The following is a 288,358-nucleotide window of genomic DNA, read 5'->3' as shown; positions in this document are numbered from 1 at the left end:
TGTAGCACCAAATACATTCAAATGTAACAAAATCACACATGAACACATGAAAAATGGTTTCTCTAGTAGAGCAAAAAGGACATCCAGAGTCAACCTCAGGGTTTAAAACTGAAACAAAAGCGTTAACCGCAACAGCGCCATGAATGATCTTCCATTGTAAATCACCTGTTCTCTTGGTCAAGGGTGGTTTATACAAAGACCTCCAGTCAGGTTTAACGCCATCATCCAGTTTAAAAACAGCACGCCAGGGAGTATCAACTCTTGCACATAAGACATTTTTGCTAAACACCAAAACACAAGACCTGTACAAAGATTTACCAGCACTTAAAAAAAGTCTTTACACAGAGATGCAGAATTTAAAAAAAAAGGGGAAATAATCCCTTCAACATTTATAGACAAAGATAAACAAGGAAAAGAGTCTATGGGATTTGCAACACAAGAGCCTTCACAATATTCCATTAACAATTCCATTTCAGTTGTTTCAAGAGCAGCTTTCCATTTCATGAGCAACTGGGTAACCAGACGAATAGACCTGATTCCCAAGTGTTGAGCTAGAGCTACTTCATCCTTGAAATCCAGCCCTACAATGTTCAGTAGCTGACTCAGAGTGATAACGTCATGTCCCACCAGCACCCTATTGAGTCCAGGAAAAAAGGAACCGTCCGTTAAATCCAACCGAGCGCCATAGATTAAAGGCTCCTCCAGTAACCAGAAAAGAGAAGGTGAGTTTTCTGGACGTTGAACAACAAAGAGACTCCAAACTTTAAAAGTATTCCTATAAAAAATTGGCAACTTAGAGGTGTCCAGTTTTAGGGGATCCATTAGGAAAAGTGCTTTGTCCAGTCCCAAACCTGCAAAACTCCGTAGAATCAGGCATGAAACAGCGCGCCAGTTACAGTCTGAAGGTCCATCCAGCAGTCTTTGCACAAACTGCAACCGAAAGGCTGCAATTCTGCTTTGAAGATGCATTAGTCCTTGGCCACCGTCCTCCTTAGGCAAAAACAAAACATTTTGTGAAACCCAATGTAACCTATCCCAAAAAAAATTCACCATAAGAGTCTGAATTTTTAAAAGTAATTGCAAAGGAGTATCTACACAGGCAAACCTATGCCATAAGGAAGACGCCACCAAGTTGTTAACAATTAAAATGCGTCCTCTATATCAGGGGTTCCCACAACCCTAGGGGGGCGCCAACACCTATTAAGGGGGGCGCGAGAAACTGTGAATGCAGAGGCTTAATGCCGAGTTCAGACTGCACGATTTTCAAAGTAGTCGGGTCACTGTTCTTTTCACACTGCATGACTATCCAGGGTAACATTCAGTTGCTGGTGTGTTCACACTGCACGATGCATCGGTGACAGGAGGTTTCACACTGCATGACTTTCAGGAGGAAGAATCGCCGACAACTTCTGTCTGGTCCGCAAACTACGTTTCGTGCTTTGTTTCTGTTTGATATAATTGTAAATATATCTATTAAAATACTGATATTATGGCCTATAACTCCTCCCCGAACTCCCCGCTGCTCTGTATCTTGCTCTCTCATTGGCTGTCGGTCATCGCCAATGTAGTTTTCAGTCAGAACACTTTTCACACAGCAGGATTTTGAATCGCCGACAGGTCCAGATATTTAGCATGCCAAATATCTCATGGTCGTCGGCGACTCGTCTGCGATTCTCTCAGATCGCGTCTTTGCTCATTCACACTGCGTAATTGTCACTCGCGTGAACAAGCACCGTTGTCGGCGATTTCTCAAAACCTGTCGGCGAGCCAAAATTGGGGCTAAAATCATGCAGTCTGAACTCGGCATAAGTGAAACGTAAATGTAAGATAGCAAATCTTTAGTCATCCACAAGAGGGGGCTAGTCCCGCAGCTAATCAGGCGAGGCGACCTCAGTCTCTGTGGCGTTGCCATGGTGATATATTAGTTGGCTACAGAGCAGAGGAGCAGAGTTGACGCGATCGAGTTCAAGCTAAACATTAAAACAAAACAAAAATGGACCGGTGGCTTAAACGTAATAATACCAGTGATAAAACGTCAGGCAAAAAAGAAGAAGAGTGTCCGACTGAACCCGTACAACGTCCGCAAATTGATGTCGAACCCTCCACGTCAACGGGGCTTTCCACACAGAGAGGATTAATAGCAAAAACCAAAGGCCTGGGTGCATCAAAACGATGAAAGTATGACGAACAGTACATAAAATACGGATTCACATGCATCACACTTAATCACGAACCACGTCCACAGTGTGTTGTATGTTCTGAGGTGCTTGCAAATGACAGTTTGAAACCTGTGAAACTAATACGTCACTTACAAACCAAATACCTGACGTTAAAAGATAAACCGGTTGACTTTTTTCGCCGTAAAGAATCAGGATTAAAAAATCAAAAACAAACTATGACCAGCCAAACCACTGTGGCAGTCAAAGCACTTACAGCATCATATGCGGTGGCGTATTTAGTTGCCAAGGACAAAAAGCCTCATACAATTGCAGAGAGCCTCATTCGTCCAGCAGCAATGGCCATCTGTAGAAATATGTTTGGAGCAGTGGCGATTTGTTTAAGACTGCAAGGGAAGCTCGACTACCCCTATAATGTCAAAAAATGAATGGTCAAATATGTACTATTGTATTAACATTTTATTGACTAAAATGCGTTAGAAAACGTTTGTCTCAAAGACGAGCTCGATCAGAATCAGTTACATACAGCAGGTCGGCTGACTCGATTTCCATCTCATACATTCCCGTAGCGTCAGTGCATTTCCCTGTTGAAGCCCAGCTTCCATTGACTTCAATGGGGCTGCTTCGAACAGTTTTTTTTCAGCGCTTCGAAACTAGACGGTCATTGGATAAATGCTGCGATTATGTCCCGCCCATGGAAGCTCAGCTTCTCTGGGGGTGAACGGGGAGTGGGCTGGCCTGGACTCCGGGCTTCCGCGTGATGATTGGAGGGTCTGTCGAAAGGCTGTGTCTCCTTTTGATTGACAGCGATTTCATACAATAAAAAGTCGCTGATGTTGAAGCTGTTCGAGCTCAGTCCCATCGCGGATTTTTCAAAGACAAACTGCTGCAACCTATTTCTTGGTATTTGCTTGTCGAAATTGCTAGCCAATTTTTATAATACATTTCACACAATTATACATTTATACCTTTATTATATTATTACTTATTATATTTTTATATTATTATTAGTAATAATTCAAAAATAATTATTAAAATAATTTTAAAAATATCTTATTATTATTAGCATTATTATTATACTTTATTATATTATTATTTATACCTTTATTATATTATTACATTCATTTTTCACAGAGCATTTTCTTGAAAAGGAACGTAGAATTTACATATAAATAAATGAATAATTTTTATGATGTAGGCCAAAAATGAGCTTCCCCTCTTTGAAAGACCAGCAGCCGCCACTGGTTTGGAGATAAGTTTGCCAGTGACGTTGAACAAATTCCACTATCAGACAACACTATGAGCCGCCGTATTACTGAAATGGCAACCGACATCAAATATCAACTAATTGAGAGAATTTTTTTCATTGCAATTAGACGAGTCGACAGACATCTCAAACTCCTCGCAACTACTTGTATTTGTTCGCTACCGTCATGAGAGAAAATTGCTTGAAGATCTGTTATTTTGCTCAGCAATGGAAAAAAAAACATGCACCGGAAGAGATATTTTTGAAAAACTCATAAATTGGTAAATTGGATGAACTTGGTCTTTGTTGGGACAACTGTGTCGGTGTGTGCACAGACTGAGCGGGAGCCATGTTAGGGAAAAATAAAGGGCTCGCTGCTTTGGTTCGTGAAGTAGCTCCGCATGTGCGTTTCACCCACTGTATGATCCACAGGGAGGTCCTTGCAGCAAAAACTCTTCCTGACGAATTGAACGCAGTGCTTACGTAAAACAGCAACACAAATTGTTAATTTCATCAAGACTCGCCCCATAAAAACAAGACTGTTTGGCCTATTATGCAAAGAAATGGGGTCAGAATATGAATCGTTACTTTTGCACACGGAGGTACGGTGGCTCTCCAGAGGTAAAGTATTGCAGAGGATATTTGCATTGCGTGACGAACTAAGACTTTTTCTGCTTGATTGTGCATCTTCCTTTGCAAATTTTTTTACTGACCCAAAGTGGCTCACAGACCTTGCATACCTGTCTGACATTTTTGATAGACTCAATACCCTTAATTTGTCTCTTCGGGGCCCGAATTCAAACTAACAATGTCCAATAAAATTGTGGGGTTTGTGAGGAAATTGGAGCGATGGCAGGGCTCTACAGTGCGCCCATTTCACTCGCACATGCGAGTAAATATTTCGGCGTGCGAACGTGAAAAAATATTTGGGCGCACTCGTGCGAGTGACACAGCATTTTTCTATAGAAACAGCTGCAAATACATCATCATGAGGAGGGGCAGAGTAGGACACTATATTACCGGGAGATCAGTTATGTAGGCCTAAATCTTCAGTAGCTAGTCTATAGCCTCATAAAAAAAACTACAGTGCCCACACACAAACTATTTTAGGGCCCTATAATTTTGAATTGGCAAATTAACGCGCTATCTAGTGTCAACGCGGAATTTTACATATTTGGAATAAAATTCTGTTTTTGTGTGGGAGAAAAACGTATGTCTGAGGAAAATCGCATATTACTGAAAGAACGAGCAGAGAGAGAGGCCCGGTAGCGCGCGGGTCTTCAAACTGTCTTGCTCTCTCTCACTCCCTCGCGCTTATTAATCTAAATCAATTGAGAATTGACACAATGGTAAAATATCGGAAGAACGAGGTTTCACGTGGAGCATTCGGATATTTTTTTCCTGAATTAGGCAACGCTGTGTGTGAATTGTGCAAAAAAAAAAAAAAAAAAAAAAAACTTTTTACCTTTCCTTCTTCTCTGAAAAGTGTTCCGCCCATTCAGCTGACATAAAAAACACTTTCAATAAACCAAACAAAACCTATCCAATGATGAAATGTTTTCTGTGTTGACAAATCTTGTGCGATGTCCTAAAACTGCCGGGATAATCACACAACGCGTACAAGTCTGCTAATGATACGTCCGATTCGCGAACTAATGACTCCTTTGAACCGATTCACTTTAATGAATGATTAAAACAACTGATCTGTCCAACACTGAATCGGTTCGGTGTAAGTTATAACAAAATCGGTAACACTTTACAATAAGGTTCCATTCATTAAACTAGTTAACTAGATCAGTTAACATTAACTATTAATAAACTGCACTTCTACAGCATTTATTAATCTTTATTAATGTTAATTTCACCATTTAGTAGCCTACATTATTTAAATGAAAAGTTGTATTTGTTAACATTAGTTAGCTTAATGCACTGTGTGAAGTAACATTAAAAATCCAGGGTTAGGGTTAACTAAGATTAACAAAGATTAATAAATACAGTAACAAATGTATTGCTCGTGGTTCATGTTAGTTAGCCTAATACATTCACTAATGTAAACAAACCAAACCACATTTAACATTTCTTAAAATGAGAATTTTGTTTGTTACCTCAATAAATTTAGGGTCATTCCTATGTTATTTGTGTACATTTTAATCATTAACATTAAAAACACTCTTTTTACGACTAAAATTACAGTAAAGGGTAAAAAAAAAACTGAATTCCCAAAAATTAAAACGGAAAAAACGGAATTTGGGAAAAAATAAAACGGAATTTGGGAAAAAATAAAACGGATTTTATAGGGCCCTACTAGTTCGGATCAGCACAGAGGGGCCCTCCCTGGAACTGTTTGATCCTACAAAATGTGCTGAAAATTGGCTGTCTCTTGGAAAGAGGTCAAGGCGACCAGGCTACAAAGCTCAGACATGATCTTCATTTCAGATAAAATGTGAAACATACATAGGGCCTGCATACAATGATAAATGAAATCTACATGACGATAAAATAGAATTAAATGAAAATCTTTTGTTTGAAAGTTTTGGTCTGATGTTCTTAACCTTACAATGAGCATTGTAAATTTAGTTGTTGAATAATTCTAATAATAAAACTATAATGATAAACTTATACAACAAAAATGACTGTGCCCCCAAATATTTGTCTGTGCTCCTAAATTTTTTTATTTAGGCGCACCAGTGCTCCTTGTTCAAAAAGTAAGTGTAGAGCCCTGGATGGAGAGGGCAGGTTGATGGGGGTAATGTAGACATGTTCCCAACCTTGGATGAATTTCTCAAGGAAAATTAGCTTAATTGGGATAATACCAAAAAAGAAATAACTCTCCACCTACAAGCCTTGTCTGCACATTTCAATAAGTATTTTCCAGAGCAGCATAGTTGGAACCAGTACGACTGGGTTTGTAACCCTTTCATCGAAAGCGCAGTGAGTCTGTCATCAAATCAACAGGATGCCCTTCTGGACCTTTCAAGTGATCAAACTTTGAAGACACTGTTTGACTCGAACACACTGCCGGAATTCTGGCTGTCAGTGGCTGAACTTGCGAGACTTGCAATTGATGTACTGTTGCCTTTTGCCTCAACTTGGCTCTGTGAAGCAACATTTTCTATATTAAAGGGATAGTTCACTTTGAAATTAAATTTTGGTATGTTTTAGCTTACCTCAAGGGCATCCAAGATGTAGGTGTCTTTTTTTCCGCAGTAGTTTCAATTTTGATATTTTTAGGTCAAACTGTTCTTGTCTCTCAGTCATTTGATGCAGGTCTATGGATACTGTCTCAAAGAGCATGCACAGAGTCCAAATTAAAACAATTCCCCATTGTAAGTACACATTGATGGCCTAAGACACGAAACGAGCGGTTTGTGTGAGAAAACGAACAGTATTTATATCGTTTTGACCTCTTATACACAGCACACGTCCAGGTGATCTGATCTGAGGGCGCAGTATAGATATATATACACTAGATGTCGCTTTAAAGACATTCGTTCCAATGAACTGCCGTAGACAAGGCGACATCTAGTGTATATACCTATGCACCAGTCTGCGTATACGTCACACACCAGGATGCGCTCGCGCCCTCAGATCACTTGGACGTGTGCTGTGTATAAGAGGTCAAAACGATATAAATACTGTTCATTTTCTCACACAAACCGCTCGTTTCGTGTCTTAGGCCATCAATGTGTACTTACGATAGGGAATTGTTTAATTTGGACGATGAGGAATTGTTTTAATTTGGACTCTGTGCATGCTCTTTGAGACAGTATCCATAGACCGGCATCAAATGACTGAGAGACAAGAATGGTTTGACCTAAAAATATCAAAATTGAAACTACTGCGGAAAAAAAGACACCTAAATCTTGGATGCCCTTGAGGTAAGCTAAAACATACCAAAATTTAATTTCAAAGTGAACTGTCCCTTTAACTTATGTAGCAACATTGGCTATGAATCATGGCTCATTGAATCAGAACACAAACGCACATTCCTTCTTGCTGTCCCACTCTGAACCCCCGAAGGTAAATCAGTTGTGCTGGCTCCAGCTAGTCGGCAACAAATGGTCTTTCGCAACATTTTATTGCACCTTGGAGGATAAAGTCAACACATTCCCTTAACTTTGCAAAGTTCTGCATTCCAAACCCCCTTCCCCTCTCTGGACCACAGAGAGATAACAAAACTTTCTATGTGACACACACACACACACACACACACACACACACACAAACATCCGCTGTGTGTTATTCAGGATAGAAATATAGTTTAATGTATGTAACTCAGATTTGGGTTTGACCTTCCTGTATGCATGTTTTATTAATTTGTTTGATCATAAAATTATGATTTTCTAGTGTTGAGCTCTGAAATGTATTTGTGAAGAATGTTTCTCCAGGGGAATTGCCTTCCCCCCACCCACTTTGTTTTATTGCCTAATGGAATGTCAAGCAACGGAGCTTTTAGGAGTGGAGCAGAATTAAAGTGTTAATCTTTCCTCCTACTTAAATCCTACATTTTCTATATGTATAACCACTAAAGAAATGTAAACATGGATGTAATTTCCCATCTCATAATTTTTCTTTTACGTGGTGTAGTTTGTGTATCCTTTGGTAATAAGGTTAGACAAATCAGGTGTGTACCATGTTTAGTTCCTTAAGTTTCATCTCCATTTGTAGCTAGTGTACAACACATTTTGGGTAAACCTTATTTCTAGCCATGGTAACTTTAAAATGTTTGTAATTACGCATATCTTATGTAACTTGGTGTTCCTAAAATCTTCCTATGACAAGTTTCATATCTCTGAAATTCTCTCAATCTAACGGAGTCGAATTCCGATAGCAGAATGAAGTAATATGCATTATTTTACACTTTTTCATATTTTGAGAGCCGAACAGCTCAAAGCCCATCTCCTCATGACTCATTCGAGTGGGTGTTGCCCCAGAGACAAAGAATCTTCTTCCCGCTCTGCAATCTCTGAAGGTGATTGGTTGTTCGTGCGAACAGAGGCGTCAACCCATATTTTCCATAAAAGACCGACTCAGGAAATCTCCGTGAGCACTTTTACGAACCCTCCTCATCAGCGAGACCATCCATGGCTCCCTAGGGAGCATTTCTCCGTTTATAATTTCCTTTCCTTGCAGGCTTTTAGTTTTGTTTCGTCTTCGGACTTCAGTCGACATCTTCAACGTTAAAGAGACTTGAATCTTCCGCGGCGCGCGCTCCTCTTCTTTAAAGACGTGCACGAGCACTGCGTCTAAGAGAATTCCATGGCTCTACGGCTCTTTAGGGAGTCCTCATCGCCGTTTTATTTTCTGTACTAAAGTTTTATTTTCATATTCGTTTCTCCCTCCACAAAGGGAGACGAACACTGAATCATGCTTCTGGCAACTTCGCGTTCGGTGAACCTTTAAACTTCGCGCGAGTCTGGCTCGCCCCAAAGACACGAGGAAACACGCACAGCTCTTAAGGAGCTTCTTCTTCTTCAGCAAATACAAAGAGAACCATACGCAAGTATTTTGATTTGTGATTTGATGATTCTGATTTCTTGTTGTCTCTCAAGGTTACTGCCTGTGATTTTGCCTAACTGTGATCTTTCTTTGATCGCATGTTTAGTTTCACTTTCTCTCATCTCTCTCATTGTCAGAACTCTCTTTCATTCTCTCCCTCATTTTCGTTATTCGTTTAGTCTTGTATTTTGTTTACGTGTCCTGTACATACATATTTACTCGTGTAAACTGTAGTATTTCTGTATTCATTAGTTCCATGTATAGTCCAATTATTAAAATTCATACTTGATTGATTCTGTCTGCCTGCTCATAACTAAAGTCAATGAGATGTTTTCGATCTTAAGCTACAAAGCTGATTTGTTACTTTTAAGTAACCTAATCTTATAAGAACAGGAGAGTTGTTTTTATGGCCAGAAAATAGCTTTCTTGGAATTATAAGAAAGAGATAATTTTTGTTGAGAAATTGTTAAGTTAATCTTACGGCCGTTTTGCTGGACAAACAACCGTTTGATGATTACATTCATTTCCATTAAGGGTTATCTCATAATCGATCTGAAATAGGATTACCGTAATTTCCGGACTATAAGCCGCAACTTTTTTCCCACGCTTTGAACCTCGCGGCTTAAACAACGACGCGGCTAATTTATGGATTTTTCCCCCTTTCACAAGCTTCATGCAGCAAAAACTGAGTAAAAAAAAAAAAAAAAAACATTCTGTGACGTGCTCAGTTTTTTGGCGGCATGAAGCTTTCATTAGACCAATGAAATTGCTGAACGGGTTAAACAACTTTTTTGTTTACTGTTTAGATTAAATCGAGCGCGCTCAAACTTCCCATCATTCTGATTACGGTAGTCATTTTGTCACCCTCATCATGGCAAAGACACGAAGAAATGCATATGATGCAGCTTTCAAGTTGAAGGCGATTGATCTGGCTGTTGGAAAAGGAAATAGAGCTGCTGCACGGGAGCTTGGTCTTAATGAGTCGATGATAAGACGTTGGAAACAGCAGCGTGAGGAATTGACTCAGTGCAAAAAGACAACTAAAGCTTTCAGAGGGAAGAAAAGCAGATGGCCCGAACTAGAAAATGAGCTCGAAGACTGGGTCAACACACAGAGAGCAGACGGCCGAGGTGTTTCAACTGTGCAGATCCGACTGAAAGCCAAAACAATCGCCACCGCAATGAAGTTTGAGGATTTTAGAGGTGGACCATCGTGGTGTCTCAGATTTATGAGACGTAAAGGCCTGTCCATCAGGGTACGGACGAGTCTGTGTCAGCAGCTCCCTCCCGACTATGAGGAAAAAGTTTCAAACTTCCACAAATTCACTGATGCCAAGATAGCGGAGCATTCCATTGGCCCGCACGACATCATAAATATGGATGAGGTTCCTCTGACATTTGATCTGCCTCTCACTCGGACTGTCAACAGGAAAGGCGAATCATCCGTCACGCTGAAAACAACTGGGCATGAAAAAACTCCCTTCACCTGTGTTCTGAGCTGCACAGCATCGGGAGAAAAGCTTCCACCTATGGTGATTTTTAAACGCACAACGATGCCAAAAGAAAAATTCCCGAGAGGAATTGTTGTGAAAGTCAACAAGAAAGGATGGATGACGGAAAGCCTAATGCATGAATGGCATACGGAGTGTTACGGCAAGCGACCGGGAGGATTCTTTCACAGGAACAAGGCATTGCTCGTTTTGGACAGCATGAGGGCCCACATAACAGATTCGGTGAAAGAAGCCATCAAGAGGACTAACTCAATTCCAGCTGTGATTCCTGGGGGCACAACAAAGTATTTGCAGCCACTCGACATCAGTGTAAATCGTGCATTTAAGGTGGCGCTCCGTGTTCAGTGGGAGGCTTGGATGACAAGTGGGGAGAAATCCTTCACTAAAACGGGCCGCATGCGAAGAGCAACTTATGGTCAAGTCTGCCAGTGGGTCCTGACAGCGTGGAGCATTGTCAAAAAATCCACAATCATCAACGGGTTTCGAAAGGCTGGACTGCTGCATGTTGAAGAGGGTAGCATGAGCTCAGCGGGGAATTTGCCTCCGGATGAAAGTGACGAGAGCGACAATGATCCAATATCGGATGAAGCAATTCTGAGGCTATTCAACTCCGACACCGAAGGAGAAGACTTCAGTGGTTTCAGTGCACAGGAGGAGGAAGATAGTGACCAATGACTTTCTTGGTAGGCCACTGTTTACCGCCAATTCTTTATTTTTTGTTTAGCCGTGTTTCGTTAAAGCCTATTTATTTTCGTTAAGCCATATTTCGTAAAATTTTCGTTAAAGCCTATTTATTTTCGTTACAAGCTGTATTTCGTTAAATTTTCGTTAAAGCCTATTTATTTTCGTTACAAGCCGTGTTTCATTAAAGCCTATTTATTTTTGTTACAAGCTATTTCGTAAAATTTTCGTTAAAGCCTATTTATTTTCATTACAAGCCGTGTTTCGTTAAAGCCTATTTATTTTCGTTACAAACTGTATTACGCTAAAGCCTATTTATTTTCGTTACAAGCCATGTTTCATTAAAGCCTATTTATTTTTGTTACAAGCCGTGTTTCGTTAAAGCCTATTTATGTTCGTTACAAGCCATGTTTCGTTAAAGCCTGTGTAAAGTTCATTTGTTTCAATGTAACGACAGGCACCTGCGGCTTATAGACATGTGCGGCTTATTTATGTTCAAAATAATATTTTTCTTAAAATTCAGTGGGTGCGGCTTATATTCAGGTGCGCTCAATAGTCCGGAAATTACGGTATTAGTATATTAATGATTAATTATAATTAGTTGTGATTGATTATTCAGATATACAAATCGATCTATTTTCAACTTCGAATAAATTAATGTAACTGTATTATGCAAAATATTAATCATATTCATGATTAATTATTAAAATTCCCTATAAATCATTTGAGCTAATGTTAAATGTACTACTAAATGCCAGTGCGGTTACAGTTTTATGGTGGAGAATGCGGGCATCTCAAACTTTGTTTATGAGCGATTCAGTTTCAATCTATTATGAATATTAATAATTTTTGTGCACATATTTTATGAAATTATGAAATCGTGAGATAAGTCGCAACGCGAACTCACTCCTAACTGTCCAAGGCAAAAAGCCGAAGTCAGTAGGCCTAACGTACATTTTAACAAGTTGCTAAAATATGCCTAAACGATTTTAGCACTGTTAAATGCTACACTGCAGTAGCCTATTTAATATTACAAATGTCCTGTTAAGAGATGAAGAAATATCTCTGCAGTTGATACATTTCTAATATTTGTTTTAAATCGCTGTGAACGAAGAATTCTCACGTGCGTACTACCGGTATTAATAAATATGTTTCTAAAGCGAGATTCCTTTTTAAACATTTAGGCCTTGCATGTATGCTATCGTTATTGAATTCGTGGTTAGTCCAGTGATATTCAACAAAACGGTAAACTCCTGGTTAACATTGACCTAGCTAATCAATCGAAAACCTAAATACACAAATCATAAGTGCTATTTTGATAAGTGTGTAATATGGGAGTCTAGCAACAGACGGAAAATTCCTGTTGTCCACATTTGAGTATTTGCGGCGAAGAAACCCCGCCATACTCTCCTGTGCAGTATTAATAGCACCCAAAGGTCCGCCGAGACCTCTGCCTAATTTGTGATTGTTGCGGAAATCAGCGCGTGACGCGAGCTGAAAGCTCTTAGCGTTGAATCACATTGAAGTGGTGTAATTCCATTGAAGTGGTGTAATTCCATTGAAGTGGTGTAATTCCATTTACTAAACGCCAGAGGGCGTTCTTTAAGTGTTAGCAGCCTCAAATTACCCTTTTGCCCCTCTGATTTCCGCCTGCATGAGCGCAACAACGCCATCTAGTGGCCGTTTTCAGATAAGGCTCTTTTATTGCGATTATTGAATTAAATGTATAGACTCTAAATAATTATTCGCATTCACAGCTTGGCTTGTGCGAATATTATTTTGTGTTAGACAATTTTTTCCTACCTTTGACTGTTCACACTTACTTTGATTCTGGTTCAAACATGATTTGAATTTAGATTTTATTGTTTAATAGTGTAAACTAAGTGTCTCGAGTCAACCACTGAGTGGCCCACTTAGAAGGAAGTGAGCCATCTAGTGGCTGTTTCCTGCTAAGTCGGTCCAAAGCTTTCAGTCTCTCTCTGGTCTCTCTTTTCAATCCTGTTTGAAATTATGTATTTCTAATTTTACCCTTTTCGATTATTTTATAATTTTTAATGAAACTTCACTGTTATCGTTAATTGTTAGAGGATATCATCCAGATTTTTCAATCCCCTTTACGTGCTTATTTAAATTTGATTTTAAACCCGTTTTGAACTTGAATTTAAATTGTGTTTGTCTGTCAGCCACTGATATTCACTTAGAGGAAACAACGGCACCTAGTGGCCGCCTCCCGCTAGGTCGGTTCACTCAGCTCTCTTTTCTTTCTCTTCAAATCCTGTCGGGAATTGTTTATTTCCACTTTTCTCTTTTGATATACTTTATAGTTATGGATGACACTTCATTGTTACCATTAATTATTATGGGATACTAGTCTGAGTTCTTTTTTTTTTTTTTTTTACATGCTCATTTAAATTTGATTTGAACTGGTTTGAATTTTAAATTTAAATTGAGTTGTCTATTCAGCCCCTGGTATCCACTTGGAGGAAACAGCACCATCGTGTGGCCTTGTGGATACTAAGTCGGCATCACTATTTTCCTCCTTTCACTCTATTATATCGTCTTTCTCTCCTGATTATTTTTATAAATAGGAATGATACTTTAGTGTATCTGGATTATTATAAGAGATCATTCTGATTTTTACATTTCCTTACATGCTTAATTTTAAATTTTAATTTAAACAAGTTTTGAATTTTTGATTTGAATTAAGTTCTCTGTTTGCCAGGTTAAGCACAGAGAGGGAGTTTTCACCTTGTGGTGAAAACCCACTACTGCGGCCTGCCTCTTCTCCTGGGTTCATCCTGTCGTTTCATTTCATTTTGATTTTATTTTTAATTTGAATTTTTATTCTATTATTTTATTTCTACTGTTATTCTTTTCCTTCTCTCTTTTGGGTTAGGTCATTTTGATAAGTAACATTATCATAATCTCCTTTTGTTTATTATTATTTAGTAAAACATTTGACTCTTATTGCCACATAAATAACTAATCCATTTGGTTTAAACAAACTAGCCTTAATTCACTTTAAGTTTCATTTGTTTATCCTTTGTGTATTTATAGGTGGCATTTACTAGAGCACTGTGGGGAGTTGCAGTCATCTCGGGTTGGTTTCCGCGAGCGAGGTTGTCCAACCGGCGTTACTGACACTTGCCGTTCTGTGAGTTTCGGACACTTCCGAATCTTGTACCATCGTTGCGGCACGCAACTTCGACATTAGAAATTTGGCACTCCAAAGGTCAACCGCGCCAGCCGACACACACAAAGCAATTTTGGGACAATAAACCCGAACTGAGGCCTAAAAGTGGGCCACTCTTCGGAGAGTTCCGGGCTAAAACCCAATTTTGCCGTATTGTCTGGCCGGGGAAACCTTGGTGTTGCCAGGTTGTGCTTTAAAGTCGCAAGTTGTCTGAGAGGGCGCAGCGAGGTACAGGGAGAAAACGAAGTTGCCCGGGAACACTGCAGTCAAGTGTTGGGAACCGTCGGAAGGGTTGACTGAGCCACGGGTCCCACCAGAGCGGCTTCAATTCACCACAGGTTAATCTTAATTTAGTAAAACCCATTCCACTTACTATAAGCCACAGAATATTAGATATTCCCCCGGATATTTTAAGTGTGTGGCCCATCTCTTCTCTAAGCCATACCATCTTCCTAGGTTTCCTACCCCCCCGATAGCCCCCACTCACCTGTTGGCATATCCTAAACCCTAGCAGTGGTAATTGCTTAGGTCTCTTTATCCTCTTGAACACGTACTGTGTTACTATTCTGTTTATTTAATTTCAGACCTAGTCATCACTAGTGTTTTGTTTTACCTCAGTCTTTTCTATCCTTTGTTCTGTTGTGATTTGTTTCTTTCATTTCACCTAGAGACAAGTAACCTGTGAGAGCCACCAAGGAAGCTAAATAATAGGGCGACAGACCAAGCAGCCGGTGTCATCACGTGACCCGCGAGGCTACTGCCTGTCAAATCTCTAGTTCGGGGCCTTCGACCCAAGTCAATTGGCTCCGCTAACTGTCTAACTGTGCATCAGTTAGCCCAAAATTCTCATAAACGGCATAGCCCGTATGAGTATAGCTCATCAACCTTAGAACGAACTTGCATTGGTCTCTTTGTGTGTGCTGTGTTTCTCTCGCCTACAGTGAAGCCAATATGTCCCGTGCATCCAGTCCCGCAGTCCGTCGGGAGCACTTAGCGACATGGCTGGAAGCGACAACGAGCACCTTCCTGCCCAAGGAAGCCAGTGACAACCCTAACCCTTTCAGCCAAGAACCCAAAACTGAAAAGGGAGATGTAAGCCCACGGCTCAAGACATCGCCAGCCAGCTTCCAAGACCATCTGTCAGCAGCAAAAGGGGGAGGACCCCTTCAGACAACCCATGCCACTAACCACGGCACGACCCCCCGAGAACTTGACAAGCTAGCTCGAAACATTCCTATGTTCGATCCAGATTCTGCAGAAGGTTGTGACATTCATGCTTATTTAAAAGACATTGACTTTCACTTGCAAACTGTCGCCAACGTGACAGCTTGGGACAATTTGTATCTGTTAAGAGTAACGGCTAGCAGTGATGTTCGTAGCTTCCTAGACCGTCAAACTGAGGCTGTCAAAACGGACTTCCAACAATTACGGCAAGCTTTGATCCGTGAATTCTCTGATCCAGACTCCGATCAAGGTTTCATCGTTGCTGTAGACCTCAAGCAAGGTCGGCGTGAACACCCCCAGATCTACTACAACCGACTCCGACAAGCCTTCTTCGGAGCACGGAATGAGCCAGGGATGGAACAGGATGTTACCTTTAAAACTCTTTTCCTGCGGAATCTCCATCCAACCTTATCCCATCATATTGGGGTTTTGGCCGATGCACGGACCATGTCTACCCAACAGCTGCGTGACTTAGCCCATAAAGCTTACACCAAGCAAAAGACTATTTCTGAAAAGACTGTGAAAAACCCCACAATCTATTCTGTCTCTGAGCACTGTTCAGAACTTACTTTAGAGGGTGCCCCACAACACCACAGTCACAGACATTTTTACAGAGAGTCACGACCGTTCCAAACCAGCACAGGGCAACACAATCGCAGTGGTGCTCGTCCAAAGCACCAGAGCGAGCGCTCTGAAAGATTCTGGGAAGCCGGCCGGCGACCCAAGAAGAGCCAATCTCCACCGTCCAGGACAACAAGCCCCGACAGAGAGTGGAACCACTCTCGACACGACACTGGTAAGCTCAATCCTGAGCCCACCACATCAGAAAACCACAGTGCAGCCACGTCTGAGACAGCAGAGATCCTAAGGGTGCTGAAAGAGCTTCTTCACCAGAAACGTCGCAAGAAAGACAAGAAGTACGAGCCAGACATCTTATGTCTAAGCATAAGAACTGAAACCAAACCGTCTAAACGCCATCTGATTGAGCCAAGCACCCCGAACACTGCTCGTCATCCACAGACCACAGAGCTAACTGTCACATTACAAGGTGTTGTAAGGTGAAATGCTGTTTTGGCTAACTGCCTCCACAGCAAGCTACACGAGACCGGTCCTAACCACCCAACGACCGTGACACCTGTCCCGATGCCAATGTTTTTGGGCAACCTGATCAAAAAGGGGGTGGCCCAAAAACTCTACCTGAACATCACAAGCTCGCCCACACACCGCACTGTCTTCAATCGGACGCGCGCTTCAATCCGTTGCGGATACTCTCTATTCGTTCTGGTGAAATGACAAAACACCCCAGCTTGATATACAACCACTGACGAACATAATCGGTTTTGATGAGAGAAAAAAACTATACGAGAAAGAGAAAAAAAAAAAAAAAAAACTACACGAGTGTGGATTAGAACCCAGAACCTCTAACACGCTAAGCGAAAGTTCTACGTTGGTTAAGTAGGTGGATCTATGTATTTATTCACACGAAAATTCTCGAGCTGACTTGAGTTGATGTAAAGCCACTCGTTGTTGCACAGTTGATTTTTTTCCCTCTGAAATAAATAGCAAAAAGTCATAGCTGAGACTATGTGCATGATTATGCTGTATTATACGCTTGATAAAAACGTATTGCAGCGAGATTATGCGTGCAATAGAACTAGAACAGCTATGTCCGTGTGACTGTAATTCATGCGCAATTGAGCATCCACATCAAAGAGCAGGGCCTCGCATTTCAAGTTCGCACAGGGCCTCGCACCCCACCTGTGACGGCACTGTCCACCTCACTTCACATCCAGCAGCATATTAATATATAAATGTTACGGTACATTCCTTAGACTCTTAAAGTTCGTAACACACATAATACAGGTGACGTGTGGAAAGAGTTACTGACGAGTGGAAAGAGTTTTATTGTGAGATTGTTTTGTATGCTGTAGTAAGGCTACGGTGAATGCGCTGTTGGCGCGACTTTTGTTTGTTGATTTGAGTTTTCTTAAAAAACGTGCGAGTCCCAGTCACGCCGACCCTGTCTTCCTTCCAAACACTGAACCTCTTCACAACTTGTATAGCAATGATGTTCGTTTGCACGCACTTTGGGAGGGTGGGGGGTGCGAATGAAATTAGACAAACTTGTTTAGGCGTCCTTTGACTTTTTCAATTAAACCTTCCCAGTTTTTCTGTACTACTGTCTCCTCACCCAGAAAAAAAACCCAAATATCGAAATCCTTCTTTTCCCCACTGGAGTTATGGTTTTCCACTTTCCCAGCATCCTATCAGAAGGGTTTCACTCTTATTCCAATTTACATTAGCAGAAGACACGGTTTTAAAATCTCCAAGCAATTCGAATAAAACCTGCACATCACTTTGCTTACTAATCATAACTACTAAATCATCAGCATGTACGCTGATAATGAAAAGTTGCAATTACATGTTGGCAAAGAAATACCTTCAAGTTTCAACCTAATTTGCTGTAATAAAGGCTCTACGGCCAAAGAATAGAGCATACCAGAAAGGGAACACCCCTGCCTAATACCTCTGCAGGCTTTAAAGGGAGCACACAAACCACCGTTAACCTTGAGAATGCTCTGAACATCATTTTAGAGAACTTTCACCTGATCTATAAATGTTTTGCAAAAAACAAAGGCTTCTAGAACTCTCCATAAATAAGTGTGCTCAATGCGATCAAAGGCTTTCTCTTGATCTAATGATATTAAACCATAATCTAAATTTAGCCTCTTAGAGACATCAAGAAGATCACGAATCAGAAAAACATTATCAAAAATTGACCTCCCGGGGACGCAGTATGTCTGGTCAGGATGAATTACCTGGTCCATAACCTTTGCCAATCGATTAGCTAAGACCTTAGAAAGCAGCTTGTACTCGCCGCACAGGAGGGAGACCAGCCGCCAGCACCTGATGTCCGTCAGATCACCCTTCTTGGGTAGGAGAGTCAGGACCGCTCTGCGGCAACTCAACGGCAGAAGCCCTCCGGCTAAACTGTCATTCAGTACCTCTAGCAAGTCCTCTCCAATCTCTGACCAAAGGGACTTATAAAAGTCAACAGGCAGACCATCAATCCCTGGTGCTTTTCCCAACGCCATGCCTTGGAGGGCTTTAACCAGTTCCCCCATGGTCACAGCACCTGAGATCTTTGTGTTGACTTCCTCTGCCACTTGAGGAAGATTTTCAAAAAAAGCACTGTCACACCTATAATCTAGATTTTTATATAAAAATTGACTGCTCTCTTGCGGATGTCCTTAGGGTCAGTCAGCAATGCTCCAGATTCAGACCGTAAGGCATGAATAACTCTGTTCTGCCCATTTTTCCTTTCCAAGCTAAAGAAAAACCTTGATGGTGCATCCATTTCATTTATGCTTAGAAAACGTGAACTGACCAGAGCACCCTGCGTTTTAACCCCTAAAAGGTCAGATAACTGAGTCTTCTTATTTTTTATAAGACTCCACCTCAGGCAAGTAAGCCAATTCTTGCAATTTTAAAATATCAGTCTCTAAGGAGCTCAAATTCAGGGTTACCTCTCTAATGACGTTCTGAGAGTATTGCTGACATAGTTGCTTTATCTGGACTTTCCCAAAGTCCCACCATTGCTGCAGTGTTCTAAAAGAATTCTTTGTAGTTTTAAACATACTCCAAAAATATTTAAAACTTTCCCTAAAACACTTGTCGTCCAATAAAGTGCCAATTTAAGTGCCAATAGGCACTCTTTGGCTTGATAGAATTAAAACAGATACCACACTGCACCATACTATGATCCGAAAGACCTGATGGAATAATAGAACAGCTCTCAACAATACTGCCATGATGTTTAAAAACATAAAACTTATCCAGTCTTGCTAAAGAAATCCCAGTTCTACCAGGCTTCCTCCTCTTTAACGGGACTTTAAACCTGCCTGCACCGTTTCCATTGAAATGACGTCACCTATGTTCTCCACAATAGGCTGCAGCTCAACATCGAGAGCATCGTTTAAATGCTTCTCCGTCTCAATAACGGCTCCCCCCGCCTGAACATTAGACACAACTAATGTAACACTAGAAACTGTACTTTCAAGCGCAGATTCTTCAGTTACAGCGATCACAAGAACAACATCACTTCTAGCCTCTGAGACGTGTAACCCTGTCCCTGACCCACCCGGAGCCTCGTCAACCGGCCCTGCTTCAGCACTAACAACAACATCACTTCTGACGTCACCACCACCTGACACATTGTTTGATTTTTTCCCGGGACAAGCACGAATTAAATGACCAGTTTGGCCACAACTAAAACATCTCATGTTTCCCCATGTCACGTAAATGATGTAATCATAATCATCTGCCCGAAAGTGCAAAGACAGATCCATATCAGCATCATCATTCACTAACATGTAGACGAACCGCCTAAATGAAACGACATGCTTCAATAAAGGCGATCCACCACCGATAGGGATCTTCTTAATGGGAGAGACAAGTTTTCCATACCGAGACAAAGCCTTAGCTCATCACTCATCACTTAAAAACGGCGGCACATTAGATAGCGTGACTTTCTTTGAAGGTGTAGAAAGCGGAAGTACAGGGTTAAACAGATCGTCAACAACAATTCCTGCCTCAACTAATAGACCTTTCTCACAACTTCCATATTATTGACCGGAAATACGCAATCGTCGTGGTAATCTACTTCCTCCGCAGTCAAGGCAACATAAACAAATGGCGCAAGCAACTAGTGATGTTACGTCTGACACTGACGCTCCGAAGCTTGCTTCGAACTCGAACGGTCCTTGCAATGAACCACTGCTTCGGAGCTTGTATCATTACGTCACTAGTCACGTGAAAATGACTTCTGAAGCAAACACACTGGTTCACTCCTGTAGTGAACCACCTGACTGCTTTGACAGCCCAATCCAGTGTTGACAGGTTTGAAACCTGGCGGCTGTATTTTTTATAAAAGTGAAGGTAAAAAAAAAAACATAGAAACCATTACAGAAATTCTATTGGATTTAATGGTTTTCATGGGAATTTTATTGGTTGTAATGGGAATTATAGTGGTCTCTGTGGGTCTATGATATGTGTTGGGTTGTATTGGTGGGGGCATTAAATCCTAATGGAATATGTCCCAAACACACAGTTACAAAAAAGAATTATGTAGTGGTTTAAATGGTAAAAGCCAATGGTTCCTATTTTAATATAAACCCATTAGAATTTCTGTGATGGTTTCCAACTTCTTTTTAAGCTGGTCTGATCTTCTGTCCTTGTCTAAAGAAATAATTACACACACACACACATCATGCTTAATGTTTTATTATCAAGGTGAACACATGAAATTCATCAGTATCTGTAAAATTCACCTACATAAATGAGTAGCACTAACACTGTTTCAGCTTTGATCGCCTCGGAACGGGGCGTTACTTGCATTTTATGGTTGTCAGCTTTGTTGCATTACATTTACTTCACCAGGAGATGGTGCTGCAATTTCTATCTGAATGAAGCTTCGAGTAATGAACCATTTTCGACACAATTGTATCAGAAAGCAATAATGCTTCGAAACGCTTCATTTGGCCATCACTACAAGCAACTAGCAAGAGCTATTGACATGCTAATGATGTGTCATTTTAGTTAACAGTTCAGTAACAGTTAGCCTCGCTCTCTACTTACCTTGATGTTTATGGACAAATTCCTTGTGGGAATTTTTTTACCCTTTATTTCTTTTTTTCTTTTTTTAGTGACGGAGTTTTCCTCCACGAGTCGTCACATCAGCAAATGTAATATTTGCCAAATCCGTTAATGAAGTTGTGTAGACTCTTTGATCCATTTTAAACTTGCCCGAGTTTATGTTTTTCTGGTGTGTTGACGCTTGACAGGAACTCCGCTTCCACAATGATTACGTATTTCCGGTTATTGTGAGAAAGGTCTATTCATTAGCCTTTTCGACAGTACTGAGAAATACCACAGTGGCATTATTCATCCTGGAGGCAGACATTATGTTTTCATGCCCAACTACCTCTCCCACTGCAAGACAGCACTTCTCCACACTAACCGCGGACGCCACTTTTACACCAGGACGCCGGGTCAATGAACCCAAACAACACCGTGAGTGTGGGGCCGTCATGCTCCCGGTAAGGTGGCACGCGGCCCAAAACAACTACAACAAACCCCCCAAACCGCACAAAAACAACAAACAAAAAGAAAGACCAGAAAAAAGACAGAAAGAAAGAAAATTAGATTCACTCACACTCACAGAGTCCAAACGCACTCGGCCGGTACTCAGCACACACACCAGCAGTACTCTCACAACAAACTCCGCCCACTCACTCACAGCATTCCCATTTGTAGTGGAGATGAGTGGTACCCGGTGGGGTCTTCTGCTGTTGTAGCCCATCCGCCTCAAGTTTTTACATGTTGTGGCTTCACAAATGCTTTGCTGCATTCCTCGGTTGTAACGAGTGGTTATTTCAGTCAAAGTTGCTCTTCTATCAGCTTGAATCAGTCGGCCCATTCTCCTCTGACCTCTAGCATCAACAAGGCATTTTCGCCCACAGGACTGCCGCATACTGGATGTTTTTCCCTTTTCACACCATTCTTTGTAAACCCTAGAAATGGTTGTGCGTGGAAATCCCATTAACTGAGCAGATTGTGAAATACTCAGACCGGCCCGTCTGGCACCAACAACCATGCCACGCTCAAAATGGCTTAAATCACCTTTCTTTCCCATTCTGACATTCAGTTTGGAGTTCAGGAGATTGTCTTGACCAGGACCACACCCCTAAATGCATTGATGCCATGTGATTGGTTGATTAGATAATTGCATTAATGAGAAATTGAACAGGTGTTCCTAATAATCCTTTAGGTGAGTGTATATATATATATATATATAAAATATAATTGAACACGTTTGTAGGTCTATATTGTATCATTTATCATTGTAGCTTTATTTAAGTTGATGTTCTGTATACTGTATATTTTTTTATATACTGTACTCATGTTGTGGTGTTCGTCGTGTTGCAAGGTTGTTTTGTAATGGACTAGTATTTTTTGCAGAAGCTTTAGAATAATATACAGATAAGTTTAATATTTGATGTCTACATATTTTATTTTATTTTTTTTTTATCTGGTGAGTAGCCGTGCAATCAGTGGGATAATGTACAGTCAGTCATTTATTATATAAAAAAATAGTGCTTAAGAGCTGGGACACTTGACAACAAATTCATACAGATATCATTGTAAAATGTAAAAAAAAAATACTTGGTTAATATATGTGACATTACAAAGTGCATTTGACATTGTGGGGAAAATAATTATGAATAGTGCTCCCTTCTATTCATAACCTTTTACATATTAACCACAGGTTCAGAGATTGGTTGGTTAATATTCTGATGAAACTGCTGACAATCCTTTTGTCTGTCGCAGTCAATATACATTAAAATCATTGTGTATATTTTAAAATAATAAATGCAATCATAAATTTTAACTTTACAGAAGGACCACTTGGTGGTGCAATTGATCATTGAATTCTTAAAGGGACACTTCACCCATTTGCATTAAGCTTTGCATTGTTAGAAACCCAGTCATACTATTGAATGGTCATGCAACATTTTTTCATTTTCCCCCGAGACGAGAGAAATCTGTATTTACCTCTTTACACTTCCTCCTACAATGACGCAAAAATCGTCATTTTGCGTCATTGTAGGAGGAAGTGTAAGAGGGGGGGATTTCTGTTAAGACTACAAGCACTAGATCCACCCTTTCAAACCCGCCCATAGGGGGTTGGACCTAATGCGCTAACAGACCTATCACAGATCAGTGCGAGTGCGTTTGATTTCAACGGCAGAAACCTGCAGAAAACAGGGACGAAGAAAGCTGAGTAGTAGGGGTTACCATACTCTATTTCCCGGACATGTTCGGCCGTCGAGATCGACAAAAATGTCCGGGATTCAGCTTTTGCTTTCTGCGGTCGCCATCCATTGATTACATGCTCACCTTTTGTTTCAATCTAACTGAATTCACCCCGATTGGTGAATCTGAATGTAATGTTTACATGAATGCTCGGTTGATTTGCGTTTTAACATTGCTAAGAAAATACCCGCACCTCCGTGAGAGATAGCACATGAGACCGGTGCATCTCACAGGCGCGCTCATCAGTAATCACAGTAATACAGGGAGCAGGACGAGGCTAGCGCCGCGGGAGAAAGACGCGAGGCCGGTGGCGTGATCGGTTGATGTGTGTTTTACCATTGCTAAGAAAATACCTGCTCCTCCGTGCGAGATACGAGAACAGTGCCTCACAGGTATCGGTCGTCAGTAATCACGCCACCGGCCTCGTGCCGTTCTCCCGCGCCCCTCAGCCTCGTCCTGCTCGCCACAGTAAACATGATGAATGGCGACTGTAGAACGCAAAAGCCGAATTCCCGGACATTTTGGGCAAACTCGTCACGGAGACTCACTCGTAGCCTAGCCTTGCCTTGATGTTTTTGTTTTCAACTGCGCTGTCTTACCGGTAGTCGTGGCTTGGGAGTGGCCTTGTAGGGTAGCGAAGCAAGTGCATTCTGGGAGTTGTTGTCTTTCATCCACATAAGCCAAAAATACATTTTCTGGCTTTTCTCAGTCTAGAAAGCTCCAAATTCAAAAATAATTTCACATTTCTTCTACATAAATGACCCACTTTCAATACACATTCATGTCTCCACGGGTGAAATGACCCTTTAAAGCAGATATTTAGCAGCCATCCATTATTTTGAGCAGAGAAAAAAGGGTAAACATTGTGACATTATCTGGAACAGGAAAATTAACAGAAACAAGTTGATGCTCAAAAGTGTGTGAATTAGAGTGAATGGAAATAACCTTTTTATATTTGTCTTTGACTTATATTGTATAATAAAAAGACTGCTGCTCAGCACAGAAACAAACGTTACAGCACTAGCATTATAGCAAAGTTATTGAACGTCAATGAACAAAGCAACATGCTTCAGATTATCAATACATGCATGCACAATCTTCTGACCAAAACTTCAACATAATAGACAAAAAAACTATTTTAATCAACTGAACATTAAACATTAGCAGATGTTTCCCTTTGCTCAAAAACACATAAAATAACACTTCATTTCAACATGTACTCTCCATTTCCAGCCATGTGCAAAGCATCATGGGAACTAACAATGGTGTCTCTAAAACCGCATAATTGATCAAATTCTCTTAAAATAAATAGGTAGCTTTTTTTTCTTAATTTTATCAGCTTAATCGGTTCCTCAATTTAACCCTCAAAACTGTGTATGTTTCCTTCAAAAATTGGAAAATGTGTTTTATTCTTATTGCTATAAAATAATCTATTCACTTCAGGGTTTTTAGTATTTACACATCTCAAATTCTGATAACAGGGTTGCAAAATCACAAACCTCAGAAATTAACTTAGAAACTTATTATAATATTTAGTTTGACCTTTATTTTCACAGTCAGCATTTCACAGTCACAAGGACTCTTTTTTCAATATTTATTGGGGGAAAAAATGCATTTGTATAAATTGTTCATGTCCTATTTTAAACATAATAAATTGTTTGCCAGGAATCACATGACAACCATTTGCAAACAAAGTTAAAGACCTTTGAGTTTAACAATTCAGTGTTTACATAAAAAGTAAGATCCAGTAAATGACATCCAGCCTTCACATTTCAAACTTTTTATTTTTATTTTCTTTTTTATGTGAGATAATGAGGATCATCTCGGTCATAAGAGACAACAACAGTTTAAGCACAGTCAGTCGAATACTTTAAGGCTCAAACTCTTCTTCAGAATTGTTGTGAATCTTCTTCGATCTCACATATTATGCTTTATGGGACAGATTCATTCACCACATAATGTACTTCATGATTTGATTCACAAAGAACATGAAAAACATTAACCGAATTAAAGAGTTCAGAGGTGAACATGGCATGTTGGAACCTTTGCTTCATGTTCATGTGTTGAACAACTATGACTCAAGAATTTTGACTTCTCTAAAGTAACGTTTCTTTTGGTGTTTAAATGGAAAATAAGAGTTGCTGCATCAGATAAGATTTTTATTTTTATTTTTCACTTATATGAAATATTGCTTGTGCACAGAGTGGTCTGGTGTAAGAAAAACCTCTCTTTGACTTTGGTGAATGATTAACTTGTTGATCCCCAAGCAGACAAGAGTATCAGAGACAGACCAACAAAGATACTTGTGAATTGAGATCAAAATGAGAGTTCCTGTAAAACTCCTTGGCTTCGTCTTTTGGTTGTTTTCCTTAAATTGTGCTCGATGTCAAGGCAAGTGATTTTTTGTTGTTGTTATTTATTTAAATGTCTTTTGAATTTAGATTTTATTGACTTGAATATAAATGTTATATTATATGCACTTCCCAAACTGTAGATTTAGAAAGTGTTGCCTAGTTTTGCATGTGCTTCAGCATTTAATGTACAAAGTTACATATTTGTGTAACATTTGTTTGTGTTTCTCAGAATGTCGTAGAGAGGATATTAACTATGAAAACACAGAACCAGTTGCGAAAGAGTCATACGATGATGGTGAAACAGTGAGGCTGAGCTGCACGACAGGTTATACTGGAATGTATAGATTCAAATGTGAAAAAGGACAATGGAAGACATCCATTGAGAGACCATGTGCAAGTGAGAAAATGCTCAATTCCACATCACCAATGACCACATCATTTCTGGTTATTAAATCAATGTTACAATGCAGAGTAAAACTTGTTTGATTTCTGCAGAGATAAAATGCAGTCACCCAGGGGACACACCAAATGGTGATTTTAGTCTTATATCAGGATCTGAGTTTGTTTTTGGAGCAAAAGTGATGTATACTTGCAAGAAAGGGTAAATGTGCTTTATGCTTTTTATTATCTTGTATGACATGCATACTGTCCTTTTCAGTTTAACACTCCTTGTACTTGTAAAAAGTGTGCACTTGTACTTGTGTTCACAGGTTTGAAATGACAAGCAGAATCAATCAGCGTACCTGCAGAGCTCAAGGATGGGACAATACTCTCCCTATCTGTGAAGGTACGCTTTCTGCAGAACTTCGGAACTATAGTATATATAACTATATATGACTCATGACAAGAGAATAATAACTAAAATAATTGATTGATTTGTTGTTACTTTATTTTTTATTTATTGTTATATTTTATTGCCTAGCTGTGACATGTCCAGCCATTCGCACAGATGGGGATGTGATTGCATCGGGCAACACAGAGGAGGGAGGCTATGGTGATGTTATTCACTTTGAGTGTGTATCTAATGACAAAAAGATAGACGGAAGTAGTGACATTCACTGCACAGAGACGGGCGAATGGAGTCACCCCGTTCCAAAGTGCAAAGGTTCATAACACTGGTTATTTGTATGTTTGTATCTTCACCCAATGATCACAGATTTCTGAGCTTTATTCAAAACACATATTTAACTATTCCTCTTTCCCTTGCTTTTCACACAGAGATAACATGCACAGCACCAGATATACCAAATGGTTATGTTGTTGAGAAAATGCAAGAATACCAGAAAGATGCCATATTAAAATACAGATGTTCACCAGGGTTCAAACCTAAAGAGGGAATCCCCAGATGTGCTAAATTTGGCTGGACTCTGAACCCAGAATGTGATGGTAATGCACCAATATTACATAATAAACAATTAATATGTAAAACAACACTAAAATTATTCTATCCATATAGCTTTCATTATGCAAAAAAACTCTGTAGTGTCACACTGAAACATTCGTAAATTAGATAGCCATTAACCATAAATTCAAAACTGAATATTAAAATAAAGCAAGTATGTAGTTAATAAACTAAAATTTTATATTTCCAAAGCATTCAAGAAAATATTTGCTTGATCTTAGTTTGATTTCTTTCTAAATGATGAAAGGAGTCAACGCACCAATATTTGTAAAAGTTGAGAAAATGGAATGAGATTATTTACTTTCTTCCTGTGATGCTGTAGAAAGAGTCCAACTGATGGTTTTTTCAGGGTTTTAATCAACTTTTTTATTTTTTTATTGGGGAAAATCATGAGGCAACAGCATTTGCTGATCATTATTATTTTGTAACTACAAAATCAGCTAAAAAAATGCTTACTAATAACTACTTTCTAATTGCTTGCTTAATTTTAATTTAGCAAATATATCTAATAGTTCTCAAAATAAAAAATAAAAATGTGCTTATACTTATTTAGGGACTTATTCAAATTGTACTCTATTTATGGGAAGCTATATATTTTTTTCCATTTTAGGATTTAAAAAATATATATATATAAATAAATAATTGTCAGAATCGTTTGTTTCCCCCAAAAGACAAAGCATGAAAATCCAGTTTCACACATTTTTTATGCTTCATCTCTTCTTACCCTTATTTCTACATAATTATGTCTTACAGAAGTAACTTGTGAGCTTAAGTCAACCACATTTGGAGTAAAAAAGATCAACCCAGAGGGAAAAACTATTTTCAGAGCTGGAGAAAGAGTGGAGATCACCTGCACTGAAAAATACATGATCTTTCAAACAAAAGAAACCTTCAAATCATTTACATGTCGAGAGAATGGGCAGTGGGATTATCAGCCTGTTTGTGCGGGTAAGATTATAGAGAAACACTTCTGCATTTAGTGATGAACTTACTGCATGTTCTTAAAATAATGTGAATCTTGTTTCAGAAATTAGATGTGAAGTTCCACGTGGCCAGCATGTGTATGACCTCTCTAGCTTCTGGGGAGATCTGAAATTGGGAGCAAAAAGATATTTCTATTGCATGTCTGGATATGATCAAATGTCAGCAGTTGCCACATGCACACGAGACGGATGGACACCAAAACCACTGTGTGCTGGTATGGGCTCATATTAATGTTACAGTTTGTGCAAATTATTTAACTTAATAATTGATATTGAACATATAATTCATACTATGAATTAAGAATTTTAAATGAGTAGAAAAAATAGAGCTTAATAAAACATTTAGTATAAATATTAATGGAATAAGGAAATGGATCATTTAGTTTATGTGATTCGTATTCATACATTTAAAAAAAAGAAAATATGTTTTAATTTAATTTTAAGATTTATACAAAATGTTTTATTAAGCTCAGGTTTTTTTATCATTTAAAATTCTTAATTCATAATATGAATAATATGTAAGGATTATTTAATTGAATTTGATGGAATTTTACTATTAATTGAAATGCCTAAATCTTGAAAAATGGCTTAGAATTGTTTTGAGTGTAAGATTATAGAGAAACACTTCAGAATTTGGTACTGAACTTATTGCATGTTATTACTGTAAAATAATGTAAATCTTGTTTCAGAAATTAGATGTGAAGTCCCACATGGCCAGCATGTGTATAGCCCAGAATATTACTTCTGGGGAGATCTGAAACTGGGAGCAAAAAGATATTACTATTGCATGTATGGATATTATCAAATGTCAGCCACATGCACACGAGACGGATGGACACCACATCCACTGTGTGCTGGTATGTGCTCATATTAATGTAACAGTTTGTGCAAATTATTTAACATATACAATTTGCAAGTGAATTCTCAATTAATTCTATCAATGAATTCTAAAATGTTTTGAAACTGTTTCCTCGCAGCAAAGCAAAAATCGTGTCATGATCTGTCTCTGAAATTTCAGGCACAATTTACATACAGCCAATAATGTATTGTATATTACAGTATTTCTGTGTTTGTGTATTTTCATTGTTAATTAGTTGAGGTCATCAGGTCTGCAGCTGATCTAGAATCATCTTTATCATTCTGATAATAATAATAATCTAATAAATAGAAAATAAACTAAATAGAAAGTTCAAAAGTTCAGAGTTTATTTAAAATAGAAAATGTTTTGTACCATTAGAAATCTCTTTACTGTCACTTTTGATAAATTGAATGCATCCTTACAAAAAACTGAACCATATTTTATTGATATTCTTGAAAATCAAATGTTGTTTTTTTTGCTTCTTCTTTTCTTCAGGTTAGTAAGACATAAATTGGAAGAAAGTTGGAGTAAAACACTGAGGTAAAAACTATTAAACATTTTGATAATGTACTAACCACATTTGATTTACAATAATTTAATCTCTGTTTTCAGAGTTTATTTTGCAGTGCAAAATTAGAATGGGATAAAGATCCTGTAATGAAGTGTAAACTGATTAAAAACAGCAGTAATGTTCACAAGTAACTGCATTTATTATAGTTTTCTTTATTAAGATCTGATTATCCCACAGATCTGAATGAAGATGGACAGACACGCTGTGGCAGAGCAACACACACACACACACTTTCTTGATGCTTCAATTTACTTGCTCATGTTACAGTAATATGACAGATGTTACAGATGTTTTTTTAATTCCTTACACACTAAAAGTGGTACTTAAAACCCACTCAGTGAAACCATTCACTCATACCGAATCTTCAAGTCTGCAAAACTGTAAGCACACTATATGCTTTACACTCAGTTTGCATTTGTAAAACAAACTTTTTGCAAAACTCTAAACAGTTCTCTACATTACACACATCATTTAAAACAACTCTTGTGTTTCATTTAGAAAACACTGCCATTTAATGCCACAATCATTTCCCGATTACCTACACACAATGATCATGTGTGAAAACACTTATACATAAATTGATCACATATGCATGCAGGCCAGTCAGAAAGTCAACTTTATTTGGACAGCGCTTTATACAATATAGATTGTTTCACAGCAGCATCACAATAGTAACAAATTCTAACAAGCAAATAGAGTCATTATACAACTCAAGTCAGTTCAGTGACATACTCCTATGCTCTCCACTGCACACTGAACAAGCAAAAGAGACAAGAGAGTATTGCTTTACATTTTTCACATATTTGTGTAGTTTGGTGTGTTTGTGGCCAATCATTTTATGTTTGTATGTAGAGTTACACAAAAAAGGCATAGAAGAGTTCAAATAGTTTTGAATGAAGTATTTGCTTTTGCAAAAGATGTGTAACGGTTTGCATCTTGTGTGTTTTGTGGTTTTCTATCTATTATTATTAAGGACAATCTATTATAGTGACACATACAGTAAAGTAAAAAAAAAAAACCTATGATGAAATAATATTTTTACAAACCAAGAGATGAGATTCAACTTTGTTTTGTGAAAATATATTTGTTTCTTCCCTATAAAGAACAAATAGGCAAAAACTTAAGCACAACATTTTACATTCTTAACTTTAATTTTATATCCTTGTGATTATTGGTCACTTTTATTGTAACTAAATGAAAGGCAACTTAAAATAGTTAATGATTATAAACGTCAGCAAGAAAATGCTTCTATAAAATACATTCACGGGTATATTACATTTACATTAACCAGGTAGTGATATAATGATACCATAGATGTAGTTATGGTGGGCATTTACTATAGTGACCACTGTAATACAAGGTTTAATGAAGATAAATGTAAGCCATTAAGTCCATCTAAATGTAAAGGTAAACAACTCTGAATAAAAAACTTTCAGCACCAAAAATAATTACAAAAATATTGATTGTTTTCAAAAGGTTTTCCTGAACACTCTCACTATCTTCAATTGTTCGGACAAACACCTGCTATATACACTTGCAGAAATATACATTTGTCTATTGCATCATGAAGTCACTGCTAGACTAGAACTAATGGATGGCAATGAATATGTCCTTTAGCAAAACACATGATGAGCACTGACACTTTTTTGATAAAGGCATTAGGCAGAAATCAAGTACAGTTTATGAAGCTGAAAAGAGAAAAAAAAATGCTTAAACAATATGGACAAAGATAAATCACTATTTTCAATATTGGTACTGCATATATCAAAGAGATCACAAGGAGGAGTGGGACTTCACATGAAGACTTTCAGAAACTGAGACAGAGCCAAAGGGTGCACGTCGCTGGACACATCATACGCATACTCAAACAACACCACCCAAAGACAGTGATGAAGTGGACACCACCAGGAGGATGCAGGAGACAGGGAAGACCAAGGAAGACATGGAGACAGATGTTTCACGAAGATCTGAAGAATGTCAGTGTCCCTTGGGAAGATGTGGAGAACTTGGCCACGGATCAAATACGTTGGAGGACACTTGTTGCCCAATGTGCCCAGCACACGACTTGATGATGATGTTGTGAGTTTATCCATAACTGTGGGATATTTTTCTGTAAAGGGAGTTGCATAATTAAATGTAAAATGCATTTATGTAATGAGTTCACTGATATGTGGGCATGATTAAAAGTATGTCTTTAATAGCAAGCAATAATAATATGAACTTTTGATTTACATGCAAACGGGACAGTTATCAGCAGTGTAACTGATCTGATTACGACAAAATAATCGAGTATCTGATGTCATGTGACAAGTAAGATTAGCTTTTCCACTCGTGCAAACCAACACTATCTCACGACCAATTCGTATGAATGATAAAAAGTTGGCGAATTCGTACGACCTCACTCGAATTTGTACGATTTTTCTAAACCCATGTGATGGGTAGGTTTAGGGGCGGGGTCAGGGGTAGGTCATTCGTATGAATTCATACGAATTGGGCAATTCGTAAAATATGTACGATTTTGCAAAAAAGTGAGGTCGTATGAATTCGTACGAATTAGCCACCTCGTAGAATTTGTACGTTTTCCCGTGAGATCAGGTTGTGCAATTAGTTCCAAAGTGGTAGTAGAAGCACAGTAAAAACAACACTTACCATGCTTTTACCACACTATTAGTAGTTTTAATGTGATACTTATTATAAATGCACAGTATCCACAACACTTACAATGCTTTTACCACAGTAACCCTAGTTTTACTGTGATAGGTGTGGTAAAAGGACAACCACAAAACTTACCATGCTTTTACCTCAGTATTGGTAGTTTTAATGTGATACTTATTATAAATGCACAGTAACCACAACACTTACAATGCTTTTACCACATTAACCCTAGTTTTACTGTGATAGGTGTGGTAAAAGGACAGTAACCACAAAACTCAGAATTGGTAGTTTTAAAGTGATATTTGTTGTGAATGCATATTAAAATCCATATGTGTGAACAACAAAAAAAATGATATTTCTTATGTTTTATACAGCAAAATGAGCATGGGGTCAAATTGACCCCAAAGAACACCGATGCTACAAAATGTGTACAGAACATTGAAAACCTATCATCATGTTAATGTTATGTTTACCCTGTTGTCCCCGTTAAAATAGGAAAAGTCTTTAAATATGGAACAAATTTTATTTTATTATGTATTTAGAGACGTTAAACACTGAATGGGGTCAAATCGACCCCAAAGGTAATAGGAGGGATAAATACTGTTTTTTTGTTTGTTTGTTTTTTTTACAATCGATTGGTCTTATAGGCCAACCAGTTGGAGTGGAAAATGGAAATGACGTACTGTACAAAACGTTGAACAAAACAAAATCCATATTTACAGTGCAGGAGGAAACAAAAACAAATAAAAACTGCAAAAAAGTAAACAAAACAGCAACAATATGCTAATTTTGGCTAAACCAAATGGCCCAAGTTTGCAACACTGCTTAGTATTAGGTTTCTCTGAGTCCACAATCAGATGGAATTCGCCTGTTCTGCCCGGTGTCTCCATAAAGAGTTTGGCCGGGAGGCACTGTAGAAGTGCCTGCCTTTGTCCATCTTCCAGGTGCTCGAGGCTCAGCTGACTGTTGCCCTGACAACCAGGCAGGTATTGTTCCTCCATTTCCTCCTCTCTCTCCACGGATCTCACGAACAAAGCCATTGAAGTTTCCGCTACTTCCTCAGATGTAGGTTCACGTTGTGTGGAACGAGCATACCCCTTCTTCAACATGTTAACATGGAAGGTTTGCAAGAGCTGGGTCCTGGATGGGATCTCATATGTCACAGGACACACTTTCTGCTTTATTTGGTAGGAGCCCTGCCACTTTGCCAGCAGTTAAGGCCCTTTCACACTGGATGCGTAACGAAAAAGCGAAACGAAAAAGCGAATAGTTCGTGCGCAAATAGTTTGCATCAAAACCATTCACATCAGCCGCGACGCGAATTTGCGACGTCTGTGACGTTCAGAGAGCTTCAACATTCCAAAACTTTCGCGCGAATCGCGCCGACAGCTGAGAAAACATGGACACTTCATCATCATCATCATCATCCATTCCAGTCATAGTCATAGCATCCAGTGAAGACGAGCTTTTCATTTTATTTTAAAGACAGAAAAGAAGGTTTTGGGTGCACCCAATCTTACAGAACAGAGTCTGAAGGGGAGTATGCTAATGTGCACAGGGTTTTTTTGCGTCTTCAACTAAACACAGTGCGTTTTGTAATGTCACTACACATTACATGTAACCCACGAAGTAAGCAAGTTAAAAATCATTCGACTAGAAACTGTAGATATCACACAAAGAATGTATACTAAAAGCAGCCCTAAATAGTCTCACTACATTTTGTTACGTGTTCAAAGTAAACACGGTCTCTGTCTCTATCTTTGACGATAATAGTGTTAGCTTTCTATCCCAAATTTTATTTTTTATTTATTTATTTGGATCCCCATTAGCTTCCACAATGTGGTTGCTAGTCTTCCTGGGGCCCATAAAAGTGCTGAAACGTGTGTACAGTTAAAATACACAAATATAACATACATATAACATAATCACACATATACATTTATCCACATATACACATTCATGCACATACAGCATTTAAAAATGTCAATACCTATAACAGTCACAAATTAACTGGTGTAATACTATTAATTGTCATCTGTTTTAGAGTCTTCTTAAAATTACATATGTTGGATATATGCCTTGTTCTTAAGTCCAATTTATTCCAAGCAGATGACGATCTAACTAAAACTGTTCTTGTCATACAATTGGACCTTGCAAATGGAACCACTAACACACCTGAGCTCACCTGACGCGTAACATGTCCGTGACAATACCCACTAAAAACCAATTTGTCTACAAAAGATTTTGGATTGTTTTTAAATAGAGCATTGTGCATATAACAGAGAAGACTTATATTAAGTTTATCCTCCACCTTTAGCCAGCCCAAACAGGTATGCATTTTATCCACACTGGATCGAAAAGAGCAACCAAGGGCTACTCTTGCGGCTCTGTTCTGAACGATTTGTAGTTTTTTCAGATGTCCCTTTGCAGCACTGGACCAAATTACTGGGCAGTACCCCAGATGTGACAGAACTAAAGACTGGACAACTGTTTTCATAACTAAGGGTGGACAATATACTGAACATCTCCGGGAAAAAGCAATGCCTTTGGCCATTTTAGACACAATGTGGTCAATCTGATCAGCCCAAGAGAGCTGACTATCCAGCTTCACACCCAAGAGTTTAGTCTGACTCACCTGCTCTACCACAGATGTATCAATAATTAGATTTAAGTTGCAAGGCTTGCCAAGCATACGTTTAGTACCAAAGACTATACATTTAGTTTTAGATATATTGAGAGCTAATTTATTAAGTTTCACCCAATTTGTAATGGCATTAAGTTCATTCTGCAAGGTGCAACTTATGTCAGTTATTGTAGGTGATGCATAAAACATTGTAGCATCATCTGCATAAAGTACAACATCTGCTCTTGAAACAGCATGTGACAGATCATTAACAAACACAGAAAACAGCAATGGACCCAAACAGCTGCCCTGAGGAATACCACATGACAACTGTTTACAATCAGAAAAGCTCCCATTAAAAAATACCTGCTGACTTCTACCAGAGAGATAGCTGCATATCAAGGACACAGACTGATGTGAAAACCCATAGCACTTAAGCTTAGACAGTAAAATGTCATGGTCTATAATATCAAAAGCTGCTGTGAAATCCAGCAGCACAGCACCCACAAGCTTTTTGTCATCCATAAAAGTTAGCCACTGGTCCACCATTTGTACCAATGCAGTGTTAGTGGAGTGTCCTGGCTTATAAGCATGCTGTGAATTGGAGAGCAAATTATTTGATACAAAATACTGCATCATTTGATTAAAAAGTAACTTTTCAAATATTTTGCTCAATATAGGGAGAATGTTAATTGGTCTACAATTTGATTCGGTGAGACCTAATCTATCATCTTTCACTAAAGGTATAATTTTAGACTGCTTCCAAATTTGGGGAAACACCCCACTTAGCACAGATCTATTAAAAATGTGACTGATAGGCTTACACAAGATATTAGCAACAGTTTTAAAAATTTTGCCATCCAAATGATCTATACCTGCAGTTTTTTCCTCTGGGAGAGAGAGCAACATCTTTTCAACAATTTCCTCTTTAACTGTACCAAATGTCAATGAACAAGATTTATTCCTCATAATGTTCTTCACATTACTACAAGGTGAATCCTTAGGGTATGATAACATACTAGATCTTAAATTTGCAGTTTTCTTTATAAAAAAGTCATTCAAATGATTTGCTATATCCAAAGGTTTAGTAATTATTTCTGCTGCTGTTTCCAAGTACATATTAGAACACTTTGTTTTTTTACACATTATTTCATTTATAACTTTCCACAATTGCTTACTATTATTTGATGAGTTACTAATCTTCTGGCTAAAATATATTTTCTTTTTTAATCTATTTAACTTTGTCACTTTATTTCTCAACTTACAATAATACCTTTCATCCATATCACTTTTAGATTTTAGAGTTTCAGCTTTGGCATTATCCCTTTGCCTCATTATAGATTTTAACTCGCCATCTAACCAAGGAGCATTATTGCCTTTTATCGACCTTTTTCTAATCGGTGCATGTTTGTCAACTATTTTCACAAACCTATCCATAAAAATACGTAAAGAAGCATTAACATCCTCCTCGTCACAAACCGCCGACCAAGTGGACCTTTCAACATCTTCCACAAACGCATTAGGATCGAACGTTTTATAAGATCTTCGATAGACAATCCTTGCACCAGATTTAGGCAATTTAGTTTTCTTTGTTGTGATGATTAAATTATGATCACTGCATCCTACTCCAACTGAGATGACATGTGAACACAACTCATACACATTTGTAAAAATGTGGTCAATGCATGTTGATTTAAATTTACCATTCAAAGAAATTCTTGTGGGTTGTGTAACAATCTGCTTAAGGTTAGAAGCATTAGTTATAGTAATCATCTTTCTACGTAAATAACACTTCTTTGAAAACCAATCAATGTTAAAATCCCCAAAAAGAAAGATATCTTTGGTTTGAGCAGATGCCTTCTCAATGTTATCGCATATCTTTTCCAAGTAATCTACATTTGAACTGGGAGGTCGGTAACAGCAGCCCACTAAAATGGGTTTGTTAAACTGAATATTTAACTGTAGCCATATCATTTCAATATCGCTGCCCATCAAATCTTCCCTTGGAGTGACTGCAATATTTTCGCTAATATAAAATGCAACACCCCCACCATTTTGATTTCTATCTTTTCTAAATAGTCCATACCCCTCAACAGCTAGCTGTGAATTATCAAAACTGCGGTCTAAGTGTGTTTCTGATAAGGCCAATACATGAATCCCATTGGAACAGATGTTTATAATTTCATGAACCTTATTTCTGAGACTACAAATGTTCAAATGAGCTAAATTTAAACCTTTCTTAGGCAAGTTTGAAAGTAAATTTGTCATATTAAAAAGATTTAAACATCAAAACAAAAACATCAGGATAAAAATCTAAATAAAGTTCAAGAGCAGTTATTCAGATGCTTGCTTTTGTCCATTTGCCGGCCAAATTATAAGCTTATCATACCTTAAGCTGGCTCTTTCACCTTTCTCTCTTGCCTCTTTCAATTTTGGCAACAGTTCACGTCTTCTCTGCTGCACCAAATCAGAAAAGTCTTCATTGATATAAATGTTTGTACCCTTTAATTTCTTTGTGGAGGAAAGGATGCGCTGTCGGTCTTTAAGTCTAAGAAGCTTCACAACAATTTTTCTTGGCTTTCTTCCCTCATGGAATTGGCCAATCCGGTGGACCTTTTCCATCTCAATTGTAGAACTATCCAGACCCAAATTATTAGACAGCATTTGTTGAATCTTCATTTCTAATCCACTGATTGTTTCGCCTTTTTCCTCTGCGATCCCATCAATCAGTAGATTAGATCTCCTTAACTGATTTTCAATATGATCCAGCTTCTCAAACAGATCCTCCAATTCCTGTTTTGATTTTGAAATGCTGCTCTCAAATGATCTAATTTTTATATCAATGTCATTCTTCTTAGCTTTCATCTCATCCATGATACCTTGTGTGAACTGCAGACTAGTTTTCAGTTCTTGTACCTCTCTAATCACACCATCCAGCCTTTTCACATTTCCATCCATAATGATTTGAATGAAACTCTTGAAGTTTTCCTGTTGTTGTTGTAACATTTCCTTGTAAAATTCTCTCTGCTGATCCATCATGTGGGTCAACATACCCATAGTTACAACTGTATCATCCTCTGATGGTTGTTTACTACCTTTGGGAGGCATGATTCCACAATCTTACCAAGATGTACTGAGATAGAAGTGGCAGGCCCGCCAAGCCCAGAAGCCTCTCAAACAGTTGAAGCGATGAAAATAGTCCAATTCACTCGCCGCACAAGTCCAATATTCAGAATGTGAAGACTAAATGCATATATTGACCAAATGTTGACCTTAAAGTAATGGTCCAATATGTGATTACAATGATTTGTATTAGATTGTAGAGAGCTTGAGATCTCAGAGACAGAGCATGGCAGCCATCTTTGAATGTAGTTTGGCCTGCTAGCCTACACAGTACAGGACTATACAACGACTAAAACTATCACACAATACTCACAGTCAAGATAACAGAGTTGGTTGGCAATGCTACGCCACACCAGAGAAAGTCTAATGAGGGGAGAAGTGCCACTCAATAAACTTCCGGTTGCAGTTCCACTCTTGTTCCATATGAGGGCGCTCACATGACGAGTGCAGAATGAATGGAGGTCTATGGAGCTATACCGCTCAAAATCCACTTTTCGTAGGATATAATTTTTTGTCTAGTAATTTGAATGTTGTTTTCGAAAGGGGATGCAAATAAATTACACATTGCTTGGTGTTAGATTTTTTAGAGTCACTTATTTGCTTTAAAAAGTCTTTCAAAATGTCAATGACGTCAGAATGCTGACGTCATTAGCAGAATGCTAGCGTGTTATGGGCAACAACAACTCAACCTGTAAGAAATCGAAAAGAAATAAGTACTCGTTCATTCAACGTTCGATCTATAACCCATGTTGAACTTGCAAAACCTACAATCAAATCTGAGATTTCTCAACGGCAATCGGGTGAGGGAGACAAATTTAGCCATCTAGCCCCATTGACTCCCATTCATTTTGCACTCATGGCGAGCACCCCCAGTGGAACTCTGATTGGAACTACAACCAATAGGACTTAATAGGGCGTTGAAGTGAACAGGCTTTCCGTAGACGGGCTTTGGCCACACATTGTCTTTCAAATCGTTGTCCTTGTAGTATGTGATTGGCTGAAGCCTATTCTGTCGCCGCAAAAAGTAAAAAAAAATCGACATCGAAGCATAAAAAATAAAATTTGTTTTTTCGCCGCGGCACATTCGCGTTCGGTGTGGAAGCACTCATTACACAAACAGCTGATCAAAAAATAAACCCATCGCGCGAAATATTCGTGCGTCAAAATTGCGTCCAGTGTGAAAGGGCCTTTAAGGCTCACTCTTATTAGTGCTGTGTAGTAACAGTGTCGCATGATCACGATCGGCTCGCGCTGCACTGGTCCAAACTGATAAACAACGGTCCGTCAACCACACAATAACGAGTAGCTCAGTTTCGTTCCGCTTACATTACGTTTGCCATTTGATGTTGGGCAATGTTGTAGTCGCGCCGGTGGCTCTACGTTGCCACGCGCAACGCGCCTACATTTGAAATAACGAAATTTTGGTCGGCAGAAAAAATGATCCAACAAACCGTTCGGTTTGAAAATGCGTACCGAACACCGAACCGAAAGCCTCGTACCGAACGGTTCAATACGAATACGTGTATCGTTACACCCCTACTTACCACTATCTTGTTTTTTCTTATCCTCCTCTTCCTTTCTCTTCATTCTTTTCTGGCTTCCTGAAGCATAATTCCGCTTCATGATGACTGCCGAGGAGTTTTTGTATTTTGCCAGCAGCAGAGATCGCGTGGTTGGCTGGCTGCTCAGCGACTACTGAGAGGGGCCCCCTTGAGGGGGATCCCGATAACAGTGTCATTGCACTTTACCGCATTGACTATCAAAGGGGCGCTCACACAGTTTGTCGTTGCATTTTATTCTTAACCAGTCGTTGTCTTGGGGCCCCAGGACAGCTCGGGGCCCCAAGCAATTGCTTGGTTTGCCTGCCTTGTCGCGACGGGCCTGACTATTTGGGTTTCTGAAACATTCGGAATAACCCGTTTACATGCGTGAGCAGAGAGAGTTACTCCTGTATACATGGAATTTGTAATCAATTGGCAATATCCCGATGTAAACGGCGACCCACGGTTAGCGTCTGGACGTACGGCCTTAAGACGCAATATGCGTCATTTCCGATTCTTCTTCCTGTATCCAAAGACAACAACAACAGCAGCAGCGCGCGGATAATGAATAGTTCGGGGCAGATAGTGATCGCCTTTGTTTGCGCTTTCCTCCTCGCTCCAAAAGTGTGGTGCTGTGCTGCGTCTCGCCATGTTTACCTCTACTTCTTGTTTACTTCCGGTATACTGCACGCGGGTTTTTGTATGCGCCGTCTCTACTCAAAAGACCAAGATTCCTTGCAAATAGAACATGCGCTGAACCCAAATCAATGTTCCTTTTGATGGGGATATGCCGATACGTGTTTACATGACCAAATATTCGGGTTAGAAAAGGGGTACCCCAGGGATCATATCCGTGTTTTTAAAAACCGGGATATGAGCATTTGTTTTTTTGCCGGTATTTACATGGCCGTGCGCAACCGGGTTATTGCTAATATTCCGGTTTTGAACGGGTTATTGGCTGCATGTAAATGTAGTCAATGTTTTCTGCAAAACTCAAAATGCTTTTCATTTTGTCAGCATCCTGCCTCCTGTTGTTTGTCTCCGGACCTCTAGAGGTCCGCTGTGTTCACCACTGCCTTAGTTCTTCCTTGTGTGTCCTTGTCAGCGTTATCCAGGTCACATGTGCCTTGTTACCCATAGAGTATTTTAGCTGTGTTTTTACCCCTTGTTCCTCAATTGGTTTCTGAGTCTTGGCTACGCATCGCCTGCTGTGTCCCTCCGAGCCCTTCCAAGTTATCCCAAGTAAGGTGTTCTTAGTTATTTGATTTCGTTTTTTCTCCCCTCATGGAGTTTTTTTATTTCTCTCATGTGATTCTTTGCAGTATACTGTACTATAATACTTCTTTCTGAGAAGAACTTTTGTTGGATTTTTTTTTTTTTTTTTTACTTTATAACAGCGATAAACTTACCTGTACAATAAACTGTTCAATCGTTTTTACTTCATTTGTGATGGTTTGTGCTGTACAATTTATTTATTTATTTTGTTCGGCTAGATCAGGGGTATTCAATTAAAATTCTAAGAGGTCCAGTTAGAAAAAATTTCAGCAACCAAAGGTCCGCAACATCACAATGACTAACTTGTGTTAACATTCAGTGCCACAGCCTAGTTGTATGAAAATATGTAAGTAGCCTAGTCAAGAGACGACGAATAAAATGAAAGTACAAATTTAATAATATTTCAACAATATTTATTGTCAGTTTATATATTGAGCTGTAGGGAAATATACTCTAATAATAAATGATCAATTTAAATAAAATAAAGGTTGCATTTAAAAAAAAATTGTAAATAAATAAAACACAACAGAGAGCTTTTGAAAAATGTGCATCTCAAAATAAAGTGCTTAATTTTAGAAAAACTAAATAAAAAGTATAGCTTGAGTTTCCTTTTTACTTTTTAGTTAACTCCCTTTCAAATCTTAAGTTTAAACACATTTTAAAATAAACAATCTCAACACATTAACAATTGAACAGCTTTAACACCTCCTTTTCTCTTTCTTTCCCTTTTATATCCCACTTCCACACTTTCTCTTGCTTAGTGAGAAAAGTGAGCCCTTGCTTGTCCAGCCAGGATTTTAAATCTGGGCTGGAATGGTGTCAGGGCCATTCTCAAACACGTGTAGGTGCTCATTGGTGAGCCTGGATCGATATTTGCTTTTAATAATGTTCATTGTGGAGAAAGCTGCCTCACAGTTGTATGTGGAGCCAAACATGGTAAAGATATACATGGCTACTTTCCTCAGACCTGGGAAAGCAGTCTCTGAGACCATTTGAAGCCAGAAAGTGGCAGGATCAGTTTTTCCAAAATGCTCTTTCAAGGCCACATCTGCTTGGAGATCGAGCAGTTGCATCTGGAGAGGCCCAACATTTTCCCACTTGAAGAGCAGTGTGACTTCCTTTGAGAACTCCCTGACATCTGTGATGAGGAATGGGTTCTGAATGAACAGGGTGAGCTGCTCTCCAAAGCTGAAGCTGTCAAAACGCTTGCTGAAGTTTACAATCAGCTTGTCAACAAAGTCAACAAAAGAAGACACATCTCTCTCACCCTGAACCTGTTCCTTCACAGTTGGAAAGTGTGCACAGTCTGCCAGCAGGTCTTCTCTAAACAACACAAGTTTCCTCTGAAAGGAGCGGACAGCTGTCATCAGATCACAAACTGAATTGTCCTTGCCCTGTAGCTTTAAATTCAGTTCATTCAGGTGTGAAGTGATATCAACCAAAAAAGCCACAATATCCATCTTCTTGTCATCCTCCAAAAAGAGAGAAAATGTTGTTGCCTTCTGGCTCTTCAGCTGTGCCAAGAAAGCTGTGATTTCCCCTCGGATGGACCAAAAGCGCTCCAACACCCTACCTTTGCTGAGCCATCTTACATTGTTGTGTAGCAGAAGGTCATCAGCATTTGCATTAACTTCTCTGAGGAATTCCCTGAGCATGCGATGCTGATGGGAAGAGGAAGCTCTGAGAAAGTTTATCATTCTCATCATTGTGTTCATCACCTCAGCATACTCGTCTGACAGGGTGGAGCACAGGACTGACTGATGAATTATGCAATGGTAAGAGATGAGATGAGGATTGTCATCTTTCATTCTTGCCACAGCTCCTCTCTCTCTCCCTACCATGGCAGGGGCTCCATCTGTGGTTATTGAAACCACTTGCTTCAGCTCTATTGCCCTCTTCTTTAACATCTCCTTTATGGCCAGGTAGATGTCCTCTCCTCTTGTACTGGTCTGAAGGGGTGTGACACCTAACAGGTCTTCACAGAACTCTTCCTTATCCTTGTTGAAGAACCTCACAAAAACTAACAGCTGAGCATTGTCAGACACATCAGTGGACTCATCTACAGCTAAGCCTATGCATGGTGCCTTGTGAATTGCTTCATCCAGCTGAGCTAACACATCATGGGTTAATATTTCTGTTTTCTTTGTGGCTGATGATGCTGACATAGGTATTTGCTTGATTTTTACACACGTCTTCTTTTTGTTTTCCCTCAAATAAGGTTTCAGCTACCGCACTCATGCACTCCTTGACAACCCCTCCATCAGTAAATGTTTTTTTATGTTTGCCCAAAATCCAAGCAACTTTAAGGGAACATTCGTTAGCACGTTGTTGGGCAGTGAATGAATGTGTTAGGATTCTGCTGGATCGATCATATTGGGCTTTTAGATCCTTTATTTTCTGTGCCCTCAGTGCGGATTTAAGTGGGTAAGTTTGGTCAAAAGATTTGTGTTTTGTCTCATAGTGGCGCTTCACATTGCCGCTTTTAATAATCGCGACAGTCTCCGAACATATGAGACATACCGGTTTTGAACTGCCCGTGGGAAGAATGAACATGTAAGAATCTGTCCATTCTTGATTAAAAGCTCTGTTTTCGCTGTCCACTTTTCTTTTTTTAGAGCACGCCATGTGAAACGTTGTCTCTCTTTCGTCTCGTCTCTCCCTGTGTGTGTGTGTATCTCTCGCTGTCTGACTCGAGTAGCATCACATGACATGATTTACAACGCATGCTATTGGTCTGTGAGTTTCCTGGGCCGCGCTAAACCAGTACCATAGATGCTAGAAAAGCTGCGCGGGTTAAAATAGAAACGCTCCGTCAAAAGTCAATAATTCTCAATAATTTATGGATTATTGGTCCGGGTCCGGACAGAACGGCGGCTGGGTCCGGATCCGGACCGCGGTCCGCCTATTAGTGACCTCTGCTCTACGGGAAACCGGGGTTCGCATCCTGAACTATCTCGACAACTGGCTGATCCTAGCTCACTCTCGAGACCAGGTTTGCGAACACAGGGATCTAGTGATCACACCTAGCTCGTCTGGGCCTTCGGGTCAACTGGGAGAAGAGCAAACTTTGCCCCGTGCAGAGGATCTCTTTTCTCGGTATAAAAATCGACTCGGTCGCCATGTGCGCGCAGCTTACGAGTAAGCGCGCGCAGTCACTGCTGACTTGCCTCTGCCAATTCGAGACCAAGTGTGCGGTTCCACTTAAACTATTTCAGAGGCTCCTGGGGCATATGGCATCCGCAGCTGCAGCCGCCACATGGATTGCTTCATATGAGACCGCTTCAGAACTGGTTCGCGATCGAGTCCCAAGGTGGGCATGGCAACACGGCACGCTCCGAGTCCCAGTGACTCCAGCCTGCCGTCAGACCTTCACCCCGTGGTCGAACCTCAGTTTTTTTACGGCCCAGAGTGTCCTTAGAACGAGTTTCCAGGCATGTTGTTGTCTCAACACATGCCTCCACCACGAGCTGGGGCGCTATGTGCAATGGACATGCTGCTGTGGGCTCCAGGACAGGACCCCAGTGCCTCAAGTTGCTGGCAGTACGTCTGGCTCTGCACCGCTTCCGTGCGTTGCTCAAGACCCAGCACGTACTAGTCCCTGTAGCGGCCCCTTGGATTTATTTATCAAGACGCAGAGAGTTTCAAACGGGTGTCGATTTATTTCTTCCTCTCAATGAGCACCATGCATCACAAGACCATGAACATCGTGAAAACTACAGAAGAAATACAAAATGCTTCTATGTAGCTTCACAAATAATTTGCACATAAATTATGTTCACATATGAATCATGTTTACACACAATACAAATCATTTCAACAGATGACCAATATGAAATATGTTTTTAAGCCTTTATGACAAATGAAATATCACATGCTTCTTTTAAATGAAATACAATATATTATAATTGTTCACAAAAAGAATATGGTTTTATATTGATGACATGTGCAATAAACCCATGAACAAATTAAGTATTGACATTCTCTTTTCCTTAAACAAAATCTATTTTTGATAATACAAACTCCACCCATTTTTCTTCATACCTCATTCCGCTTCTCCAAGGGCGCTAATTCAAAGAGTTTCTGCCATCAGCTACCATGCTCTTTAGCTCGACACACCATCACAGTTCGGAGCTCTTAAAAAATAACATGTACGAGCAATACAAAAATAAATTAAATCACAATGTAAACTCTTTCTTTACAAGATTCAAATGGATGAACACGATAAATAATTAAAGTGGTTACATGTTTTTACCGTTCTTCCGACGACACGCGAGCACCACATTGTGAATAGAGAGTAACAGGAAGTTTTGCGTCATAAAAAACATCTGAAGAAGAACGGCGCTTTTTTTCAAAATAAAAGCAGAACAGACAAGGTGACACTGTCGAACTATAATGTCTTTTTAACATATAAAAATAAAATATTATATATTTTATAAACTGTGTAGGAAAATATTAATGCGATTTATAAGACATTTACAGTCCCTTCAGACAATACCGCGACAGTACAATACTCCCGCCGTATGTCGCAACTCGCCCGCCACCTCCTAATATGGAGTCTGAAGCATCTGAGGTCGCTTCGAGCCATTTACTTTCCAGGAGACCTGAACTGTGCAGCCGACGAGCTCTCACAAGTCCAGCCTCTCCCTGGAGAATGGAGACTCCATCTCCAGACAGTTCAGCTGATTTGGGATCAGTTCCGGGACACACAGGTAGACCTCTTTGCCTCCCACGACTAGTCCCATTGCGACCTGTTTTATTCCCTGTCCGAGGGCACGCTCAGCACGGATGCACTGGTGCACAGCTGGCCGCGGGGCCTCCGCAAGTATGCGTTTCCCCCAGTGAGCCTTCTTGCACAGACCCTGTGCAAGATCAGGGAGGACGAGGAGCAGGTCATTTTGGTTGCCCCTTATTGGCACAACTGGACCTGGTTCTCCGAACTGGTTCTCTGAACTAGTACTCCTCGCAACAGCACCTCCCTGGCCTCTGAGGAATTCCTCTGAGGAAGGACCTCCTTTCTCAGAGACGGGGCACCCTTGTGGCTCCTGGACGGGACGAGGCAGGTTTGAGTACCCTACCACCAGTGATGGTGGCTACCATCACTTCCGCTAGAGCATCGTCCACGAGACATGCCTTTGCGTTGAAGTGGAACCTCTTCGTCAACTGTTGTTCTTCCCGTCGTGAAGACCCCACGAAATACCCGATCAATGTCGTGCTTTCCTTCCTGCAAGGAGGGTTGAAGCGAAGGCTGTCTCCCTCCACCCTGAAAGTGTATGTTGCCGCTATTCCTGCACATCATGATGTAGTTGAAGGTAAGTCTCTGGGAAAGTACAACCCGATCATCAGGTTCCTGAGAGGAGCGAGGAGACTGAATCCTCCTCGCCCTCCTCTCGTTCCCTCTTGGGACCTCTCAGTGGTGCTAACTGCCCTGCAGAGTGCTCCCTTTGAGCCTCTACAATCAGTGGAGCTTAAGTTTCTGTCAATGAAGACAACGCTCCTGGTTGCATTGTCCTCCATTAAAAGGGTAGGGGACCTGCAGGCATTTTCGGTTGACAAAGCGTGCCTGGAATTCGGGCCGGCCTACTCTCACGTGATCCTGAGACCCCGGCCTAGATACGTGCCCAAGGTTCCCACCACACCCTTTCGAGACCAGGTGGTGAACCTGCAAGCGCTGCCCTCGGAGGAGGCAGACCCAGCCTTGTCACTGCTCTGTCCAGTACTCCATATTATATTATGTAGTATTGTACAGTCCTCCATGCTTACGTAGACAGAACGCAGTGTTCAGGACCTCAGACCAGCTCTTTGTCTGTTATGGTGGGAAGCTGAAGGGAAAGGCTCTCTCCATGTAAAGGTTGTCTCACTGGTTAGTGGACACCATTGCTTTGGCTACCAGCAGCAAGGTCGACCGTGCCCCCTTGGTGTGACGTCCCACTCCACCCGGAGTGTGGCCTCCTCTTGGGCTCTAGCGCATGATGCCTCGCTAACAGACATCTGTAGAGCTGCAGGCTGGGCGACACCTAACACATTCGCGAGATTTCACAATCTCCGAGTGGGGCCAGTTTCTTCTCATGTACTCGCTTCAACCAGTCGGTACTAGATTTTGCTCAGGTGTCTTTGCTTGCTCGCCATTCCTCTCCATGGACAGGATACGTGTGATTATTCTCCTCAGGTGAGCCTCCCCGCGGGCCCAGAGTTCCTCCAGCGCTGTTGACGCCAACGGCAGAGTTATGTCACCGGCAGCTTTCGTGCTTGGCTAGGTGCCTCCATGTGCATGGTTCCCCCTCTGGGCGACCCCCACATGTGTATTTCCACTGTAAGCCTCTCTGAGCATGTGTCTTCCCTCGGCAAGCCTCCTTGCCACCCCTGGGGTTGAAATATTCCACCTGCGGCTGGACACCCCAGTGATTCCCCATATGCATCCCCCTCTGGGTCATATGTGTATTCCAAAATCCATATAATTACAGGCAATAATTGCATATTTCCACTGAGATATGCTTCCCAGTGTACCTTGATATTTCTGTGTTAAGTAGGAGTCCTTCGTCCGTGCTAGCCTCACGACAGGGAGCTCAGACTTACGCAGGGCACTGGAAGACAGCCGAGGTGGCGTTATTAGACTGGGAACCCCATTCGTCGTCACTGACATAACTCGTAGTGACCACGAAAGGGAACGTCTCGGTTACGTATGTAATCCTCGTTCCCTGAAAAAGGAACGGAGACGTTACATCTCCCTGCCACTTCCGCTGAACCGCTAGAACGTCTCGGCTCCTCAGCGAAGACATATCTGCATGTTGCCAGAGTAATTCCTTATATACCCACAAGGTGGGGCGGACTTACGCTATGCAACTTATTCTTTATTATTCTATGGACTTATTTCTTGCCATTGGCTCGTTTTGTATACTCAAAGGTGAGAGGCTTTCTAAGCGAAACCCCATTCGTCGTCACTGACGTAATGTCTCCGTTCCCACCTCAAGGAACGAGGGTTACATACCAGTGATGCGCGGGTCAATGTATAAACAAACTGCACCCGACCGACGTTTTCAACTAATCCGCCCGCAACTCGGACCGCAAAAAACGAAAAAGAAAATATTGTACCCGACCCGCTTCCTGACCCGCATTTTTTTAAAAGTAGCTATAATGCTCATCGTAGCGTCTTAATATAACTTAATATTCTAATTTTGTCAAGAATTATAAAAAATCGTCAATATAAGCTCATAATTTGTACTAAAATAGTCTAAATGTTTAGTTTTAAAAACACTTTAAAAAAACTGGCTATGTCTATTTTGATGTTTCTGCTCAAGTTCAGCAGTGAGGTTCGGGTTTGTTCCGATCAGAGCTCGTGAGCGGAGAGCGCATTTCTGAATATTCCGCTCCGCTCACGGTCGCTCGCCCAACCCAGATGGCCTGCTGGTATGAATATGTGGAATAAGGGCTGCCTCCGACTAATTTTTTTTCTAGTCGACTAGTTGTTCATTTAAGCCATTCGTGGACATATCGCCCCTTTATATTAAATTAATTACTTAAATAGGCTAGCCTATAAGCGTAATGACCGCACGCATAAAGCTTGCCACAAAGAACCGGTTAAAGTAATGATTATGAATGTGTCTAAATTAGCAAGGAGACATTTAATTGTTTAGTAATAAACTGGTGTTTTCTGTGTCGCTGCAAAGATGAAGTTGACAATGCGGAGATTGCGGACTCGCCATGAACGCCAGAGAGAAATGCACATTTCATATGGATTTTAGCCTACATAATCAGAGAGTATAGCCTATTTATTTTGGTTTGAATATTTTCGTTTAAAAGTAGACATTTCAAGCTTTCTGTAATATATAGCCTATATTTATCAAATCTGTGAGGCACAAGCTGAGTTTCGGCGCCCTCCAGTTCACATGCAGTGATCGTACCGGCGCCTTATTTTGTCTGCTATATATTTGCTTATTTAATAAATACGGGCAATTGATTGATAAAACATTGTTCAAAATTAAGATACAATTTATACAAAACGAAAATCTTTTAAAAAGAGTTTTCTATAAAACAAAACTTAATGAAGTCGTCAAAATCATGTTTTACCAAAAACAGCGCCGTTGCTAGGAGGGCGCCAGCGCCTCTGCCTCTCAGCGCCTCTGCCTCGCGAGTGGATGATAGCCCTGCAAAGATGCCTAGCAATGATATAGGCTACCTTTAGTGGTAGTACACCTTTAGTTAAGGTATCGCAGCGCGCTAAGAGACGATGTTATTGGAAAATGCAGCCCAGGTATATGCATAATTGAGATTCCAAAGCGCTCTTCTTTGGTCATCCATGGAGAGCGATCGCGGATTTACTTTAACAATGCAACACAATATTTAAAGAGCATCAAGCTATTAAAATCTATATTATGTATACGCACAGCTAATATAACAGTAGGCTATATTAGTCAATATTTTTTTATTAGGTTAAGCAGTGATTGGATAACGTATTTTAATTTTTTTTTAATTTAACGTTTTTAATTTAAGGCCCACCCACAATTGGTCTGGCTTATCCAAAACTGGAATCCTGTCGCCGTGCCTGGTTGGTCGTGCCAGTTTTGTGGTTATCAAATGTGTAAATAGCATCGCAAGAAGTAGCCTACACATGACAAAGCCAGCACTTTGGTCATCATCTTTCATTATTTCGGCAAATGTCTCCCACACTTTGCTCTTTCTATTTGTGTATTTGCGGAGCTCCCACTCCCCAGTCTTCACCTTTTCTCTTGCCGCCTCCATCTCTACCTGCAGACTGAGCTCGTGCGTCATCTTCGCGCCAGTTATTCAGCCAATAAAGTGTAAATTAAATTTAAAACGTATTCATAGAAAATTGTGTCTAGAACTATATAAATTACAAAGGTTTAATTGGCATCTTTATTTCAAACGACCCGACCGACCGCGACCCGAATATCATTAAAAATATTTTTGGATGACTCGTAACCGCGGGTGACCGCGGGTGACCGCAGGCACCCGCTCATTTCGGATCAGCCCGCGCATCACTGTTACATACGTAACCGAGACGTTATGTGGCATTTCTGTATATCATTAAATGCCAAAAGCAACCCTTCTCTTACTTTTTAAAATCACTTTCTTTTTGTATTTTGTCTGATGATTAAATTATCCCCTACGCCGTCCTCTTTACTGTTGCTTAGTGATTTTTGCACTCTTTAGCCACGGCAGTTAACCGTTTACTTCCGGCTGCCGTTGCCATTCCATCAGCAGCTGTTGCTTAAAGTCCCTATTGATAGGGCAGGAGGGGGCGGGCATGTGATCGGCTAGGAATGCATTCTCAATTTGCACACTGAATTTTGCTACATTCACTGCGGGACATTTAATGAAAATGCAATCGCAAGTGTCTTAAATATGAGAGTAAATGCAATTAAGAAACATAACATTTAAATGATAATTTTGCTACAGTCTTTGCTTGAACATGTTAGGCATGTCTAATAATTTCTTTAATTCATTTTCATTTTGCAACTTATAAAGCATTAAAATATGTATTCAATTTACATTTTAAAACTAGTGTATGACATGGCAAATGTAAATTATATAATTGATTTTTTATTTTGCACCAACGTTGCACAAATGTAATGGAAAATTTAAATACAGAAATGCATTGCCATTTTGCATTTTACATTTCAACTTGAATATTGCTACCCATATGCTTCCATACTGAAGGCCTTCTGCAAGTGTCATTGGTGTCAAAAACACATGATCAGTGACTAGTGTCAAGCTTAAAACGTCACAGCAAAGCATTAAAGTTGAAAGGTCTAGTCTGTGCAACCCCTATACTATACAGTACTCATGCTGTGGTGTTCGTCGTGTTGCAAGGTTGTTTTGTAATGGACTAGTATTTTTTGCAGAAGCTTTAGAATAATATACAGATAAGTTTCATATTTGATGTCTACGTATTTTATTTTATTTGTATCTGGTGAGTAGCCGTGCAATCAGTGGGATAATGTACAGTCAGCCATTTATTATATTTAAAAATAGTGCTTAAGAGCTGGGACACTTGACTACAAATTCATACAGATATCATTGTAAAATGTACAAAAATACTTGGTTTATATATGTGACATTACAAAGTGCTTTTGACAGTGTTAGAAAAATAATTATGACTAGTGCTCCCTTCTATTAATAACTTTGTACATTTTAACCACGGGTTCAGAGATTGGTTGGTTAATATTCTGATGAAACTGCTGACAATCTTTTTGTCTGTCGCAGTCAATATACATTAAAATCATGGTGTATATTTTCGGTTTAAATGTTTTTATTTGGTCTTTCAGCAGAAAATCATTTGTAACTACACTTTTTTTATGCAAACAAATAAAACTAACATCCTGACAAATAAGAAAAAAAAAAAAAAAAAAAAAAAAATAAATAAATAAATAACAACCCACCCAAAAATTCAACCCAAAGGTGCTATCCAGTGGTAAAAGCAGGTTATGAAGGCATAGTAAACATTAATCACTAGCTTGCAGAAAAGAAATAAAAGGGGACCAAATTTTTTCAAATAACAAAATCTTGTTTCTTAGAGCACTCCTAATTCTTTCTAAATGTAGTGTACCAGTCATCTCTGTTAGCCATAGTTTAATCGTTGGAACTTCCTTTTTCTTCCAAAACAAAAGAATACGTTTTTTTGCAGAAATTAAACCATACGAAAAAAAATGTTGTTGTACCAGTGTAAGTCTAAAAAACTCTTCCGAAACTCCAAATATAATTAACATAGGATCTGGTTCAAAACATATGTTCAATGTATCTGAAAAAACCTGGAAAATCTTTTCCCAGAAACTTTGTAATTTTGGACACATTACAAAGCAATGAGACAGGCTGGCATCTAAAATTTGACATTTGTCACATAATGGAGACACCTCTGGAAATATTTTGTTCAGTTTAGACTTGGAATAATGAAGCCTATGAAGCACTTCAAACTGAATAAGACAATGTCTTGCATTAATGGAACACCTGTGGATACGTTCAAGACTGCGTTCCCACATTTCACTAGAAATTTCTACTGCAAGTTCCTCTTCCCAGGCAGATTTAATTTTCTCCATCGAAGGACCTTTCACCTGTTTTAAAGCCTTGTACAGAGAGGAGATGGTATTACCATCCCTATGACGTCTTTCCAAAAATGCATCCAGATACATAGGCGTGGCAGTGACATAATTAGAAATGTTAGACTTCGCAAAGTCTCTAATTTGAAGGTACCTAAAGAAATTATTTGAAGGAATATTATATTTCTTACACAGCTGTTGAAAGGAAGCAAATTTTCCATTAATATATAGATCCCCTATACTTTGTAGCCCTAAATTTTTCCACATCTCAAATGCATTGTCTAACGTTAAAGGGCAAAAGGAGGGGTTAGCTGAGATAGAGAGCAGGAAAGACATCTGGATGAATTTAAAATGCGTCTTTAACTGTTTCCAAATACGAATAGAATTATGAATAACAGGATTATAAAGTGATTATAAAGTGAACTAGCTATACCTGTGGGTGATAGAAGTATTGCGTTAATGGAAAAAGGGAGGCATTCCTCCTGTTCCAGCATCAGCCAGCTCTCCTCTATCATGGTAGAATCTATCCATGTAGTCAAAACCCTCAGGTTTGCCGCCCAATAATAGTAAAGAAAATTAGGTAAGGCGAGCCCACCCTGTATCTTGGATAGGTGCTGCTTAGAAATCCTATGGACTTTATAGTCCCAGACAAAAGGAACCAGGATAGAGTCCAATTTTTTGAAAAAAGATTTGGGCAGAAATACAGAAATGTTCTGTACCATGTACAAAAATTGTGAGAGAAATATCATCTTAATTGCATTTACCCTGCCCAGAAGAGAAATGGGAAGAGTTCTCCAGAACTTGATCATGGATTTAAGTTTAACCAACAGGGGATGAAAATTAGCCTCAACTAAATTGGAAAACTTTTTTGTCACCTCTATTCCTAAATATGTGAATTGTTCTGAAGCAACCTTAAAGGGCAAGTGATGAAGCCAATAAGAATCTTTGATGGTAACTGGCATCAACACACTTTTTTCCCAATTAATTTTATATCCTGTAAATGTACCATATAAATGAATCAAATTAAGGATATTTGGAATGCTGCTATTGGGCTCAGAAATAAATAAAATTATATCATCTGCATATAACGCTAATTTATTATCAGTATTTCTGGTTTTATAACCTTTGATACCAGAATGGACTCTAATGGCCTCAGCCAAGGGCTCAATCGCTAAAGCAAACAAAAGTGGTGACAGCGAGCAACCCTGGCTTGTACCTCTATATAGATTAAAACGAGAGGAAATTGTTTGATTTGTGAGAATTCTTGCACATGGACTAGAATACAACAATTTAATCATTGCAATGAAATTTTCACCAAGATTAAACTTCTTTAATACCTCAAATAGGTAAGGCCATTCAATTTGATCGAATGCCTTCTCCGCATCCAGTGACAGAATGGCTAAATCTTGTGCCCGGCCTCTGGAAGAGTACATTATGTTGAAGAGACACCTAAGATTAGAAAAAGAGTTACGTTTTGGTATGAAGCCGGTTTGATCTGGGTGCACCAAATTTCCAATTACTTTGTTTAATCTATGTGCCAAGGCTTTTGCCAGAATTTTTTGATCTGTATTTAGTAGTGAGATCGGCCTATAAGAACCCAGTTCCTCTGGGTTCCTTCCTTTTTTGGGGATTACAATAATAATTGCCTCATCTAGAGAGGGTGGCAGGGATTGATCTATAAAAGCCTGTTTGTAAACCCTAGATAAATAAGGTGTAAGTAGATCATTATAGGCTTTATAGAATTCATTACAAAATCCATCTGGACCAGGAGTTTTACAGCCTTTTAGAGATTTTATAGTATCTGATATTTCTTTAATAGTAATGTCTGCACCTAACTCGTCAACTTGTTCTTGATTTAATGAGGGAAGATTCTGTTGGTCTAGAAACTGAGCCATAACTGAGGGGTCTATACATCCTTTGGATGAGTATAATGCCTCATAAAAAGTCTGGAACCTAGTATTTATATCCCTAGAAGAAGTGAGAGTTTCTCCTGTGTCTGATCTAATTTTGTATATTGTGCGTTCAGATATAATTTTACGGAGTTATAGAGCTAAAAGTTTCTGAGGTTTATCACCGAATTCAAAGTATTTTTGCTTTACATATAGAAAGGATTTTGAAAATTTAGAAGAGAGAATTTGATTCAATTTGTATTTAAGTGCACAAATTTCTTTATATTTTTCAATACATGGATGTTTAGCATTTTCAATATCTAATTCTCGAATTTTGATTTCCAATACCTCTAATTCAGCTCTACTTCTTTTTCTTTGAGATGCCTGATAGGAAATAATACAGCCCCTAATGTATGCTTTAAATGTGTCCCATATCACCCCTATAGACATGTCAGGCTTGTCATTGAATTCAAAAAATGATTTTATCTCCTGTTTTAAGTAATTGATAAAGTCTTTATGTGTAAGTAAATGAGAATTAAGCCTCCAGTTTCTTTGTGGTTTCTCCATATTATCTAAATGAATAGAAAAAGTAACTGGGCTGTGATCGGAGATAACAATATTATGATATTTAGCCGTACATACCTGGGGCAAAAGTTTAGCATCCAGAATAAAATAATCTGTTCGGGTGTAGACATTATGGACTTGGGAATGAAAAGAGTATTCCCTATCCGTCGGATAGAGAAGTCTCCACACATCAAACATATTAGAATTGGTTATATATGCATTCAAAAATTTACTTGAATTGGAACTAACTATTTTTGTTGAGGAGGATTTGTCCAAATACGGGTCTAGGACACAGTTAAAATCGCCCCCAATTATGAGATTTGTATCTGAAATATCAGGAATTAAGTCAAACAATTTTTTAAAAAACTCAGGTTTGTCACAGTTTGGTCCGTAAACATTGACTAATGTCAATGGCACAGAAAATACTTCTCCAACAACTATCACATATCTCCCTTCTTTATCTGAAATAGTCTGATTATTTTTAAACGGAACTCCTTTACAAATAAGGATAGCTGTGCCTCTAGATTTGGCAGAGAAATTGGAATGATATATTTGTCCAATCCACTTGCACCTCAGTCTAACGTGGGCAGTGCGTTTCAAATGAGTCTCTTGCAGGAACATAATATCCGAAGACAGTGATTTTAAATGAGATAGTATTTTCCCCCTCTTAACTGGTTCATTCAGTCCTTTAACATTCCAGGTTGAAAAATTCAGTGAAGCCCCTTTTGCATTTAGATTATTAAACATAAACAGTGATTATAACAGACATCCTAATCTGCTCCAACCAATTACACTGGTAGTTGTTTCTGTGGAAACCTTTAGCACCGACCCACCCTCCCAACAAAACATTAGATAATAACAGAACATGTTTAGCTGCTACAGAAACAAATGTACAGCACAACTTTCCACGAAGTTGTAGGCAAGAAAAGCGAAATCTAAAAAATAAAACGTAGAAAAGAAAAGCCCACCTCCGCATATTACCTTTCAAAGACTTCACAACGGTCCAGCATCTAACGTTAGTCCGCTAATTAAAAGAAACTTCCAACAAAACAACAGGAATTCTTCTCGAGTTCTTGTTAAAATTCTACTTTCCTGCCCCAAACTGCTCGGTTGCAAATTTCCATGCTTCGTTCGCATCAGTGAAAAGCTTCTCTCCCTCGCTGTACGTCACCCGCAGCTTCGCGGGATACAGAATGCCAAACTTCACACCAGGTTTATCCCGAAGGAGCTGTCGTACTCTGGCAAAGGCCGCTCGACGTTTGACCACAGCCGAAGGGTAATCTCTGAAAATCTGGATGGAGCGACCATTAAAGGTTAGCTTTCTTTGTGATGACACTTTGCGCATGATGCTTTCCATGATATGGCCATGATGCACTCGAGCGATGAAGTGGCGCGGCGGTTCACTGTCCTCAGGTCGGGATCGAAGAGCTCGGTGCGCTCGGTCCAGAACAGGAAGTTCATCTAGTCCAAGCACCTCCATAAGCAGTTTAGCTACAAATTCTCTGGCACCTTGACCGCTCTCCAAACCTTCTCGGACTCCCGCGATTCTTATATTTTGTCTTTTAGAACGGCCTTCCAGATCGATGCACTTCTCCGTTAGTGCTGACACCTCCTCGGACAGATTTTTAACTTTGGCTTGTAGTTTCGTAACAGCATCTGACGAGGCCGTAGCGGTTTGTTCAAGGTGTTCGAGAGTTGTACGGTGGTCATTTATGGTTAACTGCATTACATCAAACTTCGCATCAATTTTCCTCTCCAGCATCGCCATCTCTCCTTTCAAGCTCTCTGTAATATCAGTTTTAACCTTGCCCAAATCCACTCGGAGTGATTCAATTGCAAGTAGCACAGGGTCATTAGGCCCAACGTTACTCGTGGTTGAGCAGGCCTCTTCCAGCTCGCCCGCACACGCGGTCGAACTTTCTCCCTCAGCAGCATCTTTCTTTCCTTGTTTCTTCGACGGCATTTAGAAAAGCAAGTTGCAAATTATACTGGACATATGCAACACTATAAAGGCTTTGAGATCCCTTTCGGACTTTTTGTTGTCTTGTTTTGATGAAATTTGAGTGAAAGTCAGCGGAGCAAAAACACACACGTCTTACTGCATCCTTAACCCGGAAGTCCCCTTATGGTGTATATTTTAAAATAATAAATGCAATCATAAATTTTAACTTTACAGAAGGACCACTTGGTGGTGCAATTGATCATTGAATTCTTAAAGCAGATATTTATCAGTCATCCATTATTTTGAGCGGAGAAAAAAGGGTAAAAATTGTGACATTATTTGAAATAGGAAAATTAACAGGAACAAGACTAATAATCACATTCTATTTTCTCCATTTTATTTTACAAACATCACAGTGCAGTTGATGCTCAAAAGTGTGTGAATTAGAGTGAATGGAAATAACCTGTTTATATTTGTCTTTGACTTATATTGTATAATTAAAAGACTGCTGCTCAGCACAGAAACAAACTTGTTACTGCACTAGCATTATAGCAAAGTTATTGCTCAATGAACAAAGCAACATGCTTCAGATTATCAATACATGCAGTTATTCACAACCCAACCATAAGCCCTACTCTTCTGCACAATCTTCTGACCAAAACTTCAACATAATAGACAAAAAACCTCTTTTAATCAACTGAACATTAAACATTAACAGATGTTTCCCTTTGCTCAAAAACACATAAAATAACACTTCATTTCAACATGTACTCTCCATTTCCAGCCATGTGCAAAGCATCCTGGGAACTAACAATGGTGTCTCTAAAACCGCATAATTGATCAAATTCTCTTAAAATAATTAGGTAGCATTTTTTCTTAATTTTATCAGCTTAATCAGTTCCTCAATTTAACCCTCAAAACTGTGTATGTTTCCTTCAAAAATTGGAAAATGTATTTTATTCTTATTGCTATAAAATAATCTATTCACTTCAGGGTTTTTAGTATTTGCACATCTCAATTTCTGATAACAGGGTTGCAAAATCACAAACCTCAGAACTTCACTTATAAACTTCTTATAATATTTAGTTTGACATTTATTTTCACATTCAGCATTTCACAGTCACAAGAAATCTTTTTTTCAATCTATATTGGGGAAAAAATAAATTTTTATAAATTTTTCATGTCCTATTTTAAACAGAATTAATTGTTTGCCAAGAATCACATGACAACCATTTGCAAACAAAGTTAAAGACCTTTGAGTTTAACAATTCAGTGTTTACATAAAAAGTAAGATCCAGTAAATGACATCCAGCCTTTACATTTCCAGCTCTTTTTTTAATTTTTTTTTTTTTTTTTTTTTTTATGTGATATAAGGAGGATCATCTCGGTCATAAGAGACAACAACAGTTTAAGCACAGTCAGTCGAATACTTTACGGCTCAAACTCTTCAAAATTGTTGTGAATCTTCTTCGATCTCACTCATTATGCTTTATGGGACAGATTCATTCACCACAAAATGTACTTTATGATTTGATGAAAAACATTAACAGAATTAAAGAGTTCAGAGGTGAACATGGCATGTTGGAACCTTTGCTTCATGTTCATCTGTTGAACAACTATGACTCAAGAATTTTGACTTCTCTAAAGTAACATTTCTTTTGGTGTGTTTAAATGTCAAATACGCGTTGAATGCGTCCTGAACGCGTTGTTGTCTTTGGAGCTCCATCGATTTGATTTATAATTCTTGATTTTTCTCTTTAAACTCACTTACAACGAACATTTTCTACTTTTCCTCACCTCATAGTTACAACGCGGACTGTTGAGCAGACGCGTCTCAAGCCTATTAGTGATCCAACATCGGATACTCTTATAGGTTACTCCTGTGGATCACGGCTGAACGCGTCTTCTCCACACTCACTTACAAATAGGGCTTGCATAGACTAGCCGAGTAGTCGATAGATCGACTACTTCAACCACTAGTCGATTGTCGGAAACAATCGACTACTCGAGCGTCCATTAAATGAATTAAAATGGCGAACGTCACCAACAGACACCACACGTCAGATGTGTGGAAGTATTTCATCAAGGATGACAAAAATATTGTAATTGGCCAACTCTGCAAGAGGCCGTTCACATATGCGTCTAAAAACGTGTGGAAAGCGCGGCCGTGCCGCTGTTTCCTACAAGCGCTTGCGCGCCCATGACGTCTGTCGTTGCTATGCAACTATGAACTGCGCTCTCAATGATGACGACGAAGAAGTATCAGCAAATGATTAATTGATTTCTAGCCCTTGCATTAGCTTTACTACTAGATATAGCCTATTTCTGGAGATGAGAAGGAAAAACCCACCTGGAAAAACTAGCGCACCACGTTGCTTCCATTATGAGCGCGTTCGCGCGCCTACATTTGAAATAATGACCTAGAGCGCAAAAAAGACGCGATATGTGAACGGCCCCTAGAAGCAGACGTCTGAAATGAAAGGCAAGAACGGCTATTTATTTGGCTTTAGACTGTTACATGAAAATTTTAAAATGAAATGTCATAATTATAATGTTTTGAGAGTTTACTTGTGTAATGGTTGCATTAGACTATGAATTAATAATGTTTATTGATAAGATCTAGCTATTTCATGTCTTTTCATTTACAGTAGCATGAACCACGAGTAGTCGAGTAACTCGAGTATTGTTTTGATAAGAAATCGACTAGCAGAAATCAGTAGTCGTGCAACCCCTACTTACAAACAAACATTTTTTCACCTATCGTGCGTCTACTCTACACCCGTACCACTAAAAAGACGGATTATATCCAAGACTTCAGTCATAAATTAGTATTAAAATTGATAGCATCACTGGTAGCGTCGTTGCTAACTTACTGTCCATCTGTTAAAATGGCGAATATATCAGATGTAAGTAGTCTACCTTTTGGTGCAGGTGAGGACACATTTGAGCTGCACGCACTGCAGTCTGAGCTGGAAGCTGTTGAGAAACAGATCCACGACCTTTTAGTGAGACAAACTGAGCTGAGAGACCGGCGTTTAGCTCTTGAAACATCACGTGCCGATGCACACAGCGCCGAGCTGAGAGACTGGCGTTTAGCTCTTGAAACATCACGCGCCGATGCACACAAATCAGTGATTAACGTTACTAACCCGCTGACTCCGACCTCGTCTACTCTGTGCGTTTCTCAGCATCGGTCCCGCGCGCCGAGGTCGCGATCAGCCATGGTCTCGTTCACTCCGGCTCCAACACGCCACCACGAAGCCCGGATGGTTCCGCAGCGGAAGACGCGAGTCAGGTCTAGACCAAGACCCTCTCCGACCCTCCCGGTTTTCGAGATATCCACCCAAAAGCGCTTCTCCCCTCTTCGCGAAACAGAACGCGATGCTGTGATCATCAGCGATTCCATCGTTCGGCACGTACACGCTATGTTAGGTAAAAGTAAGGTGCACAGTCACTGCTTTCCTGGTGCTCGTGTTTCTGAAATCGCTGCTCACGTTCCCGAGATTCTGATCGATACGGTACGCAGCACATCGCCTGAAAAAACAATCATTGTGTCAGGACCGCTTCCCACGTACCGACTAGGACATGAAAAGTTTAGTAGATTATTCGCGCTAAATGAATGGTTAATGTCATGGTGTAATGAGCAGAAACTGCTCTTTGTAAATAATTGGAATCTGTTTTGGGAGCGTCCTAGGCTTTTCCGTGCTGATAGTTTACACCCAAGCAGATTCGGAGCGGATCTTCTGTCGGATAACATCTCCAAAATGTTAAATACCTTTTGACTATTAACCAAAAGTCCAAATCATAGTCTCTGCTGCACCGATTTAACTGATATAAATACTAGTGTAGAACATTGCATAGAAACTGTCTATTCCTCGTTTAGTGAGATCAAATAATAAATCTACTGCAGGATCTAGGAAAAATCTAATTGTTATTAAAACAGAAAATGTTGCTATTAGTAATCAAAAACTATTTCTAAAGCTAGGTCTTCTAAACATTATATCACTCACATCTAAGGCAGTTATTGTAAATGAAATAGTCACAGATAATAGCTTCGATGTACTTTGCCTTACTGAAACCTGGCTTAAACCAAATGATTATTTCGGTCTAAATGAGTCTACTCCATCAGGATACTCCTATAAGCACGAGCCCCGTCTGATTGTTCGTGGCGGCGGTGTTGCAACAATCTATAGAGATATTCTCAATGTTACTCAGAAAACGGGTTATAAGTTTATTTCGTTTGAAGTACTTGTACTAAATGTTACGTTCTCAGATGTAAGAAAAGCATCCCTATTATCTCTAGCCTTGGCTACCGTATATAGACCACCAGGGCCTTACGCTGATTTCCTAAAAGAGTTTGCAGATTTTCTCTCAGACATATTAGTCAATGTCGATAAAGCATTAATTGTTGGAGATTTTAACATACACGTAGACAATCAAAATGATGCGTTAGGGGCATCACAACCAGGTACAACCAGGGCTGAGCATCTCCGCAAACTAATAGAAAACAACCAAAACAATCCTAGGTTTTTATTTAACACCGTGGCTAGACTAACAAATAAACAGATGTCACCTGAACAAAATATTCCGTTACAGAAAAATGATTCTGACCCCTTGTAAATGTTACATGTTTTTATCTGGTTAATTTCACTGATTATAATGTGTTATTTAATCCTACTTATTTTTTATTATTAATTTTCAAATTCACTGCTCTTGTTTAAAACAAGTTAATTTCATTCAATTAAAAGTAATTAGAGAAAAATGTTTAATTTAATTTCCATATACACTGTAAAATGAATACGCTATATACTCAAGAAAATTGTGCAGATTACAAGCAATATTATTAATTAAATTTAACACATTAGAATTGAGTAATAATTAATAAAATTAATTCCTTAAAAGTTAACCATTTAACAATTTTTAAACAAAAATATCTGAATAACAGACAGACGTCAAAGATGAATTAAGAACTCTTTATTTTGTATTGCCAACACTGAAGACACCTGATGTTAACAAGCAGAATCACTGAAGGAAAAAACTGTAATGTTACAACCGTAATTTTAAGTTACCATCATGGGGATCAGTGTGTGTTTTAGTTGGGCTCTTTATCCTGGAACCATTAATTTTAGATTTTGTTTGGCTGCTGTACCCGAGTTAAAACAGCCAGCTGAACAAATAGAAAAGGTGATCTGATGGTGTTGGTTGTGTTTTAACATAATCATTATTTCACAATCATTTGACCTGAAACACTGAAACCGATCACCTCTGAACATAAGCTCATTATTGATTCATGCAGCAATGCATGATGGGAGCCATGAATGAGTTTTGATTGGTGGCACCCAGAATGCACTGCAACATGCTTTATAATTGTCACCATTGTTGAGATTCACAGGCTGATTCTTGAAAAAAAAATTTGTAAATTCAACTTAAAATAGTTTAGCTAAAATTATGAATATTATTAATCTGAAATTACTTATAAAATATAAGTACAACCAATTTACAAAATATAAGTACACTCAACTTAAAAAATATATCTGGATTTAGATAAATTTATTTCATGCAACCCCTTGACGTAATAAAATTAAGTAAATTCAACATAACATTTTTTTCAGTGTAAGCATATATTGACAATCATAAATTCAAACTCCACAAATATGATGTTTGTCAAATAAAAATGCAGACAATCAAATGCGATCATTTGTCTTGTTCCTGATAGCTGTGGGTCCAAATAATGCCACAATTTTAAATAAATTTCCCCTCAAAATATTGGGTAACTGCTAAATATCTTATTTAAGAACTCTGTTACTCAAGCAATTTTACTAAATAAATAATTAAACAAAATAATACGATTAAAAATGAAAATAAGATTATCAGTTACTACAAATCAAGCTTTGATCCAAAACTTTTTTTTTTAATCATATGAATTTTGTCTGATTCATTTTGATGTTATGTAATGCTTATTGTTATAACAAATTCTAATCAAATTAGGGGTTTTAATATTTAGACATGTCTCAAGTTTGGTATATGATGCAATTTTTTTGCAAACCTCAAAAAAAAAAAAAAACTCCAGTATTTAGTTTGACATTTATCTTCACAGTCGGCATTTTCTGAAGGTTCAGCGCTCTTTATTTCAATTACTATTTAAAAATGATGCATTTCTTATAGAGTTCCAGGCCCTGTTTTGAACATATTCATTGAATGTGCCAAGAATCTGTGATCACATCACAACCATTTGCAAATAAAGTTAAAGACCTTTGAGTTTAACAAATCAGCGTTTACAAAAAGTCAACACTGTAAGATCCAGTAAATGACATCCAGCTTTTCCAACTTTTTTTTTTTTGTGTGTGTTTTCTAAGAGACAACAACAGTTTAAGTACAGGCAAATACTTTAAGGGTCAAACTCTTCTTCTGCCTCTCTTTTTTGTCAGTTCAATTGATTGCTCAATTCTAATGGACACATTTTGCAATCGGAGTTACATATTAATTTTGCATTACAATGTCCAAAAGTTAAAAAAGTGTTGGGAATCTTCTTCAATCTCAATCTTTTCTAATGCTCTGTCTTTCATCATATAATGTACTTTATAATTTGATTCAAGAAGAACATGATCCAGTGAAAAACATTAACAGATTAAGCTACAGAGTTCAGATTCAAACATGGCAATTATTCTGGAACCTGCCCTTTGCTTCCTGTTCATATGTTGCATAAATATGACTCAAGAAGTCTGAATTCTCTAAAGTAAATTGTATTTTGGTGTGTCTAAATGACAAATGCGAATTGCTGCATCAGATAAGATTTTCATTTTTTTGATTTACAGCGGTCTGGTGTAAGCAAAACCTCTCTTTGACTTTGGTAAATGATTAACTTGTTGATCCCCAAGCAGACAAGAGTATCAGAGACAGACCAACAAAGATACTTGTGAATTGAGATCAAAATGAGAGTTCCTGTAAAACTCCTCGGCTTCGTCTTTTGGTTGTTTTTCTTTAATTGTGGCCAATGTCAAGGTAAGTGATTTTTGTTGTTTTTTTAACGGTTTTTTTTTTACTTTTTCATGTAGATTTTAGTGAATTGAACATGAATGTTATATTATAAGCACTTCCCAGAACATTTAACTGTATCATAGAGAGTGTTGACTAGTTGTGCAAGTACTTCAGCATTTAATATACACAGGTGTGTCATTGTGTGACGTTTGTGCTTCTCAGAATATCTTTGAAAAAACATTACATATGAAAACATAAAACCAGATTAAAAATCTTAATATGCTGATGGTGAAACAGTGATAGTGAACTACATGACAGGTCATATCAGATTAAATAGTACTTAAAAAATAAGTAAAAAAATACTTTTAAAAAATATTTTAAAAAAGTGTAAAAACGTGTTCATAGTTTTTAAATGAAAAGCAAATGAAATCAATCAGAGCTCATGGGTGGGATAATAATGTCCCTTTGAGTTCACGCTTCCTTGGAAGTTTACGGTTTTGTCTTTGTCTCTCAGTCATACTGAGAGAAATTGAGAATTTGCCTTTATCTTGAACCTTTTCAATATCCAATCAAATCATAATACATCTTTTAAACTGTTTCTCAATACATCTTTTAAACTGTTTCCTCGCAGCAAAGCAGAGATTGTGCCCTGATCTATCCGTGGAAAACGGGTTCACATACAGCCACCCCTCCAATAAAGAAGAACTCTTTTACACCTGCAACACGGGTTATAAACCCTTCACTGGTGGGAACTGGTGGGATTCAGTGACATGCAGCAAAGGCTCTTGGTCTGAAGAACCTCGGTGCATCCGTGAGTTTTATTATTGTCAGTCTCAGGTGTTAGACTAATAATAGTGGACTGAAATGTGCTTCCTGTTTTCTGTCTTTACAGGGGAGGAAGAATGTGGTGCTTTTCCCAGTGTTCACCATGGAAAACTAAAGCAAAGCCTTCATGATCGAGGAACTGCTGAAGTGGAATGTGATCCAGGGTTCAAATCAACTCAACGCTACATATCATGTATCAGAGGTACATGGGAGAAACCAGTTTGTGAGGGTGAGCTTCTCAAACTCTTATTGCATGTTTGTGAGGAGCAGCGACAGCATATAGTGGACAATATAATCTATTGACAATGTTAATCACAGTCTGATTGAGTTCATGAATTTATATTCATATCTTTTTTTAGTGGGTGTGCATTGTGGCATTCCTCCAAAGGTGGAAAATGCATTCATAACATCTAAACCTGAAGAATTTTATGCACATGGATCTAGTGTAACATACAAATGTCGAAGATCATTCTTAATAAAGGGGGAAAATACAGTTTTATGCCACAATGAAATTTGGGGAAAAACACCAACATGTGAAGGTAAGATTTTGATTGGTGATGATAACTGTCTTTTAAAACGTCTTACAAATGAGTAAAAAAATATATATATATGTATGTGAAAATGAAGAGAGACTGTTAGATATTTGACAATCAAGAGGAATAACATCAATTCCACAGATAATTTGTGGTGGGGACAACAGTAATTACAAAATCAATTTGCTTTGAAGAATCAGTAAAATCATAATTTGAGTTTAGTCCATCTGCACTAGATTAATATGTTATTGTAATGTTAAACATTATCAGTTTTTGCTGATATATGCTGGATGACTCATCCTGAGCTACACAGTTTTACGTCCAATCAAATGCTCTTTAGTGCCATTGTGCTATAATCCTTTCTTTTAAAAAAGTTTTCTAATCTGAGAAAAAGAATTGAGAGATTTAAAAATCACAAAACCAAATGATGATAGCAACTCTTTAAATAAAGTAGTAGGGACACTAAGTATAATGTACACACCTGAATGCATCTAAAGCTATTAATGAGGAAAATTTAAAATAATGTATCTGACTCCACAGTCTCTCGCCACATATATTTTTTCTTGTTTTTTTTTTTGTTTTTTTTGGCACATGAGAAAGATACAAGTACAAAAATAAAGAAATTCTTAGATAAAAGTGCATTGAGCTATTCAATGAAATTCCAGAAGGACGATGAATCTGTGAAAATGGAAAATGGAGTGAAAAGTTCTGCACAAGAGAGTTACTTAAAATTTAATGAATCAAAAATCACATTTACTTACATAATGGTAAAAATTTACTAGATCCATGACAACCATCAGCTGGGACTGATGGTGAATTAAGTGGAAAAATGTAATTTGTTTTATTAATTTATTTGTATAACAAATCTCTCACAAGCTAACAGACCTTAGTCAGGATATGCATTATATTGTGTATTGTATTATATTATCTTTACGCTGCTTATTGAATATATGACAAAAATGTAATTGTTATGCTAAACCACTAATTTTGCAAAAGTAATTAGCATAGTTACTCTTGAACACTGGGCCACAAAGTATAAAAGCTTCTGTGTGGATAAATATGTGATCAAGTGTCTGCTTTCTCTAGAGCCAACATGTCCTCTAAACACAACAGTGGAAGACTTAAAAATAGAGCGATCCCCTGATATTGAGGGTTCAGTCAAACCTGGACACAAGTTAAGGTTTTCATGCAATGGACAAGGGCTGAAATTAAAAGGACAGGAAGAAATCACCTGTCAGCCAAATGGAGAATGGAGCAGCCCTTTCCCTAAATGTGAAGGTAAGGACACAGAATGTAAAAGCCTTGGATTGGACAAAGATAGATCAATGACAGATCTGTTGTTCACATGGAGGATGCTTGATTTATCAGATCTTTATGTTCTTTAGAGGTAATGTGTGTCGCAAACCTGTCTGTAAACATGAGATCAGACGGACGCCTGGGGCCTGAGGTTTCAATCAGACCTGGAGACACAATAACTCTTTCATGTGTTAGGAAGGAATCGGAATTACAAGGACAGAGTGAAATCACCTGCTTGCCAACTGGAGAATGGGACGTCCCATTTCCTAAATGTGTAGGAGGTAACCCTTACGAACATAAATATAGGGGAATATTCTGCAAAATATAATGTGATATATTACATAATACATTTCCATAAATGGGAAAGTAGTGCTTATATTTTTCAATATATGCATTGACCATGTATGGCTATATATTGATACATAGAAAATATTTAGAAATTAAGGCAAAAATAGCATTACATGAAATATTCATAAAGTTGTATCCTTTATATTTCACATACATGTTCCCATATAAATGTGAATGTATGTACACGCATATATACACACATTTACAGAATGAGTTGCAGAAGATTTCTAGTTCCCAGCATGCTTTGCTTCTGACTGTTAAGAGTACATTTTACAATGAAGTGTTGTTTCATGTGTTTTGGTCAATATTAATGTAGTGGGAGAGCTGCTAGTGTTTAATGTTCTGTTATTTTAGAATTGAAAAGGTTTTCTGTTATGTGTTTTGGGGGTTATTGTGCTGAAGAGTAGAGCCTGTGGTTAGTTTGACAATAATTAGCAAAACACCATTAAGACTATGGGCCCTATCATACACCCAGCGCAATGTAGTGCTAGGCAAAGGTTTCGACGGCCTAAGCCGCGTTGTTTAAATAGCATATGCATGTGCGCCCATGGGCGTGCTGGTCTGAAGGGAATGGGAGATGAGACTCTGATTGGTTTAACGCACGTAAAGCCTAAAACACACCCATTACTCATAGTTGAGTTTTATTAGCAGTGTTTGCAAGCATCACTATTGCTCATGTTAAAGTAAATGCTCAACTTTGATACGTAATTCATTGGCACATCGTCTCTCTTGATTTGGGCATAGAAGATGTCCTAGCAACCACCCAGAAAAACCTAGCAACAGCATAGCTACGCACTAAAACCATGGCGATGAGCTTACCATGCATAACCGCAACTTCAGACACACATTTAGATTTGGTTACAATATATTATATAGAAATATCCACAGATCTCTTCAATGCAGAAAGGCATTTTTAAAACATTTTAGAAGACCCCAAATTCTCAATTTAATCATTTTCATGACATAAAATCATGTTCAATGGTTAAAGGCCATAAAAAGGCATGTGGCTGATATTGAGGTTTATTAATGTCATTTGCCAATTTTTGTGGTGATCTAAAAATAAAAAAATAACTTTGCTTTGCCTTCAGAGAAATGTGAGCGACCACCACAAGTAGAATTTGCAGATACAACAGAAATGGCGAAATCTGAATACAATTCAGGGGAGAGAGTTGAATACGTCTGCTTTAATAAATACACACTGGTTCAGAGTCGCACCTACTCCAAATACATGACCTGTGAACAAGGCGAATGGAGAGGGAATATTAAGTGTTTGAGTAAGTATGAACTCTATACCATATACATCAAAGACATGTAAGGCTTTTCTAGCTGTATTTTATTTTGTAAGTTTGATGTAATCTTGTAGTTGTTCTGGTTTTGATGAATCAATGAATGTATATTGTAACAGTGACAGTGAGATGTTGTTTGTTTCAGAGCCTTGTTCAGTGACGGTGGAGGAAATGGATAAAAGAGGTATAGAGCTGAAATGGGGTGGACGGGAAAAGATATTCTCACCAGATGGGGACAGAATCACCTTTGCATGTCAGAGGGGCAAATATTTAATAGGCAGTATCCCCCTAATACAATACTGTAATGATGGAGTGATGAATTTGCCTGAGTGTGTGTGACAAGGAGAATAAAACATCACTGATGCATCAGCTGTACTACTAATAATAAAAAAATAATAAAAAATATCTAAATAAATCCTTTTTCCCAATTCAGTTTCTCTGTTAAAACTAAATGATAAAAGCAACATGTTTAAATGTGCATGGAAATGACATTAAAGTAACACTAAGTAACTTTTCAACCTTCATAATATATTTCCAAAACCCTTGTGATGGTACATCGACTTAAAATAGGTTGAATGACACGTCTGCCATAGCCTGACGGGGTTTGTATAGTTTTTAATCGTACTTTTAAACTTCGGGGTTCGGGTAGTAACACCCGCGCACAAAAAGAACTACAAAATCCGACTGCTTACGGCATAGGCTACCTCACTTCCCCCAACACGTCCTCACATGCTGTTGGACTTGTAAATAACGTTATATTGCTTATATTGTATATCACTTGGACAAGCTTTCACTCGTTGGTGTGAGCTAAAAAGCACCTGGCGTTCTTGTTGATGGATTAGTAGACATCTTCGGAGGCTAGCTGTGCTTGTTCCATGTCCGACAATTTGTAACGCGTTGTGTTTATTCCCCAATCGAACTCGTGTAACTGTCTGTCACATGTTCTACCGTCCACAGCATTACTTGATAGACAAAAATAGGACAAGAATGAGCATCAAACAGAAACAACCCGCTTACGGGGTGTTCGAGGCGCACAGACTGCCGACAGTTAAACAGGGCGCGCAGCTCTTAAAGGGGCCACACCTTATTTCCACTCGTTACAGCTTCTATCTGACTGAACGGGGACCGGGGGGGGGGTCAGGCCGTGAGTAAAGAGACTGCTCTGCGTGAGTGGTATTTACGACAGTAACGTTAAATACAAGTAGTCCACAGCGACTCTAGGGGTCGTTGTTTGACCAAAACGGAAATCCTATATAATGGGGCTTTAACTGATTTACGTTTTTTTATTTTTTTATTTTTTTTTTTATTATTGCTAACATCCTTATGTCCAATCTTTAGTCACATAACATTTTCAAAACTCTAAACACAATTAGCAGAACATTTGTCTGTTGTGACCATACTATCAACACAATTCATGTTGTTTTCACACAATATACAGTCAATTAACACATTTGTAAAATGCTTAAACTTTCTTTTCACAAAAGCTTACCCAATATCAAAATCATGGATCTTTCTGGTCTTATTTACAAATGATTAAACACCGTATGACAGAAATGAAGGCATGATGTACTAAACCTTAAATATAGTATAAAGCTTACTTCTGCAACAACAGAAGCTCAAATGTACTGAAAAAAATATATATATATTGAAACAACTGATAAGCATTTTTATTTTATTTTATCTCAGTTGGAGGCATAGTCAGGTGTTGAAGTTCTTTTCATTATTTGGACATACACAGTAAAAAGGTGACTCTTTGAATTTTTACAGTTTTTTATGATCACTATGACAACTTTTCCAATCCTTTTAACAATTTTCCTAAACTCTTAACAGAGTTAACACAACATCCGTCTGTGTAAGCTATACAATTAACACATTTCTTGTTGCTTTAACACAAAATGCACACAGTTAACACAAATTTAAAATTCTTGAACTTCTTTTACACACAAGCTCAAAGACCAAAACAATGGATTTTTACTGCCGAATGTACAAATGCTTTCACACTGTATCTCAGTACTGATATTATCATGTTCTAAACCTAACTTATAGGCTAAAGTCAAACTGAACAGCTGTTCATATTGTGAACTGAAACAAATATATCCCCTGAATGTTACGCCATTACTACTTAGAAACAGCTGATTGAAGTTATGCAAATATGGATGATGTCCCCTTTTCTTGCCCATTACTTCCCTTTCCTCAACCCCATTGAGGAGTTTTTCTCAGCCTGGAGATTTTTGGAGGTTTTGGACCATCGTCCACAGGACCAAATGTCCCTCCTGTATGCAATGGATGCTGCATGCCAAGACATCACAGCTGAACACTGCCAGGGGTGGATAAGGCATGCCAAAAGATTCTTCCCAAGATGCCTTGCCAGAAAATATATCAGGTGTGATGCTGTTGAGAACATGTGCCCAAATGCAGAAGACCGGGCGGATTAGAAGATGGCTTTTTCTGTTTGTATATTTTGTATTTTCCCATACAGTAATACTGTAAATGGCAGCTAGATTGCATAATTTTGTTATCTTGCAGAAATGTCCTGTGCAAATAAAGCCGTTACTGCAGCAATTCTGTCTCTGTCTTCTTTTTTTCATAAACCATACATTCTATAAAGCTACTCTAAGAAGGGTCATTTATTTTTTTTGTATTCAATTTCGGCTGCAAAAAAACACAAAACAAAATGCACGCATTTACTAAACCCAAACAAACATGTAGAGAGACTTCAGAAGAAACTGCAGTACAAAACACATTCTCACTACAATATACTGCTTCATTTTGACCTGAAAAAAGGAAGTATGGGGAATTGGGTGAGAAGTTATGGATTTGTGTTTAGAGTTTCAAGGAAAAGGAGGTATAATTTCAAGAAATGTGTTGCTGCTAATTGTGTTTCAAGTTTTGAAAATGTGACTACAGATTGGACAAAAGGAAGTTAGCAATTGTAAAAAAAAAAACTGTAATCATTATCTGGCCCTGTAATCATAATTTTGTGTGAAAACGATAACAGTTTTTTTTTTCAATTGCTTAAGCACAATTTTGAAAACAGGGCGTGGGTTTTCAAACCCCTACACACAATTAGCACAACACTACACCAAAGTAACACAACACCTCAGATCATTTGCAAAATGGAACACTTTTGTCAAAACCATTTGTTGTCATAACATAAACACAACCATCATATGGTCTGATTCAGTTTGAATCAGTTACACACTCCTGTGCTCAACCTAAAACACTTTTATTATTTACACAGAGAAAGTGTCAAAATAAATTCACCAACACCACATGACACCAATTGTGCAGACTAATGAAAATTTATTTATTTTCATGTACTCAAGTCAGTCAATACTGAACAGTTCAACAAAACATTCATAACAAACCATTTTCCAGGTTTCATACAGTTTTACAGTATTGTTGAAGACAGGTGAACTTACCTGTTGCCTTTTTATAGTGCTTACTGTAAACCTGATTGGTGTGTCTACAACAACAGTTTTTTACAATCGCTATATGACAATTTTTTCAATACTTTTAACAAATTTCCTAAACTCTTAACGCACAAACACAGCTACAACACACACAATTGGCAAAACAGTTAACTGCATGCTCAAAATCACACATTGTAAACTAGACTCCAACACTAATTTTCAAAATACAATAATACACTAGCAACAATACACTAGTGTTGCTTTCGTCAACGAAAATTATGACGAAATATTGTCGTCAACTAACCGTTATCACCTGACGAAAACGAGACGAGACTAGACGTAAATGCATGGTCATGTGACGATGACTAAAATACATGTATAATGCAATATCGTTGACGAATAAAAACGAGACTAAATGTGGTTTAAAAAAATAAAAACTATGCTAAAATGTCTCTTCATTTTCGTTGACCAAAACGAGACGAGACGAAATGTTATAACGTCACGACGAATGAGAGAGTTGTGCGTGAACCCATGGCTTTGTCGGCTTTAAATTCTGGATTGCGATCTGGTCACCCGATTATCAGCGAATTTAACAATATATTACTCCATTAGTTATTCTATTAAAATGTCCCATTGATGTATTTGACACATTCATGATCATTACTTTTGCCGGTTCTTTGTGACAGCTGCATGTTATTGACAGCGTCTCTGGTTACATGAACACGTCACCGCATCAGCGCCAGAACATGGAGATTTTATTTTAGAGAATAATCGCACAACCTATTCGATATCCTATAATTAAATAAACTAATCGAATATCCAAAAATCGTGACTCATCCCTGCATGGAATCTCTTGTTTCTTTTCCCAAATCTTCACTCACGTCACGTCTCACCCATTTTCTAAAGGTATTATAAACGTTTCTTGGTTCGCTTTTAATTAGGCCTATTATATTCGTATTCTTTACTGTGGTAAAGTAGAAAAACGCTGTAGGACAGATGGCCTACATTTGTACTTGCATGTCAAATTCTTTTTAACACAGTTTGTGCTTGTTATATAGACATAGGGCGCGTCAAGTTTAGTTGTAAAGCGCGTTTCACACGCGCGGGTGATTTTTAGTTTCACTTTCTCTGGCAGCGCAATCTCAAACATAGCCTAAATATTTCGCCCTTGTGGAGGATAAAATTCGCTCTTCAAACCAATTTACATCAAGTAGAAAACACAAAGATATCATAAAGAGATCGATGGAGATCGATATCTTCGTGTTTTCCTGCGTCCCACACCCCTCTCAAAGCGCAGAGTGTATATCACGCGTCTTTGTGTGGAAATATAAAACGAGTTTTTTTTTTAAATAACCCCCCAACCACCGCCGGTAGTTGGTCCATTACCGCGGTGGTAAAAAAAAACCTGCCACCCCCATACACAAAAGAAATATATTTTCAGGATATATTTTGGAATATATGCAAATATTTGAAATTGGCCCAATAAATATATTTCATACTTATATTTCATATATTTTTGTTATATTTCAGAATATATTTCAATGTATTTTTTTTCTGTATGGGTCCCCAAAAATGTCAAAAATATATGTGGCATATAATACATTGAAATATATTCTGAAATATAACAAAGATATATGAAATATAAGTATGAAATATATTTATTGGGCCAATTTCAAATATTTGCATATATTCCAAAATATTTCCTGAAAATATAATTCAAATATATTTATTTTGTGTATGGGCCGTCACAGCCCTAAATATAGGCCTACTAAATAGCCTATAATAAGATAGCCTTGTTTGAAATTCTATATTGACTGGGTTAAATAGAATCACATTACTAAAAAGAGACTAAAATACAATTTTCATTGACTAAAACTAGACTAAAATGTCATCAGTTTTCGTCGACTAAAACTAGACTAAAATGTCATCAGTTTTCGTCGACTAAAACTAGACTAGACTAAAAAGAGTATGAATGTGACTAAAACTAATAAAAACTAAAATGACAGCCTGACACAAAGACTAGACTAAAACTAAAATTAAAACAGGCTGCCAAAAACAACACTACAATACACTATACCAAAACACTGCAAACATGTCTCAAAATCAAATAATTTTTCAAAACACTCTCGTCCAACAGGAAGATTAAGTCAGTCATAGCACAATGTCATAAAAACACTAACATCAGATGGAATTACAGAAACTGCATTATTTTATATGTGTCAGGTCTGCCCTTATACAACAAACAGTATATTGTATTGGTCATTGATTGTGTTTTGCACTGCAGTTTCTTTTGAAGCCTCTCTACATTTTTGTTTTGTTGGGTTTAGGTCTTTTCCTGCAGAAATTCAATAAAAAAAAGACCCATCTCAGAGTGCTTTATAGAATGTACGGTTACAGTATACCATATGGTCATGCGATTGAAAGAACCTCAACACCTGAGTGTGTTTCCTAGATGGGAATCAGCTGTGATTTATATATTTGCATAATTCATATTTGTGTTTCAATTCACAATATAAACAGTGGTTTACTTTGACTTTAGCCTGTAAGGTTAGGTTTAGAACATGGTGTTCATTTCTGAACTGCAGTGATATATACATATTGGTACATATTTTGCTTTTTACGTTTTTCCAATGAGCCTGTTTTGGGGTGGTTATATTTCTTACAGTTTTCTGCTCGTCATAAATCAGAAACAAATAAAGTAGCACAGTAAGATTACATTTATAGAATGCATTAGTGAGAGAGCGTTTGTGTGTGTGTCTCATGTAAATTGTCTGTGCAGCGTCTCTAAGGGGGGTAACTTTTTACATATTAACCAAGGGTTCAGAGTTTGGTTGGTTAATAACTGTGTGTTCTGATGAAATTGCTGACAATCTTTTTGTCTGTCGCAGTCGATACACTTGAAAAACGTGGTGTATAATTTAAAATAATAAATACAACCATAAATTTTAACTTTACACAGGGACCACTTGGTGGTGCAGTTGATTAAGGGATTCTGGAAGTAGATATTTAGCAGTTGCCCAGTATTTTGAGGGGAGAAAAAAGGTTAAAATTGTGACATTATTTGGATGCTTTCTACAACAGGAACAATACCAATAATCGCATTCCATTTAATTTTTTTTTTTTTTTTTTTTTTTACAAACATAGTGTTGACTGCATTCATTAAGCTAAACCTTCAACTCTGTTAATCAAGTTATTTAATCCCTACAAAAATAAAAACAGGTTTATCAGTCACTACAAACCAAGCTTTTAATTTTGACGTTTATGTAATACTTATTGATGTAAAATATTCTACTCAATTCAGAGTTTTTAGTATATAAACATGTCTCAAATTCTGGTAACAGGGTTTCAAAAATCACAAACCTCAGGAAATAAAACAACTCCTTATAATAGGCTATTTAGTTTGACATTTATGTTCATAGTCAACAATTTCTGAAGGTTAAGAACTCTTTTTTTCAATATTTCTTGAACATATTCATTATTTGCCAAGAATCTGTTATCACATGATAGCCATTTGCAAATAAAGACCTTTGAGTTTAACAATTCTGTGTTTACCAAAAGTCTAGTAAGATCCAGTAAATGACATCCAGCTTTTACCTTTCCAAAATTATTATTATTATTATTTATTTTTTTGTAATGTGACAGGAGGAGGATCATCTAGCCATAAGAGAAAACAAAAAAATGTTGAATACTTTAAGTGTCATACTCTTTTTTTTTTTTTTCTTTTTCTTATTTTTTACCAGTTCAATAGATTGCTCAATTGTACTGGACACATTTGACAATGGCAGTTACATATTCATTTTGCAATGACTGTACTATTGCAATATTTAAAAGTTTGAAAGTGTTGTGAATCTTAAAAACATTAACAGATTAAGCTACAGAGTTCAGATTCGAACATGGCAATTATTTTGGAACCTGCCCTTTGCTTCCTGTTCATATGTTGTATAAATATGACTCAAGAAGTCTGAATTCTCTAAAATAACTTTGCTTTTGGTGTGTCTAAATGGCAAATATGAATTGGTGGATCAGATAAGATTTGTTTGTTATTGCTTGTGCACAGAGTGGTCTGGTGTAAGAAAAACCTCTCTTTGACTTTGATAAATGATTAACTTGTTGATCCCCAAGCAGACAAGAGTATCAGAGACAGACCAACAAAGATACTTGTGAATTGAGATCAAAATGAGAGTTCCTGTAAAACTCCTCGGCTTCGTCTTTTGGTTGTTTTCCTTAAATTTTGCCCAAAGTCAAGGCAAGTGATTTTTTGTTGTTGTTATTTATTTGAATGTCTTTTTAATTTAGATTTTATTGACTTGAATACAAATGTTATATTATATGCACTTCCCAAACTGTAGATTTAGAAAGTGTTGCCTAGTTTTGCATGTATTTCAGCATTTAATACATGACAGTTACATCTTTGTACATTTGTTTGTGTTTCTCGTAGAGAACCCAAAATGTCGTATAGCAGATATTAACTATGAAAACACAGAACCAGTTGCGAAAGAGTTATACAGTGATGGTGAAACAGTGAGGCTGAGCTGCACGACAGGTTATACTGGAATGTATAGATTAAAATGTGAAAAAGGAGAGTGGAAGACACCCATTAAGCGACCATGTGCAAGTGAGAGAAAATGGTCAATTCCTCATCACCAATGACCACATCATTTTTAAAAAAAAACAATGTTACAATGCAGAGTAAAACTTGTTTGATTTCTGCAGAGAAAAAATGCAGTCACCCAGGGGACACACCAAATGGTGATTTTAGTCTTATATCAGGATCTGAGTTTGTTTTTGGAGCAACAGTGTTGTATACTTGCAAGAAAGGGTAAATGTGCTTTATGCTTTTTATTATCTTGTATGACATGCATACTGTCCTTTTCAGTTTAACACTCCTTGTACTTGTAAAAAGTGTGCACTTGTACTTGTGTTCTGCAGGTTTGAAATGACAAGCAGAATCAATCAGCGTACCTGCAGAGCTCAAGGATGGGACAATACTCTCCCTATCTGTGAAGGTACGCTTTCTTCAGTAACTATTTTTCTTTTTTGTCTTTTGATATTTTTGATTTCTTTTGATTTTCTCTCAGTCATAAACTTCGGAATTAGTGAATTATAACTAAAATAATTTGAGTGATTGGTTTGTTGGTTACTTTATTTTGTATTTATTGTAATATTTTATTGCCTAGCTGTAACATGTGAAGCCATTCGCACAGATGGGGATGTGATTGCATCGGGCAACACAGAGGAGGGAGGCTATGGTGATGTTATTCACTTTGAGTGTGTATCTAATGACAGAAAGATAGACGGAAGTAGTGACATTCACTGCACAGAGACGGGCGAATGGAGTCACCCCGTTCCAAAGTGCAAAGGTCCATTCCATTGTTTGTTTGTATCTTCGCCCAATGATCACAGATTTCTGAGCTTTATTCAAAACACCAATTTAACTATTTCTCTTTCCCTTGCTTTTCACACAGAGATAACATGCACAGCACCAGATATACCAAATGGTTATGTTGTTGAGAAAAGGCAAGAATACCAGAAAGATGCCATATTAAAATACAGATGTTCACCAGGGTTCAAACCTAGAGAGGGAATACCCAGATGTGCTAAATTTGGCTGGACTCTGAACCCAGAATGTGATGGTAATACACCGTTATTTTTACATAATAAAGAATTCAAAGGGGAAATAAAATCCTTCTACCCATATAGCTTTCATTGCGCAAACAAATATGTATTGTCACACTGAAACATTCTAAAATTAGATAGCTATTAACCTTTAAAAAATCTAAAACAAAATTGCAAGTATTTAGTTAATGAAAAATGTTCCATACACACAAAAAAAGTGTGGGCTTGATGAATGCAGTCAACACACCAATATTTGTAAAACGTGAGAAAACAGAATGAGAATATTTATTTATCTACAAAATGAGCTAATAACTACTTAATACTAGGATTATCAATTTATCTGATTATTTCGAAATAGTGTGAATGTTTTATAATTTTGATTGTCGAGAAGGTAAAGAACTTAGGGGGTAATACAGATATTTGAAACTATACTTTTCATGCTAGCTTGATTTTCAGAATAGTTTAGCAAATATTTATAAAGGTTCTTAAAATAGAAAATGTGCTTCCAATACAACACTCTATTCATGGAAAGCTAGAATTTTATTTTTCCATTATAGGATTTTTTATTATTTTTTTAATTGTCAGGATTGTCTCTTGCAAAAGACACAGCATGCAAATCCACAGATCCACAGATCTGTTTCCCATTTTTTTGTTGCTTTATCTCTTAATTATGTCTTGTACAGAAATAACATGTGAGCTTAAGTCAACCACATTCGGAGTAAAAAAGATCAACCCAGAGGGAAAAACTATTTTCAGAGCTGGAGAAAGTGTGGAGATCACCTGCACTGAAAAATACTGGATCTTTCAAACAAAAGAAACCATCAACTCATTTACATGTCGAGAGAATGGGCAGTGGGATTATGAGCCTGTTTGTGCGGGTAAGATTATAGAGAAACACTTCTGCATTTATTGCTGAACTTACCGCATGATATTAAAATAATGTAAATCTGGTTTCAGAAATTAGATGTGAAGTTCCATATGGCCATACTGGTGTGTCTAGCCCAGGATATTACTTCTCGGGAGATAAGACATTGGGAGTTAAAATATTTTACCATTGCACGGATAGATATGATAAAACAGCAGAAAAGGCCACATGCACACAAGACGGATGGACACCAAAACCACTGTGTGCTGGTATGGGCTGATATTAAATCTTACAATTTGTGCATATATTATGAATTCAAATAAGAATGATGGATATTTTTGTTTTACAGTAAAAATGTGTGCAACACCAGACATCCCAAATGCAGAGATTGTGGGAGATCAGAGAACACACTACAACATCAATTCAAGAATACAATATAAATGTCGTCCTGGGTTTGAACCAGAGCAGTCTATACAAATCACCTGTAATTCCCAGACTAAATGGACAGGCATACGACAATGCACTGGTATGATGCAGTTACATATACAGATACTGGAACTTTTTCAATATTCAATCAAATCATTATATATCAGCACAATGATAATTCATAAAAACACATGTAATCAGAATTTTGTGAGAAATTTGAAACAGCTTTCTCGCAGCAAAGCAGAGATTGTGCCGTGATCTATCCTTGGAAAAGGGGTTCACATACAGCCTCCCCTCCAATGAAGAAGAAATCTTTTACTCCTGCAACACGGGTTATAAACCCTTCACTGGGAACTGGTGGGATTCAGTGACATGCAGCAAAGGCTCTTGGTCTGAAGAACCTCGGTGCATCCGTGAGTTTTATTATTGTCAGTCTCAGGTGTTAGACGAATGATAGTGTACTGAAATGTGCTTCCTGTTTTCTGTCTTTACAGGGGAGGAAGAATGTGGTGCTTTTCCCAGTGTTCAGCATGGAAAACTACAGCAAAGCCTTCGTGATCGAGGAACTGTTGAAGTGGAATGTGATCCAGGGTTCATATCAAGTCAAAGCTTCATAACATGTATCAATGGTACATGGGAGAAACCAGTTTGTGAGGGTGAGCTTCTCAAACTCTTATTGCATGTTTGTGGGGAGCAGCGACAGCATATAGTGGACAATAGACACTATTTATTGACGATGTTAATCTCAGTCTTACTGAATTTCATGAATTTCCATACATTTCTTTTTTTAGTGGGTGTGCATTGTGGCATTCCTCCAAAGGTGGAAAATGCACTCATAACATCTAAACCTGAAGAAGTTTATGTAGATGGATCAAATGTAACATATGAATGTCGAAAACCATTATTAATGAAGGGGGAAAATATAGTTTTCTGCCGCAATGGAACTTGGGAAGAAACATCAACATGTGAAGGTAAGATTTTGATTTGTGGTGATAACTGACTTTTAAACCTTCTTACAGATTGGTTATAAAAAAAAACACATTTTTGTAGGTGAAGACCAAGAGAGATTCTTCTTAGATATTCGACAATCGAGGAATAACATGAAGTGCACATAAAAATTTGTGGTAGTGATGACAATTATTATTAAATCAATTTGATTTGAAGACCCAGCGAAATCAGAATTTGTGTTTTGCCACTTTTGCTTTAGATTATTATAACAATCTAATGTTAAACTGTGCTTTCCATGAAGCAGTCTTCTCATCTGCTTGAAGCCAAGAGAAAGAGTGATTAGTGGTTTAAAATGGTAATCCTCAGTGAATTCACAAAATAAAAGAGATGCTAGAAACTTGTTAAATAAAGTATCAGAGACACTAAGTATAATGTAAAACCTGAATTTATCCAAAGTTATTAATGAGTAAAATTTAAAAGAATAAATCTGACTCCACTCAGCCTCTCTCCACGTTTTCTTTAAAAAATATTGGGCACGTTTTTCAAGCAGTAAATGTGTTATAATGTATATGGCACTATTTTACATTATGCATTTACTTGTTCCGTTAGCAAAGTGTCAGAAACCACGCAAGAATTTTATGACACTGTTAAAAAAGAAAGAGGAGTACGACAATAAAGAAGTTCTGAGATACAAGTGCATCGAGCCATACAATGAAATCCCAGAAGGACAATGGATCTGTGAAAATGGAGAATGGAATGGAACCTTTGTCTGCAGGGGTGAGCTAGAATTTATGAACCTAAAATCACATTTACTACCTAGTGGGTAAAACATTGACTAGATCCATGATGAACAACAGCTGGGAATGATTGTGAATTTAGTGGAACATTTATCTGTATTTTTTTTTAATTATATATATTACAAACAACTCATCTTCACTGACAGTTACAATGATTAAGGGGACACTATAAAACACTGCATAAAATGGACTGAAATATGTCTGAAACTGTTACTTGTTTAGGTAAGATCTGCCCACCACCTCCTTATGTTGAAAATGGAGACTATACTCCCGTGTATAAGGATGGTAATGAGATCACATGGGTATCGTACACTTGCCAGTCTCACTATGTGCTGAATGAGCAACAGCGATATCATAAGTGTGAGAAAGGGAAATGGGAGACCCCTCCGAAATGTCTGAGTGAGTCATTCTTTTCCAAATAATTCTCTTGAATCACTCCCATCATTAAGTGTTTTGAACTTTGTGTGTAATCAGTTGTATTTTGCATCTTTCACAGAGCCATGCGAAATTACACCTGAGATTTTTGAAGGACACAATGTGGAACCCATCCCAGAAAAGTTCTATTTACCCCATGGTGAAAAGAGATATCCTTACTGTAAATATTATATTGGGTGGAGCAGACCATATGTGACCTTGACATGTTCTGATGGGAAGCTGACCATTCCACCATGTGAGTACATGTGTTTGTGCACTTTCATATGTGAATTAGTTGAGGTCACCAGGTTTTGCCTGCTGCTGTATCTTTACCATCTTGCTAACTAATCTGATATTATAGACCTCTTTTGTTGAGGTTTAATTCATGAAGGGTCAGTTACGGACAGCTTTACTGAATAGAAAGTTCAAAAGAACAGCATTTATTTGAAATAGAAAATCTTTTTTATCATTAGAAATGTCTTTACTGTCACTTTTGATCAATTTAATGCATCATTACTGAATAATAATTTAAAAAAAGACCACAAACTTTTAAATGGTACTGTACATTTCTGTTGAATTAATTTTTTGTTTTGTTTTTTTCCTCTGTTTTCTTCAGGTCAATAAGACATATAAATTGAAAGAAAGGTGGATTAAAACACTGAGGTAAAAACTATGAAACATTTTGATGATGTTACTATCCACGTTTGATTTATAGCAACACAATAGATTTTATGGTGCAAAATTTGAATGTGATAAAGACCCTGTAATGATTTTTAGTGGATAAGTCTCTGTGGGCATGTACACTGATTAAAACAACAATAATGCCCACAAGTAACTCTGCATTTATCATAGTTTTCTGTATTAAGATCTGATGATCCCACAGATGTGAATGAAGATAGACAGACATGCTGCTGCAGGAGCAACACACACACACACACACGCGCGCGCGCGCGCTTGCTTGATTCTTCAGTCTACTTGCTTATGTTACAGTAATATGACACTGTGTTAACACTGCTTTGGAATAAAGCTTAACTTTCAAATTATTACTCTGGGTTGGGTATTTATTATTATACATTTTTTTTTTTTTTTTTACATTCAACTATTTTCTCCCAATTTATTTACATAATGAGTTTAACTTAAAGGGCAATGTAGCAACTCATAATGTAATAACTGCAGATAATGTAAAAAACGCACATAATGTAATAAGTATTCCATTTTTATTGTAATAAAATGTTCATAATGTAATAACTTTCTCAAAACATTATAAAATCTTGAGCTCATAACAATTTTTTACATTATGAGAAATGTATTACATTATAAACTCACCAAAAACATATATATTTTCATAATTGTTATAGCTTTTAAAACGCTTTTAGTCTTCCCTTACAGTACATTTTTAAAAATCTAAAACCAGTCTTAAACCACCTGCGAAATGCAACAGATTTAAATATTCAAGTAATTTTTTGTATTATTATATTTTTATTAAACAAAAAGCATTGGTATTCCTTTACAGTACATTTCATTGTTATTATTGTTATTATTATTACTACTACTACTCCTTGTATACATACGGTATACATTCTGTCAATGGCAAACAGTGTTAAATACCAATACTGTGTAAAAATGTTCTGAAGAAAACCCCACAGTATCAATATAGTAATGAGGTGTGTGTGCGTGCGTGCCTGCGTGTGTGTGTGTGTGTGTGTGTGTGTGTGTGTGTGTGTGTGTGTGTGTGTGTGTGTGTGTGTGTGTGTGTGTGTGTGTGTGTGTGTGTGTGTGTGTGTGTGTGTGTGTGTGTGTGTGTGTGTGTGTGAGAGAGAGAGAGAGAGAGAGAGAGAGAGAGAGAGAGAGAGAGAGAGAGAGAGAGAGAGAGAGAGAGAGAGAGAGAGAGAGAGTGAGAGTGAGAGAGAGAGTGAGAGAGTGAGAGAGAGAGAGAGAGAGAGAGAGAGAGAGAGAGAGAGATAAAACATGTTATCTGCTTCAGCCAACAGCAGCAAAGAGCGCAAGTTAACCCCTTAAACCCTGAGGCCATTTTTGGAGTTGTTTTGTCTGAGTGACACACAAAAAAGTAAAGACTCATAACTTCAAAACTATAACAAGGAGAGTCAAAAGGTAGGTATTGTTTGATAGAACTCTTTTCAAATTTTTTGAAAATATAAATTACATTACATTTGGATATTCTCCTGCCGTGAAACTGCTGATAAATACAAAAAAAAAATTATTATGATTTTGCATATCTCTCTTGTTTGACATGCAATAACTTGGGAAGGAAATATGGTAGTAGAAAAATTCTTTTTTGGGGAAGTACCCCTAAATGTGAGCTGCATCTGAATCAAATTTTGTGGTGATCGCATAAAGTACTCAAACGTTACAGCATTTGGAACAAAGGTAGCCTTTTTGTTTAGTCCTCGCACATTTGGAAAGCAATAAAAAAAATGAGTTTTCTGAGTGACATACACAAAACTACAGACTCATAACTTCAAAACTATAGCAAGGAGAGTCAAAAGGTAGGTATCGTTTGAAAGAACACTTTTCAAATTTTTTGAAAATATAAATTACATTACATTTGGACATTCTGCTGCCGAGAAACTGCTGATAAAAGACAAAAATTATATATTTTTTTTTATAATGATAATGCATATCTTTCTTATTTGACATGGTATAACTCAGGAAGGAAATAAGGTAGGAGGAAAATTCTTTTTTGGGGAAGTCCCTCTACATATGAGCTGCATCTGAATAAAATTTTGTGGTGATTGGATAAAGTAATCAAAAGTTACAGCAAGAAAAAAAAAGATAGCCTTTTTGTTGAGACCTTGACGCCCCCTCATGGGCATTTTTAAAATTGTTTCACTATGAAGAATATCTTATCATAAAAGCAATAGATAAAGTTAATTTTGGGCTCATTTTAATTGTAAAAATGAAAAAAATGAAAAAACTGTAAAAAAAAGAAGTGCCATTTTCAACGATTTTTTTAATGTTTCATGAGATGTATGATGTTTTTGACACATTGCAGTACATAGTACAAAAAAGTATTTTATAGATTATATTTTTTTAAAATATTTATCAGCAAATAACTCAGCAATGCTTAGGAGTTTTTCAAATTGGCTACATTCACTGTAAAGTTCAGACTCTAAGGTTTCAAATGACACCAATTTTGTTTGAATCAAGGCAATATTTTTGAAAAATATGATAATGAATATTTTCGCAGCTAGGTGGCGAGAGACTTGTTTTTTAGCCAAGTATGCATCACTTCGTGAGGAATATCTCGTGATCAAAGCAATGGATTATGTTTATGCTCTTTGTAATCGTGAGAATCTGCTGTCAATAAAGATGTTCGATTTTTCACAATCCATGCATGTTTTATTGAGTTATGAGCTGAAACGTCACATCAAAACAACATAGCATCACTGCTATTGCTACTTCATAGGTGCGCCTCTGGTATTTTTTTGTGTCAGAACGCCATAAGGAATATCTTTAGATCTGAGGGATGGATTATGGTGTGTTTGGGCTCTTTTTAATCTTAACAATCTGCTGTAAATAATGATGTGCCATTTTCCACAATTGATGCATGCTTCATTGAGTTATGAGTTAGAACGCGACATAAGTGCTACATCTATAATAAAGATCTATGTGCGCATTTGTGGCTTCATGTGTTACAACTCCACGAGGAATAACTTTAGATATGAGTGATGGATTATGCTGAGTTTGGGCTCTTTTTAATCGTGAGAGTCTGCTGAAAATAATGATGTGCATTTTTCTACGATATGTGCATGCTTCATGAAGTTATAAGTGAAAACCAAACGCGAGTGCTTCATGAGTATATATTTGGCTAGGTGCGTCTTTGGTATTTTCTGTGTTAGAACACCATGAAGAATATCTTTAGATGTGATTGATGAGTTTGGGCTCTTCTTAATCGTGAGCTCCTGCTGTAAATAACGATGTGTCATTTTTCATGATCGATGTATGTTTCATGAAGATACGAGTAAAAAGGCCAAGTCTAAGCTACCTCGCTTGGCTACGTGCGTTTGTGTATTTTTTGTGTATTAGAACTCCATGAGGAGTATCTTTAGTTCTGAGTGATGGATTACGTTGAGTTTGGACTCATTTTAATTGTAAGCATCTTCTGTAAATAATGGTGTGTCATTTTCCACAATCGGAGCATGTTTCATGAAGTTACAAGCAGAAATGTGTCTAAAATTCAGCATCCATATATGGTTTACCCATGGGTCTCTTGAGGGGCTTATTTTACAAAAACCTTGCTCAAGTTTAGTAAAAGCCTAAAACAATTATGCTTGTTGTATTCTACTCATTGAGACCTTTCAAATGACATATGACACATGACTATCTGAGCAGTATGATGTTTTTGACATTGCAGTACATAATAATTTCCCCTTCCTCATAAATTATATATATAAAAAAAAATCATTTTATCAGCAAATAACTCAGCACTACTTTGGAGATAATCATAATGGCTACATTCATTGAAAAGCTAAGCTTTAAAATGATACCTATTTTGTATCATATCATTCAGTGGTTGCTTAGTAATTTGATTATGAATTTTTTTCATGGGGTGGCGTCCCGCCGGCGGGACGGTTAGGGCAAACATTTCTTCACTTTAATATAAGTTACAGCAAAACAGAACCTGAATGTAGCCTACATCAAAGGGCATGTTGAAAAATACTAACAATCATGTACAGTGGTTATAAAATAAAGTTCACAAACCCCTTGCTCTCAGAACGTCTGCATCTTGAATTTACTATTCATAGTAGTAGTAGAATCAGTAATCTGGTGGATTTTGTAGGCAGGTTAAGACTGGATTTAGATTTTTAAAATGTATTGTAAAGGAATACCAATGCTTTGTTTTTTTAAATAATAATAATAATAACAACAACAACAATAATGATAATGATAATAATTGCATGAATATTTAAATCTGTTGCATTTCGCAGGTGGTTTAAGACTGGATTTAGATTTAGATGTACTGTATAATGAGTTTATAATGTAATAAATTTCCCATAATGTAAAAATTGTTATTACATTATGAACTCAAGATTTTATTACGTTTTGAGAAAATGATTTCATTATAAACATTTTATTTTTTTTATTTAAACACTTGCCTTTTTGCAAGAATAAAGTACTTCAAAGACAAGTGGGTCTGGTTTTCATTGCAGTCTCACCACTAAATAGATAATTTCCTCAACAAGCGTGAATATAAGAGTCTTCATTTTCTTCCATCATCTAAGCCACTGAGGGTGCAGTTTAATTTTCGAAGGTAATGCACCCCCATTTAACTAAATTTGTTTATGTCTGCGCAAATCATTTTACACCAGACTGCTTTATGAACGAGGGTCAATCCAAAGGGATAATAAAAATCACAGGTTCATGACCCATATCAGACTGTAAACTTTGTTTTGTTTTTCTGCTGTAAAATTCAGTAGCACCTTGGAGTGCCTTGGAGTTGGATCCAGATCTAAGGGGTGGAGATTGGTAGGTTTAGGTATATGTAAGGTGGGAGGAATTGGATCTGGATCCAACTCCTCCCCCTGGATTTCGTGTTCTGCAGTGAGGACCATCTCGTAAAATTGGCCATTTTAACATGGGGGGTCTATGGGATTGACTCTCTTTTGGAGCCTGTCTCTAGCGGCCAGTTGATGATTTGCAGTTTAAGTCACTTTCATGTTGGATTCAAGGGAGAGATCGGAAGGTTGCTGCTTGATCTGTACAAACTGTTCGTGATCCAGCTTACAGTCTCCAGAGCGATACTGGTCACGGCAGTAATGAAAGGGAGACCACGTACTCAATTACGGTTTATCTGAGTTGTTTTTCAAATATAAAGTTTACCAGTTTATTAAGCACCCCTAAAAAAGGCATAAAGTCTATATATTTGTTTACTGTTAGTTGTAAAGAGTGTTTTGTGTAATTCGCTGTGTATGTTGATGATAATGCAAGGGAGAGATAGAGAGTTTATGGATAAGACTTTAATGCACACTTCATCTTTTGTGTGATGTACAATAAACTTCATAAAACTCATCAGTAATGCTATGGCCATCATTCGGATGGTGTCCGATACAACAGGCTAATAGTGGATACAAGCAAGATGAAAGCATGAGTTATAACAGTAATTAAATTAAACTAAACTATACCTCTTCTGTCTCCATGCAGTCTCTGTAGGCATTATTGTCCGACTCTGGTTCGAACTGAACACCGCTATTGAGAGTTTCTGACATTTTCAGTGCGTCCTGACACCGGAGCATGTGTTCTTGAAGCTCTGCCCTCTTCTTGAAAGGGGGCCAGGAGCACCAGCTCATTTGCTTTTAAAGGGACACACAAAAAATGGCACGTTTTTGCTCACCCCCAAAAAGTGTCCATTTTAACATGCTATAAAATTGATCTGTGGGGTATTTTGAGCTAAAACTTCACATACACACTCTGGGGACATCAGAGACTTATTTTACATCTTGTAAAAAGGGGTATTATAGGTCCCCTTTAAAAAAACGAGGGCTAAATACGTTTGAATACGTAAATATGTCTGTCTGCTTTCAAAAGAAATCATGAGATGAATTGTGATTATATTATTCTTTTGACAGCCATAGTAAGTAACATTTTTCAACATTTTTCTGCATAGAAAACAAATGCTCAGTAGTATAGCAGTCTTTATAGTTTAGAAAGGAAGACCCTTGCAAGGGCATCTTTGTATTTGATGGTCTTTGGCATCAACAAGCTTGAAAACCCCTCATCTAAATAAACTGATATCCAATGCACATGCATTCTCTAACTTTCTACCTGCTCTACATACATAATAACCCACTATCTGCAAGTGATGGAGAATCAAACTGAGATATTGAAAACTATAAGAATCACGATGCAAAAAGAATTTAAGACAAGAATACTGGATATTAACTGGCCAGATGAATTGCATTAGATTATGATGAAATTTATTTTGCAAAATTTCAGTACAAACTTTATTAGCCAGTGCAGAGTTATAGAAATCAGGACACTTTAATAATATTCAAATATGTAATATCAATATATGAAACTTATTTTATTCAAAATGTAAACAATTATTTTTAATGTTTTTTTTTTCATTGTAATTTATGCCATACAGTATGCAACATAAAAAGGGCAGCTCTGGTGACAGACAAACAGGAGAGAAAATGTGTAATTTAACCGTACTCATTTTAAATAATCAGCCTCACACGATTTGCTCAGAAGTGGTCAGATATCAATGCATTGTGAAATCGCAGAAGACTTGCTTCATCTACCTTCAAAAACATCAATTCCGGGATATTTGTATTTGATCTTCCCATACAAAGAGCACTTCATGTTTGCGCAGAGTATTTGCTTTGCAGCTTGGTTCAATTTGCTAAGTATGTAAAATGTGTTTTTGTACCACAACAGTTCCAAGGGTCCTAAGCTCACATTTGTCAATAGTTTGATGCTAGAGTACATCACACACAGGAGAGAGAATTTACACAACTCCCTCAAGTGGTTGTTATTGCGAATAAATTATTATTTTATTTTATTTTTATTTATTTTTTTGTGATCTCAGACTTTGATTTCTTTCTTTTTTTTACATTGTATAAATAAATTCAAACTGTAATTTCTAAAAAAATATATAATAATAACCTATATATATTGAGAAAAAATAAAAAAATAATGACAAAAGCTGAAATGTTTAAGATTCATAGGTTTGCGATGCTGAATAAATTGTATATTTTCTTCTGTTCTCTTCAATTTTCTTTTTTTTTTTATTCACTTTTCACTCAAATTGTTGCTAATTGCTGATGATTTGCTTTAATTTATTACTATGAATTTAAAAATAAACAGAAAAATGTAAAATGGGACCATTATCGCAAGCACTCAGACTTTTAAATCTCATTATATATCTGTTTCATTATTATTATTGTTGTTGTTGTTGTTGTTGTTATTTGGACAAAATAGACACGACATCTTTTTCACATATAAATAACCCTATATGAACAGTCCTGCCCAGAACTGGCAAATATTAACTAAGTTAAAGACCTTGTTTGGTGAGTTTCTTCATCTCCTAGAGTGAACAAACTAACAGATTGGGGAAAATGAGATCAAGTTTTGCTATTTTATGTGTTTGGATATGCTTTAGTGTTGATGCATCGACACATAATGGTAAGGCATTTCTATTTTAAATGAATAACAAACAGAAATGACAGCAATGATGTAATTTTCTAAATTGTCTAACAGGTTGCTCTGAGATCCCAGAGGAGGAGAATGCAGAAGTTTCTCAAAGCTCAAGGAAAGACAACTACTCTGATGGTGATCAACTTGACTACAATTGCAAACATGGCTATGCATCTCCACTAAAAATCACCTACATGTGTAGGGATAATAACTGGACTAAATCACATGATGGAAAATGTTCCCGTAGGTATACAAGACACACACACAAACAAAGTTTAGAAATCAGTGGTCTGCTCTAAAAATACTTTTAAATCTAGCTGTATGAATTAAACGTAATTAGAGTAACTTATTATCATGTTATTTCATTGGATTAGACTGCACGTGGCGGTACTGAAAAAGTCACCTATACACTTGAAAATGAAGGGTCCAAAAGTTGGTTTTCACAGAAGAATCATTTTTGGTTCCCCATTATTACAATATAAAGAACCTTTTATTTTTAACTTTTGAAATGGTTTGGCGGCCTGATATAAATGCTTTGGTTCTTATTTTATATCTCATTATCATTTATTTGTTAATCTATTTATGACATTTATTTGACATATCATCATTTCTTTATAAGATAATGCATTTTGCTATAAAATAATATATTGTATAGTTAATATTAATGGGTTGATATTGTATATTCTCTTTTATGATATTATTTCATATTTTGGGGCATTTCTTTCATTATTATATATTTTATTTTATAAAATTATTTTGTATATTGCTAGGTAAAATACAGTGTAGGAAAAAAAAAAATTGGTTCACAGATTCATATAAATGAATTAGATTCCCCAATGGTAGAGATGCTGTCAGACTTCATGTTACATCATGCTGACATTTTTCAAAATACTTTCGTGACAGCAAGGAGTTCCCTTTCAATTGACGCAGTGGGAACGCTCTGCGTGTTTGCGTCGTGAAGCACGTGTGAAATCAGTCCAATGGTGTGACAAGATGTCAGAGGCGGGTGACGTCACAAACCAGGAAACTATAAAGCATGCCCAAATAGTGCAAAGCTTCTGTGCCTTCAGTAAGCGCTATATTTGTTGTCTACCTCTATATATATATATATATATATATATATATATATATATATATATATATATATATATATATATATATATATATATATATATATATATATATATATGAAGAGTTCAGATGCAAAAGCCTCTAAGTGCCATCTAAACGTTTCTTCTAGAATGATCATTTGTATAAAGCTTGTATATTTAAGTAATTTCACTTAAATGACAATTAATAGGTAATTTGCATTGCCATTTAAGTGAAATTATTGAACTTAAAGGAGAAGTTCACTTATAAAATGAAAATTATGTCATCATATACTCACCCTCATGTTGTTTCAAAGCTGTATGAATTTCTTTCTTCTGCTGAACAGAAAGGAAGATATTTAGAAGAATATCAGTAACCAGACAGTTTTGGGTCCCATTGACTTCCATAGTAAGAAGAAAATATACTGTGGAAGTCAATAGGACCCAAAACTGTCTGGTTACTGATATTCTTCTAAATATCTTCCTTTCTGTTCAGCAGAAGAAAGAAATTCATACAGCTTTGAAACAACATGAGGGTGAGTATATGATGACAGAATTTTCATTTTAAAAGTGAACTTCTCCTTTAAATATACAAGCTTGATAAAAATGATCATTCTAGAAGAACATTTCAGATGGCACTTAGAGGCTTTTGCATCTGAACTCTTCATATATATATATATGTGAGCTACGGTTTCAGCCATTCATTGAAGCTCGCCGTTCTCACCGGGTTTTTTTCAAAATGTCTGAGGGTCACAAGAGAAAAAGTGTCTACGAATTGTATGACAAGAAGAGAAAGGCCTCTGAAGAAAGAAACAAGACCAGTCTGACATAGTGGAAAAAGTGCAAATCTTCTTTTGGAAAAAAGGCTTGTATGAGCCATGCCAACAGCAACTTGTAAACGGAGCGTGCACGAGGAGAACTAGGCTCGTGCATGCTCTCTCGTGCACACGTTTAATAGGCGTTCCCTCTCGGGAGCAGGTAGAGTGTTGCGCATGTGCATTTTTTTTCAAAAAGTGGAGAGGGTGGTTCTTTTCTAAAATTCGGGAAAATCCTCCATTATACCTTTAAAATCATATTAATAGGCCTATATATACAAAACATGTAGACAGACTGGTGATGTGGTGCACAATGATAGTTGGTTGATTTTCGCTCTCCATTTCCAGCGAAGTGATGTATCAACGTTCCCTTATTTCCTACACAGCTTGCAGTACCCTTCAAACTGAACATGTTTGTTCCCTTCTGATTGGAATCTTACTTAAGATGGCGAAAAACCCTGTGAAGTCCACTTCGCAGTCCACTTACGGTCGAATGGAACGCACCTTTAGTGTTCGGAAGCACGCTTTGCTGTTACTTTCGCACTGGGTGAGGCAACAGTGCTTCAAGTATCTAGCTCTAAGGAGTTGGATGTTGAAAGCATCGAGGCAGGAAAGGTTGAGGACTCGCCACCTCACTCTCCAGCCTGTGAGGAGCTGGTGGAGGTTGCGAGGAGCGCTGTTGCCAAATTAAACATCGACACTCTCAACACAGAGGTTCCAGGAGGCCAGCAAGCAGGCGGCGATGTTCCAGAAGCATCTCCCCCACTGCTCTCAAGTCTCTGGGGCTGCTAAATGAGAGCAGTCAGCTCCTCACACTGTGCTGCACAAAAACAGAGCGTCGCTACCCGAGCTCCCCCCAGAAAGAAGGGTGATCGTGAAGGCACTCTCAACCGCAGCCTTCGAGGGGTAAGATGGATCATTATCGCCAAGTAGGCTGTGGTAACAGCTCGTATAATACTCCTCATTATATGGTGCCCATACTGTATATCAGTGACTGCCTGGATACGTAGCAGCTCTGGGATGCTCGCCCCCTCTGAGGAGGGTTTTAGAGCTACCATTTGGGTTGTCTCCTGCCAGTGCGCTGCTTTAGGGCACTGCTTTAGTGGTTGCTCAAAAAACACCATGGGCCATTCTCGAGAGGCTGGTTCTCTTAGTAGATTTCCTGGCAGCGTGGAAACTACTACCAAATATATCTTGATGGGTCCTGCGCACAGTCGAAAAAAAGTGTTTAGTCTACAATTTGAGTCTCGCCCACCCAACCCAGATCTATGGGGGGTCCTACCCACATTAGAGGGCCCCGAGAAGGCTCTGGTTATGGAACAGGAGGTAAAAGCTTTGTTTGGGAAAGGGGCCAGAGAACATGTACCAGTGAACATCAACCTATATTTTATCGTTTCAAAGAAGGATGGGGGGTTGCGTCCCATTTTGGATCTGCATTATCTGAACCGCTCAAGTTCAAAATGTTTACCTTGAGAAGGATCATACCACAGATCAGATCAGAGGACTGGTTTGTTACAATAGATCTCAAGGACGCATACTTCTATGTATCCATCCTTCCACAACACTTCATTCCTGAGGTTAGCTTTCGGGGGCGAGGCTTACCAATATCAGGTTCTTCCATTAGGTCTAGCTTTATCACTCCACATGTTCATCAAATGCCTGGATGCAGCACTGGCACCACTGTGTCTTCATGGCATCCGCATTCTGAACTACATCAACGATTGGTTGATTTTAGTTCAGTCGCATCAGCAAGCGGTTCGGCATTGAGATGTCATTCTTGCGCACATGAAAATGTTGGGGTCAAATGAATCAAAAATGCCCCTCTCAAACAAATATCAATGATAATAAAACAGAATGCATTTGATTGTAATTATGACAATGTGTACGAAAATCAATTAGCCTAAATTTCACTTTTATTTTTCACATATTTGTCAGTCTGAGGCGTCATTGGCGTTGCTATTGGTTGTGTCACTTGCGTGTGTCTGAGCTTTGGACTTGACTGAAGGGGGTTTAGTCTCCGTTTTTGAGGGTCTAAAACTCCGGAGTAGTGTGCTGTGGACGGTAGGTGTAACCGTAGCAAAAGTTATGTGTTTTAAAACGAAAATGCACTAGTCAAGTCAAGTCAAGTCAAGTTTATTTATATAGCGCTTTTCACAACACAGGCTGTATCAAAGCAGCTTCACAGCAATAAATTAGAACAATACATCAATGTTTGTTTCTAGTGGAACGTCTACGTTTGGTAATGCTGATCAATAGTATCGTTGATTGATTAATTAAATTAAATATCCCCAACTGAGCAAGCCAAAGGCAACAGTGGCAAGGAACCGAAAAACTCCATCAGGTGACCTAATGGAGAAAAAAAAAACCTTGGGAGAACCCGGGCTCAGTCGGGGGCCAGTTCTCCTCTGGCGTTTATAAGCTAGAGGTCGGATTTAACTGTAAGATTAAAAGTATTATATGAATGCCTGGCTGAAGAGATGCGTCTTTAATCTAGTTTTAAACTGGGAGAGCGAGTCTGAGCAACGAACAGTATCAGGAAGGCTATTCCAGAGTTTTGGTGCTAAATGTGAAAATGCTCTCCCTCTTTTGGTGGATCTGGATATCCTAGGTATTACCAAAAGCCTCGAATTTAGTGACCTTAAAGAGCGCGATGGATTATAGGGCGATAGAAGATCCGTTAAATAGACTGGAGCTAAGCCGTTTAGGGCTTTATAAGTCAGTAGCAATACATTGTAATTAATACGGGACTTTATAGGTAACCAATGTAGTGATGATAAAATCGGTGTTATATGATCATATTTTCTTGATCTAGTTAGAACTCTAGCGGCGGCATTTTGGACTAACTGTAGCTTGTTTATTGAGGATGCAGGACAACCGGCTAATAACGCATTACAGTAATCTAGTCTCGAAGTCATGAATGCATGAACTAACTTTTCTGCATCAGAAACAGATAGCATATTACGTAGCTTAGCAATGTTTCTAAGGTGGAAAAAGGCTGTTCTTGTAACATATGAAATATGATTTTCAAAAGACAGGTTGCAGTCTAATATAACACCCAGGTCTTTTACTGTAGAGGATGAAGTAACAGGACATCCTACTATGTTAAAGTTGTATTGTGAGAGGTTTTGTGGGTGTTTTTTTGAACCGATAAGTAGTACCTCTGTCTTGTCTGGATTTAATAAAAGAAATTACGCGTCATCCAATCTTTTATATCTTTAACACACTCTGTCAATTTGGATAATTTAGCGTTTTCATCCGGCCGTGATGAAATATAGATTTGAGTGTCATCAGCATAACAATGGAAACTAATTCCATGTTTCCTTATAATATTTCCAAGTGGCAGCATATATATATTGAGAATAATAGAGGGCCTAACACAGATCCCTGCTGCACTCCATAGTTTACTGGAGTTATGATAGATTTTTCTCCATTTAAATAAACAAAATGGTAGCGGTCAGATAAATACGATCTAAACCAGCTTAATGCTTGTCCTTGAACACCAGTATAATTTTGTAGTCGATCTAAGAGTATTGTATGATCTATAGTATCGAACGCAGCACTAAGATCAAGTAAAACTAATATTGAGATACAGCCTTGGTCAGAAGCTAAAAGTAAATCATTTGTGATTTTAACGAGCGCAGTTTCAGTGCTATGATGCGGCCTGAACCCGGACTGAAACTTTTCATAGACGTCATTTTCTTGTAAGAAAGATCCCAGTTGAGCGGACACAACTTTTTCTAGTATTTTAGACATAAAAGGTAGATTTGAAATGGGTCTATAATTTACTAGATTATTAGGATCTAATTGTGGTTTCTTAATGAGAGGTTTTATAACTGCCAGTTTAAATGTTTTTGGAACATAACCTAAAGATAAAGACGAGTTAATAATATTGAGGAGAGGCTCTTCCACTACAGGTAACACTTCTTTCAATAGTTTAGTTGGTATAGGATCTAGTAAACATGTTGTTGTTTTAGATGAAGTAAAAAGTTTATTTAACTCTTTTTGTTCTATAGTTGTAAAGCACTGTAATTGTTCTTGCGGGGTGATAATTGAGGCTGAATTATAAGGCGCGATTGAGGATTGAAAGTTTACAATTGTGGTTCTGATGTTTTCTATTTTTTCAGTGAAGAACTTCATGAAATCATTACTACTAAACTGTAATGGAATATTTTGTTCAGGAGTCATCTGTTTATTTGTTAGTCTCGCCACGGTGTTAAATAAGAACTTTGGATTGTTATGGTTGTTTTCTATTAGTTTGCGGAGATGCTCAGCCCTGGCCGCTTTTAGGGCCTTTTTATAACGTGACATACTGTCTTTCCATGCGATTCTAAAGACCTCTAAGTTAGTTTGTTTCCATTTACGCTCTAAATTACGGGTTTCTCTCTTTAGAACACGCGTAGTATTGTTGTACCATGGTGCTTTACTTTTCTCTCTGACCTTTTTTAATCTAATGGGCGCAACAATATCCAATGATCCAGAGAGAATGGTGCTCATAGTGCTAGTTAATTCCTCAAGTTCATCTGTTTGTTTGGGTTCACTGAGCAGCTGAGACAGATCCAATAAGCTATTTGAAAAATGATCTATGATGGATGGAAGGATTGTTCTGCCTAATCGATAACGCGGCGCAGCATGATATATTACAGGAGTACGTAATATGCAAGTTACCATGTAATGGTCAGTGACATCGTCACTTTGTGGAATGATATCTATATCGGTTGGATCGGTTCCATGTGATATAATTAAATCGAGTGTATGATTAAAACGATGAGTTGGTCCGGTGACGTTTTGCTTGACCCCAAAGGAGTTTAATAAATCTGTAAACGCAGCCCCTAACGCATCATTTTGATTATCTACATGGATATTAAAGTCTCCAACAATTAATGCTTTATCGAAGTTAACTAATAGGTCTGAGAGAAGATCTGCAAACTCTTTTAGGAAATCAGCGTAAGGCCCAGGCGGTCTATATACGGTAGCCAAGGCTAGAGATAATAGGGATGTTTTTCGAACATCTAAGAGCGTAACATTTAGTACAAGTACTAGTGTAGCACTAGTGTAAACGTAGGAATTCCACAGTCTGTTCAGGAACCTGCTATCAAGCCAAATATGGTTATTTTATTTGAGTTGCCTACCTATGGCTCGACAGCAGGAAGAAATAAACCAAACAATTTTTAAACTTTTTTTTCAATAATCAAAGGTAGTGTGTCGATTTAATAAAAAAAATCCACATATCACATATTTTAAAATATTACATAATTCATTGATGCCTGTTTGTCATGTGCACCGACCAATCGTCATCTGGGCACAACAAGTTAAAATTTCATTGGACAATGTGAAGTGAAGCCGTATCTTTCATTCATAAGTCGTTTAAAAATTACATGATAGACGAATTTACATTTATGAAGCGATCTGAATGGATGTTAATTGACTACAAAGCACAGCACAAAACCAGCACTAAAAGTCGCAAGAAAAAGTATTCAAGTCGCTGGTATTTAACCTATGTACATGATCCACCGTTTACCATTTGATCTAACTATTGTTGGTTATAGTTGGTAAAAAACAGAAAGACTAACATTAGCGTAGATGCCATTTTTTTCTTATGATGTAACGAGTAGGCTACAGCAGGTGTTTTAGGAAGTGTCCCCGGTTCCGACTGACCTAATCTATGCAGCCTAATAATCATTTAACTGATTTGAATAATAGTGAATAAAATAAAAGTGTATAATGTTCTATGTGAATGCCAGGTTAAAGAGATGCGTTTTTAGACTTAAATTGACAGAGTGTGTCTGCTTCTCAAACAATGCTTGGAAGACTATTCCAAAGTATAGGTGTTAAATAGGAAAAGGATATACCGCCAGCAGTCAATTTTGATATTCTAGGTATTATCAAATGATCAGAATTTTAAGATTGCAATAGACGTGAAGGACTATAATGTGTTAGGAGCTCGCTCAAGTAGCCTACTAGGGAACCAGTAAACCATTACTAACTACTAAACCATTTAGTGCTTTGTTAGTAAGTAAGTTGCCATACTTCCTGCGCGTCAGTCAGGGACTTACTTCAGCCTATTAGAAGCTAGCTTTGAACTGTTTGGGCATGCTTTATAGTTTCCTGGTTCGTGACATCACCCGCCTCTGTCGTCTTGTCACACCATTGGACTGATTTCACACGTGCTTGCCATACTTCATGAGTGTTCCAACAGCATCAATCAACGCAGCTTCTCGTTCCCTCTTCGGGGAACCAAGATTACAGTCGTAACCAAGGTGTTTTCAGAGCCATAGAGAATCTTTTCCTATTAACGGTAATTTAAAAGTATTCATATATTCATATGCTTTTGCAAGCAACGTTTAAAATGCAAATATGGCATATCAAATGAAATAACAGACCTTAGTCAGAAAGAAACCATATTGAATTTTTCATTAGGTTGTTAGGGATAGACGTATACTCCATCTTTAACTCTATACCATATAACAAAAATGTAGTTGTTATGCTAAACCACTACTCAATAGTACACAGTGAAAATAAGTAGTATAGTGAATCCAAAACACTGGGCCACATAACTTATAAATTATTCTCTGTGGATAAATATGTGATCAAATGTCTGCTTTCTCTAGAGGCAACATGTCCTCTAAACACAACAGTGGAAGACTTAAAAATAGAGCGATCCCCTGATATTGAGGGTCCCGTCGAACATGGACACAAGTTAAGGTTTTCATGCAATGGACAAGGGCTGAAATTAAAAGGACAGAGAGAAATCACCTGTCAGCCAAATGGAGAATGGAGCAGCCCTTTCCCTAAATGTGAAGGTAAGGACACAGAATGTAAAAGCCTTGGATTGGACAATGATAGATCAATGATAGATCTGTTGTTCACATGGAGGATGCTTGATTTATCAAATCTTTATGTTCTTTAGAGGTAATGTGTGTCGCAAACCTGTCTGTAAACATGAGATCAGACGTCACTGAGGACGGACACCCGGGGCCTGAGGTTTCAATCAGACCTGGACACACAATAACTCTTTCATGTGTTGGGAGGAGAACAAAATTACAAGGACAGAAAAAAATCTCCTGCTTGTCAACTGGAGAATGGAACGTCCCATTTCCTAAATGCGTAAGAGGTAAGGTTCACATGTTTACTAGTTGAGTTTTGTTAGCAGTGTTTGTAAGCATCACTATTGCTCATATTAAAGTGTAGGTTCGATGATTTTCAGCTGATGTTACAATGTCTGTAGTATATGCAAATGTACAAGGCTCAAACTTGAGACCATTTTGGTCGCATATGCCCCCGAAATTAAATCTGTGCGACCTCAAAATTGATTTGGGAGCATTTGTACAAGTGCAAGTAATTGTTGTGGTGCGACCTTTTTTCTAGATATGTTTCATTATTATTGTTGTTGTTATTTAGGCAAAACAGAAATTACATCTTTTTCACAAATGTGATCCCAAATAAACATCATTCAGCACACAAAAGTCCTGCCCAGAACTGTCAAATATTAACTAAGTTAAAGACCGTGTAGTTTCATCTCCTAGAGTGAACAAACTAACAGATTGGGGAAAATTAGATCAATTTTTTGCTATTTTATGTTTGGATATGCTTTAGTGTTGGTGACACTGAATGGTAAGGCATTTCTATTTTAATTGAATAACATACAGAAATGACAACAATTATGTCATTTTCTAAATTGTCTAACAGGTTGCTCTGAGATCCCAGAGGAGGAGAATGCAGAAGTTTCTCAAAGCTCAAGGGAAGGCAACTACTCTGATGGTGATAAACTTGACTACAATTGCAAACGTGGCTATGCATCTCCACAAAAAATCACCTACATGTGTACTAATAACAAATGGACTAAATGGCGTGGTGAAAAATGTTCACGTAGGTATACAAGACACACACACAATATTTAGAAATTATTGGACTGGAGGTTTTGAATAATAGAAGTGTATAATGTTCTATGTGAATGCCAGGTTAAAGAGATGCATTTTTAGTCTAGATTTAAACAGAGTGTGTCTGCTTCTCAAACAATGCTAGGAAGACTATTCCAAAGTTTAGGTGCTAAATAGGAAAAGGATATACCGCCATTTTGATATTTGATATTCTAGGTATTATCAACTGACCAGAATTTTAAGATTGCAATAGACGTGAAGGACTATAATGCGTTAGGAGCACGCGCAAGTACTGCGGAACCAGTAAACCATTACTAACTACTAAACCATATAGTGCTTTGTAAGTAGGCTAAGTAAGTTGCTATGATTTCACACGGCTTTATGAACCAATCATGCAGAGTGTTCCAACAGCATCAATCAATGCAGCTTCTCGTTCCCTCTTCAGGGAACCAAGATTACAGTCGTAACCAAGGTGTTTTCAGAGCCATTGAGAATCTTTTCCTATTAATGGTAATTTAAAAGTATCCATATATTCATATTCTTTTGCAAGCAACATTTAAAATGCAGATATGGCATATCAAATTAAATAACAGACCTTAGTCAGGAAAGAAACCATATTGAATTTTTCATAAGGTTGTTAGGGATAGACGTATTTCATCTGTAACTCAATACCATATAATAAAAATGTAGTTGTTATGCTAAACCACTACTTAGTAGTACACAGTGAAAATCAGTAGGGGAGAGTGGGGTGATTTGTGCCAGGGGGGGAAGTAGTTCCACCCCTTGTTCTGGAAAACCATAGAATAATTTGGTCATGTGACCACATAATTTTGAAAAGCAATCAATTTTACTCATCCTCCAAAAAAGAGAGATACATGGCATGAGAGTTAAGCTCATTTTAGTGCAAAAAACAGTTTTTTCCCTTTCAAAGTAAATTTTCTATGATTAAGGTTTTTTGATTGTAGTGTCTGAACAATTATAGACAAGTTTGAAAACATTTCACACATGTTTTAGTGCTTTAGTAGGCTACACAATGAGTCTATACAGTTAGCATGATGTTAGCTCTTAACTGCTGGATCATGCTAGTTTTTCAAACTTGTGGGTCTGGGGTGATTTGTGCCAAAGGGCATGGGGTAAGTTGTGCCAGATCCAGACCACCTAGACCTACATACTCACAGTGGATAATCTTGAGAAGTGAGGAGATGGGCATGCCTCATCATTGTTTGACTTAGGCCTGCCTGCTATTTGTTTAATTTAGCTAACACTGATTTCAGTTTTGAGTTTGCACTATGTTAATAAATAGAAGTTTTATTCAGTTTTTAAGTGGCCTAAGTCACAATAGGATGTTTAGAAATTAGCCTAGTAACTTTATTCTTATGTTAAATAATTGACAGACAGCGTTCTGTCAACAGGGATCTATTGCCAAAGCCTTTTTTCCCTGAAATGATTTACAAATATCATATATTGTGTTGCTATGGTGCTCTAAATGGTTGCTAGGGCGTAGCTTGATAGCTTCACAATGATCCTGAGAGACTGATTGGTCGTCTGAGTAAAATGAGCCCGCCCCCTTGTCTCTATGACACTGTGATCCAGAGTTATGTTCAATACAAAATCCCTATGCAATTGACCATAGTAGGAAAAACGCATGCTATGGTATTCCAGGGTGACAATATCTAAATAAACCTTAAATTAGTAATTTTGTATTGAATTTGTCTTGCTTTCATATAGCATACGGTTCATAACAGTAAAATGTTCTGTTTTACTTCAGAAAGCACTGGCACAATTTACCCCAACATATTTCCCCAAAAGGCACAACTTACCCCGCACCAGGGGCAAGTTGTGCCATGAGACCACTTTTTTCCCAAAAGCTATATTTCTGAAACTATTTATTTCAGATCCAAAGTTATTATTCTCAGGGATGCACAACATCCTAAAATACATGTACATCCTTAAGTTGAAGGCATTACTGTCATGGCCTCACTTTAAAGTCACTTTGAGTAAAAACTGGCACAACTCACCCCACTCTCCCCTAGTATTGTGAATCCAAAACACTGGGCCACATAACTTATAAATTATTCACTATGGATAAATATGTGATCTAATGTCTGCTTTCTCTAGAGGCAACGTGTCCTCTAAACACAACAGTGGAAGACTTAAAAATAGAGCGATCCCCTGATATTGAGGGTCCCATCAAACATGGACACAAGTTAAGGTTTTCATGCAATGGACAAGGGCTGAAATTAAAAGGACAGAGAGAAATCACCTGTCAGACAAATGGAGAATGGAGCAGCCCTTTCCCTAAATGTGAAGGTAAGGACACAGAATGTAAAAGCCTTGGATTGGACAAAGATAGATCAATGATAGATCTGTTGTTCACATGGAGGATGCTTGATTTATCAGATCTTTATGTTCTTTAGAGGTAATGTGTGTCGCAAACCTGCCAGTAAACATGAGATCAGACGGACGCCTGGGGCCTGAGGTTTCAATCAGACCTGGACACACAATAACTCTTTCATGTGTTGAGAAGGGATCAGAATTACAAGGACAGAAAAAAATCTCCTGCTTGTCAACTGGAGAATGGAACGTCCCATTTCCTAAATGCGTAAGAGGTAAGGTTCACATGTTTACTAGTCGAGTTTTGTTAGCAGTGTTTGTAAGCATCACTATTGCTCATATTAAAGTGTAGGTTCGTTACAATAAGCTGATGTTACAATGTCTGTAGTATATGTAAATGTACAAGGATCAAACTTGAGACCATTTTGGTCGCATATGCCCCCGAAATTAAATCTGTGCGACCTCAATATTTATTTGGGAGCATTTGTACAAGTGCAAGTAATTGTTGTGGTGCGACCTTTTTTCTAGATATGTTTCATTATTATTGTTGTTGTTATTTAGGCAAAACAGAAATTACGTCTTTTTCACAAATGTGATCCCAAATAAACATCATTCAGCACACAAAAGTCCTGCCCAGAACTGTCAAATATTAACTAAGTTAAAGACCGTGTAGTTTCATCTCCTAGAGTGAACAAACTAACAGATTGGGGAAAATTAGATCAATGTTTTGCTAGTTTGGATATGCTTTAGTGTTATCCAAGGCATTTCTATTTAAATGAATAACATACAGAAATGGCAGCAATGATGTAATTTTCTAAATTGTCTAACAGGTTGCTCTGAGATCCCAGAGGAGGAGAATGCAGAAGTTTCTCAAAGCTCAAGGAAAGGCAACTACTCTGATGGTGATAAACTTGACTACAATTGCAAACATGGCTATGCATCTCCACTAAAAATCACCTACATGTGTAGTAATAACAAATGGACTAAATTGCGTGATGCAAAATGTTCACGTAGGTATACAAGACACACACACAATGTTTAGAAATGATTGGACTGCTCTAAAAATACTTTAACTCTAGTTGTATGCATTCAAAATAATCAGAGTAACTTATTATCATGTAATTTCATTGGACTTCAAAAGCTGATTTCTCAGAACTCTGAACTGTATCTTTTGTTTCTGATTCACAATCAGTCAAACGCTGTGAGCTGCCTGAAGATATTCCAAATGGTCGATACACTATTGTGAGTGGTAGCAAATTTGTTTTTGGAACAACCATCAAGTATATCTGCAGAGATGGGTGAGTATGTAAGTTTATATTCAGACAGATCTATTTGGAAAAAAAAAATTATAATAATCTTATGGATATGTTTGTCAAGCTACCAGATGATGAGTCGATTTGACACCAGAACATGTCGGGATGGTGGATGGGACAATCAAATGCCTGCCTGTGAAGGTACTGAAAAAGTCACATACACTTAAAAATTAAGGATCAAAAGTGGGTTTTCATGGAAGAACCATTTTTGGTTCCCCAAAAGACCTTTCAGTGAAAAGTTCTTAAAAGAACCCCTTTTTTCTTTGTGTGAAGATCATTTAAAAAATCTGAAGAACCATTTTCCACTATAAAGAACCTTTTGTGGGAATGAAAAGTTCTATGGATGTTAAAGGTTCTTCGTGGAACCAGATGTCACTAAATAACCTTTATTTTTAAGACTGTAAACAGTGCATTAGGCCTATATTTTCCTTTTTTGACTTCACACAAAAATGCAGGTGACATCAGATTGTTGTCGTTATATTTTGAATATCCTAAATTATTTTTACCTGTTTAAGCGGCTGGGCAGCCTGATATAAATGCATTGGTTACTGCATGGATTTTGCCATCTGAGGCCCTGAAACTAGACTTTTTTTCTTTTCTTTTTAGAGATATCGTGTGTCCCAGACAAGACAGAGGGAAACATGAAAGTGGAGGGACTCCCTGATTATGATGAATTAATCAAATATGGACACAGGTTGACATTTTCATGTGTTGGTTATGCTCGGATTTTACAAGGACCGAAAGAAATAACCTGCCTGTCGAATGGGCAATGGAGCAGCCCATTTCCCAAATGTGTAGGTAAGGCCACAGAGGGTATATTCAAATTTAATATAACAAAAGACATAGTACATATCTATAAATGAATAAGACTTTGTATATAATTTTTGGTTGATACTATTTTGAATATTGCTACAAAATATTTTGTATAATTAATGTTTATTATTATTTAATAATATTACTCATTCTATTTTATAAGATTTCAGGTGTGATTATTTTAATTATACATGATTTTATTTCACAATACTATTTTGAAAAATTATTTTGTTGCATAATTAATATTAATGTGTTCATATTATATATTCACTTTTATAATATTTCATATTTTGGTGCAATTCTTTCATTATTATATATTTTATTAAATTCTTTTGTATATTGCTAGGTAAAATACAGCGTAGGAATATAAAAAAAAAATCGGTTCAGAGATTCACATAAATGAATTAGATTTCCCAGGGGTAGAGATGCAGTCTGACTTCATGTGACGTCATGCTGACGTTTTTTAATGCAAGTCCACTAGAGGCGAGTGTAGTAATGAACCCGTGTGCAGTTTATTTAATCCAAAGTAAGCAAATGCAAAACATAGAATTGACTGGAACATGAGCGGACTTGACCGAAACAATCACCACCAGCAGGTTACACTGAACAAAGCTAGACAAAGGAACAATGAAACATGAGGGCTATTTATACAGAGACTAATGACCAAACAAGGAACACGTGTGAACAATTAGGACAGAGAACCAATAAGAAAACAGAACTGAGAAACACATGACAAAAAAAACAATGAGAATATGACACGTACACATGGCACATATATGAGGATCAAGGGAAGCAAATGACATGGGACCACGAAACAAGAGTATGAGTATTTCAAAATAAAAGACATAAAACTACAAACATGAAACAAAACCCAAAACCACATGATTTGGTGGCGTGGGTAAAGATGTTCCCACAGCATCAATCGATGCAGCGCAAGTTCCCTAGAAAGGGAACGCCTCGGATATATATATTATATCCTCACATCTCCAAAACCATTATTTTTCAGGAAAGTAAAAAAAAAACGCATATTTTTTGAGTCATTAGACATTGTATCGTTAAAGTTGGTATCATACCTTATATTGCTATCATATACTGTTGTGTACCAACATTAACACAACATTTCCCCAAAATCATATTTTATTGGAGATACAAGATTTGTGACTTTGGAGAAGGGACATATGAGGTTACGCTGTCATTGATTAGAATGGAACAGACACAGACGTCGCTGCTATCCGTTAGGCCTGTCACGATTATGAAATTTGGCTGACGATTAATTGTCTAAAAAATAATTGCGGTTATGTCGATTAATTGTCAGTTTTAGGGCTTTGACGATTAATTGTCTGTGTTGGGGCTTTGGCGATTATGCCGATTAATTGTCTGTTTTAGGGCTTTGTGCTTCATTCATTAAATAATTGTGATAAATTTAATCCTTTGTAAGTTATCATTTTGCAGTGTAAGATTACAGTTAACACCTTTAAATATTAAATAAATATATTCAATAGTAAGTTTATTAAACTTAGTGAGTGTATAAATCAGCAGCAAAAAGTAATTTGTGAAAACAGCTGCACAGTAATTGAATAAAATCTAAACATGTTAATAAAAACAAATGTGCACAAACCATGATAATATGATACGCTTCAAAACAGAGCGGAACAAAGCGCGTATGCGCATCGCGGGTGCAAAATGATGTGCTTAATGCAACATGGAGTCACAGTGCGCAGCGCGCCGCTTCACAAGTGCGCATTTAAAAGTTCACGGCACAAAGCGAAGAAATGTCGAGGCGAGGGCACAAATCCTAGTGTATATCAGTCAAACAGTTTATTGATCATTTGTTTCTTCACAGTTTTAAACTCCAGTTTATATTGCGCGTCTGATGCCAATTCATAGTCCTTGTGCTGTGTAGGCACACGGTAGCAAGCGAGTCGTTTAGAAACAGCAAAAAACTCCAAAATAAAGTCATTTTATGCAAATCCACAGCCCTTTATCTACAGATCAAGCATTATAACGTGAATGTCACATTGGAGAAAGTTTTACCGTGTATCCTGTCCTAACCGGACGACGCGCGCTGTTTGAATGCTAAACGGAATGATTGACAGCTGCAGACGAGTTTGTGAACTTTAATTTAACAATGTAAATATACTACTGTCCCTCACATTAAGCTATGGAATGGCTTCAGATGACTTTGAATATGTTGCTGGAAAACGTAATTAGTGCTTGTCTATTTATTTTGGTCCATGACTCCCCCTTGTGCCGTAGGCCTATAAAAGAGCGCAATAATCGCGGTTGTCTGAAACAATAGCGGTTAGATCAAATAATCGCGATCAGACGGTTATTTAATTATCGCGACAGGCCTACTATCCGTAGTGTTCATCAGAGTCTGCGGTTGTGTTGAGCCTTTTGACAAGAGAGCTAATCAAAGCTAATGATTGTGGTAACATACATCTTCCTAACCTCTATTTTAAATTGTTAAGAGCTATGAGTGATTCACTACCAAAATAAAACGATAAACTGACTAGGCGGTCTAGTTGGCAGAAATGAATCTGCATGCAAACAAAGTCGGCGATCGCGTTGAGCCTTTTGACAAGAGGAAAGGCTTCAATAGTTAACCAGAGCTAACGACTGTGGTTACATACATCTTCCTAAACTCTATTTTAAAGGTTTAAGAGCTATAAGTGATGCAAAACAAAAATCGATGAGGCGGAAATTAGCCTAATCTGCACGCAAATTTACCTTCGTGGCTCACGGGCTTCCTTCTGCACTGAAGCATTACAGCTATCAATTTTTAACAAAACAGGCCTACTCAAATGTCTCTAACCTAAATATTTTCACTCGTTATTGTCTAAAAAACAGAGTTATCCAAAGATAGGCTTACTTGGCGCCAGTAGACAGCCCTTTTTCTCTCGTAAATAAAAACCTTGCTACTTTGGGTATCTAACATGCACAGTGCCAACTTCGAGTCAGTATAATAATATAAAAAAAACAATAATTTAATGGTGGTATCCAAAACATTTAATTCAATTCAAGTATTATATTAGATAATACGTCAATGCACATGTATAATAAGCCTATAGTACGCCTAATAATAAGCCTAGTAATAAGTAGATATTTAAAATACATCAATAACTGATATCCTAGTTTAACACAGATAAAATCCTAGTTAACGTGTTGCTCGACGAGGATTTCTTAATCGTTGCGATTTTCAATCTTGAGGAAACAAAATGCTGTGAGGCTCCCGCCACGGAGTGAAGAAGAGGTGGAGTTACCAGGATTCTCAGACAGTTGAAGTGTCCAATGGAGTTTAGAGATTTGCTCTCAAGCCATTTTCAACACTTTAGATAAATAACAGACCCACATGGGACTGAACAATAGCATCGATTTGTGAAAAAATATGAAATTGACAAAATCTGGACATAGGAGGTTTCCGCCCGACAGCGACGATATATTGGCTTCACAGGATGCTTGAGACTCATCAAACATCCTTTTCTTTGTTCTCTTTCTTTTGAAAAACTGATTTGTAGCAGTCTGTCGCAACCAGCCCCTTTGCTTCCATCTCATAAGTATCAAATTCTTCTCTGACTTCACCGATGAAAGCGATCAATGAATTGCACAAAACTGAGACAGTGCACAGGTCTCGGTCAACCTGCTGAGGTGCTTTGCTTACTCCACTTACCCGGTTAAACACTTCGTCCCAAACAACAGATAAAATGGTGGTTTCCAGGTTATCCATAAATGTGCATTTTTGGGGTTTTCGTGATCGTTATGGGTACTCTCCAAAGCTTCCTTGATTGCTCCAAATTCAACTTTGAGAGGTCTCGCATCAGCTTTCGCTGACCATCTAGTGGCAGATAAGATTTTCAGAGTAAGGGTCCGTCCTTCACACTTCACATGGTATGACATGAGTTTTTTCCAACGTTTTTCTTTTTTTTTTTTACAGCATTTCAGCGAATACAAAAAACGATGTTGCTTCAATGCAGTACTCGGCAGCATATGTCCCCACTAAATTCAGAGAATGGGCTGAGCATGGGACATATTCTACAAGTGGATTTGCATCTTTAATTCTGTCCTGAAGTCCAGAAAATCTGCCAGACATGTTATTAGCATTGTTATAACTTTGGTCTCGACAATCCATCAACTCAATGATATGTTCTTTTATGGCCTAAATGAGCTCGTTTGCCATGTTTTCTGCAGTATGGCTCTAGAGGTTCACCACTGTCCTGTTGGACATAGCGAATGATCAGAGCAAGTTGGTCAGTGTGAGTGATGTCTGGAGTAGAATCTACAATCAAGTAGAAATACTTTGCGCTTGTGATTTCACCCAAAATCATGTGTAAAAATGTGTCAGCCATGACACAAATAAACTCAGCACACGTTGTAGAAGAAAGATAGTTTTCCAGAACCTCTGTGTCCATGCTTAGAAAGATGTTCGGACAACAGGGGGTAAAATTCGCTGATCAACTGAAGACATCCCAAAAAATGTCCATTTCTCGTGAGGCGAGCTGTTTGTTCTCGCCACAAAAAGGCAATCCGCGGAAATTTTACCATGGCAATTATGCGCCTTATAATATTACGCCAATATACAGTATTTGTTATGCAAGAACATCATTTGCAAAACTGGAGTCTATTCGTGCATCAGCAGTCACGCGCGTTGAATGAACTAGCACTGCATTGATATGTTCCGCAGCCGCTGACCCTTCATGTTCTGATAAACGACTCAGTATATTCTTCCAGTCATGGTATCCTGAAGTAAAGGCTGTTTCAGTAGTAGCAGTACACAGACCCATTTTATGGGGAATACACTAACCATTCCCTCAGAAGAACCTCTCCATTTGTCATCCGTCTGTAGAAGTGCTCCCTTGTTAAACTGATGAATTGTTCCGAACTGATGCAGAGAAGTCTCAGATATTTTGCTCAGGTTTGTTGAAGCAAAAGTAGTCTTGAGCACTTTCATTCACTGGCCATTCTGCTGGGTCAGAGCTTACCAAGATTTCACTGTGGTTAAACTTTCGGTGTGGCTGGTGGTGATATATGTTCGTGTGTGATAAGGGGATGAGAACCCATGGCTTCTCTTTGCTTCAAGTCATTTTCTTTTTTTTTGTAATGTGATGATCAGGATGAAGAATGAGGCGTAGTAAATATTTTCTTGTACCGTGCATACCAAATTATATATTTTATATTTTGTCATCATATACATCGAAATATCATATACATGATCATTTCGATCTTCAAAGTACCAATTTATAGATTACATTGACCGTTGGTTTGATCATAAAATACACAGTATCAAAAAAATATATATAATTAAAAGACACTACACAAGACAGTAAATCATTCACACAATGTTCTGGGATGCATGTTCATTTATATATATAAATTAATGCAGGAAAGTATTGCCTTAGTTGGGGGGTTGGGACCATAGATACCAGAGTGAGTTTTAAAGATTATTTGTTAAATATAACAAATGATTGTGTCTGATTTGTCTTACAACTTATACTCCATCTTTAACTCTATACCGTAACAAAAATGTAATTGTAATGCTAAACCACTACTCAGTAGTACACAGTGAAAATCAGTAGTATAGTGAATCCAAAACACTGGGCCACATAAGGTATAAAAGCTTCTGTGTGGATAAATATGTGATCAAGTGTCTGCTTTCTCTAGAGGCAACGTGTCCTCTAAACACAACAGTGGAAGACTTAGACTTAGAAATAGAGGGATCCCCTGATATTGAGGGTCCCGTCAAACATGGACACAAGTTAAGGTTTTCATGCAATGGACAAGGGCTGAAATTAAAAGGACAGAGAGAAATCACCTGTCAGACAAATGGAGAATGGAGCAGCCCTTTCCCTAAATGTGAAGGTAAGGACACAGAATGTAAAATCTTTGGATTGGACAAAGATAGATCAATGATAGATCTGTTGTTCACATGGAGGATGCTTGATTTATCAAATCTTTATGTTCTTTAGAGGTAATGTGTGTCGCAAACCTGCCAGTAAACATGAGATCAGACGGACGCCCGGGGCCTGAGGTTTCAATCAGACCTAGACACACAATAACTCTTTCATGTGTTGGGAAGGGAACAAAATTACAAGGACGGAGTAAAATCACCTGCTTGTCAACTGGAGAATGGAACGTCCCATTTCCTAAATGTGTAAGAGGTAAGGTTCACAGGTTTACTAGTCAAGTGTTTTTAGGAGTGTTTGTAAGCATCACTATTGCTCATAATAAAGTTTAGGTTCGCCGATTTTCAGCCCACTTTGTGTTGTTACATTGTCTGTATATGAAAATGAACAAGATTTACTCTTTCTCTGTTTTACCTGGACAGAGAAATTTCATTTTATTCATCACTTTTATTCAAAAGTCTGCTGGATGACAATAAAAACTCCAAGGCTTTTGTCAAAAGATCAGATTGTATTTCCACATTTTTGTATTCCCGCCCACAAACAGTTGGACCGACAGAGGGTTATTAACAGAACGGTTATTATAAGAGTAGGTTTATCACAGAAATTTGTATGGTTGTCTACATTTTAAACAGCATTATGGTAAAAATGGATCACTGTGGAAACAGCTTTCTCTACACAACAGTGTATTCCTTCAGGGAGTTGGACAGAACTGATGGAACAGCAGTTTCTTTTAGTTTTTCCCCTCCGTTTGTCCTTAAACACTGTGTTCATAGTCATCCTGTTTCAAAGGGAAGCTACAGACATGGAGGTTTTTCAGTCGCTGTCGCTGTGTTCTAAGAAGTTGCTTTGGATCAGCAACCATCCAAAATAACCTTTGCACTTGCTCCAAGACGACGACTTTTGCATGGATAAATGCAATTTAAACTTTCTTCAGAATGTCCCATTTAGATCTAGTTTATATTATATTATATTATATTATATTATATTATATTATATTATATTATATTATATTATATTATATTATATTACATGATATTATATTGAAAAATCCAACCCTGATCTCTTCAAAGCAGAAAGCCATTTTCTTCAAGCATTTTATTAAAATGACCTTATATTCTCACATTAATTTAATGTGCATTACATTAAAAACATGTTCTGTTGTTTAAGGCCATAAAAAAGGCATCTGGCTGATATTGAGATGTGTTAATGCCACATTTACTTGGTGATCTAAAAACAAACAAAACATTTTTTCTTTGCCCTCAGGGAAATGTGAGCGACCACCACAAGTAGACTTTGCAGATACAACAGAAATGCCAAAACCTGAATACAATTCAGGGGAGAGAGTTGAATACGTCTGCTTTAATAAATACACACTGGTTCAGAGTCGCCCCTACTCCAAATACATGACCTGTGAACAAGGCGAATGGAGAGGGAATATTAAGTGTCTAAGTAAGTATGGACACTAAACCATACATCAAAGACACGTTAGGCTTTTCTTAATGTCTTTGTTTATTATTATTTGTAAGTTTGATGTAATCTTGTAGTCTTGTGCTGATGAATCAATGAATGTATATTGTAACAGTGACAGTGAGATGTTGTGTTTGTTTCAGAGCCTTGTTCAGTGACGGTGGAGGAAATGGATAAAAGAGGAATAGAGCTGCGATGGGCTGGACGGGAAAAGATATTCTCACCACATAAGGATAGAATCGAGTTTGCATGTCAGAGGGGCAAACATTTAATAGGCAGTACCCGCCTAATACAATTCTGTAATGATGGAGAGATGGATTTGCCTGAGTGTGTGTGACAAGGAGAATAAAACATCACTGATGCATCAGCTGTACCACTGATAAAAAACATCAAAATAAACACTTTTTCCCAAGTCAGTTTCGTTGTTTGGGAATTCTTGCAATTAAAACTAAATAAATGATAAAAAAAGCAACATTATGTATGAAAACAACATTAACTCATTCAATGCCAGCTAAGTGAGCATTTGTGTACAATGCAAAAAGCCTGTAAGACCAAAGAGAAAGCTGCAAATAATCAAGAGTGTGTGTGTGTGTGTGTGTGTGTGTGTGTGTGTGTGTGTGTGTGTGTGTGTGTGTGTGTGTGTGTGTGTGTGTGTGTGTGTGTGTGTGTGTGTGTGTGTGTGTGTGTGTGTGTGTATATATATGTATGTATGCATGTATATATATGTATGTGTGTGTATATATATATATATATATATATATATATATATATATATATTGTCAGCCATACCCTCAGCACCAGATTCCTACACACGCTCCCAATCACCTGATTACTGATGAGCACTGCATCCAATCATCACTGCAACATAAAAGCACACTCACTTTAATTCACTCTAGCCTGGTCTCATCGTTCTAACCTCAACATCTACCCGACAACCTACCTGGATACTTACCTGAACGTTCCAGTCCTGAACTACCCAGTCTTCTGTCTGCTTCACATCTCCAGTCTCCTGGTTCACCTGCCAGCCATCCTCTTCAACCACACCAAGATAAAAACTGTTTTATGTCAGTAAGAGCATATATCTTCCAACCAGATACTCAACTGCCATCTTGCATCTTATTTCTGAAGTTTCTGAGTTTAAGTCTGTGTGTATGTGCAAATATGGGGGGTAAGGAAATTCATGAGTTATTAAACTTTCTTTACTTTGTGCCATTTAATGAAATTGTGCTCTGGGACTCCTGTCGATTACAAATGTGACCACTGACATATTTATATGTATTCTGACCATGAGTTAGGAGCAATAATACATAAATAACAGAACATTTAATATTTATATTCATTAAACATCTGTATTGACATGTTTTCTATGCTTACAGAGCTGCCAAGTCTATTTTAAATACATTAAAAAAAACGAATTATTCATAAAGAGAAAATTTTGGTCACAAATAGAATTAAATAGATTAAATTGCAAAACTCCAGCTAATATTAACGCACAAACATAGACCAAGTTACAGTTCTGTGCTGTTTAAGCTCAAAACATTTTTGTGAGTCTTTTTGCATTCAAACTCAATAGTTTAATAGGAACGTGAATTTGTGCAGTACATCTATTTAGTCATATTATTGTCTCAAATACTGCAAAATTACAGATTTCGCCCTTAAATAAAAGAACACTGTTAAGTTTTCATATAGCCTAATCATTGGGGGTGGAGCTGAGTCCTGTTTGAATGGGCAGAAGGAAGGGGGAGATTGCCTTTATCTACATTACACAGACTTCAAAGATTCATATCGCAACTGGTCTTAAGACTGTTCGTGAACAAATCTTTAGGAAAACAGGTAATATCAGAATTTTTCATCCATACTATTTTAGGTTTAATGCTAAAGAAATATATAGGAAATAAGGAAAGTGTAATTCTTTAAATACTCCATATTCAGTCGATACTGTTTATTAGTCTTATCTGTACTAAGCAATTTTTCATGTTTTACAGCTTAAAATGAAATATTTTAAGAGAGTTCTCTTTCTCCTATTAACGATCGTGGATGTCTCAACAAATGCTCAAGGTAACACAATACAAAAAATAGCATGTTTTTTAATATATTTTCCCCCCTTTTCATGCCATTAGTTTATGTGAGATACAATTAAACTGCTCTTTATTCCAGTAAAACTATAACATCTATGTTTTTATATTGATTGAATTGTATTTCTTCTTCTACAGAAGTAACATGTGAGGGCGAACAACTCATCAATGTTGACATTTTAATTGGACATCCAGGTACCGTTTCACCTTATAAACCTGGACATATCTTAGTTTTTCGATGCACAGATGTGAACTTGAAGATGTACGGCCAACGCACAATTGAATGCCTGTCAAGTGGAAAATGGGATAATCCATATCCAAAATGTGGAGGTATGAAGAGATACTACAGTAATATATATATGCTTTAAATATTTAAGGTTTGTTTTAACTAATGAAATGTTTTTTTTTCTAATGTTGAAAAAATATCATTGTAATTTATATAAAACAATTAATGCATTAGTTTATGCTTTATTCATTAAAACATCTACCATTCAATACACGCACACATGAACTCTGTCCCAAACTGGCAAATACTGCTGTCATATTTTATCTCTTAGGGTGAGTTAATTAACAACTAACTATAGCCTCAGTCTACACTACACAGCGAAAGTAAAAAAATAAATAAAAATAATTCAAAAAAATTCATTTTGTGAACTAGTCTAACATGACTTTCACCTTTGAAAAAAAAACTGTAGGTCTAATAGTTGACATTGTATATTAGGAAATATGACATATATTCTCATAAATAGATAAGTCCGGATAAGGACACTGAGCATGTCCTCTAAAAACAACAGTGGAAGACTTAATAATGGAGCGATTCCCCGAACTCAAGGGTCCAGTTAAACCTGGACACGGTTTTGTAGTTTAGTGTTGCCAGTATAAACCTGTTTTATAACTGTTTTCAACATTGATAATAATCATAAATGTTTCTTGATCATCAAATCATCATATTAGAGTGATTTCTGAAGGATCATGTGACACTGAAGAGTGGAGTAGTGATGCTGAAAATTCAGCTTTGATCACAGGAATAAATTACACTTCACTATAAAGTTCTGTCAACTTTATATTCACATAGAAAACAGATTTACATTGGAATAATATTTCACAATATTACTGTTTTTGTTTTGTTTTTTTTAATCAAATAAATGCAGCCTTGGTGAGCAGAACATACTTCTTTTAAAAACATAAAAAATATTACTGACCCCAAACTTTTGAACGGTAGTGTGTATATATATGTTGGACTAAACTAAATCTGACCAAGAAAGCAGATTTCTGTTAATCTGGTTTAAAGGGCAATTTTAGTCTAGGATTAGGCTTAATCTCTGTTCGGGAAACCGCCCCAAAGAGTCAAAAGTGGGTTTTCACAGAAGAACCATTTTTGGTTCCCCAAAAGACCTTTCAGTGAACAGTTCTTAAAAGTACCCATTTTTCTTAGTGTAAAGATCATTTTAAAAATCTGAAGAACCATTTTCCATTATAAAGAATCTTTTGTGGGAAAGGTTCTGTGGATGTTAAAGGTTCTTCATGGAACCAGATGTCACTAAAGAAGCTTTATTTTTAAGAGTGTAAAGGGTGCATTAGGCCTATATTTACTTATACTAAAACACAAACACAAAAATGCAGGTAACATCAGACTGAAAAATGTAGTTATGCTAAACCACTACTCAGTAGTACACAGTGAAAATCAGTAGTAGGCTATAGTGAATCCAAAACACTGGCCACATAACTTATAAATTATTCTCTGTGGATAAATATGTGATCAGGGGCCGTATTCACAAAGAATTTTAAGGTTAAAAGTTGCTCCTAATGGCGAATTTAGGAGTAACTCCTAAAGATAATGGGCGTGTCACTCGTAACTTTAGGACTCCTAATTTTTTTGACTAAGAGTGATTCACAAAGCATTTTAGCCTTAAAAGTAGCACCTAAGCCTGGGACAGCTTGAAAGAAGTCGAGAGGACTCCTAACTCACTAAGACCTATTCACAAACCGCTTTTTGTGGCATTTCACGTTGCGATGTTTTGAAATGCGTATGCGGCGGCTACAGGAGCTTCCAATCGCGAGGGAACAATTTTGCATTGTAGGCATAACTAGGGATGCAATAACGCCACCACCAACAACCAAAACTAGGCTACTCATTGCATGTAAACTAATTGTAACGTTTCATTGTGAATCAAATTAAAATGTTCTTCTCTTTGCAAAAGTAGGCAGAGGTTAATTCAATAATGTTGCAAAGATATTGCATCAATCCATATGTTTCATTAGGCTACTAGGCTATTTGTTTTGCCTTACTCTTTATTCATTTAGGCTATTTATTCAGTTATTCATCATCTTCCGTCCTTCGCACTACTTGTGTAGCGCACGCATTCTCAGACCTGTCACCTGTCACTCATCATCGTAGGGGAGGTGTTTGGAATCATTCCCACGTTACAATCATCAGCCAATCAAGGTGGTCACTTCAGTCAAGCTCGGGCATGAGTAATGACGTCATCCATAGCAACGAAGACTCGCTCTTAGTTTAGGAGTTGTCATTTTTCTTTACTAAGAGTAGGTCTGAAAGGCGTTGTGAATAACTTTTAAGAGAAAACTCCCAGCTAAAATCTTTTAGTGCGATTTAGGAGTACTCCTAGTGGTAAGATAAAATGCTTTGTGAATACGGCCCCAGATGTCTACTTTCTCTAGAGCAGTGGTTCTCAAACCTGTCATGGAGGACCACTGACACTGCAGATTTTCGTTGTCTCTCTAATCAAACACACCTGATTCAACTCATCAGCTCATTATCACATGTGATAATGAGCTGACAAATTGAATCAGGTGTGTTTGATTAGGGAGACAAAGAAAACATGCAGTGTTGGGGGTCCTTCAGGAGCAGGGTTGAAGAACACTACTCTAGAGGCAACGTGTCCTCTAAACACAACAGTGGAAGACTTAAAAATGGAGCGATCCCCTGATATTGAGGGTCCTGTCAAACATGGACACAAGTTAATGTTTTCATGCAGTGGACAAGGGCTGATATTAAAAGGACAGAGAGAAATCACCTGTCAGACAAATGGAGAATGGAGCAGCCCTTTCCCTAAATGTGAAGGTAAGGACACAGAATGTAAAAGCCTTGGATTGGACAAAGATAGATCTGTTGTTCACATGGACGACGCTTGATTTATCAAATCTTTATGTTCTTTAGAGGCAATGTGTGTCGCAAACCTGCCAGTAAACATGAGATCAGACGGACGCCTGGGGCCTGAGGTTTCAATCAGACCTGGACACACAATAACTCTTTCATGTGTTGGGAAGGGATCGAAATTACAAGGACAGAGTGAAATCACCTGCTTGCCAACTGGAGAATGGGACGTCCCATTTCCTAAATGTGTAAGAGGTAAGGTTCACAGGTTTACTAGTTTTTGCAAGCATTACTATTGCTCATGTTAAAGGGTCATGAAACCCTAAACCAATTTTTCTGAGATTTTAACAGAGGTAGGTGTGTTGAACACCATAGAAGACAATGTTATAATCTGTAAAATTTAATAATAGGATATAAATGGTTAAATTTGAGTTTTTATCGGCTATTTTCGTCTTCCGGGTTTGAAATCTTCATCGAGTCCACGTCACAGGATGTGACGTTTTTCTGTACGGATCGTCCAGTGATGACTCATCGTTCTCTCATAATTATTAATGAGGCTGAGCCTTCATATCCAACGAGAAGACACTTCACTGAATTAATCATGATACCACGTGGATCTTTCCAAAGACAGACATGTCAAACTGTGATATCGCGTAGTAGATGAGAGAGGCAATGATGGGACGCGCGTTTGTTTTCATGGTGCAAAAGTTCCAGTGCATCTTTCCCCGCGATGCTGCCAGGGCTGGACTCTGACTGCGGGCGGTTGGTTGGCCATCAACCACGGGCACATCTAAACTATGTGTGTGTAGCAACCATTCAACTGGAGAATGGTGGACTTCAGCCTTGTACACCAATGCAGGTTTCGTCTTGCTAGTGATGCGGTCCCGAGGACTTTTCTATCGCTTCAGAGGTGTGTGTGTGTGTGTGTTTGTCTAAATGTAACCCTGACCGTTTTTACTTGCCTTTTGTTAAATAATCACTCGTTATTAAAATGTAGATATTTCGATAATACATCAACGCATGCTTAGTTTGTGCAAATTTATGTCACATTCATTGTCCATCTTTAGTGGGTTTAGGGGGCGTGTAGTCTAGGCTATTTACGGAACGTTTTTTTTTTTTAAGCGGAAAATTTATTATTTTAAAATATATGCATTTATAGTGTTAGTGTATATAAACAAATATATATTTTATAATGGCCGACATGCATGTACATGTATATGTTTTAAATAGAATGATTACTGTAGTAGGCTAATATGTGTAGCAGGGCATTCAGTTACTTTTTAAGGACAAAAATAAGGTGTCAGTGTATTTCATTAGACTTTAACTTTGCCAGCTATAAAAAATCTAGCATTTCCTCACGTTTTACCACTGACAGTGACGGTCGATATGCATTGGCCACTGGCTTTGACCACACCAACTCCCCCTCCCTTCTTCTCACAGCCACCACGCCCATTTAAGTTGCATTTTTCAAAAAGATTATGAGCTAGACTTGAGCTGAAAGAGGGGGGTTTCATGACCCTTTAAAGTGCAAGTTCACCGATTATCGGCCCGCTTTGTATTGTTACAATGTAGCTAAATGAACATTGTTTGCAATCTAAAAAAAAACACAGGGTTAAAAACAATTAAATTTGGATTGTTTTCAACCCAAGTGCTGCATAAATATAGGACAGAACACATGTTGGGTTAATTTTACCCAGCATATTGGGTTAATTTTAACATTGCATAATGGGCTTTTCCTTTTTACTATATACTACTTTATTTTTATTTATTTTTTACTTCATACATGAATTAATGTATACGGATTAACTAAAATCCTCTAAACATTTTTGAAAAATACTCACAACAACTGGTTGATGTGATAATTGCTTTATTTTCACAATTTAAAGTATAGCATGTTTTATATCGTTTTTAATCCATAGCTCGTTTAACAATTTTTAGAAGTAAAAAAATGTAACATTTAGACCAGAACATTTTGTAATTGACCAGTCTCTGTTGTGCCGTTTCCACCGTAACGGCGCTGGATCTCGTGGCGGAGCTTGTATCATGTTCAATGTGGGAACTCAGACCGCCGCGCTGCATTTCACTCATAGCCGAAATATGGTGATGACTCCATAACCTGTCCAAAAACAATCAGTGCACAGTTCTGAGAACATATTTTAGCATCCTAAGTATTTATTCTGTATCTTTTTGAATAAAATCATGCAAGGCATCAAGCGTTTCCTTCACGTGAAAAGGCCAACGTGACACTTGTTTGTCACATCGCGCCCCTGAATGTTGCTTTGCATAAAAGTAAACGCTATACAGCACATTGTAAGAGTAGGTTTATCACTGAAATTTGTATTGTATGTTGTCTACTTTTTAACAGCAATTATGGCACAAATGAAACACTATGGCAACAGCTTTCTGTACGGGACAGTGCTGGACAGAACTGATGAAACAGCAGTTTCTTTTAGTTTTTCCCCTCCGTTTCGTAGTCATCCCGTGTGAAGGGGAGATTACAGACAGTCAGGTTTTTCAGATTTTCAGTTGCTGTGTTCTCTCCATTTTTAAGCCACTGCCTATGTTGAGTTTAAGCTCAGAAACTGGTGTCAAAGAACGTCTCGGTTACGTATGGTAACCCTCGTTCCCTGAGTCCAGGGAACGGAGACGCCTCGTCGGGGGAGTTCCCCTGACGAATTGGGATCACGCTAGGGAGACCAATTGCCTTCGAGTGAATTAAAACGAGCCAATGAACATTGGCATGCAACATTTGCATTCCGCAGCCCGCCTACCAGCGCGGGTATAAAGCCCGGAAGCAAACATAGCATCATCGCTTTTCGCTGAGGAGCCGAACAGTGTCCAGCCCTCCGCGAAGGTACAGCAACATGGCGACGGGACGAGGCGTCTCCGTTCCCTGGACTCAGGGAACGAGGGTTACCATACGTAACCGAGACGTTCCCTTTCGTCAGCAGGGAACTCCGACGCCTCGTCGGGGGAGTTCCCCTGACGAATTGGGATCCCTACCAAAACGCCATGGTGCTGGCCCCTTCCAGCGCCCAGCTAAGCTACAGCCCTGCAGCAGTTTCCAGAAATTTTGCGGGAGCTAGCTAGGGAATCACACTGCTGTTCCACAAGACCCAATCAGTGGATATTGGATAACACTGGGAAAGCGTGCCCGACCCCAAGGAAAATAATAATGGGGGGGAACGCTGCGGAAGCTGAGGCAGCCTAGAGGAAGGCCCTCAAATACACACATGTACTAACCACGTAGGGTAGTGAAACATATGGCAGTCCTTGAAGGTAGTCCCAGTCCGGAGGAGTGTGGAGCGTACTCAACAGGGACGACAGAATGAGTCTGTCAAGGGGAAGACACGGCTGAACTGCACGTGGCAATCATGGGTCACCGCAGGGACCACTGGAAAAGCACCCAGTCTACTAGCAACTCCTTACTGAAGGTAGCAGACCTGGTGCCGGGCGGTCCGCAACGCCTGGCACCGGAGGGGTGATGGAGGAACTCACGAGGTTAGCCGTTTGTTGGGTAACCAACGGAGCAAAAAGACGCACGTATCCGCTCACGGAATGGCGTCGCAAGCCGACACACCTATTCCCTCTAATTACTGGCCGTAGCGAGTACTCGGGAGGAAACCGGTTCCACACGTAGGCTATAAAACCTAGCGAACGTGTTCGGTGTCGCCCAGCCCGCAGCTCTACAAATGTCTGTTAGCGAGGCGCCTTGTGCCAGAGCCCAAGAAGCGGCAACACTCCTAGTGGAATGAGCCCGCAACCTGGGAGGGCAGGGCTCACCCTGGGACTCATAAGCCCTGGTGATAGCATCCACTATCCAGTGGGCTAACCTCTGCTTGGAGACAGCCTTCCCCTTCTGCTGGCCTCCGTAACAACAAAGAGCTGATCTGAGGTCCTAAAGCTTTGCGTTCTGTCTATATAAACCCAGAGGGCCCGGACGGGACAGAGAAAAGCTAGGGCTGGGTCTGCCTCCTCCTGGGGCAGCGCTTGCAGGTTCACTACCTGGTCCGCGAAGGGAGTGGTAGGAACCTTGGGCACATATCCGAGCCTGGGTCTCAATATAACCTGAGAAAGGCCAGGCCCGAACTCTAGGCATGATTCGTCGACCGAAAATGCCTGCAGATCCCCCACCCTCTTGAAGGAAGCCAATGCTAACAGGAGCGCTGTCTTAATGGACAGGATTTTAAGCTCGACTGTCAGCAAAGGCTCAAAAGGAGGACTTTGGAGCGCTTTAAGCACTAAAGTTAAGTCCCAAGAGGGTACAGGGTGCAAGTCGCGAGGTGGATTTAGCCTCCTAGCACCCTTGAGGAATCTGATGACCAGGTCGTGCTTCCCCACGGACTTACCTTCAACTACATCGTGATGTGCGGCTATTGCGGCAACATACACTCTGAGGGTAGAGGGAGACAGCCTTCAACCCCTGTTGTAGGAAGGAGAGCACGACTCTGATCGGGCAAGTTCGTGGGTTCTCCCCATGGGAAGAACACCAGCCGACGAACAGGTTCCACTTCAGAGCGTAGAGGCGCCTCGTAGAGGGGGCTCTAGCTGAAGAGATGGTATCTACCACTGCCTGTGGCAGGCCATCTAGAACCTCCGCATCCCTTCCAGGGACCAGACATGGAGTTTCCAGAGGTCTGGACACGGGTGCCATAGAGTGCCCCGTCTCTGAGAAAGTAGATCGTTCCTCAGAGGAATGGGCCAAGGAGGGGCTGTCGCGAGGAGCATGAGTTCTGGGAACCAAGTCCGGGTTGGCCAATACGGGGCCACCAAAAGGACCTGCTCCTCGTCCTCCCTGACCTTGCACAGAGTCTGTGCAAGAAGGCTCACTGGGGGAAACGCATATTTGCGTAAGTCCCGGGGCCAGCTGTGTGCCAGAGCATCCGTACCGAGAGTTCCCTCGGTCAGGGAGTAATACCACTGGCAATGGGTCGTGTCCGGAGAGGCAAACAGGTCTACCTGTGCGGCTCCGAAGACTCGCCAAATCAGCTGGACCACCTGGGGATGGAGTCGCCATTCTCCCGGAAGGGGAGGCTGACGTGAAAGCTCGTCGGCCACATGATTGAACTCCCCAGGGACATGAACGGCACGAAGCGACCTCAGATGCTTCTGACTCCATAGGAGGAGGTGGGAGGCGAGTCGCGACATACGACGGGAGCGCAGACCACCTTGTCGGTTGATGTACGCAATGGTCGCAGTGCTGTCCGTACGGACCAGTACGTGCTTGTGTTTGAGAAGGCCCTTGAGGCGACACAAGGCTAAGCGTACTGCTTGCAACTCTAGGCAGTTGATGTGCCAATGCAGCTGGGGCCCCGTCCACAGACCCGAGACTGCATGCCCTTTGTACGTGGCCCCCCAGCCCTTGGCAGAAGCATCTGTGAAAACCACAGCATGCCTGGAAACCTGGACTAGGGGCACTCCGGCCCGTAGAAACCCAGGATCCGACCAAGGGTTGAAGGTTTGGCGACAGTTCGGGGTGACTTTGACCCGGAACGTGCCGCTCTGCCACGCCCACCTCGGGACTCGATCGTGAAGCCAGTGCTGGAGCGGTCTCATATGCAACAGGCCGAGCGGCGTTACTGCGGCTGCGGCTGCCATATGCCCCAGGAGCCTCTGAAACTGTTTCAGTGGGACCGCTGTCCTGCCTCGAAAGGACTTGAGACAGGTGAGCACTGACTGGACGCGCTCCTCTGTGAGGCGCGCAGTCTGAGCGACCGAGTCCAGCTCCATACCGAGATAAGAGATCCTCTGCACGGGGCAGAGTTTGCTCTTCTCCCAGTTGACCTGAAGCCCCAACTGACTGAGGTGACGGAGCACCATGTCCCTGTGATCGCACAACACATCTCGCGAGTGAGCTAGAATGAGCCAGTCGTCGAGATAGTTGAGAATGCGAACGCCTTGCTCTCTCATGGGAACAATGGCCGCCTCCGCGACTTTCGTGAAGACACGGGGCGACAGGGCCAGCCCGAAGGGTAGGACCTTGTACTGATATGCTCGACCCTCGAAAGCAAACCGAAGAAATGGTCTGTGTCGGGGAAGAATCGAGACATGAAAGTACGCGTCCTTCAGGTCGATCGCTGCAAACCAATCCTGGGGACGGATGCATTCGAAAATGCGTTTCTGCGTGAGCATCTTGAACGGGAGCTTGTGCAGGGCCCGATTCAATACTCGCAGATCCAGGATTGGCCGTAACCCACCGCCTTTCTTGGTACAATGAAGTAAGGGCTGTAAAACCCTGACCTCATATCGGCTGGAGGGACCGGCTCGATCGCGTCCTTCGCCAGCAGGACATCGATCTCTTTCCGCAAGACCGGAGCATCCACTGGACGCACATGGGTGAAGTGGATGCCCCTGAACTTGGGGGGCCGGCGTGCAAATTGAATTGCATAGCCGAGCCGGATGGTGCGGATGAGCCAGCGCGACGGACTCGGGAGCTCTAACCAGGCTCCGAGAAACCGGCGCAACGAGCCCACCCGCACGACCGGCGTACCCGCGGAGGGGCAGCGAGGTGGAGGGCAGGGACTCGACTCCGGAGGCCCTGAGGCGGCCGGAAGTGGAGTCTGGGCGTGGCATACGACACCAACCTGCTTCCACGAGGGGGCAATCGACAGGGAAGGCCCGGAGGCGTTCAGCTGTTCGTTGCCCGGAGGCGAAGGAGGGAGGGGAGACGAGGAACGACGCCCGTGGGGATCGAGTCCAAGTATCCGCACCTCCCTGGCCAGTGGGAGATGAGAGCGATGAGGCCGAGGCGGCATCACTGTCATCTGAGCACTGTGCCGGTCCAGCGACAGACAGGAGCGGCGTGACCGAGGTGGCGCCACTGCTATCTGAGAGCTGGGGAGAGGGGAACGAGAGCGGCGCAGCTCGGGGGCGGCGCACACTGCCATTCTGACCCTCTCAGACGGAGGAGACTGGTCTTATTTTACTGCCAGTCTCGACCGTGAGGGGAAACGAGGAGCGAGGCCCGGGGGCATCGAGTCCTGGTTTCCGCCTCACCCAGCGAGAGACGAGAGTGACGAGGCCGAAGCCCTCACTGCCATCTGAGCGCTGGGGCCCGTGAGCGACTTAGAGGAAGTGGACTGCTCAACCTTTGGGTACCACTGACTGGATGACCAGCGGCGGAACAGAAACAAAATTCTCCACCCGGCCCTCTCCCGGGGGAAGGAGTGGTGATGACACGCACTCCCGAAGAGCAGAATGTCACATACTCTGGTCGCTTCTCTCAGAGTTATTTCCCTTCCTTTTGCTAGGGGGAAACAACTCTGAGCGGGCTGGTTTTGAGGCGCTCCTGGACCACAAGTGTGGACATCGTCTGACCGAGGGCCAGCGTTGTGACTAATCACGGTCAGTCACTAAGCGCAGCTCCACCCCAAGTCAGAACTACCCACGTGCAGTGAAAGTGCAGGGGTAGTGAGAGAGGAAAAACTTCTGCAGATTTAGGCATGTTTGGCTTGCCATATTGGCACCAAAAAGCTTCCATACTGCCAAAATTTTTCACACACATCCAGGCACTTTAGAATAGCCCAGGAAAGTGTGGCTGTCAAGTCTGAATCTTCAGCATGAGAACACACCATTATAGAAGGAACTCAGCATTATTTTCAGAGTATAACAGCCCTCTCTCCGATGTAGCAATCGACATCTGCCCTCCCCTGGGGCCCCGAATGAAATGCTTGGTCCCTCATGAGAAAGACCAGAATCCCATCCGAAAGCCTCGACGGCACACGGCATGCTGAGCGGCTCAAGCCTTTACGAGAAAGGGGAGACGAACAACGTGCCGACGTGGTTATGCACTCATGAGAGAACATAACCACCCACAAACACAGTCTCAACACACTGATTAGGCATGTGAAACAGTGATCATGGCCGTCAACCAGGCATGCAAGACAGTGAACGTGGCCATCGCCTTGATGACACACGGCACGCTGAGCGCTCAAGCCTGCAGGCAAGGCGAACAACGTGCCGACGTGGTCATGCTCTCATAAGAAAGCATAAACCACCCACGAACACAGTCTCAGCATGTTTGCGATGCGCTAGAGGAGTAGGAAGCTCGTGAGGATCTTTCACCTGGCGAGACATTCCGTACTGTAACCCTCAGACCACCAAATGCTCATTAACCAAAGTAGTCCTCTTTTTAGAAAAGGAACTAAATTGGGGAACAAGCAAATGGGACTCAACCTCGTAGAGGCACACGAGTCTCGGCCGCGCATCTAGAGCGCCGAATGACGCGCGCTGAGTTGCCGTGACAACCCGCGCTGTCAGCCGGCGCTCGACGGCACACGGCACATTGAACGGCTCGATCCTTTAAAAAGGGGAGATGAACAACGTGCCGACGTGGTCATGCACTCATGAGAGAGCATGAACCACCCACGAACGCAGCTTCAACACACCGATTAGGCATGTGAAACAGCGGTCGTGGCCGTCAATGAGGACAGGAAACGATCGCATCCAGAAACACACGAGTGAAACGTCATCCTGAAAAGGACGCGATCTTCACTCGTGTTGCTCTTTCAGGAAGAAAGTACTCTCTTTATTGTGCTGAAGCACACAGGGATCCAACGCGGCGACACAGCGGGGAAACTGCAAGCCCGCTGTGCGCACTCAACCGTTTACCAGCTGTGAAAACAGCTTTTGAATTAAGTGTAGACGCAGCCGGCAGACAGGAATCGCGTGGTCGCTGAAGCGCCGTCTCACCAACACAGAAAGATCCCCTCCTGAAACAGCAGACTCGTAGAGCGTAAGAAAGATACAATCTTAAGCTCATTCACTCAAAGAGGACACAAACGGTCGGCTCCGAAGCAATAAGCGATGATGCAATGTTTGCTTCCGGGCTTTATACCCGCGCTGGTAGGCGGGCTGCGGAATGCAAATGTTGCATGCCAATGTTCATTGGCTCGTTTTAATTCACTCGAAGGCAATTGGTCTCCCTAGCGTGATCCCAATTCGTCAGGGGAACTCCCCCGACGAGGCGTCGGAGTTCCCTGCTGACGAAAGGGAACTACACTTCCCAGAATGCACCAGCAGCAGCAAACCGGCTGCTTATCACCTGATCAGGTATTAGCACTGATTTGGAGCACCTGGGAAGACATGAGGTCCTCAGTCATTTAAACCAGTGGTTCTCAATTCCAGTCCTTGTGACCCACTGCTCTGCACATTTTGTATGTCTCTCTTATCTGACACACTCAGTTCAGTTCATGGAGTCTCTCCTAACAAGCTGATGATCTGGTTCAGGTGTGTTAAATAAGGGAGACATACAAAATGTGCAGAGCAGTGGGTCACGAGGACTGGAATTGAGAACCTGATTTAAACAAACAAACTTCATAGAGTAGACCAGGGGTGTCCAAACTCAGTCCTGGAGGGCCACTGTCCTGCAGAGTTTAGCTCCAACCCCAATTAAACACACCTGAACCAGATAATCAGACCTTGATTATCTGATTCAGGTGTGTTTAATTGGGGTTGGAGCTAAACTCTGCAAGACATTGGCCCTCCAGGACTGAGTTTGGACACCCCTGGAGTAGACACTCCAAGTTCACTCACTCGTAGGTTCAGTCCAAAGACGCCAATGGTTGGTGAAATGTTTTACTTTCATGGTGTTTGAAATGCTGCTTAATATGTTTGAACTATGTTTAACTGCTGTGTAGATTGGTTAAGGAATACATTGTGGCATTGATTTCATTTATTATTTTTTTTTTATTTTTTTTTAATGGGTTCTTTATTCAATGTAAAAGGCTTAAGTGGGTAATTAATCATGAAATATATTTAAAATGTTTAATTCAACTTTTAAACACATTTAAAATTCATTAAAAATGTTTAATTGAAATGTTTAATTAAAAATGGTAACTTTGTTCTCTGTCTTTAAAGGTTTACAACCTAATTCATTGAACAGACCAATCAACTGACAAAGCTAAAAGAAAAATAAAAGCGATTTGAGTTGTCCTTGTGTCCTTTGGAAAATGAACAAGAGTAGAACTTGACAGCCTACAACACTCTGGATCCTTCACTGGAAACGAAAATAACTTTTAGAAACCGCCAAACATTTAGTCTTTGAATTTTTGTACATGGGAACAAAACACTATTGTGACTGAAAGTTTGCTCAGAAGTATTTCTTACTAAAGCAATGATATATTTGACTTGGTCAGACTGGTGGGATTGGCCTTGGATGGCAACATGTCCTGTCCATTATGGGTGTCGAAGTTTTCCTATAGCCTACCTATTGGGCAAAAGGAAAGACAACAGCCCCTTTTTCTCTGTTTTCTCTAGTTAGGGGTAGCACCAATAAAAATAAATAAAAAAGCCTTTCTACCACAAAGGCAGCCACATTTTATTTGATTATATTAATTTAATTTTATTTTTATTATTGTATTAAATTATATAGAAAAATACAGACCAGATCTTTTCAAAGCAGACAGTTATTTTCAAGTATTTTATTAAAATGACCTTATACTCTCATATTCATGATGCACATTAAATTAAAAACATGTTCTGTTGATTTAAGACTGTTTAAAAAAGTCATGTGTCTGATACTAAAATGTATTAAGGCCACATTTACTTTTTTAAAAATTTCTTTGCCCTTAGGGAAATGTGAGCGACCACCACAAGTAGACTTTGCAGATACAACAGAAATGCCAAAACCTGAATACAATTCAGGGGAGAGAGTTGAATACGTCTGCTTTAATAAATACACACTGTATGAGCGTCACCCCTACTCCAAATACATGACCTGTGAACAAGGCGAATGGAGAGGGAATATTAAGTGTTTGAGTAAGTATGAACACTAAACCATACATCAAAGACATGTAAGGCTTTTCTAACTGTATTTGTTTATCATTATTTATAAGTTTGATGTAATCTTGTAGTTGTTCTGATGAATCAATGAATGTATATTGTAACAGTGACAGTGAGATGTTGTTTGTTTCAGAGCCTTGTTCAGTGACGGTGGAGGAAATGGATAAAAGAGGAATAGAGCTGAAATGGGCTGGACGGGAAAAGATATTCTCAGCACATGAGGATAGAATCACATTTGTATGTCAGAGGGGCAAATATTTAATAGGCAGTATCCAGCTAATACAATTCTGTAATGATGGAGAGATGAGTTTGCCTGAGTGTGTGTGACAAGGAGAATAAAACATCACTGATGTATCAGCTGAACTACTAATAAAAAACAAATGGAGCCAATCAAAAATATTCAATTCAGTTTGGTCTGTTTGGGATTTTTTTGCAAGAAAGATACTAAATGTAATAGCATGTCTAAAATGTGCATGTGAATAATTTTAGCGCTTTTAACTGTAAACTCGCGCTCGATCGGCCCAAAGCCGGCATCCGACCAGCGCGGAAGGTCTTTACGTGTTACTGTCTTTTCTCGAGGCAAAGTATTTGGATTAAATGCAATACATTTGAATATGTATTTTCTCAACAAATTCTTTATTCAACATTAAGAAATACATGAAGCTGAGAGTCTCACTCTCTGCCTCACGGGCTAATCTGAATTCCAGAAAAGGCCCCGATCTTCTCGTTGCATCAGAAACTTCTTTCACATGGAAACATCTGCTAACAATGGGGAATTTACTTTCAGAGTTGACACCTATTGGGGAATAGGGGACCATTTGTCTAGAGAGCACCTTCCTTTGTGTGCCAGCTATCTATGAACTCTTAAAAACCTTATTGCCTTTTTGTTTTACTTATTTGGAAATGAGACATTTGTACCAGTCACACTGAGGCATTTCAAATGATACCAAGCATGTGTAATACTCTAATTACTCACATTAAAGGAGAACTCCGGTGCAAGATGAACCTCGGGTGTAATAACACATTGGTACCAAGTCGAATGTTCTCTGGGATTTGTTTTCATTAAAATCTAATGTAAAGAGTTTTATCTCTAAAAACAGTTTAGCTTATAACGCAGTATATTGGGGCATATCCTAAGTAAAAAGAAATCGCTAGTTAATACCACTAACAAGGCTCAAAATAGCCCCACACTAACACGATAGCATAATGAGGGTCCCTACATACAAACCGAAGCATTGAGAACTTTGTAAGTGTACAGACGGTTTAATAAGAAGATACTCTAAAAAGACATACACATCGCATATACAAATGGGAGCCATCTTTGGAAAACAGTCTCGACCAGTCGAACCACGAATGCGGTAAGCTGGTCAATAGGTTCAATAGGTTTAACCACCCGGATCGTGGTTCAACTGGTCGAGACTGTTTCCAAAGATGGCTCCCATTTGTATACGCGATTTGTATGTCTTTATAGAGTATCTTCTTATTAAACTGTTTGTACACTTACAAAGTTCTCAGTGCTTCGGTTTGTATGTAGGGACCCTCATTATGCTACCATGTTAGTGTAGGGCTATTTTAAAACTTGTTAGTGGTATTAACTAGCGATTTCTTTTTACTTAGGATATGCCCCCATATACTGCGTTATAAGCTAAACTGTTTTTAGAGATAAAACTCTTTACATTCGATTTTAATGAAAACAAATCCTAGAGAACGGTCGACTCGGTACCAATGTGTTATTACACCCGAGGTTCATTTTGCGTCGGAGTTCTCCTTTAAATCATTTAGATTCTTGGGTAAGTTTTTAGTGATCTTCGCATGGGGGAGGAGGAGTGGGGCATGAGGGAATGAAATGTAGATTAGGATGATTCGGAGGTGAGACTTTCGTCTCGATAGTGCACAAGGGTGAGTTCAAATGTTAATTTCCAGAGAGGTCCTTTGTCTTCTCAGGGTCTCAATTAGACTGCCTGGCATTTATCTAATTTCTCAAGTCTTACAGTTTTTATAACATTTATAATGTGAATCTATTTTGAAGTAAGACTGAAGTATTTCCATCCATGAAAAATGTTCACATTAAATCAAGACAGACTGCACTTCATTTGACAAATCTAAGTAAATAAATCATTTTTATTTATTTAATTTTTTGTTACAAATGTTATCGAGGGAATTAAATTGAACTTTATCTAATATTAACACACAAACAAGAAGAAAAAAAAACAGGGTCACCCAGGAACAAAAGTCCTGTTTGATGGGGCGAAAGGAAAGGGGGATGTTGCTTTCATCTACATTACACCGACTTCAACGATTCATATTACTTTTTAAAAGTACAACAGAGAACAACATACAAATAGAGTGATTGCCAGATATTGAGGGTCAGTTCAAACGTGGACACAAGTTAATAGTTTCATGGACAAGGGCTGATATTAAAAGGACAGAGAGAAATCACCTGTCAATCAAATGGAGAATGGAGCAGCCCGTTTCCTAAAGACATAGAAAGTAAGAGCTTTTGATTGGACCAAGATTTGTTTTGATGTGGAGGCCAGGGACACTAAACTGGCCAGATTTTTTCTGTTTCTTGTTTCTGTATTTAGAGGTATGTGTGTTGCAAACCTCACAGGGAAAATTATCAGTGTCTGAAGTTGCAATCATACCTGGACACACATTAAATCTTGCATGTGATGGACAAGGTCTGATTTTGAGAGGACGGAGAGAAATCACTTGCCTGTCAAATGGAGTGGTTCATTTCTGAAATGTGAAAGGCCACATAGGGTAAAAGCTTATAAACATAACTTGTGTAAAGTGCTAATAACTTATTTTTATATTAGATGTGCTTTCTCATATTAACATTAGAGACTTGAACAAAACGTTAACCCTTGTTCCAACTTTTAGCAATCAGCGTTTCAACACAGGTCATTAGGGTCATGTTTTTTTTTTACAGCTTGTTCTATTTATCTCTGTGCGTTAAATTGATAATGTATTCTGTTGTTTAACACCATAAAAATACATCTTGACAATATTGAGATTCATTAATGAAGCGTTGGCTGAGTGAATTCTGTCTAAAAAAATTAAATCAAACAAAAATAAAGAGATGTCTTTGTTTTGCCTTCAGTGAGAACTAAATGTGGGCATCCACCACACCAGGGAAATGCAGATACAATAGAAATACCAAAAAATGAATACAGTTATAGGGAGAAAGTTGAAAGTTCACAATGGAAGGCTTCCCCTACTTGACCTGTGTGCAAGGCGAATGGAAAGGATATTTTACGTGTTTAAGTAAGTATGGACATGCAACACCATTTTTACCAAAGATGTGTGTAGCTTTCAAACTTCTCACAGCATTACGTTTTGTACATTTGTTGTTTTATCTTAATCTTGTAGTTGAAGTAGGTTGTGCTGATTAATCAATGAATGTATATTGTGACAGTGAGATGTTGTTTGTTTCAGAGTCTTGTTCAGTGACGGTGGAGGAAATGGATAAAAGAGGTATAGAGCTGTGATGGCGTCCACGGGAAAAGATATTCTCACCACATGAGGACATGATCTCCTTTTCATATCAGAAAGGCAAATACTTAAAAGACGAAACTACCTTAAGACAAATATGTAAAAATGGAGTGATGCCTCTGCCTCGGTGTGCATAACATCAACACTCTGCTGGAGACAAAGTTTGTTAATTTTCCAAAATAATAAACAAAAAATCCAAAAGCACTGATAAAATAATTAACATTACACTACTTGTGTTAAATCGGTTAGATTTAGTTAGATGATGTTTGGTACACCCTACACAAAGCTGTATGTCACTGCAACTTAATGTGGCAAATAAAACATTTGCATAAACATTTTCCCTTGTCTTTAATTAACCAATTATTTATTTCACCTTGTCTAATGCCTGTCTGTGTCATGTTTAGGATTCGGATTCAGATGTCATTCGAGTTATGTTGCACGAGTGCCCACTTCTACATAAGATAGAATTGGAACGTACTAAGCCCTTGATAACTCAACTGATTTATTATTTAAACCCCTTTCACTTATAAATTTGTTTTATGCACCATTATATATGCATAGAAGGTGTTAGAGAAAATCTATCAAATCCTATAGATATATCTTTTGGAGAAAATTAAAATTATAAAAATTATAAAAATGTAAAAAAATACCAATAGTATAAACTTTGACAGTCTGTGAACATACTTTGTAGCTACAAGTATGCGATTAATCTCAACATATACACAATCATGCATATATCATACACTACAGTTAAGCACGATCTGCTGACGTCCCAATCAAGTTGACTTTTGGGATATAGAGATTTTTGAAATGTACATAAAGACTCACTTCCTCAATCAAAAGGGGATCAGAGGGAATTAGGGACAAACTTTCCCCACCCACTTGACAAAGTGGAACACACTTCAAAATGGTGGCAGGGATTCCCCCAATGGGAAGTATTTAGGTAAGTTCATCAATGTTGTTGGAGAAGCAGGTTCCCTTGGATCTGTGTATATAAAATAAAAACACTACACACCTGGTATGTAGTGTAGTGTATGTTTTCAAAAGTATAGTGGCCTAATACTTTACTCTCGCGTTCTAATCTTATAGACCGTTATTTCAGTCAAATATGGCACCAGGACATGAAAAGCTGTGGTTATTTTTAATGTTCAAATACAGTACATTAAAAGATATAAATTCTGAACTGAACTTCTTTTATTTACAGCATCTCAAAGCAAACATGTGCCATCTTACAGCACAGCCCCTAAAATGTGCAAAGAAAAGTCATCATCCACAATATTTAGAGATAAAACAAAGCAATAAAAATATATACACAATAAAAAATAAACACAATATTTACAAAGCCAACAGGGTGCACTATTTTGAGCAACAATGAAACACTTTGGCGGCACACAAGTTTACAACTTTTTTCTTGCTGCAATATTTTCAAGGCACAATGGCCAGAGCGTTGGCAAGCATCTGAATAGCGCAAAGAGGATCCACGATGTCCTTCATTTTGTCACGCCGTAGAACCCAGTCTGGAGCAAACCTGAGGGAAATCAAAAGGTTGGTGGGATCAGTATCTTACAACACAAATTAAGCCAAGAAAGCTTTACAGATAGCAGATAACTGCATACCTGCTCACTGGTTTTGACTTCCGTGGGGTGGCTTGGAGGAGGAAACTTCCATTGAGAGACGAGTTCATTTTCTGTTTGACTTTGTTTCTCTCAGCATCCATTTTGCACTTTCGAAGTGTGAGTCGGCAGATGCTACGAATGCGATCCGAAACTTTGGGAAGCATTCGGACCTCCTGTTTGAAAAGAGCATTAAAACAATGAAATGCAATGATACTGAGCAAGCTTTCATGACAATTTTCATGAAATTTGCTAAAGGAATGGTCAAAGTTCAATACTAGTTTTTTTTGTTTTTGTTTTTAAACTGAGGAACAAGCTGAGCTTAAATTTTTTGGAACCCATTTCCAATTATTATTATTTTTACTTGTTAAATGTTTATCTGACTATTCTGAGTGGTCAGCAGGGTTTTGGAGCTTTTGAAATCCCCTCTTGTCATTCACATTATTGCACGCGTAATTATGCTTTAATCTCCGGACTGCTGTTTTTATCTCGGAATAAAATCTGCTGGATTCAACCCTCCTGTTGCATGGCCCAGGACTTACATAACCGCAAGATTGCTGCTGGAGTGGAAGGTACACATGCTTACAAATAGCTGAACCTAAAAAGTAACTTATTTAGCGAATGACACCTATGAACTTTGCCTAAATATAGGAATTTTGTGACCTATGCACTATATACACATCTCCACTCCTTCGATTCTGGCTTTTTAACTGTTCTCAATTGCGCTCTATGGGTGAGCGGGCCTTTTCTTTTGCTCTTTGGAATTCTCTTCCCTTTTAGATTAGACATGCTGAATCTTTTAGTGTTTTTAAATCTTCTCCTAAAACAAATTGTCTTATGGCTAGCTTATGTGATTTGTATGAACTTTGTAAAGCAACTTTTAAAGCCCCTATATATATATATATAAAAAAGTTTATTATAATTATTATTATTAAGAAAACACCCACCATTGCTCTTCTTTCATCCTGGACCAAGAGAACCAAGAGAAAACAAGTTTTGGTGAAGATGCAGCCACCTTTTTCTGCAACCTTGTTTCCAGCTTTCTCCCGGTAGATATGCAGAAGATCCAGGAGGGTTTCTACAGAGTTGTCCACATCATAAACTGCATCAATGGTTCTGTTGTACTGAAAAATATGAAAAAAAAAAAATTTAAAATGAAAAATAATTGAATTTGCTGAGCAAATATTGCAATATGCAGTTAATAAATCAGCATATTAGATAATTGATACAAATTTGTAATTATTAATTAACAGCCCTAATTATGAGGCAACATACTTTTGATAGGTTGAGAAGAACTTGAATGGATAATGTGATGATCTCCATTGAAGGAACACTTCGGTTGCAGCTCCTCATCAAAGTGAAGATGGTGTGAGTCGCTCCACTTTCAACAAGACGTTCACAGCACTCTGGTGAAAGTCTGGTGGCAGTTTCTTTAACCATAAAGAGATAACGTTAGGTAACATTTTATGAAACAACCTATCCACCTCCAATCCTTAAAAACCGTGTCTTACCTAAATGTTTTAAGGCTGCAAGAATGTAAGCATAATTCTGAAGTCCAAGCAGGTAGCTCAACGCTGTTGTAGTCTTATTACACAGCTTGTCCTCTTCCTTCACCCTTCGATTTACTTCCCCGAGACGTCGCCTTATGGAAACGACTTTGCTTGTGTCATGATGTTTTCTTGAACAATGGCCCCTCCAGAGTGCCTTAAAACAGTTAATCACATTGTGCAACACTTTCACTGTATGAAAAAGACCAACATCGCCCTGTGTGGTCTAAAGTAGTAAGTTAAACTAGTTTGGAAAAAACAGTAAATGATGAGTAAAATACAAAATGTTCCATTTTAAGTGACATTATCCATTTAAAATACTTAAGTCATCCAATCTAGTAATACTGTATTCAATGTGTTATAAAATGTACATGCATTATGTATCAAGTCTTTTCTTTGTACACCATTTAATTTAAGACACCATACCTGTGCCTTCATTATTCCACGTTGTAGCTTTTCCTTGCGACGTAAAAGGAGGAGCTTCCTGACTGCACACTGGATAGTACCGGCAGCCTGGTTGCGGCGATGTAACCAAGTTCTCACTGCCCTCTGGGTCTTGATGATGTCTTCTCGGTCTTTAAGATATCTCTTTCTCTGCAGCTTTGCCTTAAAACATTGCTAGAAAGTTGGGGAGAGGAAGAGAAAATGCAGTTAAATTAAGAGTATTTATATTAGGCTAAATATTAGATAAGCTAGTGGCTAACCTTCTATTGCATGATGTTACCGCTGCCTAATAAATCCAATTTACTTTTTTTAAAGCAATTTACCCAAGTTTATGATGCATATAAAACAGCAATAAAATGGTTAATGATGAATGCGTGATTCTTGGTCATTCTAAATCTTATTAGTGACTTTAAAACCAGTGGACATGTGGAGGATGCATATATTTTTGTGAGAAACGTTCTCCAGAGTATAAGTTGTGTTGAAGGGGTAAATGTAATTTTACTGCATTTAGTATTGAAAAATGTGTTTTATTGAAGGAATTACATGCGTTTGTTCCAGTCAATAGTGGCTTTTGCACTCGAGGAACCTTTACATAGTTCCAAGAAATAATGGTGGAAGTACCCGCTTTTTGGCGTGTTCGCACCACAGGAACTGGAACGATTTTAGTTCTGGAAACGCCTTTAGGGGAACTAAATTAGCTTCTACTTCAGAGTAGGGTCTAACCCAGCACAACAGGAACTACCAGTGACATAAGTGTACGCTGATTGGCCAAATGCACGCAAAATACTGGCACCCACCATTTAAAAAAAAAAAGCCCCCAATGTAATCAAGAAATGATTTCCTTTTAACATGTAGAGGAATAAATGTACCTGGATGTATAGGACCGACGACATTTTCTTCTTGGCTGATGTAAGAGCCCAGTGCGCTCGCACAGCTCTCTGAATCCTTACTGCGCAGAGATGATGGTAAACGGCAGCTGTGAAACGATGCCGTCTTGCAGCACAAGCCATTTCTTTTACCTATAAAGGAAAAAAGTTAATACTCAAACTTTTAGTAACTTTTAGCAAATTCAGTCCACCTCAATTGATTCATGAAACTTTGAATCAGGGATGGGCATTAAGTAATCTACTCCAACTAGCTGGTTGCAGAACGAGTACTTCAATAGTCAATTACTTGTGCACAACCGTACATATGTCAACTTACCCGTTGTCTTGCAAGCCAACCACGCCACATAGCTTGAAGATAAACAGCGGCATTGTGTCGTCGTCTTAGATTTTCTTCCTCAACTCTGGCAAGCTGCAAGACTCGGAAACGGCGCTGTAGAATTAAGACAGCAGCTCTCTGTTGGTGATACCGTCGTCTTTGGGTAAAGCCTCTGAAAGCTGATTGTATCTTCACAGCAGCTGTTATTTGCTGTAATAAAGGTTGGTAGACAAAAAAAAAATTATGTTGAGATACTATTGTGAACAATAGGATAGTTTCTATAGCTTCATTGGTTCTTTGGAAGTTAAAGTAAAATTAAATCGGGCAATTGACCCAATTTTAAATAAATAAATAAAGTCAAGGCCGAACAGACCAAAAAAAATGCTTGGCAACACAAGCAAAATTACACAGTATAATGTCAACAACCCCTGATTAATAAAAATGGACTTTGAAAACAGTTTCCCAGAATCTTTATATTTACAAATGGTAAACTTTAGTCAGTGTGTATTTACTGAGTGATTTCATCATTCAGTCTATTTTGCTTACTGGAATTTACACAAACTGGTTGCAAAACAGTGTGATATTTAAAGCACAACTTCTCAGAAATCAAAACTTTACTTTTGTGTAATGCTACATCTACACAACTAGGTGTCAGTATAAATCAAATGTGACTGCTTGTTTGTGACCAAGCACACTTAAGGACAGAAACATTTATTATATAGGAATGGGTAATATGTTTATTCCCAGATTTTCCCACAAAGAGAAAAGTTACCTTTTGAAGGGAATCTCTCACTCTCTGACCTCTCCATAACGCCTGGATGTATATCACAGATTTTCTAAACCTCAGGAAGTCAACACGCTGTTCTCTGGCAATCAGAGTTTCCCTCCATCGTTTTTGAATGACTTGGACACTGTGCTGTACAGCTAGAAATCTTGGAAGGGAGGACAAATAGTCATGTTGTGACTCCTTGTGACAATTTACAAGCAGAAGCGAAGAATAAAATATCCTTTAATTTTATACCTTGCACGTTGACGTCTTGCTTGTATACATTGTTGAATTGTTGCAATTGCAGCTTGTATCAAGATGTAGTTTCGTCTAGCCAGGCATCCTCGGAACCAGGACTGAATTTTCAGGGCAGCCTGTGTTTGCAAGGCCCGTCGCCTTGTTTGATAAGCCCGGAATGCTTTCTGATGTTAACCAGAGACAAACCAATCATGAAAATCAAATACACAAACTTAAATCCATTATCAGATAGAAACATGAGCAGAAAAACAAAAGTGTGCAAGAAACTTGAGAGCAGAAGCAGGGTTTTTGCAAGACCAGGGTAACAGGAGTTCAGGGAAAATTTTCAGAGAGAGAAATAAAAAAATAAAAAATAACAAGTATAATCAAATTTGACTTTAGGGTTGTTGCATGCTTACTTGTATCACAACAGCAGACTTGCGCAGCTGAAGAAACTGTGCACGCTCTCTCTGGCAAAGATGGAAACTTCTGTAATGCTTCTGGATAACCAAAACAGATTCCTTGAGTTGCTGAAACCTGCGTCTCTCAATCATCCCTCGATAATGAGCCTGTTTGAGGGCAAGAAATAAAAAGCCTTCTGATCACTTCTGTTGAATTTCCAAAGTTAATCAAGTTGAAATAAAGGACAAGACAGAACACAACTGCATGGTGATTACCTGAATTGTGATGGCACTTGACCTCAATCTCTGAAATCTTCTGTACTCAATGTGTCCACGTACTCTGGCCTGAAGGATCTTTATACTTTGGAGAGTCTTCAGGTAACTGCACCTCTGTTCCTTTGTTGCCCTATGAGCTCTGTAATGCTTTTGGAGTATAACTGCTGCAGCCTGCAAACTGCGGTATCTTCTCTGGGCCACAAACATTCTGTAATGAGCTTGCAATTTCAGGACACTTGAGCGGAGTGTCACGTAGTGCTTGCGGTGCATGTGCATGCGCACCAAAGACTGAATCTTGATCGCACCTTGTCGTCTTTTTGTAAGTCTCCTTGCCAGCATTCCTCGCAAGGCAGATTGCAAGGTGAGCGTAGCTTGCCTAAGAGCAACAAAGCCATTCCGATCTTTCTGGACCAGTTTACGTGATCTGTACCACTTCTGGATGAGCACTGCGCTTGCTTGCATCCTAGCATGCTGAACTCTGGCACAATGGCCTCTGTATGCAGACTGAATAACAATTGCTGCAGCCTTTGCTTTCATGAAATGATGTCTTTGGACAGACATCCTGAGGTAGGACTGGATGGTTCTTGCAGCCTTGGTCCGTCTGGCCAATTCTCTTCCCTTCATCCCTCTGAAAGACTTCTGCAGGCATACAGCAGCATTCCTCACCTGCTGGTATCTATTCAAATGCTCGTCTCGAAGTTTCAAAGCTCTGTACCTCTGCTGGAGAACCCTGGCTGCCCATCGCTGTCTCTTAAAAGCTGACCTTTGCTGATACATGCGGAAACCAGCCTGTATAATGATGGACGCTTCTTGTTTTTCTGCTAAATGTCTCCTGAACGAGTGTCCTCGAAAAGCTGCTTGAATGACTACAGCTGACTTTCTCAAACGTAGATAGTTCTCCCGATCTGCTCTAGCCTGGATGTATGACCTGTAATAGCTCTGGATAATGATAGCTGATAGCCTCATGGCCTGGTACTTAACCATTTCTTTGTGCCTTCTAAAATAAGACTGAATCAAGACAGCTGCTTGACGCTGTTGAAGTAGTTTCCTCCGAACTCTAAGACCTCTATAACACGCTTGCAGAACAAGTGCACCTTGACGCATTTCAAGAAAGCTCTTTCTCTGCTGTTTCGTTGCATTTACGGCACGATACCTTTGCTGAATGGCAATGGCAGCGCATTTCATGGCTAAATACCTCTTACGAGCACTATAAGCTCTGAAGGTTGCCTGAACATTGGTGGCAGCCTGATGCATTTGCTTCAAAGTCTGTCTGGACTTCATGCCACGATAGGCTGCTTGCAGAATCAAAGCAGCATTCTTCTGTTTCTGTAGTGCTGCCACCTCTTGCCTCATCATTTTGTTAGCTCTGAAATGTTGCTGAACAGTACACACTGCCCTACGAAGTCGCTGGAAGCGCAACTTGAAGATGTGCTTTCTCACATGAGACTGAATGATCGTTGCAGCTTCTTGCTCTCTCCGAACCTGTCGCCGGACCTGCCTTCCCCTGAAAGTTGCCTGGATTGCAACAACAGCCTGGCGTTTAGCAAAATAATCTCTCCGAACACGTCTCGCTATCAAAATGGATCGATAGCGTCGTTGACAGAATTCTACAGCTGCTCGGATGGACAAAAAGTGTTTCCTTTGTTTGTAGGTAAGGTACTTCCTTTGAATGACTGTGGCAGCAAAATGCATTCTAGCAATATCGCGGCGTGCACGATTTCCTCTGTAAATAGCCTGAATTGCGGTTGCGCTATGCCGCAGCTTTAAAAAGTTATCTCTTGCCTCTCTTCTCAGTAAATGGCACCTGTATTGCCTTTGTATGACCGATGAAGCCAGTTTCATTGCTTGGAATGGCACTCTAGTTCTGTACATTTTGTACATTGCCTGAATCACAGTGGCCGCTTCATGCTTTCTATCGATTTCTTTCCTTAGTCTCATCCCTCGGTACACAGACTGCAAAGTGATGGCAGCTGCTCGTAAGGAGCAATACCTTTTACGTTGTTCCCTTGCACTTACAATTGCTCTGTACTGTTGCTGAATACAGATGGTGGCAGTTCTGAGAGCAAGGTAATCACGACGTTGCTTGTACGCTCTATACGTCTTCTGGATAACTTTCGCAGATTTGTGCCTTTCTGCAATCTCCTTTCTTACCATCATTCCACGGAAAGCTGACTGGATACATATGGCAGCTGTTTTTATGGCTCCATATTGCTTCATAACAGCATTTTTAGTCATCATTGCCCTGAATCGCCGCTGTAAAACTGATGCGGCCCACTGTTGTCTCTGGTACTTTCTGAGTTGGGAATGTCCACGGAAATGTGCCTGAATCACTGTAGCAGCTTGGTGCGATTTTCGTAAGTAGTTGCGAACTTTCATTCCTCTGCATGCTGACTGAATAACTACAGCAGCATTTTTCATTTGCAAGTAGCTAGCTTGAATGCATTTGCTAACTTTGTAGGCTCTGTATTGCTGCTGTATGATGATAGCAGCGCACTTCGCAGCAATAAAGGCAATACGTACTTTATGCATTCGGAATTGAGCTTGAATGATAGTAGCGGCTTGATGCTCTCGTCTCAGATTTTGTCTCACTTTGGACCCCCGATATATGGCCTGTAGAGTCACAGTCACCTGCCTCAAATGGACGAAATGGCTTCTTTGCAACCGTCCAAGTACAAAAGCGCGATGGTGTCGCTGAATGACAACAGCAGCGCGTTTTTGAGCTAAAAACTGCTGGTGGCAACTATGTGCTCTTATCACAGACTGAATCAAAGTTGCTGCTTTGTTTTTCTTCTCCAGTTCTTGCCTTACTCTCTTGCCACGATAAGCACTCTGTAGCACGATGGCTGCTCTTTTAATTTCAGTGTATTCCAAGTACACTTTCTGTCCATCTCTGAAGGCTCTGTAACATCTTTGAATGACTATGACACCGCGTTTCATTTCCAAAAGCCGTGTCTGTGCCGCATATCTACGATAGTTTGACTGAATGATTGTGGCAAATCTGTGGAGTTGACTGATCTTCTTCCGCTCAGCTCGTCCTCGCCACATTGCTTGAACTGTCACTGAAGCGGATTTAAGAGCCATATACTCTTGTCGTAACTTTTCTCCAAATGCTTTAGCTCTGTATCTCTGTTGCAGAACAATGGCGGATCTTTTCAAACACAAAAAGTGCCTTTGAGCCATAAACCGCCTGAAAGCAGTTTGAATCAGAAGTGCAGCTTGGTGGCGGTGAGCCACAGATCTACGGACCTTCCATCCACGGAAAGCTGCTTGTAGTGCCAGAACTGCCGATTTAATCTCAAAAAACCTCTTCTGGTCTGCTTTCCTTTGCATGCAGGCTCTGAACCACCTCTGAATGACTATGACAGCGCGTTTCATTTCCAAAAGCCGTGTCTGTGCCGCATATCTACGATAGTTTGACTGAATGATTGTGGCAAATCTGTTGAGTTGACCGATCTTCTTCCGCTCAGCTCGTCCTCGCCACATTGCTTGAACTGTCACTGAAGCGGATTTAAGAGCCATATACTCTTGTCGTAACTTTTCTCCAAATGCTTTAGCTCTGTATCTCTGTTGCAGAACAATGGCGGATCTTTTCAAACACAAAAAGTGCCTTTGAGCCATAAACCGCCTGAAAGCAGTTTGAATCAGAAGTGCAGCTTGGTGGCGGTGAGCCACAGATCTACGGACCTTCCATCCACGGAAAGCTGCTTGTAGTGCCAGAACTGCCGATTTAATCTCAAAAAACCTCTTCTGGTCTGCTTTCCTTTGCACGCAGGCTCTGAACCACCTCTGAATGACTATGACAGCGCGTTTCATTTCCAAAAGCCGTGTCTGTGCCGCATATCTACGATAGTTTGACTGAATGATTGTGGCAAATCTGTTGAGTTGACCGATCTTCTTCCGCTCAGCTCGTCCTCGCCACATTGCTTGAACTGTCACTGAAGCGGATTTAAGAGCCATATACTCTTGTCGTAACTTTTCTCCAAATGCTTTAGCTCTGTATCTCTGTTGCAGAACAATGGCGGATCTTTTCAAACACAAAAAGTGCCTTTGAGCCATAAACCGCCTGAAAGCAGTTTGAATCAGAAGTGCAGCTTGGTGGCGGTGAGCCACAGATCTACGGACCTTCCATCCACGGAAAGCTGCTTGTAGTGCCAGAACTGCCGATTTAATCTCAAAAAACCTCTTCTGGTCTGCTTTCCTTTGCATGCAGGCTCTGAACCACCTCTGAATGACTATGACAGCGCGTTTCATTTCCAAAAGCCGTGTCTGTGCCGCATATCTACGATAGTTTGACTGAATGATTGTGGCAAATCTGTTGAGTTGACCGATCTTCTTCCGCTCAGCTCGTCCTCGCCACATTGCTTGAACTGTCACTGAAGCGGATTTAAGAGCCATATACTCTTGTCGTAACTTTTCTCCAAATGCTTTAGCTCTGTATCTCTGTTGCAGAACAATGGCGGATCTTTTCAAACACAAAAAGTGCCTTTGAGCCATAAACCGCCTGAAAGCAGTTTGAATCAGAAGTGCAGCTTGGTGGCGGTGAGCCACAGATCTACGGACCTTCCATCCACGGAAAGCTGCTTGTAGTGCCAGAACTGCCGATTTAATCTCAAAAAACCTCTTCTGGTCTGCTTTCCTTTGCACGCAGGCTCTGAACCACCTCTGAATCATGACTGCATTTCGCTCCATTTTAGATATCTGTTGTCTGACAAGGTAGGCCCTGAATGCACTCTGAATGACAATTGAAGCATCGTGCCTTTTCTTTAAAGCCTGAAACTTGCATCTTTGAAGGTGACCTCGGAACCATGCTTGAACACAGACTGCTTTCCTTTTCATATCCAGGTACTGGGTTTTACAACGCTGCATTCTGTACCATGCTTGAATGCGCAAGGCTGCAGTGTTTTTTTCCAGAACTTTTTTTGTATGCCATTTATGGAAAGCTGCTTGGATAACACAGGCAGCACGGTTTTTCTTCTGGAGACTTTGAACCCTCCAAGCTTTGTATGTTTTCTGTGAAGAAAATGCCAATTAAGATTAGAAGTATAACCATAATTATATACTAATAATTAGAGGTGGGGGATATGGCAAAAATATCGCGATTCTTTTCAGGAATATCATGATTCACGATTTTATCACAATTGTTTTTCATGTCGGTTTTACTATTTTGCAAGTTACCAAACTTTTAAAAACAAAGCCTTACAAGCTAACAAAATATAAAATAAAGAATGGCAGACATTTAGGCCAAAGTGGTGAAGATAAAAATCTGTAATTTTCTTTGTTATTAAAAATTTAGAACAAAGATATACATTACATATACACAACATAATATACAAATGAAATAAACAGTGCTTTATTTTTTCAGCCACAGTAGGCGTTTTTAACAGCATTCAAGAAAGAAATTAAATGAACAAACATAAAAATAACATACTACATATACTTTTATAAGATAAGCAAAAGTACTTACAGCATAATCCCGAACATACCTGAATTACAGTTGCAGCTGCATTTTGAAGAGCAAAATCTCTCTCTTTTTTCAGCACTCTCAATTTTTCCCGTGCACTGTATCCTCTCCAGAATGTTTGGATCTTGATGGCTGCCTTATTCTGTCGTATCATTCTTCTTCTCAAGATGAACTTCCGCACAATAGCTTGGATTTTAGTGGCAGCCAGGTTTTTTTGCTGTGCATGAAGATCATAATCAATTTAAGGCAAAAGAAATCTAAGCATATCAAAGTTCCAAGCAGCTTGACATGGTAGATAATTTATACTCTTACCTGAATAAGCTCAATGTCCTTCTGTAACTTGTATCTCCGCCATGCACCCTGGATGACTCGGGCTGCTCTTGTTTCATTGCGGAGATCCAAAAGACGGGCACAAAGGAAGGAGAGGTAACATGTGACAACCTGTGGGGGGAATAAGCAAATCACAGTTTCTTTAAATATACATATGGAAGGTATTTCTACTCAGCCTCAAAGTTTAATCGACTAGTAAGTTTTGCTGATAACCTAACAAGCTAAATGTTAAAAGATTGCCAATGCCATCTCGATTCAAACACCCATGCGATTTTATTCTCCTCTCCACCAGTAAGCTGGTGTGTGGTGGGCGTTCTGGCGCTATATGGCTGTCGTCGCATCATCCAAGTGGATGCTGCACATTGGTGGTGGTTGAGGAGATTCCCCCCTTCTATGTAAAGCGTTTTGAGGTCTCAGAAAAAGCGCTATATAAATGTAACGAATTATTATATTATTCCTAAATGACAATAATTCGGATATGTCTATTAAACTTTTGACAAGTACAATCACAGCGGAACATTCAAATCTGTGTTGGCACAGCAGCTGAGCCAGAGAGAGCAGTTGTCATGTATAGGTATGAAACAGATTCACAATAAGTATTTAACCACACAGTATCATTATTTCTGTGTTAAAAAAAAACAGAGGTACTGGGATAAAACTTTATAGTTCGAATATGAACAATGATGTCCATGGTAGTGATCAAAATAAGGAGTAAATCACCTTTTAAAGTAACTTGATGCTTCTAATAAAGGTTGTATGAATGACATCATTACACCAGTAGGTGGCGACAATTGACTTAATTTTAATTGTCTATTAATGATTAATTCAGGCATGAAAACAGGTCAGGGGTAAAAAAGGTGAGAAGGATGCGGCATATATAACACGTATTTCATCGGGTCTCAGAGAAAAAAAAACTATTTACTACTAGGCTACTATTTATCACGCATTAAAAATGCCCCAAACCAGTCGTCTGTATGATAATCTGAAACAAGGACTGGTGAGCCGTTGTCCTGCTTCACTTCACAGATGCTGAGTGAAAGGAGAATTATAGAATGAAAGGATATTCATTTATATGACACTTTATTAATCAGGAGAACAGCTTGTTCAGCGCGTCATACGTCGTCCTTTCAGTTTCGGTTTTCAATCGATCAAGTTTTTTCACGTTCTCTCGATAAACCACCCCTTTCAGTCCGATCGAAATAATTTGTAATAGAGCTGACACTTTGAGTTTTTAACGGGTTATGTTAAAGCCCTACTTGTTATTAATGTTTTTATGAAATATCTCTAGTGAATGCATTATCATATCACCGTATTATTTACCGCCATGCAACTGCGAGCCACAAATTAAAGCTTGGCGAGCCGCGCAATGAATAGGCTACTTGTTCCTGCTCGCTCAGCGCTCACGGCGCCCGTGCCCGCTCGCGATATTATCTCGCCCACTTCTATGTCAAAATAAAAAATAATGACATTGGCAACATCGCTGTCTGTATCTGACAGGACAGTTAACATTGTAAGCTAACTTACCTCAGGCTTGCTTTCCGACCTGCGGCTCTTTGTTCGGCAGTGTGTCCAGTTTGTCAGACTCGCGGTGTAAAAGACTTTGAAAACATTTCTGCCCTAACGTTACTCTGACTCGTATTGGCTGTCATGTTTTGGCATTCGGAATGATGATTGTTTTTTAAAGCTGCGAAGTTTATGGTAACTTTATAGGGGATAAATGCTGGCCTCGACCTCGAACATATATAGAATGCAGCTCTAGTGGACAGGGATAAAATGTTTTTACCTTTTCATTCGGAATAGTGTTGGACATATCCTCTGGATTTATCATAGCAGGCACCCCTCCAAGATATGACACGGCAGCGTTCACCAAATGAAAGTTACATCTCTCATTCTCAAGCAGCTCTCTGTAGTCCACTGACAGGGATTCTGAACCCAAGGCAAAAAACAAACAGATCTAAGATATTTTACAGTGATAAACTGTACAAACTACCAAACTATTGTAGGATTAGTTCACCTAAAAGTAATAATTCTGTGATTTGCTAAAAAAAAAAAGTACCAGTTTGCATTGTGGGCAAATTTTCAAAAGAGCAGTCCGAGTCACTTGAGGAGTTATTGAGCTCCAGTCTGCCGCGATGGCCACATTCAATGGTCTGCGTTGTTCTCTGTTGTATCTCCTCTGCAGGAAGATGAGCAGGATGGTAATGATGAATGAGGTAGCACAGGATACGACCGTCTGAGAATGACACCGTGAAGTTTTCAGCCTGCAAAAATAATTGAGGAGAGATATAGTTCAAACAAGGATCCTTTGCAGGTTATCATACAAACGTTTTTCAGGAGAATTATTACACCTTTCTCAGCAATACTTGATTCCAAAAGACAAAATATGGGTTTGGAACAACATAACAGTGAATACATGAGCAAACAATTTCTGTAATGTGACTTACCTTTAAATTGTAGAACTCAGAAACAGCATTGACCCAGTCAAGAAGAAGTGTCACCTTCTGGCTGGGATGTTCAAATGCTTGTCTCGCCTTCATTCTTGTCACGGCAACACCTTTGTTAGCCATTATTGAAGCCTGTTTCTGTTTCGTTCTCCAGGTTTTCCTGAGGAAACTGATTTCCTCTTTGAGCTGATTCTCATCAAGTAGCACTTCCACCTATGACAAAAGTTTCATAATATTTAAGGAAATACACATTAAACGCATACAACTTCAGAAGATAAACATGAGTATCAGTTATCCTAATGATTTAACCCAAAAAATTGTGCTAGACAATATGATGGTACACAGCCCAGGTCAGTACCTGGAAGGCAAATATGATTTTCCACAGGAGGTTTAGGGTCTTTTCCCTATGTCCATCCACAATGTCTCTGGAGTCAATGTTCGCTCCTTCAAGAAAATGAGGACAAATTTAGTGCTTTGTCCAGATTATGAAGCGTTTCATAAAGAATTACTAGATTAATCACTCACCATACTCATCTTTAAGGTCAACACCTTTGTCTTTCAGAACCTGTAGTGCAACATCAACATTGTGCACTTTCTGCAGGCGGCTAATAGCAGGTATCCGCAGCTTTCTAGATAAAGTCCAGTCCAGATTAAAGAGCTCCATGACACGCCTGAAGATTAAACATTAAGTCAAGATTTATTTATATAACATAGGAATTTGAAAGCTTTTTTTATTTATTTTTATGTCAGTTCTAAACATTGGCTAGGATCACAACAGCCATGACACTTTATTCTGATTCTTGAACAATAAACATGCAAAAATGTTTTTTTTAATCAAACATACACCAAACGAATGCCACATCTCAGGTCAACAGCAAGATTCTTCACAGCAAAGTTGAACTCATCCAGAGGAGTCTGAACATGGGATACTGCTAGGCCCAAGTGGCTGAGGTGCCGTGACAAAATGCCTTCACCACTGAGGAAGTCTCGTGAGAACGCCAGTAGCAGATCTTTGCTTGACTGCAGGGGATTAAAAAATACAGCATGATCATATCCATGTTTAATATTGGCCAAAAACATTTCAAATGTCCACTTAATCTATAACATTTGGCCACTTTTTTACAATAGAAATGCTACAGCCACTGTAACATATTTAACAAGAACATGTGGAAATCAAAACATCCAAACTCAGAGCAAGGGTTTAAACTGTTATTTTGAAATTTGAAACATCCCGATGTATTCTCCTGTTAATGTTGGTTTATAAATGATAGCACTATGCTATGGTATTTTATGAATTCTTTATTGTTTAAATATATTTGCAGCCTTAGAAAACCATCTAATAATGCAGTTCATGGATACTCGCCCATGGAATGCGCCACTTACGGAATTTAATTAAACCCGATATTGAATCGTGACAACCCAACACTAATCATCATCTAATGAATGTCACTTCAGTTCTACTTTCTAAGTATGAATTATCATATACAGTAAAAGACAGAACAATATAATACAAGTAGAGATGCACCGATTGATCGGAATTGGCCGATTTTCACGTGATCGGCCGTAACCGGCGACCGGCCGGTCAGTCTGACAAATGCCGATTTTAAACCGGTCAAATGCACTCGGGCGCCGCATGATTAACATTGCGCAACATCAGCATCACACGTGCACACGGAGCACATGTAGAAAACCTCGTGAATTACGTCCGTTCAGACCGCAAGCGCGTATTTTTTTTTCGGCGTGCATATGTTAATCAATATGAGTGCATTCACAACGGGAGCAGGAGCGTCGCGAGCGTCAAGCAGGAGCGTCGCGAGCAGTGAAGCGCGTGTTTCGGCGCCTAGTCTATTTGCTGCACTGCTCGCGCTCAATTAAAGGGAAATCACACTTTTGGTTGAAAATAGCCTAAATAGAGTTTCACAAAAAAAGTGCCCAAAATGCACAGAATTTGCGTGTTTTAACAAGAACTGGAGTAGGCTATGTCAGAAAAGAAAACAAAGACTAATATTTTTATAGAAAATGTACCCATTTAAACTTGTTTTATTATTCAGTTTGAAGTGATTGCAATAGGCCTGTGTGTGTGTGTGCTTTGAGAAATATCTTTATACTGCAAGGCTATATTTATTTTATTTTTATTCATATATTATTTTATTGCCATTCCCTGTTTTCATACAGACGTTTTGTTTGCTAAATACATATAAAATTATTGGATATTGAATGTGAAAAGGAAATGGTTCTTCCACAACACTGCACTTTAGATGTGTGTGAACTATGCAAATTGTAAAATGTTCTATTACAGAAATTATATAAAATAAATTTGTGTGTGCTGTAAAGTGGTTAGAAAAAATGAAATCGGAATCGGCTAAAATCGGTATCGGCAGGTCAAACTTAATGAAAAATCGGAAATCGGAATCGGCCCAGAAAATTGTAATCGGTGCATCTCTAAATACAAGCACTGTAAAAGGTTTTGCCACAAACTCAACTCATGCTGATATCATGCAAATATCGTGAGTAGGGTTGGGTACCGAAACTCGGTTCCAAAAGGGAACCGGTTCCGACGTAAACGGTAGTAACCAGACCGAATAAGAACGAAACTTTTGGTGCCTGATTTCGGTGCCTGATGTTTTTTACCGCCCCCTATAAAACATCTCGCGGCACGAATGATCCAATAATAAAACATCTCCAGTTAACCAGCAGAGCATTCATTTAGTTCGTTTGTTAAATAAGAGATCTAGCGCTGAAATGTGTTTTTTAAATCAAGTGATCAAAGTGCTCGTTGCCGCTGCGATCAGTGGCGCGGATAGGCTACAGTGTTTTCTCTTGGCTCGCGCACACACTTGTCTTCACTCGGACGCGCGCTTCAATACGTTGCGGAAAACAATCTATTTACGAGGCGCCGTCTATATGATTATGTGCGTGGATTGTTTGTGTGTGTGTGTGTGTGTGCGCGCGCGCTCGCGTCTCAGATGAGTATGTGCGCGGAGAGTTCCGCGCGTCTCGTGTGTGTAGAGTTTGCGTGTGTGTGCGTGAGCGACTTTAGAAGTTGTGCATTTCATATGTATTAGTTTGAGCATTCAGCAGTATACATGTAGCCTATGTGTGACTACCTAGTACATGTGTATGCAAGGGTTTCATACAGTATGTGCGTGAATGAAGTTTGATTTAAGCCCTAGACGGCGCCTCATATCTATTCGTTCTGATGAAATCTCAAAATACAATGGACACAAAGTGTCCCTGCTTGATATACAACCACTGATGAGCATAATCGGTTTATAAAAAAAAAAAAAAAAAAAAAAAAACTACGAATGCGGATTAGAACCCAAAACCTCTGACACGCTTGACTAAAGTTCAAGTTCAGCTGCCAGTGTTCCTCTTCGGGTTAGTCTAGTATTTTAATGCCAACTGCAAATCTTGCATATCAAGTATGAAGTATATCAATATCAAGTATATTTATATGGCTATACTGTGTGTTAAATATTTCTGCTCAGTGTCAGATATTTCTCTGATTTGTAAAAGTCATAATATGAGAAGACAAAATTTTGATCTTAACTCAAGTGTTTTGTGCTACATCAGTAGCCTTTTAAACGGCACAATTTTTCATTTAATCAGAAATCAGAAAATCTTTTTCAGAAAATCACACACACGCACACACACACACACACACCTTTGTGGGGACTCTCCATAGACGTAATGGTTTTTATACAGTACAAACTGTATATTCTGTCCCCTTACACTAACACTACCCCTAAACCTACCCATCACAGAAAACTTTCTGCATTTTTACATTTTCAAAAAAATATAATTTAGTATGTTTATTAACCCATTTCCCTCATGGGGACCGCTGGCTGGTCCCCACAATGGAGGTGATCTCAGGTTTTACTATCCTTGTGGGGCCATTTGGTTCCCATAATGTAATATAAACAAAACACACACACACACACACACACACACACACACACACACACACACACAGAGGTATTATTTTTTTGATAAAGTGTGTGCAGTTTAGTTTTCTTAAGTACCGTTTCAAGAACCGTTTAAGCACCGGAACCGTTTGAAAAATACCGAGTAGGTACTGGTATCGGATAAAACCCAACCAATACCCAACCCTAATCGTGAGACACCACACACCTTAAATTCAGCATCCATGCAGAACAAACAAGGATCATGTTCGATCAGTCTGGACTCTTTGGCTTTATCCAGAAAGCAGACCAGCAGTATTAGTTTCTTTAGAGTGAAGCAGGAGAGTGCCTCCTGATGGCCTGATGAGAAAAAAAAAAAAGAACCTGTTATTATAGACAATATTTACAACAATAAAATAGAAAAAAAAAAATAGTTCACACACACAAAAAAAAAAAAAAAAAAAAAAAAAACTTAGTGAAATTAAATTACCATCTTTGTACAAATTGGGCACTTTAGCATGCCTGAACTCAGCGGCTATGTCTGGGTTCCACAGCAGACGTCCAAGAATAAACATGGCCAGTCCCATGACATCACTGTTGCTTTCAAGTGATATTAGCTCTCCATAGATAGTCTGAAACAAGGATTGGGCAAAAGATGTGGCATACATGAAATCATAATATAGCTAATGACTTAAAATGTATATATTTTTAGCAAGCAAACAAATTAAAATTATGCTTTCACAAACAGAAATAAATACCTCAAGTCCGATTCTTAGCCAAAGTGGATTGTATGATATCAGCCAGTTAAGAACTTTCTGACGCTCACCTGTGAAATGAAAATAAAAGGTGAAAAATAAGATTAACAAAGAAGAAACTTAAGCCCACTAAATACTTTTTTTCACATAAGAGTGACACCAGCTGTAAAGAACATCAAGCACCCTAAAGGAAAAAAATATAATAAAAATACATAATATATTATACCATTCAAAAGGGTCAGTAAGATTTTAATTACCAGTAATAATTTTACTCAGCGAGGACAGATTGATCAAAAGTGAAGAGTGATAAAACAAAAGATTTCTATTTTAAACAAATGCTGTTCTTTTAAACGTTCTATTCAAAGAATCCTGAAAGACTTGTAGTTGGACAATAGTGTGGCCTAGTGGAAAAAAAGGGTTGTGAACCACTCTGATAAGATATCATCTCGGCTCACTCGGGGGACAGGTGCACTTCACTGCAGTGATGGACAGAGCCATCTTTCATCATTCGACTGGATTTCATGTGATTTCTCATTGTTGTGGTGATATTATAACTCAGTTTCACTAATTAATTTGACCAAAAGTAATTCCATTTTGTAAGATCATTAATTAACCAAGTAATTCCAAACTTCGTGAGGCAGACGATGATATTGTGATCAAATACAACATTCCACAGCGCCACCCAGTGTTATTAATACCATAAATACATTAATATGTAATTATAACTGGGAGTTTTAGTGCTTGGGATTTATTCACAGCATTTACAGCCAGGAAAGCAACGTATAAAAATACTATTTGAATTTTACTTTTTCGAATAATAATTACAGATCGAATATTCAACTATTCGTGCACACCCCTATCTCATACCTATGTCCTTCCAGAGATGCCTGTCCTTTCGCACAAGTAGCCTCTTGGCTTCTACTTCCAGCTCCAGTCTCTGGATGGCCTTCACCATGGTGTCTGATGTAAATAGCTTGCAAGCTGCTCGCCGAAGGCGGTTTAGCCGCTGACGGGCTGTGTAAGTTCTAAAAGACAACTCTTCTTTTGTTGGTGCTTTGGGTATGTTGAATTTGTCATTCCCCATAGTCAACGACAAGGCATTCACTACGAAGAAACGATAAGAGAAAGCCATTACAAGATTGCAGCTGAAATTAATTTAACTTAAAATGACAAAATACACAAAATACAAAGAACTAAAACAAAAGCACCCACCTTTGGTAACTTCAGTTGCAACTTTGAAGTCATCAGGAGTGAGAACATAATTCATCCACCAGGTAAAGCCTCGCTCCTGCTTTTCAATCCATCGCTCATCATAAAACATGTTCTTTGCAGCAAATGGCATAGGGTGCCTTGGTATGGCTGTCAAGATTGTAAAACTTCAGCAACTATGCCACTTAAAAACACATACACAAAAAAAAAGATGATATAAATGCAGTAAAAACATACCCGTCTGTGTCGGCTTCATGAAGGTCAGTTTGGCCTGCGCCACAGCCACTATCCTCGCAGGCTTTCGAGTCGAACTGCTCAGTGACTTCACAGACTGTCCATCTACATCAGTGAAACATTTAAAATGTATCATTGGTCATACTAAACATAGGACAAGTTAATCAAAGTATTTCAAGAATGTTTTATTACCTTTTTGAGTTGTTTTTGATAAGGATTTCTTTGCTTGAGGTTTTGTGAACTTTCTGGAGCTTGGTGGAGCTTTACGGAAAAAGAGATTTTATTTAAAACATTCTCAACTCGTCCAAACATCTCAAATAATGTACCAGTATGTGTCTTACATACTAGATTCATCACCTACATGTCCTATGAAATGCATGAAGACGAGTAAACTTGACTTACCTATAGCTTTTCGTTGCTGTCCAGATGTGGACCTTGAAGTGAACGTTCTTTCTTGGCTTGGTTTCTTAAGCTCTGTCGCATGTGCCGGAACAAAAACACGCTTTTTCGCTTGGACGTTTGACATATCCTCTGAGTGACCTCGCAAAAACTCATCACTTTTTCTCTTTTTACTCTGCACGGATGTCCAGGATTGTACAGGAAACTGGTCCTGAGAAAGACCTGGTTGCACTTTTTCAGAGACGATTCCGGGTGCCAAATCCGGACCGCTTGACGGACTGCTAATGCTACTAACAGAGGGCAAAACTTTAGGTAGCATGGAGGACAAAAGCTGTTCAGGAGGGGATCCATATGAGGTCAGCCTCACTTTTGCAGCCGGCATTGAAGTTACGGGAAATTTGGACTCTAGTGCCACATCTGGACTTGAATCTAAGCTAATGACAGGTAGTGTGGAGATGCTGTCAGGCGAACTTGTGTTAGATTCTGCATTACTAGGTTCTGAGAGCTCCATGGTCTTCTCCAAGAGCCTACGCCTGGAGGTTTTCTTCTTACGCAAGCCAGGACTCTTGACAGAGGCTTCTGCTTTGCTTTTGGTCACTGAATTCACAGGAAACTTCTTGGGACCATCAAGAACAAGGGTGTCATCAACTTTATTCGTCTTGGTCACTGTGGCAGTGCTAAAAGGAAATGCCTTGAGCCTAAATACATCGTGATTTGATTCAACGTCCATGACTTGGTTGGGTTTCACACAGAAAGTCAACCTTGGGTGAGCCACTTCAACTGGTGGCGAAATGACAGCAGTCGCTCTGAATGATGTTACTGGGTTCGTTTTTTCAGACTCAAGAGAATCAGAAAAATCAAAGCTTGAGCAAGCATTAGGTGGGCTCACCGCACACGATAGATCTGATCCTATTACATCCAGAGCATCTTTTACAGACAGAGAAGGTTTCTCTAGCTCTCGAATTTCATCTCGCACATTTTTTCCAATCACGGGAAGTGGACTCTGAAAGCATGCGTTTCCAAACCTCTCTGGAGTGCTAGCAGGAGAGAGCGTTTTATTCAAAAGCCTTTTAATTTCTCTGCTCTCTGGTTTATGTGAACAAGGCACATTCTTTTTACCAGGCGTTTCAAACAATCTCTCTGCTGGTACTAAGACGACCACTGGCGAGTTTCTTTGCAAATGCACATCATCAAAATTTTCTGTTACAAAAGCCGGTTTTGACATCTCAGGAGTGGAGGATGGCAGATTTGCCCTAGTGCCACTGGAACCATAGCCAGACCGTTCATGATTCAATGGTGACAATGGGTTGGACATTCTCTCTTTTCTGTATTGCGACTGACGAGACACATGAAATGTCTTATTTGCAGCCTTTATTGGCATTGAAGCCACTTTCTTCCCTTTTGAGGGTGCCGGGACGCACTTCTTGGATTTAATTGAATCCCATAGGGTTTTCTGAAGAAGAAAAAAAGTTTTGCATGTACTCAAATTATACCAAACACACTATATATATATATATATATATATATATATATATATATATATATATATATATATATATATATATATATATATATAAAAAAAAAAAAAAAAACATAGGCTATACAGTACTGGTCAAAAGTTTGGAAACATTATTTTTATATGTTGAAAGAAGTACAAGTTTCTTTTGCTCATCAAGGCTGCATTTATTTTATTTAACAGTAATGTTGTGAAATATTATTACAATTTCAAAAAATGGTTTTCTATTTATTAAAATATAATTTATTTCTGTGATGCAAAGCTGAATTTTCAACAGCCATTACTCCAGTCTTCAGTGTTAGCCTACATGAACCTTCTGAAATCATTCTAATATGCTGATTTATCATCAATGTTGGAAAAAGTTGTGCTGCTTAATATTTTTCTATAACCTGTGATACTTTTTTCAGGATTCTTTGAAGTATAAAAAGTTAAAAAAAGAAGAGCATCTTTTTTAAAAAATAGAAATCTTTTGTAACAATATACACCACCATTTAAAATGATCAATGAATCCTGAAAAAAAGTATCACAGGTTCAAAAGAAATATTAAGCAGCAAACTGTTTCCAACATTGATAATAATAACTGAGTACCAATCCAGCATATTAGAATGATTTCTGAAGGATCATGTGACACTGAAGACTAGAGTAATGGCTGATGAAAATTCAGCTTTGCATCACAGAATTAAATTATGTTTCCAAACTTTTGACCAGTCTTGTATAAACACACACAAATTACCTTTTTCTTTTTTGTCGCCTCTGCTTTTCCAAGCAATATCGCTTGATGTTTGACAATACCATTTGCAACAAAGCTGAGGAGTTCTCGAACTCCACCTTCTTCAACTGGTGTCCAAGTGACAGTTAAAATAATGCTGTCCTCAGGCTGAAAAACAGAGAATGCACTTTTTTTACTCTCATGCCGTTCCAAACATGGGTGACATTCATCGGGGGAGCTCAAATGGAAATATTTAGCCAAATGTTCATGCAGCCCTTTTCTACACAATGAAAGTGTATAGGGACTGGAGCAGTCAAGCTCCAATTTTGTTTTCACAAAAAGCAGCATAAGAAAAGGTCCATTTATATGATAGCTTTGTGTGAAGAACAAAATCTTTTCCAAGTCATAGTCTTGCACAGATAAGTTCAGCATTTGCATACATTTAAATACAGTGTGCCAAGATGTCAAATAAGGTTTCACATCCAATAACGCTAAATTTCGTTGTTCCTCGTGTGTTTTCTAATTAATTACAACACACCAATCTTGAATTTGCACAAACAGTGTGAATAAAGGCTTTAATTCAGTTCTGTTTTCCACAGAAAATTAGCTTCAAAAGACTATAACGTTACATTACGGAGTCATATAACTTACAATAGTTATGGTAACGTTAACGTAACGTTACTTTTTCAGTTATTTTGCTTTACCGTAACTGCAGTGTGCACCAAATTTCATTACCACATTTAACGTTAATCCACAAATATTCTTCCCAAAATGTTGTCTAGCTGGGGAGCTCACTAGGTTTGACACAAAGCTTGTTTACTCTTAACGTTACCTGTATTGTAAAAGACGCCTGATCAACAGAAAAGCCTTTGGATGCTGAAATTTTCTCCACTATGACTGTCGTTGTTGCATCCTCGGTAGGATTTTCAATTCGTAAAGGCAAAGATTTTGATGATCCCAACTTGATCGTCCCAAATGACACAAAAGGGGACCTAGAAAACTGAAGCAAACTCAGCACAGGGATTGAATTGTTGTTTTCCTTGCCAGGTTTATCGCGACTACAATGAGAATCAAAAGTTGGACTGAAGTCCAAACACTCCGCTTTCGCGATTTTAAAAGACATGTTTAACTCAAATAAATGCACGGCGATTCGATAAATCCATGTGTCATTGATGCTCACCAACACTAAATGCCGTTTAAAACCAGTGTGCGTAGTCGCACGTTTGAATTTGAGTACAAACCAGACAGCCAACCAGATCGTTGCAGCGGATGGAATTGTCCAATCACTGGAGAGAAAAGCAAACTCGAACCAATCAAAGTTCTAGGATTCCTTTAAAAATCTGTACACACGCCCACAATGCAGGAAGATGTTTGACGCACATTGCTGTGTTATTCAAACACTGCCTCTCATGACTTGACTTGCCATTTGTTGCATGATTAAAGTTGATAGTGTAAAGACGCGAGCCCTAACGTTACATGTTTTTTTTTTGCGTTTACGCCCTTGTCCACAGCAAGTATGTTTGCGAAATAAGATACTCAAAATGAAACAATTTTACGAGAATACAAACTTATTTGCAGCAGCTATTTTAGTGTTGTCTGTTTACATTTTGTTTGACATTTCCTTAGCTTTAGCGATTTTTTTTATTTTTCGATTTTTTTTTATTTTTCTAATATTTATCTATTTAAAATTTAAACTGGAGATGTATTCTAATTTATATATCATATGCAAATGAAGCCTATATAATGTAGTATGCATGTTAATATGTTTATTTACTTTTTAGGAGTAACCTATGGAAGTGTAGAACTCCAATGTGATTTTTAATTTATTCTTGTTATTATATGATTTGCCTGTTTATAATTTTTTTCAACAATTCAAAAATTATATTTTTCTATTTTTCTTAATATTCAATTATTATTATTTTATAGTCCCACCATTCTTTCACACAAAAAAAGAGATAATTAAAAAAAAAATTGAAAACTGTTACAAACCACAAAAGTATTTAAATGACAGATTCAACACCAACAACAAAAAATCACTTTGCAGTTCATGGCTTGGAAGTCAAATGAGTTGGGTGTTTAAACACTAACCGGAAGGCAGTGTACTTTCTTACCCATGAATCCCAGCAGATGGCATGGTCTATTTTGCATTAAATTAACCTTAGTGCTTTTTGAGAGAAGTCATTAGACTGAAGTATGGAAGGCCTTGATTGCAAGAGGGTTAAAAGTACTGCGTAGTAGCATTTTGTCTGCCGTTGCATATTTAATATCCAATGTAATCATCACCTGCTGATTAATATTCAGACAGCATGCCTGATGGCCTCTGTCTCTGTTCAAGTCTTCACCAATCCCCAGAGGCCTCTTTGTATTGAGGATACAGAGAGTTGCTCCTCATTGGTGCGTATGTGAATGAGAGCATGCTAAGACTCAGAGAGCCTCAAACAGACACACACACACACACACACTAGAGGATGCTTGAGGAACACACCGTGATCATGTCAGCTTGCCTACTATCACAATGACATCTAACTATGGATATGGATCTTACGGTTTTGGGTTCAATGTGGCTCAGATTAGTTGTATGTGTCTTGTTTCTTCTTTTGCAGTGGACAGAAAGTAAGTACTCCAGTCTGTTGCTTTTATGCAGTGATGACGTCATTCTTAGTCCACTTGTTGAATGTTCTAGTGTCAAAGAGCAAAGATTTACTTATATGAGATACTAAAACCTTGTCCTGCAACTAATTTTAGTAGGCCTACTACATTTTCTAAATAATTAAACAACATGGTGTTTTTTTACATACTAGTATTTGTATTTAAACGTGTAGAAAGTCTTCTAAACACTTAATGATGGTTAATACTTTTGTGTGTGTGTGTGTGTGTGTGTGTGTGTGTGTGTGTGTGTCTAATTTTCTTCTTATATGGATGAAAAACACTACCTAGTGGCTTAATATTGTTCCCGTTTGCTTTGATACGGCTCCGCATGAGTGTGGTCAGAGGAATCGTAACCCTGGACGCATCAGCCGCAGTGGCACTTAAGGACATAAAAGGCTGTGCATCAAAGACACTTAGAAACAGAGCTGTGCTTTTCATTTTCTAGATTCTGGTACATTTAAAAGGATTGTGATTTGCTTTCATCACATGCACACACACACAAAAAAGGCCTGGGCATTTAAATGTTTGCATTTTTACCGTTTGTAAAACATTTGAGTTTGATACTTAAACTGTATGTATCTTAGGAGGATTATAGAGCTCTGTTTAAATGAACATATGGTTTGACATCCTTGTGTTTTGGGATAATACGTGTGGGCTCAAGTTGAGCGCTGGTCTAGACTTCCAATAAGCTGATTTTACAAAAATCCCCCATGCAAAACGGCCAATTTTGGTCCCAAAACCAGCTGGCCAACAACTAAAATATAGACGTTTGATATAGAAATTTGAGTCTAACATGCTTAAAAGTTATTGACTACACAGCTTTTTAAATCCTAAGGACTTTTTGATGCAATAAACCGACAGCAAATTTCCTCTCTGGACCCTGATTGTAAGTGAGTGGCAATCCTGATAGCGACATTGCCAAATTACGCTCATGATTGCTTGCGCTATTAGCCTTTGTCTCAATGCACAGTCTGTAATAAAAAAAACATCGCAGACTGCAGGGTTTGAATGGGGTTTCTAGACACCCCCTAAATGACTGACTTATGTCTATTGCCGGTTACCATAGCAACCCCTGCAAAAGGAAAGCTGGAAGTGTGGAATTGGTTGCTATGGGGACATAATTTGATGCTTTGTTGAGACTCCAAAGTTTGCGAACGTCCTTGCCCAGTGAGCGCAGTGAATAGGGCTGACAGAGGTTAAGCCGTTTTTTGGATAGATAACAGAGCATTGTTTCCTCTGGCATTTCTGAGAATGACCAGCTGAATACAGGATGGAGGAGGCTTTTATGTATACGCTTTATCTAAAGCTGTGCAGGCCCTGCATTGTGTAGATTTGACCAGTCAGGTATATGCACAAACTGACACTTTAAGCTGAAGTGTGTACATTTTTTCGATGTTAAAGTCCACATGAAATCAAAATGAAAGTGTTTTGACTCTAAGTATGACTATATTAGCCTTAATGTTATCTATAAGCTAGTGTGTTCCAAAACAATGACAAAATTTGCATTTAGAAGTAGGGCTGCACGATTAATCGCAATTTAGATGAAATCGCACTTAAACCGATTTGGCTTAGCCTATCGTGATTATGAAATCGCGAATGCTGCGATTATTTGTTATGCGCAGCTTGTCGACGGACAGCAGTAAACGCTGCTCCATCTGAAAGCACAGTGAGTTTGAGTCAATTATAGCGTGCATTTGATAAAGCAACACCCGTCAAACATCTTTCCAAACATGAAAAGCATTAATGAACCTCTTGCCCGCCAAAAGACATTTAATAACATGCTTTTACTCCAAACTCACTTCATAACAACTGTTGAGCATCCTTCTGTGAGATGATGTGGCTTCTTACACTGAATAAGGCAGTTGTGTGTTTATTAGTCATGTTTAATCAATCAAAGCGATGATGCCCGATAGAGATTTCCTGGAATGATATCATACTTCATATCTGGCGTGTCTGCGTGAGAGTGCCCTCTGGCGTTCAGATGGAGCAGCATTTACTACCGATCATCCGCACTGCACATAAAAGAATCGCAGCCTTTGCCAAATCGTGTGTGGTTTCATTGCGATTAACTGTACAGGGGTGCGTTTCCCGAAAGCATCGTTGCTCGCAAGTTCCGTCGTTATCAGCATAGTTCAACGATTTGGTGTTTCCCGAAACCATCGTTCTAACGAACGTTCGCAAACAGCATCGCAAACTTGTGTGGTTGGAACGAGCTGTCATTAGAAGCATAGTTTCTAGTTTACATGAGATGTAGACTGAATAAATCCTTATCTTTAGCAAAATAAGCAAGCTGACATTCAGTACAACCCGTGTTATTTATTTAGAATACATACAAATGTAATTTACGTCTTTTAGTTGGTCATTTAAAGCACCGTTTTTGAAGACTGCGCATGTGCGAACGTGCTCTACCATTGAGTCTGGTAATAAAGCAAAATAACTGAGAAAAATTTGAATGCCATGTCTGTCTTCAGATGCCATGTCTGTAACTTATATGACAAAATCTAGCGTTAATTCGATCTCAAACAGATGAATTAAAATAAGTTATTATTCCACCACGTGCGAGACGTCATAAACCAACGTGGTTAAACGATACTTTGCGACATACGGTTTCGGGAAACAGTCGTGACTAGCTAGGCTAGTTGATTTCTCCAAAGATGCATCGTATAGTTAAGCAGCGAGATATATAGTTGTACGGGAAACGCACCCCAGCCCTATTTAGAATATCTAAGCATTCAAAACGTACAATCTCTCTCTTCAGCCAATACGGATCAATGATTTTGATAACATCACTCTGCATTTCAGGCTTCTCATCAGATTTACTGTCCAATCAGATTCTCTTTAGAATCTAAAGCGTCCCGCCCACAATAAACCGGACACTTTCTTTACAAAGTGACGTCGCCAACTACTGGCCTGGCAGCAGAATACAGCCATTTTAATCATTTTATTCTGTGTGAACGGGATTGTTTTGACAACGTTGTCGTCTGTACATGAAAAACGCAAAGAAAAAGGTTTAGTTTTTAGTACATCGTTGTCCTGTAAACTTACACTAAAGTTCAAACAGTAGAGCATGCCGCTTGCAACGCTCCATGTTATGGGTTCGCATTAGGGAATGCATAAACTAATCAAATGTATTCCTTGAATGCAATTGTTACGGGGGAAAAGTGACTAACATTACATTTAAGGTATAGACTACATTGAATGTAAATTGATAACAATGAGATAATGACTTATGTTTTGTCAGTGTACTGTTCGATATACACATCATTAAAGAAGTTGTGTATTTCTTTTAGCAAGCAAGCATATTTATTTTATAGGATTCTGGCTAAAATGTGTATATTAAAATCCAATAAATATTATGTAAAAAGGATACACACTTTTAAGACCACACAAACTTTTTCACAAACTTGCACCCTGCTACAGGTGCTAGCTAGTTTTATCACAAACAGATGAACTGACTGCATCAAGTTAAAGCGCTTTCTCAAGTTTGGCTTCTGTTCGTATACAAGTAATAATCAGCTCTCATTAAAGGGGTCCAGCAACAACAGCTATCCTTAGTAGATGGGACTAACAGGTTAATCCCATGTAGTCACATAAACCCCATGATCTGATTAGGGGTGCTCAAAGCTCATATTCACAATCGCAGATGCACAAGATCATCAACACGATTCTAACATGGCTGCATGGACAAAGATATTCAATTTAGGGGATTTCTCCTACAGTAGGTGCAAGAATTGTACCTCTGTTTGTAACACTCCCGTATGGATATTAACAATCATTAGGCGTGTGTGATTATTAATTCTCTGCGCAAATCCCAATGGAAGAATCACCATAACCAGAGTGGTTCTTAGTAACTATTTTAGGATGGGTCAAGCACAATGCAGGCACAAGGCTTCATCACCTGATGTTTGATTGGCTCTGAATCCCAGTTGGTTCATTAGCCAATTCATCTAATGCTTATTGGCCTTTTGTTTCAAGCTTGTTGGCCGTATGTTATCTGTTTGAAGGGCATTATACAAGGACAGTGCGGCACAATATATGCAACTATACTAGAATCCTGAAATCTTGTTGAGCTTTAAAGTGACACCTTTATCGAAAACAACCATGTAAAGACAAGAATGGATTCATAATAATATATTAGCTAACTGTTATTGCTATGTGAAAGCAAGAATTCAAAAGATAGCCTTCTTACTAATTTATGTAGGCTAATTTGAAAGTATGATGCTCTAGGATAAATGTGGTGTCGTATAAAACAGCTATGAGTCATGAATTGATACATGCTGTATTTGAACAACAGTAAATGTCAATTTGACAGTGTATTTGCTAACTGGCCATGACTCAGCGAGCATGCCAGTGTCACACATCCTATTAAGTCGAAAGTATACTTCTGACACTTGACAAGAGTGAAACTTTGTAGTGCGCGGCTAAGCACATGTGTGAGTAATGGAGTATATTTTGAAAGGCAAAGCATTTGGCTGTACGCAAACTAAAGTAACGCAAATTATTATACTGTATAGCAAATCACAGCTGTGTGATTGTTTATATAACGGCAAAATATAAACTGTATTATCGCACTTCTCTCAATATAAAGTCAGTTATAATATATATATATATATATAACTTTATATAAAATACAGTACACTCGCGTAAAGCGATAAATATTGGCTACCTAGTAAATCTGAAATGGCTGATTTTTTTACGACGCAAAATTAACCATTTTATCACCCAGTTCTTTATGTAAAGTTAGATATACAAGTATTTCCGACTTTATCTGCATACAATATACTTTACTCGGCACATCTCAATTGCTTGATTGCTTGTATTGTCGCAAAATGTAACTAGCTTTCGCCCAGCGTTAATCTGCTAAATGCTAATAAAAGATATGATAAACTTTAGCATGATTTTCTGTAAAGGTTCTTTGAAACAATGTGTATCATGAAAAGCAAATAAAATGTAAAGAATAAAAGTATACTTTAGTTGAAGTCAAAAATTCAGGATGTGATATTTGGAAGAATGTTCAAGAATTTTAAAAGGGGAAGTGTGCAAATAAACTTTTCCAAAGCTGCTGTACACTCTTAAAGGTAGGGTTGGCAATTTCAGAGAGGCTAGTAATAGCAAGCTAGCTTTGAAATCATAAAATCCCACCTCCCTTCAGAGCATTGCCACAGCCACGCCTCCTCCACACTAAGAAAAAAGTAGCCATTTTAAGAACTGTTTACTGAAAGGTACGGAGCTTTAGGGAACCCAAACTGGTTCTTCTATGGCACAGCTGTGAAACCCCCATTTTGGAACATTTATTTTTAAGAGTGTAACAGCATTCACATTTCATTCAACGTACATTAGGGAAGCTGACAACTTTTCAATGAATGTTAAAGTGTTTTTTTTTCTTCTTCTTGTAAATCCTTGTAGGTTTAACACTTCTCAAGACCTCAACGCTCTGCCTGGAGAAACCTTGCCAAAACAGGGCAGAGTGCAGGGAAGCCCCGTCTGACTTCCTATGCCAGTGTCAGGTGCCTGTGCCAGCCCGTTGTGAATCTTCAAATGCGCTCTGCCAACTGTCCATCTGCCAGGGCAACGCGACGTGTCATCCCTCCGGCGCCCGCCCAGGGGAACTGGTTTGCCAATGTGAGCCCGGCTTGTTGGGGCAGGACTGTCATTCCAGTGCCCAGCTCTGCGCTCAGGGGCTGTGCGGGGACAGCGTCCGCTGTCTGGCAGTGCAAGACACGAGCCCGGGGTATGCATGCATCTGTCAAGAGGGTTACACCGGGAGTTCTTGCGAGAAAGAGGTGGACCATTGCTCCCCCAACCCCTGCCGCAACCGCGCCATCTGCCGCAGCAGACGGGACGGCCCCACCTGCTTCTGCGTGCCTGGATTCCAGGGCAAGCGCTGCGAGATCGAGGTAAATGAATGCGTGTCGTGGCCCTGCAGGAACGGAGCCACCTGTGTGGACAAGATCGGGCACTACATCTGTCTCTGCAGGCCTGGATACACGGGTGAGTGAAAGTCTGATGCACCATGTGCGACTCACCTGTTAGAATGACATGAGGAATGTCTCAACTACTGCCAAATGCAGACAATGCCATCTTGTGGCTGAATGATGATATTGCACTCTGAAATGCAACATTTGTTTATGAAGGACCACTGACAAAATGTAAATGACTAAGTACATTGACCCTATAGTGGGTTATGCTGTCTCTTAATTGGGTAAGAAGTCACGAAAAATGAGGTTTTTGAACTAGGTGTTTGAACCCAAATGCAAGAGAATAGAATACAAGCATTTTGACAACCTCCTCTTGTGACAACAAGACCTGGTATCTTAAAACAAGTGATGTTAATCCTCACGGTTCAAATCTGCTTAAAAACATTTTTGATCAAGTTAAGGAAAAGCTGTGGGCAGCATATCAATTGCCCTAAAGACTGACTGGAAGCTTCCAGTTACAGTCTGTTTGATCCAGGATGAGGCCTGTCCAGATGGTATGTGTAATAAGCCATGCAGAGATCTCGACAAAAAGCGGATTGGCATCTTTGCACTCAACACCACTGTCTCTGATGTTTCAGGTAGCAGCTGTGAGGTTCAGATTGATGAGTGTCAATCACAGCCCTGTCTCCACGGCGGCAGTTGCCATGACCACATCAACGGCTTCTCGTGTACCTGCCTGGCGGGCTTCCAGGGGGAACGCTGTGAAACAAACATTGATGAATGCAGTGACCAGCCATGCCAAAATGGAGCTCTGTGTGTGGATGAAATCAATAGGTACAATACATTTCCATGTTAGTATTTTGGTCTTTTTTATATATAGGTCTCATTTCAGGAAATAATTGATCATTTTTAATCAATTTGTCCTCCATTTTTTTTAACTCATTCCTACTAGGGCTGTTGATTTAACACGTTAAATTAATTAATTAGTTATGAGAAAAAATAACGCGATAAAATTATCAGCTCGTTTAATGCGCCCACCCTGCCCCAGACCTCTGTAGGTCATCTGATATTTCATACAGTTGATTGATGACGAAGATGACGCAAAACCTCACTGTGCGATGGAGCCAATACAATACAGTTAGATGCCCCTAAAATTCATGTAATTAATTATATTTCAAATTAATTATAGCCATAATTCCTTTATATACTATATAGGGAAAGAAATTGAAATTGTATTTTGCATAAAGAAAAGTAAGCCTATTTTTGTACCAATAACATTTTTGGATGATTATAATGATGATGACAGTTAAATACCACCACAAAATGCAGGTACTATACTAAACTTTCTGTTTCTCTACTGCAATATATATGTTATATAACATATCATTTACATTTTAATGTGTACTTTACATTATAATGTGTATACATGTTGGCAGTGTTTGTTCTTCCTTTATTTTATGTTGACTTAAAAAAAAAGAGTTTATAATAAGAATTGGGAGCAATTCATATTGTCGCAATGCAAAACTCTTTATGGTCCAAAAATGGGTTTCATTTTCTTAATGCAAAATATAATTCTTTTCTTTTCAATGACGGGGTATGTGTTTTTGGGAGAATACTATGAATAATTTTAAATATAAATAATTGTAATATAATATAGGAATATTAATAATATAATAATCAATTTTCAAAAAGGAGGAATATATTTGTAAATGAAATGATAAATAAATAAAACTAGTCCCTCATTACACACAGAGTAGGTGTAAACCACATGTACTCTTTTATTGTGTAGAGTGATATTATGTTGAAATGTATGCTTATTATGTTAAATCATTCTGTGAATGTGCTCAAAATGAGTATACCTGAAATTAAATTACATATATACTTAAATTAACTAACCTTTATATTTATTTTGAAATAATATTATAGCTACCGCTGTGACTGCTCACAGACTAACTTTACTGGTGTTCACTGTGAGATCCCACCTCCTCCCTGCTGGTCTCAACCCTGCCTCAACGACGCCCCCTGTGAGGATGAAAATGGGAACTACACCTGCATTTGCTGGCCAGGTGACTAAAATATACTAAAATAAACTTTAATATTGTGGCTCTGTATTTATATAGTTATGTACATGATTTGTAGATGTATTTATAATGTGCATGCAATACTTGTAATGTTCATTCATTTCTTCATTTTAGAAATCATGGTAAAGGCTTAAAATAAGTTATGCAAACTAGGACACAAAACATCAATAGGCTTTCCTCTCATATCTGCTCTGTACTAGGGTTCGAGGGTCGTAACTGTGAGACAGATGTCAGTGAGTGTGAAAGCAGTCCCTGTTTGAATGAAGGCACTTGCATTGAGCGCTCATGGAAGCCACTTTATGGCTTAGAGCCCTTGTTTCCTTCTCAATACAACCCCAGGCATGCTTCTGGCTTCATCTGCAAATGTCCACCTGGATTTTCAGGTATCTCACAGCCCCATTTAAACTTTTGCTTTACACATCATTCACTAAGTGTGACATTGTTAAAAAGCAGGATTAGGATAAACTGTTGATTATTATTCAGAAGAGAAGGTTGTGTTAGTCCCACTCACCAATCAGGACATTTCTTATATAAACCCATTTGTTTTTTTTTTCTTTCGTGCGGCTACCTGATACAGTTCTGTTTGCGTGCATTTTCTACACCCTGTGACAGATAAATTGTCATTCGACCATATTCCCTAAATCTGACCTATTTAAAGAAGTAGTTTCAATAAGGGAAGGGTCAAAAATCCAAGACTGTCCCAACAAATATGGTCACCGGCTCTAAGTTCTGTAAAAATCAGATGTCTGAAGGAAAACCAGAATCAATAAACCCTAATTGCTTTCAATGCCAGGCTAAATATTGCCTTTAATGAGCATATTATGAGCATCATGAGATTGATGCAACTATACATCAGAAATTGTCTGATTTGCATAATCAAAACCAAATCAGGAATTTTATAAGACATCATTCAGCACAAATTACTGACTCTCTGACAAGTCCCAGTCGAAACAACTAAACTTATAATGATTTTACTTTTTAGATTATACAAGAGAGTTTGTCTCTGTTACCAGCTCAGGACATGACTCACAGGCGGAGGCTATAATTGGGCTTCGCCATTGTAAGATGCTCAGGTTGCATTAGGCTAATCCCCCGGGAGCTGGCTTTGATGAGGGCCTAGTGTTGCAGTACACAGTTTTTCTTGAAGGAATGAATGTACACTGACGGCTGTCTGTTAGGATGGCCTTTGCTATAGATGGATCCATCAAAAAGCAATGTGACTGAACAGATGTGTGGCTGATGATTGGTAGACTTCTAATGCCATGGAAGCTTTAGTTTGGATTTGGAGTGTCCTGTTGCTTGTTTCAGGTAAATTTTCACAGTTTTGTTGTTGTTTGGATTTTGTTTTGGTTGTGGAATAATTTTCAATGAGAATTCAGTGGTGAAATCAGTTGTGTTGGGGGAGGGGGGGGGGCGCTAATTAAAAACCGATGTCGTTTTACTTGCAATAAATTGAGGTCATCAGGTTGTGTAGCTACTGATCGTTTGTTCATGGTTTCCATTAGATACATTATTCACAGCTGCTTAAGGTTTTATCCAGGCATTTTAATCTTATGCATAACTAAATGCTCAATCAGTGAAAATTTCAGGCACTTCTTTTTAGAAATAAGAAAACTCCTTTGGCATCCAAACTGGCATAAAGTTGAGTGAGGGTTATACAATCAGCTTTACATATTTGTTTTCCTGAGGGATTATTGACTAAAACGTGCCCACATTATCCCTGGCGTGAGCCATTCTTTAGTTATTGACCGTTTTCTGACATTGCCACAAATGCAACAAATAGTTTTAAAGATAATCTCTTATAAAAACAATACGGTCTTGTTTTAGAATTGCAGTGGGAACAGTTCATTCTTGGGCTACAATCTTTGTTAAATGTTTACTTGTAAGAAACTTGACTGAATTCCACTCTGGGCTTTCCCATTTCAGGTGCCTTGTGTGAGCAAAATACTACTGCTTGTACCACCAACCTGTGTCAAAATGGAGCCACATGTGAGGACTTTCTGGGCAGCTACAAGTGCATCTGCCCATCTGAAAGCCATGATGGAGTCCTCTATGGTGGCCTCAACTGTAGCGAGCCCCTGGTGGGCTGCGAGGGCCAAGAGTGCCAGAACGGGGCGGCCTGCATGCCCTTCCTGAGTGAAGGTGTACATGGTTACGGTTGCATCTGTCAGCCAGGCTACACCGGCTCTTACTGCCAGACGCCCACTGTATTCTCCTTTGAGACAATTGGAGGATTCCTGCACCTGCAGACGCCGCTGCTGGGTGCAGAAACATACTTTAATATCACACTAAGCTTTCGCACAGTGCTAGAAAACACAGTACTCTTCCAGAGGGGTAGCGAAGGGGTCATTCTCAGCCTAGAGCTGCAGGAGACACACCTGCTTCTTGATCTTAGAAGTGACCCTCAGACAGACACAACCAGCTGGACTCTGACGCTGCCTCAGGATGTATCTGATGGCAAATGGCACACAGTAGAGGCTGTACTTGGAGAGGGTACCCTTCTGTTGCAACTGCTGGAGCCATGCCAGGATGCAGATAACTGTGGTGCAACAGCCCAAGTGGATACCAGCGCCCTTGAGCTGGAGTCAGCTCTACAAAGCACCTTTGTTGGAGGATTGGATGAGGGAGGAGGCACCGGCTCATTCATCGGCTGCATGAGGGACTTGTTTGTGGACTCGCAGCTCATGGTACCGGAGGACTGGTTGAGCAGCTCAGCGGTGAATGTTGTGCAAGGCTGCAGCCATCATGACCGATGCCTTTCTGGCCCATGCGAGAACCATGGAGAGTGTGTTAACCTTTGGCAAGGTTACCAGTGCAGATGTCTGAGACCGTATGTGGGTCAAAACTGTGGTGATGGTAAGGACACCAGGGATTGACCTCACATTAACCATGTCTACACTGGAAGCATCCACAGTGGTGTTGCGAATGCCCTTTCTGTTAATTAAAGCACAACATAGCTACGCCGTGGTTGCTTCTAGTGTAGACGCATTGATAATCTATAAATGTAGAAGTTCATAGGATAAAACTTGAGAGAATCTTAATGTTTCCTCTAAAGGGCCAAGTTACAATAGTAAAACAAGAACAGTTCTAGAAACTCTTTAAGAGTTGTATCTCTTCTCTTCCTCACACAGAGTATATTACTGCCAGATTTGGCCTGGAAGACTCCGCAAGCTATGCTGTCTTCACCATCAATGACCAACTGGAATCAGACACGCTCTATCTGTCCATGTTCTTGCGTACACGGAAGGAGTCTGGTCTTTTGGTGCTGCTTGCCAACAGCACCACTGAGTACTTGCAGATGTGGCTGGAAAAGGGAAAACTGACAGTACAATTCAATAACTTGAAGACCTTTACTGGTGAAAGTGTGGTTAACGATGGAGAGATCCATTTTGTCAGCATCACCATCGAAGAGGGTATGATAACTCTACAGGAGTCAGATCATGAATTCGGAGCAATGGATGTTCAACCTGTTTCTGTTCAGATTGGGGATGTGCTCTATGTTGGCGGGCTGGTTGATGGACAAGAATCATCTGCCTTCGGTGGTTACTTTAAAGGGTGCTTACAAGACTTGGAGCTCAATGAGAGGAAGCTTGAGTTTTTCCCACTTGATGCTTCTGTGATGTCATACAGACCCGACCGCATGGTTGATGTTACCGCAGGCTGCACCAGTGATGACTCTTGCTCTGTAAGTTATAAGTGTCATGAGCTCTCAACTGCAAAAGGACAATGATTAGCTTACATCAAATCTGGCAGCTTTGTAGACAAACCTGCTTATCTTATTTAGCTCTGTTATCCTCTTTGGACAGGATAAATGTTTACAGTCAAAACTTTAGCCATGTCAGAAACTAATCCAAAACAGATTCAAAAGATGTTTGTGATCTGATCTGATTTGATTCACTAATCCAATAAAGTCCCTGAGCATTTTTTAAAAATGAAATAGGCTATTTGATCTTACATTCTAAACCATTTCATATATTTCATTAATTCATTCATTGGATAATTTTAATGTCAGTTTTGTATCTGTCACTTTTGTTTTTCCGTGCCAGAAAAATCCTTGCCAGAATGGTGGCATGTGCTTCTCTCTATGGGATGGCTTTACATGCAACTGCCCTCCTAACACAGCAGGACAGCATTGTGAAGAGGTGAGCTGGTGCGAACTCACCCCCTGCCCACCCCAAGCAATGTGCCGGGCCCTCAACCAGGGTTATGAATGTGAGTATTTAGGAACATGTGATCTCAGATGTATAAAACACTAGCCTGGAAATCCAGACCTAAATCTGAAAGATTAATGGTCTGGCATCGACAAATGAAAATCGGCCAGCTCGAAGGGCGGCACCAAGCATGCATTTGAAAATCTCACTGCACGCAATTGGATAACACTACGACCAATCACAACAATAATCCCCATACGCTTAGCTATTTAGACTCTTGCCGTATCCGGTCAGCAAAACAGCAAAAACGTCCTTCTTGCAAAGGAACGATTCGAGCAGCGTCTTCTGTTCCTCTTTTAGATAAAAAGCCAAGTCTAACTCGTTCATTGTAGCGGCCAAAGTCGTTTCAAACAACTGGTGTTCATCCATAGCCATCTTGCAATGTTTACTAATGACTTCGACATCACAGCGCTGTCGTCATCTGTTTAGCTCGCCTCTAGCCCGCCTATATCAGATAACCCGATGTGATTGGTGCAGCTCGGATATAAGGGCATATTTAATGAGCATCATTACTCGACGCCAGAGTAAACTCGCTGAGCAAATTCAACTTGTGCTCTCGCGAGAACTCTGGATTTCCAGGGTAATAAAACACAGTATTTTAGCAGTATTTAATTATTTTTGACTACTTTGACAAAATGAATGGTTACAGAATTAAGATAAAATGAAGAATTTTGGAATAGTACCCTTCCAGGTTTAAAGGGTTAGTTTTGCCAAAAATGAAAATGATTCCATAATTTACTCACCCTCAAGCCATCCTAGGTGTATATGACTTTCTTCTTTCAGCCAAACACAATCAGAGTTATTAGTCTATTAGTGACGAATTAGAAGTCTATGTCGGAAGAGCTTGAGTTTGTTGTCCAGCCCTAATTGTTTGAACCACAAGAGGTGTCTTCTCTCACCTAAGCTTACGCTATGCCTACGTCGTGTCAGGGGTCACTCTTCCGCCGGAACAAGACTCATGTACGGCCGTCACCGGAAGCCAGTGATTATAGTTTCTAAAGTTATACACATGGATATTTTCTTACAAAAACACATTGCTTCGCTTTAGGAGGCCTTTATTAAAGGTCCCGTTCTTCGTGATCCCATGTTTCAAACTTTAGTTAGTGTGTAATGTTGTTGTTAGAGTATAAATAATATCTGTAAAATTATAAAGCTCAAAGTTCAATGCCAAGCGAGATATTTTATTTAACAGAAGTCGCCTACAAAAAACGGCTGGATTGGACTACATCCCTCTACTTCCTTCTTTAATGACGTCATTAAAACCGTGTTTTGACTAACCTCCGCCCACAGGAATACAGGCGTATTGATGGCGAAATGTCAACAGACGTGGTTGATGTTTATGTATAATCGGATACCGCAAAAGTTTAATTCGAAGTTGTTAGTTTGCTCTGTCCATTTCACCACGGACTGTTTTTCTAACCTGGGATAATATTAAGCAGGCTTCTCTCAGCGTTTCATACTGACGAAGGGGGCAATTTCAACTATATTCCAGCAAGCGGTAAGTAGGGATTTAATATGGTAGTATCGATCAACTTCACATCGTTTCTCTTAGTAGGATGAAAATAATCTTACTTAAACTGTGATTAATATACAGAAAGCGATCAAAGAACAATCCCTTTCCAATCGCCCAAGCTGTCAATCACACAACGCGAGTTTATCTGGACACTTGCCAAAACTCGTTATGAAATCAATGACGCTGTTACACTGCACAACGAAGCTCTTACTGTATTTATATACCTCATGTTTGCATTGGTGAAAGCATTAGTGAGTGCAGAAACTGCATTGCAATGATAAGATCTTTTTTCACGCGATCAACAGACTGTCATCTGCTCAATGCTCATCACTGCAACCTTTTATGTGATTGAAATAGATCTAAATACTTAAAAATCTTCTCATGATTCGTTAATCCTGATAGCTGTAATAGTAAAAACGTATAATAGCTGTAATAGTAAAAGTTTTCCAGATAGTTCCACATGTAATGCCAGATATTTCATATGCAAGCATGTCAGCCAATCACAGCAGAGGGCGTTTACATTGAAGTCTCACAGCAGACACGGCCCTTCAAACAGAGCGTTCAAATCAGGTGATGAAATCAGGCTAGGAAAAATGCCTTTTATTTCTAAATTATAAAAAAAAATATCTAAAAAACATACTAACATTATAAGGGCACCCCAGGAAACATTATAAAATAATAAAATAATCCATGGAATGGGACCTTTAACACCCTGGAGCCATATGGATTACTTTTATGATGGATGGATGTTCATTTTTTGGCTTCAATATCTGTGTTACCATTCACTCCAATTATTAAGCTTGGTATAGTTTTTTAATATAACTTTATGTTTGGCTGAAAGAAGAAAGTCATATATATACCTAGGGTGGCTTGAGGGAGAGTAAATTATGGGATACTTTTTTGGGTGAACTAACCCTTTAAGTTGCAGGCTAGGCTTGGGAAAGAGACTAGCTGGGAACTGAGATCTTGCCGACTTTAACTGAGATTGTTTTGCGAATAAAAGTCTGAATCCTAGAAGTGTTATGTAAACTACATCTGCCTTTATTCTAAACAGGCATTTCAAACGGGATTTTTCTGGACAACACCACTCTCGTATACCGCGGGAATGGGCTGATCTCCCGCCACCTGACAAGCATCGTTTTCAGTATCCGTACACGTAAACACAATGCAGCAGTGTTGCATGCAGAGAGTGGGACAGACTTTGTGACGGTATCCATTCAAGATGGCTTTTTGGTGCTTGAGCTTTTAAGTGGACCTTTTTCTTCATCATCTTTGTCACCAGTAACCCTGCACAGCCCAAGGCCAGTGGCTGATGGAGAGTGGCATGTTGTAGAGCTGTTAATGACCAACCCTTGGGCCAACAGCTCCCAGTGGATGATGGTCCCCTTAGATGAAAAGAATGAGACTACTATATCCGACTCAGTGACGGGAAATCTAGACTTCCTCCGAGAGGGAATAGATATCATGCTAGGTGGACTGGGAGAGTCTGGCTGGAATCTGATTGGTTGTCTGAGTAATGTTGAGATTGGTGGAATCGTGCTTCCGTATTACAGTTCAGCCGAGGTGAGATTCCCACGTACACAGGAAGAGAAGTTCAACAAAATATCAGAGAAACCTGTCCAGACTGGCTGTGTTGGTGAGATGGTGTGTGAACCCAACCCCTGCCTGCATGGAGGCATCTGTGACGATCACTTCAACCTTTTCCACTGCTTCTGTCTTCCTGGCTGGGGCGGTGATCGCTGCGAGCTGAATACAAACACTTGTGCCTCCAACCCCTGTCAACATGGATACTGCAGTGTGCAGAACCTTACATACAGCTGCACATGTGAGAGTGGCTACACCGGCACCAACTGTGAGGTGAAGGTGGACACATGTGCCGGTCAAAAGTGTGCTAATGGAGGGACCTGCTTGCGTGGGTTACACAGCCACTCATGCCTCTGTCCCCAAAGGTTTACTGGGCCAAATTGCAAGTGAGTCTATTCTAATGTGTCTCAAGCAGTTGTCTAGTTGACATGTTCATTATTACTATTGGTCATACTTAGGGTTGGGATTTAAACAAGCCCCTAACCCAGGGTTCCTCAAATCCAGCCCTGGAAAGCCAGTGCCTTGCAGTTTAGCTCTTTGATTAGAGTTGGAGCTTAACTAAAGACTACGGATATAGAAAATAAATAATAGGTTCACTCCTATTACTTATGAATGGGAGAAACTGCATGGCAGAATACGTCCCGCCTTCTAAGTAAAAGAGCCAATCGCTTATTGGTGAAGCCATTGCATCAATACAGCTGCCATTAGAAGCTCCAGTTCCCAGACTCATGTTTAGGACTGCACATGCGCATTGGCCGGTCTAGTGTGAAAAATACATTTTATTAACGCTATTTGAGCATAATAAACAACATTTATGGGACAGTTGATCTCAGATTTTGTTGCTGATTTCAAATATGTTATTTAATTGTGAGTTCGGCTAGTAGTTTTAGAGATTTCGGGATTTCCCCATTCAAATAGATAGGACTTGGTCTTGGATGCCCAAAATAGCTGTCCGGAGGTGTTGCAAATATGGCCGCCGAGTGAACAGACTTTCCTTGAAAGGGACTTTGGCTAAACTCTGCAGGGCACTCCAGAGCCAGATTTGAGGAACCTTGCTCTAACCCTAACTGTTAAACTTTGGCATGTAACTGGTCCCACTATTGTTGTACAAATATGTGTGATCCTTCATATCATGTAGTTTATAGAAGAGAAGTTTGTAGTTGCCTGTCGATGCATCTGGACTTAACAGTTGGCAATTAAACAAGTGGAAAATTTTCATAGACTAAACCTGAAAGAGGGACCTGAGGCACACCAATGGACCAAAATATCTTTGAGACATGAGAGAGGGCTCTTCTAACTTTGTCTATTAAGCTACCACCAAGACTACCCTAACACTGAGGTGGTGAGTTTTGCGAGGCAAGCATCTTGTTGACTGATTTAGGTTAAGCGTTTACATCTAAGTTTAGCAGACATTGCGGAGGTTGTGTGCATCCAAAGACCTGATTTAAGGCTTCAACACAAAGGCAATCCACAGGTATGTCTGTAAGAAATCATGTCATCTGTAAAACACTGAACCAAGTCAAGAAGAGACTTGCCTTAGATATGATATCAACCTGATGTTAAAAAGCCATAGCTAATCTCAATAAGATTCTCCACTTTTCAAAGGAAAAAGAATGCAGACAGAAATTTTAACTTTGTACATCGGAACAGGCCACAAACCTCATACAATGATTCCCATCGAATAAACAAAGCAACTTGAATGAATCAAGACCCCTAAGGGACTGATTTGTTTTAAAGGTAATGCAAATCATATAATTGCTTTTATGGTGTTGTTTATGCTAGCGTGACTGCAGAGATGTGACTGTTGCCATACGTGTCATTTGAAAGTGGTAATGGTAATAATAGTGTCTGTTGAGAGTGCCCATCCTCCAGTGGTTGCGTTAGGCCTTCAGGGTGGCATCTAAGGCAAGTCTGCAGCCATTTATCTCATAAACATGTTTTGTTGCCAGACTGCTTCATAGCACTCCTTTGAAACTGCCTTGCAGGCAGCTGGGAGACATAATAGATCTATCTTTTCCCCACTGCAGAGTTAGAGAGATCTTTGGTGTAAAGTTTTGCTGCGTAAAAAAAAGAATGACGCTTGCTGTTTGTTTGTCTCTTTCCTGTTCCCTCTGTCTCACAACAGCACTCTGATTGAAGAGGCTCCGTGGTACGTAGTTGTCAGGAGCATGTAAGTGGCGTTTTACTGTTGACTTTTTTCCTTTATTTTTTATACGTTCTCCTTATTTTCTCCTTTCGTTCATTCCTCCCTTTCTCTTAATTCTTTCCATTTCCATTTCTTAATTCGCTCTATCATCCCTTCTTTCCTGTCATCCTTTCTTTCTTTATCGCTTCGTTTTTACTTTCCTCTACCCCTTTTTTGCCTTCCCTCCCTACCTCCTACTTTTCATTTATTCTCTCCATCCCTTCTTTCTTGCTTTCCTGCTTACTTTCTTTGCTTTTTTTCCCTACTTTCCTTTGCCGTCTCTCTATCATTTTTTCCTGCATTATTTTCTGCTTTCCTTTTCCTCTTCTCTTTCTTCTTTCTTGCCTTTGCCCTTCCTTTCTTCTTAATGCAATGAGATCCAGTCGAAGAAGTTGAAGGAGAATTATTTATTTTATTGAAGAAAAATAATGATTAAAATGGGTCTAACAATAACAAGGCTAACATCTATAATTCTGAAATTCTGAGTATAATAATCTCTGCCAGAAGAGATCATACAGACTGGAGATCACCCAAAGTAACAGAGAGCTGGAAGAGCAGTCAGAAGAAGTGAAGTGAAGCCACCACATATCAATGGCCCTATATATCTGTAAGTGTAGGAAAAACTTACATTCCACTTAAAGTTAGTGTGATGAGAAAGGTCAAACTAAATTATCCATTGTGTCAGTGATATACGTCTTCCTACTAAGAGGTGGTGACAGGTCGTCGTGGCCGTTGCAAAAGAGACAGAAATAGATGCACGAGGTGTGGTTTTAACACCTCTGAAACAAAAGAAAGCGAAGCTTGCGTCGTGCAAAATAACATTGCAGGAAAGGTACATCTAGTACCATGAATCATAATTTCTGAGAACATTGTCACTTGTGCAGCACTTGGCAGGCGTCCAATATTTAACCCAACAGGAGTATCTTGTCATATAGGAACATTTGAATATAACAGCCATATCCTCAAACAGTATTACATTGATAAGATGAAATGGAATAAATGAGTAAATACTTGAATATTATGTATATAGAGTAGGAATACATGGATAGATAAATTCAAAGATAATACTGATAAGCCAATCAATCAATGAATAAACAATAGAAGAAATGAAATGAAGACATTAACATAAACATTGACCATTTTGGATACACCACTTCTGTTCAAATCCTTTCCTTTCCTTCTTTTACCCTTTCTTTCTTTCTTTCCTTCCTTCCTACTTTTCTTACTTTTTCCTCTATCCCTTTTTCTTGCCATCCTGCTTTCTTTCTTTCCTGCCTCTTTCCTTTTTTCCTTAATATTTTTCTTTCTACTTTCCTTTCCCTGAATCTATCCCTCCTTTCTTGCCTTCCTTTCCTGTTTTTATTTCTTCCTTTCTTCCATCTTTCCTACTTCCCAATACTTTCCTTTCTCTTCATGTCTGTTTCTTTCATGTTGTCCTTTCAGCCTTAATTTCAGATTGTCTCTGTAAAATAAAAGAAAACCACAATGAGTAACATTTCCTTTCCCAAAACCCCTTACTGTCACATCATATCTTTGTCCGTACAGAATAACAATGGGGGCCTTCATATTCAATGTTAATCCCCATATAAGGTGTCAGTTTATTGTATTCTCTTTGTCTTGTGGTCAGAGGTCCATTCACATGCTAATTTCATTATTCTAATAGTAGGCTAATCCTCTTTTGTGCTGGACAAAGCGCGGGGGGGCTCTTACGTGGGTCTCAGGAGGAGAGGATAGCTTCTCCATCATCTGTTATGTTTCTTTCTTTTCCCTCATCCTCCCCATCCCCAGACCGCCCAAGCTCCCGGTGTCCATCTGTGGTGATGAACAGCAGAACCACACATGTTTCAATGGAGGGAACTGTTCTGACACCAACATGATGTGTGACTGCCTCCCTGGGTTTTCGGGTCACTGGTGATTATTCTCTCTCTTTCTTTGTTCACATGATCTCATAAATACATGTTAATGAATTTCAGAGTAATAATTATGGCATGTTTTTAACCAGTTTTAGAATGATCAGGATATTTGTATTCAGAGCCAAATATTACCAACAATAATAACCGTAATATTTAAGTTCGTTTTCACTATACATTTGTCTTTTAGGTGCGAACTAGATCTTGATGAATGTAGATCCAACCCTTGCAAGAATGGTGGCTATTGCCAGAACATGGTCAACAAGTTCCAGTGTGTCTGTGAAATGACCTTCGCGGGCGAGACCTGTGAAGTCGACGTAAGCGACCTTTACTTTTACATGGCGTCTTTGTTTTGGCAAAACCTCTTCCAGATTCTCTCCTACCTCATTCTGCGCTTAGACGATGAGCCAGAGATAGACTGGGGTGAGAACGAGTAAACAGGTCTGTGGTGGGGGCTAAGAAAAAGGCAAGTTTTGGGGCTTTTGCACCGGAGGAATGTTTTCATATTTCCTGGAACTAATGGTGGAAGTTCACGCTTTTTGGTGTGTTCACACCACAGGAACTGGGAACAATTTAGTTCTAGGAACACTTTTAGGGGGACTAAATTAGCACCTACTTCAGAGTAGAATCTAACCCAGCACAATAGGAACTACCAATTACGTAAGTGTACGCTGATTGGCCAAACGCATGCGAAACACTGGCACTCGCCATTTTTTTAAAAAAGCTGTGTACACACAGTTTATAGCCTATACTTTTTAGTATACTGTTTACTTTCTTTGTTTAAAAGTTCTATCTAATAACACATTAGGTATGTATTAGACTAATGAAGATTGGGAGCGCTATGTGCTCAGGCTCTGCCGTACTCAACGTCGTCAAAATAAAAGTCCCGCACGACAACCAGAGCGACAGGACATAAGCGACGGCTTACATAACTTCAGAGTTCCTACAGGCGGTGTGAATGCAACTAGGAAAATGGTTTCCCCCTGCATGGGGAATATTTAGTTTTCCGGGGCATTTATTCATTTTTTATTTATTAAATGCATTTATTAAATAATACTTGTGGGAAAAACAAGTATCATTTAATAAATGCTGATTCAAATATTTTTGCTTCACAACTCTGTTATTTAAGTTCCTTAGATATTTGATATGAATATATATATTTAATTAAATGTAAATAAAGTATTTATCAAGTAAATGTAATTGTAAATATGAGTCTTTTAACCATGGACAGTGTTATTTGTTGGTTTGGGAAAAACAGTGTGCAAGGATCAGGTGTGTATCTGTATCAGACCATTAGATGGCTTTTCAGTGAAACCGCTTAGTGCCTTAAGGTGACTCAGTGTTCATAAGTGAGCACATTTATCAATGGAAATGTTGTTACAGGATGACAGCGTTTTATTCCTAATCCAAAGCTTTTTTTTTTATTGTACTTGTTCAAGTGAGAATGTTAGACTGACATGGAAAATCATTTTGAGAATACTTGTGTTGTTGTGTTTATTAAGGTTAGCATTGCATAGAGTTTGAACATTTGTTATATATAATTAATATAACATGAATAATAATGTTTATATGGCAAGGTTTGGGATTGAATTGGAATGATGCGAAGGAATTGACTGAATTGGATTTCAACAATGAGTTTTTTGCAGTATAAGGAGTAATTTGGTTCATTTTGATAACTAATTGGGAGCATCATGGGAAATGAAGTGTTCATAAAATCAAAGTTAACGTATTATATATAATGAAGTTCACTTGATTTTTAAAATGCATTTGTAATTGGCGAGGTTTCTAAAGAGGACTTTTAGCATAGAAGAGATTTAGTTTATTTCTGTTAAATATAATTTCATGTTTCATTTCTTCTGTCATGTCCATATTTATGTTCATTATTTTCCTTTCCATTTTCAAGCCCTGATTTACATCCAACAGTATCCCACTATTGATCAACTCATTGCTCTTTTGTATCTTAAAATCATATTTTAACATTTTTAACTACTCTGTAGTCCTTTCCATGTATTTTTTAAACTTGTAATATGTCACACTCTGTCGTTTCAGTAGTTTGTAGTGTTGTCATGTGTTCATCTGTCTGTTGATCTCCATGTTAGACTTCATGACCAGATTGTGTACATTGTGTCTCTCACATTCTGTCTTTAGATGACTGTCTTCAAATAAAGCATTTTCTCTCCATCCCATCCATCATCAATCTGTTGTTTGTCCTTTGTCAGTTTTGTTTAGCTGTCTCTCTTCTGTCATTTACACATCCAGAGACTGTGCCAGTGGCACATCATGCAGGTTTTGAAGAATGTTGCCACAGATTTTGATAGACAGAGCCACTGAACTATGGGCGGCAGACACATCAAAGACGCCACGGCACTGTAAAACCTATGGCAGGAGTGTTGAGTCAGCAATTCGTGTGTAATCCTGACACCATAGGATGTTGAGACTAGGCAAAAAGTGTGTACTGTGCAAGTTTGAAACAAGATGAAGTTTTTTTTTTACAGCTGCAACTTACAGTGTATCAGTTGTTGTGACAGCTTTACTGAGTTAAGTGTACCCTGGATAAATTTGATGAGGGCAGTTGATCACAACAATTTGGTTTACAATTCACCTCTACATGGAATTAGATGCTACTATTACTAGTTGAGTTCTTTAACCTCTTGGCCACATCCACACTCTTAGGCCCTGTTTACGCCTGGTATTAAGAAGTGTTTTGGTTGATCGGATCACAAGTGGACGATGATAAATACAGGTGTAAACGGGGTCTAAAATGTTTTGAGCTTGTCCACTTTCGACCACTTCCAGAGGTACTTGAAAACAGATTTGACTGGATTGCTTTCATAGTGTAAACACTCATGTGGTCGAATGCGTTCGAACAGCCGCAAAAGACCGTCTTCTCTTCGCCTACTGACCTAACATTAAACGTTATGGGAAGCGCTCCAGCCAGACAGGATTTTAACTTTGTCGACTGAAGACCCAAGTTTGGTTTGAAGACGAAAAACACACCAAGCACAATGTTCTCACACCATTCCTGATTTCTAACACACACTCACAGTGTTCGGCGTGGTCTTGCATCTGTCAGAGCAGAAACCAAAGCTGCTGCTCTCTGTATGTTTTCCCGTTGTCTCCGAGAGGGTTCATATGTATATTGCGTCAGCTTATTTCATCCATTGGATTGAAAGATCTGAAAAAGCCCATACATTTACCCGCCCATAGACCCTCCCCCCAAAGACATCAGGACAGAAGTGGATAAAAAGTGGACAAAAGAGACAGATTAAAACACCAGGTGTAAACGGGTATGTGTCTCCCTCCTTTTGTGATCCGATCCGATCCAGTCTTAATACCAGGTGTAAACACTGAAGAGGACCATAATTCTTCAGTAATTAAAATGCAATTCATATAATCTCTTCTATGATGACGACATGTTTTAATTAGTAGCTACATTTTAAACAATTTGGATATGTTTGTATAGGGTAATAAAGTACAAATTGTCATTAAAAAGTTTTGGGTAAAAAACTGTATAAAGTAGTTTGAGAAGATGTATGATAATCATGATTAAAAAAATAATTATATATATACACACACACACACACACACACACACACACACACACTGTAATATGCTTGAAAACTTATTCAATGTATTCAATAATAAATAATACTCTTAGTTAATGGTTACACATGGGCACATGCATTTTCAATTCGATTTTTTGAATATTTTTCTTGGCAAATATTTAAATTGACCAAACGATATTTATGTGATTGATGAGCTGAACTGATATCACAAAGCTTGAGATTATTGTGACTGAATACAGAAAAGCATGGATACATTTAATCCTCTCAAGATGTCCTTATTTTTAACTTGTGAGCAAAATGCCATTGTGTGAGTTAAAGATAGACACTTTCCTCTTTGGTAATCCCATCTAACAGGATAGATGCTGGTTGAGAGGATCTCATGCTAAGACCTCAGTGTTGCTCTCTGAGCTTTGGTGTTTTCTTAAAGGTAACTAAGTAACTTTTTTACCTTAACCGAACAGCTTCGGAGTCATTGGAATAGTTATATGACATTTTTCGGGTTGAATGGTGGTCGTCTCGCACCCCCCAAAGCGCCTGTGAGACGAAAAACCACACTTGCAACTTCAGCCTCAGCGTCAGGAAGTATCGCGTGATTTCAGGTCTCGCGATGTAACGAATTGCTTTACGGCACTGCACACATACTATCTAAACATTTATATGCTAGCCTTCTGTGTATCATACATACCTCAGTGGACATGGCTCCGTGTGTTCACCGGGTTCTTTGAAAACAAATGCACTTGACCAGCGGGAGAAGATGGGAGGGGGAGAGTCGCCAACGAGTTTTGACGACAGTGTTGTCAAATATCTATTCCGAAGCTGTAGGGGGAGCTCTATAGAGAAACCCGCGAGCAAAAAGCGAGCAAAAAGCGAGAAAACAGCGAAGAAATCGGCAAAGCTGCATAGCGCTGCTTTAAAGACCCCATTATATCAAAATGAGACATTTGTGACTAGTGATAGCGTATGCATAAAAGTGAACAAAACCCCTTTTAAAAGACAAACACATTTAAAATGTACAGACTCTCTCTCTCTCCTAGGAAAAAGGACTAAAAGTACTGATGACTCATCCTATGCATCACAGATTTTTGTCCAGTCATGCAATTTCTCTTTCAGATGATATCATCTATTTATAACCCATAGCAATCAGAGCAGTATGTGTCAGGCATAAAACAACAACAAAATTATATTATAATAGGCTAGTATTATATTTTGTATAACGTTACCAAATTGGCGAGTAGACCTGTACGGGCCTATGATTTAACAAATCGAGCAAAATGATTCTCTCAACGATTCATATTATGTAAAGGACTTTTGCGTTCCAAGGGTACATTTACACAACAACGATGTACTGAAAATGGAAACGTTTTTCCTTTGCTTTTCTAGTGTACAGACGACATCGCTTTCAAAACAATCCACGTTTACACGGATCCGCGAAAACTATTATGCCAGGCCAGAAGCTGACGATGTCACTTTGTAAAAAACAAAACAAAAAAACCCCACTAAATTACATCAATGCTAAGGGACCGGTTACACAACACCATTTTCAACTAAAACACAACAGCCATGTTTTGGTGGCCTGAAAAGCAAGCTTTTGAAAACGGATAGCTTATCAAAGTGAAAGTTTTTGAAAACAATATAATTATTGTCTCAGTGTAAACACTGTAAACACAAGTCATGCGCATGCGTTACGTGTTCAGTCTATGGGCACTCAGTGGTTTTTTTTTTTTTTTACAAAGTAACATCGCCAACTACTGGCATGAATAATACAGCGTTTTTAGTCTTTTTCGCGGATCCAACGGGATCATTTTGACTTCGTTGTCGTCTGAACGTGAAAAACGCAAAGGAAAAACTTTTCGGTTTTTACTTCGTTGTCGTGTAAACGTACAACACAATATAACTTTATGTAGGTTAACATCCTGTTATTATGAATCATTTACTTTTTTTTCACACAGTTTTATACCTTTTCTTAAAAAGCTTAAAAATAGATAATTAATGCAGAGGCAATGCGACAGGGATGCAAGCAGTTCTTGAGGGTTAGTATTTTATGACTGCTGAAGCATAAATGTGTCTCAGTGTGAGGAATCTTTGGGTCTGTGGTTCTGTTCCACGTCTGCAGAGAAAGTTTGTGTCTTCAGAGTGACAGAATAGTGCTTGGCCAGCAGAAAGGCGCAGCGGCGTTCTGTGTGAAATGCAACTCAGCAGAGCATCGCTGCAGGTCTGGAAACGAGGGGGAAATATATCGGGAGAAGCTTATCGCAGTGACAGGGTCGTTTGTCTGCAGGAAATTCTGGCTGTCTCTCTCCTTCTCGCTTTCTCTCACACACATAAAACATCGCATTCGCTGGTGATGAGCTCAGCTCAGAGTTTCTGTGGCCATGAGCTTCTTGCCTGTCTCGGCTCCTTCAACAGATGGAGCCGGTTTGGGAAGGGCTGGGTTGGATAATCTAATTTTGGTCCTGAAGATCAGTCCACTCCATTTACTCTAGAAGAGTATGTGTGAGAAGTAGCATTTGGTGGTGTATTGACTGTTGGAACTACTATACTTTTTTTATTACACGGCTTGGTTGAATTCTAATGTAGAATGCGGTCTGTTATTTCTTGATAACAGAGCGCTGCGAAGTACAACACACCGTTGCCATGAAAAACAGAGCGTTGCTATGGACGCAGGATTCTAACCGTAGAGACGGAACGGACTATTTTCTTTAGCGGAAGCAATACAATCGTTTTTAAATTAATAAACTCCTTTTTAATTCAATATTTTGTGTCAAATTATTAATTTATTTGGTAGGTAGCCATGTAAGCGGGATAATGAAGAGCGAGGTGGTTGTTATAGCGAATACAACCCCTTCAGGCTGATTCAAGACCCCTCCGCTTCGCCGCCTCACTCTACATTATCCCTTACATATATAATAGGCCAATATGTGGAACATACTAAAATAGAATAAAATAATAAGTGCATAAATAAATTAACTAGTTTCAGACAGAGTCAGTCTGTGTTGGTGGGGATTTTACATTGATTCTTTCCACAGGTTACATTGTTATGCCAGTAGGTGGCGAAGTGACTGTATTTTTGTTTGAATTAATGAATTGTTCGATTTGTTCAAAACACTGATTCAACAAAACAAAAGACTCTCTACCTGAGTGAGTCATTGAACCATTCAGTCAAATGTTTTGTTCAAAAACACTGGATCAGTAACGAAACAATACGTTGATTTCACGCAGCCGTTATTTTGAAATCGTAAGCGAGGCTCCGGTGGGACGAAAACCGGAAGTGTCGCCTTTAATCACAGGAGAGTTGTGAATGCGATGGCGTATTGTTGTGTTTAATGATGTTGTGTCAATTCTAAAACTGTACATACATTTCTTTTATACTTTAGACTATATACAGTGAAATTCATTTATAAATAAAATATTTTTTTTTTATATAATTCAGAAAGTAAAAAAAGAAGCAGGAATGAACTATATATATATCCTATATTGGATATTAACATCCAATAGTGTAAATCGCGGCAGCAGCTTCAGGTTGGTAGTCTAAGGCATTGTTGTTTATCTTTACTTCCGGGGTTTTCCCACCGGAGCCTCACTTTCGATTTCAAAATGGCGTGTGTACGACTTGAAGAGGGGCTGCGCAGACCGATCAGTGTATGACATCAAAGTGCTGTGAGAACGATTAGAGAGCAGACGGCTCTGTATGCTTTCGAACCACTCTCGCGGTACTCTGATATCATACACTGATCAGTCTGCGCAGCAGCGTTTCAAATCGAACACACTTAGGCTGAGCCCTAAATCATAAAAATGCTGCCTTCGGAGGATTAATTCCAAGGTAGGAAGGCATCAAGACACGTCTGAATCCAACTTTAGCTTAACTTCCTGTCTCCTGAGATACCTTCATCTGATCGATTTTTGAAGGCAGCATAGATGTATCCTTTGCTGCCTTTGATATCCCACAATGCTTGGCATTCTGTGACAGTTGAGCTAAAAAATAAAGATGGCGTCTGAAAGTTGCGATTGGTGGTAAGTTTGTGTAAATGTACGTTTTTGACCAATGTTTTCGACTTCTGATGTCATTTCTTGCAAGAAATTAGCTTTGTAGTAATTAAATATTCGCTTAGTTATCACCAAAACTCACTTTTTCATTGTAGACCATTAAACTGTTAAGCTGCCTCAGAAGTCTGTCTGAAATCAGTTTTGTGAGGTACCTTCATGCACAAACACTGCCTACAAAGTCATTGCCTGATAATGTCAAACTAAAGAAACTAAACAAAGATAAAGTCAACTGACTTATTCAAAACACAGACGTATTAAGGAACAAAACAAACAAGTGAGTCATTGAATCATTCATTCAAATGATTCATTTAAATCACTGATGTATTCAGGAACAAATCATCAGTTTTCGTTTGCAAAACAAAAAAATTAATCTTTTTCTAACTTTATTAGCCTACTTGATGATCTCTTGTATAAAAGGCAGTATGTTTTGTTAGAAGACTTAATTTTCGCATTAGGATTGACAATGGTGAAAATGTCAAGAGAGGTGGCAGATGCGGTAGGATGGGACACAGGGAGCAGACAGCTGTGCCAATCGATCTGCACTGGAGAGAGTAGCCTACCTTGGTAAAAAAAAAAACTCCACATGTACCAGATGTGGCCGGATCTGGGCGACTCTATGTTGCAGTCTGGGATGCTTCTTAGTGTTTACCAACATCTAAATGTAGATTATATGGTTTTATTAGGTTAAGAATTCAATTGAAATACAAAGAGAATCTGCTCTTAGTTGTATTTACTAACCACTCATCACTAACTTTCACCGTTTTTATTTCCTATAGCTGAATGCAGAGAGCGTGACGTCTGCCGTGTTGATTTCCATCAGCCTGGTTTCCATTATTCTGTTGTTGGTTCTTTTCGGGGTGGCCGCAGCTTTGGTCATGACGGTGAACCGACGGGCCACACGAGGCACCTACAGCCCCAGTCGGCAGGAGAAGGAAGGTTCAAGAGTGGAGATGTGGAACATTGTGCAACCTCCACCAATGGAGAGACTCATCTGAGCCAGTCAACCAATGATCGGCTAATCATGTTGTTCGTGGCTTGTTGGCTTTAGAAGATTAAGAAAAAAGGCCTCTTTATTCATTGATCATGTGGCAGCTCTCATCAGCTAGATAACAGTAATACAAATGACCATTTTTGATTGGACAATCTTTCACATAATGGATGTTTAATTTATAATATTTTGTGACAAACACTGATCATTGATATTTACCTCTGAAAAGCTTTAGGATTCGTTGATTGGTGATTTGTTTAGTGTTTAAAATAATAGTAACTTGAACATCCAATGCTGCTCAACAATCACAGCTAGTTAGAACATATTTAATAGAGTAGCCTACAGACCAGTTGGATTTCATGGAAGAAACGGCTTAGTTTTTGCATCGCGCCTGGTCAGGATGTATCAAGGTTTTCTATTTGTGTGTTCATGCTGCCAGCGAGCTGTAAAAGTGACATTTGCGAGAGAGAGAAAACCCTAAAGACCCGTTCACACCATGGACGATAACTATAATGACAATGATATGGTTCCAAATATAAAAGAATAGCAGGGAAACAATATTGTTGGAATGATTAAAAAATCCAATCAGAATCATTTCTGCTTTAGAGAGCTCGAACACTTAAAGCGACAGACGACAAACCTGACAAACGGACAGTCGAAGCGCGCTTAGAATAAACGGCGTCAACAAACACCAATGAGCGATAACACTAATATAAATATCGTTATAGTTATAGTTCTTGGTGTGTACAGGCCTTAAGACTTCTACGTGAGTCATTTTTGGGCATGCACGGAAAACTTGCTCGTGCAATATCTCAAGCAGTCACATTGCTTTTTCCGATTTATGTATATATTTTACTGTGCGCATGCGTAGACATTTTCTTTTCTTGGGTGTATGCAAAAGTCTCAGGATTTTTTTTTTTTGTCTTGCAAATGTTATAACTTAAGCTGTGTAATAAAAATTGTAATTTGTCAAGTAAATCTGATTTTAACCAACATCAACATTTTATAAATTGATAGCATATAACTTAAACATGGACTTTATGATTTATGTATTTTAAAAATGATCTGATTTAGTGGTTTTCCTTTCCCAATATACCTTTAGAATCACTTATTTAAATCCAAAAGTCACAGTCAGAAACATCACAACAGTGGTCAAATGAAGAGTGAATCTACCCAGGTGAGTTGTATGGGCATATATAATTTATTTCAGTTCACAGTGCATACAGTGGTACCAGTAGTTCCTGTAACAACACACCAGATTGACCCAATTTGCACTTGAAAATCATATAACTGCAGTGAGAGCATGCGGAAGAGTTCTACCATCCAGCTTCATTCACTCAAAAGCACTTCAACCGCCACAAACTAAACTGATCACATGGTCATTCCATATGTAGGAAACATTCAAGAAAATGAAGCACGAATGGTGTGTCTATCATTATGTTGAATAAAATCAGCTGTACAGACTTTTTGTGAGACAAAAACATTGCGTTGTGTGGAACATTCAAAAGCACAGTCTGGAGAGTCCAGTGATTCAGCTACAGCAGCTCATTACTCAATTTACAAAAGAATTCAACAGCAAAACAGATGGAAAATGAAGAACGTCACAATACTACGAAGCAAAAACGTACATAGTACCATGGTCATAAAAGTTGACATCATATTTCTTTATTGACTAAAAGAAGTACACATGCATCTAAAAAGAATTCCCAGCATTACCAAAAAAATACTACAGAACTTTACAACGAAAATGCACATCAATAACACAAGCATTATGTAAACAGGAAAGAAGAAAAGATTTTGGGTAGCATGTTCTTCAATTTATGTGCTTACTATCCAGTTTCAAGTAGTGTTTAATTTTAAACAGCTGGTGAACAGTAACTGGTTCAAATGTATCGTGACCAAGCCAAATTGCAAAAACAATGATGCTTCTCATACAGGTTTCCCAAAAGATTACACACTTCAGCTTTAAAATAAACACTTGGTAGTTTCAATGCTGCAACATGAACTGTGACCAAATTTCAAATGATGCTAAATAACATAATTCATTTTATTTTCTCTACTTTAATAACAAGAAAAACACATGTAAATTAGATATAGAAAAAGGGTTAATTACCTTCTATCTATTCTGAATTTTCAGTCATTACCATAGACAAATATCAAGAAGTCATCATAATACAGAGCACATGGATGATAACGGTAAACCAAACCATACATGTTTTTCAAATACACAGTATCAAAAAGTAATAACGACAATAAAAATACGCACTGGAAGCAAATGTAAAACTGATCACATGGCCATTCTGAGATACTTCGGCTGAGGTCCTGTGTGCTTGATTGGTATCGAACAGGCTGATGGTCTTTCTTACATTAACCATATACCAAATAAACAGGTTATTAGGCAAAAAAAAAAAATAAAAAAAAAATTCTGACATTCTACTAAGTATTTCAGGTTTTGGTTTGAATACCAATATTTTAGAAGCCATTCATAAGTAAAAATACTGAAGTACCTGTGATAAATATGAGCTATTGTCCAAAACCTAACAAGACAGCCTTCCCTACCTAGACAGCATCACGTGTATCAAGGTGCGGTCACATTTACCATTATTCAGTGAATTTTTAATTGTTTTTAAAAAGCGAAATCCATCACTAAAGGCCCGTACACACTGGGACGAATATCGGCGCGCGTTATTCGCCAGCGTTTTTCAACGCGTTTTTTTGTGTTCACACCCAAACGATTTTCGCTGACGATGAGCCGAGTGAACATGCAAATTCATTCCCTGACATTAGATGGCGCTTAATACCACTCCATAACAGTTCTCTTTTATCAAGATTTTTGTAGTCGCTGTCGCGTTTGTCATATAGTTCTTTATGTTCCGACACCAACGAGACCAGCAGCTCTACATTCATCTTGCCTTGCATCTTCCTCGTCTTATTTCTTCCCGGCAGTGTTTAGACGCTACTCGGCATATAATTTCTTCGCCGTTACGTATGTGTGCTCGGCAAGACCGTTTTGTGTTTGAGTGCCCCCAAGTTGTGTTTTACTGTAACTTCAGAAGCTCCAGACACGTGAGCAAAAGCGCCAATCTCATTGGTCGGATAGTTTTTGACGCGGCACGTCAAACCAAAAAAACTAACCCGAGGCGTTTTTTTTAAAAAAATGACGCTTTTACGCGTGGCGTTTTTCGCGTCGGTGTGCACACTCACATTGGCGCCCTTTGTTTAGTCACGAGGCGTTAAACGTCGGTCCCGGTGTGAACAGGCCTTAAGAATATCAACAATAGACAATTTTTGCCAGCAAAATCTTGCCAATGTGACCACACCGATAAAGAGTTGCTATCTACGTAGAGTCAGGTATGAGATTCCATTTATGAGTTAGAAGGAAGCAGCTACTCAAGCAGATGAACTCAGTTAAGGCACAACCTTGTATTTAAATAGAGGATTGGGGTAAATTTCTTTTCAGAAGTTCCCTAAAGTTGCTGACTGTTAAGAATAGTACACGCAAATGCGATCTTCCCATTTACAGGATAATACCTTTGAGCTAGCAAAAACTATTAGCATTTTAAAGTGAAAAGAATAGCTATTTTAAGTTGACACTACTTGCATTCCATTTGCATTCTTTTTTTTTTTTCATTTACGTACCATAAGTTTTGATAGTTACATCAACTACATGTCCTGCATGTCATGTGGGTATTGAACAAAAACAGATATGGACTAATAGCCACAAAACTCTAATTTTGATTTCATAATAAACAAAATGGCGATACAAGTTGCTTGATAACTCTGATTGGGATTTGCATAGTTCATCAGGACGTCCAATTTGTTCAAAGGCCGAAAGATATATCGTTTCAGGGCTAAACCGCTACGTTGAAAGCCTAGCTTGATTTGAGACAGGGGTCCTAAAACTTCGAATGCTTTTACGCTCACATCTTTACCACAGCAGATTACGCAGGAGGGGTGAGGAGAGTCATTAAAGTGTCAGACAGAATGGCACGTGTCCTAAATCATCCTGCTCAACAGCCACTAAAGAAACAAGTGCTGGATCTAATGACCACTTCCTGTTTGGTGTAGCAGTACAGCTGTGAAGATGATGTTCACAGCCGATATGAATGAAATGAGTGAAACAAGACAAATCTTTTCGTAACTAGAATTGGTACAATTTCGTAAGCAGTTCTGTTGTATTCTAACATTTATATATCAAGCTAGATTCTCTGCGAACCACCATGGTAGTAGTTGTACATGTAAAAGAGAAACTGGCCATAGATGAAGACACCCTCCTCCCGAATATGCATACTTCCCTACTATATAGCAGGCGAAAAAGTAGTACACGAGACGAGTAGTATGTCCGAATTCAAAGCATTCATAAAACATTGAGCGAGAAGAAAAAACATGACCTACTACTTCTGGCGAGATTGTGAAGTGCGCATCTGATGGACACTTTGCTATCCCATGAGGCCACAGAAGAAGATTTATGAATGGCAGTGAAGCGGTGCAACTTACGCCGTAAGTCACATGACGACAATATGGCCGATGTAGACTGACTGGATTTGGATTGGGCTTGGATATTAAATAGAAAATACTTGAAGGTTTCAATGTTTGTTCTTCATCAAATATACTTTTATTACCTACTCAGACAGCACGCTTTTTTTTAGGACGCACCTAGTTTATGCTAAAGCTGCTACAGCACCCCATGTGGCAACAGTGAGAAAGCAACATGTACCCAAGTTACTTTATAAATTTCACAACTTTTACATTTGTGTTCTCGTACTTGTGTGGAGCACATTTTGTGCCTTGGACTGAACTTTGTACTGAATAAGAGATCAATAAGGGGTTGGAAATATACATTTATTTGTCAGTAACAAGTTGCATTTGTGCAAAAAAGTCAGTATACTATGACTATCATTTTTAAGGCTATTAGTCCTTTAAAAACATGTAATTGGGATTTTTGTCTAAGCTGAAATTAAAATAACAACATCTCATCTGGGATAAAAGCAGAAACCTGAGAATTGTCTTTGAAAAAATACTTTTTTTTCCTCAAAAATATAGCAAATTGAGAACCAGTTGTCCATCTGGCCTAGATAAATATTTCTCTTTAAGAAGCAAAAGGTAGTGATAGTAGTTAGCAAGCTAAACAGCTACAGTGTCACAGTCAGGAAATACTGTGTAGAAGCAAATTAAATCTGTTTAAGGCATCACATTAAGCTGAGATTCGCTCGCTATTTAAATATTTTCGCACAATTTAGTAAAATATACAGAGAAGTTCGCCCCTCACCCACAGTGATTTATCGAAACAGTGATTTGAAACTACGCAAGTGCAAATCATCTGCTGAAATAAATAAAACTGGATGATGAATATCGACATAAATCCCTTTAAACCTAAATTTTCGTCCTTTCCATCCACCAGTTCTTAAACATACCGTATGCTGTTTCGGTTCGAATGTGAGAAATAAGAGGACCGATATTTCACATTAACAACAAAACACCTTCGCAAATAATTCATGCAAAGAGTGCTGGTGTGACATCATAGGACAGTGTAAATACGAAACGAGAATTGTTAGACAGGAGTGTTGCGTCAATTTCTCAGGATTTGTCCAGGCTGGTGTTGTTTTGAATGTGCGGGAGCTCCTGGTTGCTTTTGATGGCCATGCTGATGCGACACATGGACTCGATCTCCTCTAGTAAGCCTTTCTCCTCAGTCTCATGCCCTCTTTTTTCCATATCTGTCTCCTGGAACTGGTTTTCCCTTTCCCAGGGAACGAAGACCGAAGGTTGCCCGCCTGTTGCCCTGTGCTGGGCATGTTCCTGGTAGGGCCTCTGGGTTTTTCTGGAAAGGACCTTCTGTCGGGAGAGGCTGTGGGCTACTGGGTGCTGTTTGTCTGGGCTCAGCTGGGCGTCAGCAGAACTGGAGGGTTTGTCAGCATCACCAGGTTCCAAGATTTGAATTGAAGGTACCTCAGGGAGAGAGTTCCTCAGTGGGACCTCTTCATCGGGGGGGTTATTGGGAAGAATAGGACGGAGAGGTAGGGAACAAGAGCTGGCTTGGCGTCGAGGCGAAGGCGGGAGATGCTTACCGTGAACGGCGCTGTCGTCTTGACCCATATTCCATCCACCTTGTTCCCCGTTTCCTACTTCGCAACCAGCCTGAGCAGGGCTGCTTCCCAAAGGAGACTTGCAATTTTTCTGGAAACAGTACAAATGACACACTAAGGCCATGAAGTTGTTTGTGCACACAATCGTCTATAAAAGCATTAAAGTCAACATGAGATCAAAACAGACCCTATATACCTCCTTAATATTAATAACAAAATATTGCAATAGTTAACAATGGTTATTTCATGTTGAATTCTGAACAATAAACTCGTTTAAAATTATGAAAATTTTAAGTTTCTATCCCTCCACCCATCCATTCTTTATTGAAATCTCGATAAATAAAATTTGAAGTTACTAATACATAAAAAAAAACATTAAAAATGTAAATTAAATAATTAAAAAAACGAATAAATAAAATAATACAAAAAAAGAATACAATTTAAAATTATTAAAAAATATTTAAAACACACTTAATTGGAATAAATAATGAATAAATAAATAATAAAAATAAATAAATACCAATCATTAATTAATAAAAAATAAAAAAATGTAAATAACTGAAATAATTAATTATTAAAAATACAAAATAAAGAAATAAATAAATAAAAGGCATCCCTCACCGTGGGATTGTAGTCCAGGTCTTCAATTGATCTGAAAAAGTCCAGGCTCTTGGCGGCGGACATTCGGCCTTGCTCGATGTGGGACGTACTGAGAGAGTCCAGAATCTCCTCCAGCAGATTCATCTGGCCCGTTTGACTGGCTTCAGACCTAAACTCTAAATCAGAGTCATCACTGTCCTCGTTGTATGACGGCGCCTCCCCGCTGTCCTCAGAGGATATTCTGCTCACACACACACACAGGTTGTTAACTCGAAAGCCATGTGGGATGAAAAAAAGCACCAGAGGGCAGTGTTGCCTTGAAGAATGGAAGATGTTTACACTATAATTGGTTTGGAAAACACACTGTAATAGAGTCTAAACCCTTACCTGCTGGCTGTGTCGTCATTGTTGTCGTCTGGAAAGTAGAGGCTCATGTGTGGGGACGACTTTGGATTTTGATGCTAAAATAGAGGATTGAAATGTTAAAATCCCACATGATCTACTAAAGCAACACATCTCCTGAATGAAACTTTGCATGTCCCCATTACAGAGCGACAACATCAATTCCTGTCCCCATCATAGGTGCTCGGTCTGCTAATCCCTTGCCTTTTATAACACACCTGTGTAACACGTTTAATTGGCAAATTAAAGAATTGAAGCATTATAGGGCACCACTTCACGCTGCGGCCCCAGGCTTTAAGGTTTGCCATTAACTAGCCATCCACGACATGTACACACACACACACACACACGCAAACGTGCCGCCACTCACTAAAGTAGCCCATAAACTGCCGTTTGCCACATTATCAAAGCACACTACTAAACCAAAGCCCTTTTACTGAGCCCGAGGCGCGAGAAAAACGTCACGCTACGTTGCTAACCGGACAGGGTGGATCAGATCAACTGGTCAAGTCTCGCTGTAATGGCTCAAGCGGAAAGCTTCCTGCCATCTTAGGTAACCGTGCCTGCCGAATGGGTTAATGGCCACCCTGTCCATAAAAATAGCTAAGAGATGCGTGTACCGAACACTTTGCCATTGGAATAAACAGGAACACATGTTGGGCACTGATTGCCCCACTCGCTAGTAGCCGGCAGCTATAATGAAAGCGATTACGGGGGGTTCAGGCCTTGAATCCTCCAAAAGGCTTTAATGGATTCCTGTGTCAGGGCCATAAATTTGGCCGGCAAGCCACTTTGGCTTAAGTGAAGGGGCTGGATGCACCTGCGGAACTGTGTCACATTCATTTGGTGTCGGCGGGGTGTGTGTGTGTATGTTTGTTTGCCCTGCAACACTGTTTGCAGTTATGTAGCCCCTTGAGTTGCGAAGCGGGCCGTGCTGTTCAGAGAGCGGCCCCTCTCTTGTGCTTTCTATGAGCGGAGGTGTTTATTAAAACAAGGCGAGTGCAAGCCCTCTGCAGGATGGCAACACCAGACCTGCATCTCAAACACCTTCTCAACCAAGTCAAAAGACATTAATACTTAGGGTTATGGGTGGGAAATAATAGCAATAGTAATGCTAGTCTTAAAAAAATAGCTAATTACGCATCAAGATGACACAGCAGAGGATGCTAGGAAGTAACAATAATACAAAGTCAGCCTTAAACTTCACAGTCAGTTCATTCTTTAGTAAAAACGATATGTAGGCTAAATGCTAGGCTAATTGGCTTGCCGCTTTATTACTATGGTGCTTGCTAGGACACAGATTTGTGGTTGCTAAGGTGTTTAGATTGTTTTTAGTTGAGTTCATGTTGCTAAGCAGTTGCACTTGTTAGGGCCAGGTCAAAATAAGTTTATACTCGAGGTTATGGGTGTGAAACAATAGTAACAGTAGAGCTGCATGATTAAATTAAATAAAACTAAAATCGTGATTTGGCTTGCTGCGATTATCCAATCAAGGCTGTGATTTAATTAAATATAATATATGGACTGCATGTATGAGAGTGAAGTGTGGCATGTTGTTCTTTTACCCGTGAGCAATTATAAAAAATAAAAAGTACATAATTATTATTCTTTGTATTTAATTTTTTATAATCTTTTTATATTTTACAGTGAAATATTACAATAACATTACAGTAATTAATACAGTTATGTCCCTTATTTTGTTTAATATTTTATTTAGCAATAATAATAGTTATTATTATTATCATTTTTAAAATCATATTGATATATAGTAAATATTTTGGGTCAAACTAATCAAAACTGAAGCAACTGAAGCTAAAAAAAAAAAAAAAAAAAAAAAAAAAAATCACAAATGTTTATTAAAAAAATGTATTATATCCCCCCACCAAATCGTGTAGCCCTAAGTAATCGAGTAAATCGCTAATTACTCTCTGAGATGGCACAGCAGAGGATGCTGGGAAATAACACAAAGACAAAGTCAGCATTAAACTTTAGTCACTGCATTCTTTCCAAAGTGAGTCAAAGTGTAACAAAGTCAAAGGCATAAAATAACAAAAGCCGTTCGAGCCACTGTTCCGAGACAGGCCAAAACCGCTGATTTGGAAAACAAGCAGACATGTGACTATTTGCTTCTTTTACGTGTCCCCTAAATCAGCACGGACATATTGAGCTGCCACAGGTCAACGTCTGCTCCTTAAACTGCCTGTTCAAATCCACACGGAAAATGGGCTGTCTTCAGTCGGAGCGACGAGCAGACATCGCGCTCTTCAACGGAGACTTTAAAACCGTTAAAACTTCATCTCTCTTGTCAGGGCAGGCCGTTTTAAGAGAAAATCCCATTTTGCTTCTAGCGTGGCCAAGTTGTAAGAAGCGGCAACAGGGCTTTACGTTGCAGCCAATCGTCTCGTCGATTTAATAGCCAGGCTTACATTATATATTTCATATGCTATTTCAGACCAGGCACTGATCTCATGCGCTTGGCACGGTATGGAAAGGGAAGATATGCCTGGAAAATGCAAACAAAACCCCTGCGCCTCCAAGCCAAAACTTAAGCCAGCATCTGCTGAGCTATTCAAGCAGTTCCCCTTCAAACAAAGCCCAGGACCCCTTCCCAGGCAAACTTCCCTCCAACTGGCTCCAGCTAAAAGCAACTTTCTGAATATCAGAGAGCAGGAGAGCGCAAGAAAGAGTCTGGATATGTGTGTGTGTGTGTGTCGTTCGGGAGCATCCAGTAGGTGGCACTTTGGTTACAGCCGACAGGGTTTTCTCCCCCGCCATCTCCGTCTCATCAACGTCTCATGCAGATGTGCGGCTTCTCTCCGTTTGCAGAGAAACGTCCACCGGCCAAAAGCGCTTTCTCTCCATTTGTACGTCAATGTTTTTTGACACCCAACGAATCCATCTCGACGCTGGCAGTCCTTCAGACCTACACAGTTTCACAAAGCTCTGTCTCACACATTCTCACATTCATCCATCCATGCAAACAGCCATGAAACTGTACAAGATGAGTTTAGCAAAATCTAAATAGAATTTGAATTTAAATACATTTAAAAGAATTTCGAATTGTACATCTGTAATGTTTTGAGTGAAAAGGATATTCAATAAGAAAAACACAGGGTGAGACTTGTGCATCATAATGGATCATTTTGATGAAAGATTACAAAAGTATTTTCTTTCTTTAAAAGAGAATATTAACAAGAATGTGTATTAAAAGAATATTCTGGTTTCAACCGACAGCATTAAATGTTGATTACCACAAAAAAAAAAAAAAAAGACAATTCCCTCCTTTAAAAAAAAAAAATATCTGGGTTACAGTGAGACACAATGGAAGTGAATTGGGCCAAATACTCATCGTATCTATTGTACAGCCACAAAATATAAGCAACATGAGTGTTAACATGATTTTAGTGTTAAAAAAAGTCACCTTTTCAGTGTAAACGCATACAGTTTTAAATCATTGCCATGACAATGTAACAACTAAGAGAAGAATTTCAAGAGAAGAATTAACGTAAGTGCTTTTATAAGATTATAAGCTTCACATTTCGGCTTTTAAATCCTCAAAAAATGGCCACATTCACTGAACCTCTATTATTTTTTATTAGGAAAGCAAGGAAAACTAGTCCATTTTTTTTTTGTAGTCATCATCATTATGCCACAAATGTTGGAATATTTCTTTAAAAAATGCAATTAATTAATTATAATTTCATGACATGAAGAGTTTTTACACCGTTAACCCTTCCGCAGCTGTAGCGCAATCGTGTTTACAGTGGTCACTGCTTAGGGCGGTATGCAAATGAAGGTGGAAGCCCACAAGCCGGAGCAGGAAGTGTGTATGAATTATACACAACGTGAACAGAGCTTTTTGGACTCTTTAATATGCAGCGCTGCTGAACTGGCCACGGCTATAGGGGATCCATCTGCCGGCTTCATCCAGAGAGCGTGTGTGTGTGGAGTCATTCCCCAGAGGCTGTGTGCCACTCAGAGGAGGCAGCCGCAACACACACATACACACACACACACCCATAGCTTCAGTCGGCAGGAATAAGCAGGAGATAGAGATCAGCTCCACTCTGCCCCAGGCCCTGCTACTGACACCCAGTCTGGCTTTCACAGGCCCTCAGGCTCGACCTGAAAACCAGCCCCTTATACTGTACGCCACATGGATTCGGCGCAGTGAGCCAGAGTCACAAAACACAGCTCAACTTTTCTCTGAGTGCAGCAAGTGTTCTTGTAACATTTGTGAAACTCCACTGGACTTACAACACAAAAAGAATCAAAATAGCAATATAACAAACAAAAAACATACTATATATATATATAAATTATATATAAATTGTGTATTTGCTTGTTTATTTATAGCTTATTGTTATTTTATATATATTTTGTGCATTTGGGTGTTTATTTATAGCTCTTTGTAATTAATTATAAAATAATGGCATTTGACATTTTATAATAATAAGATTTTATTTATATATATACACATACATACATATATATATACACACACACATACATATATATATATATATATATATATATATACATACAGTTATATATAGTTATTTTTAGTTATATTAGTATATTAGTTTTTATTTTTATCACATTTTAATTCATTATTTTTGCTTTAGTATTAATACATTATGTTTATGTTTCAATTTATGTTCAACTAGTATAATTACAAAGACTATTGTTGTTCAATTATTAAATTTATATTTGTTTACGTTCATAATCCTTCATCAAAAGAAATATATACCTACATATTAGATTCTGATTGGTTGATTGTGCATTCTACAGTCTACCACTAAACTGTTTTTGTTTTCCCATAAAGCTGAGCTGATTTCATGTCTCTCGTGTAACTCGCTCTCTTTCTTCCCACATGATAAAATTAATCCAACCTAAATCAATATTTCATATCCATTTATTTATTTATAATGTAAAGTCAGCTTTGCATCGGGTTCCTAACCACCCTGTTTATTTCGGCTCCTAAAAAATGAGACACTTAAATACATAAATAAAATTAAAAAATCATACAAATTTATTCCACAGATAACTGAATGTATACTGGAAATGTTTTGGTTACACTTGGTAACACTTTATTTTAGTGGCCTTGTTACACGTTACATGTAGTTACTGTAGTAATAACTATAAATTACATGCAACTAACCCTAAACCAAACCCTAATCTTATATTAAGTACATGTAGTTAATTAATATTACTCAGTACTTAAATATATAATTGCACTGTAACAATGACACCTTAAAATAAAGTGTAACCCTTTATTTTAGGCTGTATGTGTTACAATGTAATTATACATTTAAGTACTGAGTAATATTAATTAACTACATGTACTTACTATAGGATTAGGATTAGGGTGTGGTTAAGGTTAGTTGCATGTAACTATGCATAATTTATAGTAATTACTATAGAAATTACATGTAACGAGTAACAAGGACATTTTATTATATTAGATTAGAAAATTTTATTATATAAAAAAAAATGCAAAATAGAAGCATTTCTACTAGTGGTCTTAGACTGTTGGACACTGCCACGGTTGATCAGATATTGCAGGTCTCTCATTACACTGCAGCATTTCTCCTGTTTTAATGAACACCAGCAGAAGTGCATTGAAGAATAGAGCGTGTTGGCCTGCCGCTCAGACCCCCGTCACCCTGTGCTCTTTTGTTCTCTGTTAGACGGTAACGATGACTGAGCGGCGCAGCGGATTGATTTGCTCATTGATCGCGTAGAGGGTCTTTGTGGCTCTGGTGCACGAGCAGGAGAACATGCGTATGTACTGTATGTGATGAATCTGAGAGCTCTGATAGAGGGTTCCTCGGGGACGGGCGAGTGGAGGGAGTCGGTCCGCCACCTTAAGAAAAGCCCTAATTGGAGGACCTCTGTCTCCACACCTTTTCACGCCGCCTATTCCTTTCTCCCCACCTCTCCCCAACGACAAGGATGCAACTAATAGCTGTGCTAATTAAGGGCTGGATGGAAAGTCACCGGTCACGATGGCATGCAGGCGGGAAGGGATCAGGCCAGCCGTGGCTTTTGTCCAATGCCCTTCTGACACGGGACGCGGAGGTGTGAGCATGTAAGGGCAACAAGGGCTGGCTGTTCATGCCGGAAGTGAGATCTTTTTTACAGCTAATCCACACTTGCACCATTCAGCTCTGAATTTTTGATCAACATTCGTGTTGCTGAGCTACAGTTGTTAAAGCCTCAATAGAGAGAGTGAATAACAGAGCAAAGGACACTTTCATGCTGATGAGTGTGTCTGAATAGACAAATTTATAACTAGCGTGTACATGCAATTTTTATTTACAAAAATCTATGAAAAGTGAGTGCAGTCATGAAGAAGTCAATGCTGGACACGTGTACACAGCTCTTTCATTTACTCTCTGAAAAGAACTAACTAAATTACTAAATAAATAAATAAATAAATAAATAAAGTGCAAAAGTTTGGGGTCAGTAAGTTTTTTTTTTTAAATGTATTATATATATATATATATATATATATATATATATATATATATATATATATATATATAAATGTTGCCCAATCATTGAAGCTGAAAATTCAGCTTTTCAATCACAGGAATAAATTACATTTTAAAATATATTAAAATATAAATTATTTAATTTCGATTCTAAATTGCAATAATATTTCTCAATATTTCTGTTTTTTAGATCAAATAAATCCAGGTTTGGTGATCAGAAGAGACTTCTTCCCCAAAATTGTATATATTTATTTATATATATGTATGTATGTATGTATGTATGTATGCATGTATGTATGTATGTATGTATGTATGTATGTATGTACACACACACACAGTATTTACAGTATATATATATATGAGAGAGAGAGAGAAAGAGAGAGAAAGAGAGAGAAAGAGAGAGAAAGAGAGGGGGGGGGGGGTGTAGATCAATGCAGCAAGAGCATTATGGGAGTCCCTGGGTGCATGGCCTGATGGTAATGGGCGTCAGCGTGAGGGACAGAGTAAGGCGCATGCGTATTTGACCTTTTTGGAGATCAAAGCTCTATTAGGGTGCAAGGAGAATAAAACCTACAGCTACCTTAAACTTTACCAAGGAAAAAACTAAACCTAGCAGCAAAAAACATTTGTTCAACGTAAAATACCAATAGAGGATGGGAAAACGGTCATGAAACATGATAATGTGCTTTTATAAGTGGACGCCAGGGGGGGGGAAACACTAGAAAAGTGTTTTTACCTTACAAAATTAGTGATGCATCAAAACTACAGCCTTGTTGCCAGTCCAAAATCTGGTTTTGTGAAACAACCGCGGCCTATTTGGGTTGGAAATGGAGGCAGGCCAGTGAATGGTATGAATCCAGGCCACCTCCTGCGTCTATGGGAGGCTCACCGCTTCCCTGCCTGGGCTTGGCAACACATCACTGAATCGCACACGCAAGACACACACTACACACGGCCGCTTTAGCCACAGCTGTCAATCAAGCCGCCCCACGTCGGTTCGGACTTACTGGTGTGCAAATGGCCGCTTCTTTCAGGAGGCGGACTGTCCGTGAACCCCTTTTCCCTCTGTGTGCAAGTGTGTGAAAGAGTGTGTACGTGCTCACCGCTCTCCTCTGTAGTCTCCTGGGTGAGAGGCTTTTAGTGCTGGTGGGAGAACCTTCACAGTACGGGCTTTCCTCCTCTTCCGCATCCTGCCGAGCAGCAAAAACAAAAAGAGGGAAACAGAAATCATTTACAAAGCTTGCATAATATATACCCAGTTTTGAACGTAATTAAAAAAGATCTAATTTTATGTTTAAAAAATAAAAAGATACAGTCAGTATTTTGCGCATACAGTGCAAAATTTTGCAGGCGAAACCTAATCATTTCAATAGGAATTTAGGGAATCGGAGCGAGATTTTACTTGCGTTCACTGCTTGGTTCAAAAATGACTTCTGTGTAAACACTGTGCTTAATGCATCGCTACACTATTGACAATAGACGAAATTTCGTCGAAATATCCCCTAATGTGATTTGACTTTTCCTCCTTTTCAGATTCCTGGCAAAAAGCAAAAAAAGAGAGGGAAACTGAGAAATGCGTTGCTCTGCAAAATTTAAAAAATAGGAATTTACGCATTGAGAATTTTGTGTGAGAGCGAAGGAGTTCAAGTTAGTCGAGCAAATTCGTCGCGTTCACCAACAGAAAGCTGCTTGTATTTAAAGTGACTTCTGTGTGAGCTGTGCTTCATGCATCCCTACACTATTGACTGCTTTATTATTGAACCCATGAACTTTCAGTGAAATGTCCCTAATGTGACACTGAGGGAAACTGAGAAAGCACTCAATATTTTCTTAATATATACCCAGTTTTGAATGTACTTCAAAATATCTCATTTTATGTTTCACAGGGATGCGAAAAGTCATTTTTAAAGACATAGTCACATTTGCCATTGCTCTGCTAAATATTGCAAGCGAAATCTATTAATTTCAATAGGAATTTAGGCAATCGGAGTGAGAGTTCCCTATGCAGATTTCACTCGTGTTCAAATAGATTTAACTTAAATTCACGGCTTGGTTTAAAATTGACTTTTGTGTAAACACTCTGCTTAATGCATTGCTACACTATCGACAATGGGACTTTTTTGCAAGCGAAATTTCATCGAAATATTCCCTAATGTGACTCGACTTTTCCTCCTCTTCAGCATCCTGGTGAAAAAGCAATTGAAATGCATTGATCTGAATGCATTGAAATCCATTCAATAGGAATTTGCGCATTGGGAATTTTACGCGAGTTTTATTGAACCACTGAACTTTCAGTGAAATTTCCCTAATGTGAAGGACCTTTCCTCATCTTAAGCATCCTGCCAAAAAGCAAACAAAAAAAAGAAAGAGGGAAACTGAGAAAGCACACAACACTTTCTTAACATGTACCCAGTTTGGCCAGTGTGAGTTATTCGAAATGTTATGCTACAAGCCCGTTTGAGTCTTGTACGGCAACAGACCGCATGATTATTTATACCAACGCGCGCACACCCAATAACACTGACTCATTTGAGAAGCGTCTTGTTCAAATCTGTTTTGGTTTAGCTGAAGCAGAGCAGACAGCAGCAGCTAACATCCGGCGTATCAACTGTGAGAGGTTTCGTCTCCTCTGGGCCGCCTTTCCGAGCTCCTGGCCTGACAGTTCACGCCACAATTGCCTTATCAAAGACATCAGTGTTATGGAAACATACATCTCGTTACATTAGCTTTGAAGAAATCACTCGCTCACTGATGAAATATGCAAAAAGTATGAAAGGTGATGCTAGGGAGGGGGGTTGACATGACAGCCTATCGCCAGAGGCGCACTTGTTAGAAATGTACACTCCCGAACAAAGCGCTAAGCAGGTTTCACAAGCCTGAGCGCGAGCCATGGGTGAAGTCACGTGATCCATCTTAAATAGTGTGTGTGCATGAGTCTGTATGAGGGTGAAGGTGAGAGACAGTGAGCTGCTTTATTCAGAAAGCATTTTTAGGCTTTTGAATGCACAAAAATGCACAGATTTGATAAACAGAGAACTCTGAATAACTCACCTTTTGTGTAATCTTGCCCTTCATGTCACGTATTTTCCGCTTTGCGTGATCTTTGGCCTTTCAAAAGAGAGAGAAAACTATAATCAATAGCTGAACAACAAAATTTGTGGAAAACTAACTACAACCAACAATGAAAGGTTGAAAAAGTAAGAGGTGAATCATATTAAAGGGATAGTTTTTTTTATGGTGTCATTATTTATTCACTACATTTTGTTCCAAACGTGTGATTTTTTCTTCATCTGCAGAACATAAAATGAGATATTTTGAGAAATATCTTAGTGTTTTTTATTTTTTTGTCCATAAAATGAAAGTCAATGGGCTCCAAAGTTGTTTGGTTTCCAACGTTTTTCAAAATATGTTTTCATGATCAGTACAGTACAGTACAGTACAAAGAAAGTAATATGACTGTCAATTATTAAGGTGAGTCACACGCAATCCATTCATTTCAATAAGTATCTGCTTCTGTGAGCTGTGCTTCATTCATCAATATACTATTGAAAAATAATTTTTTCTTCTTTCAAAATTTCTGCTAAATTCTGGTGGAAATGCTAATGTTACTGCACCTTTACACTGCAATGTTTGTAATTCTGCACTATAACTTAATCAATTAAACTTAAGTCTGTCATGTTCTTAACAACAGCATGCAAGAGTGTGGTGAATTACCAAATTCAGGCCATAAATCCAAGCCCACTTTTTTTTTTTTTTTTACGTTCTGCACAGATTTTGAGGAAAAACCATGGAATATATTGGTTGCCAAAATGTAGACGCAAAATTCTTTATACAAGCACATTACAGATGTCAGACTCAAATTTCTAGTAACTAAAATACAGATTTTTCAGGTTGAAAAGCATTTACATAAACACAATGGAACAAAAAAGAAGATATTTTGAAGAAAATTGGGAACCAAACAACATTGGTCACTACTGGCTATCACATACATCACAATACATGTTATAATATATAACAAAATCTCTCTAGTGTTCAACAGAAGAAAGTCATATAAGTTTGGAGCGACCTGAGGGTGAACAAATGATGAAAGAATTTTTTGGTGAGCCTGTCACTCACCCTCAAGTTGTTCAAACCTGTATGAGTTTCTTTGTTCTGTTGAACACAAAAGAAGATATTGGTAACGTTGGTAACCAGACAGTTGACGGTAGCCATTGACTTCCATAGTATTTTTTTTCTAACTATAGAAGTCAATGGCTATCGTCAACCAACATTCTTTAAAATATCTTCTTTTTGAATTTTTTGGGTGAATTATCCCTTTAATATCAAAATTCTTGTGCGTGTAAACATGGCCATTGTTTCTTGCAATATGAATCACCATAGTGTAATCCCACATCTGCTAATAGCAAATATTGTTTTCATAAATCTAAGCTAAGAATGGCTTTTCTTGTGTGATCTTACCATCTGAAGGTTTTTCACGACTGGTTTTGCCCTTTGCCGCTATGGAGAAGAGAACGTACGCATTTTCAGAGAACGTGCCAGAATTTTTCGTAAGATTTTTGCTGAATACATCTCACATAAAATATACACACTTTTACTCACACATCACAAATCAAATAAACACCTTGTTCCTCCTGTCAAAACCTTTGTTTTGCCCCAAAGCAATAAGAAACAACTATGCCATTAAAACAAACAATTAACCAGTTCTGTTCCCTACACAAGTGTGAAACCAGAGAGAGTGACGCTCTAGGAAGCTCTTATTGAAAGGTATGTTCTTGTCGGAATTTATCTCTCTTCCCGGGTAACATCGGTCTTTACCAGATGAATGCTGCCAGGCTAACACGCTAATGCGCGGGATGCTGCCGAGTTTACATCCCAAAGCCTTGACCGACATGATGGCGCTGCGGCCCTTTTCTTATGGATTTGTGTCAGTCAGAAGAGGTGAACTTTACACAAAACCTTTTGAAAAAGGCACTCCAGAGAACTAATTCGGCTCCGGCTGACGGATAGAGGGGGGGGGGATGCAAAGAGACAGTCAAAAAGAAAACAGGCGCGAGAGACAGCGCAGAGAGAGGTGAGAGGAAGACAGCAGAGGGAAGGAGAGAAGAAAAGAGTCCTTTTCTTTTGTTCAATCTATCGAGTAATGGCTGTGTTTCCTGCCAGAAGTCTCGTGTCATCTCCGATGACTGGCTGTCACATCATATCAAGCCTGTCTCAACATCTTAACTGTCCCACGCCACAGTTTTCACCATCTTCCCTGGCATCGCATCTCCACTTTCATGCGATTCGCTCAACTGGATATGTTTCATCACCTCATAACCGACGGGAAATAATAAAGGCGCTCAGCTGCTTTGGGCTTAATTATTCAACCGAAATTAACATTAACATTATGAGCAGAAAAAATAATAATTGCCTGCTGCTTACCACCTTGGTGTGAATCCACTGTTGATAAGACCTTGAATTACCTAAGAAACAGAACCGCATGAGAGTGTTAATAATACATTTAGAACAAAATATTATTTATCAAAAAATATTAGAAGAAATTAGTCATTTTATTCATCAAGAATGCATTTAATTGATCAAAAGTGACAGTAAAGGCATTCATAATGCTACAAATGCTTCCTATTTCCAATAAATGTAAAAAAAAAAAAATCAGTTTCTACAAAATTATTGAGCAGCACAACTGTTTTCCATTTTGATAATAAAACAGGTTTAGAAGGAATTTGACAACTTTTAAACAAAAAAGAAAACTCAACCTTGTTTCATTCCAAACCTGCATGTCTTTTATAGAGGGTTTTTATTTATTTTATTTTCATTGTGCTTTAACAACTGGTCACTTCTGTTTTATTTGTATGGAAAAGAGCAGCATGAACCTTCTTCAATATTTCTGATTTTGTATTCCAAAGTCAGTAAATAATGACAGAAATGTCATTTTGGAAGAGCTCCTTTAAATATTACATTTCAAAATGCCTAATGTTATTGTAGCTACTGTTTCCCAAGGGTAAAAGTAGTGCGAGTGTGTGCGAGCTGTTTTCACTCATTGAAAGATGGAGAGGTGGCACTCACTTCTACAGAAGCCCCCCTCTGTGATCTCCTCTTCATAGACGTCTGTAAAGCCCCTTCCTGCGTTTAATTTGGCCAGTCTGCCTTCAATGAACTGCCGCCATAAATTAAAGTATCACAGGTTATTAAGGAAGAAGGGGGATGGAGAACAACACCAAAACAATTCCATCTAGACTGCTCCAGACGTGGTCACTGTGTGTAATTTACATCAGGTGATGGATTAACATGGCAGAGGAGAATGTTGTGTGAGCAATGCCTTTTGGGAAGTTTAATTTCCTCTCTTGTCACGTAGAGGACATAAAAGGGATCTAATAAATATGCCCATTAAAACTAGGCCTATGAAATTTTCAGAAGTATGAAAATAAACATGATTTGAAAATATTTATAGAAGTATAATGAACCAAAAAAAAAGAAAAAATAATAGATAATTAGATATTAAAAATATTTTCTGAATATATAACATCAGATCAAATTAGTCAAACTTCAGTCTAGGTTTTTGTTTTTATGTCAATGTCTTGGAAAGATTTAAAGATTGTTTTGGAAGGATGTGGAAACTTATGTATTTTAAATATATAAAACAAACTCCCGAAACTAAATATAATACAGATAAATAATAAAGATGTTATGTAAAGGAATACAGATAAAACATATGTAAAGATATTAAAGTATGATATATAGTACAGTCAATAATTTTACCGGAAAAATAACGTATGCAAAATATGGGTTCTTGTGTAAACTATAATTTTATATACAATTTGAATTTCTGTTCATATTTATTTTTATTTAATGGTCTATAAACTCAAAAAAACAAACAAAGCTAAGACATTAAGGAATATATAAATGTTCTCAAGTTTATGGAAGTTTATTTAGTCTTCCAACTTATTAAAGTTATTAATCTGACAATTTTTGCATTCTTATAGGATTAATTAATAACATCTTATAAAAGGTACTAGACAAATGCTTGTATTTATGCATCATTTTATGTTTAAATGTATACATTATCACATGGTATATTTTATTTCATATAACGCATATAAAATATTCTTTAAATGCTTGCATGCTTGCATATATACTGTTTTAGAAATGTATAAATATATTTGTGTATGAAGTTAAAGTTTTTTTTCCATATCTTTTCAGCCAATGTTACCTTGAAGTTGTTTATTGTTGTAAGCCTAAGTAGATCAATAGTGATGCACCACTAATAAATCGGATGTGCTTCTTGATTTATGCACAAGTGCTTTGAACCGCCAAGAAGAAAACATTATTTTTTAATGGGACCACTGGAGTAACAGTGGGCCAGAACAGGTCTCAGGTGTCCCAGTAACAGGGTGAGGACATCTCTAGGGGTCAGCACCTTTCATTGGACTCTGCTACAGGGTAACTTCATTACAATCTCTTTAATGAGTGATTGGACCACAGGGTTCAGCCTCAGACACCCAATTAGAGCATGTGATCAGGTCAAATTTACACCTATCCAAAACCCTCATCCTTCAGTATCGTGTTACAGACACACTCTCGCCCCATTAATTGGACACTGCTCCTACCTATCTGCTTATTTAGTAGATATTTAAAGGCTGGTATCTAATAGAGCTGGGTATTGAAACAAATTTCATGATTTGATTGGATTTCAATTTACAAGCGTGTGATTCGATATCAATACATTTTGAATACATATCAGCTACAGTACATGCCAATTTTTCTCAAGTGAAAAAAGTCACTCTCAACTAATGATATAAACTACACAGGGAACCCTGTCAACTGGTACATTACTGTAATAGCAATGGTTAAAATTAACAACTTATTTGTATACAAACATTTAAATAGTTTTTTATAACAAAATTGTCAATGACTTTTTAATGATATATAATTATGTTTCTACTTCAATTCAGTTTTGAGATATGGTGGCATAAAAACATGTTTTTATGATGGATATATATAACTTGTGAAATATATAACGGACACAGTCACCTCTGATAACAGATCACTCTAAATTGTAATTTAGACATGCATTTTCTGTAAAGCTGCTTTGAAACAATATGTATTGTGAAAAGCGCTATACAAATAAATGTGAATTGAATTGAATTGAAGAACAGGTTAAGCAAAACATGTAATAGATATGTAACAGTAATAGTGCATATATATTCAGCACAAAGCTTCTCTATAGAGTTCCTTTTTTCTAGCTGACTAAAGAGGTTTTGGACATTAAATGGCTTTTCTGAGGTAAATGTTACGTGACATTTTTTACAAGCTGTTATTTTTTGTGTCTTTCCGCGGATGAAACACTGATTGAGCATTAACATTTCATTAAGTTGTATCATATCTTTTAACATACCTTCTGATGTTCATTAATGTTTATGTCATGCTTTAACTAGTAGTAAAGAGGAAGAGATGATCGGTTCATGCACGTTTGAACTGAAGTGGCTACAGTGATCCGTCACGGCACATTAAAGATATTTATTGTTTGTCAAAAGTAACAAAGCTTGTTGTGATTTATTGGATAGCAGGTGCGCTAAAATTAATATTTAGTGAAGTTCATAGACTAAAAGATTGATTCTTGGGATTTAAGTTCTTCAAAATAAGAATCGATTGAAATCTAGAAATCTCCAGCACTAGTATCTAGGAACAAACACTTGATGGAGTTGGTGACATTTGTTTTCTAAATTTCTTTATTTCATTATGCTATATTAACGGTGCACAAATGTTGCAAAACGCCATGTTAAGGGTAAATGCATTGAAAACTAGAATATAATAGATTTGTGATCTTCACATTTAATTATGACATGAACAAAAGGCATAATCACTAGCTAGAAAAACGTTTCCAAGCAACTAAATTTGCTGAATGCAACTACGCCGCATTAAAAAAAAAAACGCTGCATCTGAAGGTGTCAAGGGGGTAGTGATGAGAGTCTGGAGGAAGAACCAGTTAACCGGACCTGTGCAGACAGGGAGATGGGGAGATGCCAGAGCGCTGCGAGCTTTCTCTCGTTGGCAGGGTGATCGTGAGTTAGCATCAGGCGCTGGAAGCCGTGGAGGGGGGGGGTTAGGATACAGAAAGCAGGTCGCCGTTGACAGACTACCCCCGCAATCTCTTGGCAGCCAGCCTCTACTCGTTTCTAGGCAGGGCCAGCCTCCAAGCGGATGTGGTTCATGGTCAGAACGGGGCACTGCGGTGCTGGCCTTTTGCAGTACGGCCAAGTTGGAGATAAGGCCTCTCCCGGAGCTACTGCATGGGCGGGAGGTGGAGATGTCTTTGAACTGCTGGTCACTATCTGGGTTTTTGGAGGGAACGTTATGTGGATGGCGCGTCAAGACGGAGATGTGATTAAATGCGCAACTGCTCGTTCCGGGTATAAATTAAGACTTTAGCGGAGGGGGAAGGAAAGAGGCTCGATATCATGGCTATAAATAGAGTTGGAGGGAGCGATGGTTCAAGTGTAAGCAAGACAGTAATCCTCTTGGAGTTATTGTGCAATATGTTGAATGATTATCTATATAATATCATAAACTTGTCAACTAAATGAACAAATCAGGAACACTACAAATGTGTTTTTTAAGTAATTTATGGTTGAGGCTTAAAACTGTGAAAATCTCCTCCATCGTTTCCACTTTACCTGCTTGAAGAGTTGCAGGTTCACGGCCATCGCAAGGAAACTTCTCATGGTGCTGGAGCGGTGTGCCACGAAGCTCTTCTCGCAGAAGGTGATTGGCTCTCCCTGGGGACAAGAAAGCCAGATTTAATGACTATAGACAGTCCGCTATTGGCTAAAACGCCTGCTAACTGTGCTGCTTCATCCGAGTCTCACAGACAGATGTTTTGTTTGACTGCGCTCACTTGTTTATCATCATCACCCGTTGCAATCAATTACATCATGTCACATGAACAGAATACAAAAAAAAGTTGCCAGAAGAGATCTAAGGCTTGTTGAGAGGATACACTTTGCCCGTATGTGTGAATTAGAAAAAAAGATTTGAAATTGTTTTTGGGCTTATAGGGTTGAAAACAACATTTTTCTATGCAAATCGTTCGTAAAACCATCCCGACACAAATTGTATTGCATTGTTATGGTGGCCGAGAGAGCTCAACGCAACGCAACTGTAGAAAATACATGCAAATAGAAAAAACACCAGCAAATTAAGAAAACATCTTCATCACTTTGACAACACGTGCTGTGTTTAACAACGCGTTTCTGTATTTGGTTGAGTTGTGAGTATTTTCAGCACATTTCTATATTTGGTTGCATTGTGTGTGTTTGCGGCACATTTCTGTATTTAGTTGTGTTGTGAGTATTTGCAGCATGTTTCTGTATTTGGTTGTGTTGTGAATTTTTGCAGTGCCTTTCTGTATTTGGTTGCATTGTGTGTATTTGCAACAAGTTTCTGTATTTGGTTGCATTGTGTGTATTTGTTTGCGTTGTGAGTATTTGCAACGCATTTCTGTATTTGGTTGAATTGTGTGTATTTGCAGCACGTTTCTGTATTTGGTTGCATTGTGAGTATTTGCCGTGCGTTTCTGAATTTGGTTGCATTGTGAGTATTTGCTGTGCCTTTCTGTATTTGGTTGTGTTGTGAGTATTTGCAACGCGTTTCTGTATTTGGTTGAATTGTGTGTATTTGCAGCACGTTTCTGTTTTAGTTGTGTTGTGAGTATTTGCTGTGCGTTTCTGTATTTGGTTGCATTGTGTGTATTTGGTTGAGTTGTGAGTATTTGCAACGCGTTTCTGTATTTGGTTGAATTGTGTGTATTTGCAGCACGTTTCTGTATTTGGTTGCATTTTGAGTATTTGTTTGCGTTGTGAGTATTTGCAACGCATTTCTGTATTTGGTTGAATTGTGTGTATTTGCAGCACGTTTCTGTATTTGGTTGCATTGTGTGTATTTGTTTGCGTTGTGAGTATTTGCAACGCATTTCTGTATTTGGTTGAATTGTGTGTATTTGCAGCACGTTTCTGTATTTGGTTGCATTGTGAGTATTTGCCGTGCGTTTCTGAATTTGGTTGCATTGTGAGTATTTGCTGTGCCTTTCTGTATTTGGTTGAATTGTGTGTATTTGCAGCACGTTTCTGTATTTAGTTGTGTTGTGAGTATTTGCTGTGCGTTTCTGTATTTGGTTGCATTGTTTGTATTTGGTTGAGTTGTGAGTTTTTGCAACGCGTTTCTGTATTTGGTTGAATTGTGTGTATTTGCAGCACGTTTCTGTATTTAGTTGTGTTGTGAGTATTTGCTGTGCGTTTCTGTATTTGGTTGCATTGTGTGTATTTGGCTGAGTTGTGAGTATTTGCAACGCGTTTCTGTATTTGGTTGAATTGTGAGTATTTGCAGCACGTTTCTGTATTTGGTTGCATTGTGAGTATTTGCAGCACGTTTCTGTATTTGGTTGCATTGTGAGTATTTGCAGCACGTTTCTGTATTTGGTTGCATTGTGTGTATTTGCAGCACATGTGTTGTCAAATTTATGAAAATGTTTTCTAAATTTCCTGGTGTTTTGTCTATTTACAGTGTGTTTTCTTCAGTTGCAGTGCGGTGAGCTCTCTCGGCCACTCTACATTGACGCACTGAATGAGATTATTTATACTAGAAGTTTTTCAATTTTCACAGAAATTCGTTTTTTTTTTTATCTGTTAACTGTTTGTAAAACTATTCTTTATACAAATGACATTGAATGCAAATATTTATACATAGTAAACTATTCCTAAGCAAATTGTATTGCATTGTCCCACTGAATAGTACGCAACTATTTAAGAATGGTTTTACGAACAATTTTCAGAAAAATTCATTCTGCTCGAGTTTCACGAACAAGGCTCAATAGCAAGAAAGGCTAGCATTTCAAGCAACCTTTCTTTTTTGGTCTTTAATTATAATCCAGTTATAAATTTGTATAATTCATTTTCACAACAGCTAAGCGGCGTGGCTTAAAACCTGTCTGATCTGCGCATTTGTTACCATCGTTCTTGGTGCTCGGGGGTCAATAACAAAAGAGACCCATGAGGTATCACACTACGGTGACCTATATAAGTCCATGATTGCCGACTCTTGCATGGGAGCTAATTATGATTCCCTGCATTGTTTCATTTACAGCTCAGTTAGATGTCGGCGCTATGTTAAGGCGCTGAAGGGAAAGCATATGGGCTCCATAAAGCAGAGCGGAACTTCACACAGATGATTCGTTGCAAATGGAGGAAACTCTTTAGAAATGCAGCACACAGAATATACTGTAAGCCATTATCGCAGAACATGACAGTAATCCTGGTGAAATACTGGATGTGTAAAATCAAATACCACTATCACATTTCAGATACATGTAGGCTTTCTTCAAGAAGGAATGCTCTGAAATGATGCATAAAATTACTGATTTTATAGTAAAATATTGCAACTAATGCAATGTTTTCAACTAAATAGCTCTGCAACGCTGTCATTTCAAAGACATAAGGGTGTTTTGTCTCTGTAATAACAAAGTGAAATATTAATCAAAATAAAGCAGCACAAAGGCTGATTTTCAATCGTTCGACTTCTCAGACTCTTAATGAGATGGGGCCGACTGTCAAAAAGAGCGACCCATATTTGAGCTTGTGTTTTAAACCAAAAGCGAAGCAAATGAAAGTGGTGTGACTGAGGGCCTTCTATTTAAAAAAAGAAAGCATGAAAACAGTGGTAATTCCATGTAGATTTGCAGACAATGTGCTCAATTGAGGCAGCGCTTTGAAGGCTAAGAGTTTCACAGACTTGACTTCGAGCATATGTGTATTTTTTTCTAGCGGCGAAAAGACAGTTTGTGCACAACTGCTAAAACATCAATAATGTATCTTCGCTCTGTGGGTCTACACAAACCAATTACTCTCTGCCTTGCCAACAAAGATGGCCACATTTGACAAACAGAGAGCACACTTTGTTTTCCTCAACACCACTCACGTAACCGGGAGGCACATTTCAGGAGTTTAGAGGGTCTGAGAAGACCACGAAGGCCCTGAGACTTCAAAGAGACAGTCCAGGCTTTTTAACATCTGACATTTCAGCTATGCAGACAGGCCCACCTTTCCCTGCACCTGTTTTCCCCTTTCTTTCAGCCTTTCTTTCTCTTGAAATGGCTTTGACTGAAAAAATAAAAATAGGCCACTTCTTAGGTTTAACTGAAACATTCTTAAAGTCTACAGAAAAAAAAAAAAAAAAACCTCTGGTAAAAAGAAATATATATTTTAAAATAAAAAGTTGATAAACCCACGACATTTTTAGAGTCATTAAAACTTGTTTATATTTTAAAATAAAAAGTTGATGATAAACCCATATGACATTTTTAGAGTCATTAAAACTTACATATAAAAATGTAATAATGATTAAAATGATTTTGAAATGTGATCTTAGTCACTGACATAAGCACAAATAAAAATGCATAAATATTTATAAACGCATACTAATAAAATAATTAAATTATGTATCAAGATGGTACATTGGTGTTGATAAAGTGATGATAAGGTGATATTCCGTGCAGAGCTTGAAGAGAAGAGTGGTAGTCTTACAGGTTTATATCTCAGGGCGTCCCGATAGGAGCCAAACAACGCAGCCTGAGCATGCAGAAAGGCCCGAGCCACCCCGCTGCCTGTAGCGGTCGACTGCTTTTTCAGCTTACTCTTCAAACTGGAGACCTAAAAGAGGGAAAGAGAGGGAGAGAGTTAAATTAACACCTCTGAAATAGGTGGAGGAACAGGCAAACCCATTCAGAGTGTGAAGTGTCACATTTACAGGTCACCCCCCACCCTAAAAACCAAAGAAAGAAATCAAGAAAAGCCTTCTATCTCTCAAGAGCACCTGCTGCTCTGTTAATTGAAGCAATGGTGCCGTGTGCAGGGGTGGGGCCAGAGAGCAAAATGACTTTGGCAGAGAATCTTGGTCTCTCTTGCCCTTCTCTTTCTTACTAGCTACTTCCTAAATTCTCTCGACATACATATACTTTCATTATATGATTTACAATTATCTGCTACTGGTCTGCTTTTAGTTCCTTGTTGAATCCAGTCTGATAGTGATGAAAATCAACTTTTGAATGAAATGTGTTCTTTTATTTTTTCGGGGCTTAAAAATATTTTAAAGGTGGAAGAAAATGTGATTTAAGTGAAATAAATAAGCCTCCAGCTGAAGGAAATGCATATTCATGCCATTCTGGATTGCAGAATTAGAGGACGCAGGAGAAGTAAGTTAAATACTCTTACATTAGCAAAAAAATAAAATAAAATAAAAAATAAGATTAAAACAAATATGATGTTTAACTAAACATTTTTGCTTATTGGTATGGTTGAATTGGATTATTGAAGGTCAGCAGCAAAGACATTGGTTAATAAAGTGAGATTAAATACACAAAGTATATTTGTTTTTAACATTTAATTACTGCAGGTTTGCATAATATTCTGAGAAATATGTTTCTGTAATATTTTTGTGTGTTTTGTGTAAGTGAGATTAATAAATGCTTGTTTACATTTAGTTTAGAACTACAATAAGCATTATGTTCACACACACACACACACACACCATCTCTGCACTTACTCCCCATTTCTCTCAATGTGTCAGGACCGGTGTCAGTCAAAAAACTGGACGACAAAGTAACTCGCGTTACTTATTTGAAAAAGTAACTCAAATTTTTCAGTGTAAATTTGAGATGGTCCTCACTGCAGAACACGAAATCCAGGGGGAGGAGTTGGATCCAGATCCAACTCCTCCCATCTTATATATACCTAAACCTACCCATCTCCACCCCCTGATCCCTAAACTTACCCCTAAACCTACCCATCTCCACCCCCTGATCCCTAAACCTACCCCTAAACCTACCCATCTCCACCCCCTGATCCCTAAACCCACCCTAAACCTACCAATCTCCACCCCTTAGATCTGGATCCAACTCCGCCCCCTGGATCTCGTGTACTGCACTGAGGTGCTACAGGTAAATTTACTCAGTATTTGGAAAAAAGTAATCCGATTACGTAATTCAAGTTGTAACACCCCAACACTGGGTGTAACAAACATGCAGAAAACATTTTGTTGTCATGTGACAAGAAAAGCATAGAATAGGAAATTAGAGAAAGCAAAGGTTAGTTCATGAAAATGTGATCTTATTTGTAATTTACCCATAAGCCAAAATAAATGTGCATACATATTTATAAATGCATACTTGTTAATAAATACATAATATGACCAAGGAAGTATTTGAATTGAATGTCCCCACCAGATTTTTCCCCATACTCCCAAGCCTTCTGTATCAAAGCATCCAAGCCTGTCATGAGACACAGCGGTGCACGAACACATGTGGATGAACCATGAAGCGGTGCTTGATCCAGGTAATCTAAGGTAACCAAATTGATTACATATTCTGTGGCGCTCATAACCATCTGCTGGCAATTCATTTGCACGCCTGCAATTGACACTGAGCAGCGTGCATATCAATAATCAGTTTAGATTGCTTTATTAGGGAAGATCAAGCAAGGACCATAAACGAGAGCATTTAGGCAGTCCACAGAATACCAAGAGGCAGTTCAGTTTAGGAACGCAGCAAAAGCGCCACTGACCCTTTTGAATGTGGAAAGAGGTTTTGTTCCAGATGTTCACAAAATGTGGCATTCTTCATATCGAACAAGTTAATTTTTTGTTGTCTTTTGTCCTATTTGTCCCTATTGGGATGCATCTCTTTTTCACAGAGTCCCTGAGCTGATATGGCGAATACTCAGAAGCATCAAACTGGAAGTTTAGCGGCACTAAATTAACAAGTGTCATCTCCATATTCACACTGGCTAAGTGCTTTTATGTTTATGTAAAGTTGGCGCCATATTAATATTTCATGTTGATGCGTTGTCTTTTTTCCCTCACTTCTCTCGCTCTCCCCAAACAATCCGTTAAACAGTCTTCATTTTTGAAGAATCAAAGAAAGCAAAATGCCACTCACACTCAGGAGAACGTTCACCATACCCAGTGGGCAAATAAGAGGAGATAAAACAAAAGGTTGTGCACAAGAATGTCTTCAATATTTCTGAATTAAATTAAGCGTATATCTAATGAAATACATGTATATAATGTTATTTATTATTTACAATTACACATGGCCTCCCCCCCTCCCCTCTCACTCATATATATACACTACTGCTAATGCTAATAGATACACAGACACACTGATGTGAGCATGTAAGATATGCTGCTGCTGCATAAATAGACATGCATAAATCCAGTAGCAGATCTAGACAGGTGGAGCTGGGGGAGGTGGAGGGTTTCAGATTAACTCTGACGGAGGACGCAGATCTAGACAGGTGGAGCTGGGGGAGGTGGAGGGTCTCAGGTTAACTCTGATGGAGGACGCAGATCTAAGACAGGTGGAGCTGAAGGGTTTCAGATTAACTCTGACGGAGGACGCAGATCTAGACAGGTGGAGCTGGGGGAGGTGGAGGGTCTCAGATGAACTCTGACGGAGGACGCAGATCTAGACAGGTGGAGCTGGGGGAGGTGGAGGGTCTCAGATGAACTCTGACGGAGGACGCAGATCTAGACAGGTGGAGCTGGGGGAGGTGGAGGGTCTCAGGTTAACTCTGATGGAGGACGCAGATCTAAGACAGGTGGAGCTGAAGGGTTTCAGATTAACTCTGACGGAGGACGCAGATCTAGACAGGTGGAGCTGGGGGAGGTGGAGGGTCTCAGATGAACTCTGACGGAGGACGCAGATCTAGACAGGTGGAGCTGGGGGAGGTGGAGGGTCTCAGGTTAACTCTGATGGAGGACGCAGATCTAAGACAGGTGGAGCTGGAGGGTTTCAGATTAACTCTGACGGAGGACGCAGATCTAGACAGGTGGAGCTGGGGGAGGTGGAGGGTCTCAGATGAACTCTGACGGAGGACGCAGATCTAGACAGGTGGAGCTGGGGGAGGTGGATGATCTCAGATGAACTCTGATGGAGGACTATCTTACAGCAAACACTGAACCAGACTATTTAAATGTTGAGCAAGAAATCTCATTGGCTGCAGGATTAGCAAAGGCCAATTAGCTTGTGCCATGCAGTAATGATGTGATCGCACGAAGATGACAAAGGACCTATCAGCCTGTGCCCATTAGAGTTTTTATTTTATTTTTATACAGGCTCTATATATATATAGCCTGTATGATGATACAATTAACTACAATGCATTTTTTCTCTGTTAATACTCGATTCATAAATCACGTTCACAGATAATGCTGGTGATACACTTCAATTTAATAACTGGGCGGCACAAGCTTGGCCAATAATTGATCAGTCAGACTAATTAACTTCTATACTTTGAGTAACGTAACGAGATGTGAGCGGGTGGGGCATCAGAGGGGAGCTTAGCTCTACAGGTGATAAACCTATTTGGCAGTGACATTTTTTAGTGTAAAGTCATTCAGCCTATAATCTGATCAAAGGGAGAGTCCCCCATTGGGTCCAATTATAACTATGGTATTGTAGGAGGTGGGTAGCTAGGGTGGGGGGTTGGGTGTGTGTGTGTGTGTGTGTGTGTGTGTGTGTGTGTGTGTGTGAGGGGGGTGGGGGGGGGGTGACTTATGTTGAGTTATGATATTCATAATCTATGCAGAGAGGCCTTTCCACTATAGGTCTTCTCCCCATAGCTGTGATCTTTTCAATTTACATCAAGCGAGGATGGCTGAGGATGAAAGTGCAGCCTCCGATTCGCTGAGCCCGTCGAGGGCAAACACAGGGCCTCATTAAAGTCTACTGCATGGACTCCCCAACAGGGTTTGAAGTGCGTCAAGTAAAGAGCACAGGGTCAGAGGTGGCCCTGAAAACAGATCTCCATTTAACTCACCAGCTGGAGATGATAATTAGCAGGTGCATCACTGTCTCCTGCTCTAAAGGATGATACCATGGAGATCTGCTCTGCGGTGGGCTTCTATTATACACCGCGAGTTTCAACAGAACACCACTTCTGAGACGCTTTTGCGCGCACACACACACACACACACACAAACGCCGGTCTCTCCTCGAGAGCTGAGCTGTTTATGGTCAAGGGATTTTAATTCATTGAACTGGACAAGCCGCAGACAGGCGCTACACACAGTCATGTCCTCACGCATATATTTTACACTTTTTCCAGGTTTATAAATGGAGATCTGATGGATTTTACAACCTGACTGGATATTTAGAGATTTCTTTTAAATATATATATATATACACATATATACACGTACATATATAGCTCAGCTCTCGAGCCTGTATGATGATACAATTAATTTATAAATGATTATGATAAATATAAGTTAAAATAAAGAAGTAAAAAATTAAATGACCATTTACAAAGTTAATCTAGACATGTAAATAAATAAATCAGCTCAAAATATTGTCAGGTTACATTGTGACCATTTTGGAGTATGGCTGAAGTACTTTCTTTTTTTTTTTTTTTAAGACAGAGGGAAAAATATGTTTTGTTAAGGATTCTGTCCAGGGATGGAAAGCCGTTGGGAGGCAATTAGAGGACTACAAAGAAAAAAGAAATAGATATGAAAATCTTCTGCTTTCTTTTGATGTGCAATAGGCTGAAAAGTAAATGTACACGCGGACTGAATTCACATCCTTTCAGAAAAACACAAAGACAAAGTGTATTTCAAACCGTAATGCTAAAGGAAACGCAGGTTAGTGTCTTGTTCTTAACACAGCATACATTAAGTAAAATAATAATTATGTTAATTAATTAATTAATTTAAATTATATAACTTAATATAAAAATAATAAAACTATTTTCAAACAAATAAACAATGCTTACAAAGTTTAGTGTCTTTCTTAATACACTGAATACATTTAAAATAAATAAATAAAAGTGTATAACTTAAATGTAAAACTAATAAAACAATCATCATCAAACACAAGGTTAGTGTATTTTTCTTAAAACGCAACATACATTTAATATATAAATAAAAAATATAACTTAAAATAAAATAAACTTTTATCAAACATAAATCAAATAAAATATGGTAAAACAATTTTTTTATATTTATCAGACAGTTAAAAATAAATAAGCAAGTACCGAACTGAAAGAAACACCAATACAAATGACCACTCAATAGTTTTCACTAGTTAGCATTCACAAAGCAAATGACTCCATCAATCACTGCTAGTTTATATGCTAACAGAAGCATGCTGAATGCGCAAGTTATTCGATTTTGGTATGTGGAAGATGTAATGCAAGTTTGTTGAAAACGAAAAAATGCATTCAAACACTAAAAAAGACTGGACGTTTCTGAATGTAAATGTGAAAGTAAACCTTTTAAGACGTTTTTAAGACATCTGCATTTGATTTCAGTCTGACACTCAAGCAAAAAGCGCCAATCAAGTACAGTTATTGTTCATCAACAGACCAATAATGGTGGTGCCTTGAGGGCTGGACACTGCATTAGTCCACTCGGGGCGGAAATGAGCCCCACCTGGTCTGCCCCGTCCCGCACACTACGGCGCGAAGAACTGATCCTTTAAGAGGGTCCTGAATGGGCTTGATTTGCGATGCCTTGAAATAGAACAAGCGCTGAAAAACGCAACATTCCCACTTTCCCCAAACAGTAATTGTTTGGTGTGTCAGCTGATGTAGTGCTTGTTTTTGTTTTCTCTCGAATCCCAATTAAACACCATGCCGGGTGATCTCAGAGGAGGCGCGCGGATATTGCACTCTCTCTGATTAATTTGTTAACCTTCATTTGGTAGCTTAATATACACGAGGTGGGTGTGCAAACTTGAATTTTTGCTGTTGATTGAGAACGTAAACGATCAAACGCAGGAAGTACAAATATAAGTTGTGTGGAAGAGACGAAAAGGGAGACAACCGGAATGACACGAGCAGCAAAGACAGAGAAACTGGAAAAGTAAACAATAGATCTGGCGTAACTTGAACAAAAGTAATAAAGTCAAAAGGAATATTTTATCAAAACAGTCTCAGGATTGATACCACACCTGTGAGCAGAGAGAATCGCATCCAAATAAGATTGCAGCGCTGTTTGGTAGCACAATGGATTCATAATTTTCTATTTTTAGATCGTTTTAATGACTGCACAAGTAAACACCCCCCACACCCCGCTACCAAATCCAATTATAATTGAATAAAATAAAAAAAAGCAACAGTTTCACAATGTTTAAGAAGGAAAACACCTTCATTTATTTGTGAGGGAGCAAACTCTCCTTTTAACATAATTTATTTTCTTTCTTTTTCCTTTTGCAGAATCTACAACCACCCATCATTAAAATCTCCTAAATATTTATAAATTCAGTTCTTGATGGAACTAGAAAAACTTCAGCGACAAACACCTTCTAAAACAAAGAAAATCTAGTTAGAAATAATAAAGTTAGCACGAAGAGTCACACTAAAAAGACATAAAAGTGATCTTTATTTTAATGTTTATATACATGGTGGATCAAAAAGTCACTTCAGACGTTTTCTCATTTTCACACATTGTACAAAATAAAAAGTTGCGCTAAATTTATTTTGAACCCTCGTGTGACACTTTCGAAAAGTGTGGTGATTAAAACTGCAACCCAAAAAACACAATCCGTGGACTTTCAACCCCGTCCCATCTGATGTTTCCAATAAAAAGGCATGTTTGAAATCATTCTCAAGCGTTCGCCACATCCTTTCTGAGCCGCTGCAATTATTATCTCTATTTGTAAAATCCGTTGGTTTGTGCAGAACGGAATCGCTACTGGCGTGGTAGCATTTCTAATAGTCAATAAATCTAAAATATTATGTGTGAAATTGGGAAAAACTGCCATTAAGTGACAGACAGCGGTGAGCACAGCATAGGGTCCCGTCTGAAAAAAGGGCCAAGTAATTCAGGACAACTGTCACCCCTGACCCGTCTGAGAGCGGCTCTAGTGGTCAGACTCTCCAAATAATAAAGCCCACATGGTACAAAAAAAGCCTTCAAACACTTAATTAGATGAATCTCAAAAGGTTCGGCTTAAATCAATAAAAGACTTGGGAGGAAAGAAAAGAAAAAAAGAAACGCTCCAGGGTCAGTTATATTCTATTTTGCTTTATAGTTGTAAAATGCATTGATTTTTTTTAGAGGCCAGAAATGCTAAAATCTCTGAATAAATGTGTATTTAAATAATGAAAGTAAAAAAGTGAATCAAATTAATTGATTCAATTAAATTCCATCGATTGGCCCTTTTTAAACACCAAATTGCGAGGCACTTTCGCCATGTGACAGACTATTTAAGATGGAAAGGGCGGGGGGGAATAAACCCAGAGCGTTTGCTCAATTTAAACGTATTCCTTGAGTTATGAATTTTAATATCCCCAAAGGTATGATAACCAGAGGAAGAGAAAAATGAATTTTTGCGGTGATAAATATATTATTGTAGGTGACATTTACATTCAGGTGGGGTAATTTAACATGATATGCAGAATACGTTCTATCATTAGTCAATGAAAAATTGCGTGAGAGGATCAAAGCAAACATGAAGCTGCCACTTAATTTATCACGCTACGAAGACAAAGAGGTTTTTTCTTTCCCCTCCGTCAGTTTCAAAAGACCCGACTCTTTTTTTTTTTTTTATACGACGCTCTCGGTTTGCAATTTAATTTACAAATGGGATGCCAGTGCTGAGATGGCATAACAGAACAGGCTGGCTTTTTCTGCTTGGACAGACAGCAGCGGGATCCACCAAGTCATATAGGAGTGTTAAAACACCCCCCCACCCCCCCACCCCTCAGCGGGACAGAAAAAGAGAACGCGAGAGGAGAAGAAAAAAAAACAAAACAAAAACACACGTTTCTTTATGTTCAAAAGGACAGATGACAGACGTGTTTCTGACCCTGACGCTGGATGCACTTCCCTGTTGCACTGACCGTGCCACCTAAACATTAATTAAAGAGAGAAAGCGCTGGCATGTGGCAGAAAAGCAGGATCTAATAATTGGCCCCCTTCTTCCCCGCGCCTACAGAAAATCCAGGACTTCTAGCGAGATGTGCCACTGGGCAGAGAGAAAGGGGAAGAAAAAAAAGAGATGAAGGCAGGAGTTTGAAATTCACAGAGATGACTGGCGAATTGCGACGGACGTTTAACGTCACAGGGCAAGTTTGCAGAGAGTGTTTTTTGGGGATTCACGGCTGCGTCTGCTAATGATGAGGACAGAGGTGCGGTGTGTTCCTCTGTCCAGAAAGAGACTGTTTGTTTAAATGTGCAGGTGGACGAAAAAGAGAATGGGAGAAAATGGCAATCATATTTGTGTGTGTGTGTTTGTGAATTTGAAACAGTGTGCTTAGAACAAAAGAAAACGGTAGAGAACGGAGAACGGTAATGTATGTGTGTGTGTATAGGTGGGTTTACTTTTGTTACTTAAGGGACAACATTGTTCCCAGAACTTAGTAAAATTAGGGGAAACTTACCCTTTAGAGACATCCTCAAAAGTAAAAATAATTCTTAAAATAAATCTATTAAATATTTATATTAAATGTAAATGTTTTTATAAGTAAGTTATATATAAAAGCTAGTTACTTATCTCTACACTGGATATATATATAGATATAGATATAGATATAGATATAGATATAGATATACACACACACACACACCATTTGACAAAGCCTCCTTTTAGGGACATTAGGCTCCATTGAAACAAGGCTTCAAAAATAAAGTAAATATTAGTTTTTAATTCTAAAAATACTAATAATTTTTGAAATCTTTAAGGTTAGTCTGTAATAATTATAAACGTGTATATATAAAAACAACAGAAGTCTAAGGTGAGTCCTCATTTAGATTTCTAGGTAAACGTGTGTGTTGTTGTGGGACACTCACCACGTCACTGGGCAGCTTGTGCAGATCGTCTGTGGGGCTTTCCAGGGTGTTTGTGTCCACGTTCAGAATGACCACATCCTCCAGGGACCTGCCCTTTACTCTCTGGAAATGCAACACACTTTGTTACACACCGTCCTGACAATTCCCATTTCCCGTGAACGTTTTAATGACTTTACAATGTGATAAATAAACAGTAGTTTATTTAAAAAATGTGTATAAACTTTTTGCAACAAAATTGTGAATGGTTAACATAAACTGTAAATGTATTTTCACAGTATTAATTTCCAGACTACTGATGATTCTCTATTTAGAGAACATAACATATATTTTTCTTTTGTTTCTTCAATGATATCAAAACCTCCGCATAAAGACGGAAGCAGGAAAGATCTAAATAGATTAAATGAACAATGCAAACACTGGATTATCATAAATGAAACCACATGAAGCTTTTAAATTATGTTCTTAAAAAAAAAATAAAAAAAATACAACTCCAAAAACATGTATGCACCTACAAAGACTCACAGAATCATTCTTGGTTGAGAGTCAAAATATTTAAATCAATATCAACACAATTTAAAAAGAAATCATTTAGTACAACTGGAACATTGTTTGTGAATAAATGACACATTAAAAAGTTGAAGCAGTAGATCAAATGTTAAAAATACATTTTATATATACGTGTATGTATATATGTATAAATATATTTGAAACATTTGCAACTATTTTCAACTAATAATATATAACACCTAATCAAATGATAAAACTATTCAGGCATGTTGAATGAAGCACCGTGTTGAGCGGCGTAATGCTTCCACACAATGGTAGTCACGGTAGTGGCGACAAATCCAATAATTATTCCTCCAGTGCAGGTGGGGGAAACAGCCAAGTGTGTAAAAAATTTCTGGTTTGTCATTTTTGACAGTCGCTGCTACGGCGGCCCATGTGCTGATTTGGTCTAATTACGTGCAGCCGGATTGGGGAGGGAGGGGGACTGTCAGCGGGCGAACGTGTGATAAACACCAGCACTGGCGCGACTGTCAGCGCTATCAGATCTGCGCATGAAGCTATAGGTCTACCTCCAACCAACATGCCATTTCTCAATAACCGAACGCACCATCTCTTTGTTTCTCCGCCGTTTCACCGGCTCTTTCATTTCTCTTGGGCGCCCCGGGAGATGAAAAGCAAAAAAACAATGTGTCAATTTTTGTAGGTTTCTCGGCGCTCCGTGATGATGCATCAAAGTAGATGGGCGTTATTAGCATCTCAGATGGTTGGAATCCAGATGAGCGGTTGGTTTTAAATGACCCAGTGTGAAAAAAAAGTAAATAATGATGGTTTATGTAATATTGACTGGTGTGCTTCTGATCAAACTTCACGTGAAAACACTTTAAGGATGATGAACGGCTGCTGGCGGAAGATTTATGAGACGTACCTCTAAAAGGCTGAGATGAACTCCGACCAGATATGGCATGGGCGCACTGGGAACAGAGACAAAACGCAGTCATTAGCAACATGAAAACAGCTTTATTGCATTTTAAAAATAGTCATAATTCAAGAAATGCGTTGTTTTCTTTCCAACGCGATGCAGATACAACGTAAATATTTTAAAAACGCAGCCGTACATATTACAGAACAAATATAACACCAGGCCAACAATTTCCAACGGAATAATAATAAACGAGGACCACCGTAAATTGACATATCTTTGACGCAGCATGCATCAGGAGCTAAACTTTAATGGCATCCTCGGCCGTTTCCCGGAACGAGTGCGTTTGAGCAGTGAAGGTGATTAGTGTAATTGGCGAGCGTCACTTTTGAGTCTCGGTGCAGAGCGGGGCGAGGCAGGGCCGTGTAATTAGATAGGTTTGGGTAGCCGCTACAGTGCTCGCTCAATCAGGTTATGTGGCTAATAAGCTGCAGTCTCCCTCACTGCATCTGTTAAGGCCATAGATTTAACTGACATGCAGGCATGCTGACACGCAGACGCGCACGCACATGCACGGGGTGAGCCCTGTCACGTCATTGTTGTCCATGAGTGTAACTTTGTTATGACAGCCTAATTCCCATCATTTCTAATAGCGTTCATTATGAGCGATTACACAACCTTATAATATGATAATGCTCTTTTTTTTGTATAATTAGATCGCTAAAATATGATAAATCACCTCGGATGTCGGTCCTGGAGTGGAAAACGGTGCTACTCTTAAAGCTGCATTTATATCAATGTTGTATTATTCGACCACAAATAGTTTCTAGTGTCAAGCATGGCAGCACAAGTCTGTCAATTTAAGGGCATAGGGTGTTCTGGTAGCTATACAGCAGGGCTGTAAGTTAAGAGTGTGGTCACGGTTTCAGCCCACACTCGGCATACGGAAATCAGCCTGCCTCTCAACCCGTATATATGTTTCTGATGGGTAAAAAAAGAAAAAGAAAAGTAGATTGCATGCTGGACTTGGCGTGGTGGCATTAGTGCTAATAAATCATGTCCTTCATAAACCCTTTAAGATCCCAGATATGGTGAAAGATATTTATTAGGATGAGGGGTATTTCAGAAGGAAGTATTGCATGTTCAGAAATGCTATTTTACTGATGGAGCGATGGAGTATATCGGCCAGGCTAATTAATTGCCAAAAGTTTGGACGAATTTGGAGACTGTACCTGCTTGGCCGATTAACAGAAATCTGACCTTTTCAAATTAAGTGCATTTTTAAGTGAAATATTGTGTAAACAAAAACCTATTTTGTATACAGACAGACATACAGACACACACACAGACAGGCAGATAGACAGTCACAGACAGACAGACAGATAGTCAGACAGACAGACAGACAGACAGACAGACAGACAGACAGTCACAGACGGACAGATATATAAAATATAGAGAGACAGACAGATAATAGACAGATAATCAGACAGACAGATTAAAGACAGAGAGACAGATAATGGACAGACAGATATATAGACAGCTAGACAGACAGAAATTTCATTAATCTAGATAGATAACTTTTTATTTATCTATCTGTCAATTTTTTGACATTTCAATACATATTGGCTATATCTGTCATTAGGCAGAAAGACACAAAAATGTTCACAGACCTGACTGCCAAATGTTCCTGCTGCCTAGTGCATGCTCATTATTAAATATTTTGGCTTAAGATGATAATGGTTTCGACATAGAATGCAGTAATATCAGCTTCCAATGCAATCCACAGAACTGCACAGATTTTCCCCAATCAGTGCACAAAACTTGGATTCCATGGTACTGTCAAGATTTGCTTATGACGTACAAGTCTAACTTCAATCGAAAAGGCCTAAAGCATAAAAATCATACAGCTCTAAAGCTCAAAAAGCGACAGCCCAAGCTTGAGTGAGATACAAATGAGACATTTGTGTGTTTAAGTGTGCAGATGAGTTCTTACCAGCAGTAATCCAGCAGGTGAGGAGGAAGTACAGGAATGAAGATGTGCTGCCAGTGCATAGGGTAGAGCATGGCGGTGGACCCTTGCACGCATGCAGTTAACTACGACAAAAAAAAAAAAAGAAAAAGAAAAAAAGACGTGAGCTTCTTCATGTGACAGGCTCATCAATGAATACCCTATCACACTACAGGGGATTGCGTTTATTGCGGGCCAGGAGAGCAGGCTGTATAGTTATTCTTTTTATCTAAACATCACAAGCTGATTAAATGTGCTTTTTTTGGTTTTCTGATGTTAACAGCACAGGTTCAAATCCAAATTCGGGGCATCAATCAAGGAACTAAAAATACACACAAGGTGTCAAATGTGTAGCGTCTCCAGGACCAATACAAAATTAATGATGCTTTATTACTGTTATACACATGCACACAGTCTCTGACTCTACAAGAAGCAAACACTTAATTATATCGCTGGTGTGGATGTTTAATGAGTGAACACCCAAGTGACCCCTCACCACACCCTGATTCCCCCTCATGGCTACCTAGCAGTTGTAATGACCTGTGTGGCACACGCGCACACGCCAGAGCTTCCTCATCTTCCAGATTAAAATAACATGATTAAATATGGAAAAAGAACAGAGGTCTGAAGGCTCCTCTGGGACTTCATTAGGGCAAATTGCCAAAGAATGAAACATGAGTTAGCCAAGAGAGACTGTGAGCTGTTGGAATACCACGGGGAGTAGGGGCTGGAAGAAGGGGTCTTGACAATTGGAGCTTCCAGTAATGTGTGTGAACCATGGCTCCGAAGTATCAAGAGACCCCCCTGCTCACTGACACACAATATCACAATTGACCACTGAAACCAACCAAGCTTGGCGGTGGCACAACAGCTCGCTTCAAAGAGATCAGTTTAAATCCGGAATCCCGTCTGTATTCAACTGTGCGCGAGGTGTAAGGCTGGTTGCGTGTTGTTGTTGTTGTGCATTGAATTCTGTGACATTGTGTTCGAACGCAACCGCTCCAGATAAGACGTGACCTATCGAGTCAAGAAATAGTCCAGCTTTAATTAACAGTAATTTAGTGCCATGCATTATAACATATGCAAATTTGTTGTGCAGTACTCTGAAAAGAACGAAAAGGCTTTAGTTGTGACAGATCTAATTTTGTTCAGGCAATTTAGAAGAAAGCAATGAATATTTATGGCATTTCTCACCAATTGAAGTTTGGTTGATATCAAAGCTTTGAGACCCGCTCTGTTCGAGATCCTATTTCTCAAGGTCCAATAAATGAATCATGCAGAGAGGTCATTGCACTGCAAAGAAACACTTTTCTTTGACTGCGAACAGACTGCCATCTAGTTTCTTAGAGGGGAACCCTTCCGTACCATGCAGAGATGGGTAAGAAAGCCTAATGGCGTATTCCAATTAATTCAACAATGTCCACAGACAAGCCCAATTGGCTTGATTTATTCTCGACTTGAAAGTAAAGCCGTGCCGTCTTCTTTCAAAGACGAGGGCACAAAAAGGAGGTGGCAAAACCTAGATAAACATTAAAAGGTGGAATTCAAAAACAAATTAACTCTTGATATTTTTCCCACAAAAGTTGTTTTGCTCACAACCGAGGGATTCATCATAAAGCACACACGATCCTGCAAGAAAGTCAGTCGTGACCTCCTTTCTGTGACAATTAAAGAGAAAGTTCAGAATAACTGTATCGATGCCACTGAATCTCCAGTTGTACCCACAATGCACTGCTGGAGTGCTGCACCTAATAAAATATTTGGCGGTCTTATGAATAATTAATAAATAAAGAAATGCCAAATAAAAAGAAAGCCAAATGGCCACAAAAGGCAAGGTATGCTTGATATTCCTTTGAATGAAGAAGTCATCCGCAAGAACAAATGCTGGATTACGGTTTGTTTGGATGCGGGGCTGCATCCTGCCGAGACCTGTGAGCTACCGCTGCCGTTAGCGATAATGAGCGTGCTGGGGACGTGTTAAGTGGGGGTCTTCTCTATGGAGACCAACCATAGAGCAGATTATACAAAGGGATCTGGCTTTGGAAATACAATAGACCCCAGAAAACCAATGATGCCATTATAAAGATTTCCAAAGTACACATGACACTGTCCTTTTATGAGGAAAGGTTTTTACATGAAAATGAACAAATATGCAACATCAGTTTTATATAAAATATATGCCAAAATTAAATTACTAGTGATAGGCTGATATTTCAAGCTGACCATCGCTTGGTCGAAACTGAAATGTTACCTCCCCATGTCAGATCCAAACTCTATTGTATATGTGACCCTATCCTTTGATATTACATAAAAAATCATGATACTCAAGGCTGCACTGATTCGTTTACAAATTCAGTAATTACCCTGTTTATTAAAAAGATGCCGAGGTAAAAGATGAAAGACTAACTATATAACAATTTCTACAGATAAGTAGCATGCTAGAAGACCTAGAAATAGATCTGCACCTTTCAGGAAAGGAAATAGAAGGATTTTGCCATCTTTGCTCAGTGAACTCTGGATTCGCCAAATCAAGTGACAGTCACATAACCCTCACTTCACAATCAAACCACATTCACACTCATCTCTAGGAGTACATTTGTACCATTTTGCCTTGCTGAGATATATTCCACAGATGAAGTATAAAGATATGCTTTGTAACACCTTTCCAGTGAACCCTGTCTATGTAAACAAGTTGACGAACATATTCCCTACATCTAGGGAGAAGCTGGGATTCAAAAATATCCATGGCAACTTCTCCAAGAATAGACAAAGACCAAAAAAAAAAAAAAAAAAAAAAGGTCCCGTTCTTTGATAAGCACAACAAAGCTCACAGTGGAATCTGTGATTGGGGCAGACTGGAGACTAGAGGTGCGATTCCCCCTGACAAGGGTGACAGCGCCGCAGTCTGCGCTGACTTCTGCTACCTGCGAGACTTCTCTCCCCTGGCCCTCTCCTTGTTTCCCAATTACCAAGCCTCGCTCTCCCCTCCTGTTGACAAACGCACGGCTCCGAGCAGGGCGCCGACACAGGTGTATCGCTAACAAGGCGGTGGCATTAAAAAAAGAAAAGGTAGAGGTAGGGCGCAGGGCGCCAAACACCACTAATCCAGCTCCCACTGCAACACAATATCACAAAGAAGAGAACAGGAAGTGCCGGAGGAAGATAAAATGTCTATTAAAGGTGTGGTAAGATAGATGCTTGAAGAAGGAATGAAAATAAGACGGCATTGCTGAGTAGAGAGTAAAAAAGCGGAGAGTGTGAGGCCGAAAGGAACCTCAGTGGCTAGCACCACAGGCCAAGACAGGATCGGGTCTTGTTAGCATACCACTGACAGCATGATGAGAAGGCGGCTGTCAAGACTCGGGGCCGGCCGAGGGGGTCTCGCAGATGAAACGCGCCAGGGCCTCCCAGTTGACTAGTTAGAGGGATCCTGATGCAGCACAATTATACTGGCATATGACAAGACTGCATGGGCGGCTGCCTCCCGGAGCCTGCGACATGGTTTTAAAACAGTGGTACTCCTTACCTCTGGTCACAAAACAGCAATAAGTCAACTGATGCATTGTTGTTAGATCATGATTTATTCCTTTGCTTTCCAATACAGGCAAGTGTGCGGCCATGTTCTGCTAGACTGACACAGCAGGTTCACTGGGGGCCCGAACACTCAGGGTCCGCTGGCAGCATGCATAATGGATTCCCTCTCTTCCTCTTTCTTTCTCTTTCTTTATCCCGTTGGCTGGCTAGAGAAACGGTAGCGGCAGGCTAACCACACCCTGGACACTGCCATATGCCCTCTCAGAACATTTCAGAAATTGGCCATATGTCTGCATTTGCGTCTATGAAATTTTGGCAAAATTGGCTGTGTGTGTCTTCCTACAGTTGCTTGGAACTCCCAAAGCTCTAGAGAAGAAGACGGATGGTTTCCGGATTTGAGATGATGAAAGTCCTCGCTGAGGTGGAACCTTAATATCACTAGTCTTCGTAGTAACTCTTTTGGCATATTAGTTTCATAAACTTAAGGTCACTCATGCTCCCATTCTGCAAAACAGTAAATCTTGTTATGAGATAGTAAAAAAAAAACTATTTTCCCAAGAGACTAATGATTTGCACATTCTAACCCCTCGTGTCAGTGAGCACACGGAATGAAGGCGGCAGCCCGGAGGAGTGAAATACTCTGTGGATAGGGTCATTCCGACAGCCTCCTCCGGAGCCAGAGAGGGTCCAAGGGGAGCCCCTCGTTTCCGGCACTGTCGGCGAGCGCACCGCAGATGCTCTAGGGGGGAATCGGAGCGAGATAGGGAGCGAATGACATCACTCGCCGCTTCTCCAACTGTCGTGAAAGTTTGGACCATCGTCCGCCCCCATGCGATAAGCGCCCACTCCCTTTTTCAGGCAAGAAGAGCCAGAAAGAAAATATGTGAAAGAGTCAAGGATCCAATAAGTGATAATTTAAAGCTAAAAGACTTGACTGAGCATAAGCCTAGAGAAATACTCAAAATGGCAAAACAGTGAGAGCTGAATCAGTGTACAGTATTTTTTAGATCATTTTTTATCTAAAGTTCAATTAATGAGAAACAGGTCATCTACATAACTCTTTTATTATGATGTGCATGAGGTAGTTGACGATGCCCAGCCCTAGATAAGATATACATAATACAGTCTATGATTCTGCATCTTCCACCTTGAGAAAGGTTTCAAGTCTTGTGGGGGGTGGGGGAAAAACATACAACAAATGATTCCATTGCACATCATGTTAATTGGAAACATATAAGATAAAACATTTCTTTACATGCAATTGATCCCAAAAGACCTATTTTAAATTATTGTATAAAAACCACATATATAATATTTTTTAAGTAAGAAGAAAGCCATCTGATGTGTAAATGAGAACGACAGCAGAAACTCACAGTGCTAAGCTTGCTTGAGGTAATGATGATGCGTCGCTCATGCAGCATGCTGGCGTAGAGGTGCAACATGTTGTTCACATCCACTGCTACAAAGTACTCAGTTAAATTTCTCTAGGAGGAGAAAAAATTATGTTGATTAAGATTGGACACCACGTCACACCTAAAAATGTATGAATGTAATTGCATTAGATATATTTAGGCCTGGTTTCACAGACAGTTAGTTCACCCAAAAATTAAAATTCTGTCAGTAATTACTCACCCTCATGTCGTTCCAAACCCGTAAGACTTTCGTTCATCTTCAGAACTCAAATTAAGATATTTTTGATGAAATCTGAGAGCTGTCTCGCTCCTTTATAAGCTTCTATGTTACTGAAACTTGCCGGCCCAGAAAAGTTAGTAAAGACATTGTTAAAATAGTCCAAGTGACAACAGTGGCTCAACCATAAGTTTATCAAGCGATGAGAATACTTTTTGTGTGCAAAAAACACACAAAAATAACGACTTTATTCAACTATCCATTTTCTTCAGTGTGGGCCTGAGTGAGTTCACGTAGTGTAACAGCGCAGCGCTTCTGGGTTGTACGTCAGAACGTAGGCTCACTATTGGCCGACGCTGGTCATGTGTGTGATGCACCAGAAAGACTCACTCATTTTTGGGTAAACTAACCCTTTAAGGATTAGGCCTTAGTTCAATTAGAACATTTAAGTAGCTTTTATAAATGTGCTTTGGGGAAAAAAAACATTACTGGTGTGCATCTTGAGACAAAACAATGGCAATTAATTTTAGTCGGGGACTAGGCTTAAGCCTTGTCTGTGAAACCAGGGGTTTATTTAATATTTTTTGCTTTGTTTCATTTCATTTCATGTTTTGGTTTGTTTTATTTTTTGCTTCATGTTTCGTTTTTCTCATAGTCACTTGATTTAATATGAAGTGTAATGACATTCATACTGTACATTAAGTGTGGCTTTATTTTTGGGGCCTCTGTTTTGTTGACTGGGTTAAACATACTCACACTTTCAGGTATGGTGGGGAGTCCATTAATGTCAGGAGCTATGAAGTATGAATGCTGCAGAAAACAGACAAGAAAAGATGAAGAAAAGGTCACCATTTTGCAACCATCCAGTATTTAGTGTTTATAGACACTTTAACTTACTGTCTGTTCCACAACCAATAAATAAACCACGATTGGCCTGAACTGTGTCTAAGCTTGTTAACATCATACATACAGACAACAGATACGGATACATGAAGTCAACAAACGCCGATCCCCTGTGGACACTACCGGAGGCTCCCCGCATCGGAGAGAATGTCTTTATTAAGGTACAAAAGCCAACTGCTCTGTTCTGACAGTATCAGAGGGGTCTGCCAGGCGTACGTTTGAACAGGCGAGCAAGTTTAATGTCTGGATCAAAGAGGCTCCGAAGCAAAGATCCCACGCTGCCTGCTAACTTTAGCACTTTTTGTTTGCATGTGTGGAGCGCTCCGCTCTTTCCCAATGCTGGGCCGCGATTCGTCGTGCATAAAGAGTACCCATCTGTTGCTCAACACATAGGTTCAACTTTTGCTGCCTTCGCGTATGTTCCACAAACAAATGCAAGTGCAACTAGCCTCCTCTAATACTCAAAAGATGTCAAATATCTTGGACGCTGTGATCACATGACTCGAGCAATCAAACCAAGTGCTGTGCAATGTCAAAACAATTTATCTGGGCTCTATGTGTGTGTCCAGAGTACTTTTGCGATAATCATACGAACGTAAACAGTTTGTAGATATCAATAAAGCAGAGTGACCAAGTTCTCTTCTTCATGTGCTGACATGTGTTTATTTTCCCATACCGAGCAGCTGACTGCCCTCCATGTCGTGGACTACAGTTCCAGCTGGCGGTGGCCAACACTTTGCAGCCGTGTTTATAAAAATCACACATTATCAGAGCGCTTGTTATCACCACGCTCTGCCTGCTGCTCCCTGTAGTGTGATCAGAATCCCAGACCCTGCACCCAACACCACTCCTCAGCACACACACACACACAGGTCTGATTGAAACATTACTCCCCACGCAGTGCTGATTCAAACCTCTCCTATCACCAAGACCCTCTTTCCCAAATTCCCAAAGTTTTCATTCTGCAGTGCTAATCATTTTAACTTCAGAGATGTTAAAGCAGAACATGACGGTGATTAGTGAACCCACCACCGACTGGAAGACGGAACGGGCAACTCCAAGAAACCCCTTCGGATGACCTGATGGGCTTTTAGATTGTAGGCTAAGGTCAAATTCTTGATAACTGATGCTGACTAATAGCAAGCTTAATATCTAGTGATGTCAACTTATTGTATTTAATATAATGTGATAAATAAGTGTTTTTTGGGACATATATGTATACACGCACATTGAATATTTTGCTCTGAGGTGTCTAAATAAAGCTTCAAAATACATATTTATTATACATATACAACATTCTAGGAATACAGTCGGAACATGATATCATAAAGTGTTACAGCTTGAAAAATAACACAGCATGATGTTTAAATACAATGCTGTTGAGCAGATATTCAAGGGTGTTTTTTTTAAATGTAGGCTAATGGGCAGAGCATCAATGAGATTTCTTGAGCATAACTGCCTTTTGCTTAAAAAATAAATAAATAAATAAATAAATAAATAAATATATAAAAATGTTTGATATTTGAAAAGAGAATTCAGCAGCATGGAAGAGCATGAATCATTTAGCAAGTTTGATTGTTTTCCAGACAAGAAAAAAAAGAACTGACAAGACCCAGGATGGGTTTTTGCCATATTTTATAAAAAGAATAGAGATGGATTATTTGGCAAAATTGGAAAGCTGTCTCCCATGCGATTAGGCCAACGGCTCCAAATTTCAGAACTGCCCCATTCTCTCTCTCTCTCTCTTTTCATCCCTTTCCCTTCAGCACACTCTCTCCCCACTCACCGACTGTCTGCTTCCTGGATCTTGCACTATTTGCCCATAGGCAAAATGTAAGTGGTTGCTCTTGCAAAAATGAAGGAAAGAATATAGATGGATTAGATGGAGAGATCAAACATATAGACATACATATAGACAGACAGAGACTGGAAAAAAAACTGACATAGACGGGAAAATATTGACATATAAAAATTGGATGGATACATGGACAGATGGACAGATAGACAGACGACAGATAGATAGATAGATAGATAGATAGATAGATAGATAGATAGATAGATAGATAGATAGATAGATAGATAGATAGATAGATAGATAGATAGATAGATAGATAGATAGATAGATAGATAGATAGATAGATAGATAGATAGATAGACAGATAGACAGATAGATAGACAGATAGACAGATAGATAGATAGACAGATAGATAGATACTAGACAGACAGACAGACAGACAGACAGACAGACAGACAGACAGACAGACAGACAGATAGATAGATAGATAGATAGATAGATAGATAGATAGATAGATAGATAGATAGATAGATAGATAGATAGATAGATAGATAGATAGATAGATAGATAGATAGATAGATAGATAGATAGATAGACAGACAGACAGACAGACAGACAGACAGACAGACAGACAGACAGACAGACAGACAGACAGACAGACAGACAGACAGACAGACAGACAGACAGACAGACAGACAGACAGACAGACAGACAGACAGACAGACAGACAGACAGACAGACAGACAGACAGACAGACAGATAGATAGATAGATAGATAGATAGATAGATAGATAGATCATTGACTGGCAGCTGTTTAAGACGGTGTTAACCAATGGTTGCTGCTGGATTTGATGATTTGCAAAAGTGTTCATCAGGATTAACGCTGTCCAGCCGTCTCTTATAAGAGCAAAAGGCCGGCGGTCCCACTTCTGTTTCTAAACAAACCGTTATTCCTCCCCAGTACCTACCACACTCAGATTTACTGGCGTATTCGGCTTTGGCACAGGGTGGTTGTGCAGGGTTTCCAACATGTCGTTCAAGTCATCTTCCTGTGAGGAAAAAAAAAAAAGGCTAATATGAAAAACAAACAAACAAGAAAAATGCACAACTAAATGAGCCCCAAAAAAAAAAAAAACGCAAACTGCAAAGAGATTCTATGATTTAAGTATTCCTACAGCAGTCTACGGAAGAGAAATATATCTGACTGACACACATTTAACGAGCGATCCTGAGGTTAAGAGACGGTAAGCTAGGCTGCGGCAGACGCTTATTATTCTGGGGATGATTTATGGCAAACATTGGCTGTTCGTAATTAACCAAAGGTCCTTGCTCAGAGCGGGCGGCTTTAAGAAGCCATTGGAGAAAAGCTTTGCCACAAAACAGGCCTCAGGATTACAACGCTGAGCTTTTACGAGCTTTTATGACAAGAGTGCAATTTACCCTCTCAAACTTGCTGTAGAATAGCGATGCTGCTGCTGTTAAAACAAAGTCTGACATCGAATAGTTAGGCACATATTTAGATATGCCCTTTCCATGTAAGCAAGTTCCCAGATTAGCTATGTGGCCAGAGCTTGCAGCGTATATGGCCGTGTGTATGTACATATGTGTGTGCGGGGGTGTGTGAGCTGCTGTCACGAGAGCCTGGATGCTCACACGCATGGTCAGTAACACAGCCTGAGGAAACACTTCATTTACCCTCGCCATAAACCTTCATCGCTCTTGTCCTTCCTCGTCAGTCAACACTGCCTCACGCGGAACGGAACGCCAAAAGTCAACCCGATCATGCTTGCTTGCTCAAAGAATTCATTTACGCGTGAGTTTAGTTTTTGTTGGACAATTTGTAAGGGAGAAAATGAGTAAAATGTCGAAAAAAGACTGCCAAAAACATGGTCAAAATAATCTGATTATTGTTAAAAAATATAATCATCAACAAAAAATAATCAGTCGCATTCAATGCAAATGAAATTTGTAAAACCACTGTGCACAACAAATTAATACATTTATTAGTGTATACATTTCTGCATTGAATTAAATGCAACAAATTACTTGAGAATAGTTAGTATTTGTGAATATAACAGTATTTGTTCACGTTTCATAAAGAAGACCCATTACGGAAACTGTTGCATTTAATGCACATTTTGGTGTAAACCATTTGTAAAACTGTTCTTATGTTAACTGTAGCATTGTGAAAACAATTTTAATTTAAAATTTATGAGTAACTCTTTCATGAAAACATTATTAAATAAATTGCTGCATTTACTGCAAATTTCTGTGCAAATTCGTAAAAATGTTCTTATATAAATGGTCGCATTTAATGCAAATTTCTGTCTAAATTGTACATAAAAACAACTTTCATTTAAAATGTATGTGTAAATCTTTCATGAAATCATTCTTACATAAATTGCTGCATTTAGTGCAAATTTCTGTGCAAATCATTCAGAAAAACATTCTTATATAAATTGTCGCATTTAATGCAAATTTGTCTAAATTGTACATAAAACAACTTTCATTTAAAATGTATACGTAAAATTTTCATGAAACCATTCTTACATAAATTTCTGCATTTACTGCAAATTTCTGTGCAAATTCGTAAAGATGTTCTTATATAAATTGTCATATTTAATGCAAATTTCTGTCTAAATTGTACATAAAAACTATTTAAAATGTATGAGTAAATCTTTCATAAAACCATTCTTACATAAATTGTTGCATTTAGAGCAAATGTCTGTGCAAATCATTTGTAAAAACGGTTCTTACATAAATTGTTGCATTTACTGCAGAAATAGTACATAATTTTTCACATAAAATTGTCACACAAAATGAAAATTTGTGTACATACTTCCTAAAACTATTCTTGCCTAAATTCTCGCATTTAATGCAAATTTCTACGCAAATTGTTCGTAAAATCATTTTGAAATAAATTGTTGCACTGATGAACAATACGCTATATGTACTGCTTAAAAATATTTTCTTACTTTTGTTTGTGTTTGCATTATGTGTACTGTGCTTATTTGTATTAAGAACTTATTTGTACAGGCAGCACCTTTTTCCCCCCAAAAGTAAACATTCTGAATTGCATCCATTCAATCTGTGAAGCCAAAGGTCTTTGAAAGTTGCACTAAATAAGAAAATCTGCTAAATGCCTTAAATTGTAAAAAAGTATGTACTTTACATAATGAACAACATGGAATTTGGAGAATGAGGAGAAACTCTTTTCTTTGGGGTTTAAAAAAGAAAAAGAAAAAAAAGGATACTTTTGTTAGTGCAATGGGTCGATGACACAGAGCATCTTATGGCTTAATTCCTGACCCCTGTGAGTCCCAGTGTACTTAGCCCATGATTTGTTTGTGTAGCGGAGGCTTGGTCTTCTTCACTTCTCTTTCAGCGGCTCCGTTACACATAACTGAATGATAAGGGACTGATAGAGAAACGCTGAGCACTTCAGTTACTCGCTGGCTCCACACAAACTCTGTATTTCATTTGATGTTAGCTTAATATTTTCATCCCCTTTTCCTAATTCAAACTTTTCTTCGTCTCCTACTGCTGTGAAACTTTCAGAAAGGGAGAAAAAAAAAACAAAACAAAAAAACGATTTGGCACAGTGTATTTCCTGACAATTTGTTTTCCCGTATATCATAAGGACTGACTTCCTGTTCGATGCTCGGTCTGTTAAATGTCAACAACACTGCAAAGCAAAGCGCAACCAACCAACTGTGCCTGTTTCGCTGAGATGGATTATAGATGACGTTTTTCTTTCTCCTTTGTCTTTGCACAAAAAAAAAAAAAACCACTCAAGTTTTGCTTTGCAGTGGCACTTTTGGCTCACAAGCTGGATGGCAGGAACGTGGGTAATTTTGATGCTGTTTGTGACATTAGCAGTTTGCTCAATAGGGGGGCCGGCTAGGCGCAATCAGCCACATGAAAAAGCGGCCTCACAGAGGAAATTTTTTTTTACAGTTACAAATGTTTACAGTTCAGCATTACTAAACTTTCAGATACTGTTTGATCTGTTTACATTCTGAAATTTTAACGAGAGACTGTAGACATCTCTTTACTTACATAAGATATATATATATATATATATATATATAAAATGACATTTAATGTGTTTTTATGTAAATATTTCATAAAACCATTCTTATGTATTAAAATTTTGCTAACTTTTTTCCCTTACCTTTTTGCTCAAGTCTTCCCTTAACTTATCTAATGTTTCGATATGTTTTAAAAAGTTTGCCAGTTTAATTCAACTGCATTAAGATAATGTGTAAATTTGTTCATTAAACCATTCTCAAATTATCATATTTAATGTGAATTTCATAAAGTTGCAGTGAAGTTTCATTTTTCTCATTTGAAGACAAGTTGACGACTTTGTGTTTTAAAGTAAGTCTGTAGTTAAAAATATGCATTAAATGCGAATTCATATATCAACTTTTTTGATGAACAATTTTCCATAAATTATCAGCTTTAATGCGTACATTCCTGCGTATTGTTATAGTGTTAAAGTTGGAGATTTCCCTTAACTTACCTGGTGTTTTGATAAGTAGTCTGCAAAGGTATTTAGCAGCTTATAGTAAATCTCAAACCATGGGAGATAGCTGTCAAAAAAAGAAGGAAAAACATAACATTACACAAATATTACAGAATACTATACGAGAAAAAGCTATAAACATCACTGTAGCCCCAATCAAAAGTGCATATCTAATTTTCAGAAATCAGCCGATTCTTCCTCACCTTCACTTTTAACCTGGCAGGCTTTACTACATGTCTACACCAGACGCGATAAAGCGACCGTTTCAAATCCATTTGTTCTTCGTGTCAGAAGCGTGAGGAGTACAAGTACGTCAGAAATAGAACGGGGAATCAGTTTATGTCAGGGATTTGTCGCGTTGTGCCGCGTCTAGTGTAGACAGCATCACAGATTTGAATGGGTTCTTAGAACACAATATGCAAAAAGTGCTACTCGGGTATAAAGTCAGTATCTCGGTTCTTTTTGGATGGGGGATAGATCAACTTGAAAAAAATCATAAGAGGCCAAGGCACTCAGCCTTTAATCATTTAGAAAAAATATATAGAAAGCATTTATTTATTCATGACTATAACATTTTAAAACATATACCAATGCATAGCGGCTAAAACGCCCTCATCAGGGTGTGATAACATAACACACTCAGAGTCCTTTAACTGCAAACAATTAGTGGCATGACATAGCACACCTGATAAGGATTTTCTCTAGGGAAAATTTAAATCTTAAACAATATTGAGTCAAATTCAATGTAGTCCCAACACTCCAGTGATCTATGACATCAAAATATAATTAGTGCCGTCAAATCGATTAATCATATCTATCATGAAACTGTATATATGTTTATGCGTGTAAATAAATATATATATAAATATATACAGTGCTATGCATAAGTTTAGACACCCATGCTAAAGTTGACTAAAAAGAGGAATAAAAAAATTAAGGACAACACACACACACACACACACACACACACAGACTTCCTTTAGCATTTTCAGCTAAAGTGAACCTTATCATCACATTCTTGGTACTCGCTGACACTTGCATTTTAAACATTCCAACCACGGAGCGGGCTAAATAAAAGTATTTGGTTTCTTCAACAAAAACATGACTGGACCACTGTAGCCTGTAATAAACCAGGGATGGGATGGTTTACAAGCATGTTGCGCCCAGATGCACAACCTGAACCTCATTGTCATACATTAAGTCACTACATATGTCACTACTCTCCTTTTTTTTTTTTCTTCTTCTTCTTCAAAATTAATTCCCCAGCATTTAAAAAAAAAAAATTCACACCTTATCAATGTGTATTAACTAATCACACAATGACTAGCCAAGAGTATCTGCAACATTGTGTGTGTTGCAGCCTGACAGAATCTTGGCAAAGTTGACAGGCCTTTAAAGATGGAACGCGGCCAATGTGTTGTTTTGGCTTGAAGGTTGCAAGAACACACACACCATTTATTTTGTTATGCAATCTAGTGAAAAAAATGCGGCCTGCTAGCGGGCTCTGACTTTTCCTTTACCGGTATGTGGGTGTGATTACAACATGCATTTCGACTCGGTCTGAAATCTCACACTTAACCAAGAGCGATTACATCAGCTATTCTTTTCTAACGAAGAGCTTTGACTTTTGTTTGTCGCTACTGCTTGATTGCTTTAATTGGCTACAATGTAGGTAAAGAAGAAGTTTGAATTAATGGATGACTTGGGAATGCGGTACTTTTGGAAGAAGAAAAAGCAAAAAAGGTTTCATATCATCTGATCTCAGCTGACCCACAGAGCACGCAGTGACTTGATTAGATTTTCTTTTTTCCCTTTTTATCCTTCCATGGGTCAGTGAGCTCTCCAGCAGACTGGAATTAACAGACAACAAAAAACACAACTAAGTGTATCTAATGCAAATTTTCATATTGCCGAATGCGTAGAAAGGGGCCAGTTGCACGTTGTTCCCAGGGACGTGCGCTCAAGCGTGAGAGTTTCAAGTCTGGGTGACCATTAACCTAAAACAATCATCTCTTAACATGCCAATATTTTGACGTGCATGACAATGTTCGCAAACCAGGTCACACTATTCTAAATTAAATGTGTCTATGCAAATCGCAGACGGGCGAGAAAAATGATCCATGGCCTGGATTGCGGTGTGTTTTGATTAGCATGACGCGTTGTTTGAAAGATCGTAATTGACCGACACCTTGCTCAAGCTGCATTGCACAACAAAGAAAAAAAATCATTATCTCTCTCTTGCTCACTCTTTGTTTAAAATGTGAGGCTCCTGGATGCTAATCCTTCATTTTTCACATGTGAAGGGGATTTAAACGGGAGCCTATCCTTGTCAGAAAAGCACGACAGGCCTGGGAGAACACAAACACTCATTATACTCTTAAATGAGAGCATGTAAATCTTTTGTATTAAAGTCAAATAAATCACTGCTCCATAAGCAGCAGACTTGCGTTTATGAAGATATCCAGGGAGGAATACCTTTCACAAAATTCTGGGTTCAATTTTTATTTTCAGTCATTAAGCAGAAGCACTCCATTTAACTTTTTTTTTGTTTTGTTTTTTAAATAGGCTGAGGGGAGCACGGCACCCCAGCCCAATCTCTTCACAGCTAGTAAGTAAAAATGTGTTTGTATTCGGCAAATCCTCTGATAAAGGAACATTCATCATGCTGAACTGTGCTGAGACGAGCCAATCTCAACGGCCCTTTTAGGTTCTCTAGCGCCGTGTGTACTTGGAGAGTAAACCAACTTATCTGTGGCTTACTGGCAATCCCTAACAAACTCGAGCTCCTTGCTTCCATAGCCAGAAGCATCAGATAAGCTTGAGCAAATGGTTTGATAGCTGGAAAAAAGAGAGACAGAAACTGACCACCAATGAATGAGAGAATGTGTAGGTCATGACACGGTTAGAAAAGATGAATTTGTATTTTCAAGAATTAAGTGTGAGCTACTTAAGTACTTCTACTGAGCTGAAACTTAAATAAAACCCTGCAACTGCACTGTAAAACATTATATGATTAATAAGTTATTTCCACATATACATTTTTTTACATTACTTTAGCTCATCAAAATAAGTTGAGCAGTTTTTATAAGTTATACAAGATTCAACTCGTTTTTTTAAAGTCAGTTTAATGTAATTTAAGTTGAAATGTACTTACAAATTTAAGGCAGCAACTTTTTTTTTACAGTTTGCTAGACAAAGGTTATTTTAAAAAAAAATAAAGAAATATATATATATATATATATATATATATATATATTTATTTATTTATTTTTTTTTGTAGAAAAACTAAATAAAATATGAAATATTCTGTACTATTTCTAGTTAAAGGGGGAAAGTTTTCAATTTAACTTCTGAAAACAAATTACTTCCATTATTAATTAATAACAATAAACAATATTTTTACTGATTTAGAACAATCTCACTAGTGGTCTCAGACTTTAGAATACTTCTATAAATCAATCTAAACTCATTTTATGCATTTATGAAGTTTTACACTGCATGCATGGTCTTTGGTTTGTCTTGTACGCCTGTACGATCTAATCGGCCCTTAAATCAACAAGCGTCCTAAATCATCAGAGGTATTTAGGAGCTTTAAAATCAAGTCAGCTTGCACCTTGTATCCTTCCCAGGATGAGATATGATTACACCCTGACTTTTCCTGAGTTTTATGTTCAGCTAAGGAAAAGAAATATCCCTAAATGACTACTAACTGAAGAAAACTTCTGCCGTCTGAGGAAGACGCCAAGTCGGGTCCCAGCCATCAAATAAAACCGGCGAGAGAGAGAGAGAGAGAGAGAGAGGGTCTATTTCATCTGGGGTCTAGCAGATGTCCGAAGGCTATGTGCTCAGAGTGTCCGAGAGCCGAATGGGCAGAGAGGGTGGGGTCAAACGGAACGCTTGTGTTTTTGAAGTGGTTTGGCCCCAAGGAACCCTGGCCTATTTGGCCTGGGCTAAACCTGCAAAGCTACAAAGGGCTGTCCACATAAAACTGTCCCTCTCATTAGGGAACTTCCTTGTGTAAGCTTAGGTGACAATTTTATGGTCCCAGCACTTCAACAATCACAAGGACACAAACTGTTTTAATTACTTTTCTTTTATATTCTGGTGGAGAGTGTAAATGTGTGTGAATAAGAAAAAGTGTTACCTTACAAAAATCTAAAATTGTATATTCGAAACAATTATTTATATATCAGTTTATATAAAAAGTCCAATGTATACATATTCATAGTACACAGTATATCTATATCTATATATCTATATCTATATATATATATACACACACACATACACACACACACACACATATATAGTTAGATATACTGTATACATACATATACATATACACACACGTAAGTCTGTACTGTATAGACTGTAAGACTGTACGTCAATACATATACATAGTTTCAAATGTTATATATAAAACATTTGAAACTATCTAAATAAAATCTAAATAAAAGGGGGTAGAAAAACAAAACTTTCTTTAGGTCTTCTGTTACGTTTCCCCAAGTTCTTTCCAAATAGAAGACAAACAAAAGAAGTCTTGGGTCTTAATGAAAAAAAAATGAACAAAACGTTCAAATCCATTTCTTATTATGAATGAAGGAAGCCATGCAAACTACTCAGAATGCATAATGAATTTTATACATCATATGTCAAATGAATTAGCATGTAAAACTCAGTGAAAGGGACAGGGGAGACTCTTGCTAATTGGCAGCAGGGCTTTATGCATAATTATTGGTGAACCGTCTCCGGCATGCCTCTGTGCCTGAATAACGAGTGGAGAGAGAGAAACACACACACACACACACACACACAAAACAAAGGCCATCCTGGCTGGGACGGGAGGAGGAGAGATCTCGACAGCAGCTCATCATGACGATGATATACCTGCAATTGTCCATCAATACCGTGTAGACGGAGAGGGAAAAAATGTGATATGTCCCAGTTGAGCTGCTCTGAATTACTAAATGACTTTGTATTATTAAATACACTGGTTTAGCGTTTATGTAACAGTAACAGTCTTCTATCTGCTGCTTTCCATTCTCCATGGAACGGTTCAGACTGAAAATATGAAAGCATATTATGATCTAAAAATACCATATTTTTATCCGTGTTTATTATTATTTCATAAAAGTGAATTATTGTTGGTTTCAATAATATAATTCATCTGGAATTGGTTTCCCTTAAACAGGAAAATGGACAAATGGAATTTTTCAAGAAATGGCCTAATGAATCGATAGGCTACATCAAACTATAAATCCATAATATATTATTAATAATAAAAACAGACAGCAAATGGTCAAAATTCAAATAACTAATTATGCACTTTAAAAGTTTAAAAAGTGCATGATTAAACACACAATCCGTTCTGACATTAGTAATGATAATCTCTTACCTGAGCAAACAGATGCAGACCCTGCAGCCGGACGTCAGCCGACAGAAACCGAACCTCTGCTTGCTCTCAATGTCTGTGAGCACAAACGTGAAGTTCTGGCCCACCTGAGTCTGGGACACTCTTCAGTCCACCACAAAGAGAGGGGAAAAAAAGTTTGACATTAATCTTTTATCAAACTGTTCACTGGTCCGAGTATTAACCAGTGACTGTAACTTTTAGCGTTATCATTATCATAAAAAAAGAGCAAAATTCACTCATATCTGATGTAAAATATCAGAAAAGCTATCAATAAAAACTCACATTAACAAAAACTTGCTGTAAACATTCTCCATGCATTCACTAATTTAATTTCCATTTGACAGCAGAAAGATTGTATCACATTTAAGGTTGTAAGATCTAAACAAATGGTGATTGTGTAGTTTATCTCCACTAGATGGCAGCAAGAAAGCTTCAGCTGGAAGGAAGTGAACTCACACAGCACATCAACCATACAACGGCACTTTCCATTTTTCATTTCCAAGAGCAAACAAGCCAACACACACACAGTGCTGTTTATTCAGGTGACGTGTCTAACATCATGCCAGTTAGGAGAGACATGCAAACACATTGTCTACTGGGGGGCGGAGATCTTAATTTCTATTAAGGCGTTTTATTTCTCCGGACCTCTAAGTGAAGGGTCTGACATTAGAGACCAGTACAACGGGAACCAAAGGAGGTGTGCGGCTCCTCCCTGGGAGTCATTTACGACAGCCTCTTAAACATGTTTGAATGAGTGTTGTATAAACAAACATCCTAATTTTTCCCAATTCACACATCGATTGGTTTCTTTTCTGGAAGCATGAGGGATGTCCTACCTTTCTACGTCAAATGGGAAACAGAACTTAGGCACTGTCTGCAGGACCTCCTGAAAAGAAACAAAAAGAGACATTATGCGTCATTCAAATCATGTCAGTTAATTTAAGGATAAGCCTTAATTATTGACTTAATGATAATGACATGACACGATATGATAAAGAGGATTATGTGACAAACAGAGATCTTGCCAGGGTGTTGCTATGAGGTTGCTAATGTGTTCTGAGTGTTTTAGTGCAATGCTAAAAGGTTGCATATTCATGTCTCCATGATATTCTGGTGCTCAGATACGGCTCTAATGTATGTCTAAAGAATTTTTCGCCAGTCTGCAAGGCGAAAATCATAAGAGCAATTGATTAGAAAAGTAAAAACACATTTTCTTAACAAACTGCATGGTTTGGAGTGCACAGTGTTAATCAAATGAAACGGCTTAATTTGAAATAGATATTCTTTAAGCAGAACATTAACTGGCAAACAAATGTATTTACGTTTTTAGCGCATTGTTAAATGGTTGCTTGGTGGCTGCGTATTGTCTCAAGTCAAAAGAGCCCAACTCCACGTTTCTGCGATATTCAGCTCCCTAGATACGGTTCTAATGTAAGTCTAGGGGACTTTTTTCCTGTTTTATTTCTTTTGTCTGCCAGACGAAAATCATGAGTTCAATTGATTTGAAAAGTGAAATCACATCACTTTTCTCAAACATACTCCTATAGGTGTAAATCAGTTTCAAATAACTATTCATTAAGCAGAACAGTAGCTGGGAAACAAATGAGCAAACGAATGGATTTAAAGGGAAACGACACCAAGCTGACGTAAAGGGGAGGGCGTTCAGAGGCTAAAATAATTAGCGGCCATTAGCTCATTGATCGTTTCGCTTGAGGTGTGGGGACGACGGAGTTGACGGCAGATTGTTGGAACAATGGCTGAGCAGCACTAGGGGTTCAGAGGAGGTGTGGAAAGGATAGGAGAGGAGGGGGGGGGGCGAAAGTAGGCCCAGCCTTTGGGGCTTTACCTTCCCGCACAGCCCCAGAGGGAGAGTCCTAGCACCAGCAGCATATGGATTTCCATAGCCATATGGGTTAGCCACGTCTGGCCAGTCCTGCACTGTAGACTAGCCATGGGGAACTGCCAGTGATCCCCTGCTCAAAGTATAACAAGCTGCGACCATTCAGATGAATGGTGCCGATGTTTTTTGGGGCAGCTGGGTAGTTCAAAAGCGGCTTCCATACCCGTACCTGCACTTTTAAACAAAATTAATCGTGCAACGTGCATGTATGTGCGCCAGCCTGCGAGGGTGTCTGTTTTTATTTGCGTATATATATGCATATGCGGCGCGGATGATGACTGGTTGCTGTTCTCGGTGGGAGGCGGTGGTGCTGATGGGGGAAGACAGAGTGAGAGAGTTAGTATGTGATACAGAGAGCGGCGAGGAGATTGAAGGCTCTGGCAGGCGAGAGAGGAACGTTGGCAGCGGCAGAAACATCCTCGCCGTGTCGTGGCGCGGCGGATGACTGTACGGCACTAAAGCTGTCACGCGAACGCAAGCCTGATGCTGCCGTATGTGACTGCTACTATCATTAACTCCTATAGGCGCTTCCCCCGAGTGTTTATGCCAAGCTGCGCCACGCTTTCGCAGAAGTGTATGCAAACGGATGCAACACAAATAAAATTGTCTCCTTCGCAGATGCAGAAGTTGTCGCCGGTCCCACACTGGCCTGCTTGACGCCAGTCAATGCTGGTCCCTGCTGTCAATCTGAGCTGTTAGACAGGAACTAGCGAATAAAATTCATACTGGATATTATATTCAGACTAGACGAAAGACAATATTTTAGATGACATGCAGCTGAATGAATGCATTCATAATGCCATGTCAATAGAAACAATCTAAAGAATTAAATAAACACGAAAAAAGCCATGATTAAGACCACAGAAACTCCAAAGCTTGCGTCTTTTTAACTCCTTTCATTAAATGTCAACATGAAATGGCATTTGCAACAATTTTTACGTTCTAATTGTGACAGTTTGTAAAAAAAAATATATATATATATATATATAATAATAATAATTCATAGGGAGAACTTGATAAGTGGTCTCGATATAATAGATGCTAAGAGCGAAAAAAAAGATTTTTGTTTTTGTCCATTCAATGAGAGTCAATGGGGTCCAAAATATCATCATATTTATTCAGCATGCTCTGCAAGTCATTCAGGTTTGGAACGAAGTAAATTATGACAAAATGTCAGTTTTTCGGTTGTGGTGAAACATTACAAAGATATTTATTTGAACTCAAAGTAGCAGAAATGTGCATTAAAGTAAATTCTGATTGTATATTTACTTCAAGTGATTTTCGAACCCATTCATATCCATTAAACCTGAGCCACTTGGCTTCCGGCATCCGAGTGAAATATTCTCACGATTCTCCACAAGGTTTTAGTAGATCTAAATCTCTGTACGCATGTGCATTACACACCTCTTTCTCTCAGAGTTTTATTACTATTCATCCAGGTGATCGGGGGACTACACCAAAGCGTGCTCTGGGAGGAGAGTCAGATCGTGTGAAGAGGTGGAACGTGAGTTGCTATCGTTCCTGTTGTTTGGTTGTACTGTTTTCCCCTTTCTCTGCCTCTCTCCCAACCATTTTCCCAAGACAAAAGAATATAAAACAGCTAATGCATTTACAACTCACTGGAGGAGGCAGGGTGAACTCTGCAGGCTGCATTATTTATTTACTGTTGAGACAGGGATATCACTCAATGAGACAGCAGTCTCCATTCCCCCCTGGTCCCAATGCGGAGGCCTACAATCACAGCTTCTCTATCACTATCTCTCTCTCTCTCTCCTCCACCAGCAGCATTTATTACCGCCCCACGCTACCGGGAGACACTACCGCTCCCTCCCTGAACTCCCTGCAGAGGAAGGGAGCTTCTGCTGGGCTGGATGGAAGCAGAAGATCCACCACTGGCATCAGCATCAGCAGATATCAGGGGGCTTCTGCATAATGACAACGTTCACACCTCAGGACAAAACTGCCCGATTCCGATGGAAAGGGTGCTCGAAATAGTGGAACCACAACTCAGACGCAATCAGTGTCAAGTAGTTGAGGATAGGGAAACATTTGACTATAAGGGTGCTTTCAAAGCAGCAATTACTACAAACATGTTGTAGTTAGACTGAGGTGTTAAAAAAAGCACAAAAAAAGCAATTTCAATGTATTTCTAAATATGTATTTGGCCAGGATAGGGTTTAAAAAGCCAGATTCGTTATGATTTTTGTGTATAACACTGTCATTAAAAAAAAATTAAAAAAATTGCGCATTTGCGAAACTTACCGATTAACTATTTTTGATAATTGCGACATTTCTCGTAACTGCAACTTTTTCTCATTATTGTAACTATTTCTTAATTGCAACTTAAATTTAGATAATTGTGACATTATTTTAAACAATTTTGGACAACTGCGACTATTTTGAACGACAATTGCAACATTCTTTTTATTGCCACTGCTACTTTATTAATTATAACCATTTCACATAATGCAAATTTCTCATAATTGCAACTATATTTCTCATAATTGTAACATCTGCAACTATTAAAATTATTGCAACTGTCTTTTGAACTGCAACTACTTCTCAACTTTATTTCTTGTAATTGCAATTTTTATGTAAATGCAAATTTATCTATCAATTGCAACTTTTTGACACAACTGCAAATGTATTTCTTATTTTAAACTTTCTCGGCCAATTCAGTTTTATTTTTTTACTCAGAAATGGGCTTCTATAAAAAAACAGATCTGTGTCACATCTGTAAGGAGAAAAAGAAATCAGATTCGGGCCACATTCAGCTGCAGCGTGAACGTAGCCAATGTTACTAGGTGATGTGAACGTTAGAGTTGAATATTTAGATGGCAACAGTAAGACCAGAATGGGAGGGAGGGAGGGAGGGAGGGAGGGAGGGAGAAAAAGAAAAGGGAGAGAGAGAAAGATGTTGTGAGTGGGAACTAAGCGGTGCACCGGATGAGCGAGTGAAAAGCATTTCTTCATTCTGTCAATACTGGGATGAAGGAGGGAGGGGGTGCGAGAGATATGTGGTGAGAAATAGAGGGAGAAAGAAAAGGAGAGAAAGAGGCAGAAGGAAGGTAAGGGAGAGAAAGCATGAGAACTGAGATATATAGACAGACAGGCAGGCAGACAGACCGACAGACGAAGATAGGAGAGAAAAGAGAGATAAGGTGGGAGAAAGACAGGAATAGAGAGCGAGAGAGAGACAGCAAACTCCCCCTTTCTCTTTCCAAGCTGGTGGGATTCCTCCCCAGGGGTTTCTGTCTTTAAACCTCCATGCTCTTTAAAAATTCTGCCAGCCAGCAGGTCTACACGGCGCTATGGAACTGTCTCCAGCAGGGGAGAAGTGTGTGATTGTGTGTGTGTGTGTGTGTGTGTGTGTCTGAGGAAAGAGAGAAAGAGACAGAGACTGGCAGAGCCACCATGCTGACGGCACCGAGAGATCCCAGTGACAGGTTCAAACCCAATCTCCCCACAGGTCAGTGTTCACTGTACCCCCAAACCCCAATTAAGTCCTGCTTTTTCTTTCTCCATATCCCTCTCTCTCTGGGTGTCAGAAAATGAGCCATAACACATGCAGCACCCCGTGGTTATGATGACGAAAATGCTACTGGGTCCAAAATCAAATGAGTCTACTACTACAATTACTACATTTTCTTAAGGAAACGTGAGCGCTACTCGCCTGTGCAAAGCTCGCCGTCACGATGCTAGAATATTGGTGGTGGTTGCTATGCTGTTGCTAAGGTGTGGTTTCATAGCGTTACATGGTTGTTAGGGTGTTCTGGGTGGTTGCTAGGCGCTCGCTTACTGATATAAACCTTAAGTAGCCACGCCCCTTTTTAACACTGTGCTTGTTGTGTTGTCTTCTGGTTTGTATTCCCACAGCATGAAGGTAAGATCTTACAGACTTATGATTGAACTGCTCGTTTTAAAATATTCCCGGTTTATGACATTTATAATGACATCTGCTTCAAACGTTACAATCTCATTCTCTACAATAAGTAAATCCACTTCACCAGCTAATTACTCTTCGACAGCGATGCCATAGAAATATACAGAGCTACCGCAAAAACTAAAGTTCAAAAATCTAATTCTGCGGTCTAAATATGGCTCTGGTCCCTCCAACAATGTAAATTCTCCTGCAATATGAAAATAGTGTTCTCAATCACAACAGAAAAATAAGAAAAGCAATCATCATAATACTCGTAACTGCAAATGGTTCCCATAAATGCTATTTTATCTAACAATTACGACTATTTCTCAATAAATGCGAAGGTTTCTCATGCATATTTTTTGAAATATTATTTAGTCTAGCCTATAAAAAACTACATGGCTAAGGAAAGAACATTAAGGTCAACTGTAACTACTTTTTATCAATGTTTTATCTCACAGCGTAACTTTACTTCTTGGAACTGCAACAGTTTCTCATGAATGCTACTTTATCTAACAAATGCAACATAATCTCATAACTGCGGCTTAATTTCTTGCATTTCTTGTCAAATTTGCTACAATTCCTTGCAAATGTTTAGCAAAATTACGAATTACAAAATGTCTTTTTTGGTTTGGCCTTTAAAAGCATCATGGCTAAGCAATAGCCTAACCATTAATTAAAATTTTAAGCTTCAAATCAGATTCATTTTAAAATCAACTTCATTTATATTGCCAACATAATGATATTAAATAAAAAATTTAAATGAATGATACCTGATATTAGATCAGCACATAAAGTCATGTCCATCCATGACATGGTCATGCAGGTTTGAAGTGCTGTAGCTTAAAGCATATATTCTCTAATAGAACCGGCGCCTGATGCAACGGCACATCAATGGGGATAAAATAATCGTCTGCCTTCTCTGGACCCTCAAATCTCCAACCAAGATTCCTTTCATTACGTTTTAATCGTATGCTGCTGGCTTGCCGCTTTTGACCCTGCACTACGCACCTTTAATAAGTGCCGACTTCGCCCCTGGATCGAGGCAAAGTGCTAAAGGGGTAGCTCTTCCAGAGTTTCAAATTGACACAGGGCATTACATTTTCACTTGAAACGAGCCAAACAGAGCGGGAGGTGGTTGATTTCTCTTCTTTAGCCCTCGTCTTCCTTTCTTTTTTGCGGCTTCTTGCGCTGACCCTTAGGTGGTAAAAAGCTAATATTCGGTGTGCTGGCACAGAGGTTATTTCTTTCCCGCGCAAACACGCCGTCTGTCTGAGACTGCTTAAGGAAATGTAGCAGGTGATGTATTGATCCTCTGCCCACTTCAAGAACTGACAAGTGCGTGACAGGACCGCTGGGAGGAGACACGGGGCAGTGTGGATACGCAACCTTCACGCTAACCACCCCAAGCCTTCCAACACCAGCTTCACTAGGCCTGTGGTCACTGGAAACCAGAGTTTTATAGTGCTACGCATGAGAAAAGGGTTTCTGAAAAAAACAAAAACTGGCCCTCGAGACAAAAAATTTAGAATGTAAATAATGGTGTAAAATTGTTTTAATTCCGAATTTTCCAAATTAATATAGAGATTCAATCAAATTTAGCTCATTAGCCAAGTTTGCACGATCAATAAGCTACTACACGTTTGCTAGGTGGTTTCCAGGGTGTTCTGAAGTGGTTTTTAGATGGTTCAAAGGGAAAAGAGCCCACCCACAAGTATCTATTATATTCAGGCTGCTAATACAGTGTACAAACAACAAGGTTTCGCTTAATTTCAAAAGCAAACGCAGACGGATAGATTTTCCAAAACACTCTGCGATGAATATATTAATGTGACGGGTAAGCGTTTTTTGTTCTTAAGAATACACAACTGATATTCTACTGGGCCAAGCTGAGATTCAGCTACATATGCCCGAGAACCACAGAGCCAGAAACATCATTAATTGAGTGCCAAGTGGCCTGGGGGATTTTCTGCGTTTAAGCTGTCAACTCCCATTGGACCACGCGATCGCTCGCTCACTCACACTCGCTCTCTCTCTCTTTCTCTCAGCTGTGGCTAGAAGCTACATCAAGCGTGTTGAGTCTCTGAGAAACGCAACCACCACCCCCTCATGCTCTCTCTCTCCGTCTATCTCTTCCTCCACCAAACCAGGACATCCTGCACTTTGGGCCAACGACAAGTGTTTCCTTCCTCGATTGAGGTTTGTCGCACTATGCAAATCTCAAGAGGTTTGAGAGAGCTAGAATACTTAAAGATAACATTTAAAATGGCAGGTCATCGTGCAGTTCTTAATTTCAGTTCACTACGTGGACTGAAACTGCGGCTGCAAAGGGAAGTAAAACCGACGAATGACCAATCATCCCGTTCCACATTCAAAGAGGACGTGAGACCAGAGTTGAAAATATCCCTTTTATTTTATTTGTTTGCAAGATGTCACTTTCTTGATGAATAAGTCAATGTCTGAGACATCCGATGTAATGAAGACTGTTTCCTACAAGCACCCTCCAGCGTTTCTGGCACTGCTAACAGAAAAAACCATGAAGAGAACGCTTTTTTCCGTTCTCAAAGCCCTAAGGTCAGGGTAATCAGACGCCACGGGCAACAGCGTGGCCTTAGTGAGGATGTCTCGACTAGCCTGATGCAAAGGCCAGCTAACTGGGCCCGGCCTTCACATTACCCACTCTCTGGAGATCTGAACTGAGGAAAAATCTCCCAAATGAGATGAGTAAGGGATACCCCAAGAGCAAGGCAAGGCCCCCCTTTCCATTCCTCCAGCTCCGGCAGTCGATGTTCTTCTCAATCACGGCTCATCTCGCACATGCCCTCCATGTTAAAGCGTTGAAACCACACCGACGCTCTTCGTGCTCCTTGATGATGCTCCGCTGGCTGGCCTTCCCCCCGGGCTGCTGGTGCGTGTCCTGCAGAGGAGGGGGTGAAGCGGGAGGAAAGGCTACCAATCATGAAGTGTCAGGCTTGGGGCATATGATTGTACACTGTGTCAAAGCTAGACAAATATTTGCCCCGCGAGGCTCCGGGGACGCAGTTTCTCGCTTTGTTACATGAGCTGTAGCTTCACTCAGCATGCCGGTTTACCGCCTAACTAAGGAGATGGAGGGCCGGGTGACATCTGGAGGCTCCTGTGAAACTCTCCAACATCCATCAGGTCAAACACACTCCGCTGGTGGCTTGGAATGTGATGTTAGCGCTGCGCTATTCCCTTTGGGAGACAAAGCAATGCTGGAGAAACATCTCAAGGATGTGCATGATAAGGTCAAGGTTAAAGGTTAAATTTGAGATGGATAAACAAGGCAATATGATTATCTCCTAAATGCAGGATAGCAGGCCATGCTTAACCCTAAGTCTCGTTTAACACAACCTCTAATGGCTTACTGTTTTTATAAAACGGCGATATGAAATACACAAATATGTAACAATTATATTCATTTAATTGTTTCAGTTGAAATCTTAACACAGAATTCGATTGATGTGCAGCCACAGGTTTGTGTAAATTGGCTATTTTGCAAAGGTTTCGAAAATGGCTCATCCAATCAGATTTCAGAGCAAAACATTATAATATATATATAAAATAATAATGTATTGATGTTGCGAGTCTGAATCGTTTCTCCCGCCTCTTCTTTACATAATTTCCTGTCCTTAAAAAAAACAGTGCATTTAACTTTTAAATAACAATAATAATAAACTATAATAAAAATAAAATGTAAATAATATAGTATAAATATTTATATAAATATTATAATATTTGAATATTTCCAAATCATTGTTTTTATGTATTTATTTAGAAAAGTATATCAATAATAAAATAATAATGTATAAAACACTGTCACTTATATCACTCATTTAATTTTTTACATTTTTTATTAGCTTTTGCCTTTTAATAGTATGGTGCAGAACTCACATCAATGTACATGGACTGTAGGGCGAACAGGACTGGCACAGGTTGGACAGTAAATCACTCTAACATTAGTCTAAATATATAAACGACACACAAATACTGTGCAAATCTTTCAAGCTTTCTCTGGGCACAGATTCCAGATTCCCTGCTAATAACCATAATAACTGTACCTGTTAGTAAAAAGCAACATTAAAATATGCTGCACTGTTCTATAAAAGCACCAAGGAAAAAGAGATTTGTGATTTCTTAGTGTTACTATACAATTACAAATTAAACTTCCCTTTGAGATTATACAAAGAGCACAAAGATAAGACGGTGCTTTACAGGGTTCAAGACACTGTGACACATTTACTGCACGCAACAGTAAAAGAGGAGAACAGCTAATCTCTCCAGTTATTTACGAGCTGGTGCTCCTTAACCCGTCATCAATGAAAACATGAGGCTTTTCGTTGCAAATCCTTTCAAATAACTTCAAATAATGTCAGGCGCAGAAATAATAACCCGCATATGCATATCTGTTTAATTTCTTTTATTTTTCCCTTTAAACTGACATCCGGAAAGAGATCTGAGAGAGAGACTGTGGCAATAAAGTCTCGCTTTTCCATCTGTCTGCTTCATTTGCAAAAAAATGGCCTCCTTGCGATTCAGATATATACGGCTCTCTAGCTGCTCCACATGGCAGCTGTAGGTGACCGCGGCCACGGCGAGTCTCTGGGGCCGAGGGATTGCACTTCATATTTCGCCGCCCTCTGTGCCAGCTTCCAGTCTGTTCGTCCCTCATTTAGAGTCCCTATTCGAGCAGAGCGGGTAGTGGAAGAGAGGAGGATAAAAAATCAATTCATATTTCCATAATCCACAGTCCTGTCTGTCTCCGTCTCTTCCCTCGCCCTCTCTCTCTCTCTCTCTCGCTCCCCTGGGGTAAAGTAACCCCTCCACCCCGATCTACGGCCTACAACTGTCATTACGCGCCGCAACAATAAGAGGATAAACAAAGGAGGCCTGTAGAGATCGGAGCTGCTGCTGCCATATGCTGGCTAACTTGGGGGAAAAAAGGGATTTCGGCGGATAGAGAGGGAGCAGCCGTACAAAGACGCGAAAAGAGCCTAATCCTGGTAATGAGGCGACTCAATGAGGGCCTTTATGTCAATGTGGAAAAGGCCGATCCATCTGTACACATCTTAAACTAGAAACGATCTTGTCACCAAACAAGCTGAGACGAGACTTTTCTGGAGGACTTTTTTAAGTTTTCTTATTGTCTTTATTCGCCGACATTTAAATTACAGGCTAAGCATGCAGTTTCTGAAGCATCGCTGCAAAAGACTGATGAAGACCAAAGTGCACACGAAAGCCAAAGATGCTCAGGTCTCCTTTCTTTCAATCTCATTGTAGCTCATAATGAACCGTCCAACTTGCTTTGCTGAGAGGAGAGGCGTGTACATGGAGACCTTGAGGCCGAGCGAGCAGAAATAAAGTGTGAAAACCGCAACGCTGCACTATGACCCAGGCCCAGACCCAGACCCACTTCTGCTTGTGCAGAGAACACATATGACCTAAACTACACTGAAGCAACAACCAACAAAACAAATGCTAACATTTCAATTCTTCTTTTACTGATAAGAGTTTTAGAAGTTCTGCAATGCCTATTTGAAGGAAGTTTATAAAGAGGGCAATAAAATGATGCGTGTGAAAGATTTTTAACTTATAATTAGTGCTCAACTGATACGAGTTTTTAACATCCAAAGCCAATATATCTAAAGCATAACATTAAATACTTGCATGTTTTAAATATGAATATTTAAAAATATGTAAAAAATATATAAATAATATTAAATTAATAATTTTATATTTTATATTTAAATACATTTTAAATAAAAATATTTATTTTAAAAATCCAACTATCTACTAAAGTATCTATCTAAAAATATAAATATTATTTAAAAATGAATATTTAAAAACATCATGACATAAAACAAAACAAAACATAAAACATAACATGACAGCATAAAAAAACATAAAACATAAAATATAAAACAAAACATATAAGATAATACAATATAAGATAAAACATTACAAAACATAACATAAAACATCACATATTTTGGAACTGACACTAGGTTGAATGTGATGTGATAATTACAAAATAGGCAAATATCGGCTGATTAAGCAGATATTTGAGTCTATTACTACTCTTATTACACGCTTATTATGCGTTACTAGTGTGATATAGTACCAACCCACTGAGTGACACACAGCTGTACTGGTGTGAGATACATCGGTGGGCGTATAAAGAAGCTCCATCCGCACCCATTCACATCACAGCCAGCTGATAATTACCAGAACAACGCTTATTGAAGACCTGCTCACCGCTTTTCATTATCAGCAACATCACACCGCATGAGAGAGAGAGAAAGAAGGAAGGAAGTGAGGAGGGAGGGAGGGAGGCCTTAGGAGCAGGAGGGGTCGTGGATGTGGTGCTGGTGGGTTAGGTGTGTGTGTGTGTGTGGGGGGGGGTTACGAAGAGAAAAAAAAAGTTCCTCTGTCTCCAACCTGGTCTCCAAAGTCCTGAGGGAACTTCCACAGCACTGTCGGATCTGTAAGAAATTGACAGACAGCATTAATCAGCAACCACGCACCGTTCAGAACACATACATATTAATGAAGGGGGTGGGGGCAAGGGTGGTTTCTCCTATGTGTCGGCACACCGCGGCAACGAGCAGAGGCATGGAACGTTCTGCATATGCAAATGCCATCCGGTTAGATAGAGGCCTTTAGAAACACAGACACAGAGACAATACTCCACTACCTGCAGAAACAGCAGATGTGTGGCGCTGCATTAATATTTCACACCTAAATTTGTTAAAGGAAAGCCTTTGCTGCAGCCGTTTAAAAATATAATGTTCACATTCAAAATATGAATTAATTTATTATTTATTTTTATAAATATTATATGTCATAGGCCAGGGGTGGGCATATCAAATACGAATACATTAATAATAAGAGTTATTATTATTATTATATATAAAACAAATAAAATCAATTAAGTCAAATAAATAAAACAAATTTTATTATAATTTTATGTTTTAAGTACATTTTTATTAATTATTATTATTATTATCAATGTGTCAGAGCATGTGTGCTACTGCTAACCAATGTTTTGGAGTTCATAACTTAACATTAACTCAGTACTATTAACTATTAAAGCAGGTTTTTTTTAACACATATTAGTATTATTTTAGATTTTTGGTAAAATGCCATAATCTGACATAAATAAGTGTGTGCAGACTTGGAAACGCCTTGTGACACATAATAAGGCAGCACTCCAGACGCCTCTGCTATGAGTCACTCTAAAGAGATCAGCTTGGACCACAAAACAACAACTCAATGTCTGCTGAAGGTCAATGTGAGAACCCTGAAACAATGAGTTTGGTGCACAGACACACACAGGGTGTGCAAGGAACGTCTGATCAACAACCTCGATGTTATGACAATAGGGCTGAGAATTTTTGCGCAAATCGATATTGCAGACAAAAAAGTCCAATGTCTATTGTCAATAGTGTAGTGATGCATGACGCCCAGCACACAGAAGTCAATTTCAGATCAAGCAGGTTACTGTTGGTTAAACCATATGCAAAATTCCAGATTTTGTGGATTCCTATTGAAATAACTGGACTTGTTTCCTATGTAACCACATTAAATATTTGGCAACCAAAACAAAAGTTCCAAACAGCAACACCTCTTCTCTTCATCTAAGGTAGTATTCAGAGTATGACTGACCTTGCATCATACACCGGTTTGTTACAGGAAGTTTAAAAATCCTGTCTAGTAAAAGATAAACATGTTCTCAGAAGAGAACAGATTATCACACAGAACTTGTACAACCATGACACAGAACTAAAGGTTCGTTTGCATGTATATCATACATTTAATGGGAGAAATCCAGTCATTTCAATCGGAATCTGCACGATTGGGAATTTTGTGTGAGGGCGAGACAGATTTCACTTGTGTTAAAGTTGCTCACATGAATTCATTGCTTTGACCAGCAGAAAGCTACTTGGTTTGAAAGTGACTTCTGTGTGGACAGTGCTTCATGCCTCGCTACACTATATTAACAAAAGTCAACAGACCTTTTGTCGCAAATTTCACCAAAACTTCACTGTTGTGACCTTTGGACTAAGCAGACTAAGTCAGAGCTAAGAAAGTTCACACTTTTCAGGTTTGGTTCGATTAAAATGAACCCTGGTGCGATTGTTCTGTTAGTGCGGTTCATCTGAATAAGTGTGAACGCTGCCATCTAAAACCTGGTGTGCACCAAACAAGCGGACTGAGACTGCTGAAAAGTCTCGGTCCACTTCCAAATGAACTCTGGTGTGGTTCAACTGAACCAAAGACATCTAAACAAACCAAAAACAGGACAAGATGTCACCCTAAAAATGCGACCTGTTTTTTTTCGTCATAGAAGCCATGTTGCCCATTACAGTTCGGTACAGACATCGGAACCGCGTTTACACATTTTATAAGCTCTTCTCAGCTGGTAAAAATACCATCATGTGTGCATATACAACAAGGACATTTGGTCCAGCACACAAATTTCGTGCCGCCTCCGGCTGTCGACAAAACTATCAACTACATTCACACGCTCCGATAGGCTATCCCTTTTCCACCAACACGGTTCTGTTGCAGATTCCTGGCCTGTGTCCATTCTCTGAGTGTTCGATAGTGATGCGCGGATCGCGGTTATATCTGCGGATGCTGCAGATAATCTGTGGCTCAGACGGGCCAAGTTATAAAAAATGACAAATTAATTGTGGGTGGGTCGCGGGTCGATGAGATATAAGTCATTAAAAGACTCAGAATTCGTCTGCGCCGTTAGCCTTGTGGGCAAGTGTGCTGACACATAGTGCTGTTGCGCTTCGGGCGACCCGTGTTCGAGTCCCGGCACGTGGACCTTTCCCGATCCCTAATTGTATAAATGAATAATTGTAGTGTGATGGCCAGGTGCAAATATCTAAATCAGAGAATATCATAGGTTTGAGCAGTTGTCGGGTGGATGATTTATTCTTAACAGCAAATCTAGCGCACAAGCCCTAGAGCCCCTTTTAAAGTACAAGTCAATGCACAGACTTTTTCTTTGTTCAATTTGCACACTGAACATGGGCTGGAGCTCTTAATTTTGAACTCTCAAAGTGCACCAGATTAATACATTTATCTGTAAAATGTAATTAATAATAATAATTACCTTATTATTAAAATACCTAATATATGTGCTTGTAAAAAGTGTTTTCTTCAGCCATGATCAGGATCAGGACCACCTCCACCTCGTTTTAAGCCAGGCAAAACACTGTTTAGTATCTATATAGGGTCGGTAGTGTGACCACACCCTGAAAGTATGTTTAAAGCAACTGCAACGCATGATAATAATAATAAAAAACTGCAGAACCACCAAGCAACCACCTAGAACACCTTAATAACTGCATAACACGCTTATAGTGTAGGTTTTTAGACAAACGGCAGCTAAAACACAATCACATAATAAATCACATCAATGAGTCAAGTTAAATATGGATTATTTGCACTTTAGCCATTTCCTCTTTCTTGTAAGCATTAATTTAGAGAGTAACAATATGAACTTCCCATCATATTTGAACTGAAACTCTTGCTTCTTCATTCTGATCTAATCCACGCCAACAGTGCTGATGATTCAGTTCTGCTGTGCTGGAAGTGATGTCTGATGAAGCATCTAGCAGAATGAACACTGTGATGATGGTAAATATGTCTGTATACTCTCCACCGGTGCTGACCAGAGTTTGGGGTGGGGGGGGGGTGGGGGGGGACTGACAAAGGTGCATTACATAATCCCATTGTGAGATTTCACGGACCTTGTCTTATAATATTTTTACAAAGACTGAATTTCCTTCTCCCCAGGGATCTGAAGCCCAACTCCTCCATCTGATCTGGCAGAGTCAGGTCAATTTTATGCTGATTTTATGGGTGAGAGGATGGGAACCACTGCCAGGGAGAGAAAGAGGAACACAAGGGAGAGGAGAGAGAGGGAGAGGGAAAGAGACAAGAATGAAGAGATGCATCAGAGGGACAGAGAGAGAGAATGATGGGTAGCTGACAATAACATCTTTAAGTTTTTGAGGTAAAATTTCAATGAATGTGAAAGTGTATATTTTTAAATGCACCTTTTTCTAAATATTTTAACGTTTTTTTTTCTCTCTTTTTTTTCTTCAATTTCCAACTATTGTCATGATTCAATACAGTTTAATGGCATCACAATATCTTACCTAGAATGGGGATTGTGAACTCTTCTTTTTTTTTTTTTAAGAAATTAGTATCTTTATTTAGAAAGGATGCATCAAAAGTGACAATAAAGACAACCTATGGACTAATGTAAACTTGGTTTTGTCCTCTTTACTACAAATTGATTATATGTTTAATCCGGGTTTATGTCTTCTCAATGATGATTCTGATCTCTGTATAAGTGCACTGCAAAAGAGAATGTTGTTTGCTGGGTTTACAGCTGCAAAGAAGACAATAATACAGAACTGGTTTACTCTGCACATGTGTGCAAAAACATATTGGATTCATAGCTTACATAAAATAGTGACTTGTGAATGTACAACAGCACGAATTAACAAGGCTAAACCTAGTATCATTGATGCTTGGCAATGTTTTTCTTCCAACATACCGGACTATATAAAGGAATGACTATATAAGGTGTTTTTTATTTTATTTTATTTGTTCTCACTCTTTCATATTGTTAAATTATGGATGATATGTATGTTGCTCCCCCTTCCCTGTCTGTTTGTTTGAATGGATGCTATTTCTAAAGACAATACAAAGTTGATCACAAAAAAAAAAAAAATAAAGATATTATGTTACAAAAAGTTATTTTGAACTTTTTATTCTAAGAATCCAGGGGAAAAAAAAATACACAAAAATATTAAGCAGCAGTTTTCAACATTGATAATAAATGTTTCTTGAGCAGCAAATCAGTATATTAGAAGGACATTTTAATTTCTATTCAAACAGAAAAAGATTATTTGAAATCGCAACATTATTTCAAAATATTACTGTTTTTATTCTATTTTTATCAAATGCCTTGGTGAGCATAAGAGTCTTCTATCCAAAACACTTTTAAAAATCTTACCAAACCCTTTTGAAAGGTAGAAAACAATGCCATGTTGTCATAAAATGCATGTGCAAGAAATTTACGTTTAAACAATTTTAGATGTCACAGTGCAGGACACTGCTGTCAATGCGCTCACATCAACTACTTTGATACAGAGAGGGAAAAGACAATAAAAAGGGTAATAAACAAGAAAAGATTGAACAACAAAAATGGAGGCAAGAGAAAGCGATAGGTGAGAGGGAGGGGTAACTGAGGGGGCATTGCCCTCCAACCACGCACCTTCTGTGCTGCATATCCTGGAGGCTCCCGTGTTCTAACGCATTCAAAAATACCTTGAGACACATGCTTATTCATACACAGAGGCAAAAGGACTTGCAAATCTCTATCCCTGTGGGATTTTCACACGACGGGGGGGCTCACATGAAAAGCCCCAAAAATTCAGATGAGCTCTTTTATTATTAACGCCCGCTCTGTCCCTTCAACAAGCCAGATCCGGCTTCAAATCTGAGCAATGCAATCAAATATTTGCCCAAACACTTATCTAGTAAGAGTATTCAAAGCGGAGATCTAAACGTTTTGTCAGTTTTTTAAAGAAAGATGACAGTATCTGACGTGCTCAGGTAACGCTAATTCCCATTGGCGCTGAAAAAAAAGATGCGTTTTCTGTTCAAACATGAGCATGTTCAACAATTAACCTCCCAAATGCACTTCGGCAAAGGTGCCGCTTTCATTCATTTGAGTCTTTAAATGTGCCACAGTCAGACAAAAATCTGTGGAAAAATGCAAGCAAAAATAACTAATAAAAATGGCAAAAGAACTCAAACCTGAAAAAATATGAATAAATACTATAGTATATAATCGGTTGGTATCTTATACAACTTCTATGTTTTTAAATAAGAATATTTTGCAATAAATTTGAATAACAACAGTATTCTGTATTGCGCAATTGTTTTTAATCGCGAAAAATCACGGTTTTCTTTGAAAATGTCGCAGTGATGCTGAAAAAAGATGGCGTCATCTGTTCAAATATGAACTTGTTTAACAACAAACCTCCCAAACGCACCTCGACAAAAGTCTCGCCGTCATTCACCGTTTAAAATTTTAAATGTGCCACAAATCTGCAAAAATGCATGTAAAAATGACTGATTGGGTGACCAACTGTCTGTTTTTGGTGGTGGTGGTGGGGGGGGGGGTTTGTACACTGGGGAATGTAGAGAGATGAAGGCCCCTGTCTGTGGGTGAAAAGCTGTCAAAGGGAGCCCGGCTCCTTGCCTCCGCAGCCTCCTGCTGCCATATTGTGAGTGTGTTTGCGCGGGGCGGGCAGACACAAAGGGATTAATGGGTTAAGGCTGAAAGTTGAAGGTTAGGAGGGTAAACCCAACCCCTGCTGCTGAGGCAGGGAGAGAAATGTCACCGTGACAGACCTGGGGCTGCTTAATCCCCCTCTCGCCCCTCTCGCTCCCCAATGGCCTCCCCTCCTGGGCTTGACACACTGAGGCCGCTCCTGTTCCCAGCAGGTCTGCGAACCGCCCCGAGCCAGTGGGCACACAGAGACACGGAAACAGACAGACAGACACACACCCACGCACAGGAAGAGGGGTAGACCAACTTGACTTTCAACTTGGGAAGGGCAGTGTGTAATGTACAGTAGGAGAAAAGTGTTAGTCGGTAGAGATATTTACATGTGAGAGCAGTGAGGAAACAAGTGGTTATGTGAAAACGCAGAGCCGGATGTGTCCGAAATAAGTCAAGATGAGCATATATAGTCAAATATATTTCAACTGATGTGCGGTCACAGGTGTGTGTATGCATGCAGAGTGCAACAGTCAGGTTCTGGAAGTAAATATCCCATTCACTTTTTCCATGGAGAAATTGATTTTTAATAATTCTCTATAAACCCTTCTAGAATTCCAGGTGCTGAACCACACTACCCATAATCCCAAGAAGATCCACCAATCAGGGGATCAAAGCAAACCTACATGAAGCTTTGTGAATGGCGTAATTCAATGTTAACTGAAACTATGAAAAATTGGTTTTGATAATTGAAATAAAGCTGATTTAAAATAAAATATAAAATATTAGATAAAAAATTACATTTAAAAAATTATGATTTTAAAATAAAAATCTGTTTAATTTTATTTTAAAAAACTGCTAAAGCTAAATAGAAAAATAACAAAAGCACTAAAACTTAAAACAAACAAAAAATTAACAGCTGATGCAAAATAATAATAAAATATTTGAATAGTATACAAGTAATACTTAAATATCATTGACTTAATCAGATTGGTATTATCTTGATTACAACTTGGTAACAACTTGTATGTTTGTGTATAATATATTGCAATAAATTCAAAATATGTTGTTTTTATATTTGTAACAAAAGAATTTCCATCAAAACTTTTGTATTGTGCCATCATTTTTTATTCATTTAATTACGATATCCATGGTGTTTCGTGGGACTGTGGATTATTCCCTTAGATGTGAAGTACACAGTTTTGTACCTTTGTTGTTTTCCTATGTTAGATACTTTTTTGCTTAAAATATTTTTTTAATTGATATCTCGATGTGCGCATTCGTGATAGTCACATCACAAGGATATGTGATGTGAAGTATATGGATCGTAGTTGATCTGTAATCCATACCGGCCATCTTACCCGAGTTCAGAACGAATGTGATTCGCGAAATTATTGCAAAGTTTAACCATTATAGAATGAAAGTTTATCAATTGCATGTGCTTTTAAGACCTGTCAGTTTAAACATCAAGCGCAAAAAAATTTAAAAAAGGAACTTGCAAGCTGTTTTCTGTACGCCCACACAGTTCTCTTTCTCTTCTTTTTGAGCTTGGACACGTGCAAGCAAAATTAAGTCAAAATGCCCGTCTCGGCAAGTATCCTCTTAAACACAGTTGGTTATGTGTTGTAAACAATTGAGAAAGAAAACGGATGCGTATCATTACATTGGATCCGTACATTCATCTTAAAGTGACAGCAGCCTAATATACCCGCAGATGTTTGTGTCACCAATGTTAATGTAGCTTTGTAGCTTTAACAAAGATAAAATGTATTCATTAATTATATGAATTATATTTAATTTATACAGTGAAGACTATGCAGTGTTATTTTACATTTAATTATTGAACTTCTGTACCTGAATACTGTTAGATTTAGGCCTACCTGAAAAACAAAGCACTGCTTATTTCATTTGTCTCTTTATTCTATTGTATTTATCTATGCTTGTAATTTATTTATTATTTTCTATGCATATGCACTCTCCTATAAAATCACCCCAATCATTCTAGAATGATTTATTCATTACAAATACAGCCAGTCAAATCATCTGGTGAAATTGGTTTCATATCGCAACATTTATCGCAGAAAAATTAAATATCGCAACGTCAGTTTTTTTTCCAATGTCGTGCAGCCCTATTTAAAATCCCCAAGTGCGTGCATGTGTGTGTGTGGGGGGGGGGGGGGAAGAGTTCTTATTTGATTCACTGAGTTATTCTTGAATGGCCATTTTTAATACACTAAAGCATTTTAACAAGCAAAAATAACGTTAGAGGTGAAAATTTCTTGAGATTTTGGTCATAAAATCCTAGCCAGGTTCCAACCTTGGAGTTACATCTCAAAGCTGTCCAGACATACATTTAAATAAATCGAATTCATATGTAACTCTAATGAGGCTTTTAAACAAAAGCTTCAACAGTTGTCCAGGTTAATTTACGGTTTATCAACCTGAAGTAAACTTGTAACGATGAGGGAAATCCATCATTACGCTTAGCCTCAGCATTTCCAATCTGACGTAACATGCCAAGGTGGTGGCAGCTCAATGTATTGCCATCACTGTTTTCATCTCACCACCACTGAAAACACCTTGAAAAAAATCTAAAAACCCATCGGCTAGGAAAACAATCTCGCCCGCTCGCATCAGACCTGGCAAGTAATTTGACTGCGGAGCGAACGCCGGCTAATGGGTGAGAATTGAATTGAAATCACCTCGGAGGAGCAAGCTATTTTTCTTTTTTTGCTCTTCGCACCCAATGTGAAGCCAGCCGTGGGTGATGGCAGGCTTGGGAGGGCCCTTCCAGAGATTCCCCTTGGGCTTCGTGCACGGCTAACCTTCGACAGGACCGCCGCTGCGTGGCAACACGCCGCCGCCCCGAGCGCAGACAGTGCGGGTCAGTCGCAAATCAATGTTTTGACGTCCCGGGAATGCTTGTCTTTAAAAGTCGATACACGCCGCTTTGATAGAGCCGAGGCCGGGGGGAAGAAGGTTAATAGGTGAGTGGTGGAAAGAGCTCACAGCTGACACCACTTTTTACCACCTCTGTCTATCTATCTGCGAACGAGATGGGTGTAGAGCCAATAGGCCGGAATACATGCCGAGCCAATTGAGTTGCCAAGCTGTCTTCGTACCCTGATGGAAAACCTCAGTGTACCTTAATGGCTCATTGGGATCGACTTGTGTTTAATACACTGTGTCAACAAGTTCCGTGAATATATGAGGTGTCATTATCATAGTACAAAGTATTATCAAAGTAGAGACCAAACTGTGGAGCCCGCAGGGCAATGGAGGCTGTCTGTCGAAATGTCCTAGCCAGTGAGCGTCAGTGGCGTCCAAAACACTCCATATAACTGATTATCACATCAAATATGGCTCTTATTGATGCCATATTTGTGCTTGAAGTGCGGACAGAAAAATGACTTATCGCTGGAAGACGCCTGGTTAGGACAGAACAATCAGATGACAAAATTCAGCACCCTGGCAAAGTAGACAAAAGCTAGCTAAGACGAGCAACAGGACATTTTGTCCACATGACTGAATATTAAACATCTGATTGGCAGTTAATGTGTTGGACATCAAAACATTTGTGTTTTCAGTGTGGAGAGGCAAATTGCTTGTTAATGTGATGATCATATGACGTAAATATTAGCACCGTGGCAATGCAAACCAAGGCTGTAAATCTTTATTACATATCATTGTCCACTTGTGCAGTCTTAAAGGGATAGTCCATCCAGGAATGAATATTCTGTCATCATTTACTTACACTCATGTCATTCCCAAACATGTATTTCTTCTGCACAAAACAAAGTATTGTGAAGAATGTTTAGACTGTTTTTGGCAATACAGTGCAAACCAATGGGGTCCAAAACAACAACATTGGACAGACTAAATGTCTACAACTTTGGTACACCATAAGGGTGAGTAAATGACAAACTTTTTATTTTTGGGAGAGCTGTCACCTTTAACACATTGAATTAACTCACAGCAACAGCTGCATGTTGTAAAAAGGATCCAATACTTTTACAGTTAATTCTCTTCTGAACCAGACCAATGCGTGAAAACCCATTGAAAAACCAGTGGTTTCTGTTTTCATCCAGAGATGAAGGACTACGTGTTGCCTGTCTGCCTTTCCTCTTTGTACCCTCCCTCCAATGCCTCCTCCTCCTCATGTCTTATTCTTGGCCAAAGGTTAAAATGCTGAACTCGCAACCTCCTTGGCAAAACCTTTTCTTCTTCCGTTCCTTTTTTCGCTCATCTATAAAAGATTTATTTCACAGTATGTAGAGGTCTGGATTAACCCACTCCATGCCCCAGAACAAAGCCATTGTCTTTGTGCCCGAACAGGTCTGTGTAAAGAGGAAGCACCAGCTCCTCGACGTCCACAATAATACCATTGTGCCAGGCATGCTGGAAGGGTCCTGGTTGTCTTTGGAGGCTCGTCTAGACTTTGAGCCAGCTACTCAAGAAACTGGTAGAAAATCCCATCAAGCAGTGGAGTGAACGTTAACTAAGGTAACCCGCTGTGAACCTGATGAAGATGTCAACCGAACATATGGCAAAAAAAAAATTCTTTTGTTGGTACAAGGAGCTTTTTTCTTCCCCTCCAGAATGAAGGGGAGTGGAAAGGGGAGGGAGGGCAGTGTTTGGAAGCCAAAAGCAAGGAATAACTGTGGTCATCAGTTTACTTCTGGATCAGTAACTTTATTCTAGCTTCGAGCAGCTCTGCCCCCAGATCTCACAATTAAAAGGGTAAGCAGATTAGCAGGCATCTTTTAAGCTTGAATAGAAAGAAAACACTCAGTCGTTTTAAAATGTTTTTTTCCCCCTCACTCTTTTTTTTTTTGCAAGCCACAAATAGCATTACATTTCATGCCACTTTAGCTGGCAAGAGCCTTAAAAAAGGATATACTTTACAGCAATGATATGCTTCTTAAAAGTATCACACTGATCATTTGCTGCCTGTGAAAAGAGAAACCCAATAGTTCACATGTACCATGGAAGTTAAGCGTGCATCTGTCACGATTACAAGTTGAGGTAGCTAACAAGGACCTGCATGAGTTTGCAGCGATATGCTAACACATTTGATCATGTACACGTATTTATATTACTAGCATATTGGCTGTTTATTAGTACTTCTAACACACATATTAATGCCTTATTCTGCATGACCATATTCTACATCTCTAAACCGTATATATATATATATATATATATATATATATATATATATATATATATATATATATATATATATATATATATATATATATATATATATATATATATATATATATATATAAAAATCAGCCTGTATTTCTGTCTCAATTTCTTATGACATTTTAAGATGGTTCGGTTAAACCCTCAAGCATTGCATCTTTTTGTTGTTGACAACATTTTTCACCAAATGCTCCTCGTTCCAAATTTGGAGAAGTGCCATTATCTCCTCCTCTGTGTCATAATGTGTCATTAGCTTTTAATAATGACCTGTGACGCCCAAAAATGCAATCACGCTAATGTCAAAGTGAACCTGAAGCATGTTGCATTTATAAGTCATATATGAAAACATGGAATTAGTGATTTTGTGGCATTTGTACAGCATAAAATTTGAATAAGCATATGTAATTAGGTTTAATTAATATTAAATAATAGTGACAGGCCTTCTGAAAGATAACAATACTAATCAACAACTGCAAAATAAAGGTGAATTTGATACATTTGAGTAACTGGTGTGGTGTAATACACTAATTCAGGCAACATTATGGGAATGGGCTCTCCAACAAACATCAAACGCTGATTATTCCCGTGTTTTATCTCAATGTGTGACAATTTGTCAAACGTCTGTGTGGATTCATTTGCATATTTTACATACACTTATAGATTTCAGAAAACAGCTAGGAAACAGCAGAGAGAATGAGAGAGAGGAAAAAAAAAATCTTGAAGCTAGTTGAGGTGCAACCCAATTTCACAGCTTCATGATTGAGTGGAGCAGCATATGGATGTCGGCTATGTGACAGTCCCGGCATATCACTGTATATTAGCGCAGTCTGTCACAATACATGTCCAATTGCGAGAATGTTTATCAACTGTCTTCATGTGAACGTTTTTTTTTTTTTTTTGCATACCATTTGGTTGGGCTCATAGCTAGCATGCATTGTCGGGAAAGAAAGCCAGCGTACCACAAAGAGAATAAACAACATTCAAACAATCTGCCTCGCAAATCACACCTTAACTCCTGACTCAAGGGTAATTTATATGCACAGTACAGACGACAGGAGGGAGGCTGTTTTGGAGGTATTGCCAAGCTCGCTAATCACATCAGTCATCAAACTGCCTTATCTCAAGCTAGGCTACATCTCATGGACATTAAAATGTCTTTACCTCTTAAAGGGGGGCAGCCGCGACTCCGGTTCGGGTGCGCGAGGAGAAAAGCTGGAAAGGGGCTGCAGCAGGTAATCACAAGTTGCAAACCATATGCTCGCACCATCTGCCTCACACATAACACATACACGCATCTAAAAATGGGCTAGCTTGCAGGAAAAACTCAATTATCTATTAAAGCATATGACAATTAGGCACTGGACAGAGAAGGTGCTTTTACACGCATCATACACTTTTACAGCACCTATGCCTTCAGGCAATCAGTAGTCACCTCTGGGATAAAGACTAAAAACACAGAAACATGCCAGTTCTTCTGAACTCTGATCCAGAGAAATCCTGATACCAAGAAAAGGCAAGACAACAATTCTCAATTTGTCAGATTCATAAGCAAATGACTCCCATGAGCGATTCTTTTAATGAATCATTCTAAGTTACCAGCTTGAATCAGTCATTCAGTCAATCAGTGATGATGAACACTTCACTGAATGAATGGATTACTGAAACATCTGACTCACTCACTAAACTTACTTATAGTTGTGTTGAAATTGACTCAAATTATGTGTATTTACAGTATGATTCATGGCACTTAAATCTGGATTATTACTGACTGTTCATATGACAATATGTAGTAAAACACATTCACCAGAGCAGGAGAATCAACATGTGTCTTTGCATGTAAAGGAGGCTTTAGACTTAAATATGTGAAAGAAAAAACTATTCAGACACAATTCAGCATGCAAATGTGAGTAAGTGTGGTAAGAATGAGATTTGTTACACGTAAATGTTTTGAAAATGCATGAAATTTAAAAAAAAAATTCTGTGAGGTCCACTTACAACATTAGTCACAAATTGGTGTGATATACACAAAAGTTCAGTTTTTTTTTTTTTTATTAATACTTTTATTTAGCAAAGATGCAAAAACTGATCATAAGTGACAGTTAAAACATTTATAATATTACAAAAGATTTCCATTTCAAATAAATGGAAATAAAAGAAAAGAAAACACACGATGCAAGCATAAGATACTTCAAAAACATTTTTTTAAAAATTGTACCGACCCCAAACTTTTGAACGGTAGTGTAGGATTTAATAAGCATTTCTCACAGGAAAAAATGAATGGTTTGAGAGTGCTGGAGTGGGGGAGACGAGAGAGGCGTGCTCACATACTTCACTAATGACAGTACTGTATGCTAATTCCATATGACACTCTCTGAATCAGAGAAGGAGACGAGAACCAATCGAGTGAGAGAACACGGTTCCATGTGTGACAACAAAGACCTCATGGATGAGTCACATGATATTCAATGACAAATAGCACAGCAAAGCCCTCACAAAGACATGCAGTGGGGACTGACCTACATTCAGTGATGAAAAGTGGGCTGGAGCCCAAAAAGAGGCCAGCACTGTGACACAAAACTCAAAAAATTGCCACAAGTCACTCTGCACATGAACATTTTTAGCCAAGATAGGCCTATATTGTAATGCATGAAAAATGAGATCCGAGCTAATGTAGCAAGTCTAGCCTGCTCTTAAGGTTACTGGGAAACTTTTCCGATATCTTTGAGGATAATCATTAAACTGTTCACCTACAAAAGTAAGAGTTTTTAGGGGGGGGATAAATCTTTATTTAAAAAAAAGTCTTGAGTCTGTCGACAAGAGAAAAGAGCGTTTGCTTTGACGCGTCCAGTTTAAACAGCTCATTTGCATCTCTGTAGTCTGTACAGACTTCAGAAAGATCCCAGCGTCGGAAACAAGTGGCGAGTTTATTTTAACGGCGTCCCGGATTGCATCGGAAGAATATGTTTGTTCTGAGCATTTGTTTTTGTAAACGAGGCACAGTGTAATAGTAGTTCGCATAGATACTTTGGTTGAAAGATTAAGCTGTTTTGGATCTGACAGCATCATTACAAATGCTGTAATGTTTTATATGGATAACGTTTTCAGATCACGTGCAATAACGAGTATGACAATACAGACATTTGGTTCAAAGCTACACAAGAAAAGCCTACAGAAGAACCTGTGCGACTTTTAATGTGTCTTTGCTCAGAGCTGGCCTTATAAGCATTTGTTGAAGTTAAGGCAAACTTTCTCTCTAAGTTCAGACTCAAGTGTTTGAAATGACACGACACAATAATCTAAATCAGTGGGATTAATTATTTACCACATCCTCACTTTCGATGTCATTACACAGCTCCAAAAATAGACCTGCCAAGAAGTCTTTCTATGTTCTTGTAGACTGACTTGCGACGGTGCACTTAAACGAGGAAGTCTGGAGAGCCGTGACGAGCCCTGCGGTAACTGCCTCTCAGATTACACCGATCAGCAGATTCGTCCTGCTGCCGTGCACACGCAAAAACATCAGTCCTCACACAGCAGAACACGTCCTGTGTAGCCTAAGAGGGAGGGTGTGTGTGGGGTCAAACCACCTGAGAAGAAACAGGCCGACTCCTGCAGGGCCTGACTGTTCCCGTCACATCTGCTGATCTTCACTCGCCAGCACCGGACACTACATTACCAGCCTTGCCATCCAACTATAGCAAAGAAGCTAAAACAAAACAAAACTACTTGTCATCCAACTATAGTAAAGAAGCTAAAGCAAAACCAAAACTACTTGTGTGTCAATCAAAATCATTTAAACTAAAAAAAACGTATTTGAGAAGGTTCTCGAAGTGTGCGGCACTTTTGCGGCAACACGTAGGAGTTTAGGAACAGGTGATTGCGGAACCATCCAGCGCTGGTGAATTTGGCAAAACTTCCATCGTAATAATAAATTCATATATTCACAGCCCCAGTGGAACGGCTTCAGACTGTTCACAACTAACGAGACTCTTCAGCGCGGCAAGGAAAGAAAAAAAGCACAGAGAGTTTCATGAAGTGAAAATCCATAACTTGCAGAACTGGAGGTCAATCTGAATTCAGTTCTAAGCAGGGGTGTGTGGGATAACTTATTCCGTGGCTTCAAACTAAAGCTTTTTTCCATCATTAAGCTGTATTTTTCGGGTGATGCTGGCAAAGGGGATCCGGGGAGACTTGATGAAGTTGCACAAGTATAATGAGGGCAGATCAAACCGAATTGAATCTGCATGACTATAAAGGAAAAGAAAATCATGCGCAAACTACCCCTGTAGCCGTTATGAGTAATGACCAATCAACACCATCTTAGGCACAGCGGCATTGTTAGTCTGACAGCGGAGCCCCACCAAAGTGTTAGCTGGCGCTGAACCCTAGACACAGCTGAGCGCCAATCAGATTATTTAACAAGGTGGGGGTCAAATGGCAAAAAAAGACCCTTGGCTCACAGACCTGTCAAAAGCTGCTATGTGAAATTTGAGGCAGGAGAATAAACGTGCTAGGACACATTTAAAAAGGTAAAGGTACAGCTGCAGGTACTTTTTAAAAATATTTATTTAGATGACTCAAACTTCGCATGAAAAAGTCAAACTGGTTAATCTTGTAGTCCACAAATGTAGCTTGTGTCTAATCTCTAAAGGAAAAGTCAAAATTGCTGCGGTTTTGTTTTGGCACCTTATTATTACCTTACAATTAGAGGTGTTAGCTACGGTAAGAATCATTATCAGTCACATTTGAGCAAAAATAGCCAAATTTTGTAGTGTAGATACAGGTATGCATGAAGCACAGCTCACACAGAAGTCACTTTCAAACCAAGCAGCTTTCTGTTTGTCAACTTGAACCCGTTGCAAATTCTGTAGAGGGTAGCCCATGTGCAAAATTTTAGATCACATATATTCCTATTAAAATGACTGGATTTCACCCACAAAAATATGCTGAATAACAGTAAATGTGACCGTACCATAAATTTAAGAATCCCGTATTTACAGACCAAAATATCCAAGAGACTTAAGGGTGGACTCTTTAAATTTGGCCCCCCCACCCCGCATCATCTAGTTGACTTCTGCACAAGCAAGGACCACTCACATTTTCTACAGAAAAATACATAACTTAATAGCACTATGTCTAACACCTAGTCAAACTGGTCCTTAACACCATTGAAAAAGTGGCCTGTGCGAAAGAGAAATAAAGCTGTTGGTCATCGCTGGAAAATCACTTTGCTAATTGCAGTACAAGTGTAGTTGTAAATTTCAGGTCTATTATTTTTATTGCTTTATTATTGGGTGCAATCTGGAAGAAAAGAAGAGGCAAGACAGGTAGCATCTGTCTCCACCTACTGCCTTGGCACAGTCAGCATCATCTGCTGGCTTTGGCACAGGGCATGAAAAACATCAATGCGGCTCACTAGTGCCAAGCACAAGCATGGCAGTCATGCTTAATCCAATCTGGCAAAGTATTCATCTTCTAATGTTAGCTAAAATAAGTCACCTACTCTGCAGTCTCTGGGCCTGTCAACCCCAGACCCATGCTGGAGAAGAAAACAATGGCATTACATTTAAAACCATTTGTTTCTGAATTTTATTTATCTCAGATGAGCAAAACTACATATTTTCAAATTCGACTTTGGTGAGTTGACTCACAGTACAGGACTGTACACAACAAAGGTGTCTTGTCATCTGTCTTCGTCTTGTCATAGTTAACGACGACGAGCTGACGAGACTAAGCTACAATACATTTGTTCAAGAGGAAGTCCTGACCTACAGTGAAAACATTTTCTCTCACATAAATTCCATTTATACCATCTGCACTGTGAATGGCTGGATTAGTTCCACCTTGTCATTGCATTGCACAAACTACAAGATCATGTGGCAGTAATATCAAACTGGTTTTTTAGATATTGCAGAGCCTGTGACTGCTCGAGACTCAGATCACGTCCCTGGCCTGCTCATACCTTAACAAGCATTGGCGACCGCATCGAGCACCGATTTGGCCACGATCCAGGGGTTTTGTCGCAGACCTTGGACAGCAAAATCCAGCCAAAAGTTGTGTAGTGTGAGCTTAAAGAAGCTCTGCATAATTAGGCTGTTCTGAGTGTCTAACGCCAGACTACACAATATCTTTTCTCAGTTATGATAGTCACTGTGTCAGATTATGCGGTTTTCATGCTGTGGACAAGAAACACGTCAGACTACACGTTGCTTTCCAAGACCTTCGTTCATCTTCGGAACACAAATAAAGATATTTTTGATTAAATCTGAGAGTTGTCTAACTCCTCCATAGGCTTCTAAGGGACTGAAACTTGCTGGCCCAGAAAATGTATTAAAGACATCGTTAATATAGTCCAAGTGACTCCAGTGGCTCAATCTTAAGTTTATAAAGCGACGAGAATACTTTTTGTGCGCAAAAACAAACAAAAATATCACACATAGGGGTGTAACGGTACGTGTATTCGTACCGGACCGTTTCGGTACAGGGCTTTCGGTTCGGTTCACGTGTGTACCGAATGACTGAATGCAATATTTTGTGTGCCGAACATAGGTACATTTTCGTGTTTCCACACGAACATATTAAGTGGTGGAAGCCTTCGCGTTCAGCGCAAATCCCGCCCTGCAGCTGATTCTAAAGTTTTACCAGAGCCCGTCTGGTTTTAGTTTTACCCGTCGTCGCTGTAACCTAAACCAATGAAATCGACTGCAGGGCGAAAAAAAGCTTTTCCGGTCCGCCTCCGTGTGCGCCGCCGCACTCTCCGTTCCGTGTGTGTGTGTGTGTGTGTGTGTGTGTGTGTGTGTGTGTGTGTGTGTGTGTGTGTGTGTGTCTGTGTCTGCGCGCTGCGCTCTCTGCTCAGTGTTCAACTCCGTGTTTGCGCTGCGCGTTCTGCTCTGTCGTTAACGGCCCAAACACTCCAATCATGTACCGATCACGCACTGGAAAAGCAAAGTCCCTTCAAATAAGGTGAAATTTCTCAGTAGTAGACTTCTGTTTGCTGAGCTGGTATCGTCACACTAGCAACAATGGTAAAATGACCTGCTCTGATCACATGCTCTGGTAATAATAGCTTTGTAGGAATATATTTTATTTTGATAATTAGTAAAAAAAAAAGGGAAAAAAAAATCTTAAATTGATTGTTGATTGATTATTGAAAAAGAATAATACATTGATATATATGTGTAATATTATTTTAATATAGGGCTATTTTCTGTTCCTTTTTTTCCCCGTTTCATTTAATTAGGTGATTCTAAGTTTAATTATTGATGATTACAAGCTTGGAGGAATTGCAATTAATTACAGCAAATTGTACAATTAAAGTTATTTTTTTTCCCAGTCTTAATTTTTAAATATGAGCAGGCCTACAAGCTGGGATTGGTAATGCTGCACTGTAATCATAGTTATTTATTTATATTTTTCATTAAATTTAGTATGTGATATTGGTTTGAGACTGAGAGTATTTTATTAATTGGAGAACTTTGCAGCAGTATTTTATTTCTTATTCTTTTTTTTATTTTATATATATTTTATTATATTTTATTAAAAAGTGTTTAAAAAAAGTGTAAACAAATTGTTAAAAAAAAGTTTATAGTAATAAACAACCTGCAGTTTAATGTTTGCATTTCTTTCCCTTACTGTACCGAAAATAAACCGAACCGTGACTTTAAAACCGAGGTACGTACCGAACCGTGATTTTTGCGTACCGTTACACCCCTAATCACACATGACCAGCGTCGGCCAATAGTGACTTAAACACTACGCGAAAAGACTTGAGTTCCAGAGAGAAGGAAATGAAAAGTGGAATAAAGTCGTTATTTTTGTTTGTTTTTGCGCACAAAAAGTATTCTCGTCGCTTTATAAACTTAAGATTGAGCCACTGAGTCACTTGGACTATATTAAAGATGTCTTTAATACATTTTCTAGGCCAGCAAGTTTCAGTCCCTTAGAAGCCTATGGAGGAGTTAGACAACTCTCAGATTTAATAAAAAATATCTTAATTTGTGTTCCGAAGATGAACGAATGTCTTACGGGGTTGGAACAACATGAGGGTGAGTAATTACTGACAGAATTTTCATTTTTGGGTGAACTATCCCTTTAATGCTAATTCCAGTAAGTGCCATCATTCGCCAGCATTTATCTTTTTTCCCTCTGTTGTGGTCGTTCCTCAAGAAAACATCATAAACTTTGCCATAATTCCATGAACCTTTCCTCCATTGCATAATTCCACCTAACAGCACAAATAAAATCATCTCTCTTTCATTTTGGCATGTTTGAAAGCTGTGTACGGAAGAGCTTCTGTGCTCCTATTGGTCAACATCCTAGATGTGGCCGAACCAGTCGTGAAGTAACGAACGAAAATGAAACATGCTAGTCGTTCTGTCGGGATGTCATGAAGCACTGCAGAAGCAGCGTTGGTTGTGATTCACTATGACACAGTATACGAGATAAAATGATCGATTCTTCGTCCCGACACCCATTGTCGTTTACGAATCACCACGACACCCTATGTCAAACGAATCGGGATGATATTGTGTAGTCTGACCTCGACATTAGTGGTTTTCACATACACTACCTTTCATAAGTTTGGGGGCAGTGAGATTAATTGACAATGTTTAATTTATTATTCAGCAAGGATGCATTAAATTGATCAAAAGTAATGGCCTAGTAAAAGACATTCATAATGTTATAAAAAGATTCTATTTCAAATAAATGCTGTTCTGGTAAACTTTCCATTCATCAAAAATCCTGAAAAACAACAACATTGCTTCTACAAAAATATGAAGCTGCACAATTGTTGATAACTCAACATTGATAATAATAATAAATATTTTTAAGCAGCAAATTAGAATGATTTCTGATGGACCATGTGACACTGAAGACTGGAGCAATGATACTGAAAATTCAGATTTGCCATCATATGAATGAATAACATTTACATTTTTAAATTGTAATAGGCTAATATTTCATTTTAGAGACGTTATCGGCATTAGAGACGAATCTTACCGCCGCCAAACTTAGTGTAAGATACTTTTTAACTTTTACTTTTTAACACACGATGTGCAAAATACTGGAACAGAATTAGAAACACGTTTTAAAGTATATTTAAACTTGACACACCACCTTCAGACACACCGCTCAAGAGCAAGACGCAATGCAAAGGTTCAGTGTACTGTTGTAGTAGCGGAGACTTAACTTTAAAAAGCGCAAGTTTCACTGTACACACTAACAGTGTGAAGCTATTAAAACACCACCAACAAAATCATATCATTATTTTCAAGCATTTGAAAAAAACTACAAAAAGTAGCAGGATAACGTGACATGTTCTGAAACTAAGATGCATCACTACTAGTAGAAAATGCACTCAAGAGTAAATTTGTGTGGACAAAGAGGGAAACGAAAGATGACACAAAAGCAAAGGCTGGTTTCCTCTAATCTGGTATCTAGTAATAAACTCAACAACACAAACTGAACACAAACAAACATCTCGCCAGTAGTTCCTGTAACTCAAAGTAAAGCAAGACCACAAGATCATGGGTTGGATTCCCAAGAAATCCACACCTTAAATGCAATGTAACTCACTTTGGATACTAGAAACTAAATGCAATGTACTTGTAGGTTCGCTTGATTTTGTCTGACTTCATTTTTCCTCAAGGGAAACTGACCTGTATGTGGGCCGATCGAATATCAAATTAGACTAAATGACACATGAGGTGAGTAGAGAGGCAGAATGTCTGATGAGATTCAATGAATCCCCTTGAATGCCTCATATTACCACAAATGCTCTAGAATCACCCCATTTGGCAACAGAAATATGTTTCAGGCGCTATCCCGCAGGTCCACCGTGTTTGAACAGAACGAAAAGCATGAAACTCAAGAACTGAGCAGTCAATCACATGCTTTAACTGGAAATGGGAAAATATTCGTTATTTTGTAAACCACAACATTAAATTTGCGACAAGATATCGTATGCGGATGACGCCGTGTGTATGTTATCCCAGGCTTGAATTGTTTCCTGTCCTTGATGAACTTCTGTTTGGCCTTAAAGCCTCTTAGAACGAAGCTGCAGTTCTGAGAGTCGGGGTCAGGAAATGAGACGAACACAGACATAAGATGATGAGGGAAGTGGGTTGTTATAGCTTATTTCAACTTTCACGTCAGCGGCTGGGCCGGGAATATTTTCCATTTTCGGTTAGAGCAACAGCTGCCTCTGGGAACCACCTGCTCCTCACCCCTTCAATGTCAAGCAAAAAGAGTAATGATAGTTTCAGGATAGGAACAAAAATTGGTGGTATAAGTTATGCTGAGCGTATAACAAGCAATTTTTCATATCCGTTTACCTCACATTGAAATGTTTCTTTCTGTTGCTTAAAAAGGTTCATAATGGTCTCACTTCACAGCACGAGCACAGCACAGCAGTCGTTACCTGGTCCGTTAAAGATGCGTGGTTTCTGTTCAACCTTGCAAAGCTCAAAGCGTACAGACAGATTCACAAACCAAGATCGATATCACAGCACATTAACCTAATTCTTCTTACACCAAAATGCATCTGCAGGTTTTTCTGAATAGCTCAAAGCAAATACAAACCAAGTGCGTGCTGATCTAAACTGGAAACGCACACAAGCAAGCCCATCAGAAGTGAATCTGATCACCCTAAGAATCTACAGCAATAACTTCCTTCCTGTGAATCCCCAGACACTACACACGTAATTTAATCATCCATTTCAAGCATGGAAAAAAGCTAAGCACATCAGCTAAAAACAAGTCACACTTTTAAAGCTGTCAAAGTTTCACAAGAAAGGCTTTTAGATGGTACAAAGTTAGATATATTTATCATGATTGATGATAAACTTAGTGAGACTTTGGTTAAATTTGGATATTAGCCTTTTTTGTTCAATTTTCCATTTTGTTTTTACAAATTTTCAGAAAATGAAGTAAAATAGCTGGTTTAATTTCAGCACTTTTATTTTTGTCTCAGGATACATTTACACGATGTGCTAAAAACACACAAAAACGTTTCGTGTACAGACGACAACATTGTCAAAACGTAACCCATTCACACGGACCTGCGAAAACGATTAAAAACGCTGTAGTATTCATGCCAGGCCAGTAGTTGGCGATATCACTTTGTAAAGTAACACTCCGCCCTCAAAACGCCATTGTCGTGTGAAAGAATGGCCAAAAACGCATAAAATGTTTTCCATTTTTAGTTGAAAAAGGTGTTGTGTAAACAGCCCCACAGTTGCCACATTTTCCGATGTACAAAAACAGAAAAGATTGTATATGTCATCACTGACACAAAAACTACAACTAAGACAAAATTATAATCAAACTTCATTTGGACAAACTATCATGATGCCAAACATTATCACTTTAAAGCCATGAAATATGAGCATTATAAGTAGAGATGCACCGATTACAATTTTCTGGGCCGATTCCGATTTCCGATTTTTCATTAAGTTTGACCTGCCGATACCGATTTTAGCCGATTCCGATTTAATTTTTTCTAACCACTTTACAGCACACACAAATATTTATTTTATATCTTTTCTGTAATAGAACATTTAACAATTTGCATAGTACATATTTTTTTGAACAGATAAACGCTATAAAATAGAACTATATAAATTACTCCAGGTGTGGGTAATTCAAACATCTAAAGTGCAGTGTTATAGAAGAACAATTTCCTTTTCACATTCAATATCCAATAATTTTTTATAAATGTATTTAGCAAACTAAACGTCTGTATGAAAACAGGGAATGGCAATAAAATTATATATAAATAAAAAATAAATAGCCTTGCAGTATAAAGATATTTCTCAAAGCACTCACACACAGGCCTATTGCAATCACTTGTACAAACTGAATAATAAAACAAGTTTAAATGGGTACATTTTCTATAAATATTAGTCTTCGTTTTCTTTTCTGACATAGCCTACTCCAGTTCTTGTTAAAACACGCAAATTCTGTGCATTTTGGGCGCTTTTTTGTGAAACCCTATTTAGGCTATTTTATCCATCAAAAGTGTGCTTTCCCTTTAATAGGCCTTATGCCCAGCTCCACTACTTCTACTACTAAGGTCAGGCACACCTGGATTAATCAGTTTGTCCAATAATTGCAGACAGGAAACAAAGGAGCTGGCTGAAGTTCAGGAAGTAGTGGAGCTGGGCATAAAGCCTATTGAGCGCGAGCAGTGCAGCAAATAGACTCGGCGCCGAAACACGCGCTTCACTGCTCGCGACGCTCCTGCTTGACGCTCACGCGCTGCTCCTGCTTCCGTTGTGAAAGCACTCATCGATTAACATGCACGCTGAAAAAAAATACGCGCTTGCGGTCTGAACGGACGTAATTCACGAGGTTTCCTACATGCGTGTTCCGTCCGTGTGCACGTGTGATTCTGATGTTGCGCGATGTTAATCATGTGGCGCCCGAGCGCATTTGACCGGCATAAAATCGGCATTTGTCAGACTGACCGGCCGGTCGCCGGTCACGGCCGATCACGTGAAAATCGGCCAATTCCGGTCACCAGCCGATCAATCGGTGCATCCCTAATTATAAGCCCGAGTAAACATGGATCCCTTTCATGCCATTTCAAGTATGCTGACAGCACGGAAAATACCAAAAAGTAGGCTAATTTAAAATAGAGGTTCAAGAAAGTCTTTCTAATGTAAATACTTGTGTGTTTTGGAGACAAAAAAGGCACAGGTCTGTTTAAAACACACTTGCATATGCAAAATATAAACATTTTGAAATGAAGGCTCACCTTCATTTTCAGATGATGGACATGCAACCTGAAGTGCCAAATCAAATGTTCTCGCAGGATTCTCGCTGAAAGAGGAAAAACAAGCCCAATTCACAACTTAACTTAAGTTAGTGAGTTAACTTAAGTTCACTTATAAACTAACATTTTGATATTATTTACCAAACCAATGTAACTTTCATTCTTCTGTCGATGACAGGAAAATGACAGTCTCTATCTCCATTCACTGCTTTTGCATATTTTACAACATCCTAACATCTGCTTGTGTTCCACTGAAGACAATGTTATACACGATTTATTGTTAAATTTGAGTTAACTAACGTTAAAAGCTCGACATGTCATTAGAGACTAAAGTATGTAGTCAGTTTTCTCTTGTGAATTCGCAATATAGTCATAATAATTACAGTATAAATCCATAGATGCTAATAGAACGAGATGTTAACGTCGTCTAATTCCAGCTGAATGAAATATTTGCAGCTGTCAAGTTTAAATGTCTGTAGAGGAATGAGGCTAGGCTAGTTAGCACATCTATGGTAAACAGCTAACCGGTCAGCTGGACCTGTCATCTCCTCTCATTATTAGCCAAATGAGCTAACTAACCGATTTACAATAGCCGCTATCTTCATTTTGATCGTATGAGATACTTTTATTTACAGAGACTGATAACGAGTGCCGCGACAAATCAGAGGAATGTGTAAGTTAAATAAATGTGGACTTACTTTATCCTGCTGTCCATGGCTAAAGCATCGCGTCAGCAGCAGCTCGCGCCGACGGCGGGAAAATAAAACACCGTAGCGCACTCCGAGTCACGCGCGCTGCCTGCGAACCTTCTGGATCCGCGGCTACCTGACGGACGGTCGCGGAAACTGCTGCATTCCTCTATCTGTCGGCGCGCGGGCTCCCCGCTGACGCTTCCTAGACGCGCTGCTGACCGTTTCGGTTCCCCAGGCTGTGATCCTGCAGTGAAGCACCAGGAAGCACCTGGGTCACGCGAGTATACGCGCGTGCGCGCGCGTGTGTGTATTTCAGTAGGATTGTGATTCCAAGAAATGAACACTTAGTCATTATTTATTCGCCCTCTTGTTGTTTCAAACCTGCATGCGTTTCTTTTTGCTGTGGAATACAAACTGAGATGACAGCACCAGTCTCCATTCACTTTCAATGGTGACTGAGCCTGTAAGTCCTTAATACTGTAGTTAGCCTAACTTATTTAATATCTGTTTTTGTGTTCCACAGAAGATAGAAAGTCATTAAGGCATTAAGGTTTGGAACAACATGAGGATGAGTAAATGTCATTTTTTAGTGAACTGTCCCTTTAATTGCATCCTTCAGAGCATTGTTTTTCTTTTGCATGCATAGGCATGTCTACTGATGCTAGCTTGCATACTATGCATGTATGTATGGTTTGCAAATATCTTCTTTATATTATTACATCCTTAAATGTTTCTGAAGAGGAATGTTAACATCTATAATGTTTAAAAATAGGCTTGTATAAAACAGGACCTGTTTATAAGTTAAACACTCAAGTTTTAGTGGTTGGCTAAAGCAAAGGAAGTATAAATTCACACCACCCACTTGTTTTAAAAAAAATAGCTTGCGTTTCTTGTGGGTCAACGCCTAGTAATTTAAACCTGTTGCAATTCAAGGACATGAATTTATTTGTCTGTTTCCTGCGGGGGAAATTTGTGGTGATTGTAGTGGTCAATGAAGGGGACTCTGCTACTAAACATGTCACTGGCTTGTCATTTCGAAGTGAACTGCTGTTATCTCTGCTGATCTGTTTGTGGTTGTAGTTACCCCTTTTGTACTCTTTTCCATTGTTTATCCTCTGCCCCAGTAAGATGAATAAGCACACTATATTCTATACTAAGGAATTGAATGTGCAAGCCTGTTATAGTAGGTTAATATGCAGTTAAACAGGCAAAAGTCAACTATTTAATGATGGCTGATGAACTATAAATGCCTGAACTGTTCTTAGAACAAGGAAGTTCTTCATAAATGTCAAGTCAGTGAAAAACGTATCTCATTTTATTGGGGCAAGCTGTCATGTGTTTTAAATGTCACATATATATATAATGTCATGAATTTAAATGTAATATTTATAATTAATTTATATAATATTTATATATTCTATATAATAATTTATAAAATTAATTTTATTTATAAAATTGCTGATTACAAATTGTGTTGGCCAAAACAACTGTATAGAGACCAGATTTTGCAGGCTATTTTACCTTTTACATCTGCTTTTTAAAGAATTGTTTTTGATTTCATGATTGTTTAAATCAGAGTTGAATTTAGTTAAAAAAAACTATAATATGCAGATTTCATCGAGGAAACCTATAAAGGGGCATGTTGTGTCGTCGTGAACTGTATTTTTTCACCTTGATAACAACAGAAATTTTCGACAGTCTTTAATGTAGCTGCCTTCACATAAATGTACTTAATAATAATAATAATAATAAAAAAAATGTTTTTTTAAACCTGAAATACTCACTGTATTGGAGTTAAAAGTATGGCAACACACACTTTCCCCTGCTGTAGTTCTACTGTCCAACAGAGGGGGCGCTTAAATGCATCTTGTGCACGCAACTGTTTCAGAACATGAAAAGCACAATGAGGAAGAACACAGCGGTGTTTTGTTTGGTGGTTTTTAACATGTATCGGCAGCAGAGCAGAGTGTGAATATAGTTCTTTGAACCACAACAACATTTTGTCCTGTAGGCAGTGGTTGTTGTGAGAACTGTCTCTAGGTAGGCAGGCTACTGTCAGAAGTTTGCATTTGTCTGCAAGCAACGTCGTAACAGGACATTTTAGTTTCCCTTGTTATCACGAGTTATGCGGCTGCTTGGTTCATGTATACTTTTAAGATTAACAAGTTTTAAACGCAGTCGAACGAACATAATAATGTTAAATATGGTGCACAATAAGAGAACGCCGCGTTCATATTGCAGCGCACGCGAGAACGAATCAAATTCGAATTCTCACGATAAAAACACAACCGCGTCACGTGAAACAAGCACGCTTTCAGATGACGACAGGTTCATTCATAAACTCCATCTGGACGCATGCAAGGTAAGAGCAAAATCAAACGCTTATATAAACTGCACTTCTAGCAGCTGGTGTCACATTTAAAGAGACTCGTGTAGATACACAAACCTGAGCCAGTGTATGTGAGGGAACCTAACCAACATAGATGGTCCAATATTAGCAACTAGGCATTCCTACCATTGAAGATTCTACATTTTGCAATTTTAAGGATATTTTTACATTCTTGGGGAACTAAAAAGAACACACTAGACCTCTAACTTGCAGACTAGTAAGGCTACTTAAGTGTGTGGAAGACTGGGTCATTTTTGAATGTTCCTTTTGGCTGTCAGGAACTATGTAGTTTGATGGCCGAGAGAAAGTTATGGAAGACCCGTAGAGTTGGAGGATGCACAGACAGTGTCAGCTTCACTATGGAGCCAAAGGATGGCATCTGAAATGGCATGCCACAAAAAGCGCCTCGGGCCCTTTTGGCGTCGAAGGCTGTCATAGATGAAGCCAACGCTCTCTGAGGAAGAGTCAGAAATGATGCTTAAGAAACACGTTTGCATTGTGTTTCTGCTGTATTTTCATAAATGACTTGTTAAATTTCTAGGAAGTATTTAAGTGGATGTAAACTTAACTTTATTAGAATAAAGTTTATTATAGCCTAATCATTTAGAAGTTTAATATTTTACCATGAAATATGTTCTTTACGGAACACTGATCCTTGTAAACAATCTTCTCAAATTTGAGCATTTACAAACAGATGATCATCTGCAAATTGCATCTGTTCACAGAATCAGAAAAGAACATACATTGACCCTATAACCGGCTACAATGTGTTCACTGAGTTTGCCCATAGGAAAAGAGGAAGATGCTGTGGGACTGCCTGTAGACATGTAAGCTTCATATTTTTCTCGTGTATCTTTACAAGAGGACTGAAAGAAAATGTCAGTCAGTATTGTATTAATTTTATAGTAAGTATTTTTTATTTAGAGTGAAATTTAGTTGATTTTTTATGGATTACATGATGCTGAGACAGGAGAAATCCATTCTGTCAGTAACCCACAATACATAATAAAAAGCAAACTGTCCACATGATATTAATTCTTTTTTAACTTTACAGTACCATTTGTTAACTCTAAACTTCTTGTTTTTTTTTCCGACAGTGTCCATACGGGCAAATTAATGTGGAGGATCCTGCTAAGAAGAAAACCTTCAACTCTTTGTTTTATGTATAGCAGTAAATGTTAAGATGGGCTGAACAGCTCATTTTGTGTGCTCCTGTATTGAATTTGGACTTCTTTTAATGCACATTCGTCTTACACAGTTTTAAATGATGAAATACGCTACACCAGATGTGCAACCCACACTCCAGGAAATGGTTTGAATCACATCTATCCACTGTGATTTGACTTACAGGAGTTGGTGTGCTCCTCTGTCAGATGAATTTCACAAGCGGGAATTTTTTGTGGTCATGAATATTCATATGGTTACAGGCGATCATAATTTTGACATCTGTCAATTCTGACTACGTACTTCCTCCCTGCAAATGTTCAACCAAGAAAACACAATGGAGAATAAAGTCCTCTTATAAATGTGTGTTGACGTTAAATACAATCAAAGACTTCATTTCTCATAAAAAATATATAGGAAATTATAAAGAAATTATACACAAGAGTTCACAGACGTATATTTGATTAGAGTTATATGTAATTTAAACTAATTAAAATTACTTCTTCTTTAGCTCTCCTTTAGTTGTTCCATGTTTTATGCAACAAATAATTTAGCTTCAACAGAGAATGTATATGTACAATTTACATACACTATATACACAGGGTAGATGTCAAGGCCCTGTGTGTGCCCAATAAAGGTCCTTTATTTTTCCATAGACCCTATGGTTTTTGTGTGTGTATTTCAACCATAAAACATTGTTTAATTTGATATAATAATTAAGTAATTATTTATATAGATAAAAAAAAAACTAGAAAAATACAGTGTGGTACCTCATATCTCCCTGTCTGAATCATATGTCCCTGTGGTTAACTGAGATTGATACTCTGGTCTTTTTCATCCACTAAAACTGTGATTTCAGCACAAACACTGTAAGTACACAGATCACAATTATTACTAGATATTTCTTCATTTATAATCATGTGCAGTCATTGTGTTGACATGACACTTTGTCTGTAGATATGCAAAGCCGAGTAAGATTTTGCCCCAGGCACTGGCCATCCAACCTGTCACACAGCGTCGCAAGGCAGGAACAAGGAAATGGTCTCTGAATGCGGGAATGTGTATGTGGCAGAGCTCTGTCCCAGCTTTGCCGACTGGCGCAGGGCACGATATCAGGCGGCGGGAGGGTCCCAAGGCGGGTGCACATTTATCAGGAGCAAGGCCCTGTGAACGTCGACAAGGAGATTCATGATCTCAACAGTTCCAGGGAGGACAGGCAGGCGAGGGGCTTGTGGCATCGTCAGTCCGGATGAGAGGCAAATTTATTTGGGTAAAACCTAAGATGAGGCAGCGGAGCGTACGGCAACAACATTTCCAGTGGAATAGCAAAGGTGTCACACTCATCAAGTACCTGGGCCTGCCTGCCACGGGTCTGCTTGTTTTGCCTAGGGACTTGTCTGTCACATTAAAGTAGATGCATTGCCATTCAAGACCCTTCCCAGTCCTAGTGCCTGACCATGAAATAGGCCAACTTTCAAGTCTGCCTTATTCTTCTGCATCATATGACTTCAGAGATCGCATAGTGTTGTTGTTCTCTTTTTCCCTTTCTGTCCCTCCTTTCTCTGTTTCTCAGTATTTGGTGACTGAGATGCAAACGCTACACGATGCTCAGTCCCTCAGAGCATAGACAGATTTCATGAAAACTTGCTTTAGCAAACAACTCACAAGCCATGCGCTCACTAGTCTTGGCATGTGCTGGGATCAGGTGTGGGAATCATAACAACTGAACAAGAAAACATGAGAGTGTGGAAAGGGAAAATGAGTCTAAAACCTCGAGGGACTTCCTTGGAAATAGAGGAAACTGGTTATGCTTGAGCAGCATCTCCATCCAGGAGATTCCTTTGGTATCGAACCTGAGCATCTGGTGAGATCTGTTTATTTCCTCTGTCAGTTAATTGTGCATGTACAAGTCGGCCAAAGGTTAGAGACTTTATGTAAAATCAGTGGTTTATTGCAAGAATCTTTTCAGCTTTCAGCCTGTTTTAAACATATTTTTCATATTGTCGTTCTCCGCATCTCAAATTTACCTTTGTTTCATCTGCAGGTTGTTAAGGTCAGACATACCTGGGTTCTGGCTTCAATCACACTAAGCTCTCTCACCGATAATTCCCTCTGAATTGAAACCCACCCAAGCTGCTGTGGGGGCTACAATTCCTGCATCTGCAGAGCTTTGGAGTCCGTCACCTGACCTTCAGCCACAGCATATGCTACAGCAGAGTCCATGCACTGCCACTTTTCTAGAGGCAAAGGGACAGTATGCCTGGTCCAGCATCCAGATGTATAACTAGTCCAGGTCCATCCTTTCCAGCTCATGGGGACTGGGGGCAAACCCTTGCACCCTCAGTCACACCACGGACCACTGCCGCTCCCCGCCATTCAAGCGCCCAGGCCAGGCAGAGGATGATACGCGTTGGCTGAGAGGAACGGATGTCAGCCGAGTGATGGCTGGAAAATCAGTTTCAGCATCTGGGCTGTCCCTCTCAGTGCGCGTGGGTGTGTGGTCCATAGCGCTGTTGTTGGCAGTGTTTGTGTATGTGTTGAATCAAGCTGTAGCCGAGCTGCCCGTCTGGTCATGCAACAGAGACAATGTCATTCAGCCTTGGGGCTGAAGCCTTACCAAAGTGGTCAGATGGACAACCGGCTTCCCTGTGGTTGCACCAGTGCTCCTGAAAAAGCTCACCACATCTGACTGACAGTCACAGGGCCAGATTCCTTTGGACAGGGCTGTAAATAGCCACACAAAACAGTAGGGCATCTCCCCAAGACCTCTCCAGTGTTCCAGCCAGACCGTCTGGCCATATCATGCCATATGTGGCACCGTTCAGACTGGATCAGGTGGTCAACTCATTCAGTGAGAAACCTTAACTTTGCCTAGTGTGAAAGGGTAAGGAATGATCTCTAGATCAGCCAGCATGATCTCTGCAATGTGGTGTAGACACCTTCCATTCCCCACCATATCTTGCAAATCCAGTTTCCTGATTGCCCAATGTAATTAAATCCACCAAAAAATACCAAAATGTAGTGTGATGGTGCTAAATGACTTGTGCCAATGGGTAAGGGCAACTATATAAAGAACTCCTCTTTGCCAACAGAATGGTAGCAGAAGTTTACTCCTGTTCACACGGATCTGCGAAAATGACTAAAAAGGCTGTATTTAGCATGGCAGGCCAGTAGTTAGAGATGTCACTTTGTCAAGAAACACCCCGTAAACATGTAATACACATGCGTGAACATGCAATAATCATGCGCATGACCTCACCGTTTTCACAAATTCAAGTTTTTGTTGTTTACATGCAAAGGGGAAAGTCATTTTTCAAAATGTTTTCAGGCCCCTAAAACGCCATTGTCATGTAAATGAACGGACAAACGCATAAAAAAGTTTTCAGTTGAAAATGGTGTCGTGTAAACATACCCTCAGATCAGTGTTTCTCAACTCCTGTCCTGGGGACCCACCTACCAGAGCATTTTAGAGGTCTCCTTATTTAAAACACCTGATTCAACTACAGCGTCTTAGTGTTGAGACTAGGGAGACATCTAAAACATCCTGGGAGATGAGTACTGATGACTGGAGTTGAGAAACACTGATTTAGATCACTGTTTCCCAAACTTGTTCTTGGAGTACCCCAATGGTACACACCTTTGGATGTCTCCTTTAACACACAATTTATGTCATGGGGCCTTTACTAATGACATACAAAATATGAATTGCTGGGAAGCATAGTTCCCTGTCATGAACCAGTATATTGTGAAAATGAATTTGGGCAATAGCTCTAAACATTGGGACACTAATGCCTGCAAACAATTCTATGGACATGCTTTAAAATTAGTTTATTTATTTACAACATCGCTGTATATCCTTCTGATATTATTTGTTTATTTTGCATCTACAGTGACATCATAAAATATGCACTCACCCTCCATTTTTGTCTGATTGAGAAACCATAGAAAACATGTCGACATTACTGGTAAGTGAACATAATGAGCACCCAGTGCTCACTGTTTCTTTTTACAGTGCTTTGTGGTGTTTTCTACAGAGCAACAATTTCGGTGCACTGGAGAGATTTTGACAATGGGACATGTAACGCCTGGCACCCTGGCCAGTGCAGTGACTAGTAGCTAATTGAAACACACCCTTAGATGGTGATGTAAAATGAAACATTTATATAATTGATAAATCCTGAAGCTTGCAAGACAGCAAAATAACTGTCTTTAGAGTATAAAGTGGTTGGTTTAATACTTAGGTTGGAATTTAGAACAGACCCTAACCAGAATGTTTGATGAATATCAATATAGTACTGCCTGCAAACACTGTAATGGAGGAAAACTTCTTTGGGTCAAGTCAATTCAGGATAATGGTGCTGCAAGAATGCAGCTTTAAAAACAAGAAAAGGAAAAAAAGGTGGAGAAGCGAAAAAAAACTGTTGGTTAGGCAGCAGTTGGACTGTTGGGACGGGCTATGTGCTATGGAGCCATCCTCCATCTGTCAACACGGGGAGTTGTGATTCTTGCATCAGCAGAGCAGGGCTCAGCATCAAGAGAAATGGGGTGAGGAGGGAGGGAAAGTGAGAGAGAGAAAGAGAGAGATTTTTAACAGCAGCTAAATTCTCATCAGGCACGCTAGACTGAACGTCCCCTCTTCGAAGCAAAGCACGAAACACCGGTGAGGAGCATCTGCTCTGTGGCTTTGTTGCTTCATAAAAAAGTGCAATACGAAGACTCTGGAGAAATCGTTGTCCATCTTCAGTTTGTAAATATTAGTTTCGTGATTCAGCCATCACATATAGTTCATAAATGGACATGGTTCTTGTGTAACTCTGTATCCAGCCATTAATGAGACATGCTAAAGTATTAGGATTATTCAAGATGATAATGGCTATAGGGTATTTTTACATTTGATAGATGTTGTAACTTAATGGATTTGTATGACTTGGTCAGCAGCAACTGAGCCTGGGAAAATTTGTAGTGCGTTTTTAGTAACGATGCAGCAGTTTTTCATTTTAAGGTCTTTTTGGAGACTTTTGTGTGCCTAAGTCTCCTCCCCTTTGACTTGCATGGCATGAAATGTTGCTTGTAAGCCAAGCTCTCAAGATGAGATGGCGTTCTCCTTACTCCAACAGCTTATTTAAAAGTATCAAAAACACTTTCCATTCTTCAGTCAGCCATCAGTTGACTCAGATTTATGTGTTTAGGATGGTATTGCATTGTATGTTATGGCTCTGTGTGTTTCAAAGATTTGGAGAGCAGATTTTTGATGTTTTTGTGTTGGACAATTCACACTTGTTAAAGTTTAAGTATGTTTCCCCACAATAGAGCAAACAACTCCCTCTAAAAGCTTTAGTGAACTAACTCCACAAAATAAAGAACAAGCACATAGGACCTGGAGCACATATAGGTTTGAGTACTACCTTAGATACTTTTCCCTTTTTTTTATAACAGCAGATTTCCCAGAGTCAACAGCCCAACGATCATCTTAAGGTAAGTCCATGTTTTTTCAGCCATTAAATGAAATGAATCTGAAGTGTTGTCACTAAGCTGTGCATTATATTACATTTGTTTTGTTGAACTAGGATGTCTTCCCAGTCTGTGCAATTTAAATGTCTTTTGCAATTCAATTGCAACTGACGCTTTTAAAATGTTACGGTTGCATTATGGAGAGACTGGGAGTAACACATTTTGGTTCAGTGTCTGTAACTCTTTTATTCTTAATTACACTAATCTTATTCCTAAATTGTAATTAATATCAAAAACAAATAATGCTGCAGTTACAACCAACCCCACTACCAGATGGGTTGTAAAACATAGACATCAGTTTTCAATGAATTTATTGTGATAATCAAATCAATAATTAAGCCATCCCCCATTAAATGCTAAACATTTTAATGCAAAACAGCAAATACATTAGAATGTGTTACAACTCTTTCTGTCGACTTGGCTAGATATTTATGTTTTTAGATGAAAAGCTTGGATCTTGCATATCAAACTAATCAAGAACCTGCTGATTCAGATAATATCAGTTCTGTCAGAACTGTGTGGAAAATATAAAAGAATTGCGGGGGAAACAATCTAACAACTTCGGATGTCACTTCAAAGGTTGCCAATCATGTATAATATTCATTTCACCCCTAGCTTCTATCTATCTATCTATCTATCTATCTATCTATCTATCTATCTATCTATCTATCTATCTATCTATCTATCTATCTATCTATCTATCTATCTATCTATCTATCTATCTATCTATCTATCTGTCTGTCTGTCTGTCTGTCTGTCTGTCTGTCTGTCTGTCTATCCATCCATCTCTATCTATCCTTTACCAACACATCCCGAAAGGGGCCTTGTGCGTAACACAATTGATGTACTCAGTGCTCGCGCAGGATTTGTCGTAATTGACACTCACGCGAGAAACAAGGAACAGCCCCCATCTGCTGGTAGGATCGCTCGTGTCTCACCCTCATCCTCATCCCTCTCTCACCGCAGCACTGCTGGGGCTTCAGGACGGCGCTCAGCGGCTCACGGTAAAACACACTTTTCTATTGCTTAGATATATACGTGAATATGCTGTTTATCGGTGTAAAGGATCATTTACGTTGCGTTGCAGATTTGCCACTATAACTCGAAAAAGAGTATTTATAGCCTACATAATGGGCGAGGAGATACCTTCAATTTGCACATAGGCCTATATATAGGGCAGGTGAGACAGGTAAAAGATAATGCAGGCGAAAATTCAATGTAGATTGAAAATTGAATTAAAGATTACTTTGCATATTGAAGCCTGCTCTGGTATGAGCAACATTTAGACGTTTCGCTATTCAATTAAAATATTGACATCTCGATTTGTGAAATTAGTACAAATAAACCTAAATATAACAGTAATTTAACTTTTATTATATTTTTCGTTTGTAAAAAAACAAATTTGATAGTCTTTGAGAAGGGTAGAGAGCAAAGGTTATTTTTTGACAAATTGACTACAACTTGATTCGTTTTTGCTTGTGATAAAATTTGC

At 38.8% G+C, this 288,358-nt stretch overlaps 9 protein-coding genes and 1 long non-coding RNA gene across 24 annotated transcripts; 7 read left to right on the top strand and 3 right to left on the bottom strand.

The window, feature by feature from the left end:
- Positions 1-25,671: 25,671 nt before the first annotated feature.
- Positions 25,672-31,776, top strand: LOC308702078 (complement factor H-like). The gene is made up of 11 exons (XM_081384700.1): positions 25,672-25,796; positions 25,989-26,156; positions 26,255-26,360; positions 26,470-26,546; positions 26,682-26,864; positions 26,978-27,145; positions 27,915-28,109; positions 28,189-28,359; positions 28,834-29,001; positions 29,499-29,543; positions 29,752-31,776. Exons 1-10 carry the CDS (start codon positions 25,727-25,729, stop codon positions 29,501-29,503), a joined length of 1,311 nt encoding a protein of 436 aa, XP_081240826.1. The 5' UTR covers positions 25,672-25,726; the 3' UTR covers positions 29,504-29,543; positions 29,752-31,776.
- Positions 31,777-41,588: 9,812 nt separating this feature from the next.
- Positions 41,589-42,956, bottom strand: LOC308702186 (general transcription factor II-I repeat domain-containing protein 2B-like; the record flags this gene model as incomplete). The annotated part of the gene is made up of 1 exon (XM_081384853.1): positions 41,589-42,956. One exon carries the CDS (start codon positions 42,954-42,956, stop codon positions 41,589-41,591), a length of 1,368 nt encoding a protein of 455 aa, XP_081240979.1.
- A 19,790-nt stretch (positions 42,957-62,746) lies between these two features.
- LOC308702077 (complement factor H-related protein 2-like) lies at positions 62,747-70,063 on the top strand. The gene is made up of 8 exons (XM_081384699.1): positions 62,747-63,239; positions 63,847-64,026; positions 64,108-64,269; positions 64,400-64,579; positions 65,660-65,851; positions 65,959-66,150; positions 67,306-67,491; positions 67,649-70,063. The coding sequence occupies exons 1-8, from the start codon at positions 63,170-63,172 to the stop codon at positions 67,840-67,842; spliced, it is 1,356 nt and encodes a 451-aa protein (XP_081240825.1). The 5' UTR covers positions 62,747-63,169; the 3' UTR covers positions 67,843-70,063.
- Positions 70,064-74,899: 4,836 nt separating this feature from the next.
- On the top strand, positions 74,900-81,028 carry LOC308701645 (complement factor H-like). 3 transcript variants are annotated; one of them, XM_081384011.1, is made up of 17 exons: positions 74,900-75,162; positions 75,355-75,531; positions 75,630-75,735; positions 75,846-75,922; positions 76,094-76,276; positions 76,382-76,549; positions 77,216-77,410; positions 77,490-77,666; positions 77,747-77,923; positions 78,060-78,236; positions 78,318-78,479; positions 78,615-78,794; positions 79,381-79,548; positions 79,791-79,967; positions 80,065-80,238; positions 80,599-80,645; positions 80,866-81,027. In XM_081384011.1, the coding sequence occupies exons 1-16, from the start codon at positions 75,093-75,095 to the stop codon at positions 80,604-80,606; spliced, it is 2,376 nt and encodes a 791-aa protein (XP_081240137.1). In that variant the 5' UTR covers positions 74,900-75,092; the 3' UTR covers positions 80,607-80,645; positions 80,866-81,027. The 3 variants fall into 3 exon arrangements, with proteins under 3 accessions (XP_081240137.1, XP_081240136.1, XP_081240138.1); XM_081384010.1 differs by having other exon boundaries at positions 75,040-75,162; positions 80,849-81,028; XM_081384012.1 differs by having other exon boundaries at positions 75,040-75,162; positions 80,835-81,026.
- Positions 81,029-87,973: 6,945 nt separating this feature from the next.
- On the top strand, positions 87,974-110,207 carry LOC308701644 (complement factor H-like). 2 transcript variants are annotated; one of them, XM_081384008.1, is made up of 15 exons: positions 87,974-88,127; positions 88,203-88,382; positions 96,651-96,842; positions 96,950-97,153; positions 97,729-97,908; positions 100,038-100,229; positions 100,337-100,528; positions 101,084-101,263; positions 101,446-101,551; positions 101,631-101,707; positions 102,173-102,364; positions 108,038-108,235; positions 108,343-108,534; positions 109,543-109,728; positions 109,890-110,207. In XM_081384008.1, exons 1-15 carry the CDS (start codon positions 88,061-88,063, stop codon positions 110,081-110,083), a joined length of 2,532 nt encoding a protein of 843 aa, XP_081240134.1. In that variant the 5' UTR covers positions 87,974-88,060; the 3' UTR covers positions 110,084-110,207. The 2 variants fall into 2 exon arrangements, with proteins under 2 accessions (XP_081240134.1, XP_081240135.1); XM_081384009.1 differs by having other exon boundaries at positions 88,203-88,274; positions 109,890-110,161.
- Positions 110,208-110,590: 383 nt separating this feature from the next.
- On the top strand, positions 110,591-126,336 carry cfhl5 (complement factor H like 5). 8 transcript variants are annotated; one of them, XM_081385251.1, is made up of 7 exons: positions 110,604-111,579; positions 111,732-111,804; positions 111,960-112,151; positions 114,739-114,903; positions 115,000-115,191; positions 125,509-125,694; positions 125,852-126,334. In XM_081385251.1, exons 2-7 carry the CDS (start codon positions 111,738-111,740, stop codon positions 126,043-126,045), a joined length of 996 nt encoding a protein of 331 aa, XP_081241377.1. In that variant the 5' UTR covers positions 110,604-111,579; positions 111,732-111,737; the 3' UTR covers positions 126,046-126,334. The 8 variants fall into 8 exon arrangements, with proteins under 8 accessions (XP_081241379.1, XP_081241377.1, XP_081241382.1 ...); XM_081385256.1 differs by having other exon boundaries at positions 114,651-114,903; positions 125,852-126,329; XM_081385252.1 differs by having other exon boundaries at positions 114,647-114,903; positions 125,852-126,329.
- A 1,196-nt stretch (positions 126,337-127,532) lies between these two features.
- LOC308702430 lies at positions 127,533-129,551 on the top strand. Its single transcript, XR_014031600.1, has 4 exons — positions 127,533-128,208; positions 128,304-128,481; positions 128,822-128,985; positions 129,157-129,551. It is a non-coding gene; the product is annotated as an uncharacterized lncRNA (long non-coding RNA).
- A 789-nt stretch (positions 129,552-130,340) lies between these two features.
- aspm (assembly factor for spindle microtubules) lies at positions 130,341-154,275 on the bottom strand. The gene is made up of 30 exons (XM_081385250.1): positions 153,492-154,275; positions 152,684-152,827; positions 150,438-151,887; positions 150,228-150,296; positions 150,039-150,140; positions 149,805-149,951; positions 149,460-149,696; positions 148,596-148,663; positions 148,328-148,469; positions 148,067-148,197; positions 144,780-144,955; positions 144,461-144,606; positions 144,294-144,379; positions 143,936-144,148; positions 143,548-143,752; positions 143,275-143,417; positions 141,474-141,602; positions 141,184-141,378; positions 135,701-140,710; positions 135,443-135,592; positions 135,042-135,208; positions 134,793-134,952; positions 134,021-134,230; positions 133,687-133,836; positions 132,800-132,991; positions 132,338-132,530; positions 132,102-132,256; positions 131,774-131,950; positions 130,830-131,002; positions 130,341-130,741 (listed from the first exon to the last, which is right to left on the bottom strand). Exons 1-30 carry the CDS (start codon positions 153,780-153,782, stop codon positions 130,639-130,641), a joined length of 10,914 nt encoding a protein of 3,637 aa, XP_081241376.1. The 5' UTR covers positions 153,783-154,275; the 3' UTR covers positions 130,341-130,638.
- Positions 154,276-155,187: 912 nt separating this feature from the next.
- Positions 155,188-183,315, top strand: crb1 (crumbs cell polarity complex component 1; the record flags this gene model as incomplete). Its single annotated transcript, XM_081385273.1, has 13 exons — positions 155,188-155,272; positions 160,715-161,303; positions 161,869-162,060; positions 163,153-163,292; positions 163,508-163,690; positions 165,234-166,163; positions 166,439-166,992; positions 167,354-167,519; positions 170,086-171,001; positions 172,741-172,785; positions 174,589-174,711; positions 174,901-175,027; positions 183,097-183,315. 13 exons carry the CDS (start codon positions 155,188-155,190, stop codon positions 183,313-183,315), a joined length of 4,269 nt encoding a protein of 1,422 aa, XP_081241399.1.
- A 920-nt stretch (positions 183,316-184,235) lies between these two features.
- Positions 184,236-278,087, bottom strand: dennd1b (DENN/MADD domain containing 1B). 5 transcript variants are annotated; one of them, XM_081385274.1, is made up of 22 exons: positions 277,809-278,087; positions 277,093-277,157; positions 253,247-253,290; positions 241,802-241,851; positions 240,948-241,067; positions 235,550-235,619; positions 231,993-232,073; positions 229,083-229,136; positions 228,071-228,181; positions 223,149-223,249; positions 221,162-221,207; positions 219,730-219,831; positions 210,465-210,590; positions 206,565-206,666; positions 202,957-203,047; positions 202,315-202,355; positions 201,352-201,390; positions 199,945-200,001; positions 197,997-198,083; positions 190,382-190,455; positions 190,016-190,235; positions 184,236-189,485 (listed from the first exon to the last, which is right to left on the bottom strand). In XM_081385274.1, exons 1-22 carry the CDS (start codon positions 277,823-277,825, stop codon positions 188,886-188,888), a joined length of 2,298 nt encoding a protein of 765 aa, XP_081241400.1. In that variant the 5' UTR covers positions 277,826-278,087; the 3' UTR covers positions 184,236-188,885. The 5 variants fall into 5 exon arrangements, with proteins under 5 accessions (XP_081241400.1, XP_081241401.1, XP_081241402.1 ...); XM_081385275.1 differs by having other exon boundaries at positions 202,318-202,355; XM_081385276.1 differs by lacking the exon at positions 228,071-228,181.
- Between the last annotated feature and the right edge of the window lie 10,271 nt (positions 278,088-288,358).

Source organism: Scardinius erythrophthalmus, assembly GCF_964197995.2.
Source record: "Scardinius erythrophthalmus genome assembly, chromosome: 14".
Taxonomy (NCBI): domain Eukaryota; kingdom Metazoa; phylum Chordata; class Actinopteri; order Cypriniformes; family Leuciscidae; genus Scardinius; species Scardinius erythrophthalmus.
The sequence above is the reverse complement of the archived record's forward strand: the minus strand, read 5'-3'. Positions and strand labels throughout refer to the sequence as shown.

Excerpts from the sequence above, each read along its gene's own strand:
- LOC308702078 (XM_081384700.1), top strand. The coding sequence starts at position 25,727 with ATGAGAGTTCCTGTAAAACTCCTTGGCTTCGTCTTTTGGTTGTTTTCC. Across the intron at positions 25,797-25,988 it reads AAATTGTGCTCGATGTCAAG|AATGTCGTAGAGAGGATATT; the intron begins GCAAGTGATTTT and ends TGTGTTTCTCAG. Across the intron at positions 26,865-26,977 it reads CCCCGTTCCAAAGTGCAAAG|AGATAACATGCACAGCACCA; the intron begins GTTCATAACACT and ends CTTTTCACACAG.
- LOC308702077 (XM_081384699.1), top strand. The coding sequence starts at position 63,170 with ATGAGAGTTCCTGTAAAACTCCTCGGCTTCGTCTTTTGGTTGTTTTTC. Across the intron at positions 65,852-65,958 it reads CCCTTTCCCTAAATGTGAAG|AGGTAATGTGTGTCGCAAAC; the intron begins GTAAGGACACAG and ends TATGTTCTTTAG. Across the intron at positions 67,492-67,648 it reads AGGGAATATTAAGTGTTTGA|AGCCTTGTTCAGTGACGGTG; the intron begins GTAAGTATGAAC and ends TGTTTGTTTCAG.
- LOC308701645 (XM_081384010.1), top strand. The coding sequence starts at position 75,093 with ATGAGAGTTCCTGTAAAACTCCTCGGCTTCGTCTTTTGGTTGTTTTCC. Across the intron at positions 75,923-76,093 it reads TACTCTCCCTATCTGTGAAG|CTGTAACATGTGAAGCCATT; the intron begins GTACGCTTTCTT and ends TTTATTGCCTAG. Across the intron at positions 77,411-77,489 it reads TTATGAGCCTGTTTGTGCGG|AAATTAGATGTGAAGTTCCA; the intron begins GTAAGATTATAG and ends ATCTGGTTTCAG.
- LOC308701644 (XM_081384008.1), top strand. The coding sequence starts at position 88,061 with ATGAGATCAAGTTTTGCTATTTTATGTGTTTGGATATGCTTTAGTGTT. Across the intron at positions 97,154-97,728 it reads ATTTCCTAAATGCGTAAGAG|GTTGCTCTGAGATCCCAGAG; the intron begins GTAAGGTTCACA and ends ATTGTCTAACAG. Across the intron at positions 97,909-100,037 it reads GCGTGGTGAAAAATGTTCAC|AGGCAACGTGTCCTCTAAAC; the intron begins GTAGGTATACAA and ends TGCTTTCTCTAG.
- cfhl5 (XM_081385251.1), top strand. The coding sequence starts at position 111,738 with ATGAAATATTTTAAGAGAGTTCTCTTTCTCCTATTAACGATCGTGGAT. Across the intron at positions 114,904-114,999 it reads CCCTTTCCCTAAATGTGAAG|AGGCAATGTGTGTCGCAAAC; the intron begins GTAAGGACACAG and ends TATGTTCTTTAG. Across the intron at positions 115,192-125,508 it reads ATTTCCTAAATGTGTAAGAG|GGAAATGTGAGCGACCACCA; the intron begins GTAAGGTTCACA and ends CTTTGCCCTTAG.
- aspm (XM_081385250.1), bottom strand. The coding sequence starts at position 153,782 with ATGTCTTTTAAAATCGCGAAAGCGGAGTGTTTGGACTTCAGTCCAACT. Across the intron at positions 132,257-132,337 it reads TGCAGCCTTAAAACATTTAG|AAACTGCCACCAGACTTTCA; the intron begins GTAAGACACGGT and ends TTATGGTTAAAG. Across the intron at positions 131,951-132,101 it reads TTCTTCTCAACCTATCAAAA|TACAACAGAACCATTGATGC; the intron begins GTATGTTGCCTC and ends CATATTTTTCAG.
- dennd1b (XM_081385274.1), bottom strand. Across the intron at positions 241,852-253,246 it reads CTCAGGACTTTGGAGACCAG|GAGGTCCTGCAGACAGTGCC; the intron begins GTTGGAGACAGA and ends GTTTCTTTTCAG. Across the intron at positions 198,084-199,944 it reads AGGGCAAGATTACACAAAAG|GATGCGGAAGAGGAGGAAAG; the intron begins GTGAGTTATTCA and ends GCTGCTCGGCAG.